At 33.3% G+C, this 288,358-nt stretch overlaps 2 protein-coding genes and 2 non-coding genes across 5 annotated transcripts; 3 read left to right on the top strand and 1 right to left on the bottom strand.

Moving 5' to 3' along the window:
• The first annotated feature begins 31,639 nt into the window (after positions 1-31,639).
• Positions 31,640-32,588, top strand: LOC128992433 (rab-like protein 3). Its single transcript, XM_054416005.1, has one exon. The coding sequence runs from the start codon at positions 31,711-31,713 to the stop codon at positions 32,404-32,406; it is 696 nt and encodes a 231-aa protein (XP_054271980.1). The 5' UTR covers positions 31,640-31,710; the 3' UTR covers positions 32,407-32,588.
• A 29,111-nt stretch (positions 32,589-61,699) lies between these two features.
• Positions 61,700-282,820, top strand: LOC128991581 (alpha-mannosidase 2). Of its 2 annotated transcripts, XM_054414595.1 has the most exons (8): positions 61,700-61,867; positions 183,813-183,843; positions 219,261-219,315; positions 251,000-251,369; positions 273,648-273,740; positions 274,348-274,520; positions 276,976-277,109; positions 278,743-282,820. In XM_054414595.1, exons 4-8 carry the CDS (start codon positions 251,049-251,051, stop codon positions 281,448-281,450), a joined length of 3,429 nt encoding a protein of 1,142 aa, XP_054270570.1. In that variant the 5' UTR covers positions 61,700-61,867; positions 183,813-183,843; positions 219,261-219,315; positions 251,000-251,048; the 3' UTR covers positions 281,451-282,820. The 2 variants fall into 2 exon arrangements, with proteins under 2 accessions (XP_054270570.1, XP_054270571.1); XM_054414596.1 differs by lacking the exons at positions 61,700-61,867; positions 183,813-183,843; positions 219,261-219,315 and adding an exon at positions 232,269-232,310.
• Trnak-cuu (transfer RNA lysine (anticodon CUU)) lies at positions 85,551-85,623 on the bottom strand. Its single transcript has one exon. It is a non-coding gene; the product is annotated as a tRNA-Lys (tRNA).
• On the top strand, positions 136,177-136,249 carry Trnak-cuu (transfer RNA lysine (anticodon CUU)). Its single transcript has one exon. It is a non-coding gene; the product is annotated as a tRNA-Lys (tRNA).
• Positions 282,821-288,358: the final 5,538 nt, after the last annotated feature.

The following is a 288,358-nucleotide window of genomic DNA, read 5'->3' as shown; positions in this document are numbered from 1 at the left end:
AAAATCGTCTGATTAAATTAGATTATGTTCGTATGGGGTTTTATAAAAAAATCACCATAAAAAAAATGGTTTCAAAAAAAATTTCAAAACTTCCTGATGATGCAATGCTTTAGTGGGAACATACAACATTTCATCAAAATCAGACCACAGGTGCGGTCTGAAGCTCTGAATACATCAACTCTGGATATATACAGACACTCACCCACACAAAATCACTTCAAAACCCACTTTTTGGTTTCAGAGTTACCCAAAAACAAATATACCACACCACTACTAAAAACGATAGGCTTAATTTCTCCATTTTATTTTTAGGGGGATAAAGTAAAAACGTAATTGTGTGTCTTTTTAAAGGCATAAGTTGCTTAATCAGGTGAAAGATCTTGTGAGATGTGTTTGTCAAAATGCATATTTTTAATTGCTTAGGATGCTCGTGAAATCCTTTTATAAACTTATTTTAATTTCCATACGGAATCAATCATATACTGAAGGTTAAACATGCTTCATTTCATGCTCTTGAACATACAGTACTGGTTTATATAATACTGCATGTAAACAAACAAGGAAAATACATTATAAAGTTAATGATAATTAATATTTTTGTTATCTACAAGGTGTTTTGCACTCAGGCAATATTATTATCTGATAAAGATATTTTGATTAAAATTACACCTTAGAGCGAGAGCTTGCAGAATATTGGGAATCATTTAAACGAGAAGGGTAATCTTTGTTGTATGATATGATTTAATATGTATGATATGATATAATATGTATGATATGATGGTATATAGAGCCTTTACTTAATTGACTGTACGTTGAAAAGCTATCACAACTTTATCATTTGTCAGATATATAATTGAAAAATATTTGAAAAATCATTACTTGTGCATAATAATTAGGTTTGCATTTTCTATTTTCACATAGAAAGTAGGATATTGCAGTAATACAAATTGTAGGTTGAAGAAATTAAAAAAAATTTTAGTGATAATTTATTTTGTTTATTTTTCAAAACCTTGTTTTATCCAACCATGCATTTTTAGACAAATATGCATAAAAACTCTATCTTTAAAAATAATGGTTGCATATTGGTTGATTCTTCAACACATAACTTTTTAAGCTGAGTTAAACTCAAAATTTAACATTTGTCAACGATTGCGGCCATCTTGCAACGTTCGTCATCCATAATTGAGTTGCGCAAATCAAGCTGTAATTTTTCACAAGATTAATGATCAGCTGCTACCAGCCAATCAGCTGTGACCAACAAATCAGCTGTATCCAACCAATCACCTGATCTCTGGTTACTGACGTCAATGAAATGTGTTAAGTTTTATCGTTGACTAAACTACGTTATCATAGGTTGGCTTGTAAAAAAATTTAAACTTTTCCTTAAATTTTCTTAAAAAGCATTCTCTTCTGCATTTTTTTTAGTTATAATACAAGTCAAATAAATTCTTAGTGATTTAAGTGACAGTAAAGAAACCAATTCTTATTTAATTCGGAACAGCATGTACACTAACTCTAACGTAAACAATTCAGTTTAAGTTTTTTTTCTTAACTGGTGCTTTATATATGATCTGAATTTTAAAATATAATAATCGTTCAGTGTTACAAACAACTACGTTTTTGAAAATTCATAACTTTGAACATACAAAAGGCAAGGTTAAAATGGCAAAAAATACATTCTCACGAATTTTGTGAAATTTAAGTAATGCACGACAGGAGATGTATATACATTCCGTGTTATAAATTCGTTTCGGGTTTTCCAGGCCTTCGTTCAGGATTTACTAGCAAAAATCTTCGTCGTTCTATGCATTATTCTGTACTAAAAATCGTACTTAAACCCTAATGGCCTCAGTCGGTACGCAATCCGGTGACTACTAGCATCTACTAGTAGTCGTTGGTAGTAGTTATCAATGATACCAGAAGCCTGGTAGAGTAGTGTCATCGGAGAATGCAGTCGCGAATCACCAGCTGAGTTTACAAACTTGACCTACTCCCTGCAGACTACAGACGCAGACAGCTACAAGGGAATGTTTTGATAGTTGCATCTCGTGCCGGTGCGGAGAGGCCTAGTCGGTAGAGGCATAGATTAAACATATGTTTAATCTATGGTAGAGGGTTACGAAACATCCTGTATTGTTTGTTTTAAGGTGTAAGAGAATGCCAAGTGGGCCTAACCTTGCCTGTTGTTATTCCTTTTTATTATTTATTACAATTTTATTTATGTAGCACTCATGTACTGTACTAATTCATTTTTGTAATGTATATTGTAATTTTCTAGAATACTGAAGATGGTTAGTTACAACCATAAGATTCCTTTTAATTTGTAAAATGGTCATGGCTATAGTAAAATTTAATTTAAAACTGGACGAAAAACGAATTTTGCCATAACATAGGCATTGTATTATTTTTAGCTTGAAGCTAAAGTATTTTCAACGATTTAGAGAAAATCATTGGAGCTGCTTTTAAAATCCTTGTGCACGCAAACGTTACTCATATATAGGATCCACTTTTATTAAAAGAATAAATAAAATAAAAATAAAATGAATGTTGCTTCAACATTAATGCAAGACGAAAATATCCAACCTCTTAATTTAATTTAATATTTTAGGAACTTTAGGTTACAGAGGTATTATTTTTGTCGACGAAGCTAAAGAAATTTATAATCGCATAACTATGCTCTAGTAGTTTTTTTTTCATTTTTTTTCTGTGCAAAACTAATTTAACTCTAGTGCGAATCAGTTTTGTAAATAAATATGCATAAAATCGATAGAATAAACGAATATGGTTGAGAAGAAATAGTAAGTTGGTTCGAAAAAGGTGCAAAGTGAAAAACACAAGGAAAGGAAACGAAATTTTACGGCTGCTATATTTTATTTGATACATGATTCTGCAATGCAAGAATTTTTCATCTCATTTTTCCACCAATGGGTTTCGTGGTAAATGATATATTTACACTTACTACCTTGAATGACTATGATACATTCGTACATACTAAATTAACACACAAAACTACATAAAACATGCAAAAGCATGAAAAAAGATATCTATCAAAATCAGTGATTTTAAAAATGCATTTCATTTATAGAATTCTAAAGATGTTTAAGTCTTTCTGAAGCCCATAATAATAATTAAAGTAGCTTTCTTACGAATAGGCTAATAACAGGAAATTCTTTAATTACTTCACAGTTTAGAACAACTTTCATAATATAGCAAACATCATGGGATTCATTAAAGAGCTTTGGGTCACTCCAAATAGATAGTGCTTTATATAAAATACAAGTCTGTTAGGGGGTCAGTTTATGTATAATCAAAGACGGAATCTTGTTTCAAGTTAAGGAAATGAGTCATGTAAATTGGTCAATGATATATTTTATGTTCTCCCCCCATACATTACCTTGTAGCCTAATAAACTCATAGGCTTAGGCTTGGCAACTGTCAACCCAACTAACATCATCACCTCATTAATTATAGACATCATTGACATTAATTACACAGTGATGAATATTGAATTCACCTGACATGTTTGAAAAAAAACTGTTTAATACAAAAATTATACAGTTCAGTTCACAGAACAACGTGACTTCTTATTACAGAAAGATCGCTTCCAGTATTTCAGTTGTGAACTTTTAGTTTTCTGTTGTAGTGAATTAACTTTTGATTTAGTCGGGTAAATATAGGATATGACCTTAAAAAAATTGCAAGAAAACGTTTTATGGTTTTATTTTGTAGAGTTGGGTTTGCAGAATGACATACTAAAAGTTGCCAAAAATCGGTGCACGAGAAAACCACTAAAATCACAATTTAAAATGGCGGCTTTTTTCAACATTGGACAAATTAAAAAAACATATTTCACATGCATTTGCTATGCACATTTTTCGAGATATTGACTTGGGACCACCGCCTGTATTTATTGAGTGGTTAGTACTTCATTTTGATAGGGAACATGTTTTTGGCCGCCATCTTGGATCCGCCATATTGGACATAGATAATTTTTTTTCAATGTAATGATAGTGTTGTGACACATCATTACCAACTACATTTTTACACTGATTTCAATGCCGAAATCCGTTTTTAAATATCTTTATTCATTTAGAAGATATATACAAAAGAAAACTCTGCACCATACATTTCTTATGGACGTTTCGTAGTTTGATATTTTTTTAAAATTATTTTTCTTATATCTCCAGTTCTTATTAACGCTTGTAGTTCGTTCTAGGCTTAAAATATTCAGTAATGTAAGGGCTTTCATTTGAGCTCTTGATCATTAAAATCAGACGAGTTAAAGACCTGCTACGAACCTCAGAACAATATTAAATTTAACTTTTTAGAAATATATTTTTATTAAAAGATTTATAACTCGGGTTGTTAATACGTCACCGAGTTCTTTCTGGTCTCAAATTGCTCAGTAAATGTTTGGCTTTAATTTTATTGATCATTAAACAAAATCTGACAATTTTAAAATGAGCCATGGACCATAATTTAACATTTGAATGTATTTATATTGAAATTTGTCTTTAGTTAAAGACGTATATTCCTAATTCTAAATAACTCCCAAAACTCTTTATAGTCTTAAATAATTCGCCAAAATATTGACTTTTATTTTAGCTATGGATTACTTTCCAGGAGTTATTAGGGTTTGGGATATATGTCCTTAACTAAAGACAAATTTCAAAATAAATACATTTTAATGTTAAATTATGGTCCATGGCTCATTTTAAAATTGTCAGATTTTGTTTAGTGATTAATAAAATCAAAGCTAAACATTCACTGAGTAATTTGAGACAAGAAAGAACTTGGTGACGTATTAACAACCCGAGTTATAAATATTTTAATAAAAATATATTTCTAAAAAGTTAAATTTAATATTGTTCTGAGGTTTGTAGCAGGTCTTTAACTCGTCTGATTTTAATGATCAAGAGCTCAAATGAAAGCCCTTACATTACTGAATATTTTAAGCCTAGAACGAACTACAAGCGTTAATAAGAACTGGAGATATAAGAAAAATAATTTTAAAAAAATATCAAACTACGAAACGTCCATAAGAAATGTATGGTGCAGAGTTTTCTTTTGTATATATCTTCTAAATGAATAAAGATATTTAAAAACGGATTTCGGCATTGAAATCAGTGTAAAAATGTAGTTGGTAATGATGTGTCACAACACTATCATTACATTGAAAAAAAATTATCTATGTCCAATATGGCGGATCCAAGATGGCGGCCAAAAACATGTTCCCTATCAAAATGAAGTACTAACCACTCAATAAATACAGGCGGTGGTCCCAAGTCAATATCTCGAAAAATGTGCATAGCAAATGCATGTGAAATATGTTTTTTTAATTTGTCCAATGTTGAAAAAAGCCGCCATTTTAAATTGTGATTTTAGTGGTTTTCTCGTGCACCGATTTTTGGCAACTTTTAGTATGTCATTCTGCAAACCCAACTCTACAAAATAAAACCATAAAACGTTTTCTTGCAATTTTTTTAACGGTCCCTATGTAAGTTTGTTTAGTTTGCCTGGACTAATTCTATAATCGTGGTTGAAATGTTGAGTGTATTGTTGGTGATTGTGGTTCCAACGGTCACCGCTGTATTGACAACAGAAGCACCCGGACTTCAAACTTTCCTGAATGCGAAATACTTCAGATCGGGGCTGGTGAAGGGATACGTAGCTGTCTTGAAGATGAACAGTATGTACAATAGGGGAGACCTGCTGCCAAATGTCCTGAGGACGGCCGTGTTGTGGTTGACGGAAAAGGATGGTAAACTATGTGTTAACTCTTACTACTGCGCCACACATTTTTGCAAAAAGTTGACGACTTCAATTGACGAATTCATTCTGCCCGATCTTGGTGTAAAAACTGTAACCCTAGTGTTAACTATTGAAACTATTGTTACTGACCATATTCTAGTAAGACGTACGAGCGTCTCGGGCTACACGTTTGAGGCAAGTTTCAATTTTCAAGATGAAGAGCTAATTCTTACATTGACGGTAGATAAAAACACAAAACAACTGCGATTCAAAAGGGTTACCACAGAGGGGTACTGAGGTTAGTGTCTTCAGTTTTGTTTGTATTCAGTTGTAGTTCGGTTGAAAGGTTGTCTGTAAAAATACATTTGTACACCATTTGTTTCTTATGTAATACATAATGTTTCACATTCTTCTTCATTCTTCTTTTTGTGTAACTAGTGGGCGAAGTCGAGTGCAGCAAAGATAGTTTGCACTCGTGTTACTTATTATATTTTTCCTACATTTACTATAAACCATATAAATAATTAGACTTTCAAACACAAACACAACATCTTAAACGTAGTTGGAATACATTACAGAGAGTAGAAGTAAAAAAATATGCACTGTTATATGACTGCTACACAATGCATTTTTTTCCTACAGTAACCTAACAATGTTCATGTTCTCTCACTGATTTGAGAAAGCAAAGTAGCCAATTCGCTCATCAGTGAGACAATGTTAACATTGTCTCTCTCTAATTACTTTGTCTCACTCACTCCAGATTTGCAACGTGAAGGCACGAAATTGTGAGCGCGTAACATGCAGACAAGGTCGTATGCGCGCGAAATACGTTGGCAGCACTGGCTGTAAATCAGCTGGTCAGCTGTTGTACTGTTGTTTTTGTCACTTCACATTAAATGTTATATTAAAAGTTCACTTCTGTGTAAAAATAGGTTATGTTTCTTCACCAATTTATTTGTTTTATGGTAACTGTAGGAAAAGTATAATGTGCAACTCGAGTTCAAAGTACAATTGCCTCACTCGAGAAACCATTCCTCACTCGCCTACGGCTCGTGAGTAAGGATTTCTCTCGAGTGAGTCAATTGCTCACTTTTCTCACTAGTTGCACAAATAACTATACCTGTGAGAAATAAAACATATTTTGCAGCAGCGATATAGTACCTAGTTCTACACATTTTTAGACCAATGTTAATTTGAACGAGAGTCAATCGCGCAGGACATTGTTAAAGATTTCTAAACATAGTAAAAAGGTTATAAATGTTCAGCAAAAACAGAAGTTGCTGTTTACAGTACCATATAGAATGCAATTAAGCCATTCAGTAAGAAAATTTTTGATTTTTGATTTCTTTGTAATCAGTTTGTGTATTATAATTTAATTTATTTGTCTTGGATGAATAAATAATTTGCCAATGTATCACTGTCTGAGCTTCTGATTCTTTATCAGAATACCAAACCCAGCCTTTAGCAGTGTGTTTCACTGACTCGGTAAAATAAAAAGTAAGACAATAAAAAAATATCTTGTATGCATACAACTGATTAAAGTCTCAATAATACAAATTTATGTTTTATCATTGACTATACACTTTTATGGTCCTAAACACGATGAATAGATTCAAGCAAAGATGAACACTCACTAAAACATATGTTCTAAATTTAGGAGCTCATCATAATGAATGTAAAAGACCCGCATCAGCTGTCTGATACAATGAGATTTCTCATGTGAGATAAAACGAGTCTCATTCTCACATGAGATGCTGCTTTTAACGACCCTCGCTGGTCACTTTACTGCAAGTGCTTGTTTGATTTAATTATTTTAATAATACACCAGATTGAAGACAGTTGTAGCGTTTGGTATATTAATTGGTTCAGATTTTGTACGTCAACAATATAACGTTGTTTAGTTAGATTGTTTGTTCCTTCCTTCTTTCATTTCGAGTTTTAAAAGATAGATTTTCTTAATAAATGTATGCCAAAATATTAATTTCCTATAAAATACCTGGGAAAGTGCTGAAAATAATTTTATCCTGGAAATTTGAATCTTTAATACCGTACCTTTTTATATTTTATCGGGTCCAAAGTTCAATGAAAAGTAGGATTACTGATGTAAGTGCTTGTTGAATAAGATTTTATTTAATGCGCTACATATCAGCTTTGACTATTTTTCGCTTTTTCGAGTTGTAAGTCCATAAAATTACGTGGTGGTTAATAACTTTATATTACTTTAAATTCTTAAATAGAAAACTAGCTTTAGCCATTACGGTTATTTGGAATCTAACAACTAATACAATTAATTGATTTTGTTCCCTTGTTTGTCCTTCAGTTTATTTTTGGCTAGATCTATATTTTAATCTGAAATTTTCACAAATATAAACAATTGAGAACCTAATTCATAAGTACAGTGTTATTTTAATAATTACTTATAACTACTTGAGCTATTTTAATTATGCTTGAGGCATTTATATATGCACTTATTTCATTAAAACTGAATAGTTTGAATCACACGATTTTGTGGAAATGTTCGTTTCAAAATTGAGATTGTTTGTAGTAAGTGTTGTAATTTCTCAGCACAAAGAAGTAGATGTTCAGTGTTCAATAAATCTTTCCTCACTGTACCCAAGGTGACGATGTATCTAGCAAGATACAAAGTTTAGTCTTAGGCTTATTTATTTGATGGTCTAAACAAAGGTGTTTCAGATATTTAGTTTATTTACTTTGTTAACACTCACGCATCATACAAGTAGTGTTGACTAATGGGATGAAAATAATTGTGTAGCTTATTTTAAACGCTCAAAACTAGATATTTTAAACGTCCTCAAAAAAGAATTGGCAAAAAACAATATCACAGTTGCTTACAAAACCACGAACAAACTGTCCAGTAATTTAAAAGAAAGACAAACTGACAATAGCGACAAATTAAACAACACTGGAGTGTATAAAATAACATGTAATGATTGCCCCAGTTTTTATATTGGGCAAACATCACGCTCTTTTGCAACTAGATTTAAGGAACATTTACCTAGAAAGAACTCCAAATCAGCTTTTGCCAACCATATCATTGATTCAAACCATAGTTATACCGACATACAAACAAATTTAGAAGTAATGCATACTTGTCATAAAAGTAAATATATGGACACCATCGAGGAATTTGAGATTTACCGAGCAGCTAAAGTACATCCAAAACATATTTTAAACGAACAACTCTCATTCCAGTCTAACATTATTTATAATACCGCCATTCACATCCTGGAACAAGACAAAAGAAAAGGTTCTGATAAGAGAATTGAGGATGGAGGGGTTACCGACTACGGCACACGTCAGTCATGACTTGTCTTCTACCGGCGCCGGACCCCGTGTGTAACGTTTTTAATGTATTGGCCATGTTTATAAATGTTTTTTATCGTACCGTTCGTGTGTTATATGTTTTTCGGTGTGTTTGAATTGACGACCTTCACGTGAGGAAAATGTTTTAACTTTTTGACCTTCACCTGATGATGTGCTCCACGAGCACGAAACTGCAGTAGTGACAAACTACACGCAAGGACCATATTGACAGAGGTAAACTAAACCATTATTATAGCTTATTTTACTTAACATCCAAACAGGAACAAAATTTTATTAACTATATTATTATTTTGAATCATAATTATATTAATCTATATGTTGGTTAGATTCAAAATAATGCTAATATGTTTTTACCCCTGGAATTTTAAAATATATAAATATAAATTTAGGTGTAATTTGATACCTAACTTCTTAAATTGTCGCCACATTACTGCTTTCACAGATAATTCTGTTTGATTTAAAATTGATATAGCTTAGCTACTGGACGAATTTGAATTTCAATACGAATTCCTTGCAGCAAAAAATGTTCATAAAATAATAAAATGGTTGGGTGATAGCTTTCATACGTCAATTTATATACAACATTAAACTGTTTTCAAATAAATTATCCAAATTGCATGAGTTTATTTAAATTTGTAACAAAAACTTATATTTCAAAGTGTGATCTTAAAGTGCATCATTATTTCCTGACATTAGGCTATATTCAAGATCTCTGGCCACATGTAGGGAGTGTTATTTTACGGATCACAATTTTGCAGAAGCTTGTAAAACATCTATTCTCCATTTAAAGTAGTCCTGGCTAATACTGTTTACTTCATTTTAGTAATACTTAACTAGCGAGACAGGCTGTATAAGCCAATACAGCAATGACTTGGTTCGATTTTCGATGCCGGTGCGCCATAACTCCGAAAAGAATGTGAATCCAAGGTAACCAAAACCAAGTTAAGGAATGGGTATGTTGTAGGTAACCAAAACCACTTTCTCATATAATTCAAATTTAAATCTGCCTCTTCCAACTCAGAAGGTGCCCTACTAAGATTGCTACTCCGAGGCTCTGTTAAAGAATGTACACGGTGAGGCACAAATACAGTTAGACGAAACTCAGTTTTTTTTACAATGCAGTTCGGAGTTGTGCCTTTCGAAGCAGTGACTGGATCTCCTAGGTCCCACCCCCATAATTTACTACAAAATTTCATCCTTGAAGTGTTCTGGCTCATTCCATGCATCGCGTGATAGTCTATAGCATATCAAAGAGCATATTTAAAGGCAAAAAAGACTGCCAACTAAAGATAATGTACCACTACAATGAAAATATGGTGTGCTTTAACCAGAAAATGAGCGTGGTATGAGTGAGTTGATATTTGTAGCTTGTCAGTCAGTGTTTCAATGAAAAATATCTATGTCTTAAACCACTATCACAATAACCAAAGACATCAAGGTCTAGAACAATGATAGTACGTAATTTAGATAATAACGGTATTCAACGTATAGAAACTCATATCCAAACCAAACAGTGACCCAGAATATACAAACATCATCAAACCAACATTACGGTTACGAGTTTGTTGAGTCTAATCGGTAGTGAAATGTAACTCTAAAGTTGTAGATTAGTATATGGCACAAATTGTTTCCATTACCTGATACATACCTGTAAGTACTTAGTTTTTAAAGAATTTAATCATACTCACATTATATTAAATCACTGAACGAATATATTATGTTTGCATTTGGCTAAGCACTTGTATATTTTTGTTGTATCTATAGAAAGGTAATAAGGATCTGAACTGAGAAAACCATAAGCCGTACACCTATCAACTGTATACTTATAAAAGATCTTGATGTGAAAATTTGCCTGGAAAATATCAATTCTTTAATAAACCCTCCCCTAGGGGCAAAAACGTCAATAGGGCTGTTTAATTACATTTAAAATATTGAAGATAGATCAGCTGAGATTTGTGTTGGTTTTGGAATATGTGTTTATGCATTTTTCTTAATATAATATAAACTGTAGTTAATTAGGGGAAAACACCAATAACACATTAATTTAATACTTGTGATAATAAAGTCAAATACAAAGTATTTAGTAACATTATCATCCATATCCAATGCAAATGTAATATTTTATCTAGGTCGAGCTAACCATACCTGGCGGCCTTGAATATGCATGGTCGTCAAATAGGATTATACTGTATATACAACATTATACGTAGCTCTAGTGGAATATATTGCATATCTAATACCACATAACAACACTATGTTGTATAAGATTTTCAGAGAAATTGTTAAAGTACCAGACAGAAATTATATTTTGAGTAATCCTCGCAGCTCTGGTTAAAACGCAATTGCTTCATAACCCCTTGTGAAATATGCAACGGAACTTTTGACGCCAGTTCTACAGAGCTACGACTGTACAATAAATATTTCTCTAATATAGGGGGTTTCCAAATTGTCTGGACATATTTTATGCACTTGTTCCTTGAACTGAGACAAACATATATGCCATATAAGTATGGGTCGTATACCTAGATTTCTGTTTGACGGAATGTTTGTGGTTTTTAAGAATTATTTTGTATCTTGAGAATTTTTTGAGCTACACAGATAATCTCAAACAATTTACACTCATCCTTCACTCATGGGTTACAATACGCACCTGAGTGGCATCCCCATCTCAAATGATAGTTGTAAAAATCTTTTAAGCTACCTTTTATTGGTTGTTGTTTTTTGTTCTTGGTGTTATTGTCTAATGTACATTTTGCCTCATTGAAACACCTTTACAGTATGGTTTCTATAGAGGTACACTCATCTATTAAAAATATTGCTTATTTAATAAAGATTTTTCTTTGAGCATTTTTAATCAGCTGTATGATAGGATACAAACTAATAACTTTACCGTAATACAAAAATAGAAATTTAAAATGCAATTCAAATACTTGTCCCAGAAATAAATTAAATAACCAATTGTACAAAATATATCTCAGCAGACTCATATTCAACTTATAAATTTGATTAAATAATGTTCTTGATTAAGGTTCGTGCTCTTTATGAATATTGTTTCGAAAAACTTACATTTATCATAATTACATTGCAAGAAATATTACGTTAGTAGGTGCAAGGCTTGGGGTTTTCCAAAAAAACCATGTCTTTTTTTACTTTATATGTAGATAAATGTAAATGTTTTTAATAGCTAAGATATTTTACTTAGTTTAGTAAACCAACCAGGTATAGTTTGTGATCTTTGGTGCGAATTGTGTCTAACATTACTAAAAAGAACTCTAAATTTTCACGAGGCTCAGTTAAAAACTAGATTACTTATAAATGCAAATAAGGAAACAGGAATTAAATAAACTAGTTATTCTTACAACCGAGGCTTCTGAAGTTAATATTATTCATTAAATATAATTATATATTATATTTAAAATAGACAACTTAGTTAAATTAGTTGGATGGAAAAGATTACTACTGCAGGTTTTTCTAACAAAATAATTTATTTGATAGCAAACCTAAACACAACACTAACCTCAGTACCCTTCTTTGGTGACCTTTTTGAATTTCAGAACTTTTTTGGTTTCACGAACAGTCAATGTAAGCGTTAGCTCGTTCTCCCCGAACTCGAAACCTGCCTCGAATTTAATATTGTTCGGAAACGTCATACGAGAGACCAGGACGTTTTCGTTTACTTCAAGATCAGTAGTTATTTTGCGAACCTGCTCTATTTTGCCTAGGGGAGGCAGAACGATTTTGTCAGTCGAAGTCTTCAAAAATCTACAAAAAGGTCCTGTAACGCAGTAGTAAAAGTTGATTCCAAGTTTTCCATTTCTGTTTGACAGCCATAATACCTTCGTTCTTGTTATGTATTTCTGCAGGCTCCACCTTTTGTAGAATCTGTTCAACGTCATGACAGGCTCGTACTCCTTGACGAACCCCGAGTGGTAGTACTTCACATCGAGAAAAGGTTTCAGTTTTGGCGCCTCCGATTCAATTACAACTGCGGTGACCGTCGGAACCACGATCGCCAACAGGAGGACGCTCAGCATGGAACCGTCTTTTTTCATTTTGAAATTAATAGAAGGATCCGAAAACAACTGAAAACTTACTTGCGGCTAACATAAGTTTCTGAAACACTGGTAACGATCGTACTGATACTGAAACTGTTTTCGCAAAGGTGTAAAAGTAGGTTTAGATATTACACCATTTTGCATGTCAACTATGTCTAAAAAAATGAGTTTTTGTTGTAATTGTTGTAATTGGTGTAATTTGCGTCATTTGCCTGAAGATTAATTCGTTTTTCGTTCGGAGCTCGATAAACAGCAATTAGACAAGTGTTTTTAAACGGTAAGCCGTGGTACATATCCACAAAATGCTTGAGTTAGGAGTTAAAATATTTCACTCTAGTTAGAATATACAATAATGAATAAAATATACAATCAAGAGGACCCTATAAGAATATTAGTGTATGAAAATCGATATCATTAACGATTTTCGTTAATTTTGTTAACGATATTATTACGCACGTTTACGTAATTTTTGAAATGATTTTTTTTTAGATAAGGTTGAACCACGTGATTCCAAGAAAGAAATGTAGTTCAAAAACAGTGATTCATTGATTACCTACTAGTGTACATGTTGCTCGAATTCGAGCAATTGCAAAGTATTACAGGAGTTATTTCAAAACGAATAACAGTCATATTTACAATGAGTTTAAAAGAGTCAACTCAAAGATTAGGTACCGGCGTGTAACTCAGAACACGATTATCTTCGTTATTGATAAACCTAAAGAATTCCGGCCGGTTTTCTCCTTCTCAAAATGCCTCGCTGTACAGGCAACACAGGTCATTGATAGATGGCCAATTGAAAACGAAAAGTCGTTTTGGATTAGTGTTAGGGTGCATTTGTAACCTAATAGTTGAGATTGTCCAGGGTCAGGTGCTGACTGTGATGAGTTAAGCCTATTACGCGCCACTGTTCTGTAGCTGCGGTCGTTATCACGATTACATCTCCTGTCTACGTTTCGTTGTTGTCGCGTCAGAGGCATTTAAAAGAAAAAAAAACAACAAATAAACAAATTATAGCTACACAAAACAACGATAAATGCAGAAATTTAAGTTACAATCGTGCTAACACGATCCGTCGTAGCGGCACAAAACGACGATAAATACACAAATTTAAGATACAACCATACTAACACGATCCGTCTTGGGGGTTATGTTTACACAAACTCAAATAGTAAATATTGAATTGAAAAATAAATAACAGCAATTAAATTATACAGATGATCAAAATGTAAACAATTATGTTCTTCATAAAGATAACATGGGAACTTTCAAAGCCACTGGTTCAGAGTCCAAAGGATTTTTCAGAAATGTAAGGCCAGTTTGCAAATCTACGCGACACGCTCTTTCCAATGAGACATCAACGGATAAAATCGGTTAAGAAATGGCGGAGGAGTTCAACCGACAAAGTTTCATGTAGCGTATTAATTATATAGAAGATGTTTTTCTTAAACGTTCGTATGTTTTATGTGGTAGTTTATCAAATATGAATGTATCATAAGTGTCTAAAGTAGTTGTTAAAATACGGTTTACCTAGAAAACAACCGTGTGGAAAATGAAATGAAAACTTGTAGGACAGAATGATGTGTCAAATAAAATATCGCAGCCGGAAAATTGGTTCCTTTCTTTACGTTTTTCACTCTGAACTCTCTCTAAGCTAAATCATTATTGTTTCTTGACTATTATATTTTAGTCTAATAATATTCAAATTCTTTGGATATTTGCTTGGATTACCAATCCATGCTAAAAAAGCATGTTTTTCATTATTTAAAAAATGTTAAAGCTTAAAATGCTATTTTACAACTTTGTATTGCCTTGTCGATATACAAAAATCCTCTTAGACACAAAATTCCCAAATGCATATTAAATGTGTTGGGTATTTTCGTCTTGCGTTTTTCAATTCAAAATGCAAAATCTCATAGAAAATTAACGTATTTATACGTATATTTTATATACGTTTATTTTTTATCCATGAAATAATGTCTATACTTATTGGACACCATGTATCTATTCCCAGCAGGCCCACAGGCTGATTAATCCCCACAGATTTGGTTGAAACATTTTTTAGTTTAATCCCCGCTAAAATACGCAACCACACTTTACCCTTGATCGAATTGTATTCCCTTTAAACGGAGTAATATTTAAACGGATTGAAAAGTAACATCTATATCACCTTTTTATTCATTGGATGAATTTCGCATCATTGGGGGTTTTTTATAAGTGCGGAAATTTTATTATTTGATGTTAACTGTATAAAAAGTTACCTTTTTAAGTTTAACAACCGTGTTTCTATAAGTACTATTTCTAAAATAGAAAGTCTTTGAATGTGTGATTGTTACATTGAATCTTTGACTATTATACAACTCGACATACCATCCCCATATTAAATTTAAGCCAGAACTTGATCAAAAATCGTCGTAGTTGATGTGAGCCACCGACAGATTGTGCTGATCTAAATTACTAAATTCTGTCAAATACACAAACTTTTTTGCCCAGTCAAACTTAGGGAATGACTTATGATGAGTTAGTTAGTAAAAAATTGGCTACAAAGTTTGGATGTTACATATAGATGGGAAGTCTACTTCAGTATACAATAGACAATGATTGTATATTGTAATTTTTATAAATTGGGCTTGATATATTACACCAAAAGACTTTTATTTAATTTTAGTTTCAATTAGTATTTAATTCTTTTAACTTGTATAAGTACAAAGGGTACAAATCTTTCAGAAATATTTCGGGCACTTTGAACCATTTTGCTTTAATTAATTCTTTCTAATTGGGGGTAAATCTTATATGCAGGCCAACAAAATGTTTTCAATAATAATGAATCTAAACTGATATCTATGCGTAAAAAAGCTAGATTCCATATAAAAAATTGCCTTACAATCATACAAAACGGAACAAAAACCTTTAAAAATACTGTTACAATAGAATCGTGTAACTACTTACACTGTATCCGAACACATTTTACGTGTAACAAAATAAACCCAAGTTGAAATATTTTAAACATATATATTGGTTAGGTTTGACAAGAAAAGTGACAAGACAAGAGCCACAAAGATTGACAAGGCTTGTCAATAGACGTAACTTGTGACGGGGACTTATTGTTGATGGGTAAAGATTGACAAGAGTGAAGATGAAGTGCTTTCAGGTAAAATATTTTAAGCAAGCTGAATTTTTAAGCATTAACATGCACAGCAATAGAAATGTTATATGCACATTACCCTGTTGTAACGTATTTGATTTGTATGCTCTTGCACAACTTTTAGTCTTGATTACAGTTTTAAACTTCTATAAGTAAACTTAACACTCAAAGAACTGCTCTGAAAAATATATTTTTTTTAAATTTTTGAATAGTATAACATCTCATTCAAATTTTATTTAACTTTTTATTAAAGGTCCAGCAGTAGGAAAACGTATTAATCACAGTCTAATGAATTATAGACTTTCCCTTAATCAACTCTTTAGTTTTAGGATATGTATAAAATCCTGGACCTAAATGTGTAGTTCAACAGAACGAACACTTGTGATTATTTTATATTTAAATCCTGTATTGCTGCTTAAAGTTGTTTGAATATTTTAATAAAAATAGTTGTATTTAATTGGAGGCCGTGCCTTAATTGCGCCAATCCTACAAAGGGTCCCAAATAATGTTCATTAGTTGTGCCAAGCCCAAGCCAGGTAGGGTTGAGTTGGCGGCAGAAGTAATAACGTTATTTACGTTTCATCCTAACCTATCGTAACCTAACCTAAACCACAGAAAACATACCTACTAACCTTACCTATACTAACCTAACCTAACCTAACCTAACCTACTCAGTTATAGTATAAGAGGGCCGCCACTTGGCTCAGTTAATGAACGTGTCAGTTGGCTCCCTGGAGTAGTTGGCTCAATTCAGGAATACTCGACTACCAGACTCAGGTCAGTTGGCGCAATTAATACCAGACCTAATTGGATTTCGGCAAAAGTTAAAAAACAATTTGATGTTAAATCCTTATTGAATTTAAATCAACACACAGTTACTGTATATTAACTATAATAGGTTGTTATCCAAACAAACATGATATCATAAATATAACTGTTTAAGCTGCGCCCCTATTCTTATAGTAGCCGAGAAAGTAATAAATTAATGCTATAGAGTTCATTTACCCATGTATACAAATTCTTCCTATTCCTGAAAAAAACGTAGGTCATATTTTAATGGTAACAAACAAAACCATAGAATTTATATTTTAGAAAAATTACGCACTATAGTCGAAATCAAGTAAACAAAAATAAACAGTATTGTATCTAAATTTTCTAAAATATCGGATGAGTCATTGTAAAATAAATCGTAGCTGTAATGTAGAATTCCCCTATATTTCTTAAAGCTAGATAAACTAGATAAATGAATCCAATCAAGGTTTCGTGGTTTATGGTTTGAAAAAAGATAAATTTAGTTAGCAACCATTGTTTCGCCAATCCAATAAATAAGGTAAAGACAGAACGTTGTATTCCACAAGATATATCGTCACCTGGGGCTCAGTGAAGGCACGATTTGGTCTAACGATCTTCTTCTTTTGTTCTCTTTCATTACAGTCCCTAAAAGTGTAGATTTAATTTTAATTTAAGTGTATTTAGGGATTTTTACGTGATTTTTATTGGGAACGGATATTTTAGCGAATTTCCCAAAAAGGGAATAAACTTTTTTTTTTATGTTGGTAATTTTTGTCATAATCTCATGAGGGTGAGGGAATACGTTACTAAGCAAGGTCTCATGATAATCATGATAATACCTCGACCGAGATAGATTAACGTATTATTTCCTCAGGATCTCCATAGGCCGAAAAATTCTTCCATTTGAAAAAAAATGCTTTAACATTTAACATTTACTGACAAAAGAAACTAAGTCTATTACCGTCCAAACCCGCAGTCCCCAATCCATTTCCCACTCACCCTGCCTAAGAGATTTATTAACTTAATTAGACTAAGAAGTGTGTGAAAATAGTATCAAGATAACCACTAGCGGCCAGTGTATAGCTCTTGAATAATCTGGACAGATGGTGTTTTGACCTCTGAGTACCTCAAAACTAAAATTAAATTTACAATACTTATTCTCTAAGCGTGTATGTTGTAGTTAGAAAATAAAACAGACACTTTATTTCATCTTTTCATATTCAATTATTCAGTTTAATGTCCATCGCTTTATACAAAGAGAGCAATGAGCAGCAGCTGTTGATTATTAATCACTTCATTTCTCTTTGACGATCACAGACTAACATTTGCATCTGTCTACAACTAGAGTGGTTACATACAGGGACTGTTTGATATTGAATAAATATTCTAAAATAATAAGTTACAATATTAATAATTTAGGTAGGCATGTTTTTGTTATGGTTACAAAATTGTGTTATTACAAAATTGTGTAATTAGCAAGTGTTTTTATTATGGAATATTTTTCGGCCATCAATGGTCAGTTTTTAATTTAATTAATTTATTGTTTACAAATGTCTTATATTTTTATTTATTAGTGGCAATAAAAGTTTAAATTTCACAATAACAAATATCGTGATTATATTCATATTTTGTACAGTATTAACTGGTTTGGAAATAAAATCTTGTATTGATTTAGTATTTGATTGTATATGAATTGATTTCAGAGTAATCTTTTAACTACTAAGAGTCAATCTGGGATTTTTTGTTTACTGAAGCATATAAAAAATGGGTTAAAATTAAAATTTATAAGTAACACTACAGTAAAACGTTAACTAACAAATATATATTGAGAATATTTTTTATACAAGAGTACAATAGAATAATCAAACAAGGGTAGAAAATGATTTTTTTTTGTAATATTAAAACACAATAATTGATTGGTAGTTGATTGGTAACACTACGGTAAAACTTTTAACCAACAAATATTTATGGAGAATTATTTTTTTAAATACATATAGTAGAAAAATCAAATTACATCTTTATATTTTCAAATAAAACTATATTTTTTATTTTTTTTATAATTTAGCTTGGTGAACAAATATCAAATGTTGTTTCTCAACAACAGGTATTTCCATTATTGCATTCTCTAGTTACATTTTCCATCTATGTTTACCTATGACCAATTTAACTTTACAAAGCATTGATAGTGTTCAGTTGACGTTGAGTCAATATTTGTTCGTGAATATAAATTGGTCATTGTGTCTGGTATGTTTGACCATGTATAACGCAACATTTGTTTATAATTTATTTTCACTTCATGGTTGTGGTTGCAATTTAAAAGATATGAAGGAACGATTGGTTTTAGTTAAAATTCAATATTAGCAAGTAATTGTTTGTGGAAATGGTAACTATAAACAATCATTAAAAGAATGTTACAAGAACTTGATTATATCCTTTGCTCTAGAATTGTATTAGCCTACGATCAATATGGATGAATTAATTTAAAAGTCAATAATTTAAACGTTATACATAATCTGAAATGGGTTCTCTCCCAACCATTTCGAATTATCAGGACTCTACTGATGTATCTACGAAAAGCTTAAATAAATTTTGCACTTTTTCATTTTAGTAACGGCGCAAGTTGCATCTGATATGAAAGAATACTTAATTTAAATGTATAGGATAAATAGATTCCCTAGTCAGTCTACTATTTCGTGATTATATTGGGGATTGAAAAAGAAACACAAATCTAAAATGCTAACTGCTTATTTAAAAGCACAATGTAATTATTTTATTTTTTTTAAACTAGGCTGGAACTACTTATCGTTAAATTATTTCACTCATACCATTTAAAAATGTACAGTATGAATAAATTAGAGATTACCTTCTAAAGATTGTTATTGAACAAGTTGAAAATGTGTTACAATGCCACTTTAGTATACATTAATTTAATTTCTTTGAATATATTAACACAATTTCCCATTGTTATTTTGATAAAAATGTTATGTAGAATTACCTATAATGTACTCTCGAAATTTGATTTGTTACTATATTCATAATCGAGGTTCAAACCTTTGAAGTAAACCAAGCCATTATGTGTTTACTGCAAATTAAATATCCCATTCCTTATTTTCTGGTTTAGTATGATTGCAAATATGCAGTCATGCAGTAGTGCATGACTGAAAAATTTCCCGCGAAAACCACCGCCCTGCAGTAGACAGTTACAAATGCAGCTGTCTGTGTATGTTTTGGAGGGAAACTTCCGGTGATTAACAATGAGCAGTGTTACACAGTGTACACTGTTCATTTGTTAGTTAAATATATTATTCATCATCGAAACTACCCTGGTAACCAATTGAGCAAAATTCTTGGACTTAGTAATAAACGTATGGATCAGTTTGTAAAAATATTTACTGTTGCATTTTGTAGACGATTAAAAAGTTATTCTTGGACTCAACTTAGGCTACTTCTCAGCCATTTAAAGTGTATATACATGTTGATTGGCATACATTATGAGTTTTCTAAATGTGAGGACCAGACTAGATACTGGGCGAGATTCTAAGGTTGGAAATTTGAGCAAATAATGGAAAATTGTCTAAAGGTGAAGGTATGAGTAGATGATGGTAGAGTTTCTAAAGGTAAACAATTCTTAATAATCCCTTAGCCACAAAATAAACTGATAAGTTTCTCATTTATTTTTAGCGAATTTCCCATATAGGGAATACGCTATTACCGTAGTACTCATGGTAAGACCTGGACCCGGGACCGATTTACTTTTTAGTTTTGAGGCCCCTAGAGGCCAAAAACACCATCCGTTTAAATTTATATATATATATATATGTGTATATATATATATATATTTAAATATGTGTCCGTTAGCGCGATAACTCGAGCAAAACTCATCCGATTGTCATGAAATTTGGCACAAACGTGTAAACCTACGTTTATTTGAACGAGTTCGCGAACCAGCATGATCATACTATGGGAACAAGGATTTATGGGACAAAAATTGGTTTTTCCCATTTTTGACTCTAAAAACTTAAAATTTAGCATTTTCTTCCCAAACCATTTTGTAGAGCTTAAAAAACGAATTATTTAGTATATTGAAGCGTTAATATGCGCCTAATGGTTACAGAGAAAATTCCAAAATACTGTAAATTTAAAATTCCCATGTTATTCTTATGGAGAATAAGTAAACTGTTGTAGTTTGCTTGTTTATGATCATATTTTGATCAAATTTGGAAAATGCATTAATTTCTTACTAAACTACTAACATTTTATAAAAAAACACCTTTTTACCCTCCCTGTTGCAGCACACCTAAGTACTCGTGAAACTAATGCTATTTAAATTGGGAATAAATGTGATATTTTTAAGGAGACATTTTAGTGTAAATCCAATCAGGCAAATGGAAATTCGCTTAGTCTGCAGATTTGCTGCGGCGGGGGTATTTTTTTTTTAAAGTACATTCAACAGTTACAGTTCTATTTGTGAACTTAAAGTATTTTGTATAGGAAAAGAACCGGGCTTATAAATAAACAACGTGTTAGTTCACATGGTTTCACATTACTGGATTTTTAAACTAGGCTAATATGCAATATTTTTCTTTACAGGTTTATTTAAATTTAGTTTTTATAAAATAATTTTCACGACAGTCCTGCTAGGTTATTTAGTATCAATTCCAATTCCATCCAAATGTATCCTTGTACTCCTAGCAATTTTCTTTACACAGTATCTTATATTACATCACATGTCTGAGGCAAGTCGATATAGTGGCTGCAGGTGACCCAATGTAGAATCTATTGGGAAGATTGCCCCTTGCGCACTGATTCTATTGGTTTTCAATCACTATAAATCTCTATCTCTTGTATTTTTGATTCGATTTCCCCCTTTTTAATTCAATTTAAATACATCACTTTCAGGGATTTACTATAATTATACTTTGTAATTAAAATCATTGTTGAGTTAACCTCATTAAAATAATTTAAAAATAAGTAATCGAATTAATTTTCTCAGGAACGGTCTAAGACCGAGTCCTGACTTTCAACTTCTTTTAGATAGCATTATTAATTAAAAACACAACAACAAAAGTAGTATGTGGGAATATAATCGTGCCTGCTCAGCATCGAACCGGTGATCTTCAGAATTGTAGGCGGGCTCTACAACCAATACTACATGTATTTGAAGTCTTAGTGATATCTTTGAGGATTATCAATGCATTACAAAAACAAAGCTTTTAATGACAGATAATTTCACTTTTTTACTTGATATGAAAGCATCACTCAATAGAATAATAGATTTGTTCCCGACATGTGAAAATACTGTAAAATCCCAACAATTCTGGTTAAAACACATTTGCTCTTGATAATCCCAGTTAAAGTGCACCACCACGGTTTATCTTCACACGAAATTCTAATCCCTTTAAATGGCTGTTGCAATCGAAACGGATTATAACGGAAATAAAATAAATGCTGGTTTTCATAAGCTTAGTGTGATGATCGTATTTAGATTTTTCCATCTCGCTTTGGATTCTCTAACTTCATAAACGTTATGTTGACCTACTTTAATTCTTTTAGAAATCGAGTCAAAGACAATGTTATTTTAAGGTATTATTTGTAAACATAATTTGAATGAGTTGCAAGTACTTTCAAATAGAAAATATAGCTAAGGAGTTTGAAGATTTCGTAGGCTATATAGGTAAAGTTAGGCTATATTTTATTGTATTGATAATTATCCTTCCAGTGCTGTCCTTTGTATGGGGTGGATTGTAAATTGTAGTTTAAACTAAATGTTTGTGATTGTTGGAGTTACCTGACGTTCTTAACCTGAGTAGCTTCATCTTATGAATCAGCTGTTTAAGTACATGGATCCCCCACCCCCTTGTATAACCTCTTATGTGAGGCACTCTTGTATGATTAGACTCAGTTTTTTAGTGGATGTGTTCAATCTTGTAAATATCAACTTATGAATATAAAAAACCTACTGGCACTGAAATATATTATAATTATACTAGTTATTATCTAAAAGTAAAGCTGTTGCAATTTTTTTTATTATTTTAATAAGTTAAGAATGGGAATGAAAGATATCTAATTAGTTTGCTAATATGTAACGATTTTTTAAATGTATTTGTAATCCACACAACTTAAAACTAGTTTTATTAAAATCATTTTAGTTCGTGAAGGATATATATGTAAAATGTTTAAACAATTTTACTGCATTGAGACCATCTCAAGAGGAAAAAATAAGGTATTTTCATTGGTGGCTTGGAAAAGATAAATTTAGTTAACTACTATTGTTTCGTCGATCCAATAAATAAGGTAAAGACAGAACGTTGTATCGCACAAGATATATCGTCACCTGGGGCTCAATGAAGGCACGATTTGGTCTAACGATCTTCTTCTTTTGTTCTCTTCATTTCACCTTCTAAAAACTTTAATGATGCTGGGGAAATGTCTTAATGACTAGAACACAACAATTCTGGGCAATCGGATGAGTCGTAAATTAATATAGTTTTTTACACAGTACGAGATAAGCTTAAAGTTAAAAGGCTTTTATTCATAATTATTATGGTCTTGTCCAAAAGTAAAACACAATTTCTACCAGAAGTTTGCAGTATAACTTCCAGGATTTTAAAAATATGTTTGATTGGAATTTAACAACACCATGCTGAGAAATACAATTCGATAGTTTGACAATTTGTTTTGACGAAACAAATAATAAAGAAACATCACAGGGAGGGGGGGGGGGTGACATTAAGGCCAAAAAGTATAAAACAAATATTTTAAACATCTAACCTCAAATCCCTAAGATTTGGGCATTGGGCAAATTGGTCTAAATCGTTTGTAAGTAGTTTAAAACGTCAAAAATATTTATATTTTTGTTTATTACCTAGGCCATTGGCAATTTTATATGAAGTATACGTGAGGAACTATTTGCATTTATTTACAACTAGCTTTACCCGCGGGCTTTGCCCCGTTTTACTTCATAAGTGAGCTTGTTCGCATGCCTCAATCACGTCCTTGTTGAAGTTCGTTCGCTACGCTCACTCACCTTTAGGTTGCAAATTAGCTGTTGTCATAAATTAAAAAAAAAATTATAGTGCTTTACCCTGTTGGTAATCCTTGTAATTTTAATGCTATTGAACATCATAGAACATAACCAACTTGTATAATTTAAACAGCTGTTAAGATTCATTAATTCCATTTAAATATAAGTACTCATAAGGTTAACATGGGAAACTCCAGAGACACTGGGGTGGAGCCTGAGAGTCCAATCAGAATATAAACGACTTAGTTTTCCTATTTAATGCCTAAAGAATCAGTGTACCAAATTTCAGCCTCCTAGGTAAATGGGAAGTAAGAGAATTAGTGATGAGTGAGTGAGTGAGTGAGTGAGTCAGTTAGGGCTTTGCCTTTTATATATATAGATACCTATTGTGCCTAGAGGTGTGATTAAACTTTTATTCATTTTTTGAAAATAAAATAAAAAAGCGAATCTAAAAAGGGGCGTTGGACTCCGTAGTTTAATTTCTGAAACAGTGTTCCCTATGGCATTTCATCTTACAAGGTTTACTAAGATGAAAGTAAAATATAAAATCTGCAGACGTAAAATGATCGTATATCCAACTGTATAAATTAAACGTTTGATTTCCCTAATGCATCAGTGAGGGGAGTTTAAAAACCACACTTTGAAAAACAACTACTTCAGCAATGCATATACTTTATTTTCTTAATCATTCAGTTTCCTGGTATATGTTATAATTGTGCTTTTTATATAACGATTCTTTTAAAGAAAAAAACTTTACTCCCAGCAATTAAAGATTACGTTCGATGGTCAGTTTTTTAATATTTTAAAAGTATCTGAGGAACTAAATTGCATTAGATGTAATATTATTACTCAAACATAGTATAAAAATGATTGATAAGAAATCATTTACGTTACAAAAGAGTTAATATTTATATTTTTGTTCAGTTCTAAAATAAAATATTAAAAACATCAAATTGAACTTGATAATTTTTCATCAAACTCTGCAAATCACTTGACCAGTATGGATAATAAATAATAGCCCTTATTAATATAACAAGAGAAAATATAACATAATAGTAGCACGCTTTATAAGAAACTTATTGAACTATTCGACTGAACAAAGAATTGTCCTTATGATGTGAATTTGTTACACTTGTAATTAATTAAACTTGAAAATAGTGAAAAGTATTATATAAGTAAGTAAACTTTGCACATTTTTGACTTTAAAGATCTGAGTAATACTAATATAGTTCTATACAGAGTACCAGGTGCTACATAAAATTATCTGTTAGTTGAAAAAATAGTGTAAGAATTTTGTTCGCAAAAAAAGTTCATGATAAAGTAGACAAATATACGGTTACAAACCAGATGGACATAAGCTTGGTGGTTCCACGTGTCTGCTTTGAACACATTTGCTCTGTTAATCCCCGCCAAAATACACGACCACACTTGATCGTCACAATTTGGAGGGAATTTCTAATCCCCCCAACGTGGGTATGTATATAATGTTTCAATCAAAGCAAATCAGGATTTATCTAAGTAAGGTGTTTGAGGGGGGGCGAATGATTTATTTATGACAGATATCTCACTACAGGTAATAGCTTTTGAGAATAATCTGTTAGGTATTTATTAATTATTTTACTAGGCTTACAGATTATTTTGTTAAACAACAACTCGAAATTACACCAAACCATAAAAGGAAGTTTTGCACTCACCTTTTCAGATTGCAAGATATTTTTTTTTTCCTGGGTCAGAGTGTTTAAAATGTCGGCTTTGTAAGTATAATTCTACAAAAATTTCCGGGGAGGGGGGACCACCGGACCCCCTCCCCCATCGGGCCCACCTTGGCCTCCAAGATAATTACATCTGGCCATTAGTGAAAAAGTTTGGAGACCCCTGGAATAAAGTAAGAGAATATTGTGAAAGAGAGTCATTTTCTAATAATGAGATGCACACTTTAATGTATATTCTTATGGTTTGAAGTTCTTGAAAACATTAAAGTATATTTACTATATTGTGTGACATAAAAAATTGTCAGATGTTAAAGTAAATTATTGAAACTTTTTACAGTGTATCAGACACAAAGTAAACATAATCCTGCTATATGAGAGTCACGTAGTGGAGTATAATCACGTATCACGACTTTGTAACAAACTCTCACACGCAACTGTCATTGTTATGTGACTTGTCAGTTCATGTGACATCACAAATAGCAGAGGTTAGATAAGACGATATATAAAAGACTTTAGGATTGTTCGTATGTTTTGAAGGATCGTAGCAAGTTAAATATTTATGTTTGTTAATTTTTTATGTATATATATATTTTTTTATATCTATAAAAATTAAAAAAAATGTGCTCATGGGGTTCTGTGTTAGTTATGAAAATAGAAGCAACGAGAAAAAACATTTTCACATATGCAATTGTATATTTTCATACTGTAATCTAAAAATTAATAACACAGATTACAAAATAATAATAATATTAATAGCAGAGTATAGTTTCAAATTTGTTCTATAGAGAAGGTTTTGTGTTGTTCTGACGGTTTTACGATCAAGACGTGTTTCATACAACACAAGAATTCTCCGTATCCAGGTCGAGCGCAAGATTTGCATTCTCCAGGTGACACACGCGACGAAAAGCAGCAACACAGTATCTGAAAGTGTCGTGTATGTAGTTACTTGGCTCACATTGTTGCATACATAAACTCTGTGGAAATACTTGGCTGTCGATCTATACAGCGGTAGTCACACCATCGCATAAACATCCTTACATGCATGCAAAGTAGCAACAAAGTATCTGAATGTCGTGTATGTAGCTACTTGGCTCACTATGTTGCATACATAAACTCTGTGAAAATACTTGGCTGTCGATCTATACAGTGGTAGTCACACCATCACATAAACATCCTTACATGCATGCAAAGTAGCAACAAAGTATCTGAATGTCGTGTATGTAGCTACTTGGCTCACTATGTTGCATACATAAACTCTGTGGAAATACTTGGCTGTCGATCTATACAGCGGTAGTCACACCATCGCATAAACATCCTTACATGCATGCAAAGTAGCAACAAAGTATCTGAATGTCGTGTATGTAGCTACTTGGCTCACTATGTTGCATACATAAACTCTGTGAAAATACTTGGCTGTCGATCTATACAGTGGTAGTCACACCATCACATAAACATCCTTACATGCATGCAAAGTAGCAACAAAGTATCTGAATGTCAGGTATGTAGCTACTTCGTTTACTATGTTGCATACATAAACTCTGTGAAAATACTTGGCTGTCGATCTATACAGTGGTAGTCACACCATCACATAAACACCCTTACATGCATGCGAAGCAGCAACAAAGTATCTGAATGTCGTGTATGTAGCTACTTGGCTCACTATGTTGCATACATAAACTCTGTGGAAATACTTGGCTGTCGATCTATACAGCGGTAGTCACACCATCACATAAACACCCTTACATGCATGCAAAGCAGCAACAAAGTATCTGAATGTGTCGTATATGTAGCTACTTGGCTCACTATGTTGCATACATAAACTCTGTGGAAATACTTGGCTGTCGATCTATACAGCGGTAGTCACACCATCACATAAACACCCTTACATGCATGCAAAGCAGCAACAAAGTATCTGAATGTCGTGTATCTAGCTACTTGGCTCACTATGTTGCGTACATGAACTCTGTGGAAATACTTGGCTTTCGATCTATACAGTGGTAGTCACACTATTACATAGGCACCCTTACATGCGTGCAAAAGTCACAAAATCGCTAATAGTTTCTTGAAGTTACTGAAAAACTTAACCTACAAATTATAAAGAGGTTTTGAATGGTTATTAATGGATTGTTATATTTTGTTTAAAAAGTTCTAAATGTGATTAAACATAACAAATAAAGTGATCGTTCCTCTTTTTATATCAAAAGATAGACCAAGTAATAGAAACAGTGAAATATTACAAAATAACACTTTTTGAAACTGTATGAGAAATTATCGCAAGCATTAACAGACTGGTAAAAAACTATTTTCTAGGACTTTTGTTGAAGTACACTTAGTACATTCTTCGTGAAGTAATCACCAGTCATAACCTAAAACATCCACGTTAAAATGTATATTTTTTCAAATTTGCAAGAAGTTGCAACGCTAACCTGTAACAACCAGGTAACAACTAATTTTAACCACAACTTAATTCCTGTATACACCTACAATGTCATAATTTACATACTATATCTTTGCAAACTATATTAACATGATAAACAACCCCATTCGTATTAAGCATAAATTAATCGCATCGTTTTACACGAGGTGATCAGCTGATTGTTGTATGATGGATTGAAAGCTGGTCAGTGTCAGCTGTTCAACAATACAACACGTCAATCAATGTGCGTGGTATTGTACGGTATTGCCGAATGCCGAAATATGCGTTGATTACAATATGGAAATTATATGAAATATTGTTGCTACTGCTAGATTAATAATAGATTTAATTCGTATTCTTATTAATTTAGAAAATCTAACATTTCAATACAGAAATTTTCCAATTTTCTAAAGCTATATCCACTTACATACAGCGTAGACCACTTAATGCATTTTGAAATCAACTGATGTTGTGTGGAATAAATTCTTTTTAACTTTACACCCAGTGTTATTTCCATTAAGTAAGTACCCTACAATTTGCAAACAAATTTTTTGCACTGCTTCCATGACTCTAGGAGAATCGTACCTAGGTTTACATCCTTCTAATTTACTGCTGTCTGGCCACGATGATATAATGGCAAAAGTTAAGCCAAGGCATTGTAAACTTAACTGAGGTTGTCAGTGATTTATTATGTGTGTAAAAGGACGGCATGCTTGGTGGTGAGGTTTCACAAAACATTCATCTACTGTGGTAAAATATACTAAACTCCTACCAACGATATTTGTTTGGTGAAAATTAAACCGATTGAACCACTCTTGGTTTCATCATAATACTACTAATGAACTCTAATTACTGAAAAGGGTAGAATTTTATGTCTGTTGTAAAAAACTGAATAAAAATATCAATCGTTAAATTGAATACTTGATTGATCGATTATTTCATTCGGATTCGATATATCATGTGGTTGGTTAGGTTAGGTTAACATAGCCAACCAAACAATATATCGAATGACATATCCGATTAAAAATGTCTATCGATATTTTCATTCGGTTGTTTTTGACAACATCTATGAAAGTTCCACTGAAAATAATCGATTATGCAAAATGGATTATGTACTTGTGAAGTAAGCTTATCCGTTGATGAAGTATAAAATTATTAATAAATAATCATAATAACGAATATTTCTTAGTAGATCACGACAGCTGGACCTAAAAACCCTTTTGATGATAGTCGACAGTTTTACAAAACATTATCTATCTATCTATCTATCTATCTATATAGACTATTATAAAATTGAGGTGGTGTAAAAATACTGTCCGGTGATTAAAATACTAAACCGACACAGCCCAAACTAAGCACAACAAGTTTCCACATACCTAGGAATGACATAGGACTATTCACTTCCCTGAGTTCCTCTCGGGCTACGCCCCTTGGATGTCCAAACTTTTGAGGTGAGGTGTTTTAAAGTAAATATTAGTTGGCCTCCATGGAAGAATGACAAAATGCACAAACTTTGTTTACCTTTGCGTTGACATTTCAATGTAAACAGTCAAAACTACAAAATGCTTATTTCACAATTTCAGACAGCTGATAAAAAAAAAATTAAATGAAATATTTTACACAACTATGTGGTAGGTTTTTTTTATGTCATTGCTTATGGAAATCTATATATACTTATTTAATACGCAAGTAGGATTTTTGTGACAATTACTCCTCCGAAACTACTTAACCGATTGACATGTTTTTGGTGTCATTGGAAAGAGCGTAACGTGAAGTTGTGCAGGAAACTTTCTTTTTAGGTAAATAATTAGACAGTGAGGCCCTGGGGCCCTTTAAAGTTTCGTATTTCTCCATAAGATTAACATGGGTAACAAACATTGTTATGAAACTCCAGCTGTTGTCAGAAATGCTGTTCTGCTACTTTATTTAATCTGTTTACAAGGAGAATTGTTTCTTGGTGCCATGTGGTCAATGAATTATACCTTTGCATATATTTTAAACTAGCTGTACCCGCGGGCTTCGCCCCGTTTAACTTCATAAGTATTCGCATGGCTCATTCACTTCCTGGTTGAAGTTCGTTCGCTACGCTCACTCACCTTTAGGTTGGAGCTCGTTCGATGCGCTCACTTGCCTTCAGGTTAGCTCGTTCGCTACGCTAACTCGCCTCCAGGTTGAAGTTTGTTCGCTACGCTCACTCACCTTTTGGTTGGAAATTAGCTGTTGTCATATATTTAAAAAAAATTAATAGTGCTGCACCCTGTTGGTAATCCTTTTAACTTTTATGCTATTGAATATCATAGAACAGAACCAACTTGTTTAATTGAAACAGCTGTTAAGATTCATTAATTCCTTTTAAATATGAAAAATCATAAGATTAACATGGGGAACTACAGAGCCACTGGGGCGGAGCCCGAAAGGGTTTTTGAGATAAGAATATGCTTTAATGTTAATCGAGAATGTGAGCTATCATCATGCCAAATTTCAGCCCAATCCGTCCAGTAGTTTATGCGTGATTGAGCAACACACACACAAACACACACACAAACACACACACAAACATACACACAAACTCACAAACTTTCAGATTTATAATATTAGTAAGATTAATACACTATATAAAATGATGGCACTGTAATACATTAGGAGATATTCATTTAAATAATCAATAAGTACGATTGAGCCTTTGCCTATATGTTTTCTGGTGAGTGTGTTGTAACTGTTTCTTAGAGTATATTATAGTATCTTAAAGTAAAACCGAATTATTTCTTTCTGCATTCTCACCCCGTAGCGAAGCACGGGCAGAGCAACTAGTAAAGAAATATTCTACAACCGTAAGTTATGAAAATTGTGTTATCGATGTATTTTAATATAAACAGTAGGACAATTACAAAGTAGGTAATACATTTTTTGTAATTTGGTGGCTATTTGTTTATAAATTCGATCTACTTAACAAGTGTTTGGATTAGGCGGTATAGTACATCTTCCCATTGCGAAGCACAGGAACAGCAGCTAGTTACCATAACATCGTACTTCATCGTACATTCTTATAAATAATTAGTTGAATACTAAATATTAAATATTTAACTTAACTATTGGAATTTCAGTATTACCACTGGCTTTAGTTAAGTTTGTTCCTTTGCTGATCAGCCATCAATAATTTTTACATTTGTGAAATTTGTTTACGTGGATTGTTTGTTTATTGTCAGCTGTCTGTATTTTATCATTTTCTGCACAATTCATCATTATTAATATAGAATTGTTGCTTAAGTGCCTAACAAATCTATTAGTTGTAGTGTAATTTACTATAAATCTTTCATTGGAACCGAATTATATCTATAATCGTCGAGTGGCAAAAAAACTGGTCGTCAACAGTCAACACCTAGCTAGGCGAGTTTGAGAAGTCTCCAATAAACATCGGCTTCACTCTAACTGAAGAAGGCAGATGTTAATGTCAGTCCACAATATCATCTCCCATGGCAGCTATAGATAAAGTCAAAGTCATCGTTGTAGGAGACTCTGGAGTTGGCAAGACGTCTCTGGTGCACTTAGTCTGCCATAGTGAGCCTATCAGTAACCCTTCGTGGACCGTTGGATGTGGGGTGGATGTGAAGCTACACGAATACGAGGAGGGCATGCCTAAGCAGAGATCGTACTTCGTAGAACTATGGGACGTTGGAGGCAGCAGCAGTCATCGCAACGCTAGACACGTCTTCTACTCTTCTGTTCACGGTATAATTTTAGTTCATGATTTGACAAACCGTAAGTCCCACCAAAACTTACAAAAATGGTTAGCCGAGGTTTTGAATCGAGAAGAGGGAACTAAAAAAGAAGACTTTGACCCTGAACATTTTGTTGGTGCTACCCAGATTCCCATCCTGGTCGTTGGAACAAAGTCTGACCTCGTAGCGCAAATAAGAAACAACAATCAACCGAGATCATCTTTCATTGCCGAAGAGTGTGGAGCTGATGAAATATTTTTGGATTGTAGTCAGAGAAGAGCCTTTGCTGCAGGAACGACAAACGCTGTTCACATGTCAAGGTTCTTCGACAAGGTTATAAAGCTGCGTTACCACACGGGAGCGACTCATGGACCGTTTGCCAGCTCTAGACGCTACTCACCTTATGTGTCTCCGCCTCCTACCTACACTAAACTGTTCCATAATGACTAATACGCAGGAGCGACTGAATTACACAATGATCTGTACAACACAGTAGTGAACCACGAAATGTTCGCCCTATGCCTTCAACTGATGTACAAACAGTTCCACAATGACTGATTTAAAAACTACTCTTGCTTATTTAATCTTGTTGTATTAATTACTTCTTGTTACTATCTGTAAAACTGTAGCCTAAATAAAAATAATAAATAAGATTGTAACATATCGTTGCTCGATCGAAGCGATTTTCTCTTTACGCATCATAAATTAAGTCTGAAGTCAGAGCTTTCCAGCTTATCCGAGACAAAAGGAAGTCGTTAAGCCAAACTGTCCTTTTCTTTGTCCTCCGAAACTTCAACCAAGATGGCTATAGATTGTTGGCGATTCATGGCTTTACTGTACGTTATTTATTGCATTGGGTAAACTAAATTAACAGCTGATTTCACTAAACTGATAAATATGGACTTTTTAATTATGTTCTAGTATTTTCTTTACTCCCAACTCGGCAGGTTTTTATTTGTTTTTGTTTTGTTTTTTTTTTTTGTGGGAGGGGGTAGGTTCAAGCAACTCTAAAGTGGAAGCAAGCATCCGTAGTGTATAGTCAGTATACGACAGCTGATGAAATTATACTTTCAGAAGGTGCTTTATTCGAGCCAGCTCACCCATATTTTTTAAATTATTTCAAACACTAAATGGCACTAAATGCCACTAAATGACACTAAATTGCACTAAATGACACTAAATGACACTAAATGGCACTAAATGCCACTAAATTCCACTAAATGGCACTAAATGGCACTAAATGACACTAAATTGCACTAAATGACACTGAATGACACTAAATGGCACTAAATGCCACTGAATGGCACTAAATGGCACTAAATGACACTAAATGCCACTAAAATGGCACTAAATGACACTAAATGGCACTAAATGGCATACATGGTATGAGCCAGTAAAATAGGTTTATTTTCATTGAACATATTTTGTATGTGTATTATATAGTTTTGAAGTTTCAACTGAGTTATCAATAAAATAAATACTAGGCTACTTTGAATTTCATTAAGTATAGTTTTGTTCTACAAAATTTAACTAAAACTTCGAAATGTTTAGCATTGACCTCGGGCTGCTATGTTAGCAATAATGAAAGGCAGATGCTTAGATAAACAAAAGAATTCTGGCTGTTGTAAGTTTTATTAAAAGATTACAAATCAAAATTTATCGTATGCTTTGGGTAAATCAATTTATGATAGACAATGAAATGAAATGATCGAATTTTAAACCCTTTTTTCTTTAATTTCCGACAGAACCCGTCATATTCTATTAACCGAGAAACCAAATTCAAAGGGGGATTTTGCCTTATGTCCCAAACCGATAAGTGAAGCAAGTAAAAAATGCGATAAGAGGTTCTATATAAGAATGGAAAATTGCTTTGGGGAAAACCCGATCCCAAGGAAATATGCTACTTGACAGCGGCTGTTTTTGTGTGAATATCGTCTTGATCTTCTATGTAAAATGTTTACAGAACATATTGTAACGATACATACTTCATTGGATTTTCTTTTCATAATCTCGAGGTTTAGTTTATATCTTCCTAACATAGTTTTAACGTTTTCAAAAGTAAAAACAAGCTACATATATATTTGTATTTCATGTTAACGCAATATATATGCTTGCACATTTTGAGTTACATAAATACTAAAGGAATTAACTGTACCGTGTTATCTTTATGATTTAATGTATACTGATTTGTCAGTTACAATTGATTGACTTAAGATTTACTGGACAAAAACTCAGTTAATTCCTGAAAAAAACGTAAGTTTTGAAATGTATAGTCTAAATCTAGAGATTTTAAGTAAATTGTTTGTATTTCCAATGCTACGGTTAAAAATATTAAGTCTTCTATGAATAGCCAGTGTAGTAAGACCTAATTGTCATTTGTCAGTTCACTCTAAATGATCTTATTGCGTTGGCAATGCTTTTTGAGTAAGTATATTTTGTGGATTGCATGCTATTACAGGTTCATGAACAAGAGGTTGTTGGAAAGTAGTCGGTTTCCAATTAAAAGAACCAGCATCAAAAAATTTTAAGGCCTTAAGGGTAGCTTTTGATTATGAAACTTGTTCTATTTCTGTAAAAGCAGTTTATCGGATACGAAATTTTAAATAAATCTAATTTTAAATTTTCGTCATTCAATATAATGTATACAATTCGAGTTTCGTCAGGTTTTAGCGAATTTCCCTATAGGGAAGTAGCTATTACCGTAGGTCTCATGGTAAGACCTAGATCCGGGACCGATTTACTTTTTCGTTTTGAGGTCCCCAGAGGCCAAAAACAACATCCGTTCAAATTCATATATATATATATATATAACAGTATATATATATATATATATATATACAGGGTTAGTAAAAAGTGTGGAGACCCCCTGTTATTTTTTTAACGGCCAATACTCGAAAAACTAAACTCTGCACACCTTTTTGGCATGTTATGAAGTACTTTTTAAGCCTAATACCCACTTGCTTACTAAACCCAAAATGGGGGATTTTGGGGGAAACTCAAAAGTTTTAAATGATAAGCCCCATCAAGTGACCCCTCATTTTGAAGGTCCTGGTAAAAGAAAACTAACAACGCAAACTAGAGGTTTCTATCTCAATCCAGTAAAAAAAGGAAGCTTAATGAAATCTTTAGAAATCGGAAATAACTTGCAATTTTATATTCAATTGGCTGCCATATTTTACTGTGTTAAGATAGAGACCTATAGTTTGCGTTGTTAGTTTTATTTTATTATGACCTTCAAAATGAGGGGTCACTCGATGGGGCTTATTATTTAAAATTGTTTAGTTTCCCCCAAAATCCAGAATTTGGATTTGGGAACTTATGAGAATTTCAATTGGCTCCCATTTTGTACTGAACTGAGATAGAGACCTCTAGTTTGCGTTGTTGGTTTTCTTTTACCAGGACCTTTAAAATGAGGTGTCACTCGATGGGTCTTTGTATTTGAAATTTTTTAGTGTCCCCAAAATCTTCCATTTTGGAGATTAACACCAAGTGGCGGTTATGCCCAAAAAGTACTTCATAACATGCCATAATGGTGTGCCGAGTTTAGTTTTTCTAGTATGGGCCGTTAAAAAAATAACAGGGGGTCTCCACACTTTTTACTAACCCTGTATATATATATATTTATATATGTGTCCGTTAGCGCGATAACTCGAGCAAAATTGATCCGATTTTGATGAAATTTGGTACAAACGTGTAAACCTACATTTATTCGAACGAGTTCGCGAACCAGCATAATCGGACCATGGGATCAGGGGTTTATGGGGGGTTTTATGGGGTAAAATGGGGTTTTCTCATTTTTGACCCTAAAAACTTTAAATTTCTAAATTTATCTCTAGACCATTTTGAAGAGCTCAAAAAAACAAATAATTTAGTATATTGAAGTGTTTTTGAATGTTCATTGACTACGGAGAAAATTAAAAAAATTGTAAATTTAAAATTCCCATGTTATTCTTATGGAGAATAAATAAACTGTTCTAGTTTGCTTGTTTATGGATATATTTAAATCAAATTTGGCAATTTGGTTTATTTCATACTAAGCTATCAATATTTCAACTGAAAAAAACACACCTCAACATCTTCCCCGTAGCAGCAAACCTAACTACTCACTAAAATTAATGTGATTTAAATAGGAAATAAATCTGAAAATTTATAGGGAATATTTTAGTAGAAATCAAGCCGGGTAAATGGAAATTCGCTTAGTATGCAGGTTTGCTGCGACGGGGGTATTTTACCTTGTAAAATAAATGTATATAAAATATTGTCTATAAATTTGTTCAGATAACATAATTGTTTGATACAACTACATATTACTAACAAGTATCATCAAATATTTATTAACACGTTGAACCCGGAACTTGTAACATACTGCAGCAAAAACAGCCGCTTTTAATGCATGCGTTGCTGGTCTAAAGTAGCACCATTGACTATACAGAGGTGTATAGTCAATGGTAGCACTAATCATTTTTAGTCTCTAGGGAGTGAAAATCAGCTATTGTAAACAGTTGTAAATTTTGATTGTGCCAATCGTAAAGATCGAAATTATTTATCGATTGATTTATATTAGGTCAGGTTTTAGCCTATTGTTGTCGATTTTTTTACATATCGATGGTATAATGTACTGCAATACAATCGTAATGGACGAAATGATTGAATCACTTACTAAACAGCTGCTTATTTTATGCAATAGCAGAATTGAGAACTAGCCGGAAATCGTTTTGAGAGATAATCTTTACATAATAATTATTTCGTTTTCTAGATTAGTTTGTTAATTAATTATGCAATATGACGACAAATATTGTTCATAAAGTAACTTTTTAACCCTCGATCGTCACTTTAGGATATTGTTGCCCCATGCTTTGTTTAATTTTAAGTTACTCATCGTACAAACCTACTGCAAAACCATTTTCAAACAGAAGCTTGACCTAAATATTGCTAGACGGTATTTTTGTTTGGAACTGCGTTGTACAGTTCTACAAACAATGAAATATACCTATCCTGAATTCATTGTTGGGAAATAAATTGGCGGAACTCCAACAATAAATATCCCTCACACCTGCGACCTGGCGTTTGAATATCACCCAGTTTTACATAGTCTGTAGCAAAAAATATCGCTTTTTATGTATTTGTTTGTGTTTTCCAAAGACATTGGCATTGTTTGGTTTGTATATGGGAACGATCCAAACCCTGGCTTTGTTGTTTATCTATAATTGATAAATAGCATCAGTAATTGACCATCTTGCACCAGAATCGATCTGAAAGTGAGTAGCATAATAAGCAAACTGTAACTTACTTATTGTTAAAATAATAGTTTAATGATTATACCCTATGAATTTTTTTCTGAGGGTAAAAAGATTAACCATGTTGATGTTAGTGACACTTAGTTTAAAATAAAATTTAAAATCTTTCAATTATATTTTTACCGATCCTCCGCTCCTGCCTGGAAACAAACTGTAGTAGCAAGGAATATTAAGGCTTAAACCATGGAAGTAAAATTGAACATTTTGTTAAATAAATAAAATTGTTTGTTGATGAAACAAACAAAGTATTTTTTTTATAATGTAAACTTTGCAATGATGTGTAACTTGACTACTCAAGAATTTTATTAATATATAAGTTACCTAAAATTGAAAAATAACAAATTTAAAAAAATGGTATACAATGTCCATTTTCTGAAACTTTGGAAATATTAGCCATAAAAATATGTAAATAAAAAACTGTATGCAAATTGATTCGGTATGATTTTGTTTGCACTCTTGATTATGAAGCAGTTTGTTTCAAATCATCTGAATAGACACACAATAAATAAGTTTAGGTACTTGGGGTTTTTGACTTTGATTTTAATGGTCAAAAAAATAAACATAAATAGCAAACATTTAAATACCCTACATAAAATATTGTAATTGAATTGTAATTTTTATATTTCAAATAATACTTGTACATAACCAGCACAAAATAAGCAACAGATATTGAAGTCAGTTCTTATGATTTCACAGCATATAAACTATTATTCACTTGTTGGTATCATTTATAGGTCACCATTGCAAAACAAGTGGTTTGAGTCAATGGTTGATTGCATATCTCAAAACATTAACTCGCATGAAATGGTGATACTGTAGTAGATATTGGACGGTAATTATTAGTTTCTCTCTGTGTTTCAATTTTAGAATTTCCAATTTCAAAACTGTTAACGATACTATTCAAAATGTAACTGGCATTTTGTTTAAAACAATCATCAGTTGTGTTTATTATTTCTATTTAAGTGCGTGCAATCGTGAAGGTATTTCAAAAGTAATTTATTTGTTCTTATAAAAAAAACTTCTGTTAAAAAACTATTTATTTATTCAACAATCTTAAAACTACATTCATAGATCTAAATTATTTTAAAGGTACGTTAAAAGTAATTCATTTTTTTATTTATTAGTGTCGTTGTAGGATGCAAAAATACTCCTACGTGTATTCATCCTTAGGTCTACTTAGAAAATATCACTGTTCAAATGTAATTTTAGCAAGTAAGCATATTACGTAATATAATACAGTTACAAGTTACAAACAGATGATTGAAAGTGTCAGATGTCCCGGCTGTCCAATAACAGCTGATAATCAATCAAGTGACCAAGTTAATGCAATATATCGGTGTGGAGTTACCAACTTCTATCAGCTGATTTATCAGTGTCAGATTTCCAGGAACAGCTGATCATGCATCATATTACTTTATTGAGTATGCTATACAGACAATGGAATTATAGAATTGCATGCACGGGTAAATTAACCACGTGACAATACAAAATACAATACATATGAAATACAATGTATCAAATTAAAATACAATACAATACATATAGTTTTCAGCTGTAACAGCTTTTTAATCAGTGATATCTGACCTAAAAGATCTGATTGTAACATAACTGTTGCAATATCACCAACATAATAATTATTGTACTATACCTAATAATCGAAAGTACAAAAAATTATAATAGTACTATAGCAATGTTGTGTTTGTCCACATTTTAAATGTTTTAGTTATAAATATAATATTGTAAATCATAACAGTCAGGCAAGGAGTGTATGACTAATCGTAAACTTGTAAATCAGCTGTTTGACTACTATTGTTTATGTCTTTGCTCTGCAGTAACAATAAAAATTACTAATTCCTACGCAAATTATAAATAAGATAAATACATGTAAACAGCCATCATAACAATAAAACAATGACTTATATCAATTAAATTGATAGGAACTAATATATTTCAAAGTAAACTCGCATAATAATTACAACAGGTAAATTCAGTACAGATATATTTAATGGTCATTAAATTAAACGATTCGAATACACAGTGTATTATTGTGAAATGTATAAAGCTTATTTGAGGGAAACAATTTCGTGTAAAATACCTTTGACGACTCATCGAGAATATTTGTTACTGAGTTTGTGGAAATTCGGAAATTAATTGGTTTTTGGCAACCGCTGTAATTAAAACTGTAGCTCTGTGAACATATCGGTTATCGAATCATATCGATGGTAGATTGATTCGGTTTAATTCATCTGAAAGAGCGAAGAGCGTGTGCTTTTGGGTTTTAGTGAAAGTATATCAAACGAATTTTGAAGGCGTCAATCATTAATTTTTATATTTCATGTGTCTGAACATAAAAAAATTCCAGAATGGTTTTACAAAATATAAATTTCAAAGATATGCATTGACACGATGTTTTGTTTGATTCAATTAAAGTAATAAATATTTCATAGTCAAACCATAAACTTAGATAATTTACATTTAACATGAAAACTATTAAAAAAAATTACACGTATAACAATACTAATCAATAAGATTTATTTTATGTATAACTACGAAATGTTAAATACCTGGAGACCGTGCTTTGCTTTGCTCAGGATAAACACTATAGTCTAGTCTTGCCTATTTATGAACTATCGAAAAAATAATCCAATATAAATAATCGAAGCTACAGTAGGCCTATATTTTTTTTATATGAAAATGATATTTAATAATAGTAAGTTTTATGGTTCTAATATTGTTTTAGTTTTACATATTTAATGTTGTTTTACGCTGGGATCGAGCTGGTCTAGTGGTTAGAGGGTGAGACTTCGGTTCCAGGGGTACCGGGTTCAAATCCCGCCACATCACCAAATGGATTTTATCTAAGTTATAATGCCGCAACTCTTAAGTTAGCCTGAAGTAATGTGAAAAACAATTCCGGGCTCATGCCTAGTCTCATATGAAAACAATATTGTTTTAGTATTTTCAAAGCAATGTAGAAATAAATTATAATGTTTTTTAAGCTAGTTTATTCAATAATATCCCACTACATGTATGAATTTCCCTTATACACCCAAGTTAATCAGGCGTATACCCAACATAGCCCACGATAATAGGGTTTCATGCATCGAAGATTACCTTATCATATTAAAACCTGCTTTTCAATATCCAATAACGCTCGTGTTCTAATATAGTCAATCCCGTCTTTATCAGATATTGAATAGGTTATACTTTGAGAGATGTATAATAAAATAATATCAACTACTTTTATAAAAAAAAACTTGAAGTCTATACTTAATTGGTAAAATCGTGACGGATTTTATTTAGAGTATGATGTATAGTTTTAAAACTCAATTTTACTTTAATATACATCAATGTTTGAATAAATACCCAAAACAAGTATTTATTAAATTTAAGAAAGTGTGAACTTAAGACAAGGTATATACCTTGTCTTTAGTTCACACTTTCTTAAATTTAATAAACACCCCTGCCATAACAAACCTGCAGACTAAACTAATTTCTATTTTCCTGACTAGATTTCTACTAATATATTCCCTTAAATTATCAGATTTATTTCCTACTTAACATTCATTTTAATGGGTACTTAGATTGGCTGCTACAGGGAAGGTATTGAAGTGTTTTCTTTTATTATTATTATTTTATGGCAACAAAGCAATGCAATTAAGTATGAATTTAATAATACCAAACGATAAAGTTCCAACAAATATCCACAGATGCTTTCTCATACAAAATGTTACTACAATTGCATATATTCTTATCCCTTCAATAATCTATCTAGGCTAGAACTACATTGTGATTTGCTGAACTAATTTCTCCAACGCTAGTGCTTATAAACCATATTGTTTAGTGTTCAATATTTCCAGATAGTTAACGCCCAACTGTGTTGAATACCATAGTCAGACCGTGCTGTCATGCATGTTGCCAACTGTGCATTGCAGTTGGTGCAAGTTTTCATTCGATCATTGACTATATAACGACAACCTTGTTGTGGTTATATAGTCAATGATTCGATTAATCCACACGAGCTAAACAAAATTTAATTGATCGTTTTGTTAGCTTTATGACAGTTAAAACATGACAAAGTAAACTTTAGTAAGGTATCTTGTACTTTAGTAAAGTACTTTACTAAAGTTTACTTCTTCATGAACCGTTATAAAGCTGACAAAATAATCAGTTAAATTTAGTTCATTGACATTATTGCTGATAGTTGTGTATGGTTGACATTTTTTCTCGTAGCTCTAGACATTAACACACAGTAATATTCTCAGCAGTAATCTTTCCTTATTTCCCATTTAATTTTTTTGCAGGTTGGCGGCCTCTTTTAACCTAGCATTCGCCCGTGCGTGGATCGTATAAATTGACAAATATATGAAAGTTTTAACTATTTAACTGAAAATATGAATGGGAATTGTATAGTTAAAATACCGTTTGATTTAAATTGTTTCCCATATATTACTTGAGATAATCTAAATATATAGGTATAACTATTTATCGTACATAGTATAAACACAATGAATACCAGGGGCCTATTGCATAAAACTACAAGTACAAGTTTACAAATTTACAGTTTACAGGTCCCTGTAATTACAATTTAACAGTTACAGGTGTTGCTAGAATAATTTGTATACTTGTAAGAACAAGTACAAAAATTGTAAACAGCTGATTACAATTTTACAATAAAGTTACACATATGTCATTCGAATTTCCCGTATAGGGAATAAGCTATTACCGTAGGTCTTATGGTAAGACCTAGACCCGGGAACGATTTACTTTTTCGATTTGAGGCCAAAAACACCATCCGACCAAATTCATATATATTTGTGTGTGTGTGTCCGTTAGCGCGATAACTCGAGCAAAAATTATTTGATTTTGATGAAATTTTGTACAAAGGTGTAAACCTACGTTTAGTTGGTTTATTCGTACGAGTTCGCGAACCAGCATGATCGGACCATGGGAACGGGGTTTTATGGGGTAAAAAAATGGTTTTCTAATTTTTGACCCTCAAAACACAACATTTCTCAATTTCTCTCTATACCTTTTTAAAGAGCTAAAAAAAAAAATAGTTTTGTCAATCAAAGTATTTTTGTACGGTTATTGGTAACGGAGAAAATAAAAAAAACTGTAATTTTTTTAATTCACATGTTTCCTTATGGAGAAGTTTTTCTTATGTTGTAAGTTTTTGTAGTTTGCTTGTTTATTGATATATTTTGATCAAACTTGGACAATTTATTTGTTTTATACTAAGCTATTAATATTTTACTGAAAAATACACTATTAGTTGCCTTGTAGCAGCAAACCTACTTACTCGTTAAACCTGTTGTTTAAATAGATTTAGGCTAATTGAAAATCAATTTAGACAAATAGAAATTCGTTAGATCGGCAGGGTTATTTATAAATAAAACATACAAACTCACACTAAAACACTAACACACACACTAAACACACTAATTATAGTTAGTGTTTAGTCTATTAAATTAATGTTAATAAATAGTTAACTAATTTGTTTAGTGATCATAAATGCTATAGTTCTTATTTGACTATGTCATGATCACTTTACTATAACATTATGAAAATATTATAGTTGTTTAGTTTTAAGTTTCAGTTTGAAGGTTGTGGATCAGAAAAATCATCACTATTCCACATCTTTGTCTTAAAAAGAATAACTTGTACAATAGCAACAAAGGTTTACAGGCCAAAGAAGCTAGGTACAAAAATCTTACATTTCTACAGGTAAATGTAAAATTGTAATTATTTTATTGTAAATACAAGTCTACACACCTGTAAAATTGTTAAAAAATGCCTGTAAATTTGGGTTTTTGAGTAGTTGTTACAAGTCTGTAGCTTGTAGTTCATGCAACACCTGTAATTACAATTTCTGAAGAATTCTTCAGAAATTTGCCTGTAAACTTGTAAAATTGTAAAATTGTAGTTTTATGCAATAGGCCCCAGTAGTCTGAAACGCCCTGGCAAAGTCTGTGATTGCTGAACAGATAAATTGAAACAATTAATTACCCTCACATCCGCATCTCATAGTGAACAGCTGTTCCTGACTTTGAATCAGCCAATAATACAAAAAAGTTTGCTTGTTGTTTTTGTTTGCTTTTTTAGGGACATATGACCAAATTGGCAGATGTATTTATTTCATACCATACTATTAACATTACTAGTATGGTTAGTACTAGAGGTCATCCAGTGGTCGAAAACTTCATCAAAAATATCTAATGTACGGACTTCTTTTTTTCACCTCATGCAGTAGTAGTGGCGAACTACCGGTTTAAAGTCACTTGGGGCACGTTTTCCCATAAGAAATAACATGGGATCATTTTTTGGCCACTAAAACCAAAAACCCTGATCTTTGCTTAAATATCCCTATATAATTGTCAAACCTTATTTCTTACTTATTCCCCATAAATATATTCGATATTAAGCTAAAAAAGCTATTTCTTACATTTATTGACCCTTACAAGTGTAAATGTAGAGTAGAGGCAATATGATGGTTTAACGCCACTTTAGGCACGTTTTCCCCATAAGAATAACATGGTGAGCTTTTTTTGACCACTTTTTTAAAAATCCAGCTCTCGGCCTATACAAGCCTATATAAATGTTCAATACCATTGTATAACACTATTACTATTTCAAATCCATATCTATTCACATGTATATTCTCAAAATCATCAACTTGACAGTGCGAGGTTTGTACGCGAACTCGGGCGCGCTCCCGGCTCATGATGTATGCGTGCTCCCGACTTATGGTCAGGCTTCTCGCTCCCGACTCATGGTCGGTTTTCTCGTCTCTAGTGGTAGCTCTTGATTAAGCCTTGGGTGGGTGACCTCCCGTTGAATTAATTTCTAGTTAAATTGTTTAAAAGTTTTTTAATTTCTAGCTAAAAATTTTGAAAATTTCACAATTTCTGGTTAAAAATTTTTGAAATTTTCGAAAAGTCTATAAATAGAAGTGACATTCGGGTGATATTTCATTCTGGACCATGAGGCCCACCTGTCAACACTGCTCCGTGTCGCTCTCCACCAAAAGTAACCTGATTCGCCACTACAAGGTAATTCATCAAATGAAGGTGAAACTGTGCAAGGTTTGCAATTTAATCTGTGATAATAATGTGGCTCTAAAGTCGCATATATTACAAAGACACAAGAGTTGTAATTTTTGTAAAAGAAATGTTGTTGGACATTTTAAAAGACACGCCAATTCTTGCATGAAATTTCCATACACAATGATAAAATTTGTTGGTGAATCGATTAGAGCTGACTTTGAAAGTACTCTGAAGTCTTGTCCTCTGCCAATAAAATGGACTTTAGTTAGGAGAATCAAATTTATAAAATATTCAATGGATCAAAATGGAAAATTAGTTAATGAAAAAGAATGTATTGCAGATTTTAGAAGCCTTACTACCTTAACTATTGAGAAGAGAGATTTAAAGTCTCAAATTGAAAATGCACTTTTAAAGATTGATGCTTCTATACACAAATACCAAGCCCAAGGTAGTGGATGGATATATGACTATACAAAGTATTGGCAGTTGCACGTTTACAAGTATAAGCCCTTAACTCCAAAGTCATATATTCCCACACCAAAAACTATTCAATCGAAACATGCAGTTTTAAATATAAAAAATGCTGATAATAAATGCTTCCTTTGGTCAATTTTAGCAGCTTTACATCCAAGGAATTGTATCAATGAAAATGCTGAAAGGGTCTCTCATTATCTACCCCATGAAAGTCAGTTAAATATGACAAACATAAAGTATCCCGTAAAAATATCTGATATAGATCAATTTGAAAGACAAAATAATATAAGTGTTAATGTATTTGGGGTTGAAGACCAGAAATTCATATATCCATTAAGAACAACCAAACCAAATAGTGATACTCATGTAGATCTATTGTTATTACAAGATGGTCGTAAATCACATTACTGTTTAATTCGTGATTTTGATAAGTTAATGTTCCACTCTACAAAAGATGACCATAAGAAGCATTTTTGTAAGTTGTGTTTACAACATTTTTACACTAATGATATATTAGAACGTCACATAACATATTGTAAAAATTTTGATGCTCAACGAGTGGAAATGTCTAAACAAGATACATTACAATTTAAAAATTATAAATATCAACTTAAAGCTCCATTTGTGATTTATGCAGATTTTGAATGCTTTATAAACTCTAACAATCATACTCCATCTGGATTTGCATTTGTCTTAGTGAGAGATTCTAAGATTATTTCTGAAGAGTTATATAGTGGTGCAAATGTTATGGATGTGTTTTTCAAAAGGTTATTTGAGACTTATGACTTCATTAAACGTCAAATGGCAATATATATTCCCCTAGTAATGACTCCTGAGCAAGAGGTATCTTTCCAAAACTCAACGCATTGTCACATTTGTGAAAAGCCCCTATATCTTGATAGGGTGCGAGATCATTGTCATTCATCTGGTCAATACCGTGGAGCTGCCCACAATGATTGTAATTTAAACTATAAAGTAACAAAGAAAATCCCAATATTCTTCCATAACTTGAAAAATTACGATGGACATTTAATAATGCAACACTTGGGAAAATATAATCGTAAATTAAATTGTATAGCTAAAGATATGGAAAAATATATATCATTCTCTGTAGACGATTTAGTATTTTTAGATTCATACAACTTTCTGTCCCTTCCATTGTATAAATTGGCTTCCAATTTAAATAAATTTAGATTCATACAAAATCCACTACTACAACGTAAAGGTGTATATCCCTATGAATATATGACGGGACCAGATAAGTTTGCAGAGTCTCTACCCCCAATTGAAGCATTTTACAGTACACTTACTAAAGAACATATCTCTCCCATTGAATATGAACATGCTAAAAATGTCTGGACCCATTTTAATATAAATAATTTACAAGAATATCATGATTTATATCTTAAAACAGATGTATTGCTACTGGCTGATGTCTTTGAGACTTTTAGAGACCTGTGTTTAAAGGATTATAAACTTGACCCCGTACATATGTATTCACTTCCTGGATTAACATGGGAGGCCTGTCTTAGAATGACTGGTATAAAATTACAATTATTTCAAGATATTGACATGCATTTGTTCATAGAAAGTGCAATCAGAGGAGGAGTCAGTATGATTTCCACACGTTATGCTAAAGCCAATAATAGATATATGGGTGAACACTATGATCCCAATCAAGAGAGTGTGTATTTAATATATTTAGATTGTAACTCGCTATACTCTACAGCAATGTGCGAGCCACTGCCTGTGGATGAATTCCATTGGACTAATGAGATAGACTACAAATACAATCAAAATTATGAGTTTGGTTACATTTTAGAAGTTGATTTAAAATATGATAAAAGCTTACATGATTTACATAATGACTATCCATTGGCACCAGAGAAAATGAATGGGAAATTAATACCAAATTTAAATGACAAAACTAAATATATTTTACATTATAAAGCATTACAAAAATATGAGGAATTGGGGTTGGTTGTTACAAAATACCATAGAATTTTAAAATTTAGACAATCAAAATGGCTTGCACCCTATATTAATTTTAATATTGAAAAACGAAAAAGTGCTAATAATGATTTCGAAAAAGACTTTTACAAATTGTTAAATAATAGTCTCTTTGGTCGAACAATTATGAATCAACGAAAGTTCCGTGACATTTATCTCAAGGATGAGTCACTATTAACAAAATATGTCACTAATCCAAGGTTTGACTGTAGCAAAAAGTTCGATAACAATTTACATGCTATACATTTAAATAAATTAGTTGTAAAGTTTAATAAACCAATATATTTAGGAATGACAATTTTGGATATTAGTAAAGTAATAATGTATGATTTCCACTATAATTATATGTCAAAATTTAAGAATAAAAGATTTCTAATGACAGATACAGATTCTTTAATGTATTCTATAGTTACTCAGGACTTTTACAAGGAAATAGAATGTGACTTGCACTATTTTGATACCTCTGGATATAGTAAAGACCATTTCTTATACTCTGATAAAAATAAAAAAGTCACTGGCAAGTTTAAAGACGAATTAGATGGTCATATTATGTATGAATATTGTGGTTTAAGACCAAAGTTATATTCTTACATTCCTCTAAAATGGTTATATGAAGAAGACAAGCAAGCTTTAGAGGTGAAGAAAGCTAAAGGAGCTGATGGTGCCACTGTTAAACATCTCCTTAGACATCAACATTATTTGAACTGCCTTGCAACTGGGCAAGATTACTATGAGAATGTGACAAGAATTAAATCTACAAATCATCATCTTCAAACCTTGACCATGAATAAGAAAGTACTATCCTTTGACGATGACAAGAGGTTTATTCTGGAAGATGGTATCAATACTCTTGCGCTTGGTCATTATAAAATTGATCAAACATAGTTATGTTCAAATGTATGTAGATATATTTAATGTTGCAAAATAAATACAAATGTTAAAAAACTCCAGTCTTTTATTTATTTACCCTTACCATCCTCTTGATAGAATTGGTCAAACATAAATCTATATTTGCCATTATTCTTTGACCTTTCTTTGTCTATTACGAAAAAGCCATATTTAGTTTTATCCCAACATTGATGACAGAGATTTTTAAATTGGTCAAATGAAAAGTCATCACCAACATGATTGTGATATACATGTTTTAAATTTAAATCATCTTGTTTGAATAATATTAGGAAATTTACATTATTACGTAAATGTTTGTGTACTTTGCTGTAAGATTGACACAAGTAAAAACAGTTAATATTTTTGTGTCGACCCATTGAGAAAAATTGTGTAATATTTGGACTATTTATGTCATCAAATACAACAACTGACTGTGATTTTACATCATTTGGTGTGATTTCACAGTCAGTAAACGTGTGTAATTTCACTTCGTCACACAAACTAAATATTTCAATTATTTTTTTATATTTTTCTTGTTCTAAAGATTTAGATATTAAATATAAGTTTGTAAATTTTAATCCTTCCTTTCTTACAATTAAATTGTAAATTACAACCGTCTTCCCACTTCCACTTGGACCACAAATAACACATCGAATATTGGTAGGAAATAGACCCAACTTCTTTGGTATATTTTCCTTAGTATGTACTATTTTAAATTTATGTTTTTGTTGAATAAAAGACATTTTTTATATAATAAAAATGGTAAAAAATGATAAGAAAACATGTAAAAAGGGCAAAGGTTTATTCCTAAAGCCTTATAGGGGTCGAGGGTTATTGAATAATCTTATAAATAACCTTCCATTCCCACTTCACATACCATCATATCAGTACTGTGGACCTGGAACGAATATACGTGGGAATCTAGCCAAAAATGTACCTCCAAAAAATAAACTAGACTCTTATTGTAAAGAGCATGACATATTCTACATGAATAATCCCGATACCGCTGCTCGGAACAAAGCAGACATGAGATTAGCAGACTTAGCTTGGACTAGAGTTACGGCCAAGGACGCAAGTCTTGCTGAAAAAACTGCTGCTTATGCCGTGACAAATTTGATTAAGGCAAAAGCAAAAATGGGAATGGGATTAAAATTTAATAAAAAAGATGGACAACTACCAGCTGTTAGAGGCCGCAAAAGACGTGCCTCACTTCAGGGTGGTGTACCTAAAAAACGAGCTAAAAAATCTGAAACCAAGAGTAAAAGAATGCAGAATAGTTAATTTGGATAGCTCATCTGGCACACATTGGACAGCATATCGTAAAAATAAAGATATTGTAATTTATTTTGACCCATTTGGAATCCAACCTCCAAAAGAAGTAATTAAATATTTTGAGGGATATAAAATCTTCTATACAACCGATCAAATACAAGATTTAAATAGTTCTATTTGTGGAATTTTATGTTTATCATTCATAAAAAATTTTTGTTTATAAAAATGGATTCATTTACTATAACATTTTCGGGTACAGAGCTAGAGCTTAAGTCAGTGTTCTTTCCTCCCATGGAATTAAATGATGATTATGTAATTGGATTAGTAGATTTTCAAAGTTATAATTCTATATTTAATGTTAAAAAACCTCTAAATACTTTAACATATTATAAAGTAGAGAAAAAAACATTACCAAAAGGAGATATCTCAGTTGATGATTTAAACCAGTTATTAGATGGTAAACTTAAAGTTATAATAGATAAAAATGGAGACGCATTAATTAATACTAAATCCAAACTTTTATTCAAAGGGCTTATTCCAAAATTAAATCAACTTAAAGGCAACAAATTAACCATTGGAGAAGGTGATGATGTTTTCTATTATGATCACAATGCTCCAGTTACAATAGAAATTTCTGAAGGAACATATGAGGTGGTTGAGCTTGCAAAGGAAATTCAAAAGCAAATCCCAGACTGTTTCCTTACAGCTAATAATAAAACTATGAAAGCGACATTACTTTCTAGCCATGTGTTTGATTTTACAAAACCATGTTTAGGGTCTGTCTTATTGGGATTTAAAGGTGTTTCTACTCCTGGTGTTCAGTTTGAATCTACAAATAAAATAAACATTAATAATGTAAATGTGATTAGAGTAAAATGTAATATTGCAAACGGGTCCTATTTAAATGGCAACAAATCACACACCATACATAGCTTTTATCCAGAAGCTCCTCCTGGCTACAAAATTATTGAAGTTCCAAGAAATATTATATATTTTCCTGTAAATAAGAGAAGTTTAGATGTTGTCAGTATTACATTTGCCGATCAACACGACAAGGCAATTGACTTTAACGGAGAAGAAACTACAATTACTTGTCATATAAAAAAGATATGAGAATTTATAAGAATTTATCTATAAGTGTACAAAATGCTAGGTTCCTAAAGTCAATAGGACTAAAGTTAAAATTTTCTATTAATAAAAATGGAAGATTTTCTAGACGTTACAGGGAAATCCCAATTCGACGATAGTGTGGTTAAAATTACAAATCACTCCTATGTTCCCCACAACACTTTGGCAATAAATAATTCTGATGAAATTCGAATATGTATTAATAATCAAGATTTGCTAACTCTCCCATGTAGGAGCTATCTGTATATTAAGGGAGAAATTGAAAATCATGATAAAGGTCATTTTATAAATAATGCATTTGCGTTCTTATTTGATGAAATTAGATACGAAGTTGCAGGTAAAGAAATAGACATTGTAAGAAACCCAGGAATTTCTAGTCTTATGAAAATATTGAGCTCTTACAATAAAACTACTAAATTGTCAAATGTAGCATTTGATTCTGACACGAATTTAAAAGAGTTCCATAAAGGTGGCAAGTTCAGTACTTGTTTGCCATTAGAGTTGTTAATGGGTGTATTCGAGGATTTTAATAAGGTTTTAGTAAATGTCAAACAAGAATTGGTGTTGAAAAGATCCAAAAATGATTTGAATTGTATATTAACAACCACGAGTGCTCCAGCCAGTGGCACTGCTGATACAATTCCCAAAATTACACTTAACTCTATTCAATGGGTCATGCCACATGTGATACCATCAGATGGGGAGAAGTTACAATTACAAAAGATGTTATTGCAAAATAAAAATTTGCAAATTGCATTTAGAAGTTTAGAGTTGCATGAACTTCCATCATATCCCAATACTACAAGACATACATGGTCAGTAAAGACGTCTTCCAGTTTGGAGAAGCCTAGGTATATTATATTTGGTTTCCAAACAGCTAGGGATAATAGTGCACGAAAAAGAACTGACGAATTTGATCACTGTAAATTAAAAAATCTCAAAGTATTTCTAAACTCTGAATATTATCCGTATAGTGATTTAAATCTTGACTTTGAAAATGGAGATGTCTCTAAAGCTTATGAGATGTTTATGAGGTTTAGAGAGACTTACTATAATACTATCCCAGATCCTATGATTAGTAGGGCTGAGTTTATGAATAAATATCCACTAATTATAATAGACTGTTCTAGACAGAATGAAACAGTGAAGGAAGGAATTGTTGATATTAAATTAGAGATTGAAACTGCAGACAATGTGCCAGCAAATACATCTGCATATTGTTTGATAATACATGATAAAGTGTTTGAGTACAATCCTTTGTCAAATGAGATAAATAAAATGTAAATAAAAGATGAAAAACATTCAACAAGAATTGGTTGACTCTGCAAATCAAATACGAGAGAAATATAGAGCTTTAAAACGTGGCAAGTTTCTAGAGGCTGAAGAGAGGTTCCAAACATTCCAACCTTTAATAGAGCCATTACAAGAATTAAAAAAAATCACAGCTATTGGCAAAACAGAGAGGCCTCAAATGGAGATACTCCCAATGACTCCATCTAGAATATCAATGATACCAAGATTACAACCATTACAACCATTACAGCAATCCACTCCACAGAAATTAGATTTTGGTCTTTTAGCATCAGACTATTTAGGAAATTACCTCAGTAAAAGTAGTATGACAGACACTACATATGGTATTAGACGAGAAGCAAATAAATTTTTTATTGGAAATAAGGAAGTTGATATTGCCAATGATGATGTCATAGTTGCAAATAAAACCTACAAGGGGACAAAAGGCTTGTGGCAGTTGTTAACTTTAAAAGAACCTGAGGATTATACTCAGGTTGATTTGCAAAATTATAAAGAGATTTTGGAAGCCACAAATGGACATTTAAAGAGTTACAAAGATGGTGCACCAATTTCAAGTAATAGACATACTAAATATCTTAATATAATTAAACCTCTTTTTAAATCTGTTGGTGAAGGTTTGAGACAGGTGACTGGTAATAAAATAGACTATATTTATTGGGATGATCCTAATGAGCTTGTAGATAGGTTAAGACTTCTTTGGCTAAGTCGCCAAGCCGGTAACTCAGGAGTGGATAATGAAATAGATTCCATTATTGAGGAATTAAGAGAAAGTGGAATTATTTATTAAATAAAAATATGTTTATAGATAAATTTTATCGTTTATATAATCCATATAATAAGCCTACAGAACCCAGGGCTAGTAATGAACCTACTTTAAATTTACAAGACGATAGTTGGAATTGTTTAAACCGTAAAATTGGTAATGTTAAAGATGGGGAGTTTGTAGATGATGTATCAACTTTGGGTCAGACATTAACTAGAAAAGGTGATGTATTTTTACAAGGTAAAACTAAATATGAGTTTTTAGAATCTAAGAATAAAAATTGGAATGCTAAAAAACAGAAAATTACTAATGTGGAAAAGGGTGAAAGTTTAGATGATGTGCCCACTTTACAACAGACTTTAATACGAACAGATGGTGGTACATTTGTACAAGACAATAAAAATTATGAATTTTTAGAATCAGAGAATGGTGTTTGGAATGCTAAGAAACGGAAAATTACTAATGTAGAAAAGGGTGAAAGTTTAAATGATGTGCCCACTTTACAACAGACTTTAATACGAAAAGAAGATGGTAAATTTGTACAAGACGATAATAATTATGAATTTTTAGAATCAGAGAATGGTGTTTGGAATGCTAAGAAACAGAAACTTAGCAATTTGATAGAAGGTACAGATAGTAAGGATGCTGTGAATGTTTCAAAAGTTCCAAAAATGGAAGCAGGCTATTGGGATTTTAATAATAAAAGGTTAGTACGTGTTAAACCTGCCGTTGATGACACTGACTGTGTTACAAAAGAACAGACTATAACTTTTGATAAAAAAGAAAAATGTTGGGATGCCAAAAAACAATATATAAGAAATCTGCCAATGGGGGAATATTTAGATGATATTTGTTTAATGTCACAAGCTATGTATTATGATGGATCAAAATTTGTATATGGAGGAAGAAAATTTAATTTGATGGAATACAATCCTGATTTATTAGTTGCTGACCCCACATCTTTGAGTGGATTTAAGTATATAGATAATAGACCATATATACCAGAAAACTATGTATTTAAAAGAATGGAAGATAATCTATTGATTGGGGCTAATGGTAATATATTTACAGTACAAGGAAAGAGTGATGTTATAAAAAATGAATGAAATTGCATACGAACTTCATAAGCCTGCAAGAAAGAATTTCATTAGAAGGTCTTTTAAAGTATTAGGTATAAACGAAACTGTACAAATGGATTTAATTGATATGCAAAACTATGCTAGAGAGAATTCTGGTAATAAATATATTTTAACTTTAATAGATACATTTTCTAAAAAAGCTTATGCTGCTCCACTAAAGAATAAGACAGGGTTAGTGGTTACAGAAGCCATTAAAACCATTCTACCAAAGGGGGTTAAAAACATTCAATCTGACAATGGAAAAGAATTTTTTAATCAATATTTTAGCAAACTAATGAAACAATTAAATATTAATCACTATCACACATTTTCTACAACTAAGGCTGCAATTGTGGAGAGGTTTCAGAGAACTTTAAAGAATTGGTTATATAGGGAATTTAGTGCTCAGGGGAGTTATAAATGGTTGGATTTACTTCCAAAGTTAATTCAAAAATATAATAATAAGGTGCATAGATCTATAGGAATGAAGCCTAACCAAGTGAATATTAAGAACAGTAAATATGTGCATGAGAGGTTGACTTCTAAAGTAGTGCAAGTTAAAAAGCCAAGATATAAGGTAGGTGATAGTGTGAGAATTTCCAAGTATAAACATGTTTTTAGTAAAGGATATACCCCGAATTGGACAGGGGAGCTATTTACAATAGCAGAAGTAAAGAATACAAAGCCTGTGACTTATATCTTGAAAGATGAAAATGGTAATATAATCAGGGGAGGCTTCTATACAGAGGAATTGTTAAAGACCAAATATAAAGACATGTATTTGATAGAAAAGGTTATTAGGAGAAAAGGTGATTTATTATATGTCAAATGGCTTGGGTTCCCAAGTAGCCAGAATTCATGGATTTCCACTAAGGATGTCCAAGGGAGCACGCCATGAGCCGGGAGCGCGCCCGAGTTCGCGTACAAACCTCGCACTGTCAAGTTGATGATTTTGAGAATATACATGTGAATAGATATGGATTTGAAATAGTAATAGTGTTATACAATGGTATTGAACATTTATATAGGCTTGTATAGGCCGAGAGCTGGATTTTTAAAAAAGTGGTCAAAAAAAGCTCACCATGTTATTCTTATGGGGAAAACGTGCCTAAAGTGGCGTTAAACCATCATATTGCCTCTACTCTACATTTACACTTGTAAGGGTCAATAAATGTAAGAAATAGCTTTTTTAGCTTAATATCGAATATATTTATGGGGAATAAGTAAGAAATAAGGTTTGACAATTATATAGGGATATTTAAGCAAAGATCAGGGTTTTTGGTTTTAGTGGCCAAAAAATGATCCCATGTTATTTCTTATGGGAAAACGTGCCCCAAGTGACTTTAAACCGGTAGTTCGCCACTACTTGCAGTAAATAAAACATGTGATTGGAATTTCTTCCATTTGTTTTGATTTTCTGTTAAATATCGGTGGTTTTTCGTCACCAGCATGGCAACCCATAAAGCCCATGTTAATTTTTTACAATTGTAAATCAATTTTTTTGATTATATTGTTGAGCCCATTTTAATTTATAAAGAGTTTCTGCACACCTACAGGAAAATATATTTCTAACAGTAGGCCCTATGCGTAGATTTACCCTGCAATGCACACGAGCTGAGAAAAAAGGTTTGAAAGAAACATGCTTGCCTAGTAATATATAGGAAAACGCACTTTTTCCATTCTTTTAGTGGTAAACCTAAGTACTCATTAAATCTAATATTATTCTAATAGAAAAATTATCTGAAATTTTTAAGGAAATATTTTTGTAAACAAATTCAATTAGACCAAATTAAACTTGCATAGTCTGTTTGCTGACTAATAGGTTTTAATTAAATAGTTAGGGAGGATTTTTAAATAGACAATCTATATTTAGTCGAAGATCTTTGTAAACATCTACTTTGAGAGTTTCTAGTCTTAAAGGGTCATAAAATAAGTCTCGTGACCAAGTCTTGGCCGTTCTCCACTTGAAGCACCTGTGGCTGTGGTTATATATAGAACGATTTATATCATCTTCTTATAGACCAAACCCAGAGAAGCATTGCCTAGGGAATATGCACTGGAGATAGAAATTACCTATTGAACAGTGGTCTATAAAGTGTTGTCATCTCCCACTTTCACACTCAAAAATATATAACATATATGATGTTATTCTGTTGCTCGTAACCGTAAACACATTATTTCAGGGGCCAAAATGCGTTAATGTAATGTGTGTGTTTAATTTGAGGCGTTATCACATAGTTGAATTCGTTGGTGATTGGTGGGATTTGAACCAGAGACCTATGGACCGAAGCCCTACGCTCTGTCACTAGACCATCTCTCTCCCATATTGTGTATTATACTATGAAGACAATTATAGTATCAAAAATTTTACATAAAATATACTTCCCGTCATACTTGCACCTTTATATAAGTTGACAGTTCACAATAAAAAATATTTTGTACATCATTTACTCTTATATAAATTAAAAATTTAGTTTCCTTCATGTGTGTTATACGAATATATGTTAGCACACTTAACTATGTAGGTGCGTATATCACCAAAATAAGAATTAATTAAAGTTAAATTTATCATAGACCCTATATTATTTTTAAATTCAATTTGTCTGAACGTTGATATTACTGTAGTGACGTTCGAAATTTGGCATGATCATAAATACTACTTTATTTATTAATTCTTTATCAATACTAATTATTTTAAATAATCTCAACAATTTCTCATAACCATCTGACAAATTTTCAAATCCAATGTTCTTGACAACAGCTGATTTATTGGTTATAAAAAAACTACTTTACCCCCTCAGCGAACAACACCAATTTTCGCTGCGATACGACGAATAATTATTTCAAACACAGATGCAATCTAGAAGGCCATTAAAGGAAGCAGAGATAACAATCAGGTCTGCAGTGGACATTGTTGATGTAACGTGCGGTGGTCCGATCTAGCTGGCTGTGGCTGTCCACTGCAGAAGCGACTGATGGTAGAATTATTCACCATTATACCAAATATCATCTCTAAGCTGTAATAGTCGACACGTTTTAGGGAGCTGTGGTTTTAATTGTTAGATTTTTCAGTTAAATGGTTGATGATAATTTAAACTTCTGGGAAGGGAAGAAATTGTAACGTGTTACTCATTTTTAACGTTAAAAATTTACAAATCAACTTGGTTTGAAATTGTTTGCTTTTTAGAAAGAGGCAAATTTTTGGATGCAAAAGAGTTATTATTACAAGTAAGATGCTCAGTTTCAAATAACTCTCTTTTTTAAGGATTTTGGATGCAAAACATGATACAACTTTTTGAATCAATAATTTGTATTTATTTTCATTGTTTTACTAAATTGGTTGTTCTAAACCGGTTTATCCCTTGCTTTGCTTGAAACTTTCCAGACAATTATGAGGCTGCCAAAAGGTTGAAGATGAATACAAAAGTACTAGATCAAGGTTAAGATCATTTATCGTTCAATTTTGCCAAAGGAATTGGTCTATAAAAGTTTCGAAAATAAATTTTGGAAAACTCAGGTAAAGTCAAAGTAGGATTAAAAAATATTTTCACCAATAATATTTTTAGAGAATATAATACATTCTATTTGGAACCGGTTTTACATGCAGAGGCAATTTCAAAGCGCACTAAATAATGTCATCATATACAGTATTCAACAGTACTAAAGCTTATGAAATTCGTTTAGGGAGATTACACCATATCTTTGTTTACCGTATCGTCGCCATAAACTTCATCGCCTCTAAACCTAGATCTCGTTCCATCCACAGTCGCTATTAGGAAAACCAACTGTTCTTTTTATCGTTCCATGATTTTCTCTCCTTTTAATCGTCTTTGTTTGGTTTTATTCACGTTTCTGCATTAAAGTTTACTTTCAGAGGCTTAAGTGTTTGCCTATTGCGAATTCAGTCCTAAAATTTTGTTTAATGTTTTGGTCAATTGACTTGGTATAGACGTTTTTGTTCATTAGACTATAACTAACGTAACGGGTTGGCTATATATACATTATAAAAACCGGACCTAAGTCAGTAACTAAGCTAGAAAGTCCATCTCACCAAATTCGACACTTTTATCTCATTCATGTTAAACTTTTTTTTACTTAAGCTACGACAAGTTACATAGTGTTAATGGATCCTTTTATCCTCCATTTGGACCAATGATGAAACATTATTGTTATATTCGATCCGTCCAAAAAAAATTAATTTTTTCTCAGGGGGTCATTTGGTAACTGTCTAAGCATTGAGTGGGACAATGAAGCTTCAATAATACAACCACCAATAAATAAAATTATTAATTGAATTTCCGACGGTTTATTTCGAAACTAATAACAGTTTTGATAATACAATGATACTATAATCATATCACTAAAACATCTAATATCAATGTTAATTTTAAACACAAAATATATCATATTGTAATAAAAATCTCACCTTGAATTCAAAACAGTATCTAATAAGGTTACTTTTTACCAACTCAAGCAAGAATAACGGTCAAATAGGTAACGCGATTTACAACATCGAAAAACTAGAGAAAACTTGTTTAGAGAAACAAGTTTCTTCATGTATGATGCATGAAGTAATCTCCTTGGTTTTCGTATGGAGTTTATATCTACGATGAAGCCATATTTCCCTTTTCCCGCGCGCGCGAATTGGTTTCCCGCGCATATGTGATGATGGCGGGAACACCTCCGACCATTTACTTTAATTTACTGCGCGGTTATATTTTTCTTCCGCTGCCGAGAAACTTTGGGAATCCTGCCAGTTTTATTTTGACCCTTTGATAAATGTTGTCATATTTATTTACGACTAGCTTTTCTCAGCATAAAAATAGTGCGATAACACTATTGACTCCATATTGCTATACTGTAGGGTTTCTCCTGGTTATAAACTTCTGAATTTTATAAATTACCTTTTTAAGGTGGTGCAAAAGGTGCAATTAATTAAGTTAAAAATTAGTTAATTAATTCCCCTTAACTCGACTAATGCTTTTTGAAGAAGTTGGGTTAGGTTAAAAGGGGTAGGTTAAAGGGAACATTCATTATTATCGAAGATTTTTTCTCGATATATCGATATTAACGAATTGAAACCTATCAGCTGACAACTACGATAAAAGAATATTGTTAAGTATCAACAAATAAAAATTAAAAAAAATTTCAATGAAACTTTTCTAAGCCAACCTAATAAAACTTGCCGTAACATAATTTTAAAAAATCCGTTTAATATTCTCCACTTGTCTTTTCTGTTATCAAACGGAATTTTTAAATTTTACAGCAAGTAGGTTGGTCATGTTAGGTTAGCTTAGAACAGTTTTATTTCTTATCCATATAATAGACTATATTTTAGCCTAAACAAGATCAGTTGTCAATTTGTAATGGATCGTAAAGAAAAACAAAAATATCGATACATCGAAAAAAATCATCGATAATAATGAATGTTCCCTTTAACAGGAAAGTACCCCTATGGTATATCCCATAACGTCCTAGGACACTAGGATTTAGGTCGGAACTGTTTTACACATTACTTCAAGCTAGTTCTAGAGGGTGCGGCATTTTCATATGAATAAAATCCGTTGGTAATTGGTGGGATTTGAACCCGGGACCTGGGGCATCCAAGCCCCACGCTCTACCGCCAGACCAGCTCGCCCCTTCCCCCCCAAAAAAAAATCTTTGAAAACCCAAGGCTTTTATACGCTAAATATAACTTATGTACCTTCAACCATATTTTTTGGAGGCAAAAAACCTTACAAAATTTAAAAAGGAGTGTACATGCACCATTCAAAGTCAATGTCTAGACTAAAGCTGGGTTTTTATGTCCATGATGTTGTTTCAGTGAATTCAATTAAAGTCTGAGAACAAAATGAATAAATAGAAGCCAGCCACGTGATCATATCAGCAGCGCACGTCGAGAAGGTGTGCCAGACACTCACAACATATAATTTTCCTGCAATTTGCAATCAAGTTCAAGGACTTGTTGTGCAATTTCCCCTCCTCCTTCATAACCATTAGGCGCCAAGAATCAGGATAACGCTTCGACAGGATTTGTTTTTTTATTTCCTTTAACATGCCCCAAGTGGACATGCTCACCAAGGCTCGCTGGTGTTTCATTGTTAGGTATAATTTTGACGTGCTCGAATATATTGAATCGTTGAGGAGGACTTAAATACTTAACATATTGTTTGTTTTGTATCAATGAGTTATCTTAATGTTTAAAGCTTTCGTTAACTAATCAATCATATGAAAAATTAGTTATATTTCTTAAACCCAGGAATTACTATGTTGATTTGCAATTTTAATTTTGAACTAGTCAAACGAAAAGCCATACGAATCGACACAAATGAAAGTATACGCTCCAGGTTTTGTCATTGAACGAGAAGTCTATATTTTCAGGGCAAATTCAAAGTTTAAAATTTAATCCACAGATTGAAGCGGTTTGAATCATAATTAAACAATCTGGCCCGAAAAAACCTGATTTGTATTTATATTTTATAATTCTTCAAAAAAACTTCCAAATCAGCTCTTTTGGCTATTGATACAGACAGACTTTCGGGCCAGAGATGCAATTTTGTTTATATTAATGGTGCATACGAGTCTAGCTTCGATTAGTGCGGAAAATACAGTGTCCATACTTCCCAAATCGGGATTAGTAATACCAAAGATTACATATGCTAACGCAAAATATTTTGCGTTAGCATATGTAATCTTTGGTAATACCATAGACTAACCAACACAAGTAGACTTCTCATACCATTGTTAATTTTGAAGCTCGTTTTTCATGTCTAGTTCATGTACGCCACACGACACTAGGCGCTAGTGTCTACGAAATTTTGTTTCAATTATTTTAGGGTTAATTTCTTGATTTGTGCTTTACTGTTTGGTTAAATAACTAGGGGACAATTTATTGTTTATGATTAGATTGTATTATTTGGTTAAACGAGGTTTTAAATGTCTGTATTAACGGGAAACAAATTGTAAACAAAACATGACCTCTACATAAACCGTACAGAACTAACAATAAAATTGTCTTCAGCTGTTCCATTAGGATGAGAAATCTACTAAGGGAGTATGTTTTATCTATGGTAATACTATACAGGGTGTTTTTTTTTTAAACTTGCATCTTTATTTATGTAAAAACCGCAATAGATAGAAATATGCAATTTGCGGGAATCATCTATTGACGTAGGGGGGCCAATTGTTTTGAATTCAACGTTACATTCACATTCCCCCCCTTTCCCCCCCTGCCCCCAACTTATTTTTTTTTAAATAGCAAGGTACCCCTTGTGACATATCAAATGAAAGAGCATGAAAAAAGAAAATGTTTGATGAAAAAAATTAAAAATCGGTTCATAAATTTGCGAGATATTCCCCCCCTTCCCCGAAACTTGATTTTTTTTTATAGCAAAGTACCCCTTGTGACATATCAAATGAAAGAGCATGAAAAAAGAAAATTTTTGGTGAAATTTATTTTTCATTTGATATGTCACAAGGGCGGGTACCTTGCTATTAAAAAACAAGTTATGGGTAGGGGAAAATGGGGGGGATTATCTCACAAATTCATAAGCCGATTTTAAATTTTTTTCACCAAAAATTTTCTTTTTTCATGCTCTTTCATTTGATACATCATAAGGGGTACTTTGCTATTTAAAAAAATCAAGTTCCGGGGAAGGGGGGGGGAATATCTCGCAAATTTATGAACCGATTTTTAATTTTTTTTCATCAAACATTTTCTTTTTTCATGCTCTTTCATTTGATATGTCACAAGGGGTACCTTGCTATTTTAAAAAAATAAGTTGGTGGCAGGGGGGGAAAGGGGGGGAATGTGAATGTAACGTTGAATTCAAAACAATTGGACCCCCTACGTCAATAGATGATTCCCGCAAACTGCATATTTCTATCTATTGCGGTTTTTACATAAATAAAGATGCAAGTTTTTAAAAAAACACTCTGTATTATTTTTGTGAGGCCGTTATTGTGTTGACATGGACACCAACTAACACCCATGCACTAATCAACCATATTGTTGAAAAGGTTTTTGCGCTAGATCGATTGCTCCGAACAATGTTCGGCGAACATCCATAGTATCAAGGGAGTTTTTAATTATATATAGTGATTAGTGGTACGTGGGGTACAAATTACAAAAAGATGGGGGGGATGAAAAGAATCGATAACTCGTCACAAAATCAAGATTATTGTCTTGAATACAAACAACGCGACGCGAGTACATACAGTAAACTAAACCATCGCTCGAGTTGTCAAAAAAGTAGGCCGATGGACAGTGGAACAGAGAAACTGTAACCTTCATCAAATCGCCCAATTCATTCGATCCCCTCTACTTCTCCCTCTCTCCAAAGACAGCTGACTCGCTTTCTGCTCTGCCGTGCGGTAGTAAACTGAACTTTGTTATTGTTTTGGTTTGATTCTGATTCTGTCTGGTTGTGTCGCTGTGTTCGCGTTGTTGTAGGTCGTGTCTCGTTAATTTACCTTTGTGAGCCAAATTACTTTTAATATTAGTGTTCTAGTGGTTGTGATCAGTGCAAAACATGTGGAAGTGATAGTTTGTGAAAGGATACCTTGCTATATGGTGACAACGTCTTGGAAATATATTGAAAGGTATGTTTTCCATTAGAGCTTTTGTAGGTTAGGCATGGTAAGTACTGTAGCCTATTTTAAGTTTATCGGCATCAGTTTTCCAACCTTCTTATGATCATGTACGTTTTAAAAGAAACAAGTCCTTTAGGCCTAATTTTTACTTTGGATTAAGTTACCTCGATAGGTAGCCTAAATCCTAAATGCTTATAACTTACTTAGTTTTAGAGAATCATCCAATAAAATCTTAACACTTAAGTTGTACCCTTTGTCCAAGTTTTAAGACTAAGGTTGGTTATCTTACAAGCTATGGAGTTTAAACATTTTTTTCTATTTTAAAATCAAAACCATTTGTAGCCTACATAACCGCTTGCGAAATCCTGAATTCACAATAAGGGTAGACATCCGTATCTGTTGGCACAAACAACCGAATGAAAATATCGATCGATATATCGATTAGGCTAAGTAATTCGATTGATCGTTTAGGTAAGTTAAACCAACAAAACCTAACTAACCAAACGATATATCGAATGAAACAATCAAACAATCAATATTTTCATTCGGTTGTTTGTGCCAACAGATACGGAAGTCTACCCCCTAATAATACTCTCTAATTTCCAATGAGTGGCCCAACTCCACGCTGCGTAAAATGTTTTGTAGGGTCAAGTTGCAGTGTAATAGATTTAGCCCATGCCTGTTGTAGGTGAATTAAACACTTTGGTTTTATGCCTAAGTTACTTCTTACTGATTTTACATTTAAGTTAAACGTAAGCAAGTCACAAATATAACTCATAAAAGCTACTCTGCCCAATCGACTTAGCCTACGGTTAGACGTAAACATGTACATTACTTAGTTTCTCAAGGGTTTGATAGCTCGATTAACATTCGGTGGTTTGATATAACTTATGTTACTTAAGGTTGGATCACCATAGATAACTTAAATCCAACCTTCAACATAATAACTTAGGGACGTATACCCGGTAGTCTTTGACTGAACACATAGTATATTGAAACTTTCATATCTTGGAACATTGTGTTTTATGTTGAAGCAGAATTTTTTACCATACCGTCTGTCCTACAGTCCTTATAGAGCAAGTTTTTGAAGTCACTTAACATAATTTAGGCTCATCAAAAGTTTTTGTATTGTCCCCTTAACAGGACTCCAGTCCTTACCTAACTAACTAAATGATATAAAGAATAATCGATAGCCTATATCGATCAATATTTTAATTCAAATGAGAATGAGAATGAGAATGAGAATTTTATTTGGTCTTTTAAACATGCAGTTACATGCAATCAGACAAGTCATATAATAATCATCTGGCAACAATCAGTTAGGCTAACAGTCCCAGTTAGTAAACTGGGTTGACTTAGCTTAAATCACACCATGCACAAAAACAGGCAAATATAATAAATAAATAAATAGTTAAATAATGGCAACTACAATATGTTGAAGCATGAGTGTAGGGCGTAAAGTAAAGTGCAGCCCTCCATTCATAAAATAACATTGCGATGCATTTTAGGCCTATAAGATAAAACACCCTTTGCTTGTTTTTTTTGGAAGCTAGAACTCATCTTTGTTTATTAGTAAACAACTAGGCTATTGTGATTATTAATTTGAACAAAAGTTTTTTGAATTGAATTTAGTTTAATGCAGATTTTATTTTAAGATAATGCAAGTTTGGCGAAGTTGTTTTGCGGCCACGCAAAAAGCATCTCTGCTCTGAGTTGCTGGTAGAAGTGAAATAGTAGCTATTTCACTTCTACCAGAAATTCTACCATTCAGTTAGATGACTGGAATGAGCTACCGTGTAAGTGTGACTCATTAATAGTTTCTAGTGTTTAATTCATATTCAATACAAAGCTTTGACCTGCTTTTAATGTTTAAACTGACTAACCGAATGGTTACCTTTTATCATTATCCATCTTACCTACTGTACCGGTAGCCTGTTAGTTTTTGTTTATCCAATTCAAAATGCTGTTAGTTGTTAGTTTTACATGTAAGTTACAGTACATAGCTTGAACCCTCGTAAAAGCAAAACGTGGCTTTACACCCGTTGCACAGCTCGCCTTTTACTTATAATAGATTGAAGAACGCTTTATTTCCATTTAAAAGTACCTAGTGAAGTCAACAATAATTTCTCTGCATTTTTGGTTAACTTAAGGTTGATTCACACATATCGGTTCAGTCACAGTTCCGTTTCAGTCCAGCTACAGTCCAGTATCTCTGATGCATCCACAATTTCTTAGTCGATTGTCCGTCAGTTGGTTTCAGTCAGTCTTCCGCCTCTAAAATTTACAGTAGCCTAATTTACAGTCAAAATTTTTAAATTATAGGCTAATCCTATATTCTATCAAATTACCATTAGGTTATCCATCTTGTTGATTGTTACAAACGGTACTCAAAATATAAACACAACCATTTAAATAACAATAACAATATTTTCCAACCTCAAATCTAGTACTGTCAAGCGTCCGAACAATCAAAAAATATCGGAGGAAAGAAATCTGAAATTGACTGACGGGACTGCAACGGATGAGTGTAGATAGCGAGCGGTATAGAAAATCCATTGAAGAATATTTTTGTTAACTGTGACGTGCCTGAAGTGACTGGACTGCAACACTGATGTGGTAACTGATGTGTGTGAGAATTGACCTTTTGTTTAGCAAGAATAAGTGTCTGGCTTTGCATTGCCGGTAGCCCGGTAGTTCATGTAGTCAAAGTTAGGGACAAATTCATTGCATTGACGAGGTCTAGAAATCTTCCTGGATCAGATTTGTAGTACCTACCTTTGACTATACGTAACGTAGTACCCTACGACCTTCTCTTGACGAAAAGTCTCGGGATCCTCCTTTGCACACCCGACTTGATAGGGTTGATCTTATTTCGCAGTATGTATGGGGAAATAAATATATGTCTCTTAGAGCTTTTTTACAAGCCAACTCGATAAAAATAAACATTGTATCTGTAGTGTGTTGCTTAGCGTAGTTAGTAACTCTGACTTCGGTGCGAAAGGGACAATTTAAATACAAAAAAACTTTGAAGGTGTTTGACAATCGGCCAAATAATTGTCCAGATTGCCAAGTGATTATAGGGCTCGCCACCTAGTCTGAGGTTCGCTGGAGCAATATGAGGCTAGCTAGATTGAATCTGGATCCAGATGCTATTTGTTATTCCAAGGGCCATCATTTAATTATGCTATTTAACAAAAGATGGACAATAGAGTACCCTAAGATGAAACATTTAAAATGCTTATGGTGTGAGTACACGAATGAATATTGTACAGTATAAGCGTTTATAATTCGTCATACAATATGCTATTGGCGTAGATACAAAAAAGTCAAGTGCTTATTCTGTTGTAACGGCTGATCATTTGGTACAGTATGACTGATGTCCAAGTGGCATAAATTAACTTGGGACAAATCGGCTGTTGGAAGTCTTTTGAACTCTGTACGGTAAAATATTTGGCAAGTTAATGTAGGCTAATTGTTTTACTCGATAGGCTATGGTTTCCCATCTAGTCTGGCCTCCTAAACACTTTTGCTACCGATCGCCACATTTATATGACGCTGCAGTCATTTTCACAGACCATGGTTGATATACATTTTAATATTACACATCTAGTCCGGGTGTCTTGTTCAATGTACATTCAGACTACGGGCTATTGATGCAGTCAAAGTAAAAAATAGGCTACTTTTACCAACCAGGCTATCATATGACATCGCTAATCATCATATCCACAAACCAAGTGACGCACATTTGCGACAAACATCTCTGTAGATCACTGCAGAAAATTCAGGGCCTTCAAATAGACTGTTACAAAGATAATCTTTTTAATAACAGTGGTACACCCACACAAATGCGGTGTCAGTCTATTTTAATGTGACCAGTCGTCGCATATATGCAACGGCAGTCTATGGGGAACCGGCCATTGCATATGTGCGTCGCTGGTCCATATGAATGAAAAATTTAGTACCCTACTTGAGGTAGCGAACGTATTGAGCAAAAGTAGAACATTTTTCCAAAAATACAATATCGGTTGGAGTTTTTATGTGTTTAAGATGTCATCCCAACCTCCTAAGCCAATGAAATTTAATAAAATATACTTTGATTTGGTCAATTAAAATTAATTTTGTGGCTGTTATTAGTTCTGATATATCAATCATTGAAGAAGTTGGTTTCTTGTTTGAGCGCTTAGCTCAGGACTGCTTTTTTAAGTGGCCCGTACCCAGGGGGGCAAGAGGTTGTAGGTTTGTTGGGGGCGAAAGGGAGGAATAATTTCCCATAGTGTAGGTGAAGAAGGACGCAATCAACTCTCGGGCTCACAACACATCACATGAGAACCGAGGCCTGGCTGCGCTATATATTATTTGTCTATTACGCCAAATTTTAACTAATAGAGACTACAGTAAATATAGTCAATACTACATTTTCCCATTCTGAAGCTGTAGCGGTGTACTCAGCATTGTTCTTTTTATATATTTGGTTGACAAATTGGCTACCTATAGCTTGTTCACATCGAGATGCAGTGGTGTAGTGGAGCGGGATGCATGGGAACAGCGTTCCTACTATGGTTTTTCCAAAAAACCGTTCTTTCTATATATGTACTGTATTGATAGGCGACTCAAATATTTTCTACGACAACGGTGGGTGTTCCTGGACTGGAAAATATACAACTACACACTTGTCGAGATGGGATGTCTACCCAAGTCAAAATGTCAAGTCCCGAAAGTTGGTATTTTAAGGCAAGTATGAATGGAGATGAGTGTAGAAAGAGTAGCGCGATCTTGTAGTCTTGTTAGTGACTAAGGCATATTCCTTAGACACAGCTGTTAAATAATAGCCCGTACAGCTATTAATTATGACGAAAGAAAAAATAGGAAGCTGTTCACTTTTTAGCAAATTTCCTTATAGGGAAATTATAGGGGGAAGTAGTTATTACCATGGGTGGCATGGGGAGGGAGCTAGTCTAGTGGATAGAGCGCGGGACTCCGGTTCCTGGGGCCCCAGGTTCAAATCCCGCCAAATCACCAATGGATTTATAATGGGGTAAAAATTGGGTTTTCTCACTTTTAACCCTCAAAAGACAACATTTTCCAATTTATCTCTAGACCATTTTAAAAAGCTAAAAAAAAACAAATAATTTAGTATACCAAAGTGTTTTAGTACAGTTATTGGTAACCGAGAAAATTCAAAAAAATTTGTAATTAAAAATTCCTCTGTTATTCTTATGGAGAATATTCTAAAATGTGGTAGTTTGCTTGTTTATTGAAATATTTATTTATTTTATTCTAAGCTACTAATATTTTAATAAAAAACACACTAATTAGCCTCCCTATAGCAGAAAACCTAGGTAGGTCTACTGGTTAAGCCTAATGTAAGGTATGTAAATAGATTTAATTTGAAATCAATTCAGTCAAATAGAAATTCGCTTAGTCTGCAGGTTTGCTGCTGCAGGGTATTTTACATCATAACAAAAGCTTCAGATTACAATGAGAAATATACTTGCATCATTTAACATTAACGGTTGTATGCACTGCGAAAGAATAATTTTAATACAGTGGAATGCTATTCTCTGATTTTGCAAACTCGATATTTCACACACAACAATTTAAACCCTTTTTGTAATTGGGGTAAACAAATTGCGAACGGTCTGATATTTGTGGGCTGAGAAAGGAACGGGGAATCGATTTTGTTTACAAAAGATTTTAAGAAAGAAGTCCATAGGATCTCCTCCATCGTTCCACCCTCGCGATTGTTGCGTTCTTTCACCAGACCCCCCTTCTTACTGAGCTTTTTGTTACACCCTTTGTAAGCTTTTCCGCCCAGAGCGGAACGGACAGATCATTTTCCAATAAACTTGGATGTTTATTTTTAGTTGAAGGTAATTGGATTATTTTTAAACCTTCCTCTAAGGTTATTTTTATATGGTTTGCTATTAATACTATCAACACAAATTTTAGAGGTTTCAGTTTTACTTTAGTTTAGGAATGCAAGTGGGACCATCAATATGTTTTTTAACACATTTATTTGAAGCTTTACTAATGCTTACATTTTGGTCCATGCATCTTAGAGAGCCATGAGAGTTAACGTCCACCTTGGTACAAGAAAGCTGGCGTCGTCGCCAAGATTACCAACATACACTTTCAAGGTACCCTTATTACAAAAAAAAAAAAAAAAAACTCATATTACCACCATTTATTCATTCTTGCCCACTGAGTTTTTCCAAGCGGTTGAGTTTTCGTCTTTGGCTATTTTGACTCCGATGTTCCTTGGGTTACTTGAAATAGCTTATCTAAATGAGTTTATTAATAGAGCTGTATGCGAAAATAAGCCAAAACTGCTTCAGCAGAATACACTTCATGTACTTCGTCTAAAATTATCACAGTTTATTTATATCATGACTGAAAATTACGCGAAATACAAATTTCCTCGTGTTTATTTGACTCGATTCCAAATCGGTAGCCCAGTTGGCCCAGCTGAATATCGTCCACTAGTGTTTTAGAGCATTTAGCTATAGTTAGTGGTACCATTGACTTAACACTATTAGTGTCAAAAGATGATAGTAACATAAGATTCTGCATTTAGCTATGATGGTACCATTGACTAAACACTAATAGTGTCAAAGTAGTAACATACGATTCTGCATTATGCTATAGTTCGACACTAACTGTGTTTTGGTTACATCCCATAATGGTCAATTTAAATACCTACTTTCCCCTCAAATCGCGATTAGGATATTTCCGTTTTCATTTGTGACGCACTTGGAACAGTTTGACCATGGCCACACTTGTCTTACAAGATAGGTTTTTGGGACTAACCAGTGAGATTTTGGGTAAGCATGCAACTCTAGCAATAAAAATCGCCCGTGTCCGTGATGTTTATGTAGTTGTCCGTTGTCCGTGATCCGCACCCCCAACCTTCCCACCCTGGTCCACCTTGGTTTTTTTTTTGGGGGGGGGGGGCACAACGCTCACTGCACAGTAAATCATTCAGATTAAAACTAGAAACGTCCGTGGAAAAAATCAGCGAGATAAGATGAGTGTGTTCACTACCATAGGCCCCAATGTCCCGCGACTAGTTTTACGTGCAACGCCCGTGGAATGTTAGTATAGAATACCGTGCAATTCCGTTTGGTAAACGCGTTTACGGACGTTTTTACTCAAATGTATTCTGCCCTAACCGTAACGCTTAAACCCACGGGTAACGCATATGGAAAAGATTCAGAGTTAGAGTGTATCCCCGGCCAAGAAAAGAACACTTGTAGCAGTTAAATTACGATCATTAGACACCTTTCTGACTCTCTGTCCAGTTTTTGCCCAGCCAATATGTGTTGGAGATTTCGGTCCGGCCTGGTCTTGTCACGTAGTCCCCAAATCGTGACCAACTTAATTACGTAGTCCCGATCTCCTTGGCTGTTGAGGGGAGGGGGGGGAAGTCTGGAGCAGATACATACCGAAGCACGTAGATCACAGTTTGTTTTGAGATAGGCTTGGTATATTCTGTAAGCTCAGAACTACCCTTCACTCAGCTCATTGCCTTCCAGATCACGTATCGCGGTCGGCGCGAGGCGTGGCTAAGCTCGTACAACGGGAGGCTTAAGAAACCGAGGTTTCCTCTGTGATATCGTCAGGTTTATGTAAAAAAGCTTACTCTATGTTTTAACAGTTTGTTAGGGGGTTTGCTTAGGTTGACGTATTAGATTTGACTTTGGTACTTATTATACCGACCAAACCTAGGTATAACCTAACTTAAGGTTGGACAGGTTAGGTTGACTTGGTTAGTAAGATTTTGTTATGTAAAATGTTTAAAATCTTTTTTGGAAGTCGATTTATGGGTGTGGTCGGTATAATACGTTCCCCAAGTGCCTTAACTTGTGTTGGTGTTAAATGCTAGTGATGTTTTAAATGGAGGGATTTAAGATGATTTTAACTGTAAAGACATATGCATCGTGGTGCTAAATATATTATATGGTAGAACGTCTGTAATTAGATCATCTATATAAATAAAATTAGAGTTTTGTCTGTACATTGCTCAGAATCACAAACTTTTAGGTTTTTTTTACGTTTTATACATTAGAAACCGAAACAAGTCTCATCTAAATTTCTTTCCTGTCTGCCACGGCCCAAGAGCCATTTTACGCGGCCTTCTCCTGAAAAACGAGAGTACCTATCAAGTTCCAAATCATTTTAATGTATTCATTGGATTGGCGAGATTGTCTTTAGCCAATAAAATATGGCGTCACTACTTTGTAAATAAAATGACGGACGTTTAAAACCCCAATTTTGTGCGATTTTTGTAAAGTTTTCCCAATGTTTATCACATATTCATCTATGAAATAACGAACAGCTGTTCGAATCAAAATTACTTCTTCTAGCTGTCACTGATATGTTTACATTTGAATGTTGTTTATAAATACCGCAACCATTTTCGATCACGTTTTGAAAGCAAACCAAGTAAGATTAAAAACGTTTTTCCTTACATAACGGATTTAATTAATCGCAAGTGCAATAATTTGTAGGGTATCCGTAAATTAAAATAGAGATTCTTTGTGTATAAAATTGTTCTTGAGTTTTGATAACCGGGAAAAAGACCTTGAATCAGTGTTGTATGGCTGGGAAACTTGCATTTTTGTAAATGAGCGTTTTCAGTCGAGACTCGGTACACGACCGACGCACGTCTACATGTCCATAGTAAAAATAAAAGGCCTACCGTGATTTTATGTTTTATTCGTCATGTGTATTAGTGTACAATTCGTGTATGTGCTTCAAAAACTCCAAGACGCACCTGATGGGGAAGCTTAAGGCCTTATATTAGGACTGATGATGGCGAAATGCATCTCCTGTAATGGGATATATTAGGATCGACCGGCGGACACAGGTAATTTAACCATTTAATGATTGTCATACCGATCTGGAACAACAACAAACAACATAAAATGAAGTTATGTATAATAGTTTGGCCAGCATATCTGAAAATATGCAATCCAACTGCTGTTACTGATATGTTTTAACATTCTTTAAATTGCAGCTGACTTTTAACTTGTTTTTGTTATTGTTTTTGTTTCTAGTTTTTGACTCATGAATAAGTTCAGTTCTATTTGATTAAACTAATTTACCTATCAATTTATGTATTTACTTCAAACATAAAACTGGCGACGAGGATGATTTTATGGAAAACTTGGAGTGCAAGATAGTTTATTCAATTCTACAGGCTAATTCATTATAATGTCTGAAGATACATTACCAGCAACTCTTAATAATCCTATGTTGGTAAGTCAACCTAGATGTGAAAAATTTAACCCTAATTCATGCGACATTGATGTTTGGAATATTAAATTCAAGGCAAATTTATGTTTGGGCAATATTACAAATGATGATATTAAAAGATGTTTATTCATTGACTGCCTGGATAGTACAGTTCTTAAAACATTGGTAACTATTTGCAAGCCAAAAGAAATTAGTGAATTCACTTATGAACAACTTTATGAACTTCTGGTAAAACATTTCAAACCAGTAAAGTTTAAAGTTGCCGAAAGAGTAAAATTCTTTTCACTGAAGCAAGGTGTTGAATCTTTGCCCACCTTTGCAAGTAACTTAAAAGAATTAGCCAGCAGTTGTGATTTCCCTGGTGACTTTTATCAAGATGCTCTCATTACATCCTTCATAATGGGTATTAATGAAGATTCTATTAGAGCTAATTTACTTCAGAAAGATTACACAGATTTCAATACTGTACTTGAATTTGCTAGAACATTAAGTTCAGTTTTTACCACTTCAGCAAAGAAAAATCTTATTTCATTTTCCGATAACGAGAGCAATGGAGAGGTTCTAAATACAAATTCAAACTATTTATGCTATTCTTGTGGTGGTAACCATTTTAGGAACCAATGTAGATTTAGAAATGCAATATGTAATAATTGTGATACAAAAGGTCACTTAGCAAAAGTTTGCAAAATTAAAAGGAGAACAGATTTTCAAAACAAAGAAATTGGTGGACATGGAAAAGGAACGTACAACCGACAAGTAAATTTCACTGACAATGAAAAAGGAAGAGATTCTAGGACCTTTATCGACTCTAACATACTTGATTGTTCACCTAAGTTGACAAATGAAGCTATTTTTTCTCTTGGTCTTCAGTGTCATAACGTCAGTGTATTTTCTCCAATTTGGGTTTCTATCTGTATCAATAGTATTTTAATTAATATGCAACTAGATACAGGAAGTTGTGTTTCTGTTATATGTCAACGAACTTGGGAAAGATTGGGAAAATTTCCTTTGTTACATTCAAATACAAAACTGACATCTTATAGTGGCCATTGCATAAACTTGATTGGTGAACGAACAGTTAAAGTGGCATTCAAGAAAACTAAAAGAGAGCTAAAGCTGTACGTTGCTGAAGGTGGCACTCAGGATCTTTTAGGTAGAGACTGGATCGAGGAGCTTAAAATCAACGAATTGCCACTTAATTCATTACAAAGTGATTCTTTATGGGTTTCCAAGGAAGTTGATGACATTTCAAGGTCAGGGTTTCAAAGTTCACTTCCAAGAATGAGCTTAAGTAAATTAATTGATTCTAATAAGGAACTCTTTTGTAACAAAAGTGGCCATTGTACAAAATTCACGGCACACTTAATTTTAAAGGAAGACGCTTCTCCTATTTACAAGAAGGCAAGGCCAGTTCCATTTGCAATAAAGGACAAAGTGTGCGAGGAAATCGACAGGCTTGTAGAAGCTGATCTGATAGAACCAATTGACTATTCTGATTGGGCTGCACCTTGTGTAGTTGTTAAAAAACCTTCTGGTCAAATAAGAATTTGTGCAGATTTTTCAACAGGATTGAATCAGGCTTTAAAGATTCAGAAATTTCCTCTACCTACACCTGAGGAAATATTTGCTAAGTTGAATGGAGGAGAAAAATTCTCAGTCATAGATTTATCTGATGCCTACTTATCAATACCAGTAGATAGAGATTCACAAGACTTACTAGTGATTAATACCATCAAAGGACTTTACAAATACAAGCGACTTTGTTTTGGAATCGCATCCGCTCCAGCTATATTTTCTAAAGTTATGTACAACATGTTGAATGGGTTGCCAGGCGTAGCAAACTATCTAGATGATATAATTGTTACAGGGCACAATGATGAAGAACACTACAAAAATCTAGAGAATACTTTCAATAAAATTAAAGAGTTTGGATTCCAATTGAACAAAGATAAATGCAAGTTTATGCAGGAAACAGTGACATATCTTGGGTTTGTCATAACTAAAAATGGCATACAAGTTTCGGATTCTAAAGTTCAAGGCATTGTAGATATGCCACAGCCATCAAATGTCAAAGAGTTGGAGGCATTTTTAGGTATGGTTACATACTACTCCAAATTCATACCAGAATTTTCAAAAGTGTGTTATCCTTTAAATCAACTGCGGAAGAAAGGAGTAGACTGGTTGTGGACTGATCAGTGTAAACGCAGTTTCAACAAATTAAAAGACTTGTTAATGAATGCACCTATACTAACACATTACAATCCAGAGTTACCCATCATTCTTGCTGCGGATGCATCAGCTGTAGGAATCGGTGCTGCAATTTTTCATAGATTTTCTGACAACTCTGAAAAGCCTATTGCATATGCTTCAAAAACATTGACTTCCACTGAAGCGAACTATTCTCAAATAGAAAGAGAAGGGCTGGCCATCATTTTTGCGATAAAGAAATTTCGCCCATATCTACTGGGAAAACACTTCATTTTACAGACCGACCACAGACCCTTTGTTACCTTCCAAAATTATATTTATACCTCAGCTATACTCAGTGGGTGAGTGGGTTAGGTTAGGAGTTGAATTTCTAAGACTAGGTCAGGAAAAAGCGCCACTTGTTTTTTTTAAAGGTTAAGGTGAAAACAAGAAACCCCCTTTTAAATTTGAATACATATCAATTTACTCAATCAATAAATCACAAAACACAATTTTTTTTATAAATGTGAACCGTTAATTCAGAGCTCATAAAAGTTACAAAGTATTTTGTTACTCAAAAATATTTCCAAACCCCTAAGCTTATGACTTGCTTCAGAATACAACAATTATAATACAATTCCAAGTAAATACCTAAATTACAAAATATTTCGGACGTCCGTCTACTATATATTTAAATCAGAAACCCTTTTTTTTTGTTTTAAGTAGATAAGAGAACAAATAATTATTATATATACACAATACACCAATATAGAACAAGTTAAGAATAAAAGTCAAGAATTACTTAGGCTTAAAGCCATTAAATAACTGTGCAGTAGCACGACACAGTTCATAGGTTCGATGATCGGTTACTCAGCTGGAAAAACTGTCCCAGAGAATCACAGCACAAGAAAATTGGAAAAACATAAGTGTCTGACCTTAAGTGTTGAAGCGTAGTCACCACAAGTTATCAATAATATATCCTAAGGTCCAGGTAGATTATTGTTGGTCTCAAATTACAACCTTCTAGAAGTTTCCTCAATAAGTGATAATCTCAACAGGGTATACTCAAAAAAGCCTGAAAATGTAGTATACCTAGCATTAAACAGTGTCATAAAAGTATAGTTCTGTGAATCCTGAAATATTCATTTACATATACAATGTGTATGGAACAGAAACAATATAAATTTATCTTGGTAATTCATCAAACATTAAATTGCAACATCATTAATAATATTAATTATTTGTAAGTAGAACAAATTAAAAGAGTTAATATTACAAATTCAATAAGTACCTCTCCTTCAGCAATCATATACTACTGTAGTAAAATATCTCAATTATTGTACTCATAAATCAACATTAATAATAATCTTTGTATATGAAATAAAATTATTTTTGCAAGGTTAAACAGTGAGATTCACATAATAATTGATTAATCACAAAACTGAACAAATTTTAACATGTAACTTTAATTTTCATAAATTATTGGCATTACCGTTACTGCAACGGTAAACGATTGTAAATAAGAAATTATTTCTTTACTACAAAACTAACATGTCAATACATTTACAAATTAAAGAAGGTGAAACAATTAATTTATACAAACAACTATTACCTGTAATGAGAGGATAAAATATTCAAAAAATTACCATAAGATTCCATATTTAGTTACATAAGACTTGCAGGAAAAGTTTTGAGATACACATGTGAAATCCTGAGTTGAATGATATTACTTTCTGGATAAAAATTGATTATTTAAAACACAATACATTTTTCCCAATATTTACAAGAGAATGGATTTTTTTCATCAGGTTTCCTTCATAGTAATACAGTTTGAAATGAAATTAAATTAAACATAGACAAATGTACTCACCCTATGGGCTTTTGAAGACAAGTTTTCACAGATAAAAATTCCTTAAATACATTAATCATAAATAGACAAAATTTCCTTATTTGCACATATTTACAGGTAGTTAACATTTCATTTTCACTTGAGAAATAGGTATGTATTCTTGAGTTTTAATATCCCAACAAAAGGCTACAAAAATTATTTAACTCAACATAGAACACATTAAATCCTGCTTCAGCAGTAGTCAATTCCCAAGTGACGCTCTGTAATGGTTAGTTCAAGTTGGCAGACAGGAAATTTTTGGAATTCAGGAATGGAATGTAGAGATAAGGATGGTTGAGTACACAGTCCAACTGTAGACAATAGATGCTAGGAAATTCACTTCCTTTTAAACTAAAATATTGAAGAGCTGAAATGTGAAATTTTTTAAAATAGTTTTATAAAATATAAAATGGTCACACTCCACCCTTTCTTCAAAAGAAAAAAATCCATTCACTTGAAGTGCTTGTGATCTTCAGAAATCTTCTTAGTCTGGAATCAGTTCCGCGTTTGACGATGTGTATGGTTTCAAGTCCTCAATGTGCCATCTTCCAACCATTCGATCAACATTGTCTTCAAGTTCGTAAATGAGAGGTGACACCTTTCTTGAAATTTTGTAAGGTCCAACAAAAGCAGGTGCAAATTTTGAGATCACATTCTTCTCCTTGCTAGACTGGACGAAGTTCCTCTTCCATACATGATCTCCTTCATAGAATTCCATGTTTCTTCTCCTGAGGTTGTATTGCCGTGCGCTTCTGATGTGAGCAAGAGCCAGACGCTTTTCAACATCTTCATAGATCTTCTTAAGCTTGGAATTGTGAGAGCGGTAAGGAGAGACCTCTCGACCAATTCCTGAATTGCAGTTTCCGTCAATATTCTCCATCCGGGTTATCTCTCTTCCAAACACTAGACTTGCAGGGGTGTATCCAGTCACCTCACTCTTTGCAGTCCGCAAGGCAAAACCAAGTTTAGGAAGGCATTCATCCCACTTATGATGATAATCACCAACATAAGACCTAATCATAGTTATTATTGTACGATTATACCTCTCGGTTGGATTAGCTTGCGCATGTCTGCGAGCGTTGAAAAACATTTTGATTCCATAAGAGGCACACAGATTTCTTGTTTCCTTTCCTATGAATTCTGGTCCATTATCGGAAATAAGAGCACGTGGTGAACCGTATATAAGGAAAACTCTCTCTTCCAAGTGTTGAGCAATGAGCTTTGATGATAGAGACCGAAGAGGAAAAAGCAAAGTGTATTTAGAAAACAAGTCAGTGACGACCAGAATATACTTGAATCCCCTAGGAGTCCTAGGAAGTGGACCAATCACATCAGCTGCTATTATTTCAAAAGGTTGCGATACAGAGCGATTTTCACCCATCATTCCTGCGGGACGCTTCTGTTCTGGCTTTGCCGCTTGACAAATGGTGCATCTTCGAACATAGTTAGCGATATCAAATTTCATTTTGGGCCAATAATACAGTTGAAGAATTCTATGGTAGGTCTTGTAAAATCCTAAATGGCCTGACTTAGGATCATCATGACATTCACGATAAACTTGCTCTCTATAATCTTTAGGAACTACAAGTTTCCATTCAAAGCGGTGGTCAATTTCTGGTTGTCTTGGCCTAATATATTTGTACAGAGTATTTCCTTTAATCTGCCACGAAGGATAATTCTCTGGATGGTTTAGAACATTATCATACACTGCCTGAAACCAACCATCTTTGACACCTTGTTTCACTTCAATCAAAGCCAAATCAATTTCTTCTTGCTGTGCTTCTTTTGTTGCTGTTCTTGAAAGTAGGTCTGCTACCGCATTATCCTTCCCTTTGCGGTGCTTCAATTCGAAGTTAAAGGCTTGGAGACGAACTGCCCACCTTGCTAAACGTCCTCTAGGGTCTTTAAGGTTTGCTAACCATATAAGGCTATGGTGGTCGGTATAGACAGTGAATTTGGCTCCCTCAAGATAGGATCTGTAATGCTCAATTCCCCAAATTACAGCCAAGCATTCCTTTTCAGTTGTGCTGTAATGTTTTTCAGCTCGGTTGAGTGTGCGACTTGCATAAGAAATAACATGTTCGCCATCTTCATAGTTCTGTGTAAGTACGCAACCAATTCCTTCGTCAGAGGCATCACAGTGTAGTTCAAAGGGTAAGTCAAATTTGGGACAAGATAAAATTGGGGCATCAATAAGAAGTTGCTTGATTTTCTGAAACGATTGTTCAGCTTCTTCACTCCATTTGAACACAGTATTCTTGTGTAAAAGTTTAGTCAATGGGGCTATCTTTGTAGCATAATCAGGTATAAATCTCCTATACCAAGATGTTGCTCCGATAAAACTCCTAACAGCCTTTTTTGAAGTAGGTGACGGAATGTTCTCTAAGGCTGAAACTTTATCCGGGTCAACATGAAGACCTCTGAAGTTGACCTTGTATCCTAAATATTTTAATTCTGATCGACATAGTTGGGTTTTCTCTTTGTTGATGGTTAAGCCAGCTGAGATGAGACGTTCAAAAACTTCAGAAAGAACTTTGACATGTTCAGGAAAAGTTGAAGTGACAATGATGATATCATCCAGAAAGACGAAAACTGAAGGCTCTAATTTTGGTCCTAAGATCTGATCGATTAACCTTTGCCAGGTAGCCGGAGCATTTGTGAGACCAAATGGCATCCGTTTAAATTGAAAAAGTCCACGGCCTGGTATGGTGAATGCAGTCTTCTCTCTTGATTCTTCAGCTATCTTAATTTGCCAGTATGCTGATTTAATATCAATACTGCTCAAATATCTTGCATCACGCAGCTGATTTAATATTTGGTTGACATATGGGATGGGATATGCATCCTTTTTGGTTAATGCGTTCAAGCGCCGGTAGTCAACGCAAAAGCGATAAGTATTATCAGGTTTTCTGACTAAAACCACGGGTGACGACCACGCACTGGTACTAGGTTCTATTATGTCATGCTGTAGCATTTCATCCAATTCCTTGTCTATGTGTCGTTGAACATTTGGCGAGACAGGATAGTAGCGTTGCTTGACTGGTGCAGCATCACCTGTGTCAATCCGATGCTCTACAAGAGAAGTACAACCATATTTTGTTGTCATTTGCGGGTAATATTTGTTAGTTAGCTCAGTCAATTGCTCCTTCTGCTCTATAGTTAAGTGCTCTCTAGCACATATTGCTTGGGAATTACTTTGAAATCCACCCGTAGCACAGCTAGCTATAGTACAATCAATTGGTTCCTTGAAGTGGAGTTGGTCAGAAAAATACCACCTACCCCTAGATAAATCAAGCATAATGCCAAAAAGTCTTTGAAAGTCGGCACCAAGAATCAATGACACTGTAGTGTGAGGTAAATACAAAACTTCCATTACAATAGTTCTCCCAGATACTTCAATTGGAACGTCCACCGCCCCTCCAATAGAACATTTTGATCCATCTGCAGTAGTAGCTTGGGTTATGTTTGAAGACCTGATTCGATGTCCTAAAAGTTCTAGCATTCTTCGAGTCTTGTCTCCTATTATTGTTCTATTTGCTCCAGAATCCAATAAACCTGTAATTTCAGAGCCACCAATATTTACATTGAGATATGGCCTTACATCTCCTTCCTTGAAGGTTAACAAAGAGGTAATATTTACAGAATTATTTACAACAAAGCTATCCGGACTTAATCCATTTTGGTTTTGACTGGAGCGGAACGGGAGCCGGATGTCTGGCGTTCCGCCGGAGAGTTTCCCAAATTATTAGTAGTCTTGGAATTGCACGAGGGACATTTTAACTTGGTTGTGTTTTCCTTGCCACACCCATAGCAGAACATTGTCTTAGGCTTAAAACAATCTGAGAAAATATGACCGGGTTTGTGGCAATTCCAACAGGTAAATGAATTTTTGGATCTTTGATGATTACTTCTGTTAAGCGATGGGTTAGAAGACTCTACAGTTGATATTTTAATGTTGTCCTTCTTAATACGAGGTTTATAAGCGAGATCAGGCTCGAGAAGGCTTCTTTGGGGTTTTGTGTCATAACGTTGAGCTCTGAGACGACCTTTTTCTAGGCTACGTAAGATTACTTCAAGTTCATCAACATTCCTGAAATCTTGGAGGCAGAGTGCTGACTGGTATTCCGGAAGTACATTTTCCTCAATGATATCGAGCATATCTTCTTCAGATTTTGGCCTAGTCAAGCGACTAAATAAACTCCTCATTTTTGCAATATACACTGTGACGGTTTCTTCGGCACCTTGTTTTCGGTTCTCAATTTCTCTCATAAGTCTTCGATCGTAGTCGGGATCTTGAAAGGCGTAGAGCAATTTTGTCTCGAGTCCTTGCCAGTCCTTTATTCTTCCACGGCAGGACCTGTAAACTACTAAGGCGGAGCCAGTAAAGAGTTCACCAGCAGCATGGAATAACTCTCGGAAGGTCATATGATTTGCGACACGTCTATCTTCAACGTCGGCTAGGAATGCCCCAACACTTGTGTTGTCATCTCCAGAAAATTTCAAGTTCCATAATCTCACCGGGGTCCTCTTCAGCATAATCCTTCTAGAGTTACGTCCATGGTTTTCATCTGAAGATAGAGTAGAAGATGATGACATAGACAATTCTTCTTTAAAATGACGAGTCTTCTTCTTCTTCTTACTCTTCTTATTTTTCTTCTTCCGCAGCTTCCTATCTACATCCTCTTCAGCGCAGGTCTCAGAATCTGACAAAATCAGCTGGTCCATCTTCTTTCTTCTCATCTTCAAGTCATCCAGAAAGTCTTTATTTCTTCTCTCATTTGGCCTTATTACTTTTGATGCTAGTTGCTTAGGGAGACCTGCCCCATGTTCTTCACTAGACGAAGTAGAAGGTCGAGCATTAACTGTTTTTGTAGATTCATCTAATTTATTTTGGTCCCTAAGTTCCTTATCTTCACTGTCGCTGGGAGAATCCATCTTATCAGAGTCACCATTCATATCACGGAGTGATTGACCAATCAGTTTCTCATAGCGTCTCACGATATCTTTTATTTCTTGACCAAGTTTTTGTCTATCAGCTTCATAACGGCCACCTAATCTTCCAATTCTCTGATAAGTATGAAAGATCAATGCTTCCACTCTCCGCTTCAATTTTGGTACGTCAGTGGTTTCCAAAGGTAAAACGACGAGATTAAACATTTCCAAGAGTTTACTTATTTTATCTTTGCAGATGTCAACCTCATTTTCGTCATCGTACGCAATAGGTATTGGTATTGACCCAGACTGTTCTTGCCTCAAAAACTTTCTCAACTTCTTCCTTAAATCTTCCATCCTAATCGAGGAATAGTCCTTAAAGCTCCGAACATCTAACTCATGTTCAAGTTCATTCCTGTCCAGATGGTTAATGTGTGACGACTTGTACATCATTTTCCCGCAAACTAAATTCAAAGTTTCAAGGCTAATATTCAAAGATAAACCCAAAGATTCAGAATAAATTCAAAGCAACAAATTATTCAAGGTACAATGTACGAAACAATCAATAATCAACAATTTTAGAGGTGATAAACAACAAATAACCTCTACAAAGAACTGTACAATATTTCTCCAAGCTACAAAAACTAGACCAAAATATTCAAATAAGTTCAATAATAATCAGGGTTCATATAAGTTTGTTATTCTTCTAAGTGTAGACACAACACATTGTAACAAAACTTCGATAATGTGTGACCTAAAATCTCCAAGTTCAATCAAGAGTTTTGTATAAGTTGACTGTATCGATAAAAATTCTTCAAATTCTTAAAAAAAATCAAGTCCACAAAACCTTGAGTAGAAATCCAACCTAGGCCTACCACGTTGGCCGCGCCATTTTATTGTTACCTTCCAAAATTATATTTATACCTCAGCTATACTCAGTGGGTGAGTGGGTTAGGTTAGGAGTTGAATTTCTAAGACTAGGTCAGGAAAAAGCGCCACTTGTTTTTTTTAAAGGTTAAGGTGAAAACAAGAAACCCCCTTTTAAATTTGAATACATATCAATTTACTCAATCAATAAATCACAAAACACAATTTTTTTTATAAATGTGAACCGTTAATTCAGAGCTCATAAAAGTTACAAAGTATTTTGTTACTCAAAAATATTTCCAAACCCCTAAGCTTATGACTTGCTTCAGAATACAACAATTATAATACAATTCCAAGTAAATACCTAAATTACAAAATATTTCGGACGTCCGTCTACTATATATTTAAATCAGAAACCCTTTTTTTTTGTTTTAAGTAGATAAGAGAACAAATAATTATTATATATACACAATACACCAATATAGAACAAGTTAAGAATAAAAGTCAAGAATTACTTAGGCTTAAAGCCATTAAATAACTGTGCAGTAGCACGACACAGTTCATAGGTTCGATGATCGGTTACTCAGCTGGAAAAACTGTCCCAGAGAATCACAGCACAAGAAAATTGGAAAAACATAAGTGTCTGACCTTAAGTGTTGAAGCGTAGTCACCACAAGTTATCAATAATATATCCTAAGGTCCAGGTAGATTATTGTTGGTCTCAAATTACAACCTTCTAGAAGTTTCCTCAATAAGTGATAATCTCAACAGGGTATACTCAAAAAAGCCTGAAAATGTAGTATACCTAGCATTAAACAGTGTCATAAAAGTATAGTTCTGTGAATCCTGAAATATTCATTTACATATACAATGTGTATGGAACAGAAACAATATAAATTTATCTTGGTAATTCATCAAACATTAAATTGCAACATCATTAATAATATTAATTATTTGTAAGTAGAACAAATTAAAAGAGTTAATATTACAAATTCAATAAGTACCTCTCCTTCAGCAATCATATACTACTGTAGTAAAATATCTCAATTATTGTACTCATAAATCAACATTAATAATAATCTTTGTATATGAAATAAAATTATTTTTGCAAGGTTAAACAGTGAGATTCACATAATAATTGATTAATCACAAAACTGAACAAATTTTAACATGTAACTTTAATTTTCATAAATTATTGGCATTACCGTTACTGCAACGGTAAACGATTGTAAATAAGAAATTATTTCTTTACTACAAAACTAACATGTCAATACATTTACAAATTAAAGAAGGTGAAACAATTAATTTATACAAACAACTATTACCTGTAATGAGAGGATAAAATATTCAAAAAATTACCATAAGATTCCATATTTAGTTACATAAGACTTGCAGGAAAAGTTTTGAGATACACATGTGAAATCCTGAGTTGAATGATATTACTTTCTGGATAAAAATTGATTATTTAAAACACAATACATTTTTCCCAATATTTACAAGAGAATGGATTTTTTTCATCAGGTTTCCTTCATAGTAATACAGTTTGAAATGAAATTAAATTAAACATAGACAAATGTACTCACCCTATGGGCTTTTGAAGACAAGTTTTCACAGATAAAAATTCCTTAAATACATTAATCATAAATAGACAAAATTTCCTTATTTGCACATATTTACAGGTAGTTAACATTTCATTTTCACTTGAGAAATAGGTATGTATTCTTGAGTTTTAATATCCCAACAAAAGGCTACAAAAATTATTTAACTCAACATAGAACACATTAAATCCTGCTTCAGCAGTAGTCAATTCCCAAGTGACGCTCTGTAATGGTTAGTTCAAGTTGGCAGACAGGAAATTTTTGGAATTCAGGAATGGAATGTAGAGATAAGGATGGTTGAGTACACAGTCCAACTGTAGACAATAGATGCTAGGAAATTCACTTCCTTTTAAACTAAAATATTGAAGAGCTGAAATGTGAAATTTTTTAAAATAGTTTTATAAAATATAAAATGGTCACACCTTGCTTACAATTTTTGGATCTAAGAAAGGGGTACCTACCACAACTGCCAATAGACTTCAGCGTTGGGCACTAATACTGTCTAACTATACGTATGACATTGAATACATATCTACAAAAAATTTTGGTAAAGTCGATGGTTTGAGTAGATTACCGTCATTTCAACCTAACTCTTTTGATTCCAATGATGAGGGACACCATACAATAGTAGCGACAATTCAAACAGAAGTGCAGTCCGAGATTCCTATTACTTGTACTGAAATCGCTGAGGAGTCGGTTAAGGACCCTGTTTTGAAGAAGGTGATGCACTATGTAAAAGTTGGTTGGCCTAATAAGTGTCCAGAGGAGAACTTGAAGCCTTATTTTTCTAAGAAAGATGCACTGACTCTACATAATAACTGTCTTCTGTGGGGAATAAGAACTGTTATTCCACCTAAATACCGAACTTACATCATGAACTACTTACATGAATCTCACAATGGCATGGTCAGAATGAAGTCAGAGGCTCGGGGTCATGTGTGGTGGCCAGGTATGGATGCTCTAATTGAACAGACTTGTCACCGTTGCCGTGAATGTAACTTGTTTGCAAAAGATTTACCAAGTAAAAAACATCTATTCAACTGGCCTAAAGAAAGTGAACCTTGGAGTCGAATCCATTTAGATTTTGCTGGACCATTTTACGGACAAATGTTTCTCTTAGTAATTGACGCTTTCTCGAAATGGCCAGAAATAGTACCTATGTCCTCTATTACCACAGAAAGGACAGTAGAAGCGCTCAAGAATTTGTTGTGTAAATATGGAATACCTAGAACAATCGTCTCAGACAACGGAACTTCATTTACTTCGCAAGGTTTTAAAGATTTCTGCTTGCGTAATAATATCAAACATATTACGACTCCAGTAGCTCACCCAAGTTCAAATGGACAAGTGGAGAAAAATGTAGATACCTTTAAAAGAGCTATGAACAAATTACAGTACAATAAAGAGCCTAGCTTGTTCACAGACAACTTGAGGACATATTTATTTCGCTATCGAGCTACACCTCACACTGCAACTGGACAAACACCTGCATCTTTGTTCTTGGGTCGTAATCTGCGAACTAAATTAGATTTTATCAAACCTTCACAAGAGATAAACTCAAGAGATGAACCTTCTGAAGTGCTGCGATATAAGAAAACCAGAGGCTTTTCTATTGGGAGTAAAGTGTACATTCGTACTTTTGTTGAAGGGAAAGTAAAATGGAAAATAGGAACCATACTTAGACAGTTAGGTAGGAACACATGGTTGATTGATTCTAATGGACACACTAAAAGACATACAAGTCAAATGCGGAAATTTTACCAAGACAATGAATCGGAAGAGGAAGACGACCCCTGCATTAAACAATTACCACAGCTACTGTCTTCTTCAGATTTCCAAGTACGAAATGCAGAAGTACATGTTCGGAATTCGGAAAACCATGGATCACCAGCTGTATTCCCTAGCCCTATAACATTCCCTACAGTAGCTTCACAACATCCGAATTCCACTCCTCAGCTACGACCTAGAACATCCCCTGCAGAAGCTTTACCACACCCAAATGTACCTCCTCAGCTGCGAAGATCAACAAGGACCTTCAGGCCACAGAGGAGGTTAATTGAAGAAGCCTAAACTTGGTGGGAAGAAGTGATATGTTTTAACATTCTTTAAATTGCAGCTGACTTTTAACTTGTTTTTGTTATTGTTTTTGTTTCTAGTTTTTGACTCATGAATAAGTTCAGTTCTATTTGATTAAACTAATTTACCTATCAATTTATGTATTTACTTCAAACATAAAAGTTACTAAAAGATCCCCGTGTGTAGAACGGGTACACAGCTAGTTTAGTCTATATTCATAGTGATTATCTGTTGCACATTATTGACCAGAGTTCAAATGCAAACTTATATATTTTTAACTCAATTTTGAAATGTTATTCCCCCGGTTTTCCTTCTTGCAACCTCAGCACGAGTCGGTAAACAACACCGATGACGTGTATACGAAATGCAACGTCAGGAGGATTACGCAACGATTACAAGAATACATGTTTTCCTTCTCATCAGGAATATCAGTGTGTTTTCCTTGCTTAAGCATGTTTGTATTAAAATGCGTGCTTTGCAACAAGGTTTGAATTTACAATTTTTAAGAAGTTACAAACTCAGCCAGGATTTCCATTGTATGTTGAATTAGACTTATTTCTTTAATTACCGGTAATGAACTCGCATAGATTTAATAAACTTAGTCCAACAAACTAGTTAACAAAATATTTACACCTTTTTCGTATCCATCTGCAAATCAGCTGTGTAAAAAAATTGAAAATGAAAAATATCAATATAAAGAAAATTATTGTAATTTTCCCATTTTGCTATGGAAACTAAGCAATAAAGTAATCCTCGTGTGGTTAATAACATAATAACCCAGACTTTCGGTTTTCGACCATTTCTTACAAAAGAGTGAATATTGTATTGTAACCCCAAAAAGTTTGATTGTAGTAAAGCGTGGTGGATAAGCAATTGACAAAAAGTTTTCCGCCCAACGTGGGGCTCGAACCCACGACCCTGAGATTAAGAGTCTCATGCTCTACCGACTGAGCTAGCCGGGCTTATTCTAGAGCTGATGCTTTCTCCTAACTGACCCAGTGGGCCGATGGTCAAGTGGTCAAGCTGTTACTGGTTGGACCAGCGATGTCGCAACTCACAGTACACTCGTGTTCAATGTACGTACACGAATCCTTAAATCCTTGACTAAGGATACTGCGACCTGCGAGTATAATCCTCGAAGGTTGTATATTTATGTCGTGTCTGGTTATGTTAGTGTCCTGATATCGACCAAATGTGTTTCTCAAGGTCGACTAAATACACGTTGAATGTTATTATTTTATCGTAATACTAGACGCTAATTAGTAATATACTATTTTATACTTTATTTTGGTTGAAATACTTGTAAGCAACGTAAGTAAAATTATGAGAACGTAATAATGAAAACGTACTCTGTATATGCCTAACAGAAACGTGACTTAAAACTGTCTTCATTAGATCCATTAAGTATGTTTAATACCTGTAGGCTTAGTCTACTTCTCCCCCTCCTCTGTTCTTTCATCCCGATATAAGACGCACCAGAGCTGTGAAGATGACGATTTTTGTGGTCTTTGCTCCTTTCACTAGCTTATTCGGGTCAAGTGAGGACGCTATGAATGCCCTACTTTTTGTTCGCTCCCTAAACTCTACACTGCGCCGAGAGTTTTCCAAAAACTACTTAGTGAGTTTAGATCTGTCTATTGCGGATTAATTTGGGAATTTTATTTGAGATGCTATCTTTAGTATCCAATAGTCAATGATGCTACGTACAAAACATATTACGTCAATACTAAATTGTTAGTGTGTTTTACTCTTCACCAAACCGTATGTTATTATGTGCTTTTGTGGTAAATATTTTTGTTCTGCAATAATGTCATTAATTTGGAAAAAATATACCTTACCTTACTTATGTGGTCATTTAAACCTCGGCAGGTTTTTCCAACAAGTCGCCACCTCTCTCTGTCTTCAATCCATTCTGTCTCTGCTCTTCGCTTCCCTATGTCTCTTCGCACCTGGTCCTGCCGTCTTAGCCAAAGTCGTTTTAGTGGTCGTTTTCCCTGAGGAAGATATTAAAACACTATTATAGGGTAGAATCTTCTTCTCCTCTCTTCGAACATGACCAGCCCATCTCAGTCTCCTACTTTCTATTTGTGTTATGTCTGGGCCTGTGTGGATTTCCCTTAATCCTTTGTTTCTTAATTTCTTAGTTAGGAATAATTATAAAATTCTATAATCGTTTGCAAAATCAGTTGTTGTAGAGGATTATACGTTTATATTATGAACAACAGCAGGAACACTGCTGAAAACTTGCACTTTTTACAAAGTCTTGAAGTCATTGTGGCAAGCTATTCTTACCGACCGAGAGAAATGTACACCTGCGCCCTCTGTATATTTGTAGACTCTACCTGTGCATACAGACCTACTTGTGCATAAGTGCCTATACTTTGTGCATACCTGCTGTCATGCAGATAGCATAGTTTCGTAACAGCTATGGCCTCGTGTTGTATGCGTGTGTTACGGACTACTGGATGTTCATGTTTTAGTTACACGCGATGGTTTACGTCCATCCTGCGGCGTGCAAACTGTAAAAGGACACGTTTATGTTGCGAAATACAGGAATACAACGTTGCAAAAGTAATCAACAAATAATACGTTAGTGAACAAAATTTGAAGGCAGTGTAGGATAGAGTCAATCATCTGATACATTCTGAGTCTGCTAGTGCTATGATAGCAGAAAATCTGATACAATAGTCAGCTGCTTTGAGCTGGAATCAGCTGTTCTGTTTCTTTTACCATTGTGGTTTAATGAATGAGCTAGAAATACAACCAGAGGTAGCACCATTGACTATTGGATCAAAGGACTAGCACGGAAACTCTGCTAGAAAACGAGACGCTGAAACGTTTTGTCATGTAAGGCTAGGGGAATCAACCAGCTCATTGTCTATAACCTGTAATAGACTCCCACAATACCATATTCCCCTAGTTCCAATCTATTAAGTACAATGTACTTTATCCATTACAAATGGAGACACACGTCTCATTCAAGTGGAAATTCTTCAGAAACAGACGATCTTAGTAAGTTACAAGGCCACACAAATAATCTTACTGTCCCATCGTTCATCTTCCATTCATATTTGTGACTACTGTAATTCTGGTTCAATTTTTAATTTTTTGGTCCGAAACCCATCAAATCAAATCTATCAAATATATCAAATCAAAATTAACATTATCTTTTTACCTCAAAAAAAAAAAAAAAAAAAAAAAAAAAACTGTTAACTTGATAATACAGTACTGTGACTTCGTGCGTGTATTCAACCACATAGCCCAGTAAATTGACCGATTAAGTTCAATTCAGCACTCGCCAGTTGGACCGAGTCGCTCCAATTTAGATGTGGTTATTCGCGTTGTTGTCTGTACTGTTATATTTAGACTAGCTGTTTATTTGGAGTATTCCAAGACAGTTCTTGAAATGGAGCCACATTTCTGTTTGTGTTTGTTCAGCAAACAAAATGCACACAAAAACAAAATCTCTGCCGTTGCAAGAGCTGTTGTATTAAAATATGCAATACGCTAAAAATAACAGTTGATGCAGATATTGTGTTTTTCGTGTTGGTTGAAGTATCATGACAACAAAAATATTAAATTCTTTTGACGCCTCGCATTTCGAACAGACTTGCGTTATTTCTTCTATTTTTATTATTTTCACAGAATTAATTAGTATATAATATTTTTTGCGTATTAGGAGAGTTTATAACATTATTATCGTATGTCAGATTACCATTTTCTAGCATTTTATTCAATTGCTACTTAATCACATAGTTTTGTGATTTTTTTTCTGTTAGTTTTCTGTTTATTTAACTTGTCACCAAAATTGGTGTTACCCTTTACCATGGACTTCTTAATTGTTCCTTATTAAAAAGAAAATGTTTCTTTTGGCGGGCGGTATGTTAAGGCCCAATCAATATATATAATCAACCCCAATACACTTATAATAATAATAGAGTAGCCTACTGTACAAAGAAGAAATAGAAACATATGTTCACCAACAAGAATTACAATAATGAATAATGAATAATGAAGAACAGAAGTGAAGTGAGTAGTTTCAAACAACAGAAATTAATAAAATCAATTTATAAAAAAAATATGGTAAATCGATAGATTAATTAATTTGATCGATTTACATGTGTAACTTAAAATTAATTTACAAATTTACCTTCGTTTTGAGTTTTATACAAATAAATGGCAACAAATGAAGAGGTTAATGACGTTTTCGTATCTTAACTTGCATATTTAATTATTCCGTTTATAAACTAAGAATAATGTTATTAATAAAGTATTAAGAACCTACAATAGGCCTAATTAGTTATGATGTACATTGTTGTATATTTGCAATACACAGTTGCAACCCTTTCTGTATTTATACAAAAACAAGTTTATTACACTAAAATTTTACAAAAACCTTACATATTACAAATTATCAACCAAATAACTACAAAGCAATAACAACCATGATATAAATAACGTTTAACAAAATAACACAAGTGATAAGCATTTTCCGCTATGCAAGGATGAGTTTGTTAACACAATTGTCTGCCACTCTCGAGTGAGCGTTGATTTCTCTAAGCTGTATGTGAAGTGTTTGGACGCCTCGTAGCACTCCAGTTCACCACTTCACCGGTGAAGCGAGCTGTGAAGTGTGTTATAAACGGTGAACACTGCCGTGGAAACACCGAGGATTCACTTTGTTTATCCGTGTTTGTGTGAAAACGAAAACTGTTGTATAATCTATGTAAGTTTGCTCAAGATTGTTTAATGTTGCGTTTTACGGCGTTGGTTTTAGCGAATTTCCCATATAGGGAATAAGCTATTACCGTAGGTCTCATGGTAAGACCTGGGCCAGGGACCGATTTACTTTAACGTTTTGAGGTCCCTAGAGGCCAAAAACACAATCCGTTCATATTCATATATCTCAGTGTGTCCGTTAGCACAATAACTGGAGCAAAAATGATCCGATTTTGATGAAATTTGGTATGAACGAGTAAACATACATTAATTCGAATGAGTTCGCGAACCAGCATGATCGGACCTTGAAAACAGGGGTTTGTGGGGTGGGGGGGGGGGGTGTATATATAAATGGGTGTTTTCCATTTTACACCCTGAAAACATAAGATGTTGCAATTTCTTTCCAAACCATTTGTAGAGCTCACAAAAACAAATAATTTTATATATCGAAGCATTGTTGTATGCCTATCGCCTAACGGTTACGGGAAAAATCGACAAAAATTGTAAATTTAAATTTACCATGTTATTCTTAAGGATGCAAAATTGTATGTACTTGTAAATAATCTTATTTATAATACAATACAAGATTATTTACAAGTTTCTAGTAGAACTAGTCCACCTGTATTTTTATTGGTTCTTTTGGTAAAATTCCGTTCTAGGTTCTATGTTCATGTCCATAGGGAAGGTTTATGGTGAGAAAGGCAATCTTTGGATTGATAACGTATAGTGAATTATCCTAAAACAATGTTAAACGTCTTCTCATGATATCCTAAACCACATGAAAACAGTTTTGAGATTAAATTTTTTTAACCAACAAAAATAAACCGATCTTACACAAAAGATCCATTGAGTTCTTTACTAGTTCTTTGTTTGTTTTTTGTTGTATTCAACAAATTGAATAGTTTCATAAGTCTACACCTTCAAAAAACATTGATAGATCACAATCAATTTTCATTTGCAAATGTAATCCAAACAGGAGTTTCACGTCACAGAATGTACACGATGTCAAACACAACACCAGGGAAGACCACGTGTAGCAAGTGCTATCAGCCACAACAAAGGATCATTACATCATACAATGATACAATGCTGTCAGGCGTGTAATGTATGGTGTAATGATTGCCATATCGGACAGTCCGAACTGTCCATTCGGAAAATAATTAATTGTCCTTTGTGCTTCGTTTGCATGTGTTGATTGGTTTGATTGATTTAAATACATTTAAATTGTTTTGGTTGTTAGTGTGGTATATTTCCTTCTTTGAAAGCCTTTTGTTTCCCCCCAAAAAACCCCGTTCCCATAGTCCGATCGCGTTGGTTCGTTTACTTGTTTGAATAAACGGAGGTTCATACGTTTGTACCAAATTTCATCAAAATCGGATAATTTTTGTTCTAGTTATCGTGCTAACGGATATAAATGAATTTGAACGGATCATGTTTTTGGACTTTGAAGTCCTTAAAAAAATCGGCCCCGGGCCCAGTCTTACCGTGGATGTTAGCTACTTTCCTATAGCTAATATCGCTAAAATCTAGAATATACTGTATTATTTCAGCTTGAGGATCTGTATTTTGACAACCAGAGGCGCCATGTTACAGGCAACAGTTATTGTCTCAACTAGTTGTATCCTGTCCTACTGTTACATCCACTGTGTCGGTCATCGCACTGTACTTTTACTTTTGCTCCTTTGCCTTTGGATCTGCTCTATTTCTTATGTGGATTTTTATTCGTGTCAACTATTCAACCATTCGACTTTTGATACTGATTCAACATGGTATATGTTTGTTTTATACTATTTTAACGATATAATTAATCATGCCTTTTACTGTTCCATTTTTATACCCACTCGTACATAGCTTTTGAGATAATCACTTACTATTTCCAAAAATTTCGTAAGTGTGATGAAATGAATTCAAATCGTATCACTTTAATTCTGGAATCCACCATATTCTATTTTACGAAAACATTTTTCTTAGTGCTGCTATACAACATTTTGGGTCTAATGAATACTTAACATCATAATTCTTCAGCTAAACTCATAAAGTAATTCTTTCTCTTAGTTATACATTAAATACATCGTGTGATGAAACGACTTAACCAACCCTATTACTCAGTCTACAATGTTAAATGCTTTTCTTGTCTACATGCTTTGATTTGTAATCTATAACTAGAATTATATTTATTCTTTTGTCAAGAAGTGTATCCAACTAACGAAAATAGATTAAAGTAAAGAAAACCAGTTTTTATACTAACACCTTTTTCCTAATTTTAATTTGCTGAATACAATAGCAATTTTCGTTTTCATACATTAACTTTGTAAATACATGTTTACACAAATATTTACACAAGCAAGTAAAAAATGGTTAGGCAAATACATTTTTCCTACAGTCACCCGACAAAGTTGGCTTCCTTGTACTGTTTATAGTACAGAAAGCTGCTAATTGCTGCATATTTATACTTTGCCGCACGGTTTATACTTTGTCGTACGGTTTATACTTTGCCGCACATCAGGATTCCAACGAAACAACACAAAACAGTGTGGTTCTATTATGCACGTAATCCGTGTACGCTTGGAAATAGGTTGGCAACACTTAAAGATAATAATACTATGAGCAGCTGATTGACTATTATAACTACGATTTAACCTTTCATTTCGTGTTTATCGTTTCGGTATTTCTGAACTTTCTGGACTTTCCTTTTAAACGTTTTTTAAACCTTCCTACGATCTTAATAAACAAGAAAATACCTTTAAAGCATTTTTTTAGGCGCGGAAACCACTTCAAATTACAAAAAAATATGGAACTATATTCTCAAAACGCGGAGCACATTTCTTGCCGAGGAAAAATAGCGGAGTGATACGTACCGCGGGTACTACTTTCTCTAGGGGACCATTTGTGTTGCCAGCTGAACCTAAAAACGTGTTTCATAGTGTTTGAAAGACTAATTATTTATATGCTTTATAGTGACTGTAGGAAAAATATGATGTGTAACACGAGTGAAAAAGGCCTTTGCTGCACTCGAGATCATTCCGCACTCGCCTGCGGCTCGTGCGTAAACATTGCTCTCGTGTGCAGCAAAGTGCCACTTTCACCACTAGTTACACAAATAACTATTTCAGCATTTAATGAAACTGGTAATTTGTTACAACGTATACTTTCCGTAGGTTGTAAATTTAAATTTAAATCTTACATTTTAAGGATTCTGACGATGGCAGATCCTACAGAAAACTATATTTCATTCCACAGTTATTTATCAAGTCTCCGTTTCGTTCCAGGTATTATACAGGAGTAGATAATGAAACTCAGCTCACGTAAGTTGAATTGTTCAATTTTCGTTTGATCCAGTCAATTAAACGGAGGTAATCGGTAATCGGCAATCAGTGAATGAAGCTTCGCATGGTAATCGCTGAGACTCGATCAGCGGAGAAATCGTTGGTAAAATTAAGTCCAAGGCTTACCTGCCTCGGTCTTCTATTTCTTTAAATTTATTACGTTTGAACTCGACCAAATTCATAGCTTATTAGATTCTTAGATAATTGATTGCAAATGTTGAGTTTGGCTATAAAGTTGGATACTAAATTGATTTTTTAAATTGAGCTTTTTGTATATAGCCTATATTTTCAAACTTACAAATCTTTTACATTTTTTTGAACCAATCTTTTTTAATTGTGTACGTAATTAGTGCAAGCTCAATACTGGTATTTATACATTAGTACCGTAGTAGTTGTCTCAGTAGTTTCAATGTAAGTGTTATGTTATTTTTGCTAATCAGTTTCATACAGTGTGCTTGTATCCTCCTAGATGTGTTGTACCCGGAAAACTAAATCTGCATGTATGTCTTGGCGTAAAAGTGGATATGTTTATCACAAATTCAAAGGGAAAAATATTGACAAACAAACATTTTGTCGTCAAAATATAAATGTTAAAATGTTTTTGTCACACTAAATAATGTACTTCAGTTAAAATCCGAAACTATTGTAGTGTACTACTAAAAATTATAAATCGACGAAGCAATGTAACCAACAATTTATCACAAGGAAAATACAACACAAAACAACCAGCACCTTCAGACGGATTTTAAAAATATCAATTTTAGAATTCATGGATTATCTAAAATGTATAAATCCCCCTAAAACTAACGTTACTTGGTAATATATAGGCACAACCAACTTTCAACTCGGTGTGGATTTTATTTTTAACTCACCCAGTAAATAAAAACTACTTAATTTTACACGAGTCCGTAAAACAAAAAACAAAAAGTTTCTAATGATGTCAGGATAAACAGTTGACCTTAAGGTTTTATTTCTCCATTTCATTCGAATCCAATTTGAGGAAAGTTCAATTTCGACTGATCTTGTTTATCCTGCAAATTGAACGCTTTGCAAATTTAACCTCGTTGAATATTTTGTCTGAGGTTATTGTTTATTGAGAATCCACCGGAGAAGACTTAATAACAATATTCGTGACTAGACTTATTTAAATTTGTTGAGGTGTTGAAAATAATTCTGTTTTATTGTGCGTCATTGTATAAAGATAATAATATTTATTACCATGGAGGAGTGTTAAACTTCAATTTCAGTATGGGCAGTGAAAGACAATCCACACAGTTTGGCTATTCATTAAGCTCGACGGAATATTTTCGCACTGTATGTTATGTTACTGAGACAAGCATTATACACATTGTTTCATCCGTCACAATTGCACTGGACATGTTTAATGCTGATTTATTTGACATGACTGTAGACTTATACAAGGTCCAGAGTCAGTTGTCCATTAGGACATGACATAGTCTTATCATGGTGTTACTACAGGCATTGCTACAGGGAGTTTATTTTTTTCCTAATTTTAAATATTATTAATAACGGATTTTGAAATGTTTGTAAAATCAAGCAACTATCATCTGTCTAGAGCCTACTTGTATATTACGATACCGTTACTAACATAAAAGCGACTATTGTATGTAAATACTTGTGATAACGGATTTTTGATTTGCAAAATTATAGTGTGACATTAGTAAGGATTTTGTATTTGATGGTATTTTTTCCTTAATATATATAAAAAGGTGCATAGCTAATTAATCAATAGATTTTTCTAAATATTTATTTTCCTGAAGAACACAGCCCCTCAATCAAACAAGGTGATAAACCACGTTTTTCATACAACTGTGAAATAAATTAAATGGGAGCCCCCATTTTTTTTTTAAATATCTGCAATCATTCTATATTGAGTTTTGTTTGGAAACCAATGAGTTAAAAAGGACAATTTTTGGTTAACATAAAACAGCAACCGAACTACTCTTATTTTAATTTTTCTTAACATGCCATAATAATTATGATCATAGGTATTTAATCTTAGTACAGTTCAGGTGTTCACCCAAAATATTTTATATTTATATATACTTATGTCGCATACTCGTTACTGAGAAACTGGACAAAATTGTTACTCGCACAATATAATATGTTCAAACTTGGGCCAAAGTCAAAAAAGCAAACATACAAAACACCTGACCATTATTTCCTGCTAACATTCCGCCGCCTAGCAAAGGTACAAAGGCGGCAGTGTAACCGTTTGTTATCAATAGCAGACGACAACAGCTGATTGTAGCGTAATCAGCTGAGTTGTCAAGTAATGGACGCCATCAGCTGATTGTAGCCGTTCACAAACACCAGCTGTCCGATACATCGCTGACCACTCCGATTCATTGATTACATTTACTCAGCCGGATCATTTCACCGATTGGAATTTCGGTTGAAAGAACTGTATTCAACAGTATTGTTTGCAATACATTTTAAAAAGTTTGCAGTAATTTATGATATGTATGTGTTATGTCATGTTGTCAGGCAAAGGGAGTAAGTTTGGTATATGTGTGGTTTATCGGCCTTCCTACATAAGGTACACTCTCCTTTCGGATCTGTTTCGCTCCCTCTTTATTGACCTTGCGGTCGAAGTCAAATCAGTCATTTATTTGGGGGACACGAATATTGATATTCTGTCACAAACCTGCGAAACAAATTACTTGTGTAGGCTGATGAGAGAATCCAACACTATACAAATTGTCAACGAGCCTACAAGAGTGACAGAAACATCAGCAAAATTGATTGACCATATTATAGTAGACAAATCTGCCGAGATTGAAAGTGTTGGAGTCATAGACACCCCCAGCATAGTTGACCACAGAGGAATGAGGATGACTGATCATAAACTAATATATTGTTGTATATCTTGTCAGAAAGACAAAAGGGGGTCGAAGCTTATCACATATAGAGATTATTCCAAATTCAATGTTGATACTGCACTAAATATAATTGCTGATATTAATTGGAACTATGTGTACAAACTAGAGTCTCCTGATGAGATTGAGAAATTCATTAGCGATAATATAAAGATGGTGTTTGATGAGGTTGCTCCTGTTGTTTGTAAGAAGGTAACACGGAAAAAGCTCCTTGGATAAATGAAAAGATTAAAGAATTGTCACTAGTAAAAAATAAGCACCGTAATAAATACTGGAAGACCAGAGATTCTTCGGACTGGTATGAGTACAAGACTTCGAGAAATAAATTGAATTCCATGATACTAGAGGCTAAAAAAAGATTCTTCTCTAACAAGCTTGCAAAATGTGAAAAACCTGCAGAGTTCTGGAATTGTTTAAAAAATTGTGAAATTATAAGTAGTAAGAGAAATAGTATGCTCCCCCCTGATTTAGATATTAACAGAATAAATGAATATTTCACCAATATGGGATCTGGAAACGATATAGATATTGAAATACTAAATATATTTCAGAATGATAAAAAACACGGTAGGTTTAATTTCAAACTTATTACAGAAAATGATGTTAAGGAGGCAATGAACTCTATAAAATCAAAAGCTCTAGGTGCTGATGATATATCCATAGAAATGATAAAATCTGTTAGCCCATATGCAATAGGAGCAATTACACACTTATTAAATATGAGCCTGTCTTCTGGTGTTTTTCCTAACAGTTGGAAGTTGCCTACGTGAAACCTTTGCCTAAAGTTACTGCGCCAAAAACCATCCAGCAGCTAAGACCGATATATGTGTTACCTGCTATTTCAAAGATACTAGAGAAGATAGTAACCGAACAAATTGCTTTATTTCTAGATGAGTATAATATACTGCCTAAGCTACAGTCAGGGTTTAGAAAAAACCACAGCACGTGTACTGCACTGACTAATATGTTTGCCGATCTATTTGAAGCCAAAGACAAAGGACTCTACAGCACATTAGCTATCTTAGATTATTCTCAAGCATTCGACTCTATTGATCATGAATTATTATTGGCAAAAATGAAGTACTATGGTTGCAGCGACAAGGTTGTATGTTGGTTTCGGTCATATTTGGAGTCCCGACTGCAGGTTACTAAAATTGGGAGTGGGACATCAGATCCGCTTTGCAAATTGCGAGGTGTTCCTCAAGGTAGTTGTTTAGGCCCTGTGCTGTTCAATTTATACACGTCTGACTTGCCCAGAAGTGTAAATTATTGTACAGCACACTTGTATGCTGATGACTGCCAACTACACTTGTCATACAAGCCAGACATGACATCCGCAGCAATTGGACTCATCAATGCTGATTTGCATAGCATTTTTCAATGGTCTGTCATGAATGGCCTTGGACTGAACGTTGACAAGTGTGTTGTCATGCATACTGGACCACATATTCTGATGCAGGAGTTGAGAAAATCTGACATTGAAGTCACCCTTGATGACATGGGATTGTCTGTTTGTGACACTGTCAACACGCTTGGTGTTGTACTTGACAAGGACCTCTCTTTTTCTGACCACGTCACATCTGCAGTCCAACGTGCAGTGGGAAGATTGAGAGGTCTTAGCAGATTTAAAACTCTCCTGCCAGAATATGCCAAAACGCAACTCATGCGGTCCTTGGTCCTTCCAGCCTTCACATATTGCTTTCCTGCATATGGAAACAGCATCTCTAAGGAGGACATGGCAAGAGTTCAGAGAATTCAAAATTCTGCCATAAGGTTCATTTTTGGCCTTAGTCGCTTTGACCACGTGTCCTCCTACCGAGATGCTGCTAAGCTCATCCCAATGGATGACATGTGCAGAAAGCTGACCTGCTGCCTGGTCCACAAAGTGCTCACGCTGGGAGAGCCTCATTACCTCAGTGAGAGGCTGAAGTACAGGAGGGAGATCTGTCTACGTAGTACTCGCTCTGACCTCATGCTTCACTTTCCTAAAGTTAGGCTTGAGGCTGGAAGAAGGTCTTTTTCTTATTTCGGCCCGCAGTTGTACAATGGCCTCCCTCAAGTGATTAAGGGTTCGAAATCTTATAACTCATTCAGGGCCGCAATGAAAAAAACAAGTGTAAAATTTATGTTTTAAATCATTCTGTTTGACATTTCTTGTATATACTTATGTAAATATATTAGGATAGTTTAGATTTAGTGACTTGAGTTAGTTTGAAAAACATGTATCATGAAACTCGCTCGTAAATAAAGGCATTTTTATTTATTTATTATTTATTTATTTATATTATTACATATTTTTGAATTATGTTAACATTAAAATTTTTATGTGTTCTATACGTTCTTTTTACCAACAACGACATTCTATTAAAGTGTAGTATCCATTTTACAACCTTAGTCCACCATGGAAATATTTTTACCATAACATCTTTGTTGGTGCGATATAATAATACAGTATACGGGTACAGATTACAGTATATCGTGGTATAAAAATATACTACTATTTCCCAAGTTAATGGTAGTAAATTAACAAAGTGGCATACTAAAACCAAAGGAATAAACACATTAGGGATAGCTGTCAGTTTCTGTAGTTGTTCGGATTATGTATTTTGAATGAACGATTTGGACGTTTTGTTATAAGATCAACTGGTTCTTAGCCTGTCCCATTTGCTCCATCCCAATGATCAATAACTGCTGGGCTTAAGTAAAATATTTTAATTTTCTCGTGTTGAATAAAATAATTCATACAACCAACAAACACTGATACTATATACCAATGTTAATGGTACAGTGCTGACCATTGTATCGAACATTACTGTAACAATCAATCAACAAAGTTTCAGACAATGCCATCAGCACAATGGACGCATTGGGTATACATTAGTTACATAGAAAGCTGAAAGTTGCTCTTGTGGCCAACAGTACAACACGTGTTTTGTGAAAGTTTACAGTAGGGTCAATTTGGTACAGGTCACTGCTATAGAAGCGTGAACTAGAGTGAAAATTGAACACACTTCTAACCGGTATCACTTCGAATATAGCTACGATGTTTAAACTAAACACTAGTATTGCTCAAACAACATTTATTACAAACTAAGAACAAAATTGACACAAAAGTTTTTTTTTTTAATCCAATCAAATCAAATAATGTCCGAAATAATGTTTAGTCAACCTGCCTAGGATTAAAAGCTATTTGGTAGGTCGTTTTAGAAATAACTTCTTCCTTTCTAAAGACACTTGGCAAGAGTGCAAGATTCTAGACGAATCTAATTTAAATCAGTCACCTTTGTTCAATTGGTATGTCAAGTCAATGACCCGGATATTTACAACACACGTTAATCCGTATATGTAACTATAATATAGGCCTATTACGAAATACTCAAAAGGAGAACTACAATCACCATTACTAAAAACTTATATGATTTTTCCGTCCACGTTCTGGTATAATAATTTCCTACAACTTTGAGTTAAACATTTGACGGATAGTAATTTAAATGCCGTATAGTTTAGTTTGGAATCAATTTTAATGCGGCGAGGCTTTTTCAAATAAGTTTCAGTAGTAAATTGAAGTAGGTCGAAACAAATATTTAGAAGCACTACGTCTCAACACTGTCATACACAATGTTACGGTTTAAGAGAGGCGAGGTTGATGGTCTAACCTTCTGTCTTCAACATTCGGGTTCAAATCCCATTAATTGCCAAAACCTTTCAGCATTGCCTACATAAATACCATCCATGTTGTTGCTAACTGACGGTGAGAACATTAAACTGTATGATCGCTTACTTAAAATGTACAAAAAATTAAAGGGGAATGTATTGGAAGAACTCCTACCACCAATAAACCCTGGACACCATGAACTTTAATTGGTGAAGAGTTTCCAAGTATCCAGATGTGATTGAGTCACACAAGATAAATATTTAGATAAAGGTACTGCAAAGAAATGCTATATACCCAAGTGAGAATTACATTACGTAAGGGTGAAGCTTTAAACTAAAGGACAAGTGGACGTCTCGCTATACAACAGTCCTTTACAATGTACCTGAGTAATTTGAATCACAAAAGCTGTGTATTTTGATACATTTACAAAGGTTAGATTGATCTGTGATATTAGATACAAACGTTTGAATGCAATAACGTATATGTGAAACTGTAAACGATACGTCAAATAGACGTCTAACGCTGAACCGTCCATTACAATGTACACTTAAGTAATTTGAATTACAAAAGCTATACATTTTGATTCACCAATTAAAGTTAGATTGAACAGAGATATTAGGTTTAGCAGTTTGAATGCAACAACGTAAATTTGAGACTGTAAACGTTAGCTCAAGTAGAAATGTAACGCTACAAGAGTCCTTATCAAACAAAACAAAGTACTACTCATGCTATTGATCTTGTATTGGGTTGTTCTTTTGACCTATATTCTACCAATGCACGGACGTGCTAAATAAATTGTAAATTCACATAAAGGTTTGATGTAATTTTTCATGCAATATTTTTACTGGAAGTCTGTTGTATTGTTTTCATGTTATCCATACCAGTTTCAAACGTCATCCTAAATAATGAATTCAACAATTAATTTGTATCTGATTGGGTGTCTCTCAAGTAGCTTATAATATGACTACGAAACGCCAAAAACAACAGACATGCTATCGTCAAATCATTGTTAATATCACGCTGATTGTTTAGGTTGAAGTGCAATATTGTGTTCCTTTGTACAAAAACGAATAAAATCTTGGCAAAATACATACAATACGTATTAAAAAAACTTTCTCACATTAATGTAGGCCTAGTTAAACCACAGGTTTTTGCTAACCTTTTTATCCTACTTTTTTAATGCCATTTTCACCCTAAGTATGACTTCTATCATAGATTAAAGGTGTAATATAATGTGCAATAGAGCCTTGATACCAAGTCTTTCATGGGGCATAGGGATGATCAAAATGACTTTTCATCTTTAATCTATGTTTCTTTGTGGGAAAACTACTGCATATATTATATGTGCTCAAAAAAATCTATTTTATTTTAAGTTATTTAATAAACCTCAGATTTTTATCGATGAGGACAAGTTTGAACAATTTCCTTACTTTGTACAATACTTTGTACAAAAAGTTGCTGTTTCAGAAAATCAACGAGATTTTATTAGGTGTTAAACTGAAGAACCCTTAATCATTTCCTCAGTTTTCACTGTTATTTCCTCTACCATCTAGCAAAGTGGTCACGCCATTGGACCATCAGCCTTCCAGCAAACGACTGTTTGAGGACTGTGTGTTCTATGTAACCGTAATGTTGTGTAAAATACGTTAGGACAACATTCAATATTGAATTGTAATTTATTGGTTGCCTCTTAACTGTTTACTTGGTTGATATAACTGATATTCGGCGGAATTTATGGCAGAAGATCCAGATAGCCTGCAGATGACGTTTTCTTGCTTGTTGATTCGTTGATGTTTTTAAATATTCAACGTACTAATGTATATACTTACATTTACTCCAGGTGTCTTGGGTTGAAGAAAGAATGAAACAAAGGTCCTTATTAAATTTTAAAAAGTTAACTTGTGACGATAGAAATCCGTTAAATATTATGCAGATATGTCCAATAAAAAAGATTCACAACATTCAAGCTTTTTTGGAGAAATAAATTCTCAATGATAGTGACGTAATTTAAGATCGTGTTTTAAGCTCCATAAAAATGTAAGATGAGTGTAAAATTCAGTGAGATAAAGGAAAACTGAAATTTAGCCCGATTAACGGTCAAAAGTTACGTTTGCTTTGAATTTAAATAATATTCGTTGATTTATGACAGATTCTCTACAAAAATAGTTTAATTTACATACAATTTTGTTTTTGCACACATGATACTAACACACACATGATTAATAGGCACCAGTCCGCTCTTCCGATTTTACAGAAACTATAAACATTGCGTTAAACGCAGATATATCATTGGCGCTTTCCTGTTTAGGACATGGTGTTTTGTTCTGGTTCAAGGCAAGCGAAACTTTATTCACCACGTAGGCAATGATTTACTTGCCTTTGTAAACAAACAAGCTGTAAAAAGTTTGGCTTTTACACAGATTGGGTCATAAGTTGTTATTGCTGTGGTAGGAGAGTCAAATAAAGGTATTCCTATTCAAATACTGTTGGGGAAACTGGTTAGAATGGTAATAAATAGCTGAAAGATAAGAGGTTTACATTCCTTAGCGAGGTACGTATAAAAATTAAATATATTATACTCACATTAGTCATTTTTTTCCTTTTTTTCAATGTTTTCAAGTCTGCTAGGACTTGAAATTCCCGTTAATCTCTGTTGGGGCTCTTAAATTATTGTCACAGATCCTGCATCCACAAAAAAAAAAAAAAAAAAAAAAAAAAAACAGTAGGTCTACCTGAACTTTGTGGACAAATTCAATATTGATCATTCCACAAGAACCTATCCTATATAATCAAGTACGTTGACCTTTTCAATTTTAATTCCTTTCTTCTTACTACTTAAATAGATTGCATTTTTCTAGAAATTCTCGATAAGTAGACAGCAATAAACACAAGTGCATTGTACATCTGGGTGACGTCCAGTTGGACAACGTCCATCGCCATTGTGTCTGGCGTTGGTTGGCAATGTCTTGAATTGTCTGGCGCGCATTGTTGAGGTATTACCATTTATACCCTCTCAGTATAAATTGAATTTTTAGGTCAACAAAATGTAGATACGACGAGTTTTGTATAAATTTGCATAAAAGATGCTGAACTTTTATTTGTGATACATGTGTAATTAAGATATTACCTGTAACAAAAAAGGTAGAGTTTTCTATTGCGACATAAAGTTATATTGGATTTTTAAAATACCCTTTTATTCGTGAAATGGTGTTATTTTAGTATTTAACTGTGCATTTATTGTTTAGTGGATGAGCGAAGGACTGGTATTTTGACGGAGTAGTTATAAAATAGCAAATTTTGAAATCTACTAGCAAATCTACATATAGAAATGTTGACTAATAAATAACAAAAGGCTTGTACGGTTAATATTTGCGCATACAGTATTATATATGCGTTTGGGTTTCGAACTTTTAATAGTATGACAGAAGTAAAGTTTTAGTAGACCATCAACTTGAATGAGGACAAGTTCAATATCGCAACTTTCGTTGACTCTTCAGGTTGCTCATTTCGGTTTTAGATGAGGCTTTTCAACGTCATAACACAGATTGAAGAGATTGTACACTCTTAAACCTGTCGTTAACAGCCATGTTTGGTCAAGACACCTTTTTCTAGTAACGCAAAGGAAACCAAATTGAAAAAAGGATGCATTTTATCATTTAAAAGTCTTCCAGCTGCAATTTCAAGTGTTTGGAATACAAAAACCGTGTTGGAAAAATGAAGAAAGTACAAACATAAGTAACGTTTGCAAATCTTACATGGAATTAACTTCTCTCGAGGTTATAAAATCCACGACAAGTCAGGAAACTTAAAAAAGTAAAAGTGCAGTCCCTTATTGTATTGGTTGTTTGGTATGAATACAATTACCCTTAAAACATTAAAACAAGTTGTTGTTTGAAAACAATACTCAAACTATTTTACTCTTATTTAAGGGGTGCTTTGGGATAGGAAACTAGCAGGCACTAGATGAACAGTTTTGAAATGTGAGCCTCGTAGTAGTTACAAGTTCAATATCGCCCCAATGACTCTTCAGTAGCTCATTTCGTCCGTTGTGAATGTCGAGGTTTGCCAACATTCAGTGTTTGCAGACTCACCGACCGTGACCAAACGAGCGTTTACCCAAAACCACAACAGAGGTCGTATAACGGACCCGACACGCTGACATCAGGTGTGAATCGCTCTACTGAGCTCTGTCACAAATATATACAGAAATATACATATTGTTATAATATAAATGTCTGTGCTGGTGGAGTTTTCATGAGAGCATCCCAAAACGCTTAAGAAACATTTTGTGGTTTTGCTGGGGATTGAACCCATCGATCTTCCATTGACGTGTCAGATGCTAACCACTGGTAACACAAAGACCCATAAAGACATTTTCTGCTTTCCTAATAACCGTCTAGGTATAGTTTTTCTAAGTTTGTAAAAGTAGGCTACACTTAAGGCTAAGAGAAGGCTTCGAACCACCATACAATAATATTATCATTTAGTTAAATTATTGGTGATTGGCGTATAAAGCGTAGCTTTTATTTAATTTGCCGTCTCCTTAAAACAGTGCAGTTGAAAAAAAAAAATGTTTCAAATATTATTAAGCGTAAAATTAATAACATGCGCTATGCAGAAGAAAAAGTTATTTATACAACGTAAATCTTAAGGGCAGAGGTTCCACATTGTAGCCTCTATAACAAAGTTTCCTCAATAAATTAATTTCATTACAAACATTTGGTTCAAACATAGATTAAGCATGCATGGTTGAACTCAATGACATTATTTTGACAAACATGAAGCGATATCCATAAGATTCCAGTATACACTCATTGCTGTGAATATTTAGCTTTTATTTCACAACAAATATAACACACATACATTGCAGGTACGTTTTTTATCCCAAATTCTTGGGAAGAAACTCCACTAGTTTCCTTACATTGAAATAACTCCACTAGTTTCCTTACATTGAAATATCAGTTTTTTTTTTTTTAAACGTAATAATATGTAATTCTCGTATAAAAGTAAGTAAAACAATTTACAGATTCTGAGTGATGCTTGGTCACCGAGGTACTTTATTTATTAAAACCTGCTCGTAAATCTGAAACGCTCGCTTGAACAAAAACATAGTAAATCAACCGAAGATCCAGTTAATCCGATGGTACGCTGTGACGGAGGTTTAAGATAAGACAAAGTATTCTTTTCCCCACTCATTGTTTGATGAGAAAATTCTATCAGGCTCTCCCGGTTGACTGGTTCAAATCCAATTATTCTTTCCGGTCCCGACTGTTCCAGACATTTGTAAAGGAACCGCTCCAGGCACAGTGACGGGAGAATACCAAGTCGTATCAGCTTCAGGGAGACGGGAATCAATAGTCTGCAAAGGAATTACTAATGGGAATGTAAATGGACTGGATACGTCTGTAAACGGTCCCTTCAGCAACATGATTGTAATGGAACTTTTAAACATGTTTAAAATGTATTAATAGTAGTTTACGCAACGATTGCGTTAAGTGAGTCTTTACGACACGAGTAGAAAATTTAAGGCACGAGCCTTGGCGAGTGCCTTAAAAACTTCTACGAGTGTCGTAAAGACTATTAACGCGAGTTGCGTACACTACTTTACCTACGACCGTTTTTTAATTACTATCAATCTGGATTTAATTACTAACAATAACTACTGATAACTCTTTAGAGAGGTTATGTTTTCGTGTATTGTCATTGCCACTGAAAGTGATGCAACGACTTGTTGTATAATCAGCTGATTTCCTGTAATTACGTGTTTGTTAAACTTCGTTAAATATTACATTGCTAGCAGCATTCTTACCATAAATAATATTGTATCAGGTACAATTCGGCAAATATTTCATTTATTTTTGGACTTCCACCAACTTAATTAAGAATACGCGAGTATCAACATGAACAAGTCGGATCAACAATTAAATTGGTCAACTGATCAGCTGATCAGCTGATTAGTTGACGTTCGAAGCATTACAATTTTAATTCTTTTCTCTCAATACTTGAAACTCATTGGTCCGTTACCTGTGTGGATATGAGAAAACTATGCGGATATGAAATGAAACTATGCGGATATGAAAGTAAACAGCTGTAAAGTGAAACTTTTCAATTCTAAGAACTGGACTGAAATGGCTACTTTAAAAAACGGTCGTAGGTAAAAATATTTATGTGCCCGTTGTACTTATCTTTTATCAGACTGTAGGGATCACATGTGTTTTCAATAACTGTAACGTGAGGTCAAATTAGTTATTTTAATCTATAAAGTGAAAAAACCTGCTGGAGTAACACCGAGGAACTATTGTTCGCATAAAATAGCAGAAATATTTTGGGAACTAATTTACAAATGCAAACTAAAAGAAAATGGTTTCGTATGACAAAAACATCACACTGGTAAAAATTAAAATTAGACTATATATCTTTTATTAGGAGTCACTTTAGGCCGTTGGGATAAAATATAACATTGTTAACATAGTTACATGTTAAATTTAATTTAAAACTTTAAATGGAGTGGTGGTCATCTCTGAAAACCTTTGTTATACTAGATACGTTTTAAATGCAATTACATACTAAAATAGCATCCTTTATATATTTTTAACGCTTCGCAAACGTAATTGTTATAATGGTACCGTATGGCACATTTAATTTATGCTCAAAATGTTATACAATACAAGTTCACTAGGATTACGTAATATTCTGTCTCTAGTTACAAGATGACCATTACTGTCTGTTGACTTGTTAATCTTCATCCATCTTGACACATTGTCACACATTAATTGTCTACTAATGGGACGTTATCAGCTGCTGGACAGTGTTAGATTAGATGATGTACAGTCTCTAGTTACAAGATGACCATTACTGTCTGTTGACTTGTTCATCTTCATCTATCTTGACACATTGTCACACATTAATTGTATACTAATGGGACGTTATCAGCTGCTGGACAGTGTTAGATTAGATGATGTACAGTCTCTAGTTACAAGATGACCATTACTGTCTGTTGACTTGTTCATCTTCATCCATCTTGACACATTGTCACACATTAATTGTCTACTAATGGGACGTTATCAGCTACTGGACAGTGTTGGATTAGATGATGTACAGTCTCTAGTTACAAGATGACCATTACTGTCTGTTGACTTGTTCATCTTCATCCATCTTGACACATTGTCACACATTAATTGTCTACTAATGGGACGTTATCGGCTACTGGACAGTGTTGGATTAGATGATGTACAGTCTCTAGTTACAAGATGACCATTACTGTCTGTTGACTTGTTCATCTTCATCTATCTTGACACATTGTCACACATTAATTGTCTACTAATGGGACGTTATCAGCTGCTGGTCAGTGTTGGATTAGATGATGTACAGTCTCTAGTGACAAGATGACCATTACTGTCTGTTGACTTGTTCATCTTCATCTATCTTGACACATTGTCACACATTAATTGTCTACTAATGGGACGTTATCAGCTGCTGGTCAGTGTTGGATTAGATGATGTACAGTCCCAGTTACAAGATGACCATTACTGTCTGTTGACTTGTTCATCTTCATCCATCTTGACACATTGTCACACATTAATTGTCTACTAATGGGACGTTATCAGCTGCTGGTCAGTGTTGGATTAGATGATGTACAGTCTCTAGTTACAAGATGACCATTACTGTCTGTTGACTTGTTCATCTTTATCCATCTTGACACATTGTCACACATTAATTGTCTACTAATGGGACGTTATCAGCTACTGGACAGTGTTGGATTAGATGATGTGCAGTCTCTAGTTACAAGATGACCATTACTGTCTGTTGACTTGTTCATCTTCATCTATCTTGACACATTGTCACACATTAATTGTCTACTAATGGGACGTTATCAGCTGCTGGTCAGTGCTGGATTAGATGATGTACAGTCTCTAGTTACAAGATGACCATTACCGTCTGTTGACTTGTTCATCTTCATCCATCTTGACACATTGTCACACATTAATTGTCTACTAATGGGACGTTATCAGCTGCTGGTCAGTGTTGGATTAGATGATGTACAGTCTCTAGTTACAAGATGACCATTACCGTCTGTTGACTTGTTCATCTTCATCTATCTTGACACATTGTCACACATTAATTGTCTACTAATGGGACGTTATCAGCTGCTGGACAGTGTTAGATTAGACGATGTACAGTCCCAGTTACAAGATGACCATTCCTGTCTGTTGACTTGTTCATCTTCATCCATCTTGACACATTGTCACACATTAATTGTCTACTAATGGGACGTTATCAGCTACTGGACAGTGTTGGATTAGATGATGTACAGTCTCTAGTTACAAGATGACCATTACTGTCTGTTGACTTGTTCATCTTCATCTATCTTGACACATTGTCACACATTAATTGTCTACTAATGGGACGTTATCAGCTGCTGGACAGTGTTGGATTAGATGATGTACAGTCTCCAGTTACAAGATGACCATTACTGTCTGTTGACTTGTTCATCTTCATCCATCTTGACACATTGTCACACATTAATTGTCTACTAATGGGACGTTATCAGCTACTGGACAGTGTTGGATTAGATGATGTACAGTCTCTAGTTACAAGATGACCATTACTGTCTGTTGACTTGTTCATCTTCATCTATCTTGACACATTGTCACACATTAATTGTCTACTAATGGGACGTTATCAGCTGCTGGACAGTGTTGGATTAGATGATGTACAGTCTCCAGTTACAAGATGACCATTACTGTCTGTTGACTTGTTCATCTTCATCCATTTTGACACATTGACACATTTAAATCAAACCCTAATGTTTCACTGTTATAATACCACTTCTTAAAATGGTAATTATTATTAACATTAACAAATTATTTCAAACCCTTCTTCGTGAAGGATCAAAAATGTTTATGTACAATGCATATTAACAACTGTGGTAAAAAATCAATATTGTATCGGTATTAGTATTTGTTTCTTACTTGGTTTTTACATTCTCGATGTTTACATTAAATTAGCTACGTAAGGGAAGCGAGCTGGTCCAGTGGCATAGTGTGGGTATAGGGCCCCCGGTGTCCTCGGTTCAATCACCGCTAATCACCAATAAATTATTTCGTAGTGAATTATATCGACATCCACCACCTCTAGACCTTACCTGATGCATGGCAAACAATTCCGCGCTAGAACCTACGTTGAATAGTATGTCTACAAAAATAAAACAATAATTTGTTTGTAAAACAAACAAAAAATATTCAGGTAAATTAGTGCCACAATCGTCCACCAACACAATAAAACAAGATATAGTTAGTGTACGGTAGCTAAGTAAAATAGAGTTAGTATTGTGAAATGAAATCAAAATTCAATAGTTGAATAGGGAATCAGTCAAAACGGGGGAAGTTGGCAAGTTGGGTCACAATGTGACGTCATCGACATGAATGCTTCATCAGCCAGCCTAACTGCATCATCAGACTCTCCGGGGGCCTTCTGATGAACCTAACTCTCAGGGACTGCCTTTTATAATGTATACCTCAATTACTGGTCCCATCGGGTTCGTTTGTACCAGCTAGTTATCTGGGGGATAGATGTGTTTTTATTTGTTGTAGTACATTTTGCATAGAGTTATCCTTGAAACGTTGAGGTAAATTAATTAAAAAAAGATTATTAACTTAATTATGATCTTGTATATGTATATAGTACATAAAAATAAGAATAATTGAACTTAAAAATTATTTATGTTCTCATTTATTAGTGATTATGCATAAAAGTATTTTGTCAGTCACAAAAAAAGGGCTGAAAATTACCTTAAACAAATTACCAGGTGTATATCACCTTAATAACTAAATGTATAGAATTAACATGAATCCAATTCTATGTAATACTTATTTGCTTATCTGTTGTAACCTTCAAGAACTTTTAGTAAAACATCTTGAAATATATCTTTGATAACTACTGTGACAAAAGAATACCTGTTAAATGTCCATTATACATTTGCTGATCTGTTGATAGATACAAGAACACTGAGTCGACAATCATCTCTTTACATCTATCACTGATAACTACCCTGGTAGAGCACACATGCTGAACATCCATTACACATTTGCTGATCTGTTGATAGATACAAGAACACTGAGTCGACAATCATCTCTTTACATCTATCACTGATAACTACTCTGGTAGAGCACACATGCTGAACATCCATTACACATTTGCTGATCTGTTGATAGATACAAGAACACTGAGTCGACAATCATCTCTTTACATCTATCACTGATAACTACCCTGGTAGAGCACACATGCTGAACATCCATTACACATTTGCTGATCTGTTGATAGATACAAGAACACTGAGTCTACAATCATCTCTTTACATCTATCACTGATAACTACTCTGGTAGAGCACACATGCTGAACATCCATTACACATTTGCTGATCTGTTGATAGATACAAGAACACTGAGTCGACAATCATCTCTTTACATCTATCACTGATAACTACCCTGGTAGAGCACACATGCTGAACATCCATTACACATTTGCTGATCTGTTGATAGATACAAGAACACTGAGTCGACAATCATCTCTTTACATCTATCACTGATAACTACCCTGGTAGAGCACACATGCTGAACATCCATTACACATTTGCTGATCTGTTGATAGATACAAGAACACTGAGTCTACAATCATCTCTTTACATCTATCACTGATAACTACTCTGGTAGAGCACACATGCTGAACATCCATTACACATTTGCTGATCTGTTGATAGATACAAGAACACTGAGTCGACAATCATCTCTTTACATCTATCACTGATAACTACCCTGGTAGAGCACACATGCTGAACATCCATTACACATTTGCTGATCTGTTGTTAGATACAAGAACACTGAGTCTACAATCATCTCTTTACATCTATCACTGATAACTACTCTGGTAGAGCACACATGCTGAACATCCATTACACATTTGCTGATCTGTTGATAGATACAAGAACACTGAGTCTACAATCATCTCTTTACATCTATCACTGATAACTACCCTGGTAGAGCACACATGCTGAACATCCATTACACATTTGCTGATCCGTTGTTAGATACAAGAAAACTGAGTCGACAATCATCTCTTTACATCTATCACTGATAACTACCCTGGTAGAGCACACATGCTGAACATCCATTACACATTTGCTGATCTGTTGTTAGATACAAGAACACTGAGTCGACAATCATCTCTTTACATCTATCACTGATAACTACCCTGGTAGAGCACACATGCTGAACATCCATTACACATTTGCTGATCTGCTGATACAGTTTTGCCCATTACTTTGATACACTACATTGGTAGAATCATCCGCTTCAGCCATTTAAAGATTAATGAATCGCTGTTTCTCAAATAAGTGCATCGCCTTTTATTGAATTAATTTTAGTTGTATTAGACTTTTCAACGATATTATCAACGGTTTTATTGGCAACGTAATTTTCATGTACTGTGTAATTTTCATGTTTTATAGTACCCAAACGAATGAAAACCTGCATATTTTATTATATTTTTCAACAAAACTCTGGCGCTTGACTTAATAGTTTTTATTTACTGTAGTATGATTTTCCCAAATTTTTACTTATTAGTGACATTGAATTTTGGTGACTTTTCGTTGTATGTGATAGTAAATATTTGAGTTGACAACAGTTTTTTGCTGTACTGATAACTAGACTAGCTTATATACAAAAGTAAAATCCATATTTTCGTACTTTTCTTTAAGGTATCAATTCTCTTAGCCAAGTGATATTTTTAATCTTTTGAAATAAATAGGATTTTCGAAAAAAGACCGATTTGATTAAAATAGGTTTGTAACGGTCCTTATGATTCCAAACAAAATAGTGCAAACCCCTTTTGCTGTAAAAATTGGGGTTCAGAAATTATTAGAGTTTTTGTGATTTTCCCCATAAAATATTAAAAGTTAATATTAAAAGTATGTCCCCATAACAGGTATTCCCACCGCTTACCCATAATAAAGGCTGTTGACAAACTAATGGGAGAAAGTATGTGTAAGATTGTTGATACCTTTTATTTACATACATTTTCGTTTTCTATTTTATTTATGCATTTTGGAACGAGTGCGTACTCAACGCTTGAACTTTACAATCTTCACGTACAGTATTCCGTCTTTTACGAATCCATGAGCGAGTAAGTTGGCGCGCAGTTATCTCGGGAAACTGGTCTTGCAGACGACGTTTCTTGCAATCATTAGTCTCCACTGATGAAAGTCCAAGCCACATACCCGTACTGGCGTTGATTTGATGGAATCGGATAGTGTACATCTCACATATCACCCGTGCTGAAACTAAAAAGTTGTACTTTCACCAATTTTAGATCGGTCGCCAAATGTGTATACACATGTAAATGAATAAATTTATTTGAAAGAGAATCATAGGAAAAATATTTTCGCCCATTTTAAAGTAACTGGAGAGTGTGTAATATGCTTTCGAAACGGGTTTAGAATTGTTTTTTATGAAGAGTAGACCGATCATTGTCGGTTGAGTTTTTTACAATGGTGATTACCGTAACCCCATTAAACTTTGTAATGAATCACGATTAAAAAATTATTGTATTGTTTCTCCTGGGTAAAAGATGAATAAAATTAATGGCGTTCATAGGCCTAATATCGTTTATTGTTCAATATTTATGTTAAATATATCCAATAAATTATGCTACATTTTTATTAGGTACTGTTCGTAGGCCTACGAATTGTGAACATTTTTAATGTGTATCTCTTTTGTACGCCATTAATTACAAATGTTGGTACCTAATTAAGAAGCGCTCAATTTATACGTGTGTGTAAATAAACACACCTTATTTTGCATATGACCATCTGACACGTTATATTGCAACCATGTAAGTTGATCTCTATTTTTGTAAATTAAGGGTTTCAATGTTGTTCATTTAAAAATTAATTTGAACTCTCAGTTGATTCCTTATAATATTCTGATTTTATAAAGATTACAGCCTATCGATTTACATTTTAAGGAATATCCTTTTTTATTTTTTATTGAATGAATCAAAAGTGAAATTCAAACCAGTCCCATAAACTCGTCAGCACATTAAACAGAACACAACAAAGTTGTACTAAATTCACACATCCGTGGCAAGTACTCATAAAACGTACAACACTTAAAACCTCAAAGCTTCACTTTCTCTAAATAAGTAGTTTCATATTTTAACGAAGGTGTTTTGTGCAACTTTCACCCACGGTTCAGCTGCTTCAAACAATACCAACTGCCAGACTTGATGGCACTTATTGTTTCTTTGTGACGGTGACGTTTGTATTGTAATAGCTTTGAGTTGTACTCTGTGATATGGCCTTGTTTGTTTTGGCTATGTTAAACTCTCTCCTATTCAACGTAGTGTTGGCATCCTTTAAGTAGATAAATAGTTAACAGCTTTTTTTGTTTTTGATGGCCTTTTCCTTTAACGAAATGTATGTTGATGAGTAATTGTAATATTCTCACTCCTGTAGTTAGGATAAAAATAGGCTTAAACCGAAACATGTAATAATTCTAGTTATGTGAATACTGTATCTTATATACGAAAAAACTTTTGAAAAACATATGCATCTAGGCTGACCATACTACTACAAACATCTGTTGTTATTTCATTATCAACATACTTTGTTTATACATATAAACAGAAAATCAAAACACATGGAAGAAATTCCAATCACATATTTTATTTACAGCGTTGGGTGAAAATAGAGAAGTTTGCACAATGACAATACACACTTTTAGATGATTTTTTGACCACGGGGCAAGCCCTAGTTTCATAGCTATTTGTTATTTTTTTTGAAGATGAAAGAATTTTACAGTCTATCATACATTATTTTGTTGTTGTTTTGTTTCAAAACTAATCGAAATTAAAACTATTACCTTTTATACTACCTTCGACTTATGGATAGTAAAATAGTCCTCCGTATAATATGGAACAGTTTTTAAAAATTTTTAAATTAAATATGAACACAGATGATTAAGCCTCTAAGGGAGTGCTAATGTCTGGAATTATATTTTTCTCTTTAACATTTTGTTTTGTGATAGTTGGTGTAACATAAAATATACTGTTTAACATAATGTGAGTTGTCTTTTTAGTTTGGATTGGTTAAAAAAAAATACGTATTTGACAAGAATCAGTAATTATTTTGATGGCTCCATAAAACTTTGTCCGTATTCAAAAACTGGCAATATTTGCATAGCGGAAATGATATTTCTAGCTATATCAATAGGAATTAAGTGTCTATTGGCTAATTTGGACAAAAAACGTAATGCATAAATTTGTTTGACTTAAAAATTCATTTCAATTTAAGAGGGTATAAATGGCTATACCTCAACAATGCGCGCCAGACAATCCAAGACATTGCCAACCAACGCCAGACACAATGGCGATGGACGTTGTCCAACTGGACGTCACCCAGCTGGACAATGCACTTGTGTTTATTGCTTTCGTCTACTTACCTAACAGTTCTAGAAAATTGTATCTATTTAAGTAGATTAAAGTGAGGCATCGCAGTTTGAATGTTAAACGTGCATATGTTGTGTAAGGCACTTTCTTTGAGAATGGTTGTTGTAAATTCTACTACGATTTTCTATCATTAATTAGAATTATTCAAGGTACATTGATTCACCCTGTATTCGATCGTATTGCTAAAAGTACACCTCATACGTAAAAAAATTGACGATTAATTAACAGTTAAGTAATACCATATAGCAACCATTACGACGGTTTTGTATGATTTCATTACCAAAATCAGGAGTTTTTGATGTCCGATTTTTGTTTTTAGTTTCACTTTCGGATGGGCTGAACACAAAAACAAAAAAATGAGGAAGTGTGAAGCCGACTTCAAGGAGTAGATAGGTAGATTTAGAGTTATAATTAATACTTTATTAATACTTTAATACTTTTCCATGATATTCAAGATAGTTACGTTAAATAAGATACCAAAGACCACATCAAGAAAAAAATTAACAACAACAAGTCAATCATGCCGTAGTGAGTATATCACGATAATATTGTAAAGAGTAAATGAATGTAATGAATGAATGTAAAGAATGAAATTAAAAGTTATTGCGTCTGTAGTTAGAAGATAGAAGATGGGAACAATGAAAAATAAATCAAGATCGAAGGATAGAATCGAACAAATTATCCCTTTATTGACTTATTATAAACTTATATAAACATATTACATCCATGAGTTCCGTCACTTTTAACAATAAAACATCAAAATACATGATTGAGAGGGTACCCAATAGAACGTATAAGGGAAAATCAATTGATTGTTCCTTTGCTGAAAACATCTTTTTATTGACGTCGTCCGTCGTTGAAATTAAGTTCCATCTAAATCTAGTGAGGAAAAAAAGAGTTACTGATAGTTAGATGAATGGAGGTATCTGTCAGTAAGACACATGGTAACGGAAGTTGGTCAATTAACGTCTATCTCTATACAACTGACTCGTCCTCATCTATGACGCCCATAAACAACATACATCATACACCGGACACTCTGTATCAAGACTAATGCGAGTGAGGATGACTTCACTTCATCATTTGTCATGGAATGTTCGTCCATAAGGGGTTAATAGATGGTGTTTCATTACCATTGTTTTACCTCTTTTATTTACATCGCATACACAAAAATGATATATAAAATGTATCTATGTTTCTGATTGTATTTTATTTTACATCTTCGTGTCCTGACTGATCGTAAACCGTACTTTGAAACATTCCATAATGTAAAATTTTTGAGGTTTTTAAAACTAAATGTTTAGGTGTTGTAAAACTATTGAAGTGTTTGCAAACCAAACATCACTTAAGTCTACCATTAGTATGTGGAGCGTATGGGGAGCGAGCTGGCGTAGTGGTTAGAGCGCGGGACTTCAGTCCCTGAGGTCCCGGGTTCGATCCCCGCCAAGTCACCAATGGATTGTATCTAAGTGATAATGCCGCAACCCCTAGGTCTAGCCTGAAGTAATGTGAAAAAAACAATCCCAGGCTCGTGCCTAGCGTCCTTAGGAAAAAAAACCATTAGTATGTGTTTGTAACTGATCGTTTAGATTTTACAGGTAAAAGATGTTTAGATTTTACAGGTAAAAGATGTTTTAATTTATGTAAAATTATGGTGGTAGTGTATTTTGAAACGCCATTATTTGGTTTTTGTAATAGAATTTTGCCAATAGTTTTTTAGCAATTGAGCTTATTTGTTTTAATCAGTGGGTTACAAACTATTTGTTTAAGGGTGTTCTCTAGTTTTTTTTTGTACCGTGTATGGCCAAGGTATTTCAAGTAAACCATTATTAACTTCTGTTTTTTGTTACAGGTACTTGTGACGATTTTATGGCTGAATCTGTAAGTTAATTTAGTGTTAAACTCTTGCCTATTGGACTCTCGTTTGTATTTCATGTTTACATACTAATCCTAAAAGACAAAATGAAAAGAAGAATACGTTTGTGTTTATAAGCAATACTTTAATACTTTACTTTGAAATAGCGACCAGCCAAGTATGAATGGAGAGTATAAGATGAGTGGCACGATCTTGTAGTCTTGTTAGTGACTAAGGCAGACACATTTCTTGGACGCAGCTGTTAATTAATAACCGATACAGCCAATGGCAAATAAGGAAACTACAGTTTGTAGTGGAATCCTAACTAAATGTTTGACTCGTAATATCACTATGAAATGTAAATTTTTTTATAAAAAGGAACAAAATGTTAAATTAACCAAAATAAATTTTTGAAAGGATTACTATTGCCATAAACATTTCAAACTGTCTCAAAACCTGGTTTTAATGTATTTTTTCCCATTACTTTTTAGTTTAATATTACAATTCTGAACACCGTAAAACTAAAGCCCAACATAATGCTATTAAAATACAATAAAAAAAGTGGATCAAGTTAAAAGCACACTATCCGCTCTAAAAGCAATATTCTCCATTAATCCCATATCAGAGCTCCATTAGTGATATTAGTGATATCGTTGACCCTACACACGTATCATTACACGATGAGCTCCGGTGCATTCATTACACCTTGTCATTACACCAGATTGGAACTATCGTTGAGTACCATTAGTGCAACAGCTTTATTGCAAACTTTAGTTACAGTTTTTTCGTTGTTTAAGTATTGATATGTGATATAGGTGATAATAATGTTTCTTCTGTACGTTTTTTTCGATTTAACTAGGAATTTTAATTAATTAGTTGTGGTTTTTATTTATTTATCTGGTACTTACGTATAACACAGACCACATCGATAAATCGAGTTCCAAATACAATTTTTAGTAGTTTAAATAACTAAATCTTCCAGGCCTAACCTAACCTAACCCTTAGGCTAGGTTACAATTATTAGGTGGGTTGGTCTACAGTACCTTACTTATCCTTTACTTGTAAGAAGGTGGGATTGTTTTACAGATTGAAAATAATAATTTTTTGAATGAAATCGCAGAATTTTTTACAAGTAATGTTTATGACCTTAGTATGCTGTCATGGTAACCAAAAATCGCTACGTAGAGCAACGCTATGCTAAAGCGCTGAAGCTACGTAGCCTAATTAGTTTTGTAAATACGCAATACATAATTTAAAATGCTACAAACGAAGGTCCATAGTGACTGAAATTGTTTCCAAAGCGATAACTTATTGTGATAACTTTTTTATTAGAACTTAATCAACTCTGCAACAGTTTCCATGGATACCCCAGATAGTGATTTGTTTAGATTGGAGAGTGTCCGATGTTCTATTTATTCCTATTAAAAATCGTATACTTTTTCCTATAAAGAGTCAATATGCATTTAAATTCCCAAACCGCCTGCAGCATTTAACCAAGAGACAAATTATTTCAAATACAACTAGAGGTTTTGTATGACGAAGGAGTGGCAGCGGCCACTAAACGTCAACAGTCGCCGTAGCTTGTCACAACTGACTCGCAACTTGACCTCTAAAATATCTACTGAGGTCAACACAACACAGCTGGTCTGTAGCACGATAAGGTCATAGATTAAACAGCTGACCTTTTGTAAAAACTGGAGTAGACAACTCTTCTGTAACAAAGCAAAGTAAAACATTATTTTATTTTGCTAAAAATTCACGTTATGCTAAATACCAATCATAGGTACGGTTATATCATCCTTGGAGGCTAGTGGCCATCTTGGATTGTTTCAAGTTGAAGTGTTATTTATCATCTAAAAATATTTTTCAAATACCAAAGTGATTGTGATTTAAATATCTAGTGCACTGTGGGATTAGAAATCTTCTTCCTACTTTTGTAATTGTTTGATGAGTTAGAACGTCTAGGCTCTAAGGACTCTTGGTTCTATTGACACGTTTTCTGTTCAAATTAGATTTTAAATTAAGTTAAATTCGCTTTCACAAAGGATGAGTATGGAGAAGCTCTAGCTTATTTGTCATTTAAATATGATATGGAATGGAAGTCTCTCACATAGTAAGCTAATGTTTATCTCGTAGTTTTCTTGTTATTAATGTGGCATAAAAGGTGTCATAGTTTATGAGTCGTCATTTTCGTTTGGCTTTGTTAAGAAGTGCGAAAGAAATCAGTTATTGAAATGTAGTACCTTCTGTCGGTTGTTCAATTTAACTAATTTAATATTTTGTTCTAAATTAGGCGACAATTGATGGATTATACTCATCTATGTTGTCAAAGATAAAACACAGATTACTCTCTAATCTGATTATCATAATGTCCCGGTACAGCTAAAGAAAATTTTAATACAGGTTTAAGTTTGGTATATGTGTTTAATATTCATTATATAAAATACCTAAAATCAAAGTCCAACGTGTTTTTCATAAGAAAACCGCTGGTTTCATGCCCGAAGTCCATTCCCAAGCCAAATCCCAGCGATAATGAAGATTAATTAAAATTTTCATAAATTTAAAATTTAAAAGGTTTTTCCTACAACTGGCATTTGTGTATACACTAACCAAATGATGTATGATTTATGCTATGTACTATCCTTGTACCAACAAAAGTAGCCAGGACATTAACATATTTCACATCACACATGTTTATCTAGTTTTCTAAACAGTCCCACCATTACAATTTTAATTGCCAATTCATGTTGCACTAATTACTTTTATATTACTTCCCATGCTGGTGTTATTGCTTAGCTTTTAATTACCCTTGGCAGTTAATTACTGTATATTGTTGTCAATTATTTTAGACCCTCAGGGTAGTAATGTACGTTTCAAACTTTAATTTTGGACAGCTAATGTTTCGAATTAAAGTAAATAACTTTCAAGTTGGAGGATTTTTAAAGTCGAAACCCGAAAAAATAAATATTTCCGCTTTATTTGATCTATTGGGTAAATTTGAGAAAATTTAGTAAGCCTAAAGTTTTTTGAATATTTTCTCTGTTCTATTCTCCTTGTTTTATTACACCTCTCAGCTACTGTTAATGGTGTTTTCATGTAAACACTTCCGCCCCTCTGGTCTTAACGTTGAGTTTACGTCGTTGTTTTGCGTTACATACGTAATTTGGTGGGAAGTTTCTACCTTACTTTAACACTCAACTCTTGGGATAGTTTATTTAATGTATTATCAAGGTCATGGAACGACGTGTTCCTCAAAACGTTACCTTATTAGATGAGCTGTTTAAGCGCATTTCCTTTAAGATATTTAAACATGTAAATGTAAAACACAAGAAAAAAAGGAAGGCATCTATTAGGTAGGTGTTTTATGAAAAATATGGGTAGACTTCAGTATCTGTTCGCACAATAAATCGAATAAAAATATCGATTAATCGATTGTTTCATTTGATATATCGATCGATATTTTCATTCTGTTGTTTGTGCCAACGGATGCGGAAGTCTACCCAAAATATGTTACATATTTTTGTATTTCCTAGACACCCTGTATAGGAAATATTTGGAGAATACACTCAACTTGTTTAAAGTTCCTTGAAATGTACTTTGCCACAATTTACTTATAACCGTACATTAAAGGACTCCTTTTATCTATGGTGTGGCATAATTAACTTGCACATAAAAACTCCGTCCAGTTCACTAACCCAGTCACTATGGTCCATTGTTCCCAGGCTACATATGGAGCAGGTCGAGTGGATGTAAATGTCCGATGAGACGGAAGTTGTATTGTTTTCGGACCTACGATGACTGGGTAGAACTGGGCGCCAAATTTCGACATGGTCCAGTGGGCTGAAAGTCATTCTGATGGTTTTCTGTAACTAAAACATATATTTTTTTAGTGATGAATATTTTTAGTTTGTTGGGTGAAACTAAGATTTGTGGTTGTTACATTCTGGTCTATTGCATAGATATTCCCTTCATTGGCTATAGTCTGTATGGTGGAACCTGTCTCATAGCCCTTTATCTACCTGGGAAATACCAATGGTTTGAGGTTCGGTAACGGGCAGACCTGGTAAGAAGACGGGTTCTAGTATATAGACTACCTTAAAACAAACCAACCGCGTTTCGAGATCTGAAAACTCACCCCGTCTTCAGGTAGGAAGGAATCAGTAACTGTACAAAGGTAGTACATACATCTAGCTTACTAGGAACAACAATAGTTGAAAATAATAGTTTTATCGACCCTGTACGGGTGTTTTGCTAAAATAATCGGTTAGGGTCTACATTAATAAATTAACTTATGCTCGAACTTGAATATTACTATTTGAATATATATTGAAATTACTAGACGTGAAATGATTGGAGTGAAATTATTTGACTGAAATGACTAGAGTGAAATGAATAGAGTGAAATGACTAGAGTGAAATGTATAGAGTGAAAATTTAGAAAATTAAATTGTGTACTTACGTAGAGTGACGTACTGTATATGTCTCTGGACCTGTTCTTTCACTTGAAGAATTATTTATTTATTCATTCAAACTGTTATAACCAATACACTGAAAAAAATTGTAATATGCCACATGTGTACAAGACGGCTTATAATAGAGATCGAAGTTAAATTATATAATTAATTAACATACAGTACGGTAATTGCTAAACTAAAAAGTGAATGAGTAATAGAGTGAAATGACACGAGTGAAATGACTAGAGTGAAATGGCTGGAGTGAAATGGCTAGAGTGAAATGACTAGAGTAAAATGACTAGAGTGAACTGATTAGAGTGAAATGACTAAAGTGAAATGACTAGAGGGAAGTGACTAGAGTGAAATGACTAGAGTGAAATGATTGATGTGGAATGACCAGATTGAAATTACTAGACGTGAAATGATTGGAGTGAAATTATTTGACTGAATTGACTAGTAGTGTGAAAGAACTAGAGTGACATGAATAGAGTGAAATTACTAGAGTGAAATGAATAGAGTGAAATGACTAGAGTGAAATGAATAGAGTGAAAATTTAGAAAATTAAATTGTGTACTTACGTAGAGTGACGTACTGTATATTGTCGTTAAGATTTTACCAAGCACTTCTACAAAAGACTGTAAAATTTTTTATTTAATTTTAAACACCTTTATTAGTATCGTGGTGGTGGTGTACGGGTATGGTAAAACAGGTTTCCATTTAAAATTACGGTAAAAATTAGTAAAATATGTTATCAACTCACCATTACGCCCAATTAAACCTCCTTTGATAGACATGGTTCTCTTCATTGCATTAACTTACGTGTAAATTCTGTGCCATACAAAGTACCAATCATACAAAATGAAACGTTAAATGTTAGTAGACAGATATTCGTGTTCAGATTAATAACAATAAACTCCAAGACCCGGTTCGGTGGTGTCCTGAAGTGATTTATGAATGTAGGAATGTCACGTTTATACGGTCGGTCACATGTGTTTGTGAATAAATGTACCGTGCGAGGTGGAATCGTTCATCTACTTTATTCAAACTACGGGTACTCACAAAAAATAGGGACGAAAATAGTGCGGTGTATTTTATTTATACTGGTAGTTTATTTGGTACGGTAAATTTAGCCACGAAGTTGCTATCAATCACTTGGTGCAATTATTTGTTAACTATTTTGTAGTTGTGATGAAAAATGGTTGTAGCTCAAGCTTTGTGATTAGAATGGAACCTCGATAACAAGTCCTCGATAAGAAGTATGATTTTCAAATATCCTTGATTTTACACTACGCCTAATCACATGTTATTGCAAACCTTTTTTAAGAAGTTAACTTTGGTTACAAGTCTTTTAATTAATAATACCTATGAGATAATCAAGTTCTACTATGCATTTGATTTGCTATCTGCTTTACTTTAAAATGTTTAGGTAAAATAGCAAAATACCCTTATTTTTCCAAAGTAATTAGAGAAAATAACATCTTGATTGTAATAAAGTCTCTCTTAGTAAAAACGATGCGTGTTATAAAGAAATTTTGTTTAGAAAGCTAAACATATAAATTTTTCCTTTACACTGACTTATTCTACAAATACGTACTTATGAACGCTTATGAAACTCTTTTGAAGTAAAGTGTATTCCGAAAAAAAAACTGCAAATTTAATTCATTTGTTATACTTAGATAGAATAAAAAAATTGATGTAGTTAGCTTATTTGTGAATATATTTAAATCGAATTCCAAACCTTCGTTTACAAACTATCAATATTTGTTATACACAAACACACCTCATTACCTTCACTGTTTTAGCAAACTTAAGCACAGTAAGCCTGACTTATTTTGATTTTACAGATATTTAAATATAAATAAATCTGGGTGTTCTAATAATATTTTTATGGTCATGATAGTTATTCAATCTGCAGACGATTGAACTAATTCTGAAAATGTGAAATTTAACATTGCTAGAAGCAATAAAGATTTCAATATTGCAGTAATGTGATCAGTTAGCATGCTAAGTAGCTATGCAAACTTTGATTGTAGAGTTCATCTCCACTAGATAGTGCACTTAGTTCGAACTCATCTTTGACCCTGATAGATATTGGGTTCAATCTAGGTTATGATAATAAGAAATAGTATAAAATCTATAGTGAGGGCAACTTCGCTTTATGAATTTTGGTTACCTTAAATGGCAAACTCCCAGAGCTGATTTTATTCACATAGTTATTGTTTGTCTGACTGAACAGTATAACCTTGATAACAAGACTCTCATGGGGATTGTAAAATAAGACTTCTTATCAAGGTTGACTTCTTATCGAGGTTTGTAATAACATGTGATTAGGGGTAAAATTATTATAAGAGGATTTGAAACCTTGTTATCAAGGGCGACTTGTTATCGAGGGACTTCTTATCAAGGTTCCACTGTACCGGGTGTTTTTTTTTTTACGCAAGTCCAAATTACAAGTATTTTGAGACAGTTTAGCGATATATCAAGCTCTTGTGTTGGTATAATTGTTTTCTTTACATTGCCGTTAAGATTATATCTATTAATGCATTGTTATCTATGATGTTTAGTGTTATTAAGGATTTGTTGTTAAGGCTTATATGGTGTTTTTGCAAGCTCACTGTTGACTCCTCCTAGAAAATGCCTCCACTGTTCCACCTGAGATCACTTCCCTATCTCAAATAGAGTATGTATTGTTTCTTCTTTGTTCTATATAGATCCGGTTCCCCAATTTCTTTTTCAAATCAATAAATATTTGATTTATAAAGTAATGGAATCACGCCTTTGAACTTAATTCAAAATCTATCTAGGCATCATTCTAAAATCCAAATAGGATGATTTTTACTTGAATTGTCGTGTTTGCGGACATACTTAAAGTATATGTATTTTAACGTGGAAGAAGCAGCATTTGATTTTATATGTTGGTTGAATTCCAGATGTTAAAGATTTTTGTTTTGTTCTGATTGTTAAGTTGATTTAAAACAATAATAATTGAGTTGTGTTTGAAACGAAGAATAAATTGAATGCACTAGATTTCATCTTGTTCTTTTAAAATATTACAGTTACCATGCTAAATTATGGCGTATTCGCTATAGGGGAGTGGATCCATCTTTATTCTGTGATTCTATGAAGTTATTCACGCTAGAAATTTTTGCCGAACGGACAAACAGATGAACACTAGGTGAATGAAATACCTCCAAGACGTCCCAGCACCTTGAATGCACCTAACACCTGTGACTGGTTTTTTGCCCGATGTGGAGTGGGAAGACGATGTGGGGGCCGTTCCCAGATTTTGGGGGATGGAAGGAAGTGGTTAAGGGCTGCAGTGCTGACAAGGTATCCCGTCAGGTGGATGTGTCGTAGTGTGGTGTGTGTGAACAGTGTGTATCAAATATTTCTTGGTTTAAAAGTGTTCCATTTGATGTCTATAATTGATGGCTTGTGATTTTACGTCGTTATGTAAGTATAGTTTATGTTTCTCAATAAAATATCCAAATTCTATTTGATGTAATTCGGAGTAAAATGTGTATATTTACAAAAGCTGGTTTATACGTAGAATGACTCATATTTTGAGTTTAAATATTTATATTAGTGAAAGTGACTGTATTATTTTTAATTGAGTTAGAATTAATAGGAGCTTGGGTAAAGCGTGCGCACTTAAAGTTCAACCCCCCATTAAATAGGTCAAATTATTAACAATTTAAACAAAAACAATATTAAGCATACGTATGCTATTTGATAACCAAACTACATTTATTTTTACAATTATCATTAATGTATCATTTAAAAAAACTTCATATTACGAATATATCAGCTGATAGGTAATGAAGTATTGAGTACAGGAATACCAACATTAAAGCTTAGAGAGTGTCTCACAGTATTTGAAATTTGTGCAGCGTTTTAACACACCCTGTACAAGACCTGCTTTTACCCCAAATACCCTAGTTATGCAGCGACACAAAATAGTCCTTGATTACGTTTCACACTGCATAAAAACTCTTCCGCAGTCAGAGTTGGTCCCGACGTCAACCAGATTAGTTAACTTGATTTCGTAAAGTTAAAGTAGTTCCGGAGCAAAAACTACTTACAACTTTGCTTGTGAATTCGTTATGGGAGTTCCGCAGTCTCGAAGGATCAAAAGATTTGTTTTCCTGGCTTGTTGACGACCACGAGTTCGAATTTGGAGCTTGCTGGGCTGCGTCCAAACCTAGTCGTCTTTGAATTGTGTAATTCAAACGTACAGTTTGTGTTGAGAATCATCGCGAAAGTGTGTGGTTTGAATTTGTTCCGTGTATAAATATCTTGTAAATTTTATCTCGCACAATTTTTCTTCGGTACTTTTAGACAACGGCGCACAACGAATGCATGATCGTACCATAGGAAACATACTCTTTTACAGATATATTATCTTTTTGGATTTGCTGAGGACAATTTTAATGCAGAGTCCGATTCATGGTATGTTGTTAACTGGTCCCTGGTTTCTTCAAATATTATTTTACTGTTTTAACACGATGTATAGTCAATAGTCCGTCCTCTAGTTTATAACCAAATAGTGGCACACACACTCTGAAATAAGAGCAAACGCATTGTTTCGATGCAAGCGTGTCATTTAAGATGCTTTAGCTGTTATATAAATTGTATACCATTCAAAGTAAATAGCACAACTGAGTAAAATCACCTGTAACTGAGATCGGCTTTTTCTTCGATGGTGTTCTAAACCATGATCGTTTAATATGCGGTTTGATCCAAAAGGCCCCTCGCCCACTATACGATTTCGGTCGTACGACACTGTGTCGGAACGACAACATTTCCACAGTGAACCATTGGATCTTATGAGAGCTCGCCCACTGTACGATAATCTCACGACTACGACAAACTGTCGTGAAGCAGTCGTCCACTGCCACTGTGATACACGACTGTCGTACGACTGTTTTACTCGCAGTGGCGTACACAATCAAATGGGCGCTCGCCCACTATACGATTTTTATCGTATGTCGTGCGTTCTCCCCAGTAGTCTTATATATACTTTTTGCAATTAACTCATACTTAGTCATTATTATAGTTGTTATATCACTTTGCGTATTTCTTATCGTGAATAAATATTTTTTACAATTCATTCATACTTTTTTATTATAATGTTTGATATATCACTTGGTCTTATTTTTCAACCATTATTTTGCGTAATTTTGATCTTCCTATTTATTTTTTACAATTTGGTTATATTTTTCCTTATGTTATGTTTAAATACTGCATCACTTATGAGTAAATATACCAAAATAATTATTGAAAAATGCGAGTTTGGCTATTATTATTGTATAATCTTAATTATTAATTAAATTGTGTAAAAAAGTTTCACTAAAACATATAAATATATTTTTTTGTAGATTATATTGATAAAATTAAATATATTTAAAAACTAATCCAAAAACAATTAACATACATACTTTTTACCAGACTATCCCAAAACCCTATGATAGTTATGGTAAATTTAAAAACTTGTAAAATGCATGGACTAATATAATTTGAACATTTCTTTCAATACATTAACTTAAAAAATAATTTACACATAAAAATAAATGTTTCTTTAATGCTGTAGGCCTACATTGGCCACTATCGCTTAATCTACGCCACAGCAGCCACATTGCAACAACACGTAACGGAATTATTGTTTTACTGTTTAAAACAGAACCACTGTTTTAAGATATTGCGCAACACACCCACACCTCACTCTTCCAGGGCTACCGAGCAACTGGCCATTTATCCGACAAAGTGTCGTAAAGTGGGCGAGGACCACACATATGATAAGAATATCGTACGACACAGTGTCGTACGACCGAAATCGTATAGTGGGCGAGAGGCCAAAGAGATTGTTTCGTTACCGGATGTCATTTGTCATAGATCAGTCAACAATGCTTTCTGACCGGTCGACGTTAGAACTATTAGCTTAGATGAAGGTTAATTTATTCTATGCTATTAGAAACAAGACCAGGGTTTGGATCGAACCTTTACAAAACTTTTATAAGGAAATACGATTATTGTTTTATGATATAGGACAGTTTCATTTAAAAAAAATGATTGGCAAAAATGGCAAAAATATACCCCTAGAAAACTTTTATCTAACAAGGAGTTGACATTGTGTGTTTCGATTCAATGGATCATACAACATTTAGTTTTAACCCTAACAATATTATATTATAATTCAACTAATTCATGTTCCCACATTCGATTTTGTACCCAAATATTTGAGCCACAATGTTCTTACATTTTACAAACCATGTTAAGACACAGACGATAATTCTCTACACAGGCAATACAACAGCTGGCCCAAGTCCAGCTGGCCTTAGGCCATTCGTCTACAATTGGTTCTAAGGCTGTGTTTATTGTTACGTCACCATTCGCCCGTTTTGAACTCTCAAAAGGGTTAATTTGAACAGTGTTTTCACCTCGCTTCGCCGATTTGATGCATTGCTTTTCCACAAACGCTTTCAATGTGTTGAAAAAGAACAATGGGTTTAAACGGTTGGGTGATTCTTTTTGCATTTTAGAGTACAAATTAGTGTTTTGTTAGTTTAAGGACCTGTGAAATTGTAAAATAGACAATACCTAACGATTTTAAGGTGAATCGGTTTATTTCCTTCGATTTTTCTGTTTTTATATGAGGGGATCGAGCACGCTCCTTTTTCAACAAAGTTTGAGCTGTTTATTGAAAGGTTAGCATTACGTCTCAAAACATTCGTAACAGTGAAAGAACAACATAAACAAATAAAAACGTTTTGTTACGTACTTATTTGACCATTTCCAACTCTATAAACGACAGTAGGAGGATTCATTTATTGGATATTCATAAAATGTGCTCGTTTGAAAATAAAACGTCTCCGGCTTGATCCTGATAAAAGTGAGTAATTTCTCTTGGATACCCGATGATTTAATATAAAATGTAAAATCACAGAGGAGCAAAATTCGAAGACCCGAGAACTTATAATATCCACGGAGTTTGTGCCCATACCAAACCTACACACGAGTGTGGGTCCTACTGTATCTAACTGTTGCAGGAACTATACAAACGGTGCGCTTTTAAAACAGTTTTGTTTCGGAAAACAATTTAGACCTATGCATTTAACAATTTGTTAATTATAAGAATTAACTTAAAATACTGTAGATTTTAGAAGACTTTCAGTTTTAGGTAAAATTTACATTATAATTTTGCGCAAAACGTTTTTGCCCGATTTTTTTACATTATAAATCTGTACATTTTTCGTAACAATTTTTGAGTATGAAATCTTCTGTGTTAGTACTATTCCATCGTATTCCAGGCGTTTTAACTTTTTTTCCCCCTTAGAAAGCCCCATAAAATAATGGAAAAACTGGATCTTTTATAAAACGGCTCAAAGGATTTTCATTAAAATTTACTATGCTTTTGTTTTTTACCTCCTAAAGAAATGGCACAACCCCCATTGCTGTTAGAATTATGATTGACAAAGTATTGTAAATTTTACGATTTTCCCCTTTAAATATCATAGTTACTCCCACCACCTATGATAAGAGCGGTTGAAAAGCTAATGGGAGAAAGTATGTGTCAGATTGTGCCGCCGTTTATTTTAGACTAGAGGTCGTCCAGTGGTCGAAAACTCGACCAAAAAATATGTTATGTATGACTTTTTTATTTTTACCCTACACTGTAAATAGAACATGTGATTGGAATGTCATCAATTTGTTTGGATTTTTCGTTTATATTTCGTTGTAATTTCGTCACCAGCATGGCGACCAATAAGGCCCATGTATTTTTTTTTTAATTTTAAATTGTTTTTCGGTCCTTATTTTTGAGCCTATTTTGATTTACAAAGGAATCCTGCACGTATACAGGAAAATATCTTTCTAACAGTATGCGTAGATTTTTCATTCAATGCACACGAGCTACAACAGGCTTTAAAGGAACATGCTTGTCTATTAATATATAGGATGTAATGACTTGAATTATAGTAGCTAGAGGCAGACATACATTTTTACGTTAAGTTTACATACAACTTTTGCACTATTTGTAAATTGGCTCTTATCCGTAGTATGTATTACATTCTCCCTGTACACAGTACGAATAGCTCTCTGTGTAGGACGTATAGGTTGTATTGAAGTGCCGCAATACCACATCTAGAACTTCTCCCTTGTAGTGTTACGTGACCTGCTGCTGTAATGGGTCACGTAGTGGTAACTGCCCTTTGGTAAACGATCTAGGATCGCTTCAGGCAGAATGAATCATTTATCTCGTGTTTATGTCCATTCGGTTCACTATATTGGACGTGGAGCACCACAATATCACATCTAGAACTTCTCCCTTGTGTTTACGTGATCTGCTGCTGTAATGGGTCACGTAGTGGTAACTGCCCTTTGGTAAACGATCTGGGATCGCTTCAGGCAGTAGGAATCATTTATCTCGTGTTTATGTCCATTTGGTTCACTATATTGGACGTGGAGCACCACAATACCACATCTAGAACTGCTCCCTTGTAGTGTTACGTGATCTGCCGCTGTAATGGGCCACGTAGTGTAACTGCCCTTTGGTAAACGATCTGGGATCGCTTCAGGCAGTAGGAATCATTTATCTCGTGTTTATGTCCATTCGGTTTACTATATTGGACGTGAAGCACCGCAATACCACATCTTGAACTTCTCCCTTGTAGTGTTACGTGATCTGACGCTGTAATGGGTCACGTAGTGGTAACTGCCCTTTGGTAAACGATCTGGGATCGCTTCAGGCAGTAGGAATCATTTATCTCGTGTTTATGTCCATTCGGTTTACTATATTGGACGTGAAGCACCGCAATACCACATCTTGAACTTCTCCCTTGTAGTGTTACGTGATCTGCTGCTGTAATGGGTCACGTAGTGGTAACTGGCCTTTGGTAAACAATCTGGGATCACTTCAGGCAGTAGGAATCATTTATCTCGTGTTTATGTCCATTCGGTTCACTATATTGGACGTGGAGCACCACAATACCACATCTAGAACTGCTCCCTTGTAGTGTTACGTGATCTGCCGCTGTAATGGGCCACGTAGTGTAACTGCCCTTTGGTAAACGATCTGGGATCGCTTCAGGCAGTAGGAATCATTTATCTCGTGTTTATGTCCATTTGGTTCACTATATTGGACGTGGAGCACCACAATACCACATCTAGAACTTCTCCCATTTAGTGTTACGTGACCTGCCGCTGTAATGGGTCACGTAGTGGTAACTGCCCTTTGGTAAACGATCTGGGATCGCTTCAGGCAGTAGGAATCATTTATCTCGTGTTTATGTCCATTCGGTTCACTATATTGGACGTGCAGCACCACAATATCACATCTAGAACTTCTCCCTTGTAGTTTTACGTGAGCTGCCGCTGTAATGGGTCACGTAGTGGTAACTGCCCTTTGGTAAACGATCTGGGATCGCTTCAGGCAGTAGGAATCATTTATCTCGTGTTTATGTCCATTCGGTTTACTATATTGGACGTGAAGCACCGCAATACCACATCTTGAAGTTCTCCCTTGTAGTGTTACGTGATCTGCCGCTGTAATGGGTCACGTAGTGGTAACTGCCCTTTGGTAAACGATCTGGGATCGCTTCAGGCAGTAGGAATCATTTATCTCGTGTTTATGTCCATTCGGTTTACTATATTGGACGTGAAGCACCGCAATACCACATCTTGAACTTCTCCCTTGTAGTGTTACGTGATCTGCTGCTGTAATGGGTCACGTAGTGGTAACTGGCCTTTGGTAAACAATCTGGGATCACTTCAGGCAGTAGGAATCATTTATCTCGTGTTTATGTCCATTCGGTTCACTATATTGGACGTGGAGCACCGCAATAACACATCTAGAACTTCTCCCTTGTAGTGTTACGTGATCTGCCGCTGTAATGGGTCACGTAGTGGTAACTGCCCTTTGGTACACGATCTGGGATCTCTTCAGGCAGTAGGAATCATTTATCTCGTGTTTATGTCCATTCGGTTCACTATATTGGACGTGGAGCACCACAATATCACATCTAGAACTTCTTCCTTGTAGTTTACGTGATCTGCTGCTGTAATGGGTCACGTAGTGGTATCTGCCCTTTGGTAAACGATCTGGGATCACTTCAGGCAGTAGGAATCATTTATCTCGTGTTTATGTCCATTCGGTTCACTATATTGGATGTGAAGTACCACAATACCACATCTAGAACTGCTCCCTTGTAGTGTTACGTGATCTGCCGCTGTAATGGGCCACGTAGTGTAACTGCCCTTTGGTAAACGATCTGGGATCGCTTCAGGCAGTAGGAATCATTTATCTCGTGTTTATGTCCATTTGGTTCACTATATTGGACGTGGAGCACCACAATACCACATCTAGAACTTCTCCCATTTAGTGTTACGTGACCTGCCGCTGTAATGAATCACGTAGTGGTAACTGCCCTTTGGTAAACGATCTGGGATCGCTTCAGGCAGTAGGAATCATTTATCTCGTGTTTATGTCCATTCGGTTCACTATATTGGACGTGCAGCACCACAATATCACATCTAGAACTTCTCCCTTGTAGTTTTACGTGAGCTGCCGCTGTAATGGGTCACGTAGTGGTAACTGCCCTTTGGTAAACGATCTGGGATCGCTTCAGGCAGTAGGAATCATTTATCTCGTGTTTATGTCCATTCGGTTTACTATATTGGACGTGAAGCACCGCAATACCACATCTTGAACTTCTCCCTTGTAGTGTTACGTGATCTGACGCTGTAATGGGTCACGTAGTGGTAACTGCCCTTTGGTAAACGATCTGGGATCGCTTCAGGCAGTAGGAATCATTTATCTCGTGTTTATGTCCATTCGGTTTACTATATTGGACGTGAAGCACCGCAATACCACATCTTGAACTTCTCCCTTGTAGTGTTACGTGATCTGCTGCTGTAATGGGTCACGTAGTGGTAACTGGCCTTTGGTAAACGATCTGGGATCGCTTCAGGCAGTAGGAATCATTTATCTCGTGTTTATGTCCATTCGGTTCACTATATTGGACGTGCAGCACCACAATATCACATCTAGAACTTCTCCCTTGTAGTTTTACGTGAGCTGCCGCTGTAATGGGTCACGTAGTGGTAACTGCCCTTTGGTAAACGATCTGGGATCGCTTCAGGCAGTAGGAATCATTTATCTCGTGTTTATGTCCATTCGGTTCACTATATTGGACGTGGAGCACCACAATACCACATCTAGAACTGCTCCCTTGTAGTGTTACGTGATCTGCCGCTGTAATGGGCCACGTAGTGTAACTGCCCTTTGGTAAACGATCTGGGATCGCTTCAGGCAGTAGGAATCATTTATCTCGTGTTTATGTCCATTTGGTTCACTATATTGGACGTGGAGCACCACAATACCACATCTAGAACTTCTCCCATTTAGTGTTACGTGACCTGCCGCTGTAATGGGTCACGTAGTGGTAACTGCCCTTTGGTAAACGATCTGGGATCGCTTCAGGCAGTAGGAATCATTTATCTCGTGTTTATGTCCATTCGGTTCACTATATTGGACGTGCAGCACCACAATATCACATCTAGAACTTCTCCCTTGTATTTTTACGTGAGCTGCCGCTGTAATGGGTCACGTAGTGGTAACTGCCCTTTGGTAAACGATCTGGGATCGCTTCAGGCAGTAGGAATCATTTATCTCGTGTTTATGTCCATTCGGTTTACTATATTGGACGTGAAGCACCGCAATACCACATCTTGAACTTCTCCCTTGTAGTGTTACGTGATCTGCCGCTGTAATGGGTCACGTAGTGGTAACTGCCCTTTGGTAAACGATCTGGGATCGCTTCAGGCAGTAGGAATCATTTATCTCGTGTTTATGTCCATTCGGTTTACTATATTGGACGTGAAGCACCGCAATACCACATCTTGAACTTCTCCCTTGTAGTGTTACGTGATCTGCTGCTGTAATGGGTCACGTAGTGGTAACTGGCCTTTGGTAAACAATCTGGGATCACTTCAGGCAGTAGGAATCATTTATCTCGTGTTTATGTCCATTCGGTTCACTATATTGGACGTGGAGCACCGCAATAACACATCTAGAACTTCTCCCTTGTAGTGTTACGTGATCTGCCGCTGTAATGGGTCACGTAGTGGTAACTGCCCTTTGGTACACGATCTGGGATCACTTCAGGCAGTAGGAATCATTTATCTCGTGTTTATGTCCATTCGGTTCACTATATTGGACGTGGAGCACCACAATATCACATCTAGAACTTCTTCCTTGTAGTTTACGTGATCTGCTGCTGTAATGGGTCACGTAGTGGTATCTGCCCTTTGGTAAACGATCTGGGATCACTTCAGGCAGTAGGAATCATTTATCTCGTGTTTATGTCCATTCGGTTCACTATATTGGACGTGGATCAGCACAATATCACATCTAGAACTTCTCCCTTGCAGTGTTACGTGATCTGCTGCTGTAATGGGTCACGTAGTAGTAACTGCCCTTTGGTAAACGATCTGGAATCGCTTCAGGCAGTAGGAATCATTTATCTCGTGTTTATGTCCATTCGGTTCACTATATTGGACGTGGATCAGCACAATATCACATCTAGAACTTCTTCCTTGTAGTTTACGTGATCTGCTGCTGTAATGGGTCACGTAGTGGTATCTGCCCTTTGGTAAACGATCTGGGATCACTTCAGGCAGTAGGAATCATTTATCTTGTGTTTATGTCCATTCGGTTCACTATATTGGATGTAAAGTACCACAATACCACATCTAGAACTTCTCCCTTGTAGTGTTACGTGATCTGTCGCTGTAATGGGTCACGTAGTGGTATCTGCCCTTTGGTAAACGATCTGGAATCACTTCAGGCAGTAGGAATCATTTATCTTGTGTTTATGTCCATTCGGTTCACTATATTGGACGTGGATCAGCACAATATCACATCTAGAACTTCTTCCTTGTAGTTTACGTGATCTGCTGCTGTAATGGGTCACGTAGTGGTAACTGCCCTTTGGTAAACTATCTGGGATCACTTCAGGCAGTAGGAATCATTTATCTCGTGTTTATTTCCATTCGGTTCACTATATTGGACGTGGAGCACCACAATACCACATCTAGAACTTCTCCCTTGTAGATTGCGTGATCTGCCGCTGTAATGGGTCACGTAGTGGTAACTGCCCTTTGGTAAACGATCTGGGATCGCTTCAGGCAGTAGGAATCATTTATCTCGTGTTTATGTCCATTCGGTTCACTATATTGGACGTGGAGCACCACAATACCACATCTAGAACTTCCCTCTTGTAGTGTTACGTGATCTGCTGCTGTAATGGGTCACGTAGTGGTAACTGCCCTTTGGTAAACGATCTGGGATCGCTTCAGGCAGTAGGAATCATTTATCTCGTGTTTATGTCCATTCGGTTCACTATATTGGACGTGGAGCACCACAATACCACATCTAGAACTTTCCTCTTGTAGTGTTACGTGATCTGCTGCTGTAATGGGTCACGTAGTGGTAACTGCCCTTTGGTAAACGATCTGGGATCGCTTCAGGCAGTAGGAATCATTTATCTCGTGTTTATGTCCATTCGGTTCACTATATTGGACGTGCAGCACCACAATATCACATCTAGAACTTCTCCCTTGTAGTTTTACGTGAGCTGCCGCTGTAATGGGTCACGTAGTGGTAACTGCCCTTTGGTAAACGATCTGGGATCGCTTCAGGCAGTAGGAATCATTTATCTCGTGTTTATGTCCATTCGGTTTACTATATTGGACGTGAAGCACCGCAATACCACATCTTGAACTTCTCCCTTGTAGTGTTACGTGATCTGACGCTGTAATGGGTCACGTAGTGGTAACTGCCCTTTGGTAAACGATCTGGGATCGCTTCAGGCAGTAGGAATCATTTATCTTGTGTTTATGTCCATTCGGTTCACTATATTGGACGTGGAGCACCACAATATCACATCTAGAACTTCTCCCTTGTAGTGTTACGTGATCTGCTGCTGTAATGGGTCATGTAGTGGTAACTGCCCTTTGGTAAACGATCTGGGATCGCTTCAGGCAGTAGGAATCATTTATCTCGTGTTTATGTCCATTTGGTTCACTATATTGGACGTGGAGATGGTTTCGATCACCATTGAACATAAGTGAAGTGATATTTTGAAGTAGGTGATTTGAAGCTATGATAGAGAATATTGTAATCTAAATTGTTGGTTTTTGCATTAAAGGATGCTCATGAAGATGCTTGTCGTTTAGAACATTCGGTTTGGTTTCTTCTATAAGGAATAAGCAATACGAGTCCTACAGCTTCGGGCTTTGGTCTAGAGGTCTCGGGTTCAAAGTTCGTCAATCCGTCGCAAAATGTAAAGTTCTATATTTAATTTGTAGTTGGTTCTGCTCAAAATATTTTTTTTTACGGCAAAAACATTTTTTATCGAAGAGTCCTACAAACCCTTAAGTTTTACTCCACACACTTTTTTATATGCCGAGGATTGTACCAATAGGCTCGCAACATACCCAATTTGATTTCACTAAAGTGGACCTGTTCAAGTAGACAGAGGGGGTTACTAATACATTATGAGTTTTAATAAATATGTTAAAATTTTATATGATTACAATTTAAAATTTAAGTTAGTCAATTGATTGTTTTCATGTGGTGTTCTTTTAAACGGTTATTATAAAATCTTTAGTATTAGGACTAATATTTTTAGAGGTTATAGACAACAAAAAATAATTTCAATCTCACTGTGTTGGGGAGCGAGATGGTCTAGTGTAGAGCGTGGGATTCTGGTCCCTGAGGTCTCGGGTTCAAATCCCAACAATCACCAATTGATTTTATGTAAGTGATTCCGCGACGCTCTAGACCTAGCTTAAAGTAGAGTGGTAAACTATTTTGGACTCGGTGTAAGTTAATATTTCACCAATATGCGCACATAAAAATAAACTTCAGATTTTACACTACATAAATTTATATTTATAGTCAATGCTTCAACTCTATAACAATACTTGCTTGCTTAACCGCACTGTATCAATATCCAATGACGAAGCAGTGTAAATTCTTACATAGTCATATGCAAATGTCTGACGCGCCGCTCCTAGCTCAAAGCTACACCTTTGTCACGTTCATCGCTTTGAACACGAGGTTCATTGTGAACATTGAACTGTGAACATTCACTGTGAACTTGAGTCTATTCGCTTGCAAATGTCCCTGCTGTGAGATCACCTGCGTTGTGTGATTCAACCATCGTGATACGGTTGAACATTCGATTCGTGTTGTGTGACTGTAGTCTTGTACTGAGGGAATATGCAGATATGGAAATGATATTTGAACAATTAAAATTTTAAGAAATACTTTAAGTAGTCATTTTTACGTTTGATGACAGATTTGGTTCCAGTTAAGAGTTCTTTCAAGACGAAAACCGAGTTTAAAAAAATATTGGATCAAATCAGATGCAGAAGTAACAGAATACAACAGCTGATGCAAACCTGCAGTATAAGTGAACTTATATTTGTATGATTACCTTGACATAAGATATTTTAACAGTTGTTTTTTATTTCCTCAAGAACCATTGAGCGTACAATGACGATTCGACATAAAAAATCCTTTTTTTAAGCTTTACAAAATGATTTGGGGAAAATGAAAAATTATATGTTTTAAGGACATTTTCTACCCCGTAAAACTTCACGTCAAATCTTGCTCCCGTAGTCTGAAGGTCTTATGAGATTAACAGTTATATCGTATTCCCTATATGGATAACGCACTTACAAGCCTAAGTACAAGCCTCTATTAAATTAAATCCCTTTGCTATTAGTTGAAAAAAGGTTGGGTGGTGTCTGTATTTCTAATCAATTTCTTGTTGTTTTACGAAAAAAAATTGTCAATATTAGCTCGATCAAAGTATTCCGAACTTGGAATATAAGAACATATTTTATATACTGAAATATGAGAATTCAACTAGCAGTATCCAAAGTCAAGGATTTTTTTAGCGTTTTACTGTAGTAGTTGCGACTATCGATTTATTGCACAAGATATATCGATGGTTGCGATATAACTGGTCTGACCAGTAATTTCTTGCCCAGTCCAGCGGTTCACTGGGTCAGTTAGGAGAAAGCATCATCTCGAGAATAAGCCCGGCTAGCTCAGTCGGTAGAGCATGAGACTCTTAATCTCAGGGTCGTGGGTTCGAGCCCCACGTTGGGCGCATACATTTTTGTCTGTTGCTTATACAAAATTGTGTTGTGTGGAGTAACAAAATAGAACGTAATTTTTTCGCTCAATTGCCGTGTGCCCAGAAAATTAGGTATTAAGTAGATTTAACAGTTTTTCTTATTTTCGAAGATTTAAGACATTTTTTAAATCAATCATAAACCTAAATAACCTTAACAAAACATAAATAAACCTTAAGTGTAACCAATACTAAGTGCAATGGTTATATGACCAGTACGTTTATTTATTTATTTTATTAAAATGGTCTAATTAAAGTCTAAAAGTGCTAAGTAAATCTATTACTTAATATACCGGTTTTTGATTTTTTTTACTGTAGAATGATTACAAAATTAAAAATTAGAAACTTGAGGGGACTGTGACTGCCTATTGTATACAATGTTAACTGTATGCTATATATCTAGAGAACTATAAGAGATAGAGCCTTATTTTTTATTAATTGAAAAAAATCAAATGTTTATTTAGTTCCTCGTGGGGGATTAAAAAAAAATATATATACTCTAAGTGTTCTTTTTGGAATTTAAAAAAATTAAAACTTTTTTGCTAGAAAATTACTTATAATTTTTTTCTAAAATTTTGTGGGTTGCATAAATCAAAATCCTTCTGTCAAGAACTAATATGTTATGTATAAAACTAGCTGTGTGCCCGTTCTACGCACGGGGATCTTATAGTAGTCAGTTGAAACCTTCTTATATTAAGATTAAGAGCAGCAATTAGTTTGCATATTTGCAGATGAGATATGCTGGCAAAACTATTATATATAAACCTTCGCAAATACAGTATCTGACAGTTCAAGCCAAAATAAATGCTTCGCAATTAAATGTCGCCCGGATCGTGTTGGTCCATATGTCCAATGATTAAACTTAAAAATGTTTTATAGATCCATGAAGCGTAGCCCTAAAGTAGGCCTATAATTGAAAGTTACTTTCCACATCGGTTAACTTAAACGTATTTAAAGTACTACCTCAACCTCACCATTTAACACTTTATTCCAGTTGACATTTTCAGTATCAAAGGTGCTCTTGTCCATTCCGTGAAACACTGAGAAATAAGGACATTAATGCGTTACCAACATACAACAAAACAACACAATACAACAATCCAACAAAGGCCACGAACTATTGATACATAAACAATATAAAGGCGTAAACAATTCATGATGGTTTGCCCAACAAATGTTTTACTCAAATAGGTTATCATTTTTTTGGAATCCAGACAGAAAAAGCAAAACTTATACAGAGTTAAGACATCACTTAAATTGAATACGGACGGCTCTAATAAATAAGGTGCAACACCAACGATATCTAATTTGTAAACTACCGGTTCTAAGGAAAAGAACCAGTACCTACGTAAGAACCTACCTAAGAATTACAGTAAATCGGACCAATTAAATACATTAATATCTAGCTTCGAGGTTATTGATCTCTTGCTTTTGGATTTTCTCGTAAAAAGTTATAGCGTAAACTTATCGGTGTCAGTTTGAAAAAAAAGCAACCTTACCCAAACAACTTTTTGTTATTTAATAGATTACGCATTCTCTAAACAATGATTAGTATATCTATTAACATTAGAAGGAAATGTGACGAAAATCACACAATGTTGGGGTTTTGGTCATTTGTAATTTTATTTTTTAAGTAGGTAGGCCATGTATTCTATGGAAAAGTACCGGTATCAAGGATCGTCGTCAAAAAGGTTGTTATGAATAAATATGTAGGCTTACGTACCCAAGATATGAGCTATGGGCCTATTGGCTGTATGGTCCAGCGATTGCATCACACGGTGAGTAGAAACAGAAAGTGGCACATTGGAAAAGCGAGTTTAGGACTTCCTCTGTTAAACCTCTGTTACAATCATCCACTGCAGTTGTGATTTTTTACTTTACACTTTACACAATCGCCATTGAAGCGCCGTCAATGAGTGGAAACCTTTTTTGTAAGCCATTGGCGACGATCATTTCAGTGTCACAGCCCTATACAACACTGATTCAAGGTCTTCTTCTTTCTGGTTGTCAAAACTCAAGAAACATTTTATACTCAAAGAATTTCTGGTTCCGATTTGGACGATGTCTGTTATTTAATTTCATTTACGGTTACACTATTAGACTATATTATTGCACTTGCGATTGATTAAATCCGTTATGTAAGAAAAACGTTTTTAATCTCACTTGGTTGGGATTTGCTTTCAAAACGTGATTCGAAATAGTTGCGGTATTTGTAAACAGCATTTGTAAACATGTCATTGACAGCTAGAAAAAATAATCTTGATCCGAACAGCTGTTCGTTATTTCATAGACGATTCTGTGATAAAAATTGAACGAAAATTTGACAAAAATCGCACAAAACTGCATTTTTGAACGTCCATAATTTTATTTACAAAGTAGTGAGGCTATATTTAAATCACTAAAGACACTCTCGCCAATCCAGTGAATACATTAAAATGGCTTGGATCTTGATATGTACTCTGGTTTTCACGGAGAAGATTGCGTAAAATGCCATCTTGAGTGTTACAGACAAAGGGACAGACAGACAGACAGAAATTGAGATAAGACTCGTTTCTGCTTCTTTAATGTATAAAACGTAAAAATAACCTAAAAGTATATAATTCTGAGCAATGTACAGACAAAACTCTAATTTTATTTATATAGATATGTGGTAAATTTTTTTAATTATATGTTTTAATACATCTTACAAAGTATTTTGACTCTCATAGTTATGTATGCAAACGCTATTTAAATGCGGTATGTGAAGAATCAGATTAGTAATATTATTTTTTTACTAGTACACATAACAAAATATAAGAATGACACTAAATTTATTCCTAATAGTACAGTAGAAAGCATTATTTATTGTTTACATTTGCGTCGTAAACAAACATGGTGTAATTATTTTTTGCGCCAAAATCTTTTTATTCTTATTCGTGATATATTGTTTTAGTTTTCACACGCTATTTATAGTACTTTTACAAGTCTATGCGTGACTTTTGAAATTTTTCACCATTTTACTTTAATGTGTCACTAGCCTTTTTATTTTACTCACCCTTGTGTCTAAGGGTTGATATAACCCTCTCAGTCCTTTCATAAGGCAGACTGTTAGACCCCCTGCTGGGCGCAATTGATGGTTCCAAACCTAAGTCTCTTCAGCACAGCAGGGGGTGGGATATCGAAATAAGGGTCTTTGCTCCCTGACTTTGGCAAGGGTGGAATCATATAAAGAGATATGTCCATCTTTTGGCCAAAGTAGAGTCGTTGAATAAAGACACAAACATCTATATTTACCCTTTGGTAGGATCAAGCAAGTAAGAGTAAAAATTGTGTGAGATGAAGTTAGGTACCCTAATGGTTTTTTAAAACTTTTTTTAATATTTTGTGTTTTACAGATCCTTGGGAATATTCAAAGATTTTCCATAGGAATAGTTTGAAATAGTCGATATTTTGTTGAATAATTAATAATCAAAATCCAAAAGAGAGACGGGAATCTGGGCTATTAAAGAAAGTCTGCCCCTCGCTACCTGTGCGGTCGGTCAACTTTGGTTAGAACATGCATGTTTTCATCAATGTTTATTTTTGTACATTTTAGTAATTAAATTGTTTTTGCCGTACTGTGTTTTTACCTTTTGGTGCTTTTTACAACTGATTGACTCTACAAGCACTCAGTTCATGATGGTTTTTAACACCAAAACATGTCCTAATTTAACAAAATTTGTTGAGCTGTGACGAGATTACGTAAGGAATTTGATCTTACATGTGAGATATACCTAAAATGGCGTACAATAAAATCTAAAATATTTAGAACGAAGACGTTAAAACACAAACTGTGATATTTTACGATCTCTTATCCAAAAGATACATACAGACATTGCGACGCTGTTAATATGGAACAGGTCTTAACGTTAACGACCATCTAAACCGTTCATGTTGCTTATCAACAAACTGCTGACTGATGTAACATTGGAATAGTTTGTGTTCTTGTTGTAAACTGTGATATTTTACGATCTCTTATCTGACAGATACATTCAGACATTGCTACGTCGTTAATATGGAACAGGTATTAACATTAACGACCACCTAAACCGTTCATGTCGCTTATCAACAAAATGCTGACTGAATGTAACACATTGGAATAGTTTGTGTTCTTGTTTTAAACTGTGATATTTTACGTTCTCTTATCCAAAAGATACATTCAGACATTGCAACGCTGTTAATATGGAACAGGTCTTAACGTTAACGACCGCCTAAACCGTTCATGTTGCTTATCAACAAACTGCTTTCTGATGTAACACATTGGAATAGTTTGTGTTCTTGTTGTAAACTGTGATATGTTACAATCTCTTATGTAACAGATACATTCAGACATTGCGTAGCTGTTAATATGGAACAGGTCTTAACGTTAACGACCACCCAAACCGTTCATGTTGCTTATCAACAAACTGCTGACTGATGTAACACATTGGAATAGTTTGTGTTCTTGTTGTAAACTGTGATATTTTACGATCTCTTATCTAACAGATACATTCAGACATTGCAACGCTGTTAATATGGAACAGGTCTTAACGTTAACGACCACCTAAACCGGTTATGTTGCTTATCAACAAACTGCTGACTGATGTAACATTGGAATAGTTTGTGTTCTTGTTGTAAACTGTGATATTTTACGTTCTCTTATAGATAGATTCGGACATTGCATCGCTGTTAATATTATACAGGTCTTAACGTTAACAGGTCTTAACATGAGTATTGTTAATCACTCATAAGCTATTACAATAAAAAAAACTACATTTTATCATTAATATTTGCACTTCCTTTGAGAGGTAACCTAACCTCTGACCTCCGTTAGTAAATACGTCCTCACATTAAACATAGCCCCTTACTGATTCCTACTCCCGATTTATCAATTTAAAACAGTTGTCAAACAAAAGTCATATTTATCTATGGTTTATGCGGTGTAAGTGTTGTTGTTAACTACAGTATTTGTTTCTTGTTCATCTTCCAATTTCGAAATAGCCTAATTTTCTAGCCAGGAATGAATATGTATTTTTAAATGATTTATTGTATTACAACCATTTGAAATCACAATTCAGAGTAGGGCAAAATACTTCTAAAATAACTACAAAATAAGAGATAGGGCCTAAACATGACATACAAGTTAAAATTGGCGTAATAATACGCGTTTAACATTAAGCACTCTTAAAAAAGTAGGTTTATTTTTTTATTGGATATTAAGTTTGCTATCTATATCAATGCTAAAATTGGCTCACATAAAAGAGAATTCAGATTTAAGAATTCAGATTGCGTAGCTTAATTTTTTTAACAAAATCGTTTAATCTAGTTTTTTTAAACACTTTATCACACCGAATATAATTGCTTTAAGTTTATTGTGGCAACCATTGTACAATGTACACCTGTGTTGTGACGAACATTCTAGTGGCATTGTGTGATGTTGCACCATTGATGACAATGATTTGTCACTTAGATCAAACTTGACTTGTACTAATGGGATTGCGATAGACGATATCGCAATGATATGTCGCCTGTACACGTCTGTAGTTGGTGATTGTGTAGGATTTATGTGTCAGAAATAACTTATTGGTTACCATTTTACTTGTTGGTGATTTACAATACTTCTTTTAATAGATTTTGATTTATATCCTTATTGTTAGTTTTTTGTTATTAAAATGTTGGTTGGTTAAAATACACACAATCTAAAGCCGCAAAATTTGGCTATGTGAAACTAGGGGACAATTTGTGGTGTTTAAAGTAATTTTTTGTTCGGTAATATAACACGTTCGGGTCATATATTGTTGTATGCTGTATCTATAAAATCATGAGAACCTAGTACACTTGCTTTTAGTTTATGTTGATTTTTTTACACTTCGAAGAAACTATTTTGAAAAATAAGTGTGAAAAAGCAGCCATTTGGAACCCAAAATTAATAATTAGTATATTTATTTAATTATTCATTGTATTAGCTCAAATGATTTAACGAAATTTCTGATCATCTGTTCGCCATATTAATCGTCAACCTACTAATGTATTACAGTTCATTTATAACACGTAAAGAAACAGTTGAAGACAGCAAATAGTGCAATAAAAGATGGAAGGGTTTTATAAATAAACTGGAGAGGATGAAAACTTAAAGATAAAGGTGTAAGGCGGTGACACGAGTGGGGAAAATGGTTCTCACAAAAACACAAATGCAAGCTCCATTTCCCACAGTGATGTTCTTTTAGAGACCTCCTGGAAAATTGTAAAGTTCGTAATAAAACAATTTAAGTAAACAATCTAAATTCTAACAAATCTTACTTGTAAAGCTAACCATTAGGTTATGATTTAAATTTATTGTTTTACTATCTATCACTTTTCAATGAATTGCATGCTTGATGTAAACATCAGTAGACATTTTAATCTTACAAGTAATTGGGAAACAGCTGATTTCTATCCATAAAATGGTTTAGGTTTAACAGAACTAACAATAAAATTGTCTTCAGCTGTTCCATAATGATGAGAAATCTTAAGGGAGTATGTTTTATCCATGGTTTAATTTAAAAATAATTTAGTCACCGTTCAACAGCGATCGTATTATAACTGTAATTGTAAAGGGAATTTTGCACGACGTCCAAATCTCACCATGTATTTATTGTTTATTATTTATTATTTATTTATTATTTATCTGTCATATATTTTATATTGGACGTCGCGAGAGTGGCCAAAAATTATATTTTTGGACGTCGTGACACTGACTTATATCATTGGACGTCGTGCAAAGTGCATTGTGAATATGTTATAAAACAAATTAACCAGTTTTTGCCTAAGTTTCAAATCATTTTAGAACGATTTCCTCACCTTACAACAAAATCAGTTTTAGGATGCCAAAACGTCGAGAAAATTTGATTTTTTCACTAATCGTAATGGAAAGGTATGTAATAATCCCTCCCAAAACATAAATTTACCAATCCCAAAAATTTACAGGTGGATTGATGTTACACTTTTACGGTCTGTCGTGTCTCATACAGTGTTGTTATAGACATAGCGATGACTGGGAAGTTTATAAGATGGATTTTCATCATCCGCAGACATTTTACACCTTATCGTCCATCTTAGTTTACTGTCCCCTTTATGACTATAGCAGTTTTATACGATATTTAATGAAGCTGTGTTGTTTTTGTTTATGCTTTAAACCGTGATGTTATTTTGTAGAGGTGACAAATTTTTGTTGATAAGATTGAATATTTTTTTATATAATGACGCATTGATTACATTTAAATAAAGCCTAACTGGTGATAAAACTTGATCAATTTTCATTTTGAATAGAATTTATGTCAAAGATACTTTAAGTGCAATTGTCACACATGCCAATATTTTTCCATCAATATTTTGATAATGTATGTTCTCATGCATATAAAAAAACGTGACATATTAAAATATTTTTTAGATTGTGCAGAAAATTGATTTTAAATTTTAGTAGTTGTTTCGCTGTACGCTAACGTCCATAAGGCTGAAGATTTGTGTCAAGGAGCAAAGTTGGTATCAGAAGGGAAGTTAAGAAAAGATATTTCAGAAATTTATATAAGCCATCAAATTTGATGTGTCATAGAATGATAAGATTGCTATATTCATATATAATAGTGCATAAAATAAACAAATTAAAGTATATTTGCTGTTATAAATAATAAAATGTCATCAGGGTCCTTGAAAAATCATCTTACCACATTCTAACCACTTCCTTTCCATTGAAAATTCAGTAGCAAAGGAATATTGGGAGTTAAAAAGGGGAGGAGGTATGTACAAGATATATCAGAATGAAAAAGTGTAGATTTGATTCAATTTTAAGAGTGAAGGGTGCCACTTAAGAAAGAATCCTTTAAATATATAAGTCAATAATTTGTAAAAACATAAATTAACTATTAAAATATTTTTAAGGCGTAAACAAAAATCTTAACGCATTAAATTTTCTCAATTGTCTCTAAGAAATCAAGTTAAAAACAGTGAAAAATGTAATTATTTAGTAGCTTATCAATTTTCCTATTACTCAAACATCAAACAACATAACAACAAACAATCAAGATTTTAACGTTAAATAATTTTGGAGTAAAATACTGCTAAGTAAAACACATATTTATATAAGAATCTCTCCCCTCTTCATTAACTAATTTTTTATGATTTAACGTTAAACGTTAAACAAGTGAAAAATGTAAATATTAAATCACTTTTCTTTCATGCTGAATATTTACCAAGGCTAAAAAACCGGGGAAATGGGATAGTCATTTCGTTAAATGACTCCGGAGTAAAAAGAGCGCTAAGTAAAGCTAATATTTATATAATGTTTCGCCAAAGCCCCGTCAAGTCAAAGCTCTTTATTGAAGGGACATCAAAGCATTGAAAGCCGGCGTTGTCAGAACAGCTGTTCTAAGTCCGGACCCTGATGTAGAATATTGCAGCGGAGATATTGCAAACATTATTCCAATATTTAGTAATATTTGGGAATAAGTATTCAGAAGGAATCTGAAATGTTTGAGGTTTGTGCAGGGGGAGTTTGATGTTAGACTTGGATTTTGAAACGCTCAACATCCTACATTTCTTTTTTAAGTACGGTTGAATGAGTGTAGTGTATTTGAACTTAAGCTACACAAAATTTAAATTCCAGTTGTTTAAGTTTATTGTAGAATGCAATGAGTTTCGCCTTGTAAATACTATTTAATGTATTTAAAATGTTAATAAACTACATGGGTTATTTGTATTAAACAATTACATTAGTCTTTGTACTAAATTATAGTTCTAATGAATTGCTGTGCTTAGAGTTCCAATGTGTCTAATTTTATATACATATTTTGGATAAGTATTTAAAATTATATTAAATTTGCAGACGGAAAATGTGCTTGAATCGTAAAAGATTATTTGTTTTGTAAACGTTTTTATTTTACAGAAATCAATTAGTTTTCTCAGTATGAGACGTTAATAGTAGGACTAATAGGTTTGGAAATATGTATCAAAATACTTGTAATAAAATTGTGAATTTTTCTTGTGGTTTATGTCTTCGTTTTATTTTTAATCTAAAACAAATAAAATGTAGCGTCATAAAAACATATTTTGCAGTTGAAAACATAAGAGAAAAACTTAACGAAAAGGGTTGTGTACAAGAAAATATATTGCCCAAAAGCAAAAACTAGCGCCGCGCCTGCCAAGGCAATATTCTTTTTATAAATGTCCTCAGGGTATGTTTAATTTCTCATTGTATACAGTTATTAGTTATACGATAGCGTTAATAATTTTTGTATGGAAGCATTATTATACAATTGTGTAATTGTGTAGTAACATATTTTGGCTTAAAATGTAGTTTATAAAATAAAAATAAAAAGATTTGCTATAAGTATAAAATTAGATGTTAAATTTTATTGCTTGAAATATTTTAAAACTTTACAATTTTATAAATATTTACACTGTTGATCCATTTTCATTGATTGCTGTTAATTATAATAATACGGTTTAGTACTGCCTTTTACAATTATTCTCCCCCCATATGTTTAATGGTGTTTACAGAGCTATGTGAACTGACGACCATATTTTTTTAGGATACTACGGTAAATATATAAAATAAAAAATTTTATTATTTACATGTACCAATCCAAGATTTGGCTAGGTAACGTTTATCACTTTGAGATTGAATTTCTTATTTTGGTTATTAAATCCAATGATTTCCATTAAGATTACAGAACGATTTTGTTTTTTTTTTATTTTGAAATTTTTAGGTTGGGTTTACTTTAGCATAACTAAACTACACCCTACACCAGTTAAATTCAAATAAAATTTCTGTACAAAAAAAAGTTATTGCACGTAAAAACATATGAATAAGCAATGGAATAAAATTACTATTTCTATAAAAGATAAAACTTAGTATAGTATAGATATGTTTATACTGTTCTAAACTAATGCGATTCGCAAAACATCTAAAACGATACTCAAGAAACCGTGGATGCAATAATAACACTTGAAACTAGTCGTTGCAACTAGGACAAGCACCGGATATTGTTCTATGCAACCGGAAATGGCCGGACGTTAGTGTTATTGTTATATGTGTTATGGAGAACAAGTGTTTCGGATATAAAGTGGTAATAAATCTTGTATATTTGCAATTCCAACGCGGACCATTGTATACAGGATATGACGTTTTATCATGTGTGATCCTGGGCTATTTAGTTTAATTCCAGTTAAATGATTTAGAGGAGTTTTTCCTCTATTTTGGGGGGGGATTTGGATTTATAACGTGAAAAAAGCTTTTTGGTAAATGGTTCTTAACGCGTGTTTTATAATTGGTTAAGTTTACTTCATGTAATTGGTTTACCCCCCTATTTTCAAAGCATACCTTTAATTAAGTAGCTGAGTGGTTAAAAATGTCCCCCAAATAGTCCAAAGGTCACCTATTCAATAAGATAAAATACATAAACTAAACCCAGCTGTTTATGATCATTAGGCTTTAAATGATGTAAGTAGGCTAACAGGAAGTAACAGCTTCTTACAAGTAAAATACTTTAATACTTAAAACTTTCTTATTAAATGGCGACCATACAAAGTAGGTATTTTAAGGTTAATTATGAATAGAGATGAGTGTAGGATGAGTGGCGCGATCTTGTAGTCTTGTTAGTGACTAAGGCCGACATGTTCGTAGACACAGCTGTTAATTGATAGCCCATACAGCTAAAGGCAACTAAGGGACCTACAGTTTATTGTGGAATCCGAACCACATTTTTGCCTTGGTATATACGAATTGGCATAATTGTCAGGATATTACTGCGGATAGTCGTAGTACTCACTAGTGCGGACGTTAATCTACACCAGGGAGTATCGCATCAACAGTGCATGCCTATAAATATCCATAATTCGTGACCTAGTAGCTGGATTACAGGACGACGCTATCCAAAAGGCCTCCCAAACCTATTATTCATACATATGTTAACACCCGTTGCATCAACAGCTGATTCGTGGTTATACCTAATTATCTTACATCGTCTACACTGATACAAAATATATCTTTGATTATTTTAATTTAGAAATATTTAGCATTTCCAAAAACATAACTGAGGTAAAATCCGTACTTCACTTTGGTTGGGACCTTTCGGTGTCGTACACATTGTACACAAGCCATTGTCTTCCACTACAGGTATTACGGTATTGTGTATTGTATTTACTGCAGCAGGTAAACTAGGGCAGGTCACAGGTCAGGGGTAAAGTTCCGTTCAGGTCGGACATTATAAACAATGTATTTAGTACATATGGTTACCATGGTTACCTAGGATCTGTCGCACACCGCTAGGATCGCCGTGTAGTTACGTAGTGTAGGCCGTAACTACATGGCGGTCCTAGTGGTGTGCGGCAGAACCTATGGTAACCACAGCACAGCTTTGATCTATATTAAATTATTTTTGTTCATGACAGAATACACAAGTGTATAGTTTATGCAGTACTCAGGATTACAGGGGCAGTACTGTATGCAATCATAATGTATATGGTGTACCATAGATAACACATACTCCCTTAGTAGATTTCTCATCCTTATGGAACAGCTGAAGACAATTTTATTGTTAGTTCTGTCCTGTGCACTATAGAGGTCGTGTCTTGTTTACAATTTGTTTCTTGTTATTTCAGTAATTTAAAAAATCGTTTAACCAAATAAAACGATCTAATCATGTGTACTAACTCGACCCCTAGTCATTTAACTAAACAGTAAAGCACAAATCATGAAATTAACCCTAAAATAATAGAAAGTAAATTTCTTCTACACTAGCTATCAGTGTCACCGGACATGTACTAGACACGAAAAACGAGCTTCAAAATTTACATTGGGGTGAGAAGTGTACTTTTGTTGTTCTATGGCAGTACTGAGTGCAACAGTGTTTATGCAGTAATTAATGCAAAAGTGTTTATAATGTAGGATTAAATGTTGCAGAATTAAATATACATTATAATGAATGCCACAGGACTGCTTGACTATTATTACTGATCTAAACAGTGTTACATACGCAGTATCCAATTTAAAAGTGTTAAAAATGCAGAATCAAATGTTTCAGTTTTGCATGAGCAGTAGTGCGTGTAATAGCGTTGTTATTTGAAATGCAGCATGCAACAGTAATGCATGCAATTAGCTTGTATATGTGCATTATAATGGCAGTTTTAATGCATTGCAAAAACATCATAGTGAAACAGCATATTAATATGAACTTGTTGTTTCAGGTTTGTTTCGTTTTCTGGCATTTTGTGAGTGTTGCATATATTTTCTTAAATTTCAAAATACTTACGAACTTATTGGAATATATTTCTTAAATATACCTTATTTTTTAAATAGGAGTCATATACAGGGTTATTCTAAATGACAAAATTATAATTTATATATCTACGTCATATTTTAAGGAACACTATTATGTTGCCCAAACAGTATACAGGGTTATTCGAAATGAATGGCCCAGTTTTAACGCTTTATAACTTTTAAACTATTAAACTTACCGCTAAAAAATACACATCAAACGAAAAAGCAACTCAAAGAGTTTACGCCTTCCAAAGAAACATCATTTAACAAAATCGATCCAACAGAACTGTAGATTTAATTGTACAAAGTTAAAAAGTAATCTCCAACTTTTTTTACCACTAGAAATTTGGAGGTTACGTGACGTTTTTGCAAATTACTTTAAAATGGTGAGGAAATCGACCAAAGTGGAAGGTAATAATCCGAAAGAGAATAAAATTTCCTACAATCTACTATTACGCATATCTTGAAAATACTCAATAAATGTAGCCTAAATTTGGCTTAAAATCAAAAAGTATTAAATTTAATGTTTGCTATGTTTATTGTCTACATTAAAGACGGGGATTTTCAATTTGTTTTCATTTTGAAGCAATTTTTGGTACCTTTCTTGAGTATTTTCAAAAAATGCCGAATTAGCAGATGTAGGAAATTTAATTCTCTTTCGGAATCATACCTTCCACTTTGGTCGATTTCCTCACCATTTAAAAGTTATTTGCAAAAACGTCAAGTAACCTCCAAATTTCTAGTGGTAAAAAAAGTTGGAGATTACTTTTTAACTTTGTACAATTAAATCTACAGTTCTGTTGGATCGATTTTGTTAAATGATGTTTCTTTGGAAGGCGTAAACTCTTTGAGTTGCTTTTTCGTTTAATGTGTATTTTATATAGCGGTAAGTTTAATAGTTTAAAAGTTATAAAGCGTTAAAACTGGGCCGTTCATTTCGAATAACCCTGTATACTGTTTGGGCAACATAATAGTGTTCCTTAAAATATGACGTAGATATATAAATTATAATTTTGTAAATTTTCGGCGAAATAGAATAATAGGCCTATAATTAAACTCAGATTTTTACCTAATTTATTTTTGCTCAAGTCTTATTTATGCTAACATTTTTAGACTTTTTAACAGGTAAATGTGACAACTTCCTAAGTCCAAATTCGTTATGTAAATAAACATCTATATCTATCAAATATATTTTTTTTACTGTTATATTTCAGACAAATTAGCTTGTGATACCGTATTATATGTAGTGCGACACAACCCCTGTAATGTAATAGAGTAGAACACAGGTAGGACAGATACAATGTATAATGTATGTCGTGGTGTGGCTCATACATTATGTAGCGTCTACGGATTACGTATTACAACTTGTACTGTTTTAACTTCTCCAATACCAGTAAGCAGTGATTTTAGGAATTAGTTTTTATTATTTTTTTTTTTTAATGGGTTATAATCTTGACTATATAATATATTGAAGTATATAGTTTATTTTCAATGTTAATAAATCAATGGTTATATCACTATAAAAGGAGTTATACCTAATTAAATTCAAAAACATAAGTAATAGAAGTATTTATTTCCTTTAAATTGTATTGTGCCGGAAATTCACCAGAAATTTTTGAATTTTTTCCGTCACCAGTTTTTTGGGTCATAAGAGAACTTAATCAATGATGAGAGTTTTCTCTAAAACTTTCTTATAGTGCGAGAACACCGAGTTTCTGAGATTTTATTTTGCGTGTGTGGTAGAACTGGGAGCATCGGCAATGACAACCCGAAAATTTGACAACGTTATAGGAAATCAAGTGGAAGTTTATTTGTTTGAGATATTTAATATTACTTTGTTTTAGAATTTAAGGCGTATTGGAAATCATGTTGGTGGACGATATTAATTTTGTGTTACTTTTTCCAGTCGTTTGACTATGTTTAAATCCGTTACTGTTGTTTAAGTTTCGGTTTTGGTTTCAGTCGTTAGTTGAGTCGGCGTCCCGGTTTCTTTTTCTCTTGCCTCGCCATCTTGCAGTGAAGAATCATGTCGTTTTGTCACTCTAGAACTTTTACCAAAGTCTTTTGAATTTTCTTTACTTAAATATGTTTGAGTGATATCATTTTAAATTTCATGTTTGACTGACTCACCCACAACCCCATTATAATGGTAAGTTGAATTTGTATTAACTACTAATTAAGATCTCAAAACTGACTCAGAGAAAAATGCTGATTAGTTCGTTTCGCCGGTAGGAAGTTTCTTACCTGTTAAAATGTTACACATTTTTTAAGATTCAAAAGTTCTGTTAATCTCATTTTAATCCCTGACTTGTAAAATTTCTTTTCCTTTGTTTAATGAGTATAAAATAAACTGTATCATACCCACTAGCCTAGGCCTACACTTGAATTATTTGGCAGGTATATTTTTGAAAGAAATCTCTGTATTGGTATCTAGTAACGATTAATTATTGTTTATTGCATTGCTGTAACTTTGTCAGACATCCAGGAGGCTCTGTGTTTAAGATAAATTTAATTTCTGGTCTTTTAGTTAGCTGGAAGGATAGGACTAAAGATTGCAGGCTAGGCCTACCAGATCCAATGACTGGTTAACGGCACATGTCGATTTGGTTTTGCAGATAAAGGAACAACACTGTTATTGTTTCACACAGGCATAAATATTTTGGTTTCTATAAATTTTGTAAATTTTAATAAAATAGTGAGTTATACTACTTAGGCCTATTATGGAAACACTTGTAAAAAAAAAGGAAACTTATCTTTGTCGATTCAGATTTGGTTTTAGTAGGTTTTATTTCCAATTGTATGTAGCTATTTTCTTTAAATATCAAAATGTTCTAACATGTAATGTGAACTAAATGAATCTCAAATTTTGAGTGTTAAAGATGTAACGAATTTCACTTTCATTTAAAAGTTAGACCTATTGTATACAGATTACTATGTATGAAGTTTTTCGTAACAGGGGTTCGACTTCCTGGGACGAACACGCTGAGGTCATCGTAGAACTAACTTGAAGCCGCAGGCCTACTAGCCTAGACACCTGGGTATGGGAAAGCAACACCACTTAGAGGAACCTATTGTCTACCCTGTGTTTGGAGGCGAGGACCCTTTTTGAGTCTGTCGGACCTGGAGTTTTTCAACGCTAGAGTACATCCATGGGCAACTACCTACTTCTGTCCACCTCGCCAACACACCTCAAAATTGCTCGATACTCAGGTGACTTCTAAACTTTTTGGAAATTATTTTGCTTCAGCGGATGGACTGATCTACAACTTTCAAAGTGAAATCTAAATTAGGCCTAGGCCTATTTGAACTTAGTGGGTGCACCCATGGACTCAAATTAACTTCATGTATACAACTTTATAAATTTTGGTTATTATTTCTGGCCTAACTTTAACTTGGTGATTTCCAGCGAATTTTTGGTAGAGATTCTTGTAACGTTAAACTGTTTTATCTGTTCTGAATTTTAGCTTTAACTTTAACTCATTTTATATTGAATTTTATTCTGTAAACCCATACTGGGAAGAATTAAAAGATGTTTTGATTAAATTTCACTTAACTTTAACTTTTATAAATTTTTGGCCAAGCTTCAATAGGTTACAGCACAGACTTGGTGTCCCAGGAATTACTGTTTAGATTTATAGTTAGTTTCTTTATTGCAGGTTGTAATTTTATTTAAGTACTTGTATCTTTTAAGAGTTTTGGGCCCAAAATCTCGTCTTGTGTTAAGGTTGGCGAAACAAAGGTTTTAGTTGATAAGTAATTCACATTTTGACTTTTCAGGTGTTAATTATTTAGGAATTTGTCTACGCTTTTATCATACTTGTAGTAAATTTGTCATTTATGGTTTGAACCAGTTTGTAAAAGGGTATTTGTTTTTCTTTTAATAAATCAGGGTGAGTCAGTTACGATGTGTTATCATTTCCCGGTCCTGCTGACCTGTTTGAGATTGTCCCACCCTTCAGGTGGTACAGTATAATAGTAATTTTCGAATTTATTTAAGTCATATATAACAGAAAAGAGTATGAGAATGTTTGAAATTGTATGACAACTAGGTATTTTTGTATTGAATATGCATTTTTTAAGAACTCAATTTTATTAATATTTTTGGAATAGGGGTTAGGTTATAGATTTAATGTGTTTAAAATACATAGATAAATTAATTTGCCAAGTTAGTAATAAACAGAATTATCGAGATGTAATTCTTATTTTCAGTGTTTGGATGAAGTAGATAAAAATATTTTACCATGTGGTTCTATGTAAATTTTTTGTGTCAACAGTTAGTCTTAAAGTTATTACTACAAGATTAATGATAAAAATGATCTTCGGCTGTTTTAGCTTATAAAATAAATATCGAATTTAGGACTAACTGACAAGTTAGGTGTTTAGAGAAGCAAATAATGTATTATGCCCTACAGTAACTAAGAAATATTCATTAGTTGTTTCATTTAGAATTTCGTCAAAAATTGATTTTATCTGATATTAAATTCGGATGGAATTTTTTCAGGTGAGGCAGGCCTCAACAAATCTCAGAATTGCATTTGAATATATATTGAAAAGCTCGGCCTTATGTAAAATTTATTAAGATTTCGATATCAATGTCTCAGAATAGATCACGTTTTGTGGAAGGGTAATGTGATTTTCAAGCCACCTTTCATAATTGAATAATCTTCCAAAATAAATACGATGGTATTCACAAAACTTTTTAGGTGTTACCAATATTTTTAACCCTCTCCCAAATATATCCGTTTTTATGGAAATAATGTTTTGTGAATTTTTCCATGTGTTACCTTTTTAAATCTTATTATATCTACAAGTTTACCATTATTGGCAAACTTATAATTGACCACTTCAATTAATAGTTCAAACACAACATTTAACAAAAACTTAAATTAGTTTAATTACTATAGACGTTTATAAACATGATTAAATATAAAGTTCAGTGTGTAAACCATTTTCGGTTGCTAACCAAGCTCCGAATATTTCTTATACATTAAAAAAAATTAGGGGGGCCGATAAGTAAATAAAGAAATAACTAAATCAAACGAAAACACGTTTTAACTAAAAATTCTAGTAAATAGAATCTCACAAAATCGTTGCAACGTTATCCTTCTTTACGTTTAATAAAACAAAAAACAAAGTAGAAACCTTAATTCATAAGCAGTATTGTTCATTATAAATCATGAACAACGTGACATTGCATATTCATATAATTCAAATGCGAAAAAATTGATTTAGTCATAAATTCTTATACATCGCTGATCATTTGTGTAGAATGTTATAAAATGTGTCATAAGTTGTCGCGATGCCATCATGAGTTCAGTCAAGTTGGGCTAAAGTGAGTGATAATGTGGTACTTGATGTTTGTGTGCTTTTAAACATTCATTACCCACGTTATACACCCTCTACTGAAATACTTTACATTATTTGTTGCCGAAAATTTGTTGTTGAAAATGATTACATTAATTTCATTTCTTGTTAAATTGAATTTAATATATTATTAGGCAATTGGGATTAGTTTCGCCGAATGTACTTATAAAGGTTAAGGTAGAATTTATTTCTTCGATAACACAATAATCGGCCGAAATGGAGGATTTAATAGGTTAAAGTGTTTATGGTTCTTTTAAGACTTCTCTTTAAAAAAAGTAGTCTTAGAAACTGTTTTGTCTTCTTCAAGATTCGAACTGAAGACCCTTAAACTGAAGTCTTGTGCTATAACTACTGTACTTGTAATTCCCTTTCATTTTAAAAGTACAATAATAACTAATTACAAAAGGGAAATTAAACAAAACATCAATGCAAACTTCCCTTACTGACCAATTTGACGGTACAATTCAAAAGTGTTAATTCACCCAAGCCTCTAATACTCGATTGTATTTAGTCAAATCAATATGTAATTGAAACTTATGCTCCAATAAAAGAGGATTTGTGGCTTTCACAAGTTAATTGGCCATTACCGAGGCACCGATATCTTGCCGAGCGCTCTTCCTAATTGAATTATCCAATTATATGAATGACCGGTGCTTCTAAATGTAAATATTTGAAAGCTTTAACCGTTTAGTGTTATTGGTCTGCAATAACGAAATTTTGGCGGGAAAACCCTTGATATAACTGTTCACAAATGAGTGTAATTGTAGTAAATATAATTTAGTAATTACTGTAGTAGTTTTTTAAGTTCTGTAATTATGAAATTGTTTAAGCTTTCTTAACGTTTGATGAAAATTTGGCCAAAATGTTTAATTTGCTCTACTTATTGTGGGAGAATTTATATTTGAATTTATTTATTGTTTAAATGTTTATTCAAGTTAACTTGAAATACGCCGATATTATACTGTCCTAGTGTCCTATGAGTTTTACATTTCTTGACTTAAGCGGAAAATATTAATTTTAACTAGTTTCAGAAAGGTTTTTGTTTTGATTATTATTTTGAGTAGAAAAACAAAATTCAAATTAATTGTTTACATTGTTGTCGAGATGGACTAGTAAAGTTTTCCTGTGGGTTTCATACGAGTAATTACTGTATTTTTACCTAGGTATTAATTATAGGTTACAAATTCTATTAATGTGTGTAATTTTTCCATTCGTTTTTATTTTAGATCCCAAAATAACTGTATCTGAAAGGTTTTACATATAACGTTTCCTACTGCGAATACTAATATTGTCGACATTTTAAACAATAATAACTACCTTACATGTAAACTAATTTACTTACATACACTTGCTAACAATATAACAGAGTTTCTTGAAATATATATTTCTCTGAAAATAATATTTTCTGAGATGCCAATGGTAGTACTGTTAAGTTTATCATCCTGCATATTCAAAATATTTAAAAAAAAACATGCCTAATAAGCTTTTGCTCACACTCAAGGGATAAAAAAGGAACTATTTCATGAACAAGTACTAAATGTATATTGCAAATACACGTTTAAACGTCTGGTGTGTAATATGTGAAAAGTCGCAAAGCTCGAGATGACATATGAACGCAATACTCGGCGTTCCCATGAGAAGATTGGCCCCGTTACTTCCACACGAGCCCTACTTTTATGTCACAAGTTAAATTGTTCGTTTTAATATTTATAAAATGTTAGTTGCTCTTAAACAAGATGTAGTCAACCCTGAGTACAAAGCAAGTGGACTTTTGTAAGTTTTCGTGTGTGTTTACCTAGAGAATGACGTTCTACTGAATGTAGACAATCAAACATTTTTTTATATTTTGGAATTTAATTAAAACTTTGAAGTTAGACAGTACTGTGGAAAAGTAAATAAATAGCTTGCAAAGACTAGTATGAGGTTACAGCACCTGTTATGCAGTTCCAATCGGTAACGGCTATAAGTCCCGTCATAATAGGCATAATGGGAAAAGATACCACTTTACCTGGAAATAGTTCCCAAAATGGGAAAACTTTGCATATGTCTAGTACTTTAGCGGCAGGTAACAACATATTAAAATCAACATTCGTGCATGCTGTGATATGGCCACAATCTTGGAAAATATTCTAGAAACAAAAGTAAAAAAAGTACATACATACAAATTTATTTTTCAAGTTTTTACAACTTTTGCCCTACCTCTAACAGTTATTGATAAAAAATAATGTTAACAAAATCTTATCTGGTGATTCTGAACACACACAAAATTTAATAAAGACATTTTTTGGAATGCATTCAAATCAATGCTAAACGTTATCATTTTCTGAAAGAATATGAATTTAAAGAATTCTATATATTATGTTTTTACAATGCAACACAATTTTAGGTTTATGTTACAACATACATTAACACACAAAAAGGATTTAAAACTAACGAAGAGGACGTTTTTATGACAACTGCTTTTGTTACACAAAGTTGCTAAATGATTAATTTGTTTCTGTTTTTCACGTCTTTTCCTCTCCAGCTATTCTTCAAAACATAAGCGTCTGACATTTAAGATTTTTCTATGAAATCTCGCTGAGAAAACTTGACAGTTTTTCGTAGCTACTAATTTAGACCCATACTAAAACTTAATTGTTAGTAGAACGATTTAAATGCTACAACTATACCAACTTTACTTAACTTAACCCAACCTAACTTAACCTAACCTACTTAATTATACAGTCAAAGACGGTTGTCATTTGGTGCCGTTAATAAAAGTATCCGGTCGCTCCCTGATGTAGTTGGCGCAATTCAGGAATACCCGACAACCTGACTCAGGTCAGTTGGCGCAATTCAGGATTACCCGAATACCTGACTCAGGTCAGTTGGCGCAATTAATTTCCGTTCTAATTCAAAGCTGTATCATGGCTAACCGGATTTAGTTTTGAACCATAAATCTTCATCTTTCATGATCGAACCTACAAACCTCTGGTAATGAGGTGAACAATCCTTTCTGCTTCTAGCTACTATCATTGTACCGACTAAATCCCACTGATTATACTAGCCAAAACTTAAACAGCAAAACTTAAACAGCAATGCCCATGACATAGACTGAAACTGTAATGCTATTGTACTAAACATATTACCTGCTATCATCAGACAGACAGGGTAATCTCATCACAACAAATGTCTGGTGATCAGACACGGGCGTTACACATGGTATATTGTGATGACCACTGCAAACAAACTGTTATGTCATTGTATACAACATATTACCTGCTATCATCAGACAGACAGGGTAATCTCATCACAACAAATGTCTAGTGATCAGACACGGGCGTTACACATGGTATATTGTGATGACCACTGCAAACAAACTGTTATGTCATTGTATACAACATATTACCTGCTATCATCAGACAGACAGGGTAATCTCATCACAACAAATGTCTGGTGATCAGACACGGGCGTTACACATGCTATATTGTGATGACCACTGCAAACAAACGGTGATGGCAGTTTTGTACTATAAAATGGGTCGTTTAGTTCAAAATATGTTGTATATGAGGTAATGGTTATGTGATAGAAGCAAGTGGATTGTAGGTAGTTTTTTTAATCAATTATTGAGAGTTGAATTGGTGTTTAATATAGTTAACATCATATCTGAAAGGCTAAATATACAATGTTTCATTGCAACCATCTTTATGAAATAAAAAGTTTAATTTTAACATAATATAGAACGAGAGAGAACTTAATGTGCTAACTATTTTAATACCACAACATGGAAAAACACGATTACAAATTACTCCAATTAACATTATATTACCTATTTTTGAAGGTGTTTTTTGTGTGAATAAAACTAATGATATGCAATACATTTAATCCGTTAATTGTTACACTATAAAAGATTACTTACTTACCTCAATCAGGTCACAAGCCACAAAAGTAGCCTGTTTTAAGCACATTTTCATAAACTGTTCGTCTCTTGTACAATCTATCCATTAACAAAGATTTATCTGAAAGTTAAATTAAAGCTGTTAAATTAAGATCAAGATAATAAACAATCGATATATGATGGAAGGACTTTGCTATTCGTCCATTAGAAAAATTACGATGAAAGGTTTTCGAAATTAATGATGGGAAATTCGACAATGAGGAATCGTAAACTTGCGGAAAACTAACAGGATTAACGAATTACGTAACGCCATCTATTCTTAATGGATTTTTAACCTAGGTAGAAAATTATACAAGTAAAATATCTTGAGGCGACTTAAAAGACCTTTAATCTTTAAGAATTCCAATAAAACAGGTAGTGACGTGGGTCCGGTCCGGACAAACAAGGCTGAGAAACCAATTTCCGGACGCGCCTCCGGCTCGCCTTCCGGACTGACGAGCTCACCGCTACAGCACTGACGGTCACGAGAAATTCATCATGTAAATTGAATTTACTGGGAGTTTAATTATAGGAGAACCGTCGGTGAAAATATATAAGAGAATTATGTAAGACTAGCTGAGTACCCGTCCTTCTTACGGGTTGGTATACAATGCTTATTGTAGTTAAATACTCGTGCTTTGCATTTGCAATGAGAGAGGACACGTTTTGAGAAAAATTGGTTTACTATAATCTAAGGTATACTATAGTATATAGAATATCTACCATAGCCATAATGTTCTACCACTTCACCTAAACAATAGAAAGAAGTAAAGTTCCCACACTCAGGTTTTTGTTGCTGATTGGTTAAAATTAGCTGTTGTCATAAATTGTATAAAGAACTAATGGTGCTGCACCCTGTTGGTAAACCGTATAACATTTTAATGCTATTGAATATCATAGAAACAAATTGTGTAGTTGAAAAAGCTGTCAAAATTATTTAATTCCTTTTAAATATGAATGATCATAAGGTTAACATGGGAAACTCTAGAGCCGCTGGGGTGGAGCCCGAAAGGATTTTTGAGATAAGAATATGTCTATATGTTAATCGGGAATGTGAGCTATCATCATACCAAATTTAAACTCAATCCGACCAGTAGTTAATGCGTGATTGAGCTTCAAACAAACAAACACACAAACTTTCACATTTATAATATTAGTATGATAATTTGTTTAAGTTAAGTTATGCGATGCAAACCCATTATCTACAGTATTTAGAAATACTATATTTTATCCAGAAGCTAAACCATTATGATATTATAAATATTATCTGTACGATTTCGGTATAGCCATCATTGAATAAAATGATTTCAATATATTATAAATTGTACAAAACAAGTAAGTAATTTACTGTGCTAAATCTTTGAAATAATAAATCATAACATTATTTGTATGCTAATAAAATAAACGATTAAAAACTATCAAATATTCATCTTTATATCTTCTATTTAGCAAACCAAGAATGAACTATACAAAGGGAAACACATTAGGCAGAGAAGCAGTGTAGGCCTATGTAGGTAAGCATAGACTAATTGACCATTATCAGCTGGTCTGATAATGACGTCATGTTAACTGTTGCTGATTGGCTGATTCAGCTTCTGACGTTAATGATCACTGACCAATAGCAATAGTTATGATTCGATAACGGACTTTGGGTTTGACACAGCTTAGAAACAACAATTTATGAAAGTCAGGAGTTAATGATGATAAATGTAGATCGAGATGACATTGAAGTGAAAATAAACATATACAGATTAAATTATATTAGAAAAAAATCCAAACATTTTACAGTGAGTGTTATTTGTACAATATCTTGATACGTGATATACGAGTAATAATTGTATACAATTTACATGGCAGTGCACATTTAAAAGAAAAGAAAAATTGAAATGTTGTAAGACAAAATTTATTCTGTTTGTAAACCCTAACTTTAGATCAAATGTCAAGAGTAGATATGTTAATTGATGAATGGCACCTATAAAAATTGTATGAATTTTTGTATGTCATTGGTGCTACTTAAATAAATAAATGAATTGTAAATGACATGAAAAAAATACTTTTTGCAAAAATTAAAATTACTGGTGTATAATAACATCACAGATTATCAAATAAATCAGTACATATTAACAAAAATACAAATCCAAAAGTTAAAATTAAAAATGATATAAAAGAAATAAAAGTTACCAAAATAAACAGACTATATTATGACATCTTCACCAAATAAATGCAGAATAGACAACACGATGTTAAAGAAAAAATCCTTACAAAAAATAATTATTTTCCTAAAAATATTTTTGTTCGTGAAAAAATACTATGGAACAGGTTTCTAGAATTTGAGAGAAATGAAAATAAAATAACATGAAATGTAGCCCTTAAGCGAGAATGTGGGGGAGGAAAGAGATAATGTGCTACTTGATGTTCTTGCCCATTTACACTTTCACTCAGACAGAAAAGAAGAGTTCCACCTAGTCCTTTGAATTTATAAAGAAAAATAAAATGTGTGTAAAAATTAACACTTTTTTGTTGAAAATGTACGTTTAATTTACACAGTTTTGTGTAACATACACAACATAATGCTAGATACTTTATATTAGAGATAAAACAATATACGAGTTTGTAAACACATTTATTTAACATTGTAAATGGTAAAATACAATAAATATACCTAAAATGTGATACAATGCAATTGTTTTAAGTAGGCCTATAAAATAAGTATACATATTAGTTGTTATACCATACATTTCCTCAGCAGCAACAACTGCTCCCTTGCAGATATGTTATTTTTGAGGGACTGCGAAGAATAATAGGAGCTTTATACAGATATGTTACAGTAAATAGCTAGATCATTTTACGTATATTATCTGAAGTCTGCGTAGGTCGGAACAAGGATTATTATTGTATCTTACATCAACGGACATCTTGAGATGTTAGTCTTAACAGCCACACGCCATATTGTTATTTTTGTTCATAATGCTTTTTCCAACATTTTATCCTCGTTTAGCTTTATCCTAGGATATCATTTTAAGAGTTGTTTTTTTATGCACGTAAATAACAATCATGATTTGTGAATGATGTATTTAAACAATGTTAGTCATGTAAATATATTGACTAGAATATTGATACTACGAATTGCGAAAGTCAGAGATGTAATATTAATCATGGGAATAGAGCTCTTGTGTAGAGGTTTGAGACAATCATGTAAATTAGCTTGAACTCAATTTTCATAAATTCTTAAACTATTTAACTAAGGTAAAAAGTCCCAAGAAGGATCCAAGCTTTGGAAATCCGCAAAAATGTATAATACGAAATTTTATTATAAACATCCTTTTTTGATGCGTTAAATGGGGTCAAAGTCTCTATCCCTCAGTCACAAAGTAAAAAAATTCAATTGTCACGAATTTAGGATCCAACTAACTGATACAAAGATTTTAGAACAAATTTGTGAACCAAACTTCTAATCCAAACTTATAGCTTGACTGAGAAGTTCCTGTAACGGGGATATAATGATTCATACAAACTTTTCTTATTGATAAAGTCCAAAAGATAACCAGTTATGAACATCTTTATAGTTCCCAAAGATAGGCATTTTAAATCTATTATCTTGAAAGCACATTTATTTTAATTTAGGTTACCTAGTTTTAATAGCAAACACTCTGTGCGATGGGGGCTTTGTTTAATCGTCATTTGGTTATTATCATGATAATATTACTGAAAATTTTATTTATATTTATAAAAAAAATCTAACATAAATGTGTATGTTTTAGGTTGGTTGGATCATATTTGGGTCTCTGTTGAGGTGCTGTGATTTCGTTTGGTGAGTGTTGATGGAATTATTACTCAAATTTATCATGTTCCATGTCCCGAAATATACATCTCGCTACAAATCGCTCCGATATCTAAGAATACGACTGCAATATGTTGTTTTAGGTATTTAAAGTACTTTATATTATTTTTAAGTATTGAATATTCACAACTATTTATCTAGTTTGATCATTAGTATTGTTCTGGCATTGATGATTAATAGTAGACTGAATGATCGTCTAGCCGTTTGGGTATAGTGCTCGCCTTCAAATCTGACGGTTGTCGGTTTGATACCCAACTAGTTGAAATCTGGGTATAAATGAAACTTTGGAATCAATTTGTCAAATAATGATGCTACCTAACAAAAGGTATACATAATACCTACAGTGACTAGGCAAGGAGTATAGACCGTTCCTGTACTGAAAACCGACAATAGCTTCATAAAACACTAACATAATAAAAATAGTAAATACTTAAGATACAAAAAGACTCACTTTTAAGTATTGAGAATAATTTAACTAAAATTAAATCTTCCATGATTGCGAATCGTAAGAAATAGTTAAAATGAACAATCTTGAAAGCCAAGTTGGCGTGATGGAAGCAATAAGTCCGCTTACCGCATTAAGGTCTATAAAGTCTTTACCCTAGCTAATGGGCCTTCATTAAGGCCATGGGGGTAACATCAACTTTATCTTATAGTGATATTAACACAGTTAACCGCTCTTTAACCGTACCCAGACGGTTTCTAGCTTTATCCATTACAATAATATAAAACGAATTTCTTGTTCATTGGTATTCTTTGTTATTCGCACATACATTAACTTCAATTGCTCGAATTCTTTCCATAAGAATGAACAACATAATATAGTAACGTTTGAACACAGAATCGCGCATAGCTGGATATTTTTTTTATTTATCGTTCACTCTAAAGGTTCCCGGTTCAGATCCGAGCACAGTAGCTTTCTTTTTGGGTTGATTTTTGGTGATATTTTGACAATGAAAACTTACATAACGTAAAATATGTTTGCACACTAAACTAAAAAAAAAACTATCACAAACTTTGGAAATGAAATTATACTATCCATTTTTGTTAGCCCCCTTGTTTAAATTGTTCCCAAATACCTAAAGTATGTTATACCATTTAAGAAGAAGTAAGCCTATTCTACGTTAATAGTAATTATTTTGTAGAAATATGTTGGATAAAATAAATATATTCTAGGTACTACCAAAGAACAAGTGCATGTAATATTTTTGTACTCGAGAAATGTTGTTTCTCGTTTGTTAGCACGATGAATTAGCATAGCTAAGCATTAAGATCAGCAAAGACATAAACTGAAAGCATTGCCAACTGTCGTCTGAATTAAACGCTACATTTCCCTAATGCCTCTGGGGAGGGGATTAAAAACTGAACTTGGAATATTAACTAAAATGTGTTTTTTTGCAAAGTTTATTTTTAAGTGAACCGCTCAACTTTAATTTACCCTAAACTACAGTACTAAACATTTAGTGTATATTTATTTTTGTTATTCTATAATACGTGTATGTTTTAGAATACAAATTTTAAAAAAATACTGTAAATGTAGCATAACATGGACATTATGTTGTTTTTCAAAATACTAAAGTAAATGATAAAAATCAATAGTTGTATGGAATTAAAAGTTGTATTGAAAACAATGTAAAAAACTGAACTGTTTACAAAACAAAAATGAACCATAATAATCCTACTAATAATATAAATGAGAAAGTTTGGTTGTATGGATGTATGTATGTATGGATGTATGTTTGTGACAAGTGAACGCGAAAAATACTGGTCAGATTGGGCTGAAATTTGGCATGATGATAGCTGACATTCCCGATTAACATATAGGCATATTCTTATTTCAAAAATCCTTTCGGGCTCTGCCCCAGTGGCTCTGGAGTTTCCCATGTTAACCTTATGAGAAATGGAATTATTGAATCTTATCAGCTGTTTCAACTAAACAAGTTGGTTCTGTTCTATGATGTTCAATAGCATTAAAGTTACAAGGATTACCAACAGGGTGCAGCACTATTATTTCTTTTACATTTATGACAACAGCTAATTTGCAACCAAAAGGTGAGTGAGCGTAGCGAACGAACTTCAACCTGGAGGCGAGTTAGCGTAGCGAACGAACTAACCTGAAGGCAAGTGAGCGCAGCGAACGAGCTCCAACCTAAAGGTGAGTGAGCGTAGCGAACGAGCTCCAACCTAAAGATGAGTGAGCGTAGCGAACAAACTTCAACCAGGACGTGATTGAGCCATGCGAACGAGATAATCATGAAAATTAAGAAGTTAAACGGGGTAAAAGCCCGCGGGTTACAGCTAGTTCAACATATGTAAAATTATTTAGTTAGTAAAACAGACTTGATGCTAAAGACCAGAAGGAAGAGTAGACTACAATACAATATCCATAAACTCTCCGTTTCATTCAAATAGCCTAAATAAAATTATTACCTCATCGGTAAAATTTATCAACATATAATACATTTTAACTCATTTATGCTTCATGAGATCCAAGAAACGCCTGCCGAAATGAAGACGCAATACAAGTACTGTATCAGAATAGCCTATCCCAGTATGAACGGCGCGGGCCGCGTTTGGGCAGAGAATTGAAATAAATTACTACAACATTGTAAAAATAAAACTGTTTTTGTGGAATTCGATGTGGAATGTAATTATGTCAATCTTCAACACCAAAAGTATTAATTTTATATCAGCCTTGACACCTTTAATATTTTTTACTATAGGCTAGATTCACTTACTTTCCGTGTGTTCGTGTGTGTATATATAAACTGTAAATAGTCGACAAACATCGTTTGATGTGATTTTTTAAATTCAAGAATGCTGCTGAAGATGAGCTGTAAGTAGCTCGAAACATGTACAGCATATGTTAACATCTGACACCTTCAGGCAAAAGTAAGTGAATCTTACCTATAGTAAAAAACCAAAAGTATTGTTAAAAACACGCTTAAGAGGGAAACAGGCGTTTGTTATGACTAAGAGAATTGTTTCAAAACCATCAAATGCTGTGTCACTTGTTTTGCATTTTATGTCAATAATTCATTCTAAATAGTTTATATTTCCGGATTTTTTAAATTTACAACGCCATACTAATTAACTTTCATCCAATCTTCTTTCGAGTGTTCGTCGAGGCCCTATGCTCCCCCTTCGAGCTCAAGGAAATAAGTCAAGTAAGTCAATCTTCTTTCAGAAAGATTTCATAATAATAGATTTACCGTAGGCTGTTTAAGTTTGTGTTTGTTTAGGACAGTTATTTTGTGCAGTTAGGATGCAATTAAACATCGATCAAGTCATTTTGTTATCATAAATCTAATTCATTTATAATTGACGGTGTTTTCCAATATTTGGAAACTGTCCCTTGGCTAAGGAGACGTACTATTTTCTAGTTTAAAGAAACGGTACCACATAAATATGGTTATAGCCTAAGATGAAATTATTAACACACGATGATTTTATTATGATCTCAACCAAAACCTGCAAAGTATATATAAGATCAATCCACTATTAATTACTTACTTTAAATTATCTAAGGAAGTCTTTCTATGAATAAAAGCTTCGTAAATCTTTAATAAAAATGTACGAGTATTAACATAAAATAATAACAAATACAATTTTACAAAACTATAAGTCATATTTTAAAATAAACAAAAATACACAGAGAAAACAGAAACGTGTGTATGTTTTCAGTTTTAAGTTTGGAAGAGCGTGTTGTGGTTATGTTCGGTGGACATGTTACAATGTAATGGAAACTCCATGTCGTTTTAAATTTTGTTTTGTAACTGTACTTCTTTTTAGATCGAGAATCAATGCAGTTTTTAGACCTTTCAATTGTGTAATACCACGGCCTACTCTAATACAAGGGCGCGGCGAAAGAAAAGTGGCAACGTCGCAGTCCCGGCGTACTGAAATTGCTGTCACACTCATTCGTTATGGAGTGACTGCGCAATGTTATTACTGTTGTTACTATGGCAACAGACCGGCCTGTGCGACGTTGCCACACTTCCACACCAATGCCGTGGTATAGGAGTATGGCAATGCATTATTGATTAAAACAAAACCCTAATACATTAATTGGCCAATAGAAACGGTTACTCAAACGGTTAAAATAAACTCTACTAACAAATGAACAAAGAGTGTGATCAATTTACTCGTACGCCGTAATAATAATTGCACGACCATGAACACTAAACAGGAAATAAAAGCCTTGACAAGCAAAGACATAAATAAACATTTAAACTAAACGCGATGCTAACAGACAACACTAAGAGCCGTTGCGTGTATTCCGATGGGACCGTTAAAAAATAATAGTCGTATTCAATAATCCTTTTGTAAGCTCAGCCAATCAAATACGCGGATCAATTTGGTATCACGCACGTTGAAACATGGAATCGTGACAGTGGGAACAGTTGTAACGTGCCTGTTACGTCGGTTGAAAAAAGTTCCCGGTTTGTTTACAACTAGATTAGCTCTTCGTGCAAAATGGATTGTTTGGTGTACTACATCAGGGTGTGAAAATTCCCAAACATCCCTGATCTACCGGAAAATTCCCAGATGTTTTAGTTGGTGGAACAAGTGCCAAATCCTTAATTTAGGTCCTCGATAAAACCCCCCAAAAATTTTAATGTATACCTAATTTTAAACTCATAATTGTTTTTGTTGTTCTAAGTAAACGTGCGGACACATAAGAGGATTTTACTTTGCATAAGTGAGGTGTTAGCAGGGAGTTATTTAATTTTACTATGAACTGTGGGGGGGGGGCGAGATGGTATAGTAATAGTTCGTGGGACTTCGGTTCCCGAGGTACAGGGTTCAAATCCCGCCAATCACCAATTAATTAGGTATTTAATGTTCCTATCCGCTCTAGGCGTACCGGTAATCTGAAGTAATGTGGAAAACAATTCCGGTTTATAATCTAGAACTATAATAAAAATATATGCCTAATAATGAAAAAGAAAAAAACCCTGTGAATTGTGATTACTAATTTATCGTGTCAGCTAAAACATTGTGTCTTCTCATAATATGTAAATATTTTACAAAACCTCCTGTGCCGTAACTAAATGACACTAAATTTGCCGCTGTAGCATGTACAGGTTGTTTTACTAAAATGTTACATAAGAGTTGGTTTTAGTTGGTTAGGAGGGGCCCGAAATCCAAAAATCAGTCTCGATTTTTAATGGTAGAAGCAGTAAACAACATAATTGAGTATTACATACATTATTATTTACCTTGTGTGTGCTACGATTCGTTTCAATTACATTAATTTCAAAAATATATGAATGTTTTAACGAGTTTTACCTTTGACTATCGACAAATTAGTTTGAAATTCCCTCCATTTCCAAGTTAACGCTGTAGCCATGTGTTTGGAGGGCTTTCAAGCTTGTTTTGACCACAAAACGTATTTTGTTTCACAAGCTTTGCAAACCAAAGGCTTTGTTTCACGTGGCTTTGAAAATCGAACACAATTTACAATGGTTACAATGGCTTTTTATTAATTAGTTGTAACAAGGGGAATAAATTTTAAACCAAACATGTTTTTTATAGTTGTTCAGTTTTCTATTGCTCATACCCAATTTGGCTTGTGATACCTAGATACTCTTGTATTATTAGTTATCATGTAAATGTAATGTAAAAATATCTAGGTAGATTGTCATTGAGGTAGGTATAGTGAAAAAGTCTACCTTCAGAACCCTAAACTCAACAGTAACTGAATAAAAAATCAATAAAATCATATAATATGCCCTTTTAGTGAATTTCCCATATAGGGAATTAGCTATTACCGTAGTACTCATGGTAAAACATGGACCCGGGACCGATTTACTTTTTCGTTTTGAAGTCCCTAGAGGCCAAAAACACCATCCGTTCAAATTCATATATATATATTATAATTAATGAAGAAAGCATATTAACTCAGTACCCTGAAATTATTTTTATTTTTAAAACTCTACATGTTTCGACCTTTAGGCCATTTACAAGAGTAACATTTAACCTCACTCCAAACTCAAACAAATTAATTAACAAATAAACATCATGTGATGATTTTTACATATGATTTTTCTTTTTCTTTTAAATGTATAGTAAAGTAATCTTTGGTCATAGAATTTTGTCATATATATATAAACAATTTTTATTATGGTTGTTAAATTATCCTCCTCTTGATGTTTACTATACATTTAAAAGAAAAAGAAAAATCATATGTAAAAATCATCACATGATGTTTATTTGTTAATTAATTTGTTTGAGTTTGAAGTGAGGTTAAAAGTTACTCTTGTAAATGGCCTAAAGGTCGAAACATGTAGAGTTTTAAAAATAAAAATAATTTCAGGGTACTGAGTTAATATGCTTTCTTCATTAATATTTATATATATATTTCATATTTATATATATCTCCGTTAGCGCGATAACTCGAGTAAAAATCATCCGATTTTGATGAAATTTGGTACAAACGTGTAAACCTACATTTATTCGAACGAGTTCGCAATCCAGCATGATCGGACTATGGGAACGGGGGTTTATGGGGGGTTTATGGGGTAAAAATTGGTTTTTCCCATTTTTGACCCTAAAAACATAAGATTTAGCAACTTCTTCCCAAACCATTTTGTAGAGCTTAAAAAAACAAATAATTTAGTATATTGAAGCGTTATTATGCGCCTAATGGCTACGGAGAAAATTCAAAAAATTGTAAATTTCAAATTCCCATGTTATTCTTATGGAGAATAAGTAAACTGTTGTAGTTTGCTTGTTTATGAACATATTTTGATTGAATTTAGAAAATACATTCATTTCATACTAAACTATTAACATTTTACAACAAAAACACTTTTCACCCTCCCTGTTGCACCAAACCTAAGTATGTGTTAAACTAATTCTATTTAAATAATTAATAAATGTGCTATTTTTAAGGAGGCATTTAAGTGTAAATCGAATCAGGCAAATGGAAATTCGCTTAGTTTGCAGGTTTGCTGCGGCGGGGGTATTTATTACATAGACTCCTAAAATGCACATTGAATTGTTAATATGAATAGCGATTACCATTTCACAACGTTTCGAAAAGTATCTCCATAGAAGTCACATATAAAATTCGTTACATACATGTAGTGTTTAGTGTTTGAAGTTTCAAATTAAACATGTGAGAGCGTCGTACGTGGGGATTTTAACCTTCGCTTCTCTGCTAAATAATGCACACATCAGAGTGCAAAGACGAGGGTTTGATGATGTAAATTGGAGAATTTTAAAACGCTGCCGAACTTCAGTGTTTTTATGTAGCTTTATAAAACGCTAACTTCAATGATTTGATGTAGCTTTGTATTCGTATCAGGAGTGTATTTTTAATTCTTTTGTGATTTTTTTTACCTAAATGTATGTTTTGGGGTATGAATTGGAAAAGAAATGGCTGTGTAAGATGTAAATAAATAAATCATGAACATATTCTGTTAAAGAAACTAAGTATTGCAAAATAAATACTTTTCAATATTCAAATTATATGTTAACTGGATTGTGTACGTTAGATTGAGCTTAAAACGTCAAATTTTTTTTGTTATTGTAACAACTATCCTAGATAAGCCTACTCGTTTATCCAATGTTGTTTATACTCGGATTGGATCTATTTGTATACTTTCAAAATTAAGTATTCAACAAAAGGGTAGTAACTGACTCATGCTGTTGAGTATATAACACCCTATACATTAAATGCGTATACTACATATTTTCCTGTGACGGTGTTATTTACCTTATGTATCTAGAACACAGAAATTCACAGAAACTACCTGTATAGCAATGTAATATTTTTATTTAATTCACTACATGTCCACACATACCTATCATTGTGTTCAAACTGCTTCTTGTAAATCATTTCTTACACTTCCCAGATACAGTTACACCAACATAGCATTGCAAGTGTTGCATGCAACTTCGCTAAGAATTCACTCATTATAATGACAGTATACCACACGATTCTTCGTAAGCGAAACATATCTTGAGTGTTATTTCCAGAAACGTTTATTCCCTGATGTATCATTTTCCGAATACAGTGATACCAACATTATTTACATGCAACGTAGCCACGAGTATAAGTATTTAAAATATCATACAGTAATGCGTGAAGTTTAAGATAGTGTTATCTCAAATGTAGTATTTTCCAGGCACATTTCTTCTTACCGAGATAATTAGCAAGTAGCTTTGTCTTCGTATTATAGTTTTTATTTTTTTTTTTATTTTTATTGAAGACAGCTACACACACCTGGTGCTAATCTTAAGCTACTGTTGTTACTTTTACAAGGCTATTAGAGTGGAGTTTGACTATTTTTGCAGTTTTGTTATCGACTAAAAAAATCTGCTTCTTCTTTAGTTAGGACTTAGCCTCCTGTAATACAAAGTTGGTAGGTTTGGCAACGTCGCACCGCTCGGTCCATTGCAGTTACAACAAACGTGTAAACATACACATTAACCAGACGCTCCATTATGAATTGGTGCAACAGCTGTTTCGGCAGGCCGGGACTGCGGCGTTGCCACATTTCTCAACGCGATCAGGTAGAGGAGGCAGTTGGGACTATTTTTGTACAACAGAAATAATAATGACACCTGGACCCATTATTGAACCAGAAAATATTCACTGAGTTTTCTCAGAATCAAATCGGCAACCTTTAAAGAGATTTTATTATAATCTCTCAGATACACAGCTACATATAGCTCAATAATGATACATTACTCAAAGTTCTTCTTAAGTGTAGGATATCTTGAGTATCTATATATACAAAAGGCAAAGCCCTCATTGACTAACTGACTCACTCACTCATCACTAATTCTCCCACTTCCCATTTACCTAGGAGGCTGAAATTTGGTACACTGATTATTTAGGCATTAAATAGGAAAACTAAGTTGTTTTTATTCTTATCGGACTCTCGGGCTCCGCCCCAGTGGCTCTGGAGTTTCCCATGTTAACCTTATGAGTACTCATATTTAAATGGAATTAATCTTAACAGCTGTTTCAATTAAACAAGTTGGTTCTGTTCTATGATGTGCAATAGCATTAAAGTTACAAGGATTACCAACAGGGTGCAGCACTATTATTTTTTTTAATTTATGACAACAGCTAATTTGCAACCAAAAGGTGAGTGAGCGTAGCGAACGAAATTCAACCTGGAGGCGAGTTAGCGTAGCGAACGAGCTAACCTGAAGGCAAGTGAGCGCAGCGAACGAGCTCCAACCTAAAGGTGAATGAGCGTAGCGAACGAACTTCAACCAGGACATGATTGAGCCATGCGAACGAGCTCACTTATGAAGTAAAACGGGGCAAAGCCCGCGGGTACAGCTAGGTACAGCTAGTTATTATTATGTCTATTCAACAACGTAGTACTTTCCCAGACACAGTGTTGCCAACTTAGCTAATGATCGCATGTAACATTACCACATATCTGCATGTAGACTATCGCGTGTGGTGCAGACCAACCTGGGTTTCATTTGTAAACGTTCAAATTGAATAGAATAACACTAGAGGTTGTGATTGAATACAATTTGTATTGTCCTTGACATGCGATGTTGGATTTACAGTGGTTCTTTACTTTGATATGTACTATTTTCAAGTTACATTGTTCTAGTGGTTCTAGAAGCGATCTAACGTAGTATCTACATAATATACGGATGTTGGATATTTATTTACGCTCATTTGTTTAAAAGTTCACTTTGCGATGTTAAGTTTATAAGTGGCTTTGTGGTTTGAGTAATAAAAGCGTAATTTTTCATCATGATGTTTGCAAGAAGTTTTAGGATGTGGAATTTTATCTTGTCATCAAAAGAGGAAGTACCTAAAACGTAAGAAGATTAGTACAAAAACCCAGCGGAAGATGAAAAATCACAATCAAAACACTACACAGAGAACTGAATAGTAGTAGGAAAAACATTTCTACATTCAATATTACTTTAAGGGAGGTCCACTCTGTCCATAGAAGTGTTAGATATTATTTCATTTACAATCCTAAGAACGTTGACAATAGTATTCTAAAATCGTTTAAATAAATTAACCAACAGCTTATGACGATTTCGAGATGAGCGGTTATTGACATAGGCAATTTATTCAAGTTTCCTTTAAACTATTGTAAATTATTGTACAAATGAACGTCATAACTGTCTGCGAAAAGGTAAGGTTAGGATAGGTTGGTTTAGGTTAGGTTAGATTAGATTAGGTTAGTTTAGGTTAGGTTAGGCTAGATTATATTAGGTCAGGTATAAGGTAAACACATATTCTGGGTAGCTTAGTGGTTAGGTTAGGTTCGGTTAGGTTAGGTTAGGTTAAATTAGATTAGTTTAGGTTAGGTATAAGGTAAACACATATTCTAGATAGCTGAGTGGTTAAAGTGCTCGCCTTAAAATCTTAAGTCGCCGGTTCGATTCCTTTGTTCATTCTGCACCTAGATCTCACTAAGTTATCAAGCTATAGAACAAAATGTTGTCGGTATATAATAATAAGATCAGTGGTTGAAATTACTTTAAACATAAACACAGTACACACAAAAACAGATTACGAAATAATTAGAGAATAGTGGTATTCGAAATTCTATATAATCGCGCCACCAATTTGATCTATTTCGCTATTCCAATGGTCATCTACGCCATTAATACATCAGACAGACAACGAATGGCTGCAGTTTCTCTATAATTCGCCGCTGGTTTAGTTCTGTCAAAACCTAATGCTATGAATTAAGCACTACTGCATGACGGCATTAACTACAACACAATATTCGCCAATCCCTCATGCCTTGTTTAATGCCACTCGACGTATTACAGGATCTCGTGTGTTTAATTGTATCCGGCTCAGTTTAAATCTCTCGAATGTTGAGAGAATTAATGCAACCCTCTGTTGTTCTCTCTGTTTTTAAATGTATTTTGAAACTTCAAAGTGTGATGATTCTGGGATACTTACACACCACTTCGGTTTTTCATTACTAGCTACACTCGACTGAATTAAAAAGCGTAATTGATTAAATAGAATCGTTGACTTCTATGGAATTTTACACGTGTACTTCTATGTGAATTTAAAATATGAAGCATGGTTAAATTTTATTTTATACTAGCTGGCCCGACAGACGTTGTCTTCTCCTAATGTGGTTTTATGTCAAATGCTCGTTCATTTTCAAGATGAGCTCGTTCGCATGGCTCACTCACGTCCTGGTTGAAGTTCGTTCGCTACGCTCACTCACCGTGCATTGGGTTGGAGCTCGTTCGCTGCGCTCACTTGCCTTCAGGTTAGCTCGTTCGTTACACTAACTCACCTCCAGGTTGAAGTTAGTTTGCTACGCTCACTCACCTTTTGGTTGCAAATTAGCTGTTGTCATTAATTTAAAAAAATAATAGTGCTGCACCCTGTTGGTAAACCTATTAAATTGTTAATGCTATTAAACATCACAGAATCAAATTGTCTAGTTGAACCAGCTGTTAAGATTTTTTAATTTCATTTAAATATGAGTACTTATAAGGTTAACATGGGAAACTCGAGAGCCACTGGGGCGGAGCCCTTTTGACGGATCTGCACCAAACTTCACACAATCCATTCTTGAATAATGCTTAATAACACCTGAAAGTTTCATTACAATCTGTCAAGCGGTTTCGAAGTACATAAAGGACAAACAAACATACAAACACACATACATAAAATTATATATAAATATATATTATTACATGTGTTTGACATTGTTGTCATTGTTAAAGTTTTAAGTAATGGAACGGTTCAGATATTGGCCTTGGTAAAACGTTGGTTTTTGTTAGAAAAAATTTAAATTTTTCAACTTAACTTGAGTGAAGTGTAAATGCAGTGATGTCTGATTTATAATTTAGTTTCCTACTGAACTGTGTATTCAGCCAGGATGATTAAAAATAAATGATGATTCAAAATGAATATTAACTTTTAACCTTCCCATCGATTTATATTTTTGAAACTTTATCATTTTGGCATAAGGACTACCATCTTTTTCGTCAATTTCTTCCATCTCACACTTATGTAACAAGAAGTAAGCCCAGATGCATTATGAATATCCTGCCACACTCCACCACATTTTTTCAGCATCATTTAAAATATTCAGCAATAGTTCTTTTCAACATAAATTGATACAAAATTAAGGTATTATCAGTTTCGAACCATAAAAAGTTACATTTTCTCGGGATCGAACCAGTAAGCGTCAGAGTAAGAAGGCAATCACTAATAACCACTCTACTTTTATATATACCAAGTAAAAAATCAAGCTAATAAAAAAATAAAATTGTAAAATCTTGGTAAATGTAGAATTGTTTATAAGTTTGACTAGTAAAAAATAATAGAGATAATAGCTTTTGAAATCTTTTCGAAAGTCTTAAGAACAAAATGGAAGGTAAATAAGGGATTTGTAATGTTTGTTTGGAGGAACGATCGGAAATATACTTAATGTAAGGAGCTTAAGTAAAGAAAGAAAGTATAAGTTAGAACAAACGACAAAAAGAGGATCTCAGATCAAGATATTTCCCATTTTTATTGGAAACTATTTCGGAACTGGCAAACTTCTGTATCGGTAGATATTTTTAAAATATATACGGAGATTACGTTCAAAAACGTACTTAGTTTTTCATAACGAAGTTAATGAACTGACATGACAATCAGCTATAAACTACAGTGTCTCATGACAGTAATTTTAACAAATAAATGTTTCTAGAAGAAATTAAAAATGAATTAATAGAAGGGTGATAATTTAGGTACTTGTTTCTGTGCAATAAATTCACAATACGATCAATGATTTGACTGTAAAACTTTTAAGTGTACTGATTGGACGACCGTTCTTAATAAAGACATTCAATAAGGTATTTTGGCTCAAAAATATACTTGTAGATGCTAAATTGGAATAAAGGTCACGGTGATGCACCAATGAAATAGTAAACCTGATAAGATGGTTGCGTTTTAGATAATATCTTGTAGAATTGAACTGTAAATCATCACAAGAGAACTGATAAGATGGTTGTATTTTAGATAAAACCGAATAGCATCTCACTGCAACTCAAAACTATAGAACTGATAAGATAGTTATGTTTTTGATCAGATGTAAAAGAATCTCACTACAACTATTCACTAGGGTACTGATAAGATGGTTGTGTTTTAGAAAATATCTAAAAGAATCTCACTGCAACTCATCACAAGAGAACTGATAATATAGTTGCGTTTTGGATAAGATCTAATTGAATATCACTGCAACCCATCACTAGAGAACTGATAAGATAGTTGTGTTGTAGATAAGATATAATAGAATCTCACTACAACCCAACATAAGAGAACTGATCAGATAGTTGTGTTTTAAGCCGCGTTTACACCGGAGTTAATAACATAAAGTTAATTAACTTTTGTTATTAACCGGCAGTTATTAACAAAAGTTAATAACAGAACGTTATTAACAAATTATTTTGTACTTCAGTTTTTGTTAAACACATTCATGTTAAAAACATTAAGTCACTCCACCAGTTTATTGAAAATCAACACAGACAAAACACAGCTCATTAACTTCCGTTTATCACATAATTCAAACCGATCAAACAGTGGGTTTAGTCTCCTTCTGGACGAAACTGAGGTCCTGAGGTCCACCCTACACCAAATGTCAAGTTCCTTGGATTGATCTTAGACGAGAATCTTAGATTTCATGACCATATCAAATACATAAAAAAAACTCAGTTCTAGTATTTTCGTTCTGCGTAACCTCAGGAACAATGAGAATCTGGAGATATTGTTGACGGCATACTATGGGCTAATTTATCCTCACTGAGCATACGCTGTTCCTATTTGGGGTTGCGAGTGCCAGCAGACTAAAAAGTTGTTTAAACTCTAAAATATGGCTGTGAGAACTGTTTTTTTCTCTAAAAAGGCGCAAATCATGCCTTAAATATTTTTTTCAATTCAACAATTTTGACATTCCCATCTATTTACATTATTGAATCTTTAACATTTGAGAGACAAAAATTTTCTAAATTTGACTTTTCTGTAAAAAACCAATACACATTGCGCAATTCACATACATTACCATTTCCTAAACATTCAACGACATTTTTCAAGAAGCACTTACTGCGCAATTAAACACTTTTTAATTCACTTACACTTCCTCTTAAACTTGAACCAAACCTGTTAAAATTAAAAAAAAAAACAATTAAAATCTAGGTTGATAAAGTTTACAGCGTCCAAGAATTTGTAAATAAAATCAGCTCGATGATTAGTGATCTAGCCTAGATGTATAAAAAACTGTATAACTTTAAGTACTGTATAAGACCTCTGTAAATAGTTCTTAAGTATATATAAGCTAACTTTTATTTAATGATGACTTAGCTAATACAAATTGTACAATATTTTGTTAATTCTGGCTTATAAATGATTTGATTCCCGGGGTTTGTCTGCTGCAGTTGGTACTGAGGGGCGACTAGCGCCCTCTCTGTAGCACGATGCTGGGCGCGGGGGTTGCGGGGAAAAGAGAGGGACCTGTTATTAACAAAAGTTAACGCGCTAAAAGAGACCTTTAACTTTTGTTATTAACATTTGTTAAAAACATAACACGTTTCCTTTGATCTTTACCGACTCTTGATTGATAACAAAAATATTGTTAACAACAAGGAATTTTCTGTTAAAAACACGAGTTATTAACATTTGTTAAGAGAAATTTCTGGGTGATTCTGTTATGTTAATAACTTTTTGTTAAAAACACGTGTTATTAACTCCGGTGTAAACGCGGCTTTAGATAACATCTAATTGAATCTTATTGCAACTCATCACAAGAGAACTGATAAGATAGTTGTGTTGTAGATAAGATATAATAGAATCTCACTACAACCCAACATAAGAGAACTGATAAGATAGATGTGTTTTAGATAAGAATTTAAAGAGGCTCACTACAACTAATCACTAGAGAAATCATAAGATAGTTGTGTTGTAGATAAGATATAATATAATCTCACTGCAACTCATCACAAGATAACTGATATGATAGTTGTTTTTTAGATAATATCTAATAGAATCTCACTACAACTCATCACTATAGAACTGATATGATAGTTGTTTTTTAGATAATATCTAATAGAATCTCACTACAACTCATCACTATAGAACTGATAATATAGTTGTGTTTAAGATAAGATAGTCGGCTTTAAATAACAACAACTAATCAAGTCGTGTTTGTAGCAGAAAGATATTCCCAGAAGCGTGCAACAATCGGAATATTTGTCACGATGCGCAATGTTGATAAGAGAACTGATAAGAGAGTTGGCTGAGTTATCAGTCGCCTCGGGAGTTGGCTACGCCTTATCACCTCTTTATCATACGGGACATTCGTTACGCGGCCAGGCCAATGTTTTTGGAACGTGTTAAACTTTTTGGATCGTGGTTTAGGTCAACTTTAATACCCATAACGCATTAGCATTCTTATATTCAACGTATATAAAGTTTTTTAACTGAAAGAAACTTGTCTTAATTTATCTGCAGATTTTATCTTGAAATCACGACGTTTATCTTTACTAATTGTAATGGGAAATATCCTTAATTTTCCATAGTTTAACGATTTAATACATTACAAAGTGTTGTACACTTTTTTTGGTCTTTAGGTCGCCGGTTCAAATCCCGCCAATCACTAAGTGTTTTTGAATATGCGATTGATCACGTGGTTCAGAGACCTTGACCTAGAAAACCAAAATATTTCAATTAGGACAATACGTTATATTAGACGTCAATTACAAAACCACCTGCAATAAAAGTCATACGAAGTATTATTATTGTTATGCTGCTAGACCTTTTTTACAAGAAAAACTACTTTGCAGCTTTTTAAATCCAAATGAGTTCTGATTTATTGCATAGGTGTAGTTTTACTTAGCAGTCAGTATTTTTATAATTTTTTATTCAATCCCAAAGTATGTTTATGAATAAAAGTGTGTAAACCCAGTCTTAAACCCGCCAGTTTGATTTGCTAACTCCAATTGTTTCCTAAAGTTTGAAAATCTACACTGCTCGTTACATGTTAATAGTTCCATGTTTTTAGGTTTGGAATGTTGAATAAATTGTACTTTAAAGTACAAATAATGTAAGTAGTAGTTACAATGAAGTACAGGGTTCTTGTTTGAAAACAACGTAATGGACTTGTTTCGAATCGTATTACAAATCCATTTAATCTTCCGTGTTCTTCTACAGTCTTTATGAGATTATCGCAACTATAATTTACTAAAATATAGATTTTCATTATGTTTGCATGACTTAGTATTGGAGAGCTGCACGCGAGCTGCTGTGTCTTCGAAATTTAAATAAATGGCAACTTCCCTATATTCAATCAATATATAATTTCAATTAATTAAACGTTCATAAAATATTTTAACTTTAAAATATATAGGGATATTTTTTATCTACATATTTAGGCAAAGGGTAAATAAAAGTATGGTTTTAGTGCGGCGTGTTGAAAGCATACAAAGGTTTTCTGGAAATCTTAGTTGTACAAATCTGCGTTATATTATAACACTGTGTCATTTTAATACTCACATTTCTTACGATAAAACTTTTGATTTAATTTCGTCTTTAGCAGAAAATGAATCATCTGCGAAATCCCCCCATCTCCAAAAACCCGTTATTAGTCATTGTTTACATATAGTCTTAAAGTACGATTTGACTCGTTTTACCTAAGAACGAAAAATTGTTTGCTCTCTTATACTAAACCAGGTCGATCTAATTACTGATGGCATTTGTAATCAAAAACAAAGTTTTTACAGAAATAATAATTAAGTTTAATTTATCTTAGTGGAAATGCTGTTCACACCTGGTATAAAACGGAATTAACAATTCATGAAATGATTTTGACCTTGAGTGAATCTTTATACCATCAAATACTATCAAAAACACAGAAAAGTATAGTATTTTTATGGCAAAATCAACCAGCAAAAACACAATCGAAATAAATATTTACGATGCGTTTGAGAGATGAGAAAATTACATTTTAAGCTAAAACAAATCCCTACAAATACAGATGGCGTCAGGGGACAAACGTTGTGTACAATAGTGAGTTACGAAAAAAATAGTGTTCAGTAAATACTAGGGATTTGTATTAGCTTAAAAGGTAATTTTCTCATCTCTCGCGTCGTAAATATTTATTTCGATTGTGTTTTTGCTGTTTGATTTTGCTATAAGAATACTATACTTTTCTGCGTTTTTAACGAGGAAAACACAATAGAAATATATTATCAACGGATGCTACTTTTGACGCTATGCGATGATGAGTTCAACAGATAAGATAATTTAGCTTATGTTAATACAAATCCCTACAAATACGGGGAAGTAAAAATATATTCCGACGACAGGGGACGAATGTTGTGATGCGATGATGAGTGAGAAAGATAAGAGAATTTGTGTTTCTCGCCTAGGGAGTTGCGGGAGTTTGTCATCATTGCCTGGGGAATACGCTTTTTGTAAGCAACCTTGTTATAACAAGGGTTTGTAGGTAATTTCAATGTTTGTTTCGATGTGGTGGTTAATATAAATTGACCACTCTCACTCATAAAAATGACCACAGTTGTTTCAATATTTTGGTAAGTTAAACATACGAATTTTCGATTTAAAATTTTCACACAAGTTTTATGGATTGCATGGATATACGTAACAATAAGTCAGTGTGGCAAGTCAACTCTGCGTTATCATATGTAATCACAATATTGATAAGAACTCAGTAGGTGAGTGTGTCGCGTCGAGTATTGTACTAGGAAGTACTTAGTGTCGGTTGTACACCTGTATGGAGTGTATTCCGGTAAGATAAATGAATAGTTCTTGGAGATATGTTTGTTAAATGAATGATAAATGGGGAGCTGTTCTAGTGGTAGAGTGCGGGGCTTCGGTTCTTGAGGTCTTGGGTTCAAATCACGCCATTCACCAGTGGTTCTTATCGATAAGTGTAAAACAGTTCCGGGTTAGATTCTACTGTCCTGGGATTTTAAGTGGGACATAAAAACTGCATGTTTAATTAAATACGGGACATGTATCCCGGTGATTCAGATACAACTAGTTTGAAAACAATGTCATGCTTAAGAATCACTGTAGTTACTTATGTAGGCTTGCCTTGGTAAATAATTTCGTAATGTCTATACATTGTATTTAGATAGGAAGTCTTAAGAATATAGACTAGAGAAGTTAGAAAAAATAAATTGTGAATGTTACTGATAACCGTACTTGAATTATTTTTGATCTATTTAAGATTGTTTTGAATATTTCTAAAACAAATTTGTCGTCATAAATCAACATTTTTTTTTTTTGTGGTTTAGTTCTTAGAGTTAATGAGCCATTTACAAATCAGTCACTATGGCTGTAACGCTGAAACTTAAACAATTGATTGCATATTAAACCTTATTGATGGCACTATTGGATAGTGTTGGTTAAAATGATATTTAATTTGAATTAGAGAATAATTCCAATAATTTAAATTTATTTAGGATAAACTTTAGGCAAAATAAATACTTTTATAAGCAATCTTTAGTATATACTTTTTTAAATAGACTTCTAAATGTGCAAAAGTTTGGTTAGTGTGAATAAAGTAGAAAATAAAAGATCTAAATATGAATACATTTAACCAAGAAATTATCTTCTGCGCTCAAAGAGCTCGCTCAAAGGAACGCTAAATGTAAAACATTGGGATGATTTTATTTCAACTTGTCATGCTTTATTTAGTTCTTTGCTCTCTGAGAAAAGTTGTTGGCTTTCTGTAATTTTATATTCAATATTCCGTAAAAAGACTTATCCACCTGTGAACTTAGTGATAAATAAATCTTTGTTTATCTTTGAAGATTTTAAAGTTTATAAATATAAATTTATCTTCGTCCTTTTTGCCTCAATTTTACTGCTGAATATATTCATATGTAAAAAATTAAAGATAGGAGAAATAAAATAAGGAAGGAAGGATGGGGGATGTAAAATAATCGATACAAAGAAATAAAAATATCACTACATACCATGTTCAATTTTTTTACATTATGTGATGTATTTAAAATGTATTACACAGCTTGAAGGCATTAAGGGTAGCTAGCGATTACTACTTTTAGGCTACCTATATAAGCTTTATGGCTTATTTCATTTAAGCTGGTTTAAAACTATTTCTAATAAACAAACAAAAAAGGAAAACAAATACCCCGCCGCAGCAAACCTGCAGACTAAGCGAATTGCCATTTGCGTAATTTTTTTGTGTAAAAATCTATTTTAATAACGCTAGGTTCAAAAAGTTCCTATGTTTGCTGCTACAGGTAGGGTAATACAGTAAGGAGGGTTTCTGTGAAATATAAATAGCTAGGTATGAAATAAATAATTTGGCAAGTTTGATCGAAATATAGCCTTACATCCAATATTTTACTTATTCCCCATTAGGATGAAATTGGGATTTTTCATTTAATTTTTTTTTTAATTCCTTCGACGCCAATTACCGTGTAAAACAAATCAAGATACTAACAATTTTGTTTTTAAGCTCTAAAAATGGCTTAAAGAAAAATGTTGGAAATTCTATGTTTTGAGGTAGGCTAAAAAAATGAGAAAACATGATTTTCACCCCATAACCCCCCCCCCCCCCCCCCCCGGTAAAACCCCGTTCCTATGGTCCAATTATTTTGGTTCGCAAACTTGTACAAATAAATGTTCGAATAAACGTTTTTACCAATTCATCAAAATCGGACACCAAAACGAAAAAGTAAATCGGTCTCGTGCATAGCTCTTATCATAAGACCTATGATAACTTATTGCCTATATGGGAAATTCTTTAAAACATAAGTAAACAAAAAGGTGCATTTTTAAAGGCTGTCTCATGTTAAGTTGAGGCAGACTACCTGACCAGAGGGTAGAGCAGGACAATGGCGAGGCCGGTCCTTCGACGGACCCTCCCGACCCTTGGAGTAAATCCCATTAACCACGCTTCACTGAAAACTTCACTTAAAACCGTAAATATATTGATTAATTGAAAATATAATCAATTCGTCATATCTGAAAATAATGTATTCTAGGTTATAAAAAAACAAAATGTTTCATGTTCGTCCCATGCAAATCGGCCAACTTGAAGTATTAAAACAATCTTCTAATTTGTCTCTTGTAGTACAAAATTAATTTATAAGTCTGTATTAATAGTGCATCTATCAATATAAATAAAATTAGAGTTTTATCTGTAGGTTGTTCAGAATTATATATTTGTTAGCAGTTTTTTTTTACATTTTATACATTAAATAAGTGAGATTAATAACCATGTGGCTTAAATAACGGGGTTGATTAATCGCAAGGGCAATATGTAATTGTAAATTAAATCAAATAACTAGCCACCATCTAGGTCAGGAACCTGAGAATCAGTGTGTATCAAGTTGTACCCTACTCGAGTTTTGGTAAGGGCGTCAAAAGCCTACAATCGAGGTTTCCACTCATTAACGGCGTTTTGAATGCTGTTGTGTAAAGTAAAAAATTACAGCTACACTGGGTAATCGCGGATGTTGCTGCTATCTCGGAAGATCTTCGCAATTTCGCTTTATACGTAACAATCTAATGTGTCAAATCACATATTTTCCAATGTGTCTTTTTTCGGTTTTGACTCACCACTATTGCATTGCTGTCGCTGGACCATACCGCGAAATTTGTTTCTGAGAAGTATTCTACTAGTGATGTAACTCACCTGTTACCAACAATGTCACTTACCTGGTTCCTTTAGACAGTAGTACCATATCTCCACTGCTAAACATAGCATAGATTCACGTACGCTATGCGTAGCCTCTTAATAGTTCGGACGTCCGGTTGAAACTATGTTTCAACTATGTACCCAACTAAATTACAGCTGTTTCGGCAGGGAAAAGGGTCATCATGATCATATTAGGTCGATGATCAAAAATACTAATTATGTAGTATATACTAAATATAATAATTATATTAATATAATTAATTCGTTTTAGAACATTATAGACCATACTTCTATTATTCCTAACGCAGAGAAAGTTGAACTGTAGGGCCTAACTCACTAACTTAAAAATCTCATACCTTTTTATAATAACTACAAAATTTACTTCTTCACAATATTTAGGAGGTTTGAGGAGAAGTTCTCCTAACATCTTTTTTATTTAATGTATATTGATTAATCACCTGTTGAGCTATTATTTTAAAGGTAAGGGTCAAGTGGAGGTGATAGATTTCTTCCCCTAAAACCATCTAAATATTATGAACGAAGTATAATACAGAATATCAATTATTAGTAATTTAAAATTAAATATTGTACTTAGTTATAAGGAGAAAAGTTTGATTTAATACTTAAAGTTGGCCGATTTGCATGGGACGAAAATGAAAAATTTGGTTTTTTTATAACCTAGAATACATTATTTTTAGATATGACGAATTGATTAAATTTTCAATTAATCAATATATTTACGCTTTTAAGCGAAGTATTCCGTGAAGCGTGGTTAATGGGATTTGCTCCAAGGGTCGGGAGGGATGGCCGAGCCCCCCGAGCCATTGTCCTGTTCCACCCCCTTGGTCAGGTAGTCTGCCTCAACTTAACATGAGACAGCCTTTAAACGTATTTTAGAGTCCTCCTGTGATAGCATATCTATACGGACCTCAGGTGAAAATCAATTTCCGTCAATTTCCGCCAGTCGCGCCCAGCTTAACCGTAATCACGTCTTTCGGATTATATGTGTCCAATTTCATTCGATGTTTAGTGGTAAATATTGAAGAATACTTTAATATATAAAGTACATTTATAACAACTGTGCCATTTGTTGCTATTAGTTGGAAACAAGTGTATTTATCCAGCCGATAGTATAGATAGTGATTGTAAAATAACTTACTGTATCATTAAATTTATTCAATAATTAAATATAATTTAATTTATTATTTTATGGACTATAAAATGGGTTTGGTTGAAAACAAGATAAGATTAATTGGTCATAAATAAATAAATCACAATTTTAATGTAAAATACGGATTATATTGAAAATGTGGACCGATAAAAATTAAATGAATATAAATTGACATGTAAAGTTAATTATATTAATTATTTAGAGCATATGATAATACTTGGTTTTTCAATTTTCTTTTTTTTTATTCCTTTTTCATTCAATTTTCTTAAAAACTTCAATTTTTAAAATATTTTTTTCTCTTTTTCAGGATACAATTTGGATAGCTGCTGCTAATTTTGGTAAGACAACATTTATTGATTTTTTGTTATTTTCCGGGTGTAGCACTTTCTTGGCGTTTTAAGTTATTTCTTTACAATGCACCTCTTTTCATATTGATATAATATCACTTAAGGGTAAAAAATTGTATTGTAATACATTTAAGTGCAGCTTACCTTTTAATTCTACGAAATCGTTTACAATTGTAAAATTAAAATCAGTTTAATTTATTTTGAGGCATTTATATAATTCCAAAAGTTAGATTTTTAATTGACGGATGCCACGAAGGTCATACATGTTTCACTAAAATTGTAAAAGGATCTTCTTTTGTTCCACCATTAACAACTAAGGATAATATTGTTTACGCTTAATGTGTAATGCTTCATAAAACTTAAAGGGGTTCTTCAACAATATCCTATCCTTACTAAATTACTAGCTTCTAAAAATTACTTACAGTAATTAACATTCAAAATATTTGCTATAGTAGGCCTACCCCAAAAGTTTCACCAATGCAAATTTCTTTCGAGACCAAAGGTTTTTTTAAGTATTTTTAAGATGTCTCAAAAATTCCAAATTACCTCCTTAACAAGAAAGAAACAAACATTTGTCTAGAGCCCGAGGTTATCATGAGCGTTGTTGTTTCAAGAAACTCAGATCTTGTAATCCCAGTTTAATGAATTCTCCGCCTTCAGCGATTTTCACAACTTTTACATCTGCTTATTGGGCTTATTTATTTTTGTGTTGAAAGTTTTCAACTACTTTGAGCATACTGACTTTGAATTTACTTGGATAGCATAAATTTGCTTAGTTCTGCATGTGTAGAAATATAGCTATAATTTTATTCCGCACTCATCCTGAACTCATATTTTGGTTAAAATACTCACCGAAGTGGTGTCATCCGTCTCAATCGGTAATAGTAATAATAGTTCATAGTTCTTACTAAAATTAAAATTAAAACAGTAATCATTTCTCCAGTATACTATAGTTACACACAAGCTTTTTATAATTAAATCAAAATTGTAAAACTTAGTTTCCTAAACTTATTTTTGATATAATTTTAGCAGCCATGTAGCATAATACCTAATGCATGAAATGTAAGAAAATTAATGTCCAGTGCACATGGAAACATTGTAGGTGAGGAAGGAACCGGTGTTTTCTTTTGTTGCCATAGAAACCAGTTTATATCATACAATTTTTAAAATGTCCCATCTCAAATTTGTAAATATACAGCGTGGGGGATTTAAGTGATACAAATAAAAACTTTTGCAGGGTTCATGATATTTTGTGTAAAATCCAACCCTATTAGGTACAGTAGATTTTGTAACTCTGAAAAAAAAAGTACAAAAACAACAACTCCTTAAAAATATTATTTGTAATATCTTAATTAATTCTGACGAAAGATCACAAATAGAACTATATTCGTATAAAAGATACGAAAACATCCCAGTATTCCCTCCAGCTGTCCATTCAGCTTTGTTCAGACTTTGTATTGTAGTTTTGGTTCCATCGACTTATGACCAGCGGCGATGTTCTAAACTTAATACAGTTTATTTTAGGTTAAACTGTAAGCTGGTTTTAGTCAGTGGAATATTTGTCTACATAAACTAAAAATGTGTAAATATTTGATACGGTAGGCTTAACACCGAGCAAACATCGAATATGTTTTTGATGAAGTTTAGTGTGTTTTAATTTGCTAGCGCAATACTGAAAAATTAATTGAAGTACTTTAAAAATCCAAAATTAAACAATCTAAGCCATACACACTATTTAAATAATTTTACATTTGTCATTGTCGGTCAGTTAAAGGTAATGTGACCGTATTTCGCATGCAATTTAAGTTTTGGTTCTTCGATTTGTATTTCTTGTAATTTTTCAACCTTTAAACTATTGAAACCAGGAAACTATTTAAACCATAGCTTTCATCACAACATTCTAACTGAAGAATAATGTTAAATTAACTTAAACATAAATCATTTCTGACATAGTTTAGCATGCATGAAAAACACACATCAAAACGTGTGTCAATACAATTTCAGGATCAGCTTATGTTTTCAAAAATATCTTTGACATTTAATAGCTTAACTTTTGTTAAACGTGGTCAAATTACTAACGAGGATTACAATAGCGTTTAGTCGATTACACCATAGTAAGCTTAGTTCCGCAGGTAAAATTACGTTTTGTCGTTTTAATACGTTGGGATTACGGATTATATGGAGCCCTATAGAGTTTTACGTCCGGTTTTAAAGCTGTATCAAGTATGATTACGTTGGTGAAATAATCGATGTTGCTCGATAGTTTACTAATTTTCATGTGTTGATGATTTCTTTAGAAACACAATAGAAGTCACAATTTATTTGTCGCAATATTGCGAAAATTTCTGCTAGCATTTTCGCCGAATTTCATAAAAAGCTTCAAGTCAAGAAATGATGAAAGAATGCACTACTATGAAATTAGTTTGATTTTATGACATCATATAAATGTTGGCTTTCAAACTCTTTACAAACAATTTATACAATTAAAAGATGTTTAAAGATAATAACAATATTGCTTAAAGATTCTATTTCTAATATGATTGATTATTTATTTCACTGCCATATGTTTTTGGACTTATTCTTGTTTTTTATCACATATTAAAATAATCTGTAGGCCTAAAGGTAAATTAAACAATTCACTTGATACTAAACAAAACTCCGTGTTGAAATCAATTTTATCCATTATAAGCGTACAACTTGTGCATACATAGTTTTGAGCTATTGGTTAGAATTTTAGGAAACTTCCTCAATACATAACTTACCGTACAAAACAATAGTTTTACTGTTCGAAAATAACATGGTTTAAACCCTTATCAATATCGCCCAATCACCAGGTATGATGGGCACAACTAGGCGTATTTTAAACCATTAACGAATTAAGTTTAATTAGCTATAAGTGTTGATGTTTTTCTTGCTTTGTACTGCCTAAGATTATCTTTTTTATCCAAAACCATTGGACTAAAGCCAACGATGAAATATAGTTAAAACCCAGTTTTGAACCTTTAAAAACATTTGGATATTTCCAGGATTGAACGGGGAACCTTCAATACTCTTACCCTGTGACATAACTCTAACATATCTCAATAATTCAGCTATATGATGTTTATATCGAATTATATCCTTTAAAATGGTTGTACACTGTTCTAACGATAATATCAATATACACATATTTACTTATGACATAACCTATCAAAAAAATTATACGATAAATATATATTAGTAGAGTATGTTTCCGTAACCGATACCGTACTCTGTGAACGACAATACAACAGTTCTTGATAAGTGAACATGGAATACATAAATATGAGGACAAGGAATATTACTTTAGAAACTAGACCATCTCCTCCGTTCCGTACAATAAAATGCTCCACTCCCAGACACACTTAGGTTGATATTCCACCATCATAAATCTTAGTTCTTTATTTAATAATGTTACAAACCAACTTAATATAACTTTATATTAATATACAATATTCTTTAAAAAAATCTGAATATTTCCACGGGTTTTGTTAATGGGGAAAATTAAATATAGGTCTATACGTTCGCTAACGGAAATAAAGAAACGTATTTAGAAAGTAATTATTTATTAGGTTAGCAAAGAATGTGTATATTATTAAACCAACATTTAAACAGTAACATTAATCAAATAAATTGTGTTAATTTCCCTGTCTCTATGTTCTATATCCTTTATTCTTAGTGTACTATAGTAGTTTACGCAACGATTGCGTAAAGATAGTGTTGACGATACGAGTAGAAAATTTAAGGCTCGTACCATAGATAAAGTAATCTTCATCTATGGTACGAGCCTTAGCAAGTGCCTTAAAAACTTCTACGAGTGTCGTTAGCATTATTTACGCGAGTTGCGTACACTACTTTACCTACGACACTACTAAAAATCACTACTCATAACTTCTAAGATAGATTATGTTTTCGTTTATAACCTCTCATTGCCACTGACAGTGATGCAACGAAACATTACACCAAACACTAATTGCACGACTCAACAATTAAACTGGCTTAAACAGCTGATTAGTTGAAGTTCGAATCGTTACAATTTTACTTCTTATCTCTTAATTCTTGAACCTCATTGGTCCGTTACTCGAGTGGTTTTGAGTAAAACTATGCTGTTATGAAAGTTAACAATGCTGTTATGTAACAATTTTCAATTCGAAGAACTTAAATGAAACTGCTACTCTAAAAAAAAAAAATGTCAGTAAAATTATTTACTAAATCAATCATAGCCTATGTGAACCAAGTTAATCATTGCAAATGGCATTCATTGTATAAATGTAACCTAAGCTGTAGATTTACATTCATCATGGTATACCCGCACTGTATTCATGCATAATCTACCACGAATGCATGCGCTGGGGATTAGCTTGGTTAAATATAGTCATTAATTATGTTGTTTGCTATGTAGACTACTCACTGTGTTCACCTGTATGTGAATCAATATGTTTTCTTACCAATTGAGTTCTGTAGGTTTTTTCATGAATTAGTGGAGTTGATGATGGAATACTAAAAAGTTTATGTTGACAAAGAGACATACCTTCTTTGGTTAGTTAGATAAATGAACCTACAGTTCAGTATAGTACGATTTTATACAAACAACCACGCTACAGTATGTTATTACATTGTGAAAAGTTATCGGTGGTTTTAAGAATTTAAATCCGTGATTTTAGTACTACGTACCTACTTTAACGAACTGTAAAGAAAAACAAATTTGGTAAATTGGTGCTTTTTTGTAGTTTAGGAAAACATCAAGCCAACCATAAGTCAACAACCATAAAAACCATTAAAACCATAAAAACCACAATATAGTATTTAATATTTAAAACCCGTGGTATAAAACCATAATAACCATAAAAAACGCGTCTACAAGAAGAATTTTAATTTAATAAAAACTATTTACTATTTTAATATATTCCGTTTACTGACATTCTTTATTCGCTCTGAAAATCTTCGAAACGTTTGATAAATTGAATGTTGGAATTTATAATTTTCAAGAATAATTATTATTGAAATTCCTTAAACATTATGACGAACTGAAAGAAAATATCACTTGAAAGTTGATATTTTATCATTTTCTGTTACTCTTTACATCACTACTTCGTCGCCATTTCTTGCACGGCAGTTCGTAGTTATTAAAAATATATTGTCAGTACAGTTAATAGTATTAGGTACATGGTATTACTTTTTTCTAATTGCGTTATGCATCATCTTGTGCTTTTACTGGTATAATATATTTAGGCTAGTTCTCTTGTACTTCATATTACAGGTTTGATTTAATTAAAATACAAAAATTATTCATCATTAATTGAATTTTACATTAGACAATTTTATTTTTAAACTCTTGGCAAACGATCTGTTTTAATCTAAAATTAAAGAATCCCGTTCAACCGATCATAAAGTTTCTGTAAAAATGGAATCTCAAAAATTTAACGTAATTGCTTAGACATTTCCTTGTTTACATTCTTATCAGTTAATAATTGGTTGTACATTTGCATGACTTTTAAACATTATTAAAAAATTATACCAGTATTCGACATAAACACATTAAGTGCATAAGATGGCCTTAAAGCATTTTAATAAATATAAAATTAAATATTTTATGTATTACCCAAATGTACCTTTTAAAATACAAAGCGGGAGGACTCATCTTGTACTCGACTTTGCATCTGTGGCATTCCAACTTGATGAACTTTGCTGGGTTCGATGTTATTTAGTTGGCTTAAGAGGTTTGTTCAGAAACGGATGAAGAAACTTGGAGAAGTTCAAGAGCATGAATAACTTTATCAAACTTTGTTTCGTTTTAGAAATGATTCTCTTAGCTTTGGAACGATTATGAAATTATATTTCATAAAAGGTTTTAGGTCACTTCAAAGAATTGCTATGGAAATTGTTGCTAGGTACCTTAACTGAGTTAATATAACCTTGTAAGCCCAAAAGTTGTTTATTTATCTTTATTCTTTATAATAGAGAGGAGCTGAGGAGTCGTTGTATTCAAACAAATGCAACAAGTGGCATAAAAATATCAGTTTATAAAATAATTCATTGACATAGTAAATACGCCGCCGCAGCAAACCTGCGGACTAAGTGAATTTACATTTCTCAGATTAGATTTAACACAAAAATGCTCCCTAAAAATATCACATTTATTCCCTATTCAAATACAGTAGAATTAGTTTAACGAATTCTTAGGTTTGGTACAGGGAGGGCAAAAAAGTGTCTTTTTTATAATTGTAATTTTTAAGTAAGAAATAAATGCATCTTCCAAATTTGATCAAAATATGTTCATAGACAAGCAAACTACAACGGTTTACTTATTCTTCATATGAATAACATGGAATTTTAAATTTGCAATTTATAGGAATTTTCTCCGTAACCATTAGGCGCATAACAACGGTTTATTATATTATTTATTTGGTTTTTTTTTAACCTCTACTAATGGTTTGGAAAGAAATTGATAAATTTGATGTTTTTAGGGTCAATGTTAAAAAAAACCATTTTTACCCAATAAAACCCCATAAACCCCTGTTTCCATAGTCCAATCATGCTATTTTGTGAACTCGTTCCAATTAATGTAAATTTACACGTTTATACCAAATTTTATCAAAATCTGATCATTTTTGCTCAAGTTATCGTGCTAACGGACACACATATATATATATGAATTTGAACGGATGGTGTTTTTGGCCTCTAGGGACCTCAAAACGAAAAAGTAAATCGGTCCTGGGTCCAGGTCTTACCATGAGTACTACGGTAATAGCGTATTCCCTATATGGGAATCTCGCAAAATATACAATCTTAAGTTCAATAGTTAGGGTCCGTGGTGTGTGTTAGTATTTTAATAAATGCGAATGAAGAATAAAACGTTAATATAAGAACTGACAGTGAATACATTGACATCAATTCAAAATTCCTCACTACATTCTAAAAATTCCAAACGCTTGCTTGAACCCCTGAATCCTTAAGAGAAAACAGAGCAGACTCATTATTATTTTATTAAAACCCAAAACGACTATTTCAAGGAACACTAATCATCAATAATAGGCCTACTACCTAACGATGTGCCAGAAAACTTAAAATTAACAGAATCGTTCAGTTTCATCGTAATCTCAAAACGTATTAGGATCATACGTTCTGTTTGCTTGAAGAGTTTTTATTCTCCAACCAAGGAATGATATGTTAATTATTTTCAAGCAGTTTTAGCTTAAATACATTTAATTTGTAATCAAATATTGTCCTTTTTACCAACACATTTGTTGGTACCAACACATTTGTTGGTAAAAAGGACAATATTTGATTGTCCTTTGTACATTTGTAATTGTAGTAGAATTGTACGTTCGTAACACTAAAATAAAACAACCCGTGTATAGAACGGCTGGAAGTGAAGCACGCTCGCGCGTTCGTGATTTCTTGAGCGCAAAGTCTGAAATATGAGCCTCTGGGGAAGTCGCCGGGCAGTAAACTAAAGGAGTGTAAAACAAAACCTTATTTGTTGTTGGGACTGTACGCTGTAAATTCGGGAATAAGCCACAAAAAGCCCAAACTCAACTTCTACCATCTCCTTTGTAGTCTAAAGTTGAGATCTTGAGGGAAAATAAGTACTAGTGATAGAAAAAGAAATGGAAGGATAAACTGAAACCTGCTTAAAGTGTAAACAATTTTGCTAAACTAGGTGTTTGTGTGTGTATAATTTGATTTTGCGACAAATAATGCTAGAGATCGTAAATTATATAAATACTGCAAAAATAGAGTTGTAAGTGTGTTTAAACGTTCAATATTACTAAACAATGTTAAACGAAATACTGTATATCACACAAGCTAAACTACAGAAATTTCAACTGTACCTTAGTTGTTGAAATTAAATTCAAATTCAAATCCTTCTTTACCTCACGGTCCTTTCTTACAGTTAACCACTTTTTCTTTAGCATCTACTAAACTGATCTGGAACACTTAGATCATTTTAAATCAGCTTCAAAATAAATACCTTACCATAAAGGTTTAACGGAATCATTGAGACTTTTGGAAATTGCACTACTTTTTGTTTCTTTAGATGCCAATTTTTTTTTTAAAACAAAGGTAAAAAAGGTAATTTGATTCCAAGATAAAAAAAATTAGATGTATCCCTTTTAACTTTAAAGAGTGTTAATTAATCATTGCTTTTGCAAAGTTCACCTATTTTTGTTGACTTCCTTTGTTGCATAATTTTTTGCAAAAAAATTATGTATGGTCATGCGGAAATCTCTTTTATGGCAATACCAACGGTAAGATGGGAATGTGAGGGGTAAGTCCACTAAGGGTAACTGGTAATTTCCAAAACGAGATGCCCTCCTGTCCAGTGCTCCCCCATTGAATCTCATGGGACATTCTCCCCTTTCCTTTACACTGTTTACCCTACATAATAAATTACTGTCCCACTTGGGCCATACTTCTAAGTATACGACTGTCAACCGCCATAGTACATTTACAATAATGGTTTGAAACTAGTTTCAACTGTGAACAAATAAGTTATTGGAATTAAATATGATATGAATGGTGTTCATAGGTGTGAAACAAAATGTTTAAAGCTGGATATAAGACGTTAAACCATTGAAACATGGTCTCACCTATCTTGTAAATCACACAATTTTCCTGGAAAGAAATAGTAAACTTAGAAGACATGTGACCCAAACCAAATATTATGAAAACTGGCTGTTACCCACAGGCTTCACCCCGTTTGACTTCATAATTATTAATAAAACAATTGGTTAAGATAAGGTTAAATAAACAAAACAGAATACAGATATACAAACAAATAATCACACCTGGTTTTAATAATAGAAAGAATAACAAACAAATAAGTACAGCTGAGGTATTTTTAACGTTAGGTATGTGGAAAGTTCCCTTTAGAAAGGAATTACGACCTTAAAGGGCAATTTATGAAAATTGATAGTTTTGCGCAAGATTTCTCGTCATGACGAACATTTTAAGTATATGTGTTATGGGGATGTGACTTGTAGTTTTCTCAAAAGTTCATGGGTACTTCGGGATTTATATGGATACGAAGTTAAACAACACAGTTAGCTAACAAATAAAGACGAACAGTTGGGATGTCTTAAAATCATACGATGTCGACTCGCCTAGCGCGTTATGCACAAAAATACACACAAATACTGTACCAAGTTGTACATTTTGCAACTGGCTAAGAGTCCTGGGAGGCTAGCTGCTATATTGGATTAATTCAAACAGATGCTGAAGAGTTATTTATCATACTAAAATATTTGTTCATACCAAAGTAATTGTAATATAAATATCTAGGGCACTGTGATACTAGAAATGTGTTTTGTAGTTATGAGTAAGAAGAACAGAAGGCTCCAAAGACTCTTAATGCTTTAAATAGTATTTCTCGTAACCAAATTAATGGATTCATTTGATAAAAATATTTAATATGAGCTGTTTAATATGAGTTCGATGAAATGTCTAATAGTGCTAAACAAAAATTACTATCAATGTACTCATTGAATCATTATACTGTTGAGGATACAAATAATGTAAAACAACAGAGGGTTGCATTAATTCTCTCAACATACGCGAGATTTAAACTGAGCTGGATACAATTAAACACACGAGATCCTGTAATACGTCGAGTGGCATTAAACAAGGCATGAGGGATTGGTGAATATTGTGTTGTAGTTAATGCCGTCATGCAGTAGTGCTTAATTCATAGCATTAGGTTTTGACAGAACTAAACCAATCTGCTGGGACTGTGGCCATTGTATTGTTTGCCTTTCTGATATTTTTTTAAATAATTGCATTAAAAGGTATGCTAACTATATATTTATATAAATTTACTATTGAAAAAATACAAAGACTACCACATTTTAGTTTAAGTTAGCATTTTTTATGGAAAATAAAATAGTTTCAAGACCTATTTTAATCCTGTCGTCTTCTCTGAATTAAGATAAAACAAAGATAAAATTAAGATAAAAATAGTTAAGACAAACGGCTTATCTTTCTGAAACTTAAACAGTTGCCTGAGAAGCTCCTATCCAACGATCTTAATTTCAAAGCCTTAATTTAGATACCGGTTATTTAAGATATTTAACGAATAAGCTTTTTCCCTTGAGTTTGTATAATTTAATATGGACATCTCGATCCAAGTAAAATATTCACAAAAAATCGTAGAATTGAAGGAAATTCAACTGTGCTTAAAACACCGTTTCAGTTTAAAATATTAAAGTAAAGTAAAGTGTGATATTAACAGTTTTAGTTCTTACTACACTACTGCTTATTAATAGTACATTACTTAAGGAATATATGCGTACGAAATCGAAATACTCAACATCAACATGATCATGAAATTGAAAAAACCGTTAGCTAAATTAAATATTTCAAAATATATTATATTGAATCCTTGTCATTTAAGTAGGTAAAAGTTGATTAACTTGTAATTACCCTAATCCTTGTGGTTGGTTATGATTTTCTTCAAGACAAAAATAAAAGTCAATTTCCTCCTGTCCCACTTAAAGCTGGAGAATAATCCTTTATAACGTCAATGTAATTATACGAGTCTTCCTTCATTTTAGTGCTTTTAATAACTTTTAATCAAATTATGAAGTCCTATTGTTTTGGAAAAATTAATAGTTAAAATAGTACCTAATTTTTAACGGATTATAATTTTAAACTTCAGTTTCTATCGTGACTTTCTTGATTTAAATGGAAGTCTACAGTTGCAATATTGTCTGCCTTAATGGTTTTAATGTATAAACTTACATTCGGATTATATTAATTTGTTATGTATTTTTTTTTAACCCCAGAGTTATATGTTAGTGCAACAGAATACTGTGGTTATGTTCATTTCAACGATAATTTCCTAATATAGTTTAAAGTAAAGTTTATAGTCTATAGAAATATTATATCATGCAAAAGTATGATACTGTACCAGATTATAAAAGAAAACCACGTTTTTAAAGTACCAACGAAAACCACTTCGTTTTAGTACATTGTTTATACATTAAACACAGTACAATGTTACGTGTATTAAAGAGAAAAAAAAGATGTAGGCTATAAATTGATCAGTTGTAATGTAATTTATATTAAAATATAGAGCAATATTTGTTGTGCAAAATATATAGTTTACACTTTTCTAACCTAAAAGAAAACTCATAAATATGCTTGTAATTAAAACCCGAATAATGTATTCTTATAAATCGAATATTTCCTGTAACCACGACCATAATGAAACGTCTTTTTAATATAGCTTAAGATAATATCTGCTCCTTACAACATACTATTTTTTTACTTATCTAAAATTTTGTAACTTAGCTATTTTTCTGTAAAACGATGAATAATTTTGGAATATTATTTTATATGTTTTACTGTAATATTGTATATGTAAAACAGTAAAACATGTTTCATAAATTCCAAATTACCTCCTTAACAAGAAAGAAACAAACATTTGTCTAGAGCCCGAGGTTATCATGAGCGTTGTTGTTTCAAGAAACTCAGATCTTGTAATCCCAGTTTAATGAATTCCCCGCCTTCAGCGATTTTCGCAACTTTCTTCTGCTTATTGGGCTTATTTTTATTCTTTTGATAATATTATAAAAGTATTTGTGCAAAACACAAGAATGTCACTTGTATTGTACAGCAATATTTGATAAACATATTGTTTTAAAAATCGTTTGTATAGAAAGGCGCTTCATGACGTTTTTCTCCCCCTATACATAGTATATGGAGAAAGTATTGTTTTCGTCAAAATTTTCGAGTTTGAGTTAAGAGTGGATATATCCATTTTGGGTCCCCCTGAACCCAAAAATGTGCTTTTCGATGTGATGTCTGTGTGTGTGTCTGTATGCGTGGGTGTGTACAGAGCTACAGACCACACCTGTAGTCCGCACCTGTATTTTGATGAAATTTGGTACTAATCCATAATATCTCCAGGATTTCTTTCAATTTTTTGAAATTTTGATTTTTAATGGGAATTTTCCCATAAAAACGGAAAAATAAGATTTTCTCGAAAATGGCCGAAACAATTTTGATACATATTTAGTATTGTATAGTCCTTTAGATTCTGAAAAAAATTATACAAATCCCTTTTCCGTAAAAATTATGGCTAAAGTTATTGTTACTTATGTTATTTTCCCATAAAGAATCCCATAAAATTACAAAAAATTGTATTTTGAAAAAAACTGGTTTTGATTAAAATTAATGTGTTATAGTCCTTATAATTCTGAACAAAACAAAGCAACCCTCATTTCTGTAACAATTACAGTGTAAAAGGTATTGCAACTGTTGTGATTTTTTTTCCTACAAAATTATCATAGTTACTCCCATTGCTTACCCGGGATAAAGTTTGTTGACAAGCTTATGGGAGAAAGTATGTGTCGGATTGCTGATACCGTTTATTATGTATCGACACAATATAGTTTAAATTGTGATATATTCTAAAGCACTCATATTCAATCAATTTTTGGTCCGCTAATTTTTAAACGTTGTAATTTTAATTCGTCAAAGTTATTATTATAGTGATAAATTTGTGTTCAACCTATTCATCCTATTCAACTATAAATGCAGAGCAGTTTTATTGTGTTTTTTCAAAATATTTATCACTTTCCAAGTAGTTGATTGTAATTGAAAAATTATTTATTCCATTTTGTTAAAACCGGCTCATCCCCGACTTTGGTGACTTTAATTGTTTAATTCGGTCAAATTACACTGGAGGATTAAAGTCTGTGGTAACAATGCAAATAAAGATAATCAGGAATAAGCGGATTAATTGAAATTTATTTAATATGAGTGAGTGTTGTTTGACGAGAGGTTAACCTTTATCACGTATTTTGGTTTATATTGTTTTTACTGGGCTATAAAAGAAAATGCTTAAGCACGCTGATTTTTGGGACTAGTGATAGGATAACCTACTTTTACCGTGCAGAGCCTGAATTTTTCCAGTGCAGGGATAATATTTAGATACTTTGACTCATTGAAGGAGGTTAACATGTACTTTCCACATACCCTACTCAATCGCTTTCTTAATTAATTAAGTATTAACTATTTAATCTCGAAATGAAGATGGTCAGAAATTTTTATTTATCTAGGTTCTAGCTTGGAATAATTTCCCAAATTTTTTTAAACATTTCATTTTTCTATTTAGTTGCCTTGAAAACCAATCAATATTAACTTCTTAAAGCTAAATTTTAGATTTATAAAAACACACGCCTTATTTTTATAAAATTATGTGAATTTAACTTAACAATAATGAGTGATACTCCCTTATCAAAAGTGTAACTCGTATTTAAATGTGAATATAGGTTACAAGGAACATTACTATAGAAACTAGAACGCAGCTCGTTCTAGGCAATTAATATACCTTAACGCTGAGAAGCTACATAGCTTAACTAACAAATAAATCCAATTCTAAGGACTTCTTTTTCAAACAGCGTTTTAATGCAAATTAATATTTGTTGGGCTATTCAATCAGTTATAACTTAAGGAATAACGTTTTCAATGTAGTCATAATTTTAAAAGTCATTATTTTAAAAGAGGTAGGTCTACTAAATAAAATAGTGGTAATACCCTAGGATAAAGCGAGTTACCTGTGTATAATGTATTATTTTTCTTTCCACACCACAACTATACTGCCGTCTTCAGTCCCGTCATAAATGCTCATATAAGACCCATTTCCCATAATATGTATAAGGTATATTGTATTAAGCAATTATACTATTTTGTTCATCGCAGTTTAAGAATAAATAAAAATTGTTCTATAATAGAAATAAATTTTAAAAATCTGAAAAATGATAAATAACTACTTTGCAGTAGTATTTTGTTTTCAGTTTGATGCAATGCTTTTAAGAATTCCGTAATAAAAAACTTGAAAATTGGAAATTCCAACGTGCAATTTATTTCGCGTGTTTAAAACCTACAGCGCGAATAACGGGAAAGAATGTAAGGAAACCCAATATATTTTAGAGGGTGATTCATTTTTAATATTACAAAAAACGTGGATTCTTCAATCTAGAAGCGTCTTCTGTTACGGTTATTGTCTTGCTCCATCTCTTTGAGTAAAAAAGAGAAAATTTACTGAAGTTGTTGAATTTATAATCGTATGTGTCAAAGTTTGGAATGGTATTATCTTGTACAGAAGGGGCTCTATTATATTATAGACGAAATGAAGAATTAAATATAGATTGTCAGCCGTGTTGCGGTTACCATGGTCACTATAGGTTCTGGCGCACACCGCTGGGAGCGCCGTGTAACGTAGCGCGTAAGCCGTAACTACATGGCGCTCCCAGCGGTGTGCGCCAGAACCTAAAGTCATCGCAGCGTGGCTGACGGTATATGTATTTAATTATTTTTGTCTATGATTATATTCTCGCAGACCCGGTTTGAATCCCACCAATTTACAAAAGAGTTTTAACCATCGAGGTTTGGTGGCCACTTTTAACCTATTAATAACACAGATCGTTTTTGTACTCCAGAAATAACTTTATAAGCTATTTTCAACAAGACTTTTTCCAAATTGTAATGGGTACTTTTTCATTTGTTGATGTAATGCTCTCACGCTTTAATGTAGTGTAATATATTGTTAAACAATGTATAATTTTAATGATTTAGCATAAAAAAGTAAAAAAAAATTATCGATGTAACCAAAATAGGTAAATAACTGTAATATAACTCGAAACACAATAAAGAAACACAACCAAATGGTTTTGGTTCTTATTTATTGAGCCAAAATTATGCTTTCGAGCCACTTAAGGATTTTCAAGTTTTAAATCCTTCGCAATTTTTAAATATAATTCAAAACTGCATAAAAATAGTAAAATTCCCAGACGTAAATTTTTAAGACACTAACATTTTATTACAGTCCCTTCAGCTGTTGTTTGTTTTCTTTCATTATTCACTATTTCTACCACACTTAAATAATTTAACATGTTATAAGATTTACAAATTTGAATTTTATTTCTAAAGACTTCTCTGATATGGAAAAAAATTCAAAAATTGAGAACAAACGTTTGTTGAGGAACTAGAGTTGTTTGAAAATCTAGCTTAGTATTTATTTTAAAACAAATCGTGTAAACATTTTTACGTCTCTTATGTTTAATTGTTATCATTCGATTGCAAGGGCATTTGGTTGCTTGATTTATATCAATATTCAATGGTGTTATCATCCTGGACGACTAAACATTTATTAACACTGCAGAGTTAAAAGCACTCACTACATCTTGAGTAAAAAGTTTCCTCGTCCTTTATAAACAAAGGATTTATGCTAATGAAATAATACTGAACTCTGGCACAAACTTGATAAAACTTCAACTCTTCTTAAGTAACAGATCTCTTCAGTTGATACGAGTTTTTCGTCATTTACATGGCTTATTTCTTAAAAAAAAAAACAAGGTAGTGGAACAAGGCTTCTATTTAAATATTGGATTAATTTTCTGTAGGCATATATTTAAGAGTAGTATTAATTTTTAAACAATTGACATGCACAATGAGTAAAATAGTTCGTGAAATACTCTAGTAATAGCTTATAATACATTAAACTCTTGCTATTGGACTATAAATACAAATATAATAGTAACATTACCACATTTTTAAAAAACTTAAAAAATAGCTAACATTGATTTGGCAAAAGAAATACGAAATAGAAACAAAATACGAAGAAATCTATTTACTTTCTATTATTGAAGACTGGTACAATGGTTTCAAACATATCTGTGAACATACTGTCAAATTTTAAATTGCACCTATCTTTCCTGGAAATAATGAGAAAAAGATATGCGAACATTAATTGTATCCTGTTATTTGAAATGAACAACTTTAAATCACGTATTCATAACATAAATTGAGCTCTTTAAGCTTATTTAGTCTATTAAAATCTATAAAACGTCGTTATACAGGGTGTTCATGAAGCTGTCACATACATCATGGGCTGATACTACTCATCAATCTAAAGAAAAAATAAAAATAAAAATAAACATAGTTCGAAAATAAATTTGTTTAGCCGCTAGCCGCCATTTTGTATATTAAACTAAACAATTTATATCTAAAGAATTATTCAAACTACGGAAACCAAACTTAGCAAAATACAATTATTGTTCCAAGAGGCAATTAAAAAAATAATTATGTAATAGTTCTGATAAATTAACAAAATGGCGGCCATTTAAAATCATAAAACTTAAATTACTGAAGTTTGGCTGGTTTTATAAAAACATTACAAGAACACTTTTATTTAGCATTAATTCCCTATCAAACTATACAAATTTCAAATAGATCGAATGAGTAGTAATTGCTGAAATGTCACAGTTTTTAGTTTTAAAAATGGGGTAGAATAAGGCTAAGCTAGACAGGTTTGCCTTATTTTACAACTAAAAGCCTGAATATTTCGTCTCTAATATTCAAAATAATTTTATGGTTTGAACCCTGGTCTTGTTACTAACGTCAAACATTTTGTTGATCATCATTAATTCATCACAATTAATTGTGACAGCCCGATTAGTGGCATTGCACAAAATGCTTCTACGGTATAGTACGAGTACAAGTACTTTAGTAACAGAATATTACAGTAATCCGTCCAACCAACGAGAGATTTAAAATTACATGGCGGTAAACAATTACACAAACGAAATCCCATAATACGTCGAGTGGCATTAACCAAGGCATGGAGGGTTGCGTTGCAGTTAATGCCGTCATGCTGTAATGCTTTGTTATTCATAGCGTGTAGTTTTGACATTTTAAACCCTTTGTAGTGTAACATTTCTGGTAGGTTATAAGCTCATGTGTGTTTTTACTCAAATCTCGAACTTTGTTAACTCTTACACCAACAGGAATTGTTTAGAAATTTGGGTACTTTCCTGTTAAAGGGAACATTCATTATTATCGATGATTTTCAATCGATATAGCCTACCGATACTAACGAACCCTATCAGCTGACAACTACGATAAATAAATATAGTTTAGTATAAAAAAATATTGAAATGAAACTGTTCCAAAACAACCTAACAAAACTAACCAAACTTGCTGTAACATTTAAAAATTCCGTTTAAGTTAATATTCCCCACATGCCTCTTCTGTAATCAAACGGAATTTCAAAAATGGTACAGCAAGTTTGGTTGGTTATGTTAGGTTAGCTTAGAACAGTTTTAATCCATAATAGACCAGATTTGAGCCTAAACAAGATCAGTTGTCAATTTGTAATGGATCGTAAAGGGAAACAAAACTATCGATATATCGATTAAAAATCATCGATCATAATGAATGTTCCCTTTAACAGAAAAGTACCGAAATTTTTAATGTTTTCGGAAAATATACCTTTTCCGTTGATTCACTACCACCATAGATAAAACATACAAAACATACACCCTTAGTAGATTAGTCATCCTAATGGAACAGCTGAAGTCAATTTCATTGTTGGTTCTGTACGTCCAACTATAGAGGTTATGTTTTGTTTACAATTTGTTTCTTGTTATTGCAGTAATTTAAAACCTCGTTTAACCTAATAAAACGATATAATCATAAACAATAACTGGTCTCCTAGTTATATAACCAAATAGTAAAGCACAAATCGTGAAAATAACCGTAAAATAATAGAAACAAAATGTTGTCTACACTAGCGATCAGTGTGGACGTACATGAACTAGACGCAAAAAACAAGCTTCAAAATTTACAATGGGATGAGGAGTCTACTTGTGTTGCTTAGTCTAAGCTACCACTAAAGGAATGTAGTTAGGTTAGGTTGGGTTAGGTTAGGATTTTCTAACTCTATACTAATCCCTATACTAACCTAACCCAACCAAAGTTTAATTCACTACTTAATCTATTGCTCTGAAAACTAGTGGTAGTGAATTAACAAGTAAGGTCCAAGAACTCTTACACCAGAACCGAATAATAATTTGTGTAATCCCTTTTACACTGTTAAATATACGACAACTGGATTAAAATTAAGTTATTTGTTTAGTTAGGTATTTTCAAAGTTGATCTTGGAATACATTATTTGTTTATCACATTGCCATTATTAACCGTGCCAACACCCCTTAATTTAACTTAACGTCCGGATTTAAATATGAACGGTGAAAGTTGATGCCAGAATTCTTCCAGTATCTTGATATTTTTTCATTCCCGCAAATTTTATTCTGTAAAAGGATAATTGACCGCTTTTAGTGTGTTCCGTAGTTACTAAATAGAAGGAAAAGCGAGAAAAAATCTTGAGTAAACTATCTTTAGGGTTTCCGTGAATATATGAATGTTTTGAAATTACAAATAATTTCAAATCATTATTGCAGTATTACTTACACCACACACACAAACACACAACATAAGGTAGCATGCAATACGAACGCCGAAAATTTTAAATAAGAGGACAATCTTAAATTGGTTTTGGCTATTTCAGTTGATTCAAGCATAAATACATATTAACTGTAGTACCTTGGCACATTTTTAAAATTTATAAACAGAATCGTATTACGTTTTTATGTAATTAAAACAGATATCATAACACCAACCATAGTGTTTATAACAATAGCGATAATACATTATCTAACAATCAAATTGTTAAACAATTATTTGGATTTGAAAACTATTTAGTGTGTGTGTATTAACATGTACGAGGAAAGTGTTACAACCTCAACATTCACTAAAACGTATAACCTTGAGTTCATAAAGTGTGTCATCACTGATCGGTATTACCAAGCCATATGTTCAACACATAAACTCTCTCTTTGCCTACAGTAACCGTGTTGCCATTTTGTACTAATTTGCAGCCATTGGTGAAATATCAACTGTAAGAAATATATCGGACAGAAAAATCTTTGTCATACCTACTGATAAAACATAGGTACCCATGACCTGCATATTGCTTTCAATTAGTTTTCACATAGAAACCGTCCTCTAATACCAACAATCCACTATCAATGTTCTAGCTGATTGGATTTCATTTACATATTTTCATTCGGCTCATGTTAATCTTATTTACCACTAACACGTATACAGGGTGATTGATTTAAGTGTGCCAGCTGTTATATTCGAAAGTTATAAGGGATGTATAAACATTTTAAATTGCACTTGCCTTGAAGTTTATATTTTAGTAAGATTTGTCGTGTTGAAAAAATAATTTTCGTCGCCTTTTTTCCAATATGGCCACCAACTTTGATTTTTCCTATGGAAGATCCTATATTTTAAGATTTTTAATTAAAGTAAATGCAGTTTTAAAAAGTTTTTATACTTTGCATTTTTTCTCGAAACCTACTCGTTTAGGAGTTGCAGCGTGTTAAAACGATGAAAACATTATTTGGCGTTAGCTCCAAACGAGAAAGTTTAGTGAGAAAATGAGAGGAAATAATTCTTAAAATTGCATCTACGTTCTGTAAAGATTATAAAATACTTAAAAATATTGATTCAATTGTTAAAAAAATTTCTGTCATTTTCCAAAATGGCAGAAAATTTTAAAATAGGAAAACTGTATTTTTTGGCCTTTTTAGAAAAATTCCGTCCAATTGGTTGGTTAGATGTCATAGAGATAAGCTTATAATTTCAGAGTATTAGGTTTATCATTTCGTTGGCTCAGAGTTATGGGTTTATAATTTCGCTGACGCAAACACTAATTGATCGCAAGTGTTTCGAAAAGCTGGCATGGTTTACGCCATGAAAAACAAGTTTAAAACTCTCAACTAATAAACTAGTAAAATTTAAGAGACGGTCTTCGAAAGGCGTGAGAAATGGAAAGGAGTCTTCTTCAAAAGATACCCGCACTTCTTCGCTTCTTAAGATGGAGCAAACCCTGGACTTTAATTCATAACTCGATGACAAATGAAATCTTGGTCCATATTCTACTCGCTCGTGATCGAAAAAGCAACCTTTACTTCATGCTTTTTCAATATTTTTTCATTGAAATAGCGACCTTCAGGCCAATGAAAAGCACCGAAACGTTGGGTTGAAACTCCCCCAGGGTTAGCAAGCTCTGTTTATGCCTTCTAAACAGACTTTCTAGGCAGCCTCTGACTTTTTGAGGCTGGAGGCGATAAATTAAATTAACAGTGTGAATTATTACTGGCCATGGGTGATTCAGGAAACATTTACAACGGATTGGCTTATTTGATGATGGACAGATCTGTAGACACAGCGGTAGGTCAGAGGAGACAGCCGATCACCTGCTATTTGATTGAGAAAAGCTCTCTGATGCTAGAAGGATCGTGTGCTCCCACTATCTCCGCGTTCCGCCATCTCCGAACCCAAATCTGTCCCGCCATCTCCGAATTCTTGAGTGACCCTTAAATAATCCCGTCACTGCCTGCGTTGTTAGCTGTCATTGCATCCACGGCTGCGATGCCCCGTGGATGGAAGATTTAATGAAAATTTAACCCGTGGGTTAGGTTAGGTTAGGTCAGGTTAGGTTAGGTTAGGTTAAGTTAAGTTAAGTTAGGTTAGGTTAGGTTTGGACGGAAAGTCTTAACGCAAGAAATAACCGAGGATTATAGGGGTGACTCTGAAATTCGGAGGTAGCGGTACACGGAGGTGGCGGGACGCGGCGATAGCGGGAGGTAACCAGAAGGATAACTCTTGGCAATTTGGTAAAAGGTCCTCGAGGTACCTTCTCGATTACTTAGAAGGGGATTACTTAGAAGACTAAAGGCTTTCCATCAGATATCTGAATGTGTAGGGTTTATCAATAAAACAACAACTGTCTGGGGTGGGCAATAATTCGAATTTTCTGATGTGTCTTATCGTCTCCAAAAATGAAATAAGAAAAGCAACCTTCATGTTTGACGGCGATAACTATAACTACTATACGCTCCTAGCCCTCTCAATTAATTAATCAATTAATATCAAATAATGATCAATTAACCTCGATTGATGTTCCCGTTTGCAGAAAGATGTTTAGAAAAACATTACCATCGATAGTAGGGAGCGAGCTGGTCTAGTGGTTAGATCGCGGGACTTCGGTTCCAGAGGTTCCGGGTTCAAATCCCGCCAAATCACCAATGGATTTTATCTACGTGATAATGCCGAAACCCCTAGGTCTAGCCTGAAAAAACAATTCCGGGCTCGTGCCTGGCGTCCTTGGGGAACAAATCCATCGCCAGTAGATGTTCTATTCAGTATTGTATTTGCCATTCAATACAAATTTTAAATTATTGAGGCATGTCCATTCGTATTGATTAAATGGATTTATTTTATTTTATTTTATTTTAGTGAAATACCGATGTCACAAAATGATAAACACAAATACATTGCAAAATCCATACGATATCACACTTATTTATTATTGGGGACTATTTTCTTCAGCAAAATTGATGTATGAAACTATAAGCATAGTAAACATACTCCCTTGTGGGGGTTAGGTTATAGTGAGGAAATCTTACAACAGCTGATTCCGTTTTGTCCTTGTGATACTGTAAAACTAATTATATTACTTTTTACTGCAGCCATTTTTAATGCATGCGTTGCGCGTTTAAAGTAGCATTTTTACTCTATAGGAAGTATACGTCGCTTTAGCCCCTAGGGAGTACAATTCAGCTATGGTCAACTCAGTTTTAAATTCCAACTGTAAACAATTGCATGTATCGAAGTTATACATACGTCTATTGTTTTATCGATTGTAGTTAATTGTTGACGTAAATAGTTCGACATTTCGACAGTATAATGCACACCAACCCAATCGTAATAGACGAAACGAATCACTTAACCAGCTGCTTGTGTCCATTAGCAAATTAAATTGAAAACAATCTAGAAGTAGTTTTAAAAGGTTATCTTTACATGAAAACTATTTATTTGTAACATAGTTTGCTCAAACAATGGTGATATGACGAAAAATATAGTTTCTTATCACCCCTTGCTCATTTTCTGACCTGGATAGTAAAACTTAAGCTCAGGTGGAGAAGACTCACTTAGGCCCTTGTGATAAAGTATATTACTCACCCACAACGCATACACTGAACAGCTGTTTTCTCAGTGATGTTACAATATTAGTCCATTGTCACTTTGCTCATTTCGGATTTTATTTGATAGCGAAAGTTTTCCACTTCAAAATGAGTTCTATTAGATATTCAGGAAAAATCTTATTTGGAAATGCTCTTGCGCCGATACAGAATAGTGAGCTCTATACGCAATGCCACTAAAAACTCCATAAAAGAATAGCTTTATTCACAAAATAACCAATGATTTTGTATATATTTTGAATACAGTTTACCTTTACGAAATAGGCTAAGTCAAATTAGGTATATCTTTCGGGATTTCAATGCAAATATGAAGCACTGACGAATATAATTGCAAATAAAAATATAATTTAACTAGACCTTATAATTTTTTGGTATCTGTAAATATTGCTCGATTTCGAGCAACAGATAACTAAGTTAAAAATGTGTATAGTCCATATCGCATGATACTAATACATGTGAAGGAAAATATAAAGAGAGTTATTGCAATTAATTTCTCTAAGACTTTGGACTTGTAATTATTAGTTTTTTTCCCATTTAAAATAGGCTATATAAAAAATTAATCGAAATAGGAAATTTCTAAAAATATTAAACTACGATGCAGTAATAAAGTCACAAAATTTAGTAGATAAATAATTTGAATGAGTCTTCGAAGCATGAACACGCAACTTAACCTGATCTTTCCCATTCAGTAAATATCGAACTTATCGAACTGCAAAGGATTTACATGGGGAAAATAATCTTATTTTGTGTTCATCAAAAACAGCGTTAAACTATGGCGGATTGGGGCATTCGATTCGCAACATACACCAGATTTCGGGGGCTTGATTTTATATTAAACTATACAAAAACACTCAAGTTCAATTAACCATTCAACACCCTCAATTTCTAGTAAATACGGTACTCCTATAACTGTCTAGCATAAATTATGCAGAGCTAACTATCATAATTTTAACCACACAGTATTTAATTCACTAGCAGATGAGTGATCTTACAAGTAGAACAAAAAAGACTCTAACATTGAACAAACTATTTTTATTGGTTAGAAAATACTTTGCTTAGAAACCTCTTTTAAAATCCTTGACACTTCGTGGTAGGCTGACCTCAGCATCCTGTTGTCTTCTTGAATGTCTTCGTCACCTCCCTGTTCTTAGATGTATCTTTAACATTGGTATAGTTAACAACAATATCCACTTTGGCCTCGTAGAAAGCAGCAGTTATCTTCAGATTGTATCTGTATGTCTCCGTGATGGTGAGGATCAATTTGTTGCCTTCTTTAGAATATATGTAGTCTGCGTAGCCGCTCTTTTTTTCAAAGTTGATCTCCTCCACGTTTTCGTAGAGAGGGCCAGCGAAATATTTCAGAAAGGCTGGAACCTTATTACAACTGTGTGTGTCAATAGAGAGTTTGTCATCTTTCATGACCAATTTGAACAGGTATTTGTCACAAAATGTTGTCAGAAGGAATGTAACAAAGGTGTTGGTCCGCGGCCAGCCTTTGATGAACCCGATCTCTTTCGCAATGGTTTTGATCTGTTTGTCTTTCAAATCTGCTAAGTATGTCTTGTCCAGAAAGTCTTTGAGTGTTTTCCCTGACGGGTCGGGATCCGCGGTCACCACGACCAACACGATTGCCAACAGCAACACGTAGATAGGCCTACACAACATCACTTGTAGTTTTGTAAGATAAATTAAATAATAGAAAAACTATAGCAGTGAGTAGAATACTTGTTAACTTGTAGTCAGTGACTGAACTGCCAACTCGAATATGGCGTCAATTTGATCGCAACTATTAATTTTTGTCAAATGCCAGAAGATAAATATGTGGCAATTTGTCTAAATGACAAATTCCAACAGTTGTTCACGTTACACGTGGTTGAAGCGATAAACCGACTGAACGTTTTATAAGCTACATAATTTTTTTAGTTACTTTTTAAAATGTTCAAGAAAAAATATCTTTAAACGACGTTCATAAGGAACAGGAACTATTAGGAAAATTCTAAAAAGATACAAATCGACCCTAACTTGAATGAATCTCGATGACAGTTCTTAAGATTTATATTAGACCATCACCTGTGAAATAGGTATAATAATCCTATAAACTTAACTAAATATTAATATAATTTGGTTGAGCAGTTTTTGAAATCCGGTTTTACCGTTATTTTTATGAGGTTTTTGTGAGCAAATTTCCATTACAGTCAACATAAAAAATCAAAACACACACACACACGCACACACACACACACACACCCACTCACACACGCACACTGCTGTAAGGTCACATGACGTTAAGGCGGAGTTTGTTGGTGGTCATTTGACTAATGGGTTAACACTTAGATATGATCTATAGTGTAATCTCCAGTCGCTGCGTGTTAAAATGATGTATCATGGAATAAACAGTTTTATGATGCCTGGCTGGCTTTGTTCATGGTTAAAATGCGTGATTTGTTAATAAATAGTAGTATCGAATTTTGAGTTTATACATTATGTCTGTTCTAGTGGTTAAATTGTGGTAGCTTGGTTGAGGGGGGGAGCTTTTGTTGTGGTTTGAGTGCTAGACATCTATCTGAAGGGTCAAAGGTCAAATCCTGCTTATTACAAAAATATTAGAATTTTGTGAAATTTTTGACCCTGTGGTTCAGAACACTCTTTAAATTATAACAACGATCTTAAGGCACTATGGGTACTTAAGGTATTCGTGGTGTTAAGCATGTGTCATTCCAGTAGATGGACTAGTTGTAGCCAATTTTTACTATTGAACATACAGTTTAAGGGCTATAATAATGAATTCTATACGTTTTGTTGTCATCCTAGGGATAATTGAAGACGTTTTGAAATCTGAAATCTGCTAGCAATTTCAGGTGAATATGAGGAGTTAACAAAAAGGGTTCCAATATAATGATTGGAAATGGAAAATATATCAAGCGATATTCATCACACGAAAAATCACTCTCAAAAAAATTCGTTTTACTTTTGTCGAAGACTTTCGAATTAGAAACATTAAAAATTATTCATCTACAATTTTCTAACCAGTTGGATATTTCGATAACACAGTATATTTTACAAATACATATGATTCTATGTGGTTCATAGTTGAAATATAACAAAAATCCTAACATTTTCTCTGTTTATAACTAACTCTTCACGTCAAATGGAAAAGCTGTAAAACTTTCTTACAGGAGTTGTATTTTGCCGACTTTTAATTTTAGAGACGAGTTATAAATTTAAAAGGTTTAAGGTGCCTTGATGGAACGATATTTTCAATATTTCAGAGTTAAGTGGATTCCGAAATCCTGTTTGAATACCGGTGTTATGAAATTGGGCTCATAATCCATCCAGAGTTTCATTTCACGGTAAGTTTGAGTGAAATAAGTTTAGTCTCTAAAAGAATTTAATAAAATATATTTTCAAATCCATTTTTTACTCTTGTTAAATATGCATCATAATTAGTTTTAAGCTTAAAACATTTGATTGTGTTACAAACAGGTTGTTATATTTTGAAAACACAATTCTTTTTTTAGTAATTAGTAATTAGATATTTAACCTGCGTTCGGTAAGAAAATCGGGGGACCGGATATGCCAAAATTTAGGTAAATGAAATTAATATTTTTTAAATTCTTCTCATTTATTTGCTTTTGCCGACTGTGGTTTACGTCAAAAATTAATTCCTCATTATGTTTTCTCCAAATAATTGCAATAAAACAGAATTTTGAAAAAGAAATCCAAAGAAGGTCATATTTCCCATGATTATGAGTAAGGTTTGTAGTTGGTGGATGTAAGGTTTGTAGATAATTTCTCACGTTTCTCTCTGGGAAATTAGTAAATTTACCGCTGTTAGTTTTTTTTTTTTTTTTACTGATACAGTAGCTAAATAATGTTTTTTTAAATCTTACAAACTGCACTGAGTTATTTATACAATGTAAACTTTTAGTGTATTAATTAAAAACTGCCTATATGCAACATTTTGAGCTCAAACAAATTCACAAACCTGAACAGACCCAATCGAAGTTGATGACCACTTACCATCTTTTATATGTACCGTCTTGTAAGTAAACGGCTTTAGTGTAATTACAAGTGTTATTCGACATATTTTTGTACTTTCAGTTAATTTAATGACACGTAGGATATTGATCAAGAAGTTATTAAAAAAGATACATGTTCAAAAAGGCATGGACATCAGCTGGTCTTCTTTTGTTAAAGTTTTAAGCGCAAAAGAGAAAGTTTTGATCATCTGGTTTTATACAGAACTCTTATGCTAATGAAATAATATGAAACCCTTTCTCAAGAACTTATTACGAACTCCTTTATCCTTATAAACTTTTGAGTAGAGTTGCTCTTCAATATGGTTGCTATCTCGGTAGCTTAAGCTTATTAGGGGGTTTCATGCCACGTTTTGCTGCTTAGTTCTATTGCTGAAGGAAAAATTAAAAACATTTTTTGTTAAATCTTAATTATTTAAAAAATGTAATTTAATCCATCCTATTTATATTAAACAGTTTTTCTCTTAAGATTTTCCGCTTTTCCGCTTGTGTTGTATTTTCATTTTGTTAATCTCTGGATGTGGTTTTGTGGTAATTTATCAGAAAACGTTATCAGTTATTGATTTACCTTTTTTTTACTTCTGCACTTTTTACTTATGTTAGAATAAATATATAACACAATAAATCATCTACTGATTAAAACCTTAAGCTTAAATCATGAAAAGAAAAGTATCAAATTAAAATACTGTGAGAAATATGTTTAGAGTGTGTTTTTGTACATGTAAAAAATATTGTTTTGTAGTGATTATTTTTTAGAACCAAGTAGTATGTTTTTAAAATGCTTGTAAAAACCAATATACATGACAAATAGAAATTTAAATTACTTACAAACGCCAAGGCAAATAATTTTGTCATGCAAATTAAAAGGTGAAAAATATGTACTACATTTAAAAACAGTTCTGTTTCAGTCAATATGTTTACTAAATTCTGATTGATAAAATCTTATAATCTCAGTTTTTACTTTTATTACCATTTTTTTTGTTTTAGCGAATTTCCCTATAGGGAAGTAGCTATTACCGTAGGTGGCACGGTAAGACCTAGACCCGGGACCGATTTACTTTTTCATTTTGATGTCCCCAGAGGCCAAAAACACTATTCGTTCAAATTTTTATATATGTATATATATATCTATAGACTTATATATATATACGTCCGTGAACGCGATAACTTGAGTAATTTTTGTCCGATTTTGATGAAATTTGGTTTAAAGGTGTAAAGCGGGATAAACTTGAATGAGTTCGCTAACCAGCACGATCGGACCATGGGAACGGGGCTTTACGGGGGGTTTTATGGGGTAAAAATTGGTTTTTCTCACTTTTGACCCTTGAAACACAAAATTTCCCAATTTCTCTTTAGACCTTTTTAAAGAGCTTAAAAAAACAAATAATTTAGTATATAAAAGTATTTTTGTTCGATTATTAGTAACGGAGAAAATTAAAAAAATTGTAAATATAAAATTCCCATGTTATTCTTATGGAGAATATTGTCAAATGTTGTAGTTTGCTTGTTTATGAATATATTTTGATCAAACTTGGCAAATTTATTTATTTTGTACTAAGCTATCAATATTTTACTCAAAAACACACTTTATTAGTTTCCTTGTAGCAGCAAACCTAGGTACTCGTTAAACCTAATGTTATTAAAATATAATTAACTGAAAATCAATTCAGACAAATGGAAATTCGCTTAGTCGGCAGGTTTGCTGCAGCGGGGGTATTTTTTTTAAGAGGTTGGCGGCCTCTTTTAACCTTGCATTATACCATGGAGTATATAATCCATGACTGCCCTTTTCTCTAACACCACTGTTATATTAGAGTTAATAACTAATGAGCATAGCGCAGTCACTTCTCATTACCTACTAAATATTATCTCACTTAATTAAAGGTCAACAACTAATTTCACATGCGAAGAATGAACATTATTCTTCATGAAAAACGTAATATACAAACACACCAGAACAAACAGTTAGTTATAATTATGAGTCAACATTCGTATGGACATGTTTTCTTTTATAGCTTAAAAAACAAAAAAATCCTAAAGCGTGTTGTTTCAAGTTATGCATTTTGTTATTTTACAACATAACTACCAGTGGCTGAATTGTTTTCAAGTGAAATAAGATTGTATCCTTCGTTTTAATTTTTTTTTCGAAATTACGATGATAGATGTAAAGAAAATACAGAGTTTTATAATCACGATATTTTGACGTCATGTACTTTTTTGCTGGATGTGTCAAAAAAATAAAGTAGCTTTTTAGAGTATAATATACTGGGAAAACGTTAATTTCATTATTTATTAATTTGTATTTCCTTGGTAGTTCGACAAAAAAAAACAGACTACTAGTTGAAATGGTCGTTACCATCTGTTTTTTTAAGTAGCAAAGTAAGACTGGAAATTGTGGACTAGATACTGTATTTTCATTTGTAAATTAGATGTATTTTAAAGTGGTACACTATAAGAAAAATGATGTTCGTTATACTCATGTCTTTTTGACCTTTCTTCGTTTTCTAAAGAGACTTGATTCGTTTAACCATATCTTGTTTGGAAAATACTACCTTAAGACTATAATACTGTTATAGAACTATTTCTTGATAAAAATATAGTGCTTGCAGCCAAGCAAGGCTTACTTAGGTACTTTGGTTAGGTTAGGTTAGGATAAGATAACGGGAAGATAACTTAACCTAGGTGTGGTACCCTAACCCAATTTAAGTGTAGTCGGTTTAATTTCAAAATACCCTTGCATATATTTAGTTGATATTTTGTGTCTTCTAACGCTGTGAAATGAAGAGTTCGCAACGCGATGCCACGTTGGATTTTCACAAAAAGTAAGAAATATCGTCACTATAAAAGCGCTTGTCCCAGCTAACGACCGGGATCCATGTAACTAATTCTTGGTTTTACAACTCTTTTTTACGGGAAAATAAAATTGTTAGTAGTGACATTGTTATTTTTTTCTTTCTCAAATTATAAAAATATTTGGTTAATGCTGATTTACGGGGAAATATGTAAACTTATCTTAGATCACTTTTAGATCCTTAACATGCATTTATTTCTTAATATCATTTTTAGTATATTTTTTGTTTGTAAGTGTATCGTTTTTTACTCTGTGCTGAAGAAAATCACTGTGTAGAACTCACACTCACTGTATATTATAACCAAGTGATATAAGTGACCGGACAAAACCGCCTCTATGATATTTTAGAACTTAAGAAAGTGTATAAATTCTCCGACACACGTTTTAAACCTAAGGTGGTTATTGTTTTTTTTTTCTTGTGTAAATGTATTTTTGTGTTTGTTTGTTGTAGGGAAAAAAACAATAAGAATTTCTTTTAAATATATATATATATATAAACACATGGACTATATTGCAAAGATACTTGAAAAAGTGTCTTTGGGTTATAAATGTATTAATTTATTCTTAGGATCAGGGTGTATCCCGAACAAAGATCGTGAACTTTTTTAACTTTGAGAATTTATTGGCCCTTTGTATTGGGTAAAAACAAATATCTTTTATGAATTTCAATATCAAAAAGGCACTGATCTATTCTTAAATTGTTAAAATGTATTGTAGCATCATTGTTACCAACACTACACTAACTTAAGTCAGCTTCACCATGTAATTTAGTATGAGATGTATACTTGCACCAAAACCTCTCCCATATTTTGTTCCAAGCCACAAAATATAAAAGAAAATTGTAGTTTCTAAACTAAAAGAAGTTCATTTCCGAGACAACTTCAGATAGAAATATTCAGTTTGAGTTAGTCACATCGCCAGTGATGTTTGATGGTTGTTGGTTGTTTAAAGTTAATCCTCAACTTATCCTTGCCTTGGGCTACTAGTAGACCGCAGCGTTCTCGATATTAAATATCAAACTGAACTTCCCTTTTGTGTCTGGATATTTATTTAGATTTTTATTGCGAATTTCAGTTAAAATTATAAATACGCTTCTTTTTATTTGTTTAGGATTAATTACGTTTTTATGTAATTGTTTCAACTAAAATTTAAGTTATATTGTTTTATTTAAAAAATATATGAAACAGTTAATATATTTTGCTAATTTCATTTCTATTCTTTAGAATTAATCGTGCTCATGTACACAGTTTATCGATTCTTAACACATCAACGGTCTATTATGAATATAGGGTCTCAGCAATAGTCAATTAATCAATGTATTTTTTTGTTTTAAAATACGCAAACTCTTTAAGTTTAGGTCTACATGTTGTAGATGCATTATTATGTTCGGCATGTCCATCTACATCTAGCTTAATAAGTTCAATTCAATAAAATACTATTTTTGTTCTTTTTCTTATCGTTGCCACTCGGAAACTTGACAATTTTTTACCAGTTTCAGCCAATCAAATTTATACGTGTTTGTATTATAAAACGTGCATGTCAACCCCTTAACGTCCAAAAGATAAATATACAATTATTTATTTTATTTAAATGTAATTTTTTTTTTACTTTTTACTGTTTAAGAAATCACTAAAATCCAAGAACGACATTAATAAATCAACTTAAATTATTATACTGTCTATGATTTGGTTTTGAAACATGCATCTATATAACTTTTCTTGCATGTTTAAATTTAACTCATTTCTATTAGGCTAGATGTTTGATGCACAGCTGTAGTTATGTTATGGACAAAAAACTCAAAGTTACCATCATACTGCAGTTTCAAACCTTGTCGGAACACCACTTCAGTGCTGTAACTGCTTCGTATTTACGACCAAGTCTACTTGTAATCTCACTACGTACCTCAAACTATATAAACCGGACTCTCTCTGCTGAATATTAGTCTTGTGTCCAAACATGTTAACGTTGGGTGAGCTATAACTATAGATTGTGTCAATTAAGATTATAAGGTGGGAGGGAACCAGAAAACGTACCCAACAACTTGTCCCTACTCTGAAATAATAACTATTTTTAGGGATCTGCTTTTGGTTACAATCAGTATAATAGGGTCTACTTTAAGTTAACAGCAGTTTTTTTATCTACTTTTACTCACCAGCGGTTTTTAGGGATCTCCTTTCAATCATCAGCTGTCATTTGGGGTCTACTTTCAGTCATAAACAGTTATTTAGGGTCTACTTTTAGTCATAAGCAGTTATTTGGGGTCTACTTTTAGTCATAAGCAGTTATTTGGGGTCTACTTTTAGTCATAAGCAGTTATTTGGGGTCTACTTTTAGTCATAAGCAGTTATTTGGGGTCTACTTTTAGTCATAAGCAGTTATTTGGGTCTACTTTTAGTCATAGCCTAAGCAGTTATTTAAATCTAATGTTAGTCACCAGCAGTTTTTAGGACTCTAATATTTGTCACTATATGCTTTTAAGGAATCTAGTTTTAGCCACAAGCAGTTTACTAAGATATACTTTTAGAGATCAGCAGTGTTTTGCGAACTATTGTTAGTCATTCAGTTTCTTAGTGATCTGCTTTTGGTCATAAGCAGTTTACTAGGGATCCACTTTTAGTCGCTATCATTTTTTTCAGTGATCTACTTTTAATCCCCATAGTTAAGAATCTATTTTTAGCCAATATCAGTTTTAGGTATCAGCTTTTAGTCGCCAAGATTTTTAGGGGTCTGCTATGTCAACAGAATATTGTTAGAGGGCCACTTTTGACCATGAACATTTGTTTATGGATCTCCTTTAAGTCACCAGCAATTCATTAGGCATTCACTTTTAGCCACCAGCAGTTTTGGTCGATTCTCACCAATCCACTGCTCAGTGTAGTCATTAACAAAATGCAGCAGATGACGTCATCAGTCGTGATCATTATCGAGATACCGATGCTTTATTCGTAACCACTGCAGTGTAAAGACTCTCCCAAGTAGAACTATCGCCTAAGTGGAATGTAGTGATGAAAATAAACTAAATATACTCCCACTACAATATTCACTCAACTTACTAATTAAAGTAGACAAAATTAACGAAGACTGTACTGACTTACTTAGACTGCACAAAATTAACGAAGTAGATGAATAATTTGCATAATCCGTTTTAAATTAAGCTAGACAGAATAATTACTACGTCAAAAGTTTTTAATGAATCATTTGTTGAAGTAATTTAAAGCTTTCAGTGTTCTTATTTTTATTCTTTTAAAGAATCACTTCTTACCGCCCTATTTATTAACACAGTAAACTCTTCCTTATTGTTGGTGAGAACAAACGTTATGTGTTAAAACTTTTACAAACTTATAATTTTTGTCTTAAAATACTGTTTACTTCTCCATATTCATTCTCTTTTGTGTATTTTTCATCCTACAACATCTAGTTCTTTCTGTGTTTGATACTATATTCTATATAATAGGAAGGTATAGAAGGAAAAATATTTTTAAAAAGCTTGCAATCACAAAAATACATTACTAGAAAGAAATACACAAATATATCAAGGGAAGTGAAAGTTTTAAAAGTTTAAAACTATCTTGTAAGTAAGAAAAATGATTACAACTCTTATTTTTAATGAGTCTAGTGAGTCGGTGGCTCAGTCGGTATCGTCGCGGACTTCGGGCCCAAGGTAGCGATGTCGTGGGTTCGGATCCTGGTCACTGCCGATAACATTTTATCAGTACAGTTCACCTTTGTACTGTACTGGCTCACTCCTTGCTTTGCTGTAAACGATCCACGCATGGGGTCTATGTGGACGGGCAAATGCAAGGTTAAAAGAGGTCGCCAACCTCTTTAAAAAAAATAACAAAAAAATGGTAAATAATAATTTTGATCCCGCTGATCAGTCCAAAAATTATCTTTTCGATTCTAAAAAAGTCCGTAGAGTTTTAAACGTTAGAAACTGGTCGTTGATATTTTTAAAGCAGCACTTGCTAAATAAGAATCTCATTTTCATAAATCCACCGTCATCTAACTCCATCCTATAGGGTTTTGCGAATGCTTGCGTGGCTCTGTTTTGCGATTTTGAAATTAATAATAATGATGATAACTGTAATGAATAGAAATTTAAAAACTGAAAAGCCATGCTTGTATAATGATGTTACTTATACTTCTAACAAAACTCATCACATAATACCTTATACACAGTCTAACCTAGTAATTTGCCCATGAAACACTGTGTTATTACTTGTCAGCCTTAGAATACTTTCATAAGTTCGAAAACGCTCTTGTACAAACCATGTGGACTTACGTCAACACAATCCATAATAGATGGTCAGAGTCCCTCCCGAGTCCCTAGGGAATCTCTCCCTTTTCCATTACGGTGTTTATCCTACATAATAAATGATCGTGGTAATTGAGAATCGGCCTTAAGCTTTCTTTCAGGTTGTGAGTACTAGAGGGCCTGATTTGGTATTTATTACTGTAAGTAGTGTCATTTTCAATCTCAATGTTCTTCAGATCAATGATTTTGAGATCCAGGCACTACTCCGAAACCTATTTTCGGAACAGTGACTGGTCGTGCAAATTCTTTCGGAGCAGTGACTCACCATAATTTCGGAGTTATGCCACATTTTTTTCTGTGTCTTAACGGAGGTTTGTCTTAAGGACTATAAGAATACTTTTTAGCAGCGTGTGTGATGATAATTTTACAGTACCAATTACAAGTTAAGATGTAAAATAAAGGAGTGAGGTAGTATACTGCTAGATCGCGAGAGAATTAACTATCAAAAGTTACTGCACGGAAATATGTTTTATTGTTAAAACTAGGGAGGTTTTAACAAGATTTCTTGTAAAGATTAATTAATTGTATCTTGGTCTTTGTATCCTACCACAAACTAAAGTACTCGTAGCTCCAGTATACATATTTGCATTTTTATTGTTTACGTTTGTGTTTAACAAAAGTTTAAACCAAGTGTTCAAAATGATTGCGTTTACAAATTCAATTATTGAACAGATGGAAAACATTGTTTAGTACATAGCAATGTTTAATTTGAAAGATTGCTTGCTAGCATGGCCTATGGTTAAGCTAGATATATCTAGTTTTGTTGGATGGAATGTTTAAATTACCTGAATGGTAAGTTTGTTTTGAATGGAGCTCTAACTACTTTGTTTGTTTATTTCTCCTTATAAAAATTAAAGATACTTCAGCCTAAAAGTCGTATAAAGTAAATATATTATTATAGAAATTTATTGCAAGCAATTCATGTATAACTTTGATTTATCAATTACTGTACTACAATGTTGTAGAAATCATCATTCTGTCAAGAACGCCAAGCTGCCAAGCTCACTTAGAGATAACGCTATAAATAAGGTTCAGCCTTATCCCAGGGCGGGGACTACGGTGCTGTATTGAAAATGCATCAGTGAAGTCAAACAAAAACATTTTTTTACCGGTTCTGCATTTTGTGCCGTAATATTGTGCGTTAAAAAAACATCATGCAACATGAAAAGATACGGATTTTTAAAAGTGTTAGTGGTTTTTTTTGGCTACAATTATTTTTATACTGTTGTACTTGTCATCAATAAGTACGATAAATTAAACTAAAACTAAAGCTTTTGAACAAAAATGCAATTGAAAAACATTTTGAACAAGTTCGAGTCAACCATGGATGGTTTGGTTAAGAGTTGAGGAAGGTTCTGCCTTTAAAAACGTTTTTTTACAATTTGGCATTTGAAATAATTTCTTAAAAATAATTTATTTACTATTAAAACAGGGTAAAATCAAACAAGTTATTATAAATAATATATTCCCTATTTATACAAATTTTTACTTCACTATTCCTGCTACAAAAAAATTTTTAATCTTAGTTTATTGTCTCCCATGATGATTATTTCGATTGGGGAAAATGTATTACTGTAGATTGCTTGTTCGTTGATGTATCCTTCTAAGCGTAAACCTAACTATTGTTTTAGCAGGTTTGAAAAATGTGATGGACCTATTATTTATATTTTTCTTTGAGCTATAATCGTTGGGTCCTGAAGTGAATTTTTATAGAGCTTGTGTCGAAGTGTAATCTTCCTGAGCTATAATTTGTTTGGTTTAAACACTGAATAGCGTAAACCTAATAGAAATTTGTAAGCATTTTTTTCCTCAGGTATGTATTTCGCATCTTACATTTACTTAAAGATCTTTAAACTTCTGCTCAAACTCATATATATTCCTTTCGCGTAGCCTACTGTTTGTACCTAGCCAATCATAAATTATGATAGTATTGATGAATGTTAACAATTCATTGCTGTTACGATATCAAATGAACAAACCAAGTTAAACAAACAGTTCTAATTATAAGTCAACAGACGAATGCTGTCAGCGTGAGCTCTTTGTTTTGCAATTTAAAGAGATGAGTTTTATTTTACTGTCTCCATAGAATACTAATATTTGTATTCACTATTTATATCTTCGTGTTTTAGAATAACTAACACGTAATGTTATATTAAAATCGGAATTGTTTGGGATTAGTTTTGTCTCCGTTCAATTCACAATTATGTAAAAATCGGTTGTGTAAATCAAATATGGTTGGGACAGATTATGTTTATCGCAGCTTATTTAATCGACTACTTTTGTTTCAGATTTACCCTTCAGAGACAAATATCTTTGAGGATAACTCACCTCTTTACTGATCAGGTAACATAATATATTTAATTACTAACACCAGTATTTTTTATATTATAATTTATAGTGATTTAATTTATACGTAGATTGTTATAAAATGGCGTACGTTAAGTCCACACCAGTACACAAATGTTCACTTCACTGTTTATCCTAATTTCTGTGTCGCCTGAAGGTTTTAATGTTAAAACCATTGTAATGCAATTGTTTAAATACTTTTCATGACGGTTATGTAAAAAACATACATGTTACGTGTGCTACTGCAAACATTGTACAATTATGTTAATGAAACAATAATACAACCTTAGGTAATGGAACACGACATTTATAGAGTTAAATTAAGTGCAATCCGGTGTTAAAATATTGTATATTCATTGTTTGCTCTCATTTTCTTCTCATTTTCAAATTTCCTTACAATTCAAAATTAAATTTTAGGAAATCGAGTTTAAGAGTGCCTATATTGCTTTTTTTTAACCGACCTTTTATACATTTAATATTAAACACGTATCCGTCATAATTTGTCTATAAAATAATCTGTTTAAAAATTGGCCCATCTAATATAAGAAATACTATGGTGTAATAAGCAACTTAGAAGAGTCAAGCTTAATACGAAATAAAAATAATAATAATAAGAATAAATAATAGGAAATAAAAAGGTCTTGATTTGTACTGTAAAAAAAGGATGTTCACTAAACAGCACAGGCTGTCGTATTGGACATATGATATCTCAAATAGAAAACCAACATGTATTTATATGTATAGAGAAGGTAGATGGAATGGGGTATATTAAAACTATATTTATATGTTCTGCTAAAATCATTACTTATTACGTTAACCTAATTGCCAATGAAGTAATGTTAATGTTAAGTGACTTGTGCAAACGATAGGTTACTGTGGTTGTAGGATAATTGAGAAGATCAGCCACTAGCCACTGAGATAGTAATGCATAACTATATAGCTCCATTGATGAGTAATAAAATTATGTGTTCTGTATTAAAAACACAAAATATGCGTAAAACTAATACACATGCTTAATTTTCGTTTGTTGAGTAATACAATACCATAGACAAAAATAATTAAATATAGACCGTCAGCCGTGCTGCGGTTACCATGGTTACCATAGGTTCTGGCGCACACCGCCAGGAGCGCCGCGTAGTTACGTAGAGCGTACGCCGTAACTACATGGCGCTCTCAGCGGTGTGCACCAGAACCTATGGTAACAGGAGCACGACTGACTGTCTATATTTTTGTACCCGGACTATATTACATGAGTTGATTAAATTGTGCACTGCTATTTGACAATGTGTTTAGCAGACGAAGATCAGCTGTTAATAGCTACATAGTTAAAAGTAGCTGTGAAACAAAACTGTTACTGTCAGTATCACAAGGCTACAGTTACAGATTAGATTATCCCTCGTCCTATGTAAATCCCAGCAAGGCTGCAGTAATCTGTATGGCTTCTGTTTACTGGACAAGGCTTCAATATCAAACCTACAGTTTACTTTTGTTTTGAAATAAGTAATTTTAATCATCGTCGATTTTTAAAAAATCTCGTTTATATTAATGCGAATCTGACCAAATAACGACTTATGGAATTATGACTTTCAGTTATTAGTGTAGTAGCCTACTTTTACAGTAGGTTACCATAACGAATAAGGCAAAAAATCCAAGCTTAGCTTTTTACAGTTTTTTTTATTATTATTATTTTTTTATAGGTATATTGAACATAGCACAAAAATATAACACTTTAATTCCTATATATAAAAGGAAAACCGCTATGGTTTACTTGTTTATATATAGGTTGATTAAATTTATTCATTTCATTCTATACTAAAACGTTTGGTTAAACACCTACTTTCCCATAGCAGCAAACCTAAGCACTTGTTAAATCTAATGAAATGGGGAAAATATATTTTTTGTGGAATTATTGTTGTTAAAATCGAAGTATACTATATAAAATTAGCTTGGTATGCAGGTCTGGTGAGGTGGGGATATTTTTTTGTTATGCAGCTTTACCTAGTAAAGTGTGCTACTATGGCTGAGCTGAGAAAATAGAATTTACCTTAATGTCATTTGTGATTGGCGGGAATAGAACCTCGCAATCCTGGAATCATACACTATCTACCCACCTACAATACAATGTACTACAATGTATGATTTTAGATACAATCATTAGCTTTTTAGATGGTACACTAATGTTCTTAGCGGGAAATAGGTTAGGCAAACATTAAAATATGACATCTTTGTGTTTTATATGTTTGTTCTGTAAAGAAATAAAAAGTCGACAACGATGGTGTGGCAAATAACATTGTTTGTGGCGTAAGTAGGAAATATGATCAGTATAAAACCTAGACCAGGGACGATCCCCAGTCGCAAATAACATTCATCTGCTGGCAAAGGTGAGTTCTTGTGACCTCCTTTGAGTTTCTGTACACTAAAAATATATATTTTTACTGTAATGTTTTATAAACTTCGTATGGATAAAACTGGTTTGGATTTGATACATAGTTATTTTATATCAGAATATATTTGGTTATATAATGTAAAACTTGTAATATAGATCGACTACAACTTTAAATATTCTTCCACCTAACATATTGTAATTGCTGACATATTCCGTACAATCGAATTGAGGTAGTACTGTATTGCTATAGTATCTGCATCAGACGAGAACTTTATCTTGCAATAGCTACAGCCTGATTATATGTTAATAACGTGTCATAAAAAGGCAATTTCTTGATGTCCTGTAATTCAATTATTTGTCAAACGTATCTGTGAACAGAATAATACAGGGTTTTCGTGAGCATTCATAAATTAAATTTATTTTACCAGCTATATTTATTGTGCATTAATACATGTCCATACATTTCACGAATCTTGGTGGCAGACTGTTTTTATTTCAGTGGGTGATGGCATAGATTAAAAGAAGTAGACTCCTTTTATCTATGGTAATGGTGAAAAGAGAGAGGGGGATAGTTATATTAAAATAGAGAAAAGGTATACTCATCAGGACTCGTATTAAAAGTAAACACTATTTAACATGGCATCCATTTATTTTAAATGAAAATTTTGGAAAGGAAAGTTTTACAAGGGTGTAAAATAGTGTATTCGTTTAAATAGAAAATTTTACTGAAACCATAATATATTTTACAAATATTAATTTATAAAACTTAAATACGTTGACATTTCGAAGCTTACCTACGTTATATCTCGTTTCGTTATAGTTATTACTCTGAGGTACTACTTATGAAGTGATACCATAAAACTAAACTCAACGATAAATGTATTTCGTACTTGTATCGCATAACAAGTAAATTCAAAAATGTAAAACAGTCGGTTTCTCTGTGGTTTCAAGATTAAATCAACTTATTCATAAATTCATGACGCCTGGCTTCAAAGGCGGATTAACAATTTAATGAATGTAAATCGAAGCATCCTTGTGGTAGAAGCACTTCTGATCATTTCCATCAAACTTAAATGTTTTTTTATGATAAATCTTATCTAAGAACTCAAAAATTGACTTTTATTATATTTTTGTTTGTGTTTCTAAGCCATTATTAGTTTTTTGTACGGGACGGCTAGACTATTGGGGACATTTGTGTCAGGTAATTAATTGTAAAACTAATAAAAAATGGATTCTGGGACTAAAAATACTTTTGAATCGAACCAGCGACCTTCAACCATAAGGCAAGCACTATAACTGTTTGTATAACCTAATATTTGATATATTTTTACGTAATTTGTATATAAGGAAATAATTCCTTTCATTTTGTTTAAATAAGCTTATCAATCGAAATAAAAATGTTTACGATATTTTTTATCTTATAATAAATGAATTTACAGTGCATAATTAATGTAACAAAAACAGTACAATTAACAAGCTAGCTCAGCTAGATGACAGTAACTTCATTAGCATAAACAGATTTTTAAATTATTCAAAACATGACGATTACTCCAACAGAAGTTTGTAATTGAAATCTTGCTTCGAAGTAATTAAAGTTGTTAGTGTTTCAATTTGTAAAATAGCAAAATAGATTAAAACTAGCTTACTTAAATTGTGATTATAGTTCATGGTTTTACGCGTAATCTTAAGTCGAGAGTGATTATGATGTATTATCAATACGAATGTAAAATAACATAGGGTGTGTTATTTTATAAAATTTAATATTTTTAAATGTAAACTTCAAGAACTTTAAGACTGGTTTAATATTTTTAAGTAAAATGTACTCAATTTTATGACTTGTTATTCACTCACCAAACTAACTCATTTAGGAGCTACTTGGCACAGAATGTAAAAATTAACCAACTTTTCCTGAGGTTTAACATGTTGTAACTCCTTAACGAGTATTTTTATTGGAAAACGTCAAGAATAAAAACTTTTAAAATCACATTTTCTAAAATTATTATAAAATATACGGTATTTTATCAGATATAACCGCCATATTTTTGGAAGTAGCAGCTATTTGGAAAAGTGGAATTCATATTTTTCAATAACTTAAAAACAGTTTAAGTTCTCGATTTATGTTTTTCTAAAAATAACAGTTTCTGTGATACTAATGGTCGCGTTCATACTATAAACAAATTTCAATTATATAAACGCATATTGTAATTACTACAAAACTTTAATAGGTGGTGAACTAAAAAAAAAAACACATTTAAACTCAATAAATACACAACAAAAAATCACAAATGACATAATTGTTTATGTTAACGAATGAAAACCTGCAAATGACATAAAATGCACAAATTCTGTTTTTATATCTAATTAGAGAGCATGTAAATACCGCAAGCCTGGAATTATTCGTTTTTCAAATAAAGAAATATAATTAGCCGTGTTGACGTTAACAATTACAACAAGTTCGCGTAAGCTAAAACAAGAATCGTGTTTTAAATGTAAATCGTGTCAATTACTGAACGTGTCATATTTATATCGGTAGAAAATTAATTTTGACAACTTTGCATCCCATCCGAATAAATTATTTCGGGGCAGTTAAGTATATTTAGCTGATTTGGATCGTGAATATGAAATTAAAGTTAAATTACAAACGAAATAATATTCAATCAGTATATCAGTTTATCAGTCTTACTTCGAAGTTAATGTGGGAGTTGAGGGGTTTTTCGTCTTTTTATGTTTTTTAAGTAATCTCTTATTGTTTTTAGCGAATTTCCCATATAGGGAATAAGCTATTACCGTAGTACTCATGGTAAGACCTGGACGCGGGACCGATTTTTTTTTCGTTTTGAGGTCCCTAGAGGCCAAAAACACCATCCGTTCAAATTCATATATATATATATATATATATATTTATATATTTATATATTTATATATATATATATATATGTGTCCGTCAGCACGATAACTCGAGCAAAAATGATCCGATTTTGATGAAATTTGGTACAAACGTGTAAACCTACGTTTATTCGAACGAGTTCGCGATCCAGCATGATCGGACCATGGGAACGGGGGTTTACGGGGGGTTTTATGGGGTAAAAATAGGTTTTTCCCATTTTTGACCCAAAAAACATAAAATTTAGCAATTTCTTTCCAAACCATTTTGTAGAGCTTAAAAAAACAAATAATTTAGTATATTGAAGCGTTATTATGCGCCTAATGGTTACGGAGAAAATTCCAAAAAATAGTAAATTTAAAATTCCCATGTTATTCTTATGGAGAATAAGTAAACTGTTGTAGTTTGCTTGTTTATGAACATATTTTGATCAAATTTGGAAAATGTTTTTATTTCTTACTAACTATTAAAATTTTCCAAAAAAAAAACAGTTTTACCCTCCCTGATGCAGCAAACCTAAGTACAAACCTAAGTACTTGTTAAAATAATTATATTTAAATAGGGAATAAATGTTATATTTTTAAGTAGACATTTCAGTGTAAATCCAATCAGTCAAATGGAAATTCGCTTAGTCTGCAGGTTTGCTGCGGCGGGGGTATTTTATTTTTGTTATGCTTTTGTGAAAGGAAAAAGTTATTGATTGTTTTAACTAAGTGGTTAAGACTTAAAAAATAACCATGTGAATTTTTGATGGTTATCTAGTAGATCGAGTTACATGACAGAAATATTACTCTTTGCCTTAGAGACCTAACCTTTTTGGATTTTAGGATAAGTTAGGTTCTCCCAGTCAAGGTGGGATCCGAACCATTAATTGTCCTGCATAATTGCTTTGCCACTCGTGATGGACAAGGATTGAACCGACGCCCTCTGTACAGAGGTGCTGCGTTCTAACTTCTAACAAGCCGCTTGCCTATATGCCCTCAGTAACAACACTACATAAATATTAATGTTTAAAATCCACAGAGATCTGGGAGTGTACAATTAGGTAATCGTGCTATAAACCGTAATTCTTATACATTATTAACCACATTCCATGCAATCATTACGAATGGCATTCATTGTATAAATGTAACCTAAGTAATACATTTGCATCCATCGTGGTCTTCCCGCACTGTATTCATGCATAATCTACTACGAATGCATGCGCTAGGGATTAGCTAGGTTAAACATAGTCATTATTCTTGTTGTAGTTCGCTATATAGTGGCTGTGTTCACTTCCATATGCACGTTTCTACAAAATTATAATTAAATGCTGATGGGAATGAAATCCCATACTACAAATGTTAGAAATTAACATTAAATACAACAAATACGACAAGTTAAATGTCGTATAGCTTTAAGTGAAGGAGGTTCTTCTCATTTGACGAATCGTCCTTTTTTCTAGTTAGATAGACCTTCATTTCGGTAGACCCGTAGTTTGGTGGACCCTGAGTTCGATAGACCTTTATTTCGGTACACCCGCAATTCGGTACACCTGCAGTTCGATAGACCTTTATTTCGGAAGACCCGCTATTCGGTACACCTGCAGTTCGGTAGACCCTTATTTCGGTACACCCGCAATTCGGTACACCTGCAGTTCGGTAGACCATTATTTCGGTACACCCGCAATTCGTTACACCTCAATACTGTTCGTCAGATAAATTACAATGTTTAGGAATATTTTGCGTAGTAATTTTAATGAAGTCTGTCGGCCTTTAGCGTGAAACTTGTTAACACAAGTAAGACTTGACTCAAGTCATGTCGTGCATCGCTTCTTGTTGAACTACACGTCTGTTGCTGTCTTGACTACATCATTGTAATGATCACATTCCATCGCTCTAACATAGTCTATAATTATCATCCTGTAGTTAAAACGTGTTAACTCAAGTTAAACTTGACTCAAGTCATGTCGTACATCGCTTCTTGTTGAACTACACGTCTGTTGCTGTCTTGACTACATCATTGTAATGATCACATTCCATCGCTCTACATAGTCTATAATTATCATCCTGTAGTTAAAACGTGTTAACACAAGTTAAACTTGACTCAAGTCATGTCGTACATCGCTTCTTGTTGAACTACACGTCTGTTGCTGTCTTGACTACATCATTGTAATGATCACATTCCATCGCTCTAACATAGTCTATAATTATCATCCTGTAGATAAAACGTGTTAACACAAGTTAAACTTGACTCAAGTCATGTCGTACATCGCTTCTTGTCGACTTACACGTCTGTTGCTGTCTTCACTACATCATTGTAATAATCACATTCAATCGCTCTAACATAGTCTGTAATTATCATCTTGTAGTTAAAACGTGTTAACACAAGTTAAACCTGACTCAAGTCATGTCCTACATCGCTTTTTGTCGAACTACACGTCTGTTGCTGTCTTGACTACATCATTGTAATGATCACATTCCATCGCTCTAACATAGTCTATAATTATCATCCTGTAGTTAAAACGTGTTAACACAAGTTACACTTGACTCAAGTCATGTCGTACATCGCTTCTTGTTGAACTACACGTCTGTTGCTGTCTTGACTACATCATTGTAATGATCACATTCCATCGCTCTAACATAGTCTATAATTATCATCCTGTAGATAAAACGTGTTAACACAAGTTAAACTTGACTCAAGTCATGTCGTACATCGCTTCTTGTTGAACTACACGTCTGTTGCTGTCTTGACTACATCATTGTAATGATCACATTCCATCGCTCTAACATAGTCTATAATTATCATCCTGTAGTTAAAACGTGTTAACACAAGTTACACTTGACTCAAGTCATGTCGTACATCGCTTCTTGTTGAACTACACGTCTGTTGCTGTCTTGACTACATCATTGTAATGATCACATTCCATCGCTCTAACATAGTCTATAATTATCATCCTGTAGTTAAAACGTGTTAACTCAAGTTAAACTTGACTCAAGTCATGTCGTACATCGCTTCTTGTTGAACTACACGTCTGTTGCTGTCTTGACTACATCATTGTAATGATCACATTCCATCGCTCTAACATAGTCTATAATTATCATCCTGTAGATAAAACGTGTTAACACAAGTTAAACTTGACTCAAGTCATGTCGTACATCGCTTCTTGTCGACTTACACGTCTGTTGCTGTCTTCACTACATCATTGTAATAATCACATTCAATCGCTCTAACATAGTCTGTAATTATCATCTTGTAGTTAAAACGTGTTAACACAAGTTAAACCTGACTCAAGTCATGTCCTACATCGCTTTTTGTCGAACTACACGTCTGTTGCTGTCTTGACTACATCATTGTAATGATCACATTCCATCGCTCTAACATAGTCTATAATTATCATCCTGTAGTTAAAACGTGTTAACACAAGTTACACTTGACTCAAGTCATGTCGTACATCGCTTTTTGTCGAACTACACGTCTGTTGCTGTCTTGACTACATCATTGTAATGATCACATTCCATCGCTCTAACATAGTCCATAATTATCATCTTGTAGTTAAACGTGTTAACACAAGTTAAACTATGACTCTATTTAGTAGTCTATTTAGGCATTTACGATTTTGACGTTTTTGTTATGATCGTATGTTTACAAATTTCGAATTAACACTTTAGCAATTACTATAATTACCCAATGATATCTCTGTTCTATGCGTTATAGCCGTAAATGAAAACATATATCATTACAGACGAGTATTTTCTTGCTCGATTTAGAATAACCTTAACCCTATAAAAATGACATGTATTCTGTTATATTATAAGGTATACCAAAAGGTTGTTTTACTTTTTGGAATACTTATAGATGAAAAATTCTCCACATTGAAAACCTACATCGCCACAACTTTACACCCCTGTACTTAAGGGAATGCATTGTTCTTCGAGTCGTTCCTAGAATTTGAAAACTTTGATTGATTAGATGGAGGAGGCAAATAGTTCCTAATTGAATTTCAAATTGGCGTGGGGTTGGAATTTTATCTTAAACTTTGAATCTTTAATTAGTTTCTTTGTAAAACTTCCCGCCAATTGTAACGCTAATTTCCAGGCTGATGCTACTACTAAATTCAAAATTGAATGTTTATCGAGTAACTTTTATTTTATAAAAACGTTACTGTAATTTATAATTTTAATTTGCATTTTGTTTCCATTTAATCTATAAAATTGTCTAATTGAATACAAGTTAGAGTAGTTTCCAAGTGAAAGAATTGTTAAATAAATGTCTAAATTATTTTTATAGTTACATATTTATTATTCTCTCTTTGTCCTTATATATGTAGAATTTACTATTATTTGTGAGTTATTGAACTGCTGAATGCAATTAAATTAAACATTGATAAAACATATATATATTTTCATGGTGAGGTAGCCTCTGGATCACTAAATTTAAGCTAAATGGTTTATGTTACCTGGCTTCGTCAAGTGATCCTACTTCGGTAGTACACTACTATAGTAACATAAACCATTTAGCATATATATATATATATATATATATATATATATTACTAAGACGTATACATTTAAAACTATAAAGTAGAATCGAATAACGATGTAAAATGTTACTGTACTATACCATCTAACCCTTAAACCCTAATATCTTGTTTTATTAGGAAATATATCAGCGCAAAATATTTTAAAGCTATGTGGTGTCACTCTCTTTTAATATTTTCACTCTATATACGGAGGTTTTCCATCAATATGGAAGACCCTATGTTGACTTAGGGCGGGCTTTGGGTTGAAACCAGTAATATGCGCCAGGGATATCCAACGTTGAATCGCGATTTTTAAAAAGTCTGTATTTATTTGTATGTGAATATTGCCTCAGAGGTTTCTTATTAAAAGCTATATAGCTGGTTTTGGCTTGAATAGGAGATATTTCAAGTAAATTGGACTTAGTATTGTTTACGAATGGTATTGACCACCAATATACCAAATATCATTTTACCCTATCTATAGTTGCTGTATATACTTCAAACATCAGTTATGCACCATAACTATTATTGAGACTACCATAGTAGTAGAGTACCACATAGTTATAAAAATCCACCCTTGAATTAATTTTGTCAGATTTGTGGCAGGATAAGATTAAAAACGTCATCCAAATATAAACTAAGTAAATGTGCAAACCTACATTAACATTGCACATACATAAGTAAAGACACAAAACATTATCGGTTTTCTTGCAGTTGCTATAACAATAAATCAATATTTATAGCGAAAACTTAAAGTTTTCTACGAAGACATGGGTATTTTTTTTTTTTTTTTTTTTAGAAAATAAATATGCGTATACGTTGGTCATACGATATACAGTAATCACACATTAATTGTAACACACATTGGTGTAACATTTCAGCACAGCAGGTTCTAATCTTTCCGTTAACCTGAATCTCACAAATTACCCCCGCTTCAGCAAACCTGCAGACTATGAATTTCCAGTTTCCTGGTTGGATTTCCACTCAAATATTTTCTCAAAAGAGTCAGATTTATCCTATGTATTGTAATTTTTGTCGAAAATTAAGTGGTTAGTATTAGTCTAGTTTTATATTTTGCAAATATTTTTTTTATCAAATAAGTTTTATTTAAAGCTGAATCAACATGTGGTATCAATGAAATGTAATGACGAAACCGAGTCTCTTATCGTTTTTCCACAACACAAAACACATTGCGCGAACCGCATCCACAGCAAACGTTTTCAACTTTTCAGATAAAACACAGTCGAACCCAACAGTTGCCGTGCTGTAATGGGTTTTTCAACTTGCCCCAACTAACCGGCAACTTTCTAGCCAACTGTACCTCCTGGCTTTATCAGCTGTGATCGTTTTATGTGTAAAATGTGTGGTTTTGAGAGCGAAAGTTGTGATTAGCTTTGAGTTTGATTGCAACTTATAATGTCAATAAGCTGAGTATCTGGTTCGAGCTCGCCTTACAATCAGAAGTTGGTTGGTTCGATCCTGTGAAAATGCAGTAGCTTTTTGATGGTTTTGTTCAGCAGGCTGGCATATGGTCCTGGCTAACGAAACAGCTGATCTTAGTCAGTATCAAAGCTTCACAGATTCTTTCACTCCGTTCTACACTCTTGAATTCATATTCAGCCAAAAAATACGTACCACAGACTGCGTCGCTGAAAGAGTAAGATTAGAAACATTTTATCGAACTATGACTTGTTGTACTGTTGAAAGGGACAAATGTTATGAGTGTGTGTTACCAACGTGAAGCTCATGCCAAAGCAGGTTTTGCCTTTTAAAACTGAACGAGAACTTTACTGAAGATTTTTTACTTTGTTTTGAATGTTACTCTAAAACTATATTTCATTATTTTAATTTTGTTTATAGTTTGACACTGTATAGTTTTAAGTAAAAATTGGCAATTTGGTAAAGTCACCTCGTTGATAAGCGTCTTTAACTTTAGTACTAAATATACGGGCTCATTCTCATGTATAGGCCTACAAGTGTTAGAATAGTGGATGGTTGACAAAGGAGCAGTAGGGATATCATGATTTCACTTTTGTTGCTCCTGCAAAACTACTTGACCTTCTAAATTCATTATTATCGATGTTTTTCTCGATACATCGAAATTTTATTTTTCGATCCGATGTATCGATATTAAAAAATTGCAACATATTAGCTGACGACTACGATCAATAATTTTTGGTATCAAGAAACGATAAAAAATATATATTAAAATTAAACTGTTCTAAACTAACCTAAGTTAACTAACAAAACCTGGACTGTAACATTTCAAAATTCCGTTTGATATTTCCCACATTTAATTTCTGTTATCCAAAAAAATTGAAATGGTACGGCAAGTTTCTTTGTTATGTTATGTCAGTTTAGAACAGTTCCATTTCCTAATCCATACATGTATTATTTTTACTTAAACAAGATCAGTTGTAAATTTGTAATTTAAATACGTTCTAAAACAGAAAAAATATGAATTGTAAAGAAAAAATAATGGAATTTATACATCGAAAAAATCAGCGATAATAATGAATGTTCCCTTTAACAAGAAAGTACCAAAAATCATATCAACTGGTGTGCTAAGCTGTATTACATGTTTTTATGTTTGTGATTTTACATTATCTAACAAAAGTAACAGTTTGGAAACGAGACTGTAACGTATAATCTTGTCGCATATCAGAAGATTAAATCCTTTTTGATAAACAAGTATTTGGGGTATAAGAATAAGTATTACTTTGATAAAATCCTAAATAGAAAATACATCAACAAATGACGCAGAGAAAAGTCTGAAACCTGTCCCTTGGTTGGAGTAGCATAAGAGTCTTTAGCTTTGAAAAAATTAAAAGTATAAATCTACTTTCAATTCCAACAACGTATCTGTAATGGAGTATTATGTATGATTCTCAACCACGACACACTGACGAGAATCAAATACTGTTATCGAAACCCGAATTGACAATCACTTCCGACTTGAAATGCAACTTGTATCGTCGCGTATCTCAATATACGCCATCGGAACAAAAAGCCCCATCTCGCAAGTGGGTTTTCTCGGGTTTGAATGCATCAATAAATGGACCGGATTGAATGCGGATCCGTGTTTAGCAAATATATTGGTGGAAGTGGCGCGGTTGGATCGATTTGCGCGGGGCGCACGCGCCACCTACCCTCTGTGATGACTGCCACCCTTAGTCAGTGCTTCGCGAGTGCTGTGTGTGAAGTGTTGGATACCATATGAGGTATGTGGTTTGTGTTTAGGGGTTGGTTCTCGCACTTATTGAGTGTTTTGATTTTGACTAGGTAAGGTTATTGAATAGGTGGACTTATTGGGAATAAGCATTGTGAAAGGGGTTGGCTGTACTTGAATTTTTCTTCGATGGAAGATTTAGTTCGGTTTGAAATCGTGACAAATGTATTTTTCATTTTAAAACAATGTTATATGTAACGTTACCTACCTATGCTGGTATTGTTAGGTAACATTGTTTGGATGAAATCGTGGAAGTATTGGGATTATGTATTTTTAAGGTAAAAGCCGAGTTGAATTCCCAAAACTTATAAATAAAGATGTTTGTATTTTTTTCATCGTGACACATGCATTTTCATATGTTAAAAGTGTGTCTAATGTAACCTATACATGGAGTTTTGGTTAATATAGTGAAAATATTCGGAATATTGTATTTTCTGGACTAAATTTCTGGATTAAAATTGGAGTTGTATTCCGGAGGGTATATATTTTGTCTGATGGACAAATTTTGGTTAGTTCTAAAACGTGGCCAACTTATTTATGTATGTAAGTTCATATAAATATCGTGTTAACGTTACTTACATGCAGAGTGTTTCGATGTGACTTTCGTAAATTGAGTTGTATACAACTTTATTCGTATTTTTCGTCAAGAAAAATTGTTTATTTTGAAAGGTTTTTAAGTGTTAAATGTAGGTTATGTACAGTTTTAAATTTTAATTTTAATATGCCTACGTATGGTGTACAGGTAGAGTTTGAGAATGATTGAAATCATTGAGAAAATAATTCTTTGTATACAATGCCTTATACTAAAAGAACCAATGGTTGATAACGTTTCGTATAGTTTTTTTTTCAGTAATGAGTTTATTTTAGTTTAAAACATGACACCTTTTTACATTTAATAATTTTAATAATTTTAATGTTACCTCTAGTTGGTGTATGTATGGTTAAATCAGTAAAAACATGGACAATTATTAATTAATTAGTTAGGAAAATATATATTACAAATCGTTTCTGGTGTACTTATCCGGTATTGTTTAGAATATATATTTAATCTCTAAACGTTACGAAACCGTTTACAATTTTAATTAGTGTGTCAAAGTAGGTCAATGTTCAAAGTCACTAGGGGCAAATGTATCTAGTGAGTTTTATTTTCAAGGACAATATTGAAGTAACGATATTGCTTATGGCGCTGGCATATCCAATCATTTATTGTTTGTTCAGAAGGAATTTAGTTGAATGTGAAAACACAAGGAAACCATTAAAAATATACGTAAACTCATTGAGAATAGTATGAAAACGTTTTTGTTCGTGGCCAATTTATTTTTCATATACATAAATATACATTTTAAAGTGCGTCAATCTGTTAGTGCCCAGCTATCAGTTGACCGAGTTTATCTAAGAAACAAAGAAAGTAATATATTCTCCAGATGAAATAGTCTAGTAGCGATTGATTTAACCTATTTTAATTCCATTACCTTTCCACGGTATAAAATAGAAAAAGAAAGTTAACTCAACATGAACATTTAACGAAACCATGTGTATTATATGCATATGTAAATCTTCGATAGTATGTATATTATGATATTACAGAGAAGACGTACGTCTGAGTCTAAAGAACAAAAATACTCCACCGACACAATCATGTAGCCAATCGTGTGTTTGTAAATTTTTAACTTGGTTCGATGTGTAACAAATCTATTCTATGTATGAGTTAAATTTAACAACAGTTTGACTTGCAACTATGAGATTTCAATTAATAAACAAATATACTATTATTCGGTTCTCCTTCTAAAGGTATGAAATTCATGACTTGTGATCATTTTTACAAAGTCCTACTCCAACATTAAGGATATGCTCAGCACCTTGAACTTCTGACTTTGACCTACATTCAATTTTGTGTAGCACAAAAGAGGACAAGCTACAATTAAAGCAAGCAACTCTTGTTTAGAAACGCACCAATAACATATTACCGTACTATTACTTTTTATTTGAGATAAAGACGCGACTCGGAATATTAAAGGCACAATCATAATGAAGAATGAAAGTAGTATGAAGTGGAATGTCTTTTATGCCTTCGTTACTGACTAAGACCAGCTGTTTCTTGTGTTATTGAAATATTAAAATCTGGACTATCAAGTGCAGCTTACGGTGTTCCTATAGTCGAACTTTTGCCCTTCTGATTTTGTGCCTATAACCACTGATATATACCTTAATTTATGTCTCACCACCAAGCATACAACATAAATATAAAATTTAATCGTACATTTTCCGAAGCTGAGAAGAATCGATCCGAATTCCTCATGAAAACCCTGCACATTCAACTGTAAATGTAAAAATACAAAACCAATTTCCTTAATACATTCCAACGATTCTTCAAAGATACGACACGTTGCGGGGAAATATCAGAAGTGAATGTTCGCTCTCTTATTATATTCCCAGCTTCTGCTGCCGAGTGTTATTCCATTTCGAAGGTAGAAGTTATTCCCGTGTTATTCCCAAGTTATTCCCATGTTAACGTTAACTCGTCTTGCGTCTCATTTGTATTCCTGGAGTGGTTTGCGCCGCAACTGCGTCTTCTGGTAATTAAATTCCCAAACGCTCTAAATGAGACGACTCAATTACTTAACTGGGTCAATTCGTCATTCCTCAATGTTCTAAATTGGAATTTATTTAGGGTAAATATTAGACTATCAAAAAGTGGTATTTTAAAAATATGATTTGTTAAAGATGTGTTTTAGTGCATTTTTTCGTAGATATGAAAAAACAATTTTTCTACATACGCCTACTTAATTTTAACACCAAGGAAATTATGAAACCGCGCCTACAACACTAATGTTTAAGTCGTAGCCTACAACGATTAAACAGTTTAGTCAATAAATGGTTGCTGATGAGTATCAAAATCAACTAATTCCATTTAAAAGATTCTCTTAAAATATATATTACTGTTCCAAGTAAACCTATATATCCGATTTTTTTCTCTAATCGTTTAGTAGCTGCGATGCCTGTGAAAGTTAAGTACAATTCGTCCTGGTTTCCTGTAGGAAACATATTCATGGTTGCTATTTCAAATTGATCAAAATACGTAAGCACGCAAGGCAGATTCTTTAGTCCATCTACATTTTCGTACGCAGTATATTATATGCCCTTAGATACCTAATTTATGATAGATTTATGATAATTTTTGGAAGTCAAATACTCTCACTCTTTTTGTTTCTATAGATGTATGTTTTTTTTATCATTATTATATAGTAACCAATGTATGACTATATTGTTTTAAATCTAACTAAAAGCGATTAGTTTCTTTGTTTGCGTATATTATCGAACTAGCAGAGTACCCGTCCTTCGTACGGGGTTGGAAAATAAGTATAAAATGATTATTGCTGTTATACTCAAGCTTTGCGTTTGCAATAAGGGAAGACACAGTTTGATAAAAGAAGCTTTTTTTAAATTTACAGTATTCTATAGTATTACACATCTACCATAGTCATAATGTTCTACCACTTCACCCAAACAATAGAGAAAAATAAATTATCAACAATTCGAATTAACAACAATTAATGAACAATCAAAATATCACAAATTATTCCTGAAATGAAAAACATAAACGTAACTGTAAACAATCCTACTTTGACAGTTCTCATTGCGAATCACAGTTTTTTGTTGTTGCTTTATTAGTTCAAATTAGCTGTTTTCATAAATGCAAAAAAATATAGTGCTGCACCCTGTTGGTAAATCTTATAACTTTTTTATGCTTTTCCATATCATAGAACCAACTTTTTTAGTTGAAACAGCTGACTAAATTCTTTAATTCCCTTTAAATATGAATACTCATAAGGTTAACATGGGGAATTACAGAGCCACTGGGGTGGAGCCCAAAAGGATTTTTGAGATAAGAATATGCCTATATGTTAATCGGGAATGTGAGCTATCATCATGCCAAATTTCAGCCCAATCAATCTAGTTGTTTATGCGTGATTGAACTTCAAACACACAAACAAACAAACACACAAACTATCACATTTATAATATTAGTAAGATTACCTGTATACTGCTGACGTTTAGCACTGAGTATATACGCACGTGTATATACATTACTCTATGCATGGAGTAATGTAGGTGGAGGGTCGCGATGTCTGAAGCCAAGATAAATGATCTGGATGTCATGGAGGGTGGAGAGTTTACAGTGGATGGTTGACAAAGCAGCAGAAGGGATATCATGATTTCACTTTTGTTGTTGCTCCCTGAAGCTCATTGACCTTCTAAATCCGAATTCATATCAACCTAAGCTAAGCTGTAGATGTTTTTGTGTTGGTGATTTTACATCAACTCAAATAATAGTTTGAAAAAGAGGCGGTAACGTATAATCTTGTTGCATGTCAGAATGTTATATTCTGATTTGTATATTAATGTTAAGAAAACTAGGATAAATGTATACTTTTAAAGGGTGATGTTTTTAGTTGTGTGGTTTTTAAGTTAGTATCATTGCTAAACACAACAATCAAATTAAAATAAAACAGCTGATTTGTTTACAATCTTATGACATTTAAATATTCTGTTTAGTGCTTATTCTGTTTCCATTGTAGGCTGACCATGAAAGATGCAAATTTATTTTGAAACCCGTAGTTCAGTTCGGGCAACCGTACACTTCGTTCAATCTACGAACCTAATTGTTCATCAGAATCAGGTATTCAAACTTTGGTGAATCGGTTGTGGACTGGGAAGTCAACATTAGTCGAGTTATTGACAGAATCAGCTGCTGGAAAGGGTGTTTGAAATTTGAACTGCTATATAGTGCTTTCTACGGGATTGCAATGGAGCCCATATGGCAGATATCATAAACAAGTTATTTTTTATAGTTTTATTCAGTTTTAAAAATTTGCTACACTAAAAAACTCACCCTTCATAAAAAAAAACAAAGACAAAAATATAAAAAAAAACAAGAGAAGCAGAGACAAAGTATGAAACGTATCAGGTTGGAGAACCTCCCTTCAATTACGTGTTTGGCTCTGTTACAACCATAGGTCTTACCTTGTTGGATATGCCGTGTGATTGTTCACATGAATTGAGGAAAACCCAGTAAATACATCTTCTGTAGTAACATGGTGTATCATTATTTCTGTTCTACTTTTCTACAGTATCACATTACTTTTGTACTATTTCTTGTCATGACGTTAATAGTTTATTATATTGAAGTAAAACTGTGTCACACACATAGTGAGGAATTTTGCCTTAAAAATCAAACGTTTGGAAATATTCAACATTTTGGGAATATAAAGTATTTATATATATAAATATTATCTGCAATATTTGATAAAAAGATGTATTCTACAAAAGTTTTAAACTTTTTTGACCGCAGAGTCTGGTGGAGTGAAGTGATCTTTTTGACAGTTTCATCAAGGCAATGAATAATTAAGTCACCCTTATCAGGTAACTCATCCCTTCCTCCCTTCTCTTTTACTCCCTTTGGCCATTACACCTCTCTGTAACAACCATCGGGTTGACCACATCGGTGCTTTGGACTTCTAAAACGTTTATATATCTAAATATAAAATTATTTTAATATTCAAAGTGCTATGACGATTTTGATTTTTAAAAATCAATAACATTTTTAATCGTGCAAAACTTGACTTTTCATGCTTTTTTCCAATAAAATTTTTGAAGAAAAAGTCGTCCAAAACACTTACAATTCGGAGCATTAGAACGGTGATTGAACCCGTTACTTTCGCATCATAGTTGGAAACGTTAATCAACAGACTAGAAACACATCTTGCGTTCTGTATGATTTTGTTTTAATAAATGGTCCTTGCTAAAGAAATAACTGATAATAGTCAATAACAAAACTACACTACTCCATTCTATTCTTGCCCTGAATTAGTTTTCAACTTAAAATACGTAGAAAAGATCGCCTCTCACAAAGTATATTGTTAAATAATATTTTAAATAAAGTAATACATCACTTATTTCAAATAAGAACCTCCAGAAAAATAATATGGACACACCAACCAGATATCTTAGGACAGACGCTGTATTGATCACAAATATAAACAAATTACGTCACTGACCCAAAAACAAATCCACATAAATCCCAAAGTACCCATGAACTTTTGAGAAAACTTCAAGCCAAACCCCCATAAACCATATACTTAGAATGTTCGTCATGACGAGAAACCTTGCGCAAAACTATCCATTATTTCAATAAATTACCCTTTTAGGTCGTAATTCATTTCTCAAGGGAACTTTTTATATACCTAATGTTAAAAATATCTCAGCTGTACTTATTTGTTTGTTACTCTTTCAATTTATTACCTTATTAAAATCAGGTGTGATTATTGTTTGTATTACTGTAGTCTGTTTTGTTTATTTCAGCTTAACTTAACCAATCGATTTTATTAATACTTATGAAGTCAAACGGGGTGAAGCCCGTTGGTTAACAGCTAGTTTTATTAATACCATTGACTTAGACTTCCCATGTAATGTAAAAATTTGAAGCCAAAAAACATGGTGCAATCTGTTGAGATGGTCACCAACTAATGACAATATTCTGTGTTAAGTGATAAATCAATCAGCTGTTTGCTATGATACTGCATTGGTTTTAATTAATATCCAACCCAATACACTAGTAAACCCTGGTGAGATGGTACTAAACTTCATCTATTTTCTTGGCTTCAAACTTTCATACTTAAATGGAGCTGCCTAAAAACTTTAAATCAGCTGTTAGTACAGTATAGACATTCGGGCCAGTGACTCCACATGTTTATGTTTATGGTCCATGCCATTTCTGATCTAATAATCGTAACACTAACTAGGTTGCAGTCTCTTCGTAGACCAGTTCTAGGATTAGCTATTTATAAAAAGGAGAGAAAAACGTTTTAAAATATAAACCCAATTCAGAGTTTTACGCGAGAAATAGTTGGCTCAGGATACAACTCACATTAAACTCGCCTCTGAGGATTTGCAGCCAGAGGTGGAGATTTATTTTCAGCTTTGCAACGTCTTAGAAAATGTCACGGTCACTTTTTATAGGGTCGGTGACGTTTTAGGGTGTAATTTTATGTTTTGGGAAATGTTAAAATAAAATGTAACTTACCTGTCCAGTTAAAATTGTATTATTATTTGCAGTGTAGTTTTTCGAACATCTTCACCTCGCCTTTGCAAAGACACATAGCCCTTTTATTTGCTTATTTATTTATGAAATTCATACTAGTATAAGATTGTGGCCAGTGACGTTGTTTGTTTATGTTTATGATCCATACCGTTTCCGTTCTAGTATTTGTGGGCGTATCTTAACCCTTATTTGAACTAAGGTGTATTTGAGTAAAGAATTCATATGTAAGTCAATATGTTTTGTGTAGCTTTCTCACTAAAATCATAATTTTCGCAAGAACCGTTTACGTATAGGACAGATCGATACGTTTTCGAAACATTAGAAATACTTATTATCAGGATTGAACTAGTGACCTTCTAATTTTTATTTATTACAACCACTCAACTTGTATCAACAAACACAAATACTAGTGTACATGATTTAGGCCTCTCACTACCATTTACAAAATTAAATTGCATATCTGTCTTCACTGATGAAAATGTCTAAAAATAGTCCAATATAAAATGATATAAAGTTGGGTCAAATGAAGGGTACAAAGTGAAAGCTACAGAGAACAGACTCAGTTGTCCGAGTTGTCAGTTGTATGTAAAGTGGCTCAAGTGGTCCTGCCCGGGGCGATCTTGTCTCTTGTGTCTGATTATTTTACCTTCACCTTTGCAAAGATACGTAACCCTCTTTGTTAGGGAAGGTTTAAACTTGCGTTATGTTGCATAATTGTGTGATGTTTTACCAAATATAAACAGCATCCACTGACAGATTATTTACACTTTTTGTTTTAAATAGCATTACCATATGAGTTTGTCATTTTATTCTTTTGAACTTGACAAATTTTAAATTGATATGAGTTTTTGTGATAAATATATCAGTTTTGATAACTTATTTTAGAAAAGCGACAGTTTTTTAATATTTATTTTTTTAAAGTAGGCTAACTAAAAAGTTATTTTAAAAAAAATTTTAAAATTGTTCTCTTTTAAAAACCTTTTGTAAATTATTAAAATTTACAATTTTGAATACGTTAGTTATCTGGACAAGACATCTAACTTGAATAAAACTTGCAATGGTAACTGAGAATATGATTTTTGTTATAATTATTTTACACACTGTAAGTTATTTATTAGCAACAAATGTTATCCATCATTATAACCACTTGAACGTATTTTTTTTTCGAATCATATTTATAGTCTTACTATGTAAAGAGAATAGTGTAGAAATTTTACCTTCAAATAGTTGAGTTCACACATCGGAATATAAAGATAACCTAACTGTATTTATTATTCACTTTTTCAAGAAGTGTGCCAAAACTATTAAACGCAATTCACCACATTAGAAAGAACCCCTAAAGGTCCAGCAAATGCTCAATGTTTCATTTTTATACCATGTGGCAAATCACTCGTCACACCCCATTTCCCTTTAAACCGCATGCGGGACCGAGACAGACACACGTCATTCAAAAACCGGCATATGACGTCACCACAATATTGATGGTGACACCGCAACAACGCAGGTGACACCGCAGTCACCACAGACACCACAATGGCCACTTTGTCGTGTCACTTTGTTTGACTGGGAAATAATTGTACCAAAACACATGTTCACAATATAACCACAATATTAACAGTGACGATATACAACTAAGAAAACGACTACGACCACCGCAATGAGTTCTTTTTTTGGGGGGAAATATGTGTGAGGAAACAGGTGTTCAACATAAAATATTATCACAATCGCTGAACTGTTCTAAAACACTGCTAAAACACATATACATGAATTGGAAATGAATATGGGGAGCAGGGCTGCCAAAATATTAGCTTGTTTTGTCCCTAAACAGTGTAATCTTGGTAGTTGTAATTTGGGTTGTGTAAAACCTTCTGTCTGTGGGTTGCACATTTGTACTTTATAATTTACGAACCGTGTAGCCTTAAATTCACAAGAAAACTGTTGAAGAATAACATAAGTGAAGTATTTTTTAAATAAATTAAGTTGGCATTCTAAATTAATTTGAGTGTTAAAAGAGATAAAAAAAAATACATAAAAAGTGATTGCCTGAATTTAAACAAAATAAACCACTCTCGGTTTATTTTTTTTTAATTAAGTATGTTGTACAACCTTTTTCACTTCATAGGTTTACAAATTAGGATATATGTGTTTATACCTTACCTCTGGGGTAAATATACGCTAACCCTAACCTTAATTCTCCCTGTGACCGCGAAGTTCGTGTACCGCACCAACGTGATCTCTTTTGACAGTTTCATTACATCAATGAATATTTAAGAGCCCCCCCCCTTATCAGGTGAAGACCCTCCCCCTTTTCCTCTACCAAAACACCTTTCAGGGTTTATCATACGGTTCTGTAATTTCTAGTGGCATTTTCAATGTATTTTAATTTATACATGTTTAAGTTAAACGTTCGTCTTATTAAAGTGCATCTTAACGATTAAAAATTACTGTTTACAAATAGTTTAACATTAATTCTACAAACTATTACTAAAGCTGTATTTTCCCAACTATTGAAGCTCAATATGTATTCTATCATGGTTCTATGTGTATCGGCTGTTTGTCAAATTTAATTAACCTTTATTAATTTGGAATTGTAGTGCTGTAATGTATTACCATGCAAAGGCTAAAAATACAACACACATTTTCATTGTATATTTTTAGTCATAAATTCTTATAGGTCAACAGGTCGTAATACAATTGTTTTCTAATGTGCAGAATGTAACTAAACATTGTGTGACGTTTTATTGTTATATTTTTAGTATCTTGACTTAAAAGTATATTTCCTTACCAAAAATCACAAAACTTATGAGAAGCTTTTTTATTCTCTGAGTTAAGATGCTATTTCATTGCAGATTGGAACGCAGTTAAGTTCTCCAAGGGTTTCTAGGTCGATGATTACGCGATAAAAGGGTTATTACGTCGATTTTATCGAAGATTTCGCTATATTTCGTTTTGTAGCTTTTTTACGAAACGTTATTATCTGTGCCACAGTTGAAAATTGTTGCCATAAATATGTATAATTAATCTGTTCCGTTGTTCTTAGTTCTTTTACCATTGACTATTATATTGGATTATATTATATCCAATATATTATATATTGGACACTGAAGGTTTTACTATCCATATTATACATAAATACGGTATATTTTTGTATTACAAAAATCAGAGTGTCGACATAATATTTACTTATAATAAATTAATTGTGCTTTCTTGTACAACTGGACATTACAGTTACATTTTAATTCATTTGTTTGACGAATTAATTATAAATTCACTGACATTGTAGTGTTGCTTTTTAAATTTGGCAGTTAGTTAGTTTTAGTAAAATAGTTTAGATAACCTAGATGTTGACGTTGATTTTTCATTGTTCACAGCCATTTTCCATGTTTCAAGTTAAAAGGACCATATCACTTTAATGTTATTCAAACTGTTTACCGTTTTTGTAAAACTCCTTTTTTCTATCGTTTTACGGGTTTATATAGGGAAAATCGCCATTACAAATCAAAAACTTCCAAAAAACTCTTTAGATAAATTAGTACCCACATACCAAATTCCATTGCAATCAGACCACATGTATTCTATAGCTCTGTACACATACATCACTTCGAAAGCAACTTTTTTAGGACCCAAAACTCAAAGTAAAAAATGTTAACGTTTATGGTAAAAAATGTTTACTGTATTTAACTCTCCCATATAACAACCAATATATTTATTTCATCGCATTGTTGCATAATTGTTCTTGTTTTTCTCGTACATTTTACACCAGATTTCAGTAGTCAAAAACAAGTTAGTAGACAAGTTAGCCAGATTTGTGTGGTCACCTGTTTCGCCTCGTGTGTGAGGGATTAGTCTCCGCATTGCTACGGCTCCCCGTGACATTGTTATCAACAATAGTCTTGTTATGCAAACTGCGTAATCTGGTGTTGCAAAATGTCAAACAACCCTGTAAACTATCTAGGCTGTTTACGTTACACCAATAATTGTGAAAATTAATAATCTAATTTATGGTGTTACTATCTTACTGTGTTTAATTCAATAATAAATTAAACCATCTGGTTACTTTTAATATTCACCCACTTGTATGGACATTTCCAATCAAGATTTAGATTTTCAAATCAGCTAAATTTAGAGTTAGATTTCTCATCCGTAGCCATTTGAAGTCAATTTTATTATTAGCTCTGTCCGGTTCCATGTAGAAGTCGTGTGTTGTTTAAAACTTGTTTCTTGTTATTTCAATCATTTAAAATCTAGTTTGACCAAATTAAACGATCTATTCATTTAAAAAAACTTGTTTCCTAGTAATATAACCAAACAGTAAAGCACAATCATGAAATCAACCTTAAAATAATAGAAACTAAATTCCGGACATGAACTAAACACGATAAACGAGCTTCAAAATGTATAATGGGATGATAAGCCTACTTGTGTTGGTTTGTCTATGTTCGAACCTATGGTTCAAGAAAATTGTAGTTCCTGTATGGGTCGATTTATGTTGTGGATAAAACACCGGGATTAGGCCGGGATTAGACCGGGAAGAGGTAGAGATTTATTTTCAGCTTTGCAACGTCTTAGAAAATGTCACGGTCACTTTTTATAGGGTCGGTGACGTTTTAGGGTGTAATTTTATGTTTTGGGAAATGTTAAAATAAAATGTAACTTACCTGTCCAGTTAAAATTGTATTATTATTTGCAGTGTAGTTTTTCGAACATCTTCACCTCGCCTTTGCAAAGACACATAGCCCTTTTATTTGCTTATTTATTTATGAAATTCATACTAGTATAAGATTGTGGCCAGTGACGTTGTTTGTTTATGTTTATGATCCATACCGTTTCCGTTCTAGTATTTGTGGGCGTATCTTAACCCTTATTTGAACTAAGGTGTATTTGAGTAAAGAATTCATATGTAAGTCAATATGTTTTGTGTAGCTTTCTCACTAAAATCATAATTTTCGCAAGAACCGTTTACGTATAGGACAGATCGATACGTTTTCGAAACATTAGAAATACTTATTATCAGGATTGAACTAGTGACCTTCTAATTTTTATTTATTACAACCACTCAACTTGTATCAACAAACACAAATACTAGTGTACATGATTTAGGCCTCTCACTACCATTTACAAAATTAAATTGCATATCTGTCTTCACTGATGAAAATGTCTAAAAATAGTCCAATATAAAATGATATAAAGTTGGGTCAAATGAAGGGTACAAAGTGAAAGCTACAGAGAACAGACTCAGTTGTCCGAGTTGTCAGTTGTATGTAAAGTGGCTCAAGTGGTCCTGCCCGGGGCGATCTTGTCTCTTGTGTCTGATTATTTTACCTTCACCTTTGCAAAGATACGTAACCCTCTTTGTTAGGGAAGGTTTAAACTTGCGTTATGTTGCATAATTGTGTGATGTTTTACCAAATATAAACAGCATCCACTGACAGATTATTTACACTTTTTGTTTTAAATAGCATTACCATATGAGTTTGTCATTTTATTCTTTTGAACTTGACAAATTTTAAATTGATATGAGTTTTTGTGATAAATATATCAGTTTTGATAACTTATTTTAGAAAAGCGACAGTTTTTTAATATTTATTTTTTTAAAGTAGGCTAACTAAAAAGTTATTTTAAAAAAAATTTTAAAATTGTTCTCTTTTAAAAACCTTTTGTAAATTATTAAAATTTACAATTTTGAATACGTTAGTTATCTGGACAAGACATCTAACTTGAATAAAACTTGCAATGGTAACTGAGAATATGATTTTTGTTATAATTATTTTACACACTGTAAGTTATTTATTAGCAACAAATGTTATCCATCATTATAACCACTTGAACGTATTTTTTTTCGAATCATATTTATAGTCTTACTATGTAAAGAGAATAGTGTAGAAATTTTACCTTCAAATAGTTGAGTTCACACATCGGAATATAAAGATAACCTAACTGTATTTATTATTCACTTTTTCAAGAAGTGTGCCAAAACTATTAAACGCAATTCACCACATTAGAAAGAACCCCTAAAGGTCCAGCAAATGCTCAATGTTTCATTTTTATACCATGTGGCAAATCACTCGTCACACCCCATTTCCCTTTAAACCGCATGCGGGACCGAGACAGACACACGTCATTCAAAAACCGGCATATGACGTCACCACAATATTGATGGTGACACCGCAACAACGCAGGTGACACCGCAGTCACCACAGACACCACAATGGCCACTTTGTCGTGTCACTTTGTTTGACTGGGAAATAATTGTACCAAAACACATGTTCACAATATAACCACAATATTAACAGTGACGATATACAACTAAGAAAACGACTACGACCACCGCAATGAGTTCTTTTTTTGGGGGGAAATATGTGTGAGGAAACAGGTGTTCAACATAAAATATTATCACAATCGCTGAACTGTTCTAAAACACTGCTAAAACACATATACATGAATTGGAAATGAATATGGGGAGCAGGGCTGCCAAAATATTAGCTTGTTTTGTCCCTAAACAGTGTAATCTTGGTAGTTGTAATTTGGGTTGTGTAAAACCTTCTGTCTGTGGGTTGCACATTTGTACTTTATAATTTACGAACCGTGTAGCCTTAAATTCACAAGAAAACTGTTGAAGAATAACATAAGTGAAGTATTTTTTAAATAAATTAAGTTGGCATTCTAAATTAATTTGAGTGTTAAAAGAGATAAAAAAAAATACATAAAAAGTGATTGCCTGAATTTATACAAAATAAACCACTCTCGGTTTATTTTTTTTTAATTAAGTATGTTGTACAACCTTTTTCACTTCATAGGTTTACAAATTAGGATATATGTGTTTATACCTTACCTCTGGGGTAAATATACGCTAACCCTAACCTTAATTCTCCCTGTGACCGCGAAGTTCGTGTACCGCACCAACGTGATCTCTTTTGACAGTTTCATTACATCAATGAATATTTAAGAGCCCCCCCCCCCTTATCAGGTGAAGACCCTCCCCCTTTTCCTCTACCAAAACACCTTTCAGGGTTTATCATACGGTTCTGTAATTTCTAGTGGCATTTTCAATGTATTTTAATTTATACATGTTTAAGTTAAACGTTCGTCTTATTAAAGTGCATCTTAACGATTAAAAATTACTGTTTACAAATAGTTTAACATTAATTCTACAAACTATTACTAAAGCTGTATTTTCCCAACTATTGAAGCTCAATATGTATTCTATCATGGTTCTATGTGTATCGGCTGTTTGTCAAATTTAATTAACCTTTATTAATTTGGAATTGTAGTGCTGTAATGTATTACCATGCAAAGGCTAAAAATACAACACACATTTTCATTGTATATTTTTAGTCATAAATTCTTATAGGTCAACAGGTCGTAATACAATTGTTTTCTAATGTGCAGAATGTAACTAAACATTGTGTGACGTTTTATTGTTATATTTTTAGTATCTTGACTTAAAAGTATATTTCCTTACCAAAAATCACAAAACTTATGAGAAGCTTTTTTATTCTCTGAGTTAAGATGCTATTTCATTGCAGATTGGAACGCAGTTAAGTTCTCCAAGGGTTTCTAGGTCGATGATTACGCGATAAAAGGGTTATTACGTCGATTTTATCGAAGATTTCGCTATATTTCGTTTTGTAGCTTTTTTACGAAACGTTATTATCTGTGCCACAGTTGAAAATTGTTGCCATAAATATGTATAATTAATCTGTTCCGTTGTTCTTAGTTCTTTTACCATTGACTATTATATTGGATTATATTATATCCAATATATTATATATTGGACACTGAAGGTTTTACTATCCATATTATACATAAATACGGTATATTTTTGTATTACAAAAATCAGAGTGTCGACATAATATTTACTTATAATAAATTAATTGTGCTTTCTTGTACAACTGGACATTACAGTTACATTTTAATTCATTTGTTTGACGAATTAATTATAAATTCACTGACATTGTAGTGTTGCTTTTTAAATTTGGCAGTTAGTTAGTTTTAGTAAAATAGTTTAGATAACCTAGATGTTGACGTTGATTTTTCATTGTTCACAGCCATTTTCCATGTTTCAAGTTAAAAGGACCATATCACTTTAATGTTATTCAAACTGTTTACCGTTTTTGTAAAACTCCTTTTTTCTATCGTTTTACGGGTTTATATAGGGAAAATCGCCATTACAAATCAAAAACTTCCAAAAAACTCTTTAGATAAATTAGTACCCACATACCAAATTCCATTGCAATCAGACCACATGTATTCTATAGCTCTGTACACATACATCACTTCGAAAGCAACTTTTTTAGGACCCAAAACTCAAAGTAAAAAATGTTAACGTTTATGGTAAAAAATGTTTACTGTATTTAACTCTCCCATATAACAACCAATATATTTATTTCATCGCATTGTTGCATAATTGTTCTTGTTTTTCTCGTACATTTTACACCAGATTTCAGTAGTCAAAAACAAGTTAGTAGACAAGTTAGCCAGATTTGTGTGGTCACCTGTTTCGCCTCGTGTGTGAGGGATTAGTCTCCGCATTGCTACGGCTCCCCGTGACATTGTTATCAACAATAGTCTTGTTATGCAAACTGCGTAATCTGGTGTTGCAAAATGTCAAACAACCCTGTAAACTATCTAGGCTGTTTACGTTACACCAATAATTGTGAAAATTAATAATCTAATTTATGGTGTTACTATCTTACTGTGTTTAATTCAATAATAAATTAAACCATCTGGTTACTTTTAATATTCACCCACTTGTATGGACATTTCCAATCAAGATTTAGATTTTCAAATCAGCTAAATTTAGAGTTAGATTTCTCATCCGTAGCCATTTGAAGTCAATTTTATTATTAGCTCTGTCCGGTTCCATGTAGAAGTCGTGTGTTGTTTAAAACTTGTTTCTTGTTATTTCAATCATTTAAAATCTAGTTTGACCAAATTAAACGATCTATTCATTTAAAAAAACTTGTTTCCTAGTAATATAACCAAACAGTAAAGCACAATCATGAAATCAACCTTAAAATAATAGAAACTAAATTCCGGACATGAACTAAACACGATAAACGAGCTTCAAAATGTATAATGGGATGATAAGCCTACTTGTGTTGGTTTGTCTATGTTCGAACCTATGGTTCAAGAAAATTGTAGTTCCTGTATGGGTCGATTTATGTTGTGGATAAAACACCGGGATTAGGCCGGGATAGTCACATAATAAATTGTTTTAAGCATTATAATCGTAGCTGAAACCCCCGTTTTAAAGTACCCGTAGCTTACCGTTTCTTAGCATCCTGTTCCTTTGTACAAGCAATACTGCATAACACAATATGCAGTTAAGGGTACCGTATAAAACACTTCAATTGTTAAAAGAACAAAAAACTGTTTCTAATATATTGTTTAAAAGTATCCGAACTATTATCACAGTTTCTGGATACGTACGTGGCTAAAATTACCGTTTTAAAAGTATCCATAGCCGAAATACCTGTGTTACTTTAACTAACAAGCCTGTTATAAACGTGATTACCGTTTTAGAAGTATCCGTAGCTAACCTAAAAATATTAACAACACCGTAGATAATATTTTAAAATATTTAAGCTATTTTAAAATTCGTAGTTAACAATAACGCGTCAAAACTATCCGTTACTTAACGTAACTGATACAACCATATGTCAGCAGGATTTCCCGCGGCGCGCGTCAGCTGGGTTGTATTTCCCGCGGGAAAACAGACGAAGAAACGTTCAGTAATTACGCCTCCGGGTCTTCATCAGAGCAATGAATATTAAAGAGGTGTTCCCTAGACGCGGGGAATATACACTCCACCCTTCAGCTGGTAATTAAACTCGTGTTGACAGCTCGTCCGAAACATCTACTTATATATTCTCTATGTTTTTTTTTTTTTTTCAAGGGGTTAAAAAGGCGTTTTAATGAATGATTTTTGTATTGGGTCATACGAAGACATTGTGGAAACAGTCGATAGGGTGAGCAGTTTTGGTTTTCACGTGTGGTTTGTTTTTAGTTTCATTAATTTAAGCTCTTGTTTTGTACATACTACTTGACTGTACTTTAATGGTCTTAGTGGGAACGCGCTAGATTTGTGGTTTAGTGGTGGACTTCTGTCCCCTAGGACACGTATTCAAATCCTTCTATTCACCAAAGGCTGTTTTGGACAAAACTAAAGATTAATTACGTATATTAACATACATTTAAACGGTCATAGCTGAAGCAGTTTGTACGTAACGGTAACCACAAAAATTACATTAGCCCGTTTTTTCATAAATCTGTGTATTTTTAAAATGGCCTTATTGTTTTGACGATGTGTTTGGCTTTAAAAGCGTTCTATAGTGGTCCCAAAAGTAACAAAAAGAGTTTTTTTCTTTTTCAAACTACATTAATATTATTAGTGTTGGGGCTAGCAAAACGTGAAACAGGTAAACTGATTTGTATCCACAAAAACTAACAAAAATGTTTATTCTCAACCGCTTGATAATACAAGTGGGAAATAGTCGGGAAAAAATATTTTAAATGGCAAAAGTAAAGAAAATCCAAAAGTATTGTTGAATTGTAAATTCTACATTCATCAGGGCGTCGTTTCCGTCACCATCGGAATAAATAATGGAGAGAGATCGCGGAAGAAATTTATAATCTGTGTAGAAGAGAATCTCTTCAAGGGCCTCCTTTGTCCAATAATTCTGTTCTCAGCAAATCCCGCGAGATTTCTTTGTTGCGCTCCTTTAGTCCCTTGCCTCATTTTCTACTCCTCAATATGATTTAGGGGATTTACATGTTTCGGGTTTCAACCGTTTTTTTACAGAAACACGAACAAAATTACATTTATAAATGGTTTGCATAAACAATTGCTTCAAGCAGTTGGCACTAGTTTTTTGTTTTGTTTTATTACTTTTCGTCTGTACTTTTACTATATCCTTATTTTACATAGTCAGTCTTAACTATTAAAATAATACGTAAAATAGAGATAAAACCCTCAGTTGACATTCCTTCATAACTATACGATCTACGATTTGATTGGATTAACATGCCACACCAGTCATTGACGAATATAATGTATTTTCACACTATTTACACTACGGTACTCGTATTTTTTATTCCGATATATTTTATTATTGAATCCTAGAGGAATAAAACCAAAAATCTTTATTTCAGTTATAATTTTCACTTTTACCCTGGCTCTCGACATACTCATGTCATCCTTACACGTTCACAGGTGTCTATGAAGTATATTTTTATTTGGATTTCCCTCCCATTTTTACTTCAGCCACCATGCCTATAGCGTGTGTGATGGAACTTTTCTCGTGACGCGCCTTCTATATCTGGACTCCGTACATTTGGACTGGCCATTAAGCCCCGGACATGCAACAGGCAACCGTAGGGTCAGAAGAAAGGTTCCACCATACAGACTATAGTAGCTTGAACATGCCCTCAGTCTTACTATTCTATATCATACTTTGCCGATCCAAATATTTTTCTGAGCACATTTTTTTCCAAATCTTACCAACCTTCTCAAGACTTTATACAACCCTACACTCTTCACATATGCAAAGTAGACTAACTCACTGTTCCTGTTCCAGATGCGGCCCCAGTCCTGAGAGCCCGCCATGTAACTGAGTGTCATGGGTCATGTTTAACATGCTGAGGCGCGGCCCACCCCGCTTCATCGCCGCCAGCGCAGTGCTGCTCACGGTGCTGCTATGCATCTACTACGTCAGCTTCAGCGCGGCCCCCGGGCTCGAGGTGCTGACGGAGGCCAAGCGAGACGCGCTGAGGCAGGAGACCAACGAGGTCCAGGAGATGCCTCAGGAACCGAGGCTGCGCCAGGAACCTCCTCAAACGCCGGAGCCTGAGGCGTACAGTGTCGTGTCCTCGGAGACCTGCGGCCTCACCTACATGGCTGAGACGGACGTCGACACCGTGGAGCAGTTCCAGAAATTTGACTTCCAGGTATGTTTTATTGTAACAGTTTTAATGATAGTTTACTTTTTGTGTAGTATCCCGAACTCCCGATTCAACCCAAACCTGGCTTTGGAAACACATTTTTTTATGTTCATAGCACTGAAACAAATCTAAATACGAATGAGTGTAGATATTCAGTGTGATGGCATGACTTCTGTAGCTTTGATATAACTAAGACAATACTTTTACCTTGTCAGGACCAGTTATTGAAAATAAAAGAAAGCTGGCCTCAGTTTCGATTAATCGACCATTGATTCGACAATAATAGGGATCGAACTTTGTAATCACTGTTACTCCCTCTCGACATGCCTTTCAACATCGTGTGCAATAGGGATATAAGGGCTGCCTGCAAATGTATTAATTTATAATGTCAACCGTGGGCTCATCTATTCCTAAAGATTTGGATGATTAGATTTGGCTCGTGTGGCTTCAATAACTTTCAGGCTGCAAACCGTAGGCTTTTCTCTGTAGTCCAGTGGTATAATGTTCGGAATTATATTGAGAAAAAATCTAAGAAAAAATTTTGTAGTCATATTTGTAATAAACTTGAGCAACCTCGGTGTTTGTATCTATTAGATTTCTACCTAAGTGCTAAAATGACGAACGCTTATCGTGATAAGATGCATCGTGATAGTACATTAAAAAGCGGTTTTAATATACTATCTTATTATGTTAACATCCATCTTTTAATAACATCCAGTACTGCCGGCTACAAATTTGAAACGAAAACGGTTGCAAAACATCCTCATTACCCCAATTTACCGCTATATCTGCAGGTTCTCTTAGGTTAAGAATCCTTTAAAGGAATCACATTTCAACTTTCTTCGGGATTAAATTTTGTATTTCCACAGATTAAACATTTCGTCCACATAATTTAAAACTAAATGCATTTATAGACGAGGCTGACTTTAATAGAGTTAACTGGGTCACAGTTGAAAATTCTGAGAGAACAAGTTGGTTAACGCTCAACTACTTTCGTTGTCACTTTACAACTGCGGTGGTTCATTAAAAATAGATGAAGTCTTGTTGGCTAAAAACTTTGAATTTCAACCCTATTGAATTCCTTGTAACCAGTACGATTTTTAAAGGTATCAAAGCTTAATTCTGAGATTTTTAGTACTGCTTTGCAGACGATTCAAGGTGGTCAAATCCTACACTAGGCTTTTAGCCTAGTGCTAATACCGGGATCAGTTGGTCCCGAGTCCACTCATCTAGAAAAAAGTATAGGTTTCCCATTTAATGAAACTTTTCTCCTTCAAAATCCATGCTTCAGGTTAAATCTTAATCCGTATAGTAAACCTACAAATTATAAAATCTAATCCTGGCTTTTTAAATACAGTAATCAATTCAATTAAACAGTTTTTTACTTTCTCGTCTAAGAAAAAGTATTGTTGTGATCGTTAAAACTGTTCATATATTCCAATATTATCACCCACAATCTCTCTCTAGGTCTTCGAGTGACAAAATGCTAAACTTATTCATTAAAACACAATTTCAAAAGAAATGCTTGAGAATACATAGAGAATATTTAAGTGGATGTTTCGGACGAGCTGTCAACATGAGTTTAATTACCAGCTGAAGGGCGGAGTGTATTTCCCGCGTCTGGGGAACACCTCTTTAATATTCATTGCTCTGATGAAGACCCGGAGGCGTAATTACTGAACGTTTCTTCGTCTGTTTTCCCGCGGGAAATACAACCCAGCTGACGCGCGCCGCGGGAAATACTGCTGACATATGGTTGTAACTGTTACGTCAGTTTAGTAAAGGGTCAGCTTTGAGTACTTTTCGAAGGTTACTTGAACTGTTATTAGCCTTGATATGGTAGTGTAAGCTTATGATATGCTAGTGTGAAAAGTCCAAGGAGTCGGAAATAAAAATTTGTAATATTTGAAGCGGATGCTTTGAAAACTGTGTAGGCTTTGACTTAAGATGAGAGAGGAATTAGTGTTTAATAAAATGAGATGATGAATTTGTTATTTTATTAAGATAATCTGTTTATTTAGTCAGAATGATTTACCATAAAATCACAATAATTTGGGGAATCTGGGTTCAATGTTGATGTATCAAAGAGCTACTGACTTTGACGATCGAACCGGTAACACATTCTTTTTCAGCTTTTAAATGCTTTCATTACCTTTTTTACTGAATGTAATCAGCTGTTTCTTTACCTAGGAGTATTTAAAACCCGATTAAAACTTTATTTGACTCAAAATGTAGCCTACTTTGATCTGGAAACTCGGGGTAAAAATACCTTATTGTCTACGCGACCCAAAATAGCTCGTAATACATTCCAGAGGAGTCTTGGTAACTGTTGGTCGTAAAAGTAAGCTATTTAAGCCCCTGCAGCGTGGGGGTTGTGAATTATATATCGCGCATGTAGAGGGAACAAGGCAGCACGACACGCTACAGCCCCTAGTGTCATACAGCACTATATACTCGGCTACACCTAGCAGACTTTAACTACTAAGAGTTAATTATTGATGAACAAGGATAAGTTCGATAGCAAATTGCATAGCTACTTTTAGAGTAGATAAATTAATCACACCTAGTAAATCGATATCGCTTTCAACTTTTTTTCTTTTTAATTTGTGAACAGTAAAATAACAAACAGAAAAGTTTTTTCGAAACTATTTTTCACATTATTTCAGGGTTTAAATTGTATTTTTGAGATATCAAATCCATGGATCAAATTCATTGGTGATTGGTGTGATTCGAACCCGGGACCATGGGGACCGAAGTCCCGTGCTATACTAGACCAGCTCGCTACCCAACAAATTGAACAACAATGGACAGGAACAGACTATTGCAAATTAAATCGATGCTTTTACTTATAAATTAAACCAAACAAAGTAAACCGAAATCGTTATTAAATAGGGTTACGTACTTTTTACATGAAATACAATTGAATTAAGAAAAATAGCAAATAATTAATGTAGCTGTTTGTAAGTTGTGTTTTCTTAATTACACTTAACGGTGTCAAGCCACAATTTAAAACAAAATAGTTTAGTTTAGTTTTTACTGCGAAACATGGTCGCAAACAGTATTTTTCATATTACTTATGTTGTATAACACTTAAAATAAAACTTTACGGATGTGAACAACAATGGCAAACCAAATAGTTATTTTAACACTTGCCTGTTTTTGAATACTGCCTTATAAATAGGTTCAAAGCTGCAAACTAAACTACTACTTTAATTTATATCCTTTTTTCAAAAATTTTACAATATTAAGTCAAACACCAAAAGAAAACAAAATTACCACTTTTACGGACTTTATTTTTTGTAGAATAAATATTTAAAAGTCGTTTTATAGCCCTAGTGCTCAAATTTTCTTGAAAAATCCTGTTGTCTTAGTTATTGATACCATAACATGACATAAGACTTTGTATAGTTTACAAGAGATATCCATAAGTGTCATATCTTTCGGCAACTCGATTATTCCAAGTTTATTTATAAAAAAAAGAATACACTTAATTGCTTTAACTTGAGAATGAAACGTCCCGTTTTCCATCGATGGACCAAGCTCTCCATAAATTAACATTAACATGTAATAAACTTGTAACGCTAACAATTAGCGAACAAACCTCACTGTATTCAATCCAACCAACCAACTATTCCCTCCAAAACTAGCTCTCCCGCCAGGTGGGCCGATTAAACAGCTGATTAGCTGAGCTCGCTGAGTCAGATGATTCCCCTCATGGCCCTCGCCGAACAGCTGAGCTGAGTAGTTAAGCAGTTGCTGTACGCCTCGCTGCCCACACCGCTTCAAATTATTGAAACCTCTCCACCTTTGAATTGCTTGTATTCACGTAGAGTACCTTAATTGAAGTGTTAAGAAATGATAGTTGGATTTGAGATAATTGTACTATAGCACTAGGTTATTTGATTGTATAAATTCGATTTTATTTATGTTTTTTGTACGCAACTGGCTTTTTCTGGGGTAGAGAGGTGTAGTTTTAAACCTGGCTTCGGTAGCTTCTACAGTCGACAACTTTTTAGATAGATCATAACATTATTATTGATTATTGATTGTCCATTTCTCAAGTAAGTCGTGCTTCTAATTTGGCATTATAAGTGGATTTTTTTTTAGAAACTGTATTCAAATGCGCTCTATTTTATGTATAAGCATAATCATAGCACTTAGTGCCATGACAATTTCTTCAATTATTTTTTTTGTAGATTGGACCTAAATCGATATTAAATCGAAATGAACCAAACGTTATCTGTTTTTAAAAACATTGTGAATTTACCAGCTTAAACTGAATGTGCAGTGTAGGGCTATTATAAGTGCTGAAGATTTTACTTAGGAGTTAATGTACAAGTAAAGTTTTGTACAAGAAGTTAGTTGTGCTAGGGACTAATTTAATTTTACTGTGAACTGTGATTGGAGCTGGTCTAGTAGTTAGAGCAAGGGACTTCACTCCCTGAGGCCCCGGGTTAAAATTCTGCCAATCACCATGGATTTTTTATCTAAGTGATAATGCCACAACCCCTAGGTCTAGCCTGAAGTGATGTGAAAAACAATCCCAGTGCCGTGTATAGCGCCTTAGGTTCTGTAGCGTGATATACAGATAAATACATACTTTATATTACAATATAGATTATTTTTAGAATTGCCTATTCTTGATACTAACCTCTTAAACGTATTAAAAACTCATTCTCCGTTTGTAGGTTCTTTGTTATGAAAAAAATATAATTAATTAGTACTACTGCTTGTTTTCCTGAATCAAAATCAAACAGAAAGGTGCTTACTATAAAATTCATCCCAAAGAAGAGAAATATTGAAGCGCACACACTTGTATTTCGACATGGAAAAATATACCAAAATCAGCTTAGCATTTTTAATCACGCGTCATGAAAACTTCTCGTATTATCCAAAGTCAGTGATTAGTAGACTTGGTCCAAATAATGTTTGGCGAAAATAGGAAAAAATATTTATTTATAGTCAAAAACATTGGTGTGTATCAACATCCTGTCATAATACATCTAAATCAATATAGTCTGAGGTTGAGACAATATCAAAATTGATCTTTGCACGCAAGCACGCACCTTCCATCCCGCCAAAAGTAATCTTATGGATTGTACATTAAGCGATTGAGATGTTCTGCGTCTTACTTTATGCACATATCAAACGAGTTGGGGTTCAGCTTTGAATACTATTCATACTCCCAAAATCAATTGTTAGTTTGGGTAATTTTAATTCATAACAGATGGAACTGGTAGCAAAAGTAATAAAATTTACTAGCTTCAGTGGGATAACTGTTCTTGAATTCTAACTTACTTTCATTGTGTTACGCTAACTTTGGATTGCAAACTTTCTTGGCTGTACTTCTTTTCATTTAGTTCCAATCAAACGCTTCATCACGATGTCGGTGTTCTCCAAAACGTAGTCATTTTATTTGGTTTGAGATTAAGATATTACTCACTCCGCTAGTACTTTGGCTATGATTATATTTAGGCCCAATTTCTTTTTAACCGCGGGTTTTTACTAATGAGAATAGTAATGTTTTATTCAATTATTGTCCAGCAAAAATGCCCGTTATTTAAGTTAAATTGTTTCCAAGTTGTATAAGAAGAAAATATTTTACTACGAACTAATAAGATACTTTAAACTCATTTCAAATGGATTTACACTTGACTCCGATTCCAAACACACCTGTTTTCCTATCCCCATTCGCGAATGTCATTATCATACTGTATTTGATTACACGCAAAAAAAATAAAATACAAAATATACACTATGAGAAATATTAACTTGACCCCAACACATAATTCTATTTAAACACCTGTACCAACTCAGCTATTGTATCCGTTGACAAAAGCTAAAATAAAATACCGAAACTATTTTTCACCAAATATATCTATGCTCAACCCCTAAGACACCGTCCTATTCAAATACCACCCTCGTCTTCGATATCCTGTACCAACTCCTTATATTGTATTCGTTGACACAAACAAAAATAAAATACTAAAACCCCATCTTGACAGTAATTTAATGCTCAACCCCTGACTCATTCTATATTTAAAAAACCACCTTCACCATCACATCTATCATGCACGTTCTCCGCTATTGTATTTGTTAAAATAAAATAAAATACCAAAACCACAATTCTACAATATACACACTTCTGTCTAGTTAGGCAGAAGTGGTTGGGTTAGATTTAGACTACCCTGAATGATTTAGTTATTCTATACAAACTCCACTATTTTAGCCTTTTCGTTGACAAAAACACCAAAAATAACAAAAAACACCAATTCATCAAAACACACAAAAAATCCCTAAAACAAAAAGAAAAAAACACTTAAAACAACAGTCTACTGCCCTCAATATCACTGCTTCCCTGTACCGACTCTATTTTATTCGTCGACAAGAACTAAAATAATAGACCAAAACCACATTGCTAATATATTCACACTCTAGTCCCCCCCCCCTCCCCTCTTGTCGTGTGGGGAACGTGCCTAAGTATCCTGTCTCTGTGTTTCAAGCCGCTGTTTCCACACAACACCTCTCTTGACGCAACACTAATTAAAGTGCTTTATCATTGGATCTCACAGACAATTAGTGTCAGAAAACTCACCCCTCGCCAACCACCGTGACGCTTTTATTAGCAGTGTAAACCATGATGTTTGTATTCCTGATTAAACGTATCAGGTATTAGGGGTTGATTTAAGTAATTGACTGATTGTTGTTCCTGTAAAAATATTCTTTTGTAGTATATTTTGGTGATTGTTACATTTCCGGTTACAACACTGAGTTAACTCCATGGTGTAAGAATTTGCACTTTATTCTTGTCATATTTTTAGAATCTAAGTTTACTTATAAAAATTTTGTTGACTTTAGTTAGACCAATATTAATTAAATACGAAAGATGAAATACTCAAAGTACTCTCAAATATTATTGGACATGAACAAGCCTTAATATTATTTCAAATGTACCTGTCCTGATTTGTAATGATAGTAACTTAAAATATACTATCAATGGAAAGAAGAATCTATGGAAAGAGTATTTTTTTTATTTTGAAGCTCTACCTGTTCATTGGGTTTTATACCTTGACAAAAGAATTCAAATTTTCACTCAATCGAGTACATAAAATGTAAACAAGATGTAGGACATTTTAATATATATTTAATATGAAAACCTGAACTACTGAATAAATGTTAACTAGTATAACGGGACATAAATTGTTTAGGACCTTCAAAACATGATTGCCAGGGAACATTCTGTGATTTGTTAATATTAAAACTTTAAATCAGATGTTATTCATAGAAATTTTCTAAAACTGATAATATTTAAAAAAAAGCCTTATGAAAGATTGATCTTTCCTAGGCTACGATAGTTTTACTGACTTAACTATTATCTAAATTTCTGATGGCTCAAAATTCCTCCAAATTGTCTTGATGATACACATACTTAAATGATAAAAAATAGGTTAATTTATTTTTAAACATCCAAAGTAGGGTTAACATTTGTATAAATTGTTATGCTTTTCCATCTACTTAAATTCCTCCCTTTTCACGTACATGCAAGATAACGTCCTAGACGAAAATAATGTGACAAGTAATGAAAACTAATGTTAACTTAATTGTTACTTAGGTCGGTTTGCGCAACTCTTTATCACAAGTTTTACACATAAGTTGTCTGGACAGCTTGCCTTATCTCACGCCAGTGCAGGGTTTGGACGGTTGCTAAAGTGCAAAATTGATTCGGTTGTTGCGTGTTAGACACATCCAGGGTGTAATTTATTTGTCAGTTACATTTGTAGTGTTTCAATAGTGTTGTACATGTTCCTTCGAAGTTTGACAGAGTGTAAATAGTGAGACATGTTATTGACTATGTATTTGTTTGAGAGTAAATACTCGTGGTGATAGGTTAAGTACAGTAGAACCTCGATAACAAGACTCACAGGTGATTTAAACAAGACGTGTTATCAAGGTTTTTCTTCGAGCTTATCAAGCTTCGGTTGACGTCCTTGGACCATTAGTCCATCCCTCTTCAGGATAATATAAGGATAATATTGATAACCCTCTTCAATACATACAAGGTTTACTTCGATGATTGCAATAACATGTGATTAGAGGTAAAATTAACTTAATACTTGTTACCAAGGGTTATGTTATCGAGGTTCCACTGTAGCATTTGCATGGTTGCGATCAAGCAGGATTGTGTTAAGAGGTAAAGTTGCGTGCTCATTGATATTTTGAAACTAATAACGACAGGAAGTGGGTAGTTTTAATTGTTGAATCGTGGGACCTTTGGCACGAGGTCCCGGGTTCAATTCTTGCCAATCGTCAATGGGGTGACGATTAGTCTTGTGATTATTTCTTTGTTTGGTGATTTGTGACGCAAATCATATATATTTGTTGTATTGGCTTAGCTTTTAATGTATCTAGGCCAATTTGTTGAAATTAAAAAATGGGTCTACTGTCTGCTGGTTCGAGACCCGCAGTTAGCAATACCTAATCAGTGCTTGCCGAAGTGATTACCCGGTATTATACATTAGTTAAACTATTGCAGACTGATTTATAATTTTATCTACTGACCTTAATGTAGTAAACTTGTAAAAAGAAAATTGTATTAGAAGACAAACCTTTTACATGTAAAATAAAGTTAGTTGATAGACTAAAAGTTGTACGAGTAGTTTGACCAAATGAATCTTCTAACACATTTGAGTTAAAGTAATATTTTGTATAAGCTTTTTCATTTTACTATACCAAATTCCAAATCAGCAGCATTTATCTAAAAATAGTAATAGATCAAATAAAGTGGCATTTATAAATTATTCTTGATGCACCCTGTAACACAAAATAAACTTTATGGTCGATAAGTTTTCAAATGTTAAACTTTACTGATGAAACGTATTTTGGAGGAAAGTAAAAGCTTGAAAATGTAAAAGTACTAAAAAATTAAACCCGAAGTTTCCATTGAAAAGAGGTCAACTAGACTAACTCAAGTTCAGCTTGACTTAGTTCAACAACTTCTATAAACGACGTGTTTTACTTTTCTAGAGGTGAAAATGTTTAAGATTGAAAGTTTACGATTTCACTTCAAAGTTCTTCTTAACAATAACAACTTTAAGGTAATGTGAAAAAGTAATTCAATTTAGTTTTTCCCGTGTTTTCTAGATTTCTCTTTAGTTATATTTACTGAAGTGATATGTATAGTTGTTTTATCTTCATTTAGCACGTAAAAGAAAAATATTAAGTAAAAATAAAAAATATATATTTTTATTCATTTCGTTAATTACCTGATTGCTTTTATTAAATCCGTTAGAGCTTCAGTGAAGGTAGGCTTATTTTCTACATAATTAGCTTACCCGTTATTTTTTGGGTATTCATTGTACAACTTGTAGGTATTTTCATATTTTACACACCGTTCGATAACTGAAAATATTAATTTCGAATTATTAAAAATGTAAATATAACTAAGAGTTTAATTTATATGATGAGGTCTTACCTTAGCTATCCTAATATTACACTAGGATATAGTAAAGGATATAGGCCTAGGATACCATATAGGATAGGATATATGATGGGAGTAGACCCTGGGAGAGGATATCCCAAATTTGACCTTGAACTTGGTCATTGACCTAGGGGTGAAGATAAGCTTGTTATCGTGACCTTGGGGTCAAGATAACAAGCTTATCTTCACCCCAAGGTCAGTGCCCAAGTTCAAGGTCGAATTTGGGATATCCTCTCCCAGGGTCTACTGATGGGATATAGGATTGGATGTAGGATAGGATATAGAATAGGATATATATAGGTTAGGATATAGTATAGGATAGTACTAACTACGTATATTTTCACATCTTACGCCAAAATCTGTACTTAAATATTAAATTCGAATGGTTTAAAATTTAAATAAGTATATAAGAAACTTAAATGATTAAACAGACAGGTCGCGTGAGTTTACGTGTTAGTAAAGCAGTAAGTTTAAGCAGAGGCTTATGACGTCATGTGTGAAATCCAAGTTGTGGCTTTGAAGTGTCTGTTTATGTTCTTAGACCTTTACCCTTCACCTTCTGATTGAGGTAGAAAACAATTCTCGTTTTTAATAACATATTGCTTGAAATCTTCCTCAGAAGTACATCTTGTATGTATTATTTTTGTGTTATTTAATTTCTTAAAACGTTAAGATTTTATTCTATGGATACTATCAATCTCAATCTATAAGTCGCTTTCAACCCAAACCAGATATAATGCAAATATTGTTCTTTTAAATCGTGTAATGTGTTGTAATGTGTAATACGCTATAAAATCAACGTCAACTGAAGTGGATATTTATTTCATCAATGATTTAGGACAAGCCCTGAGGGATGGTTGATTAAATTGTGATTCAGTTTTGTCTATTGGAACTGCTTTATTTTGCACGTCGTTGAAACAGCGTTAGCAATATTGTCACCAAAATCAACTATGACTTAATTATGCAACTTGAATTTAGTTTAAAAAAATGTGTAGTGCTGTTCTATGTAATTTTTCTTGCATTACATTCATAGTTTTATGTTATCTTGCAATTTCTTTTAGGCTTTTTATCAAGATAAAATTGCAGCCAAAGTGTATTTGTGCATATGTTTGTGTATTTTTAGTATCGTATGGATTTTAAAGGATTTAAAAAAGACATACATGTTTTAAAGAGAGTTAACATTTTGTTAACATAGCTTTGTGACTATAATATTTTTTGTCTGGTATAAAAAGGTCTTCATAACGATATTTTCGTCTTCGATAATTGTGCTAAATTAAAGTCTTTATTTTAGTTGATTTTAGTTAAACAGCTGATTTTATTTAAACAGCTGATTTTAGTTCAACAGCTGATTTTATTTAAACAGCTGATTTCAGTTAAACAGCAGATTTTATTTAAACAGCTGATTTTAGTTAAACAGCTGACTTTAGTTAAACAGCTGATTTTATTTAAACAGCTGATTTTAGTTAGTAGCACAGCTACGCGAATATCTTACTCAATTCTCAACTCACCCTGAATCAGTTTTCAACTTTAAAAGCTGCTGTGGTTATGATAAACGTTAAAGAGTTTATAACATAGCTGGAAAGATCTTTTATGTTATTTTAAATAGTAAGTTGAAATAAAATCTAAAATAACTTTCCATTTTTTTGAAAGACGGAAAATATAAAGTGAAATGCAACGTTATTAGTTGACAAGTAAAAGCAGGGCAGTAAGTGATATCATGCAAGGAACACGCGAAGAGAGACTTTGAAGTCTTTGTTTTCGTCTAGTGCCTTTTATCCGTATAATATACCTCATTTCCTTTTAAACTAGGCATATTGTTAATGCATTCCACCTCAAAGCGATGCATAAATGTATGTCTCTTGTGGGTTCTTTTTTAACTTTATACGCACCGAAATATCTTGCCTTAGCTTTAAAATACCTTTTAGTTATTATTTTCCAATTTTTACTAAAAGTATTCATTTCAAATAACTACATATAATATGTATTTTATTTTATACTTAGTAGTAGTATATTTATAAAGCATATTTATATGTACTTATTATATGTAAAATTGGTCAAAGGAAGATATTTTTTAATAGGTGAAGGGGTCAACTGATATTTGTATGTAAAAAATTCAAATCAAAATTGCTTTAAAATCTTTTTAAAAACGTCATGAAACTTAAGTGTTCTTACAACTCTATTTTATTTGAGGAAACAGGAATATTTAAATAAGTTAAAACATAGTGGTGGTTTGAAAATTTTAGCCAAAGCTACACTGTATAAAAAATAGCAAATACGAGTAGGTTCGCCATTTATTTTAATATTTTGATATATTTTCCAATTAATATAATTTGTATAATAGGTCATCTTGGAGTTTTGATACTCAATAACATCGCCATATTGAAATTGATATTTGTTTCAAATTATCTGTTAGGAAGGACTTAAGTACCACTTGGACTAGGTAATCGAATCAACTATGAAGATCACAGCTATTTTATTTTTCGCTTTGGATAAATATATAATTTTACTTCTAAAAGCTTAATTTTGTCCTAGGCTCAAATATAACAAAATTTCAATATTAACACGGCCCTTCTTGGTAAAATGTATATTTGTGCAGAATGACATTGCATTCGATCGAGTCGTTTTCCGTTGTACAACTAGAGAGAAACCCCCCCCCTTGTTTTATAATATTATAAATTAGACCTTACCCCTAAGATTGTCTAAACCAATGAATGTTCACTTAAAATAGTCCTAATTAATAATTTAAGAAAAACACATTACTTAAAAATATTAACAATCGTCCTTAGCACGGGTTATATTTGTATGAAATTCCAATGTTGAAATTGTTGTAGGGTTATGGAGAGACAAAAATGCAAACATCTTGTTATTTCCATACTACTATGAACTCACATCATCTATGAGGCCTTACAATTAAAATTACACTACTGAATTAGTACACACAATTTAACACTTCAAAACATCTTTCACAAAAACAATCAACAAACAAAAACCAATATCAATATTGACGGTTTATGAATAACCCTGTGTGAAAATCCCCAAAGAAGTCCAAACGAAATGAAACGATGGATGCGTGTGGTCAAAATTGAATAAATTTCTACATTTAATCCGAACCAACTGAAGTGAGTCGACATCGTTAGCCGGACCAGTTCTGAGTATTGACCAATCTGTGTGACTCGACCACGTCCACTGGACCAAACACTCGATATGGGTTCATCTCAAAGCATATACGTTTGGTGGATATTCAATAAGTTTTAGTGTTACTGAGTGTGTAAAAGCGTTACTTTTTATATATGTTTTCCTCAGTGGTAAATGTAATAATGTAAAATACATCAGTGTAAAAGAATATGGTTACGTTTTTTTGACTCAGAATACTCCATTAAGTTTCGACAAAATCGTAATTTTCTTTCTTCAGATCAAGATACTTTCATTTGATTTTAGTAACATAAAACCAAATGAAACTGACCTAAGTCTAGACGTAAACTCCCGCCGGTCACGTCGTTAAAGCTAGGCCTAGGCATGCGTGTTACGTGTTTTTAAATATTTTTAATGTATGTAAATTATTTGAGAACTTTGACGACCTTCGGAAGAAGTGATAATGTCCTTGGAAAACCTGAAGATGGCTCCGTTATGAGCCGAAACTAGTTGTTTCACAGCCACTTGAGATTGTCGACATTACAGGTATTTAAACCACTTTAATAACATAAAACTGTTTACTGTACGCGTTAATTCCATTTATACCAATTCTGAGTTATATAAAAAATTTGAAATATTCATTATTGACATTTCATTAAGAATAATGCAATTTACATGTACAAGTAATTTGTTTTTTGCATCTGATAATAAACGGTATCAGCAATCTTACGCATACTTTCTCCTTTGACTATTAATACAACTTTCTCTCATTAGATTTTCAACAACCTTTATGGCTGTATGGGCTAGTAATTAACAGCTGTGTCTAAGGAATATGTCGGCCCTAGTCACATGGCTACAAGATTGCGCCACTCGTCCTACACTCATTTCCGTTCATACTGACATGGCTTAAAATACGTACATTCGTATGGTCGCCATTTCAAAGTAAAGTATTAAAAAACCTTGGGGAAGCGATCTAAACTATTGTTCTACGACAAGTCTAGTGTACCCAAACTATTTTTTTGGTATGGATCATGTAACAAATTTAATGATTTCACTGGACCGAAGGTAAACATCTTTTAACTTCAATGGGACCGTCAAAAAAGCCCTAACCAGCTGACTTTTAGTTTGGATATTCGATGGAGTGACGTCATTTATTTAAGTTTATGATTCATACCGTTACTATTCTAATATTCGTGGCTTCAAACCTATGTGATAATGCTAACATTCTGGACATTAATTGCACCTCATGCCGTAGACTCGCTTTAAATTTGGTTTCCGAAACCGACCAACCGACGAATACTACATTAAAACTTCACCACTACTATAACCAATATGAAATTAATTTCTAATATATTCCTCAACGCTACCATTTTTCTATTCAATATTTTTACCAGTTTTGTTTTTCCTAGTGATTGTTATAACCTCTCTTAAAACCACTTTGTTAACACAATTTTTAATTAAAACAGCAATCTGGTCCTCTTCATGAAATTGCTGAAAATAAGTGAATATTAACCGTGAAACTTGCGGTCGTTAACGTTAAAACAGGAGATGGTCTGAGCTAATGTGTTTTAAAACACTTCCCGCATCAACCAGAAACATCAGCTAAACGATCATTTCCAAGTTCACCACTTTACATTCGGAACATATTATACGGTAGTGGCCCTTGTGGTGAGGGAGTTTTATTTATTTACTCGTTTTTATTAAGTAGCCTTTCATTAAAGTTTAGGATTAAAACCTATTTAGGTTTTCCTCATAGCAGTGCCAAATTAATAATTTACTAGTGTACCTGTTGCTCAAATTCGAGAAATTGCGAAGTATTACAGATTACAGGTATTATTTCAAAACGAATGGCTGTCATAAATTACGAAGATTTTAAAAGAGTCGACCCAAAGATAATGGAAATACTCATGATGTACATAACAGTTCTATATAATCAACATTTCTTGTAAATATCTTATCATTTTTCAAAAGCTGATCTTGATTTTTGGTGTTTCTACTAATGTTTCCTACTTATAGCCGCATTAGGTTGTCCATAATACGATTATAAATTTTGAAAAAAGAAATATTTTCTATTTCTTTTACTTGGTGATGTTCTATGACTTTCCAAATAGGGTCTCTCAATGATTGCTCAATAAATGCAGCACAGTGTTGGTTCAGCTTTCTTTTCAGTATATCGAATTGTCCAGGCATTCTCGATTTTTTCCATTGTGATATTTACGCCAATCCAAATTCAAATAGTAAATGTTTCATTTCAACCAAGTCAGTAAATGTAACACAAGTTTCCTTAAATTGCAACTAAAATATTAACAGCAAATAAATTATCCAGCTGATCATAATGTAAACAAATATGTTCTTCATAAGGATAACGTGGGGACTTTAAAGCCACTGGGGCAGAGCCCAAGGGACTTTTTCAATAATGTAAGGTCAGTCTGCAAATCTACACACCTAGACGAACATTTTGCTATATAATATGTAGGGTTAAGTATTAAAACAAAAAAGCCTTATTGTTCACTAAGTTTCATGTAGCATATTAGATAGATATCATACCATTTAATCAACAAAGCACACGGCCTTATTGAAAATTCATACTAAAATGTTCCGTTCAATTAAATAAAGCATTTTGAAATGTATATTTTGAAATGTGCATTTTGGATGTTCCTAGGTTTGCTTTTCAGGTTTTTAGAATGTGCTTTAAGTGACGGGGGGACTGATAAAGGTTTAAATTACATACATTGACTGTAAAAAATGGGAAAATCTTACAAAGGTTTCTAACAGTACATTTTTACGGCCGATTTCTCAAAGAAACTACACTCTGTGGAGAAATATCAAAGAGAATGTTCACCTTTGCACTTCTCAAGGTACCGCACCTGAGTGTTATTCCATTAGGTTATTTCAAAGGTAAAAGTTATATGTTGAAGTGTGAAGTATTAAATGAGCTTAATGTTATTCATACGTTGGCGTCTAAGCTTGAATTCCCTTTGGTATGAACTTGTTTGGATAAAAACAGTTTGCAATTTAAATGATCTTTTACTGTAGTCGCCATTGGTTTGCTGCAGTGGATACATAATTTTTTAGAACTTTACCATATCACATGTAATTTTTTTAATTTACTGACCTCATTGCTAATTCGTAGAATGATAAAACTACTGAGCTACATATACAATTGGATGTAACAAATAAATGAGAAAATTGCAAGACGTTGGCCGCAATTAAGACAGAAATTTCAGTATATTCGAAATAGGGGATATAGGATTGTACATACAAACCCATGAGCCAAAGAGCTGATTCCCCTAGTTGGTACCAACCGAACAAAATTACAATCTCGATTTTCCAGCAGAGTTACTGTGTCAGTGCTATCTCCAGTATTTCCAGCTCAATGGATGAACCTAATACTGTAATATCAAAAAAGTACCTACAAATTGTGTGCTGCGTATGATTCTTTGCCAGAACTTAAGTATTCATTTTCACTTTATGAGTTCCTACTTGAGAAACAGCCTTGAAAACTCATACTTAGCTGATTGCAAAGGTTAATAATCAATTGTTAAACGTAAATTAATTGCTTACTCTTATTGTTTGTATTAATGCATTATCAGTGGGGTCTTATTGAGTTCATTTTATGTTAACTTTTAACGTCATGACAACTGAGTTCCTGTCTATCTCCGAAATATTCGCATGCCTTTTAGGAAATCTAAACGTAATTCCTTAAAATGTATTCCTAATAATGTCAGAGGGTTAACTGTTTTGTAACATTGGGGGGGGCGATTTGTCTAGTGGTAGAGTGTGGGACTTCAGTCTCCGAGGTAACTGGTTCAAATCCCGCCAATCACCAATGGATTTCATCTAAAAGCCACAACTCCCTCTAGCAGTAAAGTCCTAGCATGAAGTAAAGTGGAAAAATATTCCGCCCTAGAACCTAGAATAAAAACACTAAATTATAACAATGAAGTTTTGTGTAGCTGGTCTAGTGGAAGAGTGTGAGACTTCGGTCCCCGAGGTAACTGGTTCAAATCCCGCCAATCACTAATGGATTTTATCTAAAAGCCGCAACCACCTCTAGCAGTAAAGTCCTAGCCTGAAGTAAAGTGGAAAAATATTCCGGTCAGAACCTAGAAGAAAAACACTCAATTATAACAATGGAGTTTTGTGTAGCTGGTCTAGTGGAAGAGTGTGAGACTTCGGTCCACGAGGTACCAGGTTCAAATCCCGCCAATCACCAATAGTATCCAAGTTATAATAATTCTGCAACCCCTAAGTGTAATCTGAAGTAATGTGGGCAAATTTTCTGGTCTAGAACCTAGAAGAAAAACGCTCAATTATAACAATGGAGTTTTGCGTAGCTGGTCTAGTGGAAGAGTGTGAGACTTCGGTCCCGAGGTACCAGGTTCAAATCCCGCCAATCACCAATAGTATCCTAGTTATAATAATGCTGCAACTCCTAAGTGTGGTCTGAAGTAATGTGGGCAAATATTCCAGGAAGACAGGAAAAAACTGGATTTGTAACAAAAAAGATAGAAACTAACGTCAACCCGGTGATTGTGGCGAGATAAATGCACATATTCAGTTGTAATCGAATCATTTTATATGATTTAATTGGAATCAACTCAAGTGGACTAACCTCGTTAGCTATCTCGGACGAATTATTTGCGAATATTGGCGATTGAATTGTGACTTCGCGTCCAGAGAGACCGCTGTACCATGCAATCATGATGCTAGCGGTTTTATATTTTATCTCTATTTTCCATTTTAGAAACTAATAAAATCCACAAAGTGTTTTATATTGTAATCTTTAGTCATTTAGCATCGTTATGAAACGGGTACAGGAAAAAGCGCTTTACAATCTCGTGTTTACTCTATGTAATGAACATTTACTTTATTGTTGTTTTGAAATTAAAATGAAAGTGTTCGTATCTTATATAGTATTTCTTGAAAGATAAGGATTTTGATAGTTTTATGTGACTTTTTGGTGCATTTTGAGACAGGTTTCATATATGTAACCATACATAAGACTACATGTGTACTTAAGGTAAAATTTTGTTTGAATTTTCTTCGTTGATTTGTTGTATTTCATCTTAGTATCAAGGCAGTTAGCCTCTTGAAGTCATGGTAATTATATAGACGCGTTTATTATTTTAATATTGTCTTCTTTTGGGGGCAAACCATCAGGAAAGTGTTTATGAAATCAAATATTTTTACTCGTTTTGGGTACGGCTGATCTAATGAATCCAGCATGTGAGATCTGTTGGTTGGAAGTCCATTATTACCATTCGCTCTTATAGTCTGTATGATGGTACTTGTCTCCAGACCTCTATCAGGGCCTTATACCATTGTCCAGTCTCCAGGGAAACGATGGGTTAGGAGACAGGTTCCGTCATACAGACTATATCCATGGGCCACCATCAAAGTCCGTCAGTCAGGGAGTTCCCCTTATGATGCTAGTTCAACTACCGATGAAAAATATAGTTCTATATGATAAGAAGCTTTCCAAGTATTCAAGATTGCTCTCCACGTCAGAACCATTCAACATGTTTCCTTTAAGCACATAATTAGCTACAGATGGGATCTACTCCAGTATTCAAAGTCGTTGGTATAAATTTGCCGAGTTCCCCGAGCTTTACCCGTGCTCTCGTGCCTGCCCGCAGTACTACCAAGATAAGACATCGCTGCCAGGAAAGTGTTAAGTCTGACGGAAGATATTTCGCAGTCGCCACGCAAACCAAGACATGCCCTGGAATAAAGTTTATTTGTGGTAAAAGCTGTTTAGGTAAATCAGTTGGTTTAGTTTTATTTGCTCTGTGCACACCACGGGGTAAATAATGAGAGGATGTTCATTAAACTTCAACATTCTATTTCAAATGCTCTTTGTTTTACTTACAACTCTTTCCTAGTAACATGTGTTGTAATCATAATTATTTATTTTATTGTTAAAACATATGGTTTATTTCCAATATAACGTAATGTTCATAGTAATTGTTTATTATATTTTCTAATATTCTTTTATATTTATCATCCCAATACGCTGTTTTCAATAATAAATCTATTTTATGGCATGATCTGTAGTTGATGTTAAAATAGTTCACCATGTTTCCACTGTTTTGTAACTTGCATCGTATTGATCGACTCCGTTTTCCACCATTTCCCATAATATAGGCCTACTTACCCCACGATAGGTTGGTTGCTATAGTAAATGTTTTATTCAGTGGCATGATCTGTTCTCTGCCACTTAAATGATTCCCAACACATCTCAGTTACGTTTAAACAGTTTTCCGTCTAGAAGCCAGTGTTTGGTAATGCACAATTGTTTGTATTATGTTTTATTCAAGAGCATCTCAATTGATTCCAAACACATTGCAGTTGATTACGTCCAAATGGTTGTGTTTCCATTGTTGTGTAATAGAGACAATGAATACGTAATGTAATAGACTCTGTATACACAATACACGCTCTTTGGTGGAAATGAATTCATGTTGTGGCGAACGGTTGTGTTAAACACCAAGTGCTCTGAAATGCAGCGTTCTTTAGTTATTTATTTCTTTTGCTCCACTACATGATAAAACTATTAATTATCTATTAATCAATGGGTTGTATATATTCTCTTTACCCATCCGTGATTCATTTGTTTTCAAAGTTTAATAATAAATAAGCAATCGTTCACTTAGTTATGCACAGAGTGCAATGTTTTATTTTAGTTAACAGAGTTTAAAAGAGTAGAATTACGCTCAATGTAAATGAAGTGGACTAATGATGAAGCGTTAATCATTCAGCTTGTTAGAGCTATTGAAATATTCATTTTGAATAAACAATTTTGTGTTAGGGTTGCAGACTAGGTAATATTAATCGAAAAGGCAATTGTATTCAATTATTGTAATGTGCGTTTCCATATTGTGGAAAACACAGGGTGTTTCCAAATTGTCTGGACATATTTTGTGGAAAAACATAAAATGCCATATAAGTATATGGGTCTAAAATACCTGAATTTCTGTTTGTCGGTCTGTTTGTATTTTTTTTAATTATTTTTTATCTTGGGTTAGGTTAGAATATCGTTTATTATTTGTTATTTTACAGAGCTGTATGGTAGTCCTATTAAATTGCGTAACCGAATGTAGAAGAAAACTGATAACTCGGTTATTTGTCATCCGATTTTAACAAACAAGGTCTAATTTGATATAGATTTACATTCTCTATCTTTTTGATCTGGAAAAAAATGTTCTTAAAATTTACGGTTTTCATGAAATTTGGCATTAATGATTTTAAATGGTCACCATATTGAAACGGATTGAGATATTGGAACGAAACTTTGTAAGCTCTTTTTACCTACTAAAATACACATTTATACTAATTTTGAAATTTCTATCTTGAAAAATGCCCAAGATATAAAATAATCCTTTCTGTATTTATTATTCAGTGCGTGTTATTTTTGTTATTTCTTGTTATTTTCCTGTAAAAACTATTTCGATCATATCAAATGACTATTTTCAAACTGTTGCGTGTCCTCTAGTATGCTTGCCAAAAACTGTAAACTGGGTAAAGTAAAACTAAAATATACCCTGAAATAAAAAAAGAAATATTTAATCGACATCAACGAACTCAAGCGCAGCCAGCGTAAAACACAGAATGCAGGTTTTACAATAGTATAAAAGTCTAGTATCAATTCAATTCTATATCTCGTCTATAACTGTAATCTAAGGGCAAGATCGGTGTTATTTCAGATTAGTCCCTTGGCGGCCATTTTGTCTGGAACTGCGCTCTCTGTTGCTTCAGCGATATTCTTTTTACGATAGGAATGATAGAACGAAATGACGAGTCGGTTACCTGTTTATTACTGGTATAGAGTGCGAATTGTCTTATAGGACGGTATTTGTTTTGATGTATTTTAAAAGATTATCGAGGCTGTTTAGGTTAGGTTTTCTAGTTGCATTATGCATGACGCGAGATAAGCCTAGTTTGTAGATCGCAGGGTGTATGAGGTTCAAGCCCGTGAAATCACTAATGGCGATTGGCGCCATAACCAATGTGTTGGCGCCAATCGGTTCGAACCAAACTTAAGCTGTTGGTGCATACATCTGGAACTAAATTATCTGAGTTATTAGTCAAAATATTGCAGCTTATTGTAATCCAAGATGTATCCAAGATTGTTTGAAATTTCTCCAATCAAAAAACATTACTCAAAAACATCATCTGTCGTCTAGACAATGGACGTTTTTCCTAAAGCTTTTTCGAAAAAAATCGCTACATTTCTTCTGTTTTAGTAATATGAAAATTAAAAATATGTAAATTTAAAAATGTAAATGTAAATATGCAAGAATGAATACGTAATGTTATGTTCGTAGATAGTTTTCTACACAAAGGTTTTATTCGCATAAATTTCTTTTCTGTTCACACAAAATATGGGAATCAATTCATAACAAATTGCAGTTGATAGCCTTTAACTACCTACTTCGTCATGATTCTACATTTATGGAACGTATACGTAACGACCGTATAACGTAATAGATGTTGTGTTATTTGTATGTTTTATTCAAGAGCATCTCAATTGATTCCAAACACATTGCAGTTGATTACGTTCAAATGGTTGTGTTTCCATGGTTTTGTAATAGAGACAATGAATACGTAATGTAATACACTCTGTATACACGCTCTTTGGTGGAAATGAATTCATGTTGTGGCGAATGGTTGTGTTAAACACCAAGTGCTCTGAAATGCAGCGTCCTTTTGTTATTTATCGGTGTTATCTATCTGTATGAGAACTTATAATAAATTCTCATACACCCTTTAGGCGAACGTAGTAGCACTTGAGTTTTATAAAATAACTTAACCCTCTCACAGATGATGGCATTAACTTTTATTGTCAAAGAGATAAAATATTTATATGCTTGGAAAGCATCGTTGCAAAGATGATACTACTACTCCGTATAATTAGGGGTAAAATCTGTACTGTATATGAATTACGGCGGGTTTAAATAATTAAAGCCTCATTTCCAACATGTAAAAACGTTGATCCCTTAGTTACCTTATAATTTCAGATTATAATATTTCACTATTGAAACTTGTAGGCAATATCTTTAAGCTTGATTATCTAGGTTATTTTTTTTTTGCTTATCCCAACTTATTGAGTACGTTTAGCATATGTGGTGAATAAACTATTCTAAGATATCCAGCGTGAATCGTGTTATTTTAGAATCATCTTAGTGCTATTATTAAAACGTCGAAGAGCAAACTGGTCTGTTGGCAGAGCGTGGAAATTCTGTCCTTGTGGTCCCGGGTTCAATCCCTCCAATCGCCCGCGATGTTATCTAATTGATAATGCTGCAACTCCTAGGTCTAGCCTGAAGTAATGTGAAATCGATCTCGAGTTAAAGCCTAGCGTCCTAGAGGAAAAGATTTTGTTAATGTACACCTTAAAATATCCTCTAGTAGAAGAGAAATGCAGGTAGTCTAGCTTAGAGCACTGACATTCAGTGCTGAAGGTAAGGTCAAATTCTTAAGCAAGTAGAGTTTTTTCAACATGAGGGAAATACCTCGACACGAAAACGTACGATGTAATGATTGTTACAGTTTAGTAACAATACGCTTGTGTGACATTTGAACTTCTAGATTCTTTTCGTAATTGAGTTGTTTTTAATGTTAACAACGTAGATTTGTATGGACCGTTTCTGACATTTATAATCTTGTTTCAGCCCTACTGGATGAAGAGCCGGGAGTACTGGGATAGCAACTTTGAAGACAGATACAAGTCCAGGAAGTCCGAATGGGCTAAGATTCCTCTAAAGGTAAGAATCCTCCATAACCAATTATGCTTGCCAAATTTCTTTGAAAACCATGCCTTTATTGCCTAGTAGGGTATATTACAAAGTATTTTCATCCGATGTGCGTATTTTAAGCCATGATTGAAGGACGAGTGTAGAATGAATCCACGAACAAGCATTTAGTGGGACACAACATTCACAATTGTGGAGTTTTACGTAATAATTATACTATTGTCAAAGTTGACTCAGACTTTTTTAGCCAATTGTATTCCTCAATTATTATCATCATCGATTATCAATCATTGAGATAGGGACGCCACATATGTGTGATATATATGTGACATATGTTGTGATATTATAACTCAAATATCAGTGAAGGAAGACTGTAGATTGGAGTGAGATGATTTGTGTACCTTTGTTACTGATTAAGATCAGCTGTTTCATCAGCCAGGATTTATTTAAAGCCCGATGATCAGGAACAGCGCTGGGTCCAGTTTTGAACCATCAAAATTACTGAAACTTCTCAGTTATCCAGCAAGTCTTATACTTATCATCCTTGACAGGTTATCCTTAATATATATATATATCTTTCACTTGTAGGTTATCCTCAAGATATATCTTTGCCTTGTAGGTTATCCTGGTTCCTCACTCGCACAACGACCCGGGATGGCTCAAGACGTACGAGAGCTACTACCACTTCCAGACCCGCAACATCCTCAACCACATGGCCAACAAGCTGACGCTGCTGAAGAACATGACCTTCATCTGGTCAGAGGTGTCGTTCCTCGCACGCTGGTGGGAAAGGTTAGTATCTATAGTGTGTATGATGGAACCTGTCTCTTGAGCCTGCGTCTACTTTAATACTTTTAATTGAAATGGTGACCATACCAAAGTATTTTAAGCAAAGTACGAATGGAGATGAGTGTATGATGATGAGTGGCGGGATCTTGTAGTCTTTTTGCTGACTAAGGCTGACATGTTCCTTAGACGGGCCAGTCCCAGATAGTGGGAATGTCAAGAGCCAAGTTCCATAATTCAGACTATAATCTCGAAATTTTTAGTTGTTACTCAAAAAAGCTGTGAACAACAATTAATTTAGGAAGTCTAGAAGCTGTATGGGTAAATTAAACTTGGGCCTGTATTTAAAGGATTAGATTTTTGTTAAGAAATGACTACCCTAGAGATAGTGGTTTACAAATTTTATGTGGGCTTAGAGTTTTTAAAATTGATCTTGTCTTCGTTATGATTAAATCGACAGACCTATTAAAATTGTAGAACTGACAAAAATGTTTATTTGATTTTAAGGTCTCGAAGAAATAGATTAGGTGAGGTTAGGAAGTTATTAATTTGTTGAGAGATTTTTGATTTGGAGTAAACTTGTTTAAATGTTCAGTTGATATGGCAAAACATCGATTCTATAAATCGATAAAATATTATAGCTTAAAAATTCAATGGAATTTAGGGAAGTTTTTTTTATTAGAATTTAACATCTAGAAATGAAAAGACTATAAATATTCTACAGGAAAAAGAATTCCGATAAACATAAATTATGCATTAAAATCCACTTCCGACATTCGTGTAAATCTTGCATTTAACCAACAAAAATGCTTTGTACATTTTGCAAACAGTATGTTTTATTCATAAAAAAATGTGACGTCATTCAAACAAATTACTGCCAATAAAGCTCTCGATGTTTTCCATTTCACTGAAGCGACAGATCAAAGCGTTGTAAATATGTAATGTTTACTTGTTGGATGTGGAAAGTACGAAGAGGAATATCAATTCGCCTCGCTGAAGCAGAGACAAGCACTCTGACGTAATTTGACAATCACATGTGAGGCGTAATGCGATCTCGAGTACTCTACGCTGTAAACTTGTTAGGCAAGTAATATTGTTCAACCTCGACCTAGATGCAGGTTTCATGTACCTCTCACAGTAACTCGTAATGATTGTAGTGTAAATTGTTTGTAAAGTCTGTATGTGTAAGAGATGAATAACTCCTTTTCTTTGCATGATGGAACCGGTCTTCTGACCCTGCAAGTTCTAAATGGTTTAAAGGAACAAGGTCTTCCTGAGGACTGGTCAATGGTTTAAGGCTCAGTTCCATGTAGACGTCCGGTCAAGAGACATGTTTCGTCATACAGATTATAGTGAACCGGTAAAAAAAGGACGTGTTTGTTGACTAAGTTGTTGAGTTCTTAATTAGGGTAAAAAAACTAAAGCAAAAATAAAATTTATCGGTTGAAGAACAAAGATGGTGTAGGAGTAACAAATAATTGTAATAGTTCTTAACTATTCTATTTACCTTTTCATTTTTAAATAACTTAAACTGGTTTCTTCTTTCTTCAAAATATTATTTTTTTAACCTCCTTAATAACATTGTATTACTCTGTCTTCGTAAACTACTCAAAACTTTCTAAATTTATTTGACTTTTATGGGAAAGGATACAGTACGTAATCCTACATATGGGTGGTATTTTCACAAATTAATTATGCATACGGTGACACAAAGTCTCCAGCAGTCTAATACCATAGACTAACCAACGTTTTATCTATGCTAATACCTTGTGTACAAAAATTGTATACAAAATAATACTTTTTAACAGGAAAGTCATAAAAAATATTACTAATAATCTCACCAATAAATTATGGACATTCTTTATTTTGATAACCATTCCTCATTTCACCCAAGCCTACATTTTATTCCCAACTGCAATTTTCTTGAATCTATACCATTTACTCTTAAATTACATTTGTATTTCTAAGTACACAACAACAATCATCCCACTCAAATTCAGTCAAATTTCTAAAGATGACAATACTCTTGAATCTAGTTATTGTAAATATTTCACGTATCAAAACTACTCACCTAAAATGCCTCTACCACCTTGTCCTAACCATTCTCACTTTTTGCTTTGTAATAACCAACACAGAATGTCCCATTGATGTGTAAAAAAATTGTATGCCATGTAGACCATTTACCAAATAACTCTACTTCTTTAGTCTTTTAACTCTTACACCAATCAAAGCCAAATAGAATGGTGTGAAGTCAGTGAATGGTGTGTATCAGAGTTTACAACTGTCTCCAATCCAAACAATTTACGTCTCAATCCTTGCTTCGTAAAAACTTTCATGTACATTTTATGGCCTGTTTATTTGAAGAAAACAACTTACAACCTAACTTCGCTTTGAATTTCCCACACCTATTCACCTTGACCAAATCTAATTGAAATGTCTAACAACTACACTCTGTTCGCAGTGCTCACCCCACCAAGAAACAGATGGTACAGAAGCTGTTACAAGAGGGGAGGCTAGAGATTACTACTGGAGGATGGGTCATGACTGATGAAGCTACATCACATGTGTATGCCATGGTGGACCAACTCATTGAAGGTAAATACATTTGAAATTACTCAGTTCTCAGTTGAAATCTCTTTTTATTAAATAGATGCTACTACAGTATCTTGAAAAGTGTAGCGTTTTTCATAACAAAATTTCATGGATAGAACTATTGACTGTGTTAGTCAATGATAGAATATATGATATAAACCAAAAATAGGTCAATACATTTAAGTTACTGTATCTTTAGGAAATATGTAACCATCTTGAAAAAAGTAAACATTTCTTGCATCATTTTTCTATCACAATGTATGTTACTTGGTAAAGTCTACCTTGGTTAAAAGATGCTACTAACACATTGACAGTGTGGATGGGTAATTTTCAAATAGTCCCAGTACAACACTAATACTTCATTATCCTTTTGTGGGAACAATTGCTTACAAAACCACAGATAGTATGACTAAATGCAGTTTTGCCAGAGGTTCATGGACAGACAGATTTCTTTTGAAATAAATTTGTATTGGGGAATATTAGTATTGGTTAAAATTACAGTAGATATAGGTATAGGATAATTTTAACATGAGAGAAAATATTGACTTAGACAATTGTGGAGAAAAATATGTAAACACTTTTATCATAATGAAACCATGTAACAATTGCTTAAAACATATTGTACAGCAACTTAGAAAAACTAAAATAATCTTAAAACTCTAAAGTAGTTGATTTCCAATGTGCAAAAAAGCAAAGCAATAAGCAATTACACATTTTTTCACAAATACATAGTCAACAGTATATTTAGATTTATAAATTTTGTAATGCAATGATACTCGCCTCTGTAATACAAAATACAAACAAATATTCCTTTGTGGCTAAAAAGAACATAATGTTTGTTGCTATTGTGTAAAAAGTACTTTTCATAATTAAATGAGTAAACCTTTTAACAGTCTTTTGCAAAAGCCTTTTCCTGCCATTGAATTAATTGAGCAGTGGGTCTGAACACTGCATATGTAATAACCTGAAACAGTCAGACTCCTGCGAGAACCCCTAGGGCATCATTTGCTGGCAAACTTCTCTCTCTGTCTTCTATACTTTATATTCATTATTTATTCTCTTGTAGATAAGTTTCAAATTTAGGTGGTGCATTTTGAACTCTGAACAAAACTATTTGACTTGCTAGTTGGATGTAAAAGAAAGGATGATTTTTAATGTTCAATATTTTAACACTATGTTGGAACGGTGTGCTTAATCCGACTTACAAAGAGCTTGTGATAGCTTAGTTGTTTCAATGATTGAGTTAATAATACTTAATAAACTTTTCACTGTTCACTCTTTTATCAATAATTGATGTGTGTGACACTTCATTATATATTTGTGGGATACATTTAAAAGGTGTTTGAAACCGAATAAAGTAACAGATTATTTTACACTGAACTGCAAAATTATTTCAGTAATTTACATTATATTGAACTTAAACTTCGAAAATTTTTGTAAATATTAGTTTAGTACTTATGTAAATCAATGAACATTTTCTAATGAATTTGGGCATTATGCTTTTTTTAATATTTTTCTTTTGTTTCACAACTCAACAACAGTAGTGTATTCTAGTTTTTAATCATTCTGTACCTTGTACCACCCGATTAAAATTAATTTTTAGTTTTTCTGATATTTAAATTTCAATATTTTTCAGGTCATCAGTGGGTGAGGAACAATCTCGGCATCACCCCGAGCTCCGGCTGGTCTATCGATCCGTTCGGCCACGGCTCAACAGTCCCATACCTCCTGAAGGCCTCTGGTTTCTCTAGCGGGGCAGTCATCCAGCGGATCCACTACGCGTGGAAGCAGTGGCTCGCGGAGAAGCAGATGGGGGACTTCCTCTGGAGACAGAACTGGGACGGAGACGGTCACAGCGACATCCTCGTCCACAACCAACCCTTCGACATCTACTCCATCAAACACTCCTGTGGACCCCACCCCCAAGTGTGCCTCAACTTTGACTTCCGGAAGATATCCGGTGAATATACAGAGTTCTCTCTGACTGCAGTGCCTATAGACAATGAGAATGTGAAACAGAAAGCGGAACTGCTTCTAGAACAGTACGGTAGGACGGGATCGCTGTTTCCCCACAACGTTGTGCTGATGCCGATCGGTGACGACTTCAGATACGACCACGACATCGAGTGGGATCAGCAGTATCGAAATTATAAGAAGATTATTGAGTATATAAATCAGCATAAGGAGTATAATGCGGAAATCAGTTTTGGGACGCCCAAAGACTACTTTTTGGCTGTGAAAGAACGCATGAGGGATTTCAAAACTATTAGGGGAGACTTTTTTGTCTACAGTGATATCTTTTCTGAAGGCAGACCCGCTTACTGGAGTGGTTATTTTACTACTAGACCTTATTGGAAAATACTCGATCGAGAGTTGGAAGCGAATTTGAGATCTGCTGAAATTTTGTACACGTTTGCTCTGAACTATGCGAGACATCAGGGTTTCAATAGTACGTTGAAGGTTTTAGAACGAGATTACGAAAAGTTGACTCGGGCGAGGCAGAATTTAGCGTTGTTTCAACACCATGATGCGATCACAGGCACTTCCAAGTCGTTTGTAATGCATGACTACGCGCTGAAGATGTATGAAGGTATACAGGAATCTGTGTTTGTGCAAGGTTATTCAGCGCAGACTTTGCTGACAATGAAGGAAAGTGCGGGTCAGCTTCAGGTGCCTCCGTCAGCAAGGCTAATAGTTCCAGATACGGATAGAGAATCTTATGAGAAACTACCCAGAAAGATACCTCTCCTTATAAAAAAAGGGGAGTTCAAGAAAATCGTGCTTTTTAATTCTTTAGCTCAGCATAGACAAGACATTGTTAAGCTGCATATTTTATCTCCTAAAGTAAATGTCGTAGACTCTGATGGGAATCCAGTTTTATATCAAATCAACCCTGTTTGGAATATGACAAACAAATTAGCAAGGAACAAAAGACAAGATGATTCTTCAGAGAACAATATGAGGCTTTCAAAAACTCAGTTTGAACTTATGTTTGTCGCTGATTTGCCTCCATTGTCACTCACTACTTACATTATTGAATACTCAACGGAGAAAAACTTTGAATTTAGGTCTGTGATATATTGTCAATTGTGTAAAAAGCACACTGAATTTGATGTGAAACCAATGCAAGTAGGTGATATACAATTGGAAAACCACGCTTTGAAATTGCTTTTGGACGGTAGATCGGGTTTCCTCAAAGCTATTACGAAAAAGTCTACAAATCAGACAACTCAAGCTGCAATTTCATTCGCAGCATACATGTCAGCCCAGTTCCATTCTGGCGCTTATCTTTTCAAGCCTGATCCAAACCTGCAAGAAACCGAGAAAGAAATTTTAGACGACTACCCAGGACAGAAAATTATCATAACCTCTGGCCCAGTGTCTTCTGAGATAACTGTGATATACGGAAATTTCCTTGCTCACTCTGTAAGAATATATCACAAACCAGGTCCCTTGAGTCAAGGGGTTTACATAGAGAATCTCATAGACTTTGAAGCTCCCCCGAAGAATAGAGAAACAGAATTGTTCATGAGGGTGATAAGTGATATTAGCAACGGCGATCCGCCGGAGTTCTACTCAGATCTGAACGGTTTCCAGATGCAGAGGAGGATCAAGGTGAAGAGAATTGGTATTGAGGGTAATTACTTCCCGTTGACTTCTATGGCCTACATGGAAGATGCCAAGCACCGACTGAGTCTGTTGGTAAACCATGCACAGGGAGCTGCGTCCTGGCAAACAGGATGGCTCGAGGTGATGCTGGACAGAAGAACACTCTACGACGACTCGAGAGGAATGGGCGAAGGTGTGGTCGACAATAAAAGAACACTCACCAAGTTTTGGCTACTCTTGGAAAACACTCACGAATCCAACGAGTACTCCAAACCTAGTTTGTTAGCGAATTACCTATCCCTAGGTTTACTTTATCCCCCGAACGTTTTCATTTTCGAACCGCAGTCAACCGACGATACAGGTAAGACAAAGTTGAACTTTCACTCTAAAGTGGGACTTTTATCGAAGCCACTGCCTTGTGATGTGCATTTAATGAACTTTAGGACTTTGGCTGACCCGGCCTTCACCCAGTTTCCTTCTGAATCCGCTCTCCTACTCCTCCATCGGCAAGGGTTTGCGTGTTCCGTGGCGACCGATGTCTCCATCCCCAAGTGCGGGGTGCAGTTGTCCTCGAGTGCGTTTTATCCTAGAACGTTTTTCACAGGGCTGAAGACCAAGAGTATAGTGCAAACGTCGTTGACAGGGTTACATAAGATTAGTAATGTTAAGTCCTTTGACAATATCAGTGTACAGGCGATGGACATAGTTACAGTTAATGTTACATTTAGCCATTGATGTTACTTTATTTTATGTATAGTAATTTTTTATATCCAAGATGGAAAGTTTGATCGATAAATGTGAATCTGACTTTTTTAATTAGTTTAGTATGTATGCAAGGTATATTATGATTTCATTTGTTTAACACTTTACCGAAAGATCTGAAAAACATTTACTAATTAGCTTTTCTATTTGGATGCGACGGGTTTTATATTTCAGACGAATCAATACTTTTATTGGGCATTTTTTTTACTTATTTATTAGTTTTTTAGAGCTAGGTTAATTTAAATTCAGTAAGAAAATATTGTTCTCTAGTTTTAAAAAATGTGTTTTTTTACCACTAACGTAAAGGCTATTTTGAATTTCTGTCTGAAGTTAATATTGTTGTTATTAATTGGAAAAAGGTAACCCATCTTGGATCAATTTGTTTTATCGATATAATTTTTAGGTAAATGATGAAGTTTGTTACCGACTTTGCCGACTGACTTCATGTACAAACAGTTGTAAATAATGTAAAATATATACATATTGTAAATACCTTATCGGTCACTTATAAGCGTTACTTTAAAGTAAGTATTTTTGGACTCGTATATAAATTATATTTTCATGGTGAACAAAGTGAACAATTTGAACAAACATGTATATAACTATCCTAAAAATGTTTAGTGTTTTTATTTTATATAATTTTTTTATATAAATGTTTTTATAGTTTTTTCCAAGTCTGATTTTAATATTGGTGTTTTGATTTTTTAAATGTGCATGTGTCTTCCAAAATAAAAATAAAATCGGTTAGAAATAATTATTTTAAAAGTCTGCTTGTTTTCTGTAACGAATCTCTATTTTTAGATAACCGATATACGTTTTAATCTTTGTTGGTTAAAGTAAAAATACTTTGTTTGTTACATTTAAGTATTTATCAGCTGTAACAGCAAGCTATGTTCATTGATTTATACTCATTAATATCCTTGATATTGTTTTTACACTTTATACCTTTTACGTTTTTAACTTAAATACTTATACACCTCCTAATAATTTAAAGATCTGAATCTTGATAATACTCTAGTTATCTTTTAAGATCAAATAATGTATTTTTGTATTATTACTGCTTTAGTGTACATTTTTAATTTAACTTGTTAACTAAAACTAGTTGTGTTATTAGTACGTATAGGCATTGTATAGGGTAGTTATATATGTAATAAAGATGTTAAAATGATGTATTGCTATTACAAATAAATAACGTACTTGTGTTATAACTACTAATAATTCCAATTTATTATGGGAGCTAATTTCCTAATAAAAATTAGTTACTATCCGATTATTTTTTATATGCTAATTAAACTGTAATATGTTTTTAATGTATACGTTTTTATTTAGGCCTACACATTAAATACCACAACTATATTATTTTCAAAAGAGATCTTAATTTACATCGTTTTTTTTTATTTTAACCTTACGATGTTAAGTAAACATGACAATATTCAATTATGTATTCACAATACTTTTACAGCTTAACATATGTTATTTAAATTTTAACTTATTCTCCATGGTTGTTCGTTTTATAAATTATTTTTATTGTATTTTATACACCTTTTACTAATTTTATCAATATGTTTAGTACAGTTTTAACAACATATCAGGCTCAGTTTTGTTGTATAAATATAGGTTGTCTAAATCAACTAAAGTTTAACTAAGTGAAATTAACAAGATCAAATATTCCTTAACATGTTTGTATATTGTATTTTGCATGTTAGAACTATTAGGTATTGTTGTTATTATAATATTTACGAGAAATAAACAACATGTTTTCATAATCAACTGTTGATAATTCAGTTTAACACCTTAAATTATTTATTATTTTACTAGTTGCTAACCCCTTGATTCTTATTAGAAGAAGAGACAGTGAATAAAAAGGTGGTTGTTTAAACTGTAATAAAATGTTACATTCCCATCATTTGCTATAAAAAACGTAACTTTACAACTTGTATCAATGTATCAATGTGATCAGCTGTTTGGCAGGATGAAAATACTAATATCTATCACAATGTAAAGAAATTTAATTAAAAATGAAACATTGTAGGATTTTATTCGTAGCCAAAGAGACTAGTATAAACTTGTATTCAGAAAAAAAATTAAATTAAGTTTACAAAGGCTTCAACGTAATTTCAATTTTAATTAATTGAAAACATTTTTTTATTATTTTTGTTGATCAAAACTAACATGTGCTAGTGGACTTTTCCCAAGAAGCTTGAATGTGAAACAAACTATTGGAATATTTAAACAAACTCGGAATCTAATCATGGATATTCTTGTACACCATATATTCTGTGTCAAATGACAGTCTCTTTGTTTGCTGATTTTCAATAAAGAATTTGAATTTTTCCAGAGGTTTAACTCTGCTAAACGCAGCAAGCATATAATTGTTTTTGAATTAATGCTGGTTTAAGGTAGCTTTTGTCTTGTGGTTAATGATAGTAAAAAATGCTTCCATGGTTGGATTTTTTGATTCTGTCTTCGTGAAATATGAAAAGGCATATATAAAGGTATGTTGAGATAAGCTTAAAAACAATATCCTTTGTTTACAATACAGTCTGTGAAACGCAATTGAAAAATATAATAGCCAAAGAAAAATTCAAAGGAACTTTCTTCATCCTCATTTAAAATCACAATTTTCAAAGCTTTTTTTTATAAAGCTAAAACCCCTTTAAGTCAATATTTTTTTCTAGTCAACACTTGATTTATTTTTGTGAGAAATTTACAGTCCGGCAAAACTTCTTATAACACCCGCTTTTATTTTGGCTTGAAAGTCTAATAGTACAACAATACGTTTCAGGAAAACCAGGAAAATATGTGGTTAAACCAGGAAAACACTGACTATTTTGTAAGATTTTCTCGGAAAAGCTGTTGTAAGAAAGAAAACAAGAATGTTACTGCAGGATATATTAGACAGGGTTGGTGGCTTGTGTTGGGGAATGTACACAATAAACTGTACGACTTGTATTGGTCTGCATATTTGTGTTTTCTTGAACCACTCGAGTCCCCACTTTAACTTGAAACGTTGTCGTTGCGTTAAATGTCAGCGGTATTCCAGATTGGCCATTTTTTATTTAGTGATACACCACTTTTCTCCACACTACCTACTCTATTTTAGTTAACTATTAACACGTGGATTTATCCCGGAAAGCTGACAATTATTTGCAGTTACCGAAATTACTTATTGGTCGAAATTCGAAATTATCTGTTGAAAATAAATTACTTTTATACAAAATTATATTGAAACCTATTTGGACCTACGGTATCCAACTCTGGGGAACCACTTCGAACTCAAACATAGAAATAGTTCAAAGATTTCAATCCAAAACACTAAGAAATATTTTACAAGCACCTTGGTTTGTCACAAATAAAGTTATTCATCAAGATACAAAATTGCCCTTTATTAGAGAAGAAATAAAAAAAACCAAGCAAAAAATATCAAAGAAATTCCCTGGCAGTTAACCTCCTCGATAATAGTGAAGCAACATATAGGCCCAAAAGAGTTAATCCAATAGACCTCCCAAATCGTTTTTAATTAAACTTTTTATAAGTTTTTGTATGTTAGTGCACTTGATGGAGTGTAACTAACCCATGTTAAAATTGTCATGAAATTTACTTATTGTTCTAGAATTGAATAGATTGAAATAAATACTTGTTAAAAAAAAATTAAACCCTCATATATTACGTAAACATAAGATATTATCATACTAGTTTGCTACTAAGAAGTCTTATATTCTAACGGCAGTGAGTGATTTCAAACGAAAAAAATAACCTCTCAGAGAATTTATGAAGATTGATTACTGAATACTTAAGTTTGATGAGAACATATACTAGTATACTAGAATTTAAAATTAGTTTTACCTTTAAGTTAGTTAAGGCTATTTCATTTTGGGTTGGGTTAAGATTGCTTGGATTAGAACCAAGTCATTACCTCAAACTTTAGTTGTATTATAACGTACAGCACAGTGGTAGTCATGTGACAGAATATATAAATGGAATGTGTTATATGAAAATTACATTTTATTTTGACATATGAGATATAAAGATTTCCATCACGTACTCCCTTGGTAATTAATTTTCACCAATAAGACTTAATATAATAATTTTTTCGCCTTATTAGCGAATTTCCCTATAGGGAAGTAGCTATTAGCGAATTTCCCTATAGGGAAGTAGCTATTACCGTAGGTCTCATGGTAAGACTTAGGCCCGGGACCGATTTACATTTTCATTTTAATGTCCCCAGAGGCCAAAAACACCATTCGTTCAGATTGTTATATATGTATATATATATATATATATATAGATTTATATATATATATATATGTGTCCGTGAACACGATAACTTGAGTAATTTTTATCCAATTTTGATGAAATTTGGTTTGAAGGTGTAAGGCGGGATAAACTTGAATGAGTTCGCGATCCAGCATGATCGGACCATGGGAACAGGGTTTTATGGGGGGTTTTATGGGGTAAAAATTGGTTTTTCTCACTTCTTACCCTCAAAACACAAAATTTCCCAATCTTTCTCTAAACCTTCTTAAAGAGCTTAAAAAAACTAACAATTCAGTATATCAAAGTGTTTTTGTACGGTTATTGGTTACGGAGAAAACTAAAAAAATGGTAAATTTAAAATTCCCATGTTATTCTTATAGAGAATATTGTAAAATGTTGTAGGTTGCTTGTTTATGGATATATTTTGATCAAACTTGGCAAATTTATTTATTTTATAGTAAGCTATCAATATTTTACTAAAAACACACTACTTTATTAGTTTCCTTGTAGCAGCAAACCTAGGTACTCGTTAAACCTAATGTTATTTAAATAGATCAATTGAAAATCAATTCGGCCAAATGGAAATTCGCTAAGACGGCAGGTTTGCTGCGGCGGGGGTATTTTTTTATAAATCAGAAACGGAGGTGAACAAAGTTGTCACTTTTATAAAAATCTTGCCTAAAACCTTCTTTATCCACTAATCCGACACTCAAGGACTTACCTTGTTCCTCTCCTCTCAAGCTCACAATAAAGCTTAGTTCAGATTTTAAACAAGGCATTTTAATAACAATTGTTTTAAAATTCACTTTAGGGTTGTTTGAAATACTGCGTGTTGTGTTTTCAACGCTAAAAACTTGTCAATTTTAGCATATTTATTGTCAACATTTGATGAAACGCATTGGAATCTATGTTTTTATTTAGGTTGTACGGTCAAATGTTGGTACAATAATGTTTATAATACGCTAAAAGAATGAGTAGGTAAAAAACCTTTAAGTATAATTTAACTTGTGTTTTACTATTTTGAATTCATAATTTCTTAATTTCAACTGATAATAATAATTATAACATTTTATTTTATCGATGAAAAAGTCCTTGGTGGTAATCAGTCTTTAGAGTTCCTTTACCTTTGCAAACTTATATAATTTTCCACAGTTTCATTTACCAACAGAAAACACAAGCCTGAATATTGTCGAACATTAATATTTTGGCTATACTTTGAATATTTAAAAACCCCAATAAAGATACTCAATATTTAAATAATCCAAACGTATAATTCGTCCGGTAAAACTTACATCTTCAACCTTTCAAGCCCTTTTCTCTTTTCGCACACTCATCACATTGCCATTCAGTCTGATCTGCACACCTTCTTCCTCGTCTTCTGACGCGACGCCTCCTTCGAGGTCTACAACTCTTTCTTTTCTGCTGCTTTGTCCTTTTGCTTCTGCTCTTCCTCCTCTTCAACCTTCTTCGCGCGCTCTGTCTTCGTGTTCCTCTCTTGTGACATCCGCAGTGGCATTCTAGAGCGTTCAAGATACTCTCTGACTCCACCGATATTGGTGGTTCGAAGATTGAGAAAAGTCCATCGCTGATCATCAACACGCCGTTTTTGACCATCCTCTTGAGTGTTACCATTACAGTCGAGTCGGACAGCGGGGTTCCTTGCATGTCTTCGATGCATTCCTTGATATTCTTCGGCTTGGATCCTTGTCTTTCGTTTAGTCTGGTCAATGATTCGATCACCAGTCTAGATACTTGACGGCTACAGGACGCACCTGGGGCACCTGGTGGTCTGATTACGTTTTCGTCCATAGGCCAAGTTGTGCTGAGGGCATTCAACTAAAAATTTAGTAATTTCGTAATTTTGTCGAGATTATTTTCTGTTACTACGGAAACCAAAGGTGAACAGTTTGGAAAGCAATGTTTTTGATTACTGCAGATTTTTCTATGTGTAAATGCTTTCTTCACTTAGAAGGTCGCACATTGTAGGCCTACATTACATGTGTACACTATCATCTATAAGAGCCGTTGATAAGATTTTTTCCGGATGTAAAAAAACATTTATATTTTTGTATGTTTTTCTTGTATATATACACCCCCTTAGGATTAGCTCAAGGAAAATTAAAGGTATGTTTCCGTCTGGAGAGAAAATTATTAGGTACGAAGAGAAAGTTTTGTTGCCGACTTTGGTTTTTTTGTTATTTAACTTGCGAATATATATTTTGACTAAACAATAGTTACTACAGTATAATAAGAATATGCATTGGTATCATAATAAAAGAGTTAGGCACAAATTGAAAAATCCACAAAGTAAGAATGGTTTAGCACACATCATGTCGATTATGCTCAATTAATTTTATGGTAAATCTTACAGAGTTTGTTTGTAATCTAAGACATTGTAAACATCACATTGCATCCTAGATAAACACACCAATACATTTTCGTCATAAAGTTTGACAAATCAATTAGGGTGTAATTTTTCAATAGTTGTAAGCAGATCGTGTCATCAGAGTTTAAAGTTTTCAAGGGAGGTTGGGTTCTGTGTAAGGGAAGTATAGAGTGTGAGTGTCATGCCTGATTTCCTCCTCCAATGTCACGCCCAGATTGAATATTTTGATATTTATAAT

This window comes from Macrosteles quadrilineatus, unplaced genomic scaffold, assembly GCF_028750875.1.
Source record: "Macrosteles quadrilineatus isolate MER2022 unplaced genomic scaffold, UCM_ALF_1.0 Scaffold_4__1_contigs__length_99947679, whole genome shotgun sequence".
NCBI lineage: Eukaryota > Metazoa > Arthropoda > Insecta > Hemiptera > Cicadellidae > Macrosteles > Macrosteles quadrilineatus.
Note: the sequence above shows the minus strand (reverse complement) of the source record. Positions and strands in the feature narration are given on the sequence as shown.

What these genes read in the sequence shown, in the direction of transcription:
- LOC128992433 (XM_054416005.1), top strand. Translation starts at nt 31,711, where the DNA reads ATGGCAGCTATAGATAAAGTCAAAGTCATCGTTGTAGGAGACTCTGGA.
- LOC128991581 (XM_054414595.1), top strand. Translation starts at nt 251,049, where the DNA reads ATGTTTAACATGCTGAGGCGCGGCCCACCCCGCTTCATCGCCGCCAGC. An exon ending in TCCAGAAATTTGACTTCCAG is followed by an intron (nt 251,370 to 273,647) that starts GTATGTTTTATT and finishes ATCTTGTTTCAG; the next exon opens with CCCTACTGGATGAAGAGCCG. An exon ending in GGTGGACCAACTCATTGAAG is followed by an intron (nt 277,110 to 278,742) that starts GTAAATACATTT and finishes AATATTTTTCAG; the next exon opens with GTCATCAGTGGGTGAGGAAC.